The 285,195-nt window shown below is 48.0% G+C and overlaps 4 pseudogenes; 2 read left to right on the top strand and 2 right to left on the bottom strand.

The window, feature by feature from the left end:
- Positions 1-41,631: 41,631 nt before the first annotated feature.
- LOC147119232 (uncharacterized) lies at positions 41,632-166,953 on the bottom strand (annotated as a pseudogene).
- LOC147119231 (uncharacterized) lies at positions 82,596-191,128 on the top strand (annotated as a pseudogene).
- A 77,150-nt stretch (positions 191,129-268,278) lies between these two features.
- On the bottom strand, positions 268,279-269,301 carry LOC147119230 (uncharacterized; annotated as a pseudogene).
- Positions 269,302-274,988: 5,687 nt separating this feature from the next.
- LOC147119229 (uncharacterized) lies at positions 274,989-276,869 on the top strand (annotated as a pseudogene).
- The last annotated feature ends 8,326 nt before the right edge of the window (positions 276,870-285,195 follow it).

The raw sequence follows: 285,195 nt of genomic DNA, 5'->3' as shown, positions 1-285,195 counted from the left end.
GTCACACCGCAGGTAAAGCTTGCACAGGCAGAAAGGGAATGGGTGACAAACAGGCAGAGTAGTAGGCGCAGGCAGGTAGTGCAGGAGTCCCCTGTGGACATCCCCCTCTAAAACAGATACACCACTTTGAATACTGTTGAGGCAGATGGCTTATCAGGGGAAAGCAGCAGCAGCCAACTTCCTGGCACCAGGGGTGAAACATAGAAACACAGAAACATAAAAGTATAGAAGATAGGAGCAGGAGTAGGCCATTCGGCCTCAAGCCTGCTCCGCCACTCAATGCGATCATGGCTGATCATCCAAATTCAATACCCGGTCCCTGCTTTCTCCCCATACCCCTTGATCCCTTTAGCCTTAAGAAATATATCCAACCCCTTCCTGACTATATTTAATGTATTGGCCTCTACTGCCTTCTGTGGTAGAGAATTCCACAGGTTCACCACTCTCTGGGTGAAGAAATTCATAGAAACATAGAGACAGAGAAGATAGGAGCAGGAGTAGACCACTCGGCCCCTCAAGCCTGCTCCACCATTCAATGCGATCATGGCTGATCATCCAAATTCAGTACCCAGTCCCTGCTTTCTCCCCATACCCCTTGATCCCTTTAGCTGTAAGAAATATATCCAACTCCTTCTTGAATATATTTAATGAACTGGCCTCCAACGCCTTCTGTGGTAGAGAGTTCCACAGGTTCACCACTCTCTGGGTGAAGAAATTCCTCCTCATTTCTGTCTTAAATGGCCTACCTTTTATCCTTAGACTGTGTCCCCTGGTTCTGGACTCCCCAACCATCAGGAACATCCTTCCTGCATCTAGTCTGTCCAGTCCTGTCAGAATTTTATAAGTTTCAATGAGATCCCCTCTCATTCTTCTAAACTCCAGCGAGTACAAGTCCAATCGATCAAATCTCTCCTCATACGTCATTACTGCCATCCCAGGTATCAGCCTGGTGAATCTTCGCTGAACTCCTTCCATGGCAAGAACATCCTTCCTCAGATAAGGCGACCAAAACTGCAAACAATACTCAAGATGTGGTCTCACCAAGGCCCTGTACAACTGCAGCAAGACATCCTTGTTCCTGTACTCAAACCCTCTCACTACGAAGGCCAAAATACCATTTGCCTTCTTTAACTACCTGCTGCACCTGCATGCTTACCTTCAGCGACTGGTGCACAAGGACACCCAGGTCTCGTTGCACTTCCCCTTCTCCCAATCTATTGCCATTCAGATAATAATCTGCCTTCCTGTTTTTGACACCAAAGTGGATAACCTCGCATTTATCCACGTTATATTGCATCTGCCATGCTTTTGCCCAATCATCCAACCTGTCGAAATCATCCTGGAGTTTCTCGGTATCTTCCTCACAGCACACACGCCCACCCAGCTTTGTGTCATTTCCAAATTTGGAGATATTACATCTAGTTCCCTTGTCTAGATCATTAATATATATTGGGCCAGAAATTCATGACCAAATGCGTGAGTACGGTCGGGGTACTCACGCATCTGGCCGTTGGAAATGCCGGCGTTCAGCATGCACAGCACATGCGGGGAACGCCGGCATTTCCAGACCTCGGAACGAAGGGGTTCATAGGCACAGCGCGTGCGACTGCACAGGCAGCGCTTGCGCAGTGAACTTCGTAGATTTCATTCATGGATTCAGTGAGGGTAAGTCCTTACAAGTTACACTTGAAAAAAGCATGTGTAAAGTTGTTCCAAGGCTGCGGAGGAAGATATATTTTATCGTGGAGCTTCTGAAAGGCAATATTTTTGTTTGGGAAAGGGAGGGAAGTTATTTTAAGAAATTTTAAGTAAGTTTTAAAGTTTAAATTTTTTTTTTTAAACGGGTTTTCAGAACGGTAGGTACAAGGAGCAATTGTGGCTGTGTGAATTGAATGTGAAAATGAGTGTTCTAAAATGAGTAATGTAACATTTCCAGCACTTTTAAGAAAGAAACTTTTCATCAGTAATAAGTAATTATGTATGTATGTCCGCATACATTCCTTTACGTATATGTATGTATGTTTTATATTCCTTTACTTGTGTGTATGAATGTATGTTTTTAATTATGATTTTCCAATAAGTTACTTTCTCTGAAAGTCATAATTAAATAATACATTCATACACATAAGTAAAGGAATATATACATAACACGCAAAGGAATATATACAGACATACATACTTTCAGAAGCTCCACGATAAGAAATATCTTCCTCCGCAGCCTCTGGAGCAACTGTACCCATGCTTTTTTCATGTGTAAGTTGTAATGACTTGACCTCACTGAAAGCATGAATGAAAGCGGCAAATTTTACTGCGCACGCGCTGCCTGTGCAGTCGCACGCGTTCTGCCTCTGAACCCCTTCGTTCAGAGGACAAGAAATGCCGGTTTTCCCCACATGCACTGTGCATGCTGAAAACCGGCATTTCCTCCGGCCAGACGCGTAAGTACCCCGATCGTACTCGCGCATTTGGAAGGGAATTATTGGGCCAACAATTTACATGTCAATAAAATGAAAAATTTAACAATTGCACGATTTGCCCCCTCGCATCTGCGACTGAGGGGCCAAGGAGGTGCATTGCGCAAGAGGTCATCGTCGTACGTATCCTCACACTGTTCCCTTTCGGGAACTGTATGAAGTGGTGGAAGGATTTATGGCCGTGATTAACGCTCATTCCGTGACCGTAACCATCTTTGAACCAGCCATTAGGGTGGTTAGTCCTATGGCGTGAGGGTTTTACGGGCTCCCACAACCCATCTGAGGTGGGGGGGGCCACCCACACCCACGGACGCAAGTATCCCGCTGGATGTCCACCCAGAATTTATAGTTGGAGCTCCGACTCCACTTGCCAGGACTGTCTGGAGTGGGGTTCGAAACCCTACTCCTTCTGGCCCAGCGGCGGGGATGCTTACTGCTACGCAAAAGGCCCACTCCGCACAAAAGGTGACACCCATATGTTTCCTGCGCCTTTTCCCTCCCCGTGACTGGAGCCCTATGCTGCCACTTGAAAGACCAAGCTATCATCTGCCCTTTTTGCGGCGCCTTTGACTTCTCATTACCAATGATGAGCAGGCGCTGCGCCTCCACCTCGTTGAGGAGATTGCTGAGGTCATCATCAGTTCAATTGTGAGTTCTTTTAATGCCGTGAATTGTGCTCATTCCAGCCATTTCACGTTGCTAATCGGATTGGGCCTTTGGCATAGCGGTAGGATCCCCGCCGCTGGGCCAGATCAGGGTAGGGTTTCGAACCCCGCTCCAGACAATCCCGGCAAGTGGAGTCGGAGCTCCGGCTCCAAATTCTGGGTTGACATCCAGTGGGATATTTGCGTCCGTGGGTGTGGGTGGCCCCCCCTCCTTGTATAGCTTGTGGGAGCCCGTAAAACCCTCCCGCCATAGGACTAACCACCCTAATGGCTGGTTCAAAGATGGTTACGGTCACGGAATGAGCATTAATCATGGCCATAAATCCTTCCACCACTTCATACAGTTCCCCAAAGGGAACAGTGTGAAGACACGTATGACGACGACATTGCTAAATAAATAAATGGAATTAAAAAAAAGCTTTCAGGGCTTTTAAAAGTCTTTAAATTGCTTTAATTCTGTTTAAAACTACTTCAGATTCTTCAAAATAATGTAAACGTTTTTAAAAGTTTATAAAAGTTACCAAAAGCTTCAAAACAACTTCCAAAAACCTATTTAAACTGCTGCTTTGCATGTAAAAATGCTTAGCAGCTTGGCAGAAACATTGGGGGCGTGTCCTGTTAAACTGAGACCTCAAGGGGCGTGTCTCAGTTGCACAGCGCGCTCCAGGCTTCGCGCTGGCTGCACTCCTGGGCGGCGTGACGTCAAACGCTGCTCGGGATTCTTCAGATTCAAAATGGAATTCCAGGCGTCCCTGGAGGTGATCGGCAGGCGCGTCGGGTAAGTGCAAATCGGGACCTTGCACGCGCGGCAAGCCCCGTTCACGAATTTCTGGCCCATTGTGAATAGCTGGGGCCCAAGGTCCGATCCCTGCGGTATCCCACTAGTCACTGCCTGCCACTCAGAAAAGACCGATTTATTCCAACTCTTTGCTTTCTGTCTGCCAACCAGTTCTCTATCCAAGTCAATACCTTGCCCCCAATCCCATGTGTCTTAACTTTACATGCTAATCTCTTATGCGGGACCTTATCGAAAGCCTTCTGAAAGTCCAAATACACCACATCCACTGGTTCTCCCTTATCTATTTGACCAGTTACATCCTCAAAAAATTCCAGTAGATTATTTAAGTACGATTTACCTTTTGTAAATCCATGTTGACTTTGTCCGATTCTGTCACTGTTTTCCACGTGCTCTGCTATTACATCTTTTATAATGGACTCTAGCATTTTCCCCACCATCGATGTCAGGCTTACCGTTTTCCCTCTACCACCTTTTTTGAATAGTGGGGTAACATTAGCTACCCTCCAATCCATGGGTACTGTTCCAGATTCCATCGAATGCTGGAAGATGATCAGCAAAGCATCTACTATTTCTAGGGCCACTTCCTTAAGTACCCTAGGATGTGGATTATCAGGCCCTGGGGATTTATCAGCCTTCAATCCCACCAATTGCCCTAACACCATTTCCCTACAAATACTGATTTCTTTCAGTTCCTCCCTTTCATCAGAACCTATGTTCACCGACATCTCTGGGAGGTTATTTGTGTCCTCCTATTTGAAGACAGAACCAAAATATGTATTTAATTGGTCAGCCATTTCTTTGTTCCCCATTATAAATTCCACTGATTCTGACTGCAAGGGACCTACGCTTGACTTCACCAATCTTTTTCTCTTCACATATCTATAAAAGGTTTTACAGTCAGTTTTTATGTTCCCTGCAAACTTACTCTCATACTCTATTTTCCCCCTCTTAATTAATCCCTTTGTCCTCCTTTGTTGAATCCTAAACTGCTCCCAATCCTCGGGTTTACTGCTTTTTCTGGCCAATTTATATGTCCTCTCCTTGGATCTTATGCTATCCCTAATTTCCCTTGTTAGCCACGGTTGAGTCACTTTTTTTGTTTTATTTTTATGCCAAACTGGGATGAACAAATGTTGTAGTTCATCCTGTCATTCTGTGGTTCTGCTGCACAGGACGGGAGGAAAAAGAGGGGTAGAGCTATTGTAATAGGGGATTCTATTGTAAGGGGAATAGATAGGTGTATCTGCGGCCGCAAACGAGACTCCAGGATGGTGTATTGCCTCCCTGGTGCAAGGGTCAAGGATGTCTCAGAGCGGCTGCAGAACATTTTGGAAGGTGAGGGTGAATAGCCAGTTGTCGTGGTGCATATAGGTACTGGGATGAGGTCCTAAAAGCTGAATATAGGGAGTTAGGAGGTAAATTAAAAAATAGGACCTCAAAGGTAGTAATCTCAGGATTGCTACCAGTGCCACGTGCTAGTCAGAGTAGAAATAGAAGGATATTTCAGATGAATATGTGGCTAGAGGAATGGTGCAAGGGGGAGGGATTCAAATTCCTGGGACATTGGAACCGGTACTGGGGGAGGTGGGACCAGTACAAACCGGATGGTTTGCACCTGGGCAGGGCCAGGACCGATGTCCTAGGGGGAGTGTTTGCTAGTGTTCTGGGGGAGGGTTTAAACTAAAATGGCAGGGGGTTGGGAACCTGAGCAGGGAGACAGTGGAAAGGGAAACAAGGATAAAAGCAAAAGATAGGAAGGAGAAAAACAAAAGTGGCAGGCAGAGAAATCAACAGTTTAAATCATACATGGCCACAGTAAATAATAATTCTAAAAGGTCTAAGACCATTAAAAAAACAAGCCTGAAGGCTTTGTGTCTTAATGCGAGGAGCATTCGTAATAAGGTGGCTGAATTAGCTGCGCAAATAGAGGTAAACGAATATGATTTGATTGGGATTACGGAAACATGGCTCCAGGGTGGACAAGGCTGTGAACTCAACATCCAGGGGTATTCAATATTCAGGAAAGATAGGCAAAAAGGAAAGGGAGGTGGGGTAGCATTGCTGGTTAAAGAGGGGATTAACACAATTGTAAGGAAGGATATTAGCTCTGATGATCTGAAATCTGTATGGGTAGAACTGAAAAATACCAAGGGGCAGAAAACGTTAGTGGGAGTGGTATATAGACGTCCAAACAGTAATGCGGAGGTTGCAGATGGCATTAAAAGGGAAATTAGAGAAGCGTGCAATAAGGGCACAGCAGTTATCATGGGTGACTTTAATCTACATATAGATTGGGCTAACCAAATTAGTAACAATACTGTGGAGGAGGAATTCCTGGAGTGTTCACAGGATGGTTTCCTGGACCAATATGTCGAGCAACCAACTAGAGATCAGGCCATCTTAGACTGGGTATTATGTAATGAGAAAGGATTAATTAGCAATCTTGTTGTACAAAGCCCCTTGTGGCGGAGTGATCATAATATGATAGAATTCTTCATTAAGATGGAGAGTGAAGTAGTTGACTCAGAGACTCGGGTACTGAATTTAAATAAAGGAAACTACGATGGTATGAGGCGCGAGTTGGGTAGGATTGATTGGGGAATGTCACTCAAAGGGTTGACGGTGGATAGGCAATGGCAAACATTCAAAGATTGCATGGATGAACTACAGAATTTGTTCATCCCAGTTTGGCATAAAAATAAAACAAAAAAGGTGACTCAACCGTGGCTAACAAGGGAAATTAGGGATAGCATAAGATCCAAAGAGAGGACATATAAATTGGCCAGAAAAAGCAGCAAACCTGAGGATTGGGAGCAGTTTAGGATTCAACAAAGGAGGACAAAGGGATTAATTATGAAGGGGAAAACAGAGTATGAGAGTAAGCTTGCAGGGAACATAAAAACTGACTTTAAAAGCTTTTATAGATATGTGAAGAGAAAAAGATTGGTGAAGTCAAGCGTAGGTCCCTTGCAGCCAGAATCAGGGGAATTTATAATGGGGAACAAAGAAATGGCTGACCAATTAAATACATATTTTGGTTCTGTCTTCACAAAGGAGGACACAAATAAGCTCCCAGAGATGTCGGGGAACATAGGGTCTAATGAGAGGGAGGAACTGAAAGAGATCAGTATTTGTAGGGAAATGGTGTTAGGGAAATTGACGGGATTGAAGGCCAATAAATCCCCAGGGCCTGATAATCTACATTCTAGGGTACTTAAGGAAGTGACCCTAGAAATAGTAGATGCATTGCTGATCATCTTCCAACATTCGATGGATCCTGGAACAGCACCCATGGATTGGAGGGTAGCTAATGTTACCCCACTATTCAAAAAAGGTGGTAGAGAGAAAACCGGGAACTACAGACCGGTATGCCTGACATCGGTAGTGGGGAAAATGGTAGAGTCCATTATAAAAGATGTAATAGCAGAGCACTTGGGAAGCAGTGACAGGATCGGACAAAGTCAACATGGATTTACAAAAGGTAAATCGTGCTTGAGTAATCTACTGGAATTTTTTGAGGATGTAACTGGTAAAATAGATAAGGGAGAACCAGTGGATGTGGTGTATTTGGACTTTCAAAAGGCCTTCGATAAGGTCCCGCATAAGAGATTAGCATGTATAGTTAAGGCACATGGGATTGGGCGCAAGGTATTGACTTGGATAGAGAACTGGTTGGCAGACAGAAAGCAAAGAGTTGGAATAAACGGGTCTTTTTCTGAGTGGCAGGCAGTGACTAGTGGGGTACCGCAGGGATCGGTCCTTGGACCCCAGCTATTCACAATACATATTAATGATCTAGACGAGGGAACTAGATGTAATATCTCCAAGTTTGCTGACGACACAAAGCTGGGTGGGCGTGTGTGCTGTGAGGAGGATGCCGAGAAACTCCAGTATGATTTGGACAGGTTGGGTGATTGGGCAAAAGCATGGCAGATGCAATATAATGTGGATAAATGCGAGGTTATCCACTTTGGTGTCAAAAACAGGAAGGCAGATTATTATCTGAATGGCAATAGATTGGGAGAAGGGGAAGTGCTACGAGACCTGGGTGTCCTTGTGCACCAGTCACTGAAGGTGAGCATGCAGGTGTAGCAGGCAGTTAGGAAGGCAAATGGTATGTTGGCCTTCGTAGCGAGAGAGTTTGAGTACAGGAACAAGGATGTCTTCCTGCAGTTGTACAGGGCCTTGGTGAGACCACATCTTGAATATTGTGTGCAGTTTTGGTCGCCTTATCTGAGGAAGGATGTTCTTGCCGTGGAGGGAGTGCAGCGAAGATTCACCAGGCTGATACCTGGAATTGCAGGAATGACGTATGAGGAGAGATTGGGTTGATTGGGCTTATGCTCGCTGGAGTTTAAAAGAATGAGAGGGGATCTCATTGAAACTTATAACATTCTGACAGGACTGGGCAGACTAGATGCAGGAAGGATGTTCCCGATGGCGGGGAGTCCAGAACCAGGGGTCACAGTCTAAGGATAAGGGGTAAGCCATTTATGACAGAAATGAGGAGGAATTTCTTCACCCAGAGAGTGGTGAACCTGTGGAATTCTCTACCACAGAAGGCAGTAGAGGCCAATTCATTAAATATATTCAAGAAGGAGTTGGATATATTTCTTAAGGCTAAAGGGATCAAGGGATATGGGGAGAAAGCAGGGACAGGGTACTGAACTTGGATGATCAGCCATGATCTCATTGAATGGCGGAGCAGGCTCGAGGGGCCAAATGGCGTACACCTGCTCCTACCTTCGATGTTTCTATGTAAACTGCCAGCGATGTCATTTTAACTCTTTCCCCACTGCAGCTTTAAGGAACAATAGAGGAGTTATTACGCTACTGGGTGTCTACTATAGGCCACTAAACAGTGGGAAGGAGAGAGAGAAGCAGGTTTGCAGGGAAATTACAGGAAGATACAGGATCTATGGCATAGTGATAATGGAGGACTTCAGTTATCCTAACATAGATTGGGATAGTAACAGTATAAAGGACACAGAGGGGGAGAAAGTCCTGAAATGTGCACAAGAAATCTTTCTTAAACACTGTTTCCAGCCCAACGAGGAAAGAAGCAGTGCTGGATCTAGTTCTGGGGAATGAAATGGGGCAAGGGGAGCATGTTTCAGTGGGGGAGCATTTGGGCACTGATCATAATGTCATCAGGTTTAGAATAGTTACAGAAAAAAACAAGGAACAATCAAGCATAAAAATACTTACCTGTAGGAGGGCTAACTTAAATGAGTTAAAAAGGGATCTGGCCCAGGTGGATTGGAATCAAAAATTGGTAGGTAAACCAATAATTGAACAATGGGAGGCCTTCAACCAGGACATACCAGACCGCGGGTATCGGCGGGAGGCGCGAGCGGGAAGCTTAAAAAGGCTTCAGAGACCCAGGTAAGTTTTACCAGTCTCCAGTCTCGGACCTCAGAGGGAAGGAGAGGGGTAAAAAGTAATCCAAGTGTGACGTCACCAGAAAGCGGGTAAGTGATTGGCTGGTGAGTATTTCTCTCTTTTTTAAGCTTAAACTCTGTGGTTTATAGTTTCTAAGGTGCGATATTCATCATCTAGAATTGGGGCAGAGGGTATTTAAGAATAATATTAATAAATTTAATTAATTACATAGAATGGGAGATCAGGTGACGTGTTGCTGCTGCAATATGTGGGAGCTGGTGGACACCATTGATGCTCACAGTGATCACATTTGCAGTAAGTGTTGGCTGCTCGAGGAATTCCAGCTCCGTGTTGAAGATCTGGAGTCCGAGCTCCAAACACTGAGACACATCAGGGAGGGGGAGAGTTACCTGGACGCTGTGTATCAGGAGGTAGTCACACCAATTAGATTAATTCATTCAGATGTAGTCCGTGGCCAGGGTCAGGATGGTGTGACTAGAAGTGAGGCAGGTACGGGGATCCAGGAGGTAGTGTTGGAGGAGCCACAGCCCTTGCTCTTGTCCAACAGGTTTGAGGCTCTTACTCCCTGTGAGGATGGGAACGGGGACTGCGGGGAGGATGAGCAACCCGGCCACAGCACCATGGAATGGGGGGCCATTCAAGTGGGGGGAGATAAAAGAAATGTTGTAGTGGTAGGGGATAGTATCATTAGGGGGATAGATAGAGTTCTTTGCAGCTGAGAGCAAGAGTCCCGAAGGCTGTGTTGCCTGCCCGGTACCAGGGTTAAGGACATCTCCTCTGGGCTGGAGAGAAACTTGGAGTGGGAGGGGGAGGATCCAGTTGTCGTGGTCCATGTTGGTACCAACGACATAGATGGGACAAGGAAGGAGGTTCTGCTGAGGGAGTTTGAGCAGCTAGGGGCCAAATTAAAAAGCAGAACCACAAGGGTAATAATCTCTGGATTACTACCTGAGCCACGTGCAAATTTGGCTAGGGTAAATAAAATTAGAGAATTAAATGCGTGGCTCAAAGCCTGGTGTGGGAGAAATGGGTTTTGCTTCCTGGGACACTGGCATCAGTACTGGGAGAGGAGAGAGCTATTCCGTTGGGACGGACTTCACTTGGCCAGTGCTGGGACTAGAGTCCTGGCGAATCAAATCACTAGGGCTGTAGAGAGGGCTTTAAACTTGTGGTGTATGTGCCTTTAAGAGCCCCAGGTGTGCGTAATGCCGGTAATTGCCACTTGGGCTATATAAGCCTGTGTATTGTGTATATCCTTTAGAACCCCCCCCAGACTTGCTTAGTAAATACCTATGAACCAACTCCTGTCTTCAGTGTCTTTATCTACACACGGACACTACAGTGGCGACGAAGTGGAAACGGACTTACCTGCAATTCGGCAGCACCTCAAGGACATCGATTCCTCCAGCGTCCAGAAGACTCAAGGAAGTTATAGAAACTGTGGTTTCACCAGCTGGCCAAGCTGGTGGCAGGTACTGCGCTAATCCTTCCTGGGCGTCAGGCTGGGGCTCCAGCGTCGGGCTCTACAGCTGAGACAGGCAGCGAAATCGGAGGCAAGCAATAACGGACTGGGAGGGTGCACTCGGGAGACGGCCGGCGCGGCAAGCAGGTCAGCGTTTAGACCTCCGTCGGGAACGAGTCTCCAACAGTGAATAAACGGAAACCACAGTAAAACAGTGTTGTTATCGGTAGCAGCGGCGGGAAAGCGCAGGCAGCGCCATATCGTTGCTACAGAGAGAAAAAAAAAAGCGCGGGAAGCGCCATATGTTTTTTTTGAAATGCCTAAGTCTGGCAATATTGATGCTTTTGATAACGAAACAGAGCCTAACTTTGGCAATATTGATGTTTTTGATAACAAGATAGAGAATTGGACCACATATGTAGAAAGAGTGGAGGTGTTTTGCACCGCAAATGGAATAGAAGATGAAAAAAAAGCTTCAGTGCTTCTGGATCTAATGGGCGCAGAAACATACAAGCTGTTACGCAACTTAATCACTCCAGCCGAACCGATGGACAAGAATTTTGAGGAGATTGTTGATACCCTACACTGCCAATTCGAGGCAGGACTGGCAGATTCTCTGCAAGACAAATTCATCTGCGATCCCCTAAGTGTAGAAACACAAAAAAAGGTATCTTCTGGAAAAGATTTAACACTGGACAAGGCTTTCAGTGCAATAGGAGCGGCAAAGATACAGCAAAGGCCACAGGACTTCGGCACCCATGAAATGACACGGGGTTTCAAGAGATGTTATCGCTGCGGCAGATCCAACCATGACCAGAGGGATTGCTGGTTCAAAGAAAAAGCATGCAGGCGATGCGGAAAGATGGGACACATTCCACGTGTATGCCAATCTGAAAATAAAAAATCCACTAACGGGAAAAGAATCAATAAGGAAAAGCACAGAAAGGTACAAATGATGACGGACAATAGCTCCAAAGACCAGAAGAGCGATAGCGACTCCGGGAACAAGAGACTAAGCTCTCTCAAATTACATAATGTAATTGCCAATGAAGATTACCAGACCATTTGGGTTACCCTCATAATAGCAGGGTCCCCAGTTAAAATGGAGCTAGATACAGGATCAGCTCTAACCGTAATAAATCGACGAGATTACGAGAGGCTATTTTCGCATATACCTCTAAAAGACACATCCATTATCTTAAAAACATATACGGGGCAGAAAGTATACCCCAAAGGAAAAATAAAGGTGCCTGTGGTATACAACGGCAAAGAAATACAAAAGTTGTATTTATACATTCTACAAGATGGTGGTCCACCGTTGTTGGGACGTGAATGGATAAGGAAGATACGTTTAGACTGGCACTCCATTCAGGCACTGACGGTGACCAGTAAGGAAAAAAACAAGGATGACATCATACCTGAACGATTAAAAGACATCTTGGCCAACGCCAAAGAAGTGTTTCAAGAGAAACTAGGAACCTTGAAAGGCATCACTGCCTCAATAAAAGTGGAAGATGCAGCAATTCCAAAATTTTTTAAGGCAAGACCAGTGCCATACGCAATACGTCCGGCAGTCGAGGCAGAGCTGGAGAATTTGGAAAAGGCAGGCGTATTATCCAAAATAGATTGGAGCGAATGGGCAACACCCATCGTTCCAGTCATGAAAAAAGCATTGAAAAATAACTCTGAGGAACAGAGAAAAATTCGCATCTGTGGGGACTTTAAGGTGACTGTAAACCCGGTCCTTCACACGGTACAGTATCCTCTTCCGAGGATAGAAGATATTTTCGCCTCACCATCCGGAGGAAAACGTTTCACAAAAATTGACTTGGCACAGGCATATCTACAGATGGAGGTTGAGGAGACCTCTAAAAAGTATCTCACAATAAACACACACAAAGGCCTGTACCAGTACAATCGACTGGTTTTTGGAGTAGCATCAGCTCCAGCTATCTGGCAAAGAGCTATGGAGCAAGTCCTGCAAGGGATTCCGGGGACTCAGTGTTACCTAGACGACATCCTTATAACAGGAGAAAACGACAACGAACACCTTGCCAATTTGGAGCAGGTGCTCACTAGGCTGAAAGAACGGGGCCTACGAGCAAATCGCCCCAAGTGCGAATTTTTCCAAAATCAGATATCATACTGTGGCCACATAATTAATAAGGAAGGGTTGCATAAGTCACCTGAGAAAATTGAAGCAGTTATAAAAGCCCCAGCACCTGAAAATGTTTCACAATTGAGGTCATTCCTGGGATTAATAAATTACTATCATAAATTTTTACCGAACTTATCAACTATTCTACACCCTCTTAATGATCTTCTACACACAGGAGTGATTTGGAAATGGAACGAAGACTGTAAACGTGCCTTCCATAAATGTAAAGACTTAATCACATCCGAGAAAGTTTTGGCTCATTACAACCCATCACTACCAATCAGACTGGCGTGCGATGCATCCCCTTACGGCATAGGAGCGGTATTGTCCCATAGATTCCCCGATGGCTCGGAACGGCCGATAGCTTTTGCGTCACGCTCATTGAACTCAGCTGAGCGTAACTATTCCCAGATAGACAGGGAAGCACTCAGCCTGGTATGGGGAGTGAAGAAATTCAACCATTACCTACACGGACAAAAATTTACCTTGCTGACTGACCATCAACCCCTCATCTCCATATTCAACCCTAATAAAGGTGTCCCCATTATGACGGCACAAAGACTACAGAGGTGGTCCCTTTTTCTAGGGGCACACCAATACAACATTGAATACAAAGGGTCAAAACAGCATGGGAATGCTGACGGTTTATCGCGCCTGCCGTTGCCAACAATAGAAGAGGCACCTACAGTAGACCCAGTAGAGATATTCCACTCTACCATAGTGGAATGTCTACCGGTGACAAATTCTGCCATTGAAAGGGAGGCCAGAAATGACCCTACTCTCTCACGGGTCTACGATTTAACAATGAAGGGATGGCCAGCACATGGCGAACCACTGTTGCCAGCATTCTCGCAAAGAAGAGAACAGCTGTCAGTGTGCCGAGGAACCTTGATGTGTGGATCCAGAGTGGTGATTCCACCCAAACTCCAGGATAAAGTGCTAAAGGAGCTTCACGAGGGGCATCTGGGTGGAGTGAAAATGAAGAACCTAGCTAGGGCGTTTGTATGTTGGCCAGGTATCGATGGAGACATCGAAGACATGACCAAGAGCTGCCTAGGATGCCAGAAGGTCCAAAATGTTCCACCACAGGCCCCTCTACATCCATGGGAGTGGCCCTCATCTCCCTGGCAAAGGGTGCACATCGACTTTGCTGGTCCATTTATGGACTCAATGTTCTTAATCGCAGTTGATGCACACTCCAAGTGGCCGGAGGTAATAAAGATGTCCTCCACCACCATGGAAAAAACCATCACAGTATTAAGGACCATATTTGCCAGGAATGGGCTGCCAGAACAGATATGTTCTGATAATGGACCGCAATTTGTGTCCGAAGAATTCAGAAAGTTCTTAAAGAACAATGGGGTAAAGCACTACACGTCCGCCCCATAACATCCCGCCACCAATGGATTGGCTGAAAGGTTTGTCCAGACCTTTAAGAAGGCCATAAAGGCCATGGGTAATGAAGACATAAAACTTCAGCACAAGGTGGATAACTTCTTATTTGCATATAGGAATGCAACACATATGGTTACAAACCAAACTCCCGCCATGATGTTCTACAATAGAAACCTAAGATGCCGGCTGGATTTGGTCAAGCCCAACATCCGAAGGGACGTGGAGAACCGGCAGTTTCAGGGCATGAATGAAAGGCCAACTAGGGCCTTCCAGATAGGCCAACCGGTTTTGGCCCGGGACTACCGTACCGAGAAATGGCAGCCTGGAACTATCTGCACACGACTAGGACCACTGATGTATACCGTGGACATCGGAGAAAACATAATAAGGCGCCATGCTGACCAAATCATCAAGTCATCCGAAAAGGGACAACCTACACCACCACGCTATACATCTAACGATGAAGTAGAGATACCCATATCTACCTCTGATCCGGTGATACTGGAACCCGATGAACCCGACACTGGCCTTCAAGCCGAATCAGCCTTGCCAGAAGAACCTACTACACCACCAGAAACTACTACACCCCCGAGGCGTTATCCGGACCGAGTCAGGAAGCCTCCTGAGAGACTAACTTATAATTAATTAATACAGCAATGTATATTATTTTGCATATAACATGTAATTAATAATTACTTAAAATATGATGTACTAGTTAGCTAGAAGGGGAGGAATTGTGGTGTATGTGCCTTTAAGAGCCCCAGGTGTGCGTAATGCTGGTAATTGCCACTTGGGCTATATAAGCCTGTGTATTGTGTATATCCTTTAGAACCCCCCCCCGAGACTTGCTTAGTAAATACCTATGAACCAACTCCTGTCTTCAGTGTCTTTATCTACACACGGACACTACAAAACTAATTAGTGGGGGGGAGGTTTTAAGAGAGCGAAAAATAAAAATGACAGCGGAGAAGGCAATAGAGCAAGGTAGCAGTGGGGGAATTAAAAACCAGAGCATGTCAGGAAGGGACAGAATGTATAATGATTAAGGTAAAGTAGTAAAAGGGGTAAAAGCAGGAATAAATTGTCAGAAAACACATTTGAAAGTTCTTTATCTGAATGCACGCAGCATTCGTAACAAAATTGACGAGTTGACGGTACAAATAACTACACATGGGTATGATCTGGTGGCCATTACGGAAACATGGCTGCAAGATAATCATGACTGGGAACTAAACATACAAGGGTATTTGACAATTAGGAAGGACAGACAGGAAGGAAAGTGAGGTGGGGTTGCTATGTTAATCAAGGATGGAATCACTGCAATAGTCAAAAATGATATTGGGTCAAAGGATCAGCATAGTGAAATAGTTTGGGTGGAGATAAGGAATAAGAAGGGGAAAAAGTCACTAGTGGGCGTAGTCTATAGGCCTCCTAACAGTTGCAACTCTGTTGGTCAGAGTATAAATCAGGAAATAGTTGGGGCTTGTAATAAGGGAACAGCTATAATCATGGGGGATTTTAACTTTCATATTGACTGGACTAATCAAATTGGGCATGACAGCCTTGAGGAAGAGTTCATAGAGTGTATTAGGGACGGGTTCCTTGAGCAGTATGTAACTGAACCAACCAGGGGGCAGGCAATCTTAGATCTGGTCCTGTGTAATGAGACAGGATTAATAAAAAATGTCCTAGTAAAGGATCCCCTTGGAATGAGTGACCATAACATGGTTGAATTCCATATTCAGTTTGAGGATGAGAGAGTTGGATCTCAAACCAGCATACTGAACTTAAATAAAGGAGACTATGAAGGTATGAGAGTAGAATTGACTAAAGTGGACTGGGAAAACAGATTAAAGTGTAAGACGGTACAAGAGCAGTGGTCTACATTCAAGGAGATATTTCACATCTTTCAAGATAAATATATTCCACTGAGGAAAAGGGGGAGTAAAAGAAAAGACAGCCATTCGTGGCTTAGTAAAGTAATAAAGGATAGTATCCGACTGAAAACAAGGCATATAAAGTAGCCAAATCTAGTGGGAGGATGGAAGATTGGGAAGCATTTAAAAGCCAGCAAACAATAACTAAAAGATTAATTAAGAAAGGGAAGATAGATTATGAAAGTAAACTAGCAAAAAATATAAAAACAGATAGAAAGAGTTTCTACAGCTATATAAAAAGAGAAAGGGTGGCTAAAGTGAACATTGGTCCCTTAGAGGATGGGACCGGGAAACTAATGGTGGGGAACATGGAGTTGGCAAAGACGCTGAACAAATATTTTGTATCAGTCTTTACAGTAGAGGACACTAAAAATATCCCAACACTGGACAAACAGGGTGCAATGGGGGGGGGGAGGAGCTAAAGATGATTAAAATCACTAAGGAGATGGTACTCAGTAAAATAATGGGACTTAAGGCGGATAAATCCCCCGGACCTGATGGCCTACATCCTAGGGTCTTGAGAGAAGTGGCGGTAGGGATTGTGGTTGCATTGGTGATTATTTTCCAGAAATCCCTGGACTCAGGAAAGGTCCCGGCAGATTGGAAAACTGCTAATGTAACACCCTTATTTAAGAAGGGAAGTAGACAAAAAGCTGGAAACTATAGACCAGTTAGCCTAACATCTGTGGTTGGCAAAATGTTGGAGTCCATTATTAAGGAAACAGTAACAGAGCATTTGGATAAACATAATTTAATAGGACAGAGTCAGCATGGTTTTATGAAGGGGAAGTCATGTTTGACAAATTTGCTCGAATTCTTTGAGGATGTAACATACAGGGTGGATAAAGGGGAACCAGTGGATGTAGTGTATTTGGACTTCCAAAAGGCATTTGACAAGGTTCCACACAAAAGATTACTGATCAAGATAAGAAATCACGGGATTGGGGGTAATATACTGGCATGGGTGGAAGATTGGCTATCTAACAGAAAACAAAGAGTTGGGATAAATGGTTCATTCTCGGGCTGGCAATCAGTAACTAGTGGTGTTCCGCAGGGGTCAGTGCTGGGACCCCAACTCTTTACAATCTATAATAATGATTTGGAGGAAGGGACCGAATGCAACATATCCAAGTTTGCCGACGATACAAAGATGGGAGGGAAAGCAGTGAGTGAGGAGGACATAAAAAACGTGCAAAAGGACATAGACAGGTTAAGTGAGTGGGCAGAGATTTGGCAGATGCAATATAATGTTGGAAAGTGTGAGGTTATGCACTTTGGCAGAAAAAATCAAAGAGCAAGTTATTATCTAAATGGAGAGAAACTGCAAAGTGCTACAGTACAAAGGGATCTGGGTGTCCTGGTGCCTGAAACACAAAAAGTTAGTATGCAGGTGCAGCAGGTGATCAGCAAGGCCAATGGAATCTTGGCTTTTATTGCAAGGGGGATGGAGTATAAAAACAGGGAAGTCTTGCTGCAGTTATACAGGGTATTGGTGAGGCCACACCTGGAATACTGCATGCAGTTTTGGTTTCCATATTTAAGAAAAGATATACTTGCTCTCGAGGCGGTTCAGAGAAGGTTCACTCGGTTGATTCCGGAGATGAGGGGGTTGACGTATGAGGAAAGGTTGAGTAGGTTGGACCTCTACTCATTGGAGTTCAAAAGAATGGGAGGCGATCTTATCGAAACATATAAGATTGTGAGGGGGCTTGATCGGGTGAATGCGGTGAGGATGTTTCCACTGATGGGTGAGACTAGAACTAGGGGGCATAATCTAAGAATAAGGGGCTGCGCTTTCAAAACTGAGATGAGGAGAATCTTCTTCACTCAGAGGGTAGTAAATCTATGGAATTTGCTACCCCAGAGAGCTGTGGAAGCTGCAACATTAAATAAATTTAAAATGGAGATAGACAGTTTCCTAGCAGATAAGGGAATTAGGGGTTACGGGGAGAGGGCAGGGAAGTGGACGTGAGTCTAGATTCGGATCAGCCATGATCCTATTGAATGGCGGAGCAGGCCCGAGGGGCCGTATGGCCTACTCCTGCTCTTACTTCTTGTGTTCTTATGTTCTTATTCTCGGCACATCTGTGCTTCTGTCTCAAATCTGGTCTCCCAAACACTGCTATAATTTCCATGCAATAAACATGGAAATACACATATTTTGCCAACTTAAATCAATGGCTCTGATAAATGGTCTGTTACATCGCATACCATCTCTATGGTTGTAAAGCACCAGATCCTCTGGCCCAGGATGAGCTGTCCCTTGGTAGATCTGCTGGTGATGTAATACAAACGGTCATTGTTTGTGTATTCCATGTTTGTTGCATCACACCAATTTATTTTAGTCAATTTTCTCACAGCTGATTGTCTCATCGGTGAACTTATTCCAGCAATCTTAATAATTCGTGTTCCTTTTACCAAGGTGTTCACCAAGAAAGACGACTTCACCAAAGCCACGGTAAATGAGGAGGTTGCTGGGATACTGGATGATATAAAGGTAGATATAGAGGAGGTATGAGAAAGGCTGGCAGTACTTAAAGTGGATAGGTCACCCGGTCCGGATGGGAGTCATCCTAGGTTGCTGAGGTAAGTAAGGGTAGAAATTGCAGAGTTGCTGGCCACAATTTTCCAATCCTCCTTAGATACCGGGGTGATGGCAGAGGAGTGGAGGATTGAAAATGTTACACACTTGTTCAAAAAAGGGGAGAAGGATAAATCTGGCAATTACAGGCCAGTCAGTTTAACATCGGTGGTGGGGAAGCTTTTAGAAGCAATAATCCGGGAGAAAGTTAACAGCCACTTGGACATGCATGGTGTTAGAATAAAATTTTGCTGGACAAGATTGCTGGACAAGATTTTGCTGGAAAAGACACAAACAACAAATTCACTGACTGGGACTAATTGAATCACTGCACAGTGAGACATGCCACGCTTACGCATGGCTGGAACAAAGTTCATCTCGTGTCCTGACTGGGACTAATTGAATCACTGAGGACTAACAAGGTTCACTGGTATCCTATCATCGAACTAATCACTTGTATCCTATTATCGAACTAATCACATTCCGCCGGGGAACAAGACGGAACGAAGACCTGAAGAGGCAGAATTGGCAACACAAGTGTGTAAACTCCTGACTGGAGGAAAATAACGATATGCGTTAATAAACGAATTGATTGGATGAATGTAAATGATCTAAAACCAACTTCTTGGAATTGTATATAAGCTCGGCACGTACTACAATTGGGGAGAAGGTGCTCTCGCAGACCGCGTGGTTGCAGACGCTTCTCCCAGAGCTCTGTCATTTAATAAAGTTGTCTCTCTTACTCAAAGTCTAGTTTCCGAGGAATCACTTTTCCTACAACAAATTGGCGCTGCGAGCAGGGTGCCACGGAGCTGAACAGTCGTTCGAATCAGTGACCAGGATGAGTAGTCAGATTTTTGACCGCCCATAAATCAGAGACACTCGACAAGGCGACTGAACGGCAAAGCGGCACCAAAACGAATCTGGGACACAGACTGAGTGGGTAAGAGACACTACTTGATTTGTATTTGTGTATTTGTATTTGTGTAATAGTAACTAAGAAAAACCTCGGACCAGGAGGACACTTGTCTCAGACACCTAGCCTCAGGTCGGTTGTTAAGACGGCAAATGCCCCACGCGAAGGCCAGGACCATGAAGTAGGTGCCGAGACTCCAAGGTGTTCTAAAGTCGTGATACTAGTCGAGTACGGTTAACATTTTTCTGCATTATATCATGTTGCTACGTGAACTAGGAGATTATTAGTGTCGGTGTTGTAGGACCCTGATCAGGTAAACAGACACCGGGGAGGGGTAGAAACCCCGTCCAACAAGCAAGCGTTACACGTCCGGGCAGTTTTGAGAGAAAGACAAACCCGGACCTCTGAGAACGCTGGCATAGAGTGCGACAAGAAGCTCGGGTATTCTCGGAAGGAAAGAATAGGGGGGCTCTCTAAGGAACAGATCTCCAGACACGAAGGAACGATCGGTGAAGCAGCGGCGATGTCAGGTGAGGAAGTTAAGAGGGGACCTTCGGGCTCCCTCACATATTCTTATATGACAAACCGACAGTCGTTAATTAAGAAGATGCAGAAAGACGGGTGGGATGTGTCACAGACTTTAGAACTCCAGAGAAACTGGTTGACTAAACAGACAAAGGATAAAACCAAGGAGGCAGGAGTGTTATTAGTACACCAACTAGCAGGACTCATTGAACAAGTAAACGTAATAAAGAAAGTTGCACAAGACAAAGTACAGATGGTTACGGAACTAGAGACAAGGGCAAAATGTCAAGCAAAGATTATAAAGGAATTAGAGTGTAAGGTATACGAGGGGGGGCGAATGGGGACTTGTCCAGACACCACCTCCCTTCCCCCATATTACAGTGCAGAACCAACAGCCCCTGCAGGCGAGGGGGACGTTGAAATAGTCGAGATGGCTCCTGTGAGTCGGGGCGGGACATTGGCTAATCCCACCACCAGTACCGAATAAAGGCGGAGGCCAGGAAGGCAGTCGTGGACATAGTGAAGGGGCTAGTAGAAAGGGGTATCCTGAGGGAAACCACGAGCACTACTATTTCATCCCACATGGCCAGTAGAGAAACCTGATGGGAGCTATCGGTTGACTATAGACTATACGGCCCTCAACAGGGTCACTCCTAAATTACACCCCATCTTTGCCAGCCCCTCAACAATTTTGAATGGGCTATCCCCTGAACAGAAGATATTCACCGTTTTAGACATAGCTAACAGATTCTGGGCACTCCCATTAGATCCGGAATCACAAGAGAAATTTGCATTCACAGTAGGGGATAAACAATATACGTGGACCCGATTGCCACAGGGATTCCATAATAGCCCAGCTATTTTTCACCACGTCATGAGTGATATCCTAAAACAGATAGAAGTACCTAAAGGAAGAACTATTTTGCAGTACGTCGACGACATACTAATAGCCTCGGAAATGAAGGCAGGCCATCTGGCAACCCTATATTTAGTACTAAGGGCCCTAGAGACGGCTGGCCTCAAGGTAAGCCCTAAAAAAGCACAGATAGGAAAAACTCAGGTCCTATACCTGGGACATCTAATCTCCCAAGGACTTAAAGAAATGCCACAGGACAGGAAACACGCTGTCCAGGGCATGCCGAGACCCGTAACAGTACGCGGAGTCAGGAAGGTACTGGGGCTCTTTAATTACAGTAGAAATTTTATCCCGGGGTTCGCTAAATTAGCAGAACCTATACAAAGATTAGTGAAAGGGGGTAAACCCGCGTTGGAACCGATAGATTGGGGACCGGAACAAGAGGAAGCTTATACTCAACTAAAGTCTGAGCTAGTATCAGCCCCAGGGCTAGGACTGCCAGATATGAGTAAGGACTTCCACATACATTGCAACAATGAAGAAGGGTTTTACACAGCAGTAGTTACACAGGATCATGGGGATAAAAGAAGGCCCGTCGCCTACTATTCCACAGCGGAGGGACCGGTAGTCACAGGGCTCTCCCGGTGCATAGCTGCATTGGATTGTGCGGCTTGGGCAGTAAAGGTTAGTGAGCCGATAGTAATGACAGGAAACATTATATTGCACACTAAACACACTCTGGTAGAGATGCTGAATACCGGGAAATTAAGATCCATCTCGAACATGAGACGTGCCAAGTGGGAGGCCGTCCTCCCTCCGAGTAAAGCAGTAACCATTGTTAGAGGCACGGGAGAACCCGGCAGAAGGAATACTGGGAACTGGGGAGCCCCACAACTGTGGGGACGTAGATATGAACCTGGAAGAAGATAGGATAAAAGACACCCCTTTAGCGACAGCGGAAGAGACGTTGTACGTAGATGGTTCACGCAAGTATATAGATGGGCTGCCCCGAACGGGGTGGGCAGTGGTTAATGGCGAATTAAAAACCGTAGAGTCAGGACGGATTGATGGAGGCCTATCGGCCCAAGTGGCAGAGCTAGTGGCTCTCACCAGGGCACTAGAGTGGTCAGAGAATAAAATCGTGAACATTTACACAGATAGTAGGTATGCCTTTGGGGTGGTCCACGATTATATGACTGCATGGGGTAGGAGGGGATTCATTACTACGGGAGGCAATCCCATAAAACACCAGCTGAGGATAGAAGCCCTCCTAGAAGCTAGCGACAAACCCCAACAGGTAGCAGTAATTAAGATTAAGGCACATCAGAGGGAACCGGACCGGACTAGCCCGGACTGGTTAAATCACCAGGGGAACCAGGTTGCGGACCAAGCAGCACAAAGGGCGCTAGAGCAAGAAAGGATCGAAGAAGTACCAATAGCCGCTGTGAGCAGCTCCGAGGACGAGATAAGTATTGACGAACTCCATGAGGACACCCCCGACGTCGAAAAAGGTACGTGGGAAGAACAAGGCGCAAAGCGGGGAAGCGATAATGTCTGGCGAAAGGATAACAGGGTAATGGCCCCCAAGTGCATTCAAAATATGCTATTAGAACTCCACCATGGGCTTGTACATTCAGGGAGAGAAGCGATGATGGGAAGCCTGAGCAAAGAATGGTGGTGGAAGGGGATGGGAAGAGATATCGCGAGATACTGCCATCGATGTATCACCTGTGCGCAGTATAACCCCGGGCGACCCATAAAGGTCAAAATGGGACATCAACCAAGGCCACGAGGGCCCTGGGAGCATATGCAAATAGACTTCACAGGTCCCCTTCCACCGTCACACGGCAAAACATACTGCCTCGTGGTCATAGACCAATTCACCCGCTGGGTAGAGGCTTTCCCCACGCGAAATTGCACCGCTTTGACGGTTGCCAGAGTCTTAGCTGAAGAAGTAATCCCCAGGTGGGGAATACCAGTTCAAATGGACTCTGATCAAGGTACCCACTTTACCGGGAGTGTCATAAAAACAGTATGCCAATTAATGGGAATTAAACAAAAATTCCACATCCCATACCACCCTCAAAGTTCGGGCATGGTGGAACGAATGAACTGAACCCTTAAAAATGCATTGGCAAAGGCAATGCAGACGTCGGGGAAAACCTGGACTGAAGTATTGCCCATTATCCTAATGAAGCTGCGAGCCACTGAAAACCGAACGACAGGCTTGACCCCTTATGAATTGACGACAGGAAGGGCGATGCAATTGCCAGAAGGCATCATAACAGGTGGGGCCGATGTAGGCCCTTTAAAAGATAGACTAAAATGATACGTCCTGGAACTTAGCACTCAATTAAAGGAGATGCGAAAGAATGTCCGCGATAATCAGGAGGACAAGGATCGGGCACAAGAGCTCACAATGACGGCTTATGTTCCCTCAGCGGGTAGTAAAGTCATGGTGAAAACTCTGCCCAGCAAACCAGGGTTCGCCCCAAAATGGAGTGGGCCATATGAAATCATAATCAGTGGGGATACCTGTGCCTGTCTAGACATAAGGGGTAAAGGAGTATGGAAGCATTGGACACAATTGAAAGTATATAAAGACAACTGACTGGCTACTTTCTGAATCTGTTTTACAGGTGATCTGCATACCCTTTGTCATAAAATTCCTGTAAAGATATATTAATCATGTTTAGAGTATTATGGGTAATGGCGTTATTTCATATTGTCACGGGAAGCGCGGTACCCCATTTACGTAAAGAGAGAGGATTGCATGTAAATACCTTTCTGTATATGTCATATGTCTATGCGAAAAAAAATGGGCCAAAGCTCCTGCTGGGTGTGCGCCCATGTGCCCACCCATACGGGGGGATGAATCCCATTAAGGCCTATCCCCTTTAAGGTAGAGGAGATGGTAGGGTGGTTATTATACTCTAATACCACCTGGAATAAGGAGGATACCATACAAACCCAAAATAGCTTGAATCCAGATCAGCTGGAACATGAGTGGAAACAGGCAGGGTATAACCCCATGAACTTTAAAGGATGGTTTCATCCCCAGTACGATAATCGAAGGTATCCAGAAGAGCTATTAGTCAGCACAGGGGGAAAACTAAACAATGCAGAGGGGGAAGTCTGCTTGGTAAACTATGACAAGACAGGGTTAGTGGTTGGATGGAGTAAGTGCAAGTATAATTACACTTTAGCCAAAACCAGTACTAAACCACCAGGTGCCCTAGAATGGCCCTACGTGGGAACGTTTAATTTATCCGAAGTGCTAAACCGGACTAGCAATCTACCCTGGAGGGGAATACCTGGGATCATGTACCAACTTTGGAACAAATTTGAGGCCTATAATAATACCTATTTCATTTGCGGATATAAGGCGTATCCATGGCTTCCACGAACCTGGACTGGGTCATGCTATATAGGATACGTAGTACCATACATCCATTATTTATCCTCCCTAACCCACCACTACGGGTACCAGTCGTTATGGCAACCAGCCAAGCGTGTTAAGAGAGCTATTACGGAAACCGAAAGATTCTGGGCTATAGCATTCCCCTGGTACGGAACAGGAAAAATAGCAAGGGAATCCATAAACATGGCAGCAGTGCTCGAACAAATAGCCAACGATACAGCTGAGTCCCTGAGAGAAATGAGTGCCGAAATGGTGGCGATCCGGACCACTGCCTTACAGAATAGGATAGCCCTAGATTATCTGTTGGCGGTGCAAGGAGGCACCTGTGCCCTGATCGGGACAGACTGCTGTACATATGTCCCAGATAGCTCCGAGAATATCATGAGCCTAGCAAATCATATCCAAGAAGAAATAAAGAAGCTCCATCAACCCACAAGCACAGGGGGACTTGATTGGTTGCTAGGGAAAACCGGGTGGGGAGCGTGGATGATGCAAGGGATAATAATAATAGTTGTAATTTGTATGTTGATGTGTTGTGCGCTGAGCCTTATAAAGTTGTGTTGCCAAACTGCTATGAAAACCGTGATGCCGATCGCCTCTATCGAGGAGGAACACACCAACCTGCTACCAAGGGACGAAGAACACCAATACGACACTGTCGAAGGAACAACCGAACCCCCAGACATAAGCCAGTGGCTGTAAGCACCGACGAAAGGGGGACTGAGGATGGTCATCTGGGAGCAAATGAATCGTGCTCCAGGACCAAGAGGAGGGATTGTTAGAATAAAATTTTGCTGGACAAGATTTTGCTGGAAAAGACACAAACAACAAATTCGCTGACTGGGACTAATTGAATCACTGCACAGTGAGACATGCCACGCTTACGCATGGCTGGAACAAAGTTCATCTCGTGTCCTGACTGGGACTAATTGAATCACTGAGGACTAACAAGGTTCACTGGTATCCTATCATCGAACTAATCACATTCCGCCGGGGAACAAGACGGAACGAAGACCTGAAGAGGCAGAATTGGCAACACAAGTGTGTAAACTCCTGACTGGAGGAAAATAACGATATGCGTTAATAAATGAATTGATTGGATGAATGTAAATGATCTAAAACCAACTTCTTGGAATTGTATATAAGCTCGGTACGTACTACAATCGGGGAGAAGGTGCTCTCGCAGACCACGTGGTTGCAGACTCTTCTCCCAGAGCTCTGTCATTTAATAAAGTTGTCTCTCTTACTCAAAGTCTAGTTTCCGAGGAGAAAGTTAACAGACACTTGGACAAGCATGGACTAAAAGGTGAGCCAGCACGGATTTGTTAAGGGCAAGTCGTGTTTGACTAACTCGATTGAGTTCTTTGATGCGGTAACAGAGAGGGTGGATGAGGGCGGAGCAATTGATGTTGTGTATATGGACTTTCAAAAGGCATTTAATAAAGTACCACATAATGGACTTGTTCGCATAATTGAGGCCCATGGGATAAAAGGGGCAGTGACAGCATGGAAAACAGAGAGTTGTGTTGAATGGTTATTTTTCGGACTGGAGGGAGGTATACAGTGGTGATAGAACATAAGAACATAAGAAATAAGAGCAGCAGTGGGCCATTCGGCCCCTCGTGTCTGCTCCGCCATTCAATAAGATCATGGCTGATCATCGACCTCAACTCCACTTTCCCGCCCGATCTCCATATCCCTCGATTCCCCTAGACTCCAAAAATCTATCTATCTCAGCCTTGAATATACTCAAAGACTCAGCATTCACAGCCCCCTGGGGCAGAGAATTCCAAAGATTCACAACCCTCTGAGTGAAGAAATTCCTCCACATCTCAGTCTTAAATGGCCGACCCCTTATCCTGAGCCTAAGCCCCCTAGTTCTAGACACTCCAGCCAGGGAAACAACCTCTCGGCATCTACCCTGTCAATCCCCCTCAGAATCTTGTATGTTTCATTGAGATCACCTCTCATTCTTCTAAACTCCAGAGAGTACAGGCCCATTCTACACAATCTCTCATCACAGGACAGCCCTCTCATCCCAGGAATCAATCTAACATGGAAACATAGAAGATAGGAGCAGGAGTAGGCCATTCGGCCCTTCGAGCCTGCTCCGCCATTCAATGAGATCATGGCTGATCATCCAAATTCAGTACCCTGTCCCTGCCTTCTCCCCATATCCCTTGATCCCTTTAGCCTCAAGAAATATATCCAACTCTTTCCTGAATATATTTAATGAACTGGCCTCCACCGCCCTCTGTGGCAGAGAATTCCACAGGTTCACCACTCTCTGGGTGAAGAAATTCCTCCTCATCTCAGTCCTAAATGGCTCACCCCTTATCCTTAGACTATGACCCCTGGTTCTGGACTCCCCGGCCATCAGAAACATCCTTTCTGCATCTAGTCTGTCCAGACCTGACTGAATTTTATAGGTTTCGATGAGATCCCCTCTCAATCTTCTAAACTCCAGTGCGTATAAGCCCACTCGACACAATCTCTCCTCATACGTCATTCCTGCCATCCCAGGTATCAGCCTGGTGAATCTTCGCTGCACTCCCTCCATGGCAAGAACATCCTTCCTCAGGTAAAGTGACCAAAACTTTCCACAGTACTCCAGGTGTGGTCTCACCAAGGCCTGTACAATTGGAGCAAGACTTCCTTACTCTTATACTCCAACCCCCTTGCAATAAAGGCCAACATGCCATTTGCCTTCCTCATTGCTTGCTGTACCTGCATGCTAGCTTCCTGTGTTTCTTGCACGAGGACACCCAAATCTCTCTGAACACCAACATTTGAAAGTTTCTCACCATTTAAAACATATTCAGTTTTTCTATTCTTCCTACCAAAGTGAATAACCTCACATTTCCCCACATTATACTCCATCTGCCACCTTACTGCCCACTCAGTTAGTCTATCTATATCCCTTTGCAGACTCTGTGTTCTCCTCACAGCTTACTGTCCCACCTAGCTTTGTATCATCAGCAAACTTGGATACATTACACCCGGTCCCTTCATCTAGGTCATTAATATAGATTGTAAATAGCTGAGGCCCCAACACTGATCCTTGCGGCACCCCACTAGTTACAGCCTGCCAACCTGAAAAAGATCCATTTATCCCTACTCTGTTTTCTGTCCATTAACCAATCCTCTATCCATGTTACTATATTAACCCCAGGGTTCAGTACTAGGACCACTGCTTTTTGATAGACATTAATGACTTGGACTTGGGCGTACAGGGCACAATTTTGAAATTTGCAGATGACACTAAACTTGGAACTGTAGTAAACAGTGAGGAAAATAGTAATAAATTTCAAGAGGGCATCGACAGGCTGGTGGAATGGGCGGACACACGGTAGTAGGGAAAAACCGGGGAACTACAGGCCAGTGAGCCTAACATCAGTGGTAGGAAAATTATTGGAAAAAGTCCTGAGGGACAAAATTTGCCTCCACTTGGAGAGGCAAGGATTAATCAGGGATAGTCAACATGGCTTTGTCAAGGGAAGATGATGTCTGACTAATTTGACTGAATTTTTTGAGGGGGTGACTAGGTGTGTGGATGAGGGTAACGCAGTGGATGTGGTATACATGGATTTCAGTAAGGCCTTCGATAAAGTCCCGCACAGGAGGCTGGTCAAGAAGGTAAGAGCCCATGGAATCCAGGGTGCCTTGGCACATTGGATACAAAACTGGCTTAGTGGCAGAAGGCAGAGGGTGATGATCGAAGGTTGTTTTTGTGACCAGACACCCCAGCCCAGCACACACACTATGAGTCCAAGCGAAAGCCACCAGACAGTAAACACAAACAAGGCTGACGTCGTAATACTCATAGACTCAAATGGGAAATTTCTATGGGAGAAAAAGCTATTCCCTAGAAGTAAAGTAGAAAAGATCTGGTGCCCAACAACAAACAGAGCCATGGGATGGCTGACCAAAGCCAGATTAGGCTCCCCCCAACACATAATAATACACATGGGCACAAATGACCTAAAGACCCAACAGAAAGAAGTAGCAACATCGCTCAGAGCAATGATTAGGAAAGCAAGCAGTACATTTCCAAACACTAGAATCACTGTTTCCACAATATTGCCGAGAACAGACTTCAACAACAACACAATTCACGAGATAAATGCCAGCATAGCAAGAGACTGCGAATCAAAACACAACGTACACCTGGCCCAACACCCCACCCTCGATGAGGAATGTCTTTACGACCACGTCCACATCCAAAGGCAAAGAATATCGATCTTTGCTAAAGCCCTGAAGGACGTCGCTTTTAACCGGGTCCATACCCAGACTCCAAGAGGACCCCCCCCCGACCACCAGAGATCAGCGGGGTACATATCAGGAACACTACAAGGACCACCAACACACCAACCGAGACCAGAGAGGATCCCCATGCAAAACAACAATATCAGACCTGCACCACTCCTGTCCCACAGGGGAATAGGACCGCTCCCAGCCAGACAGAGGGAGAGATGCACAGGACGTACGCAATACCTCAGACAGAAACAATCCATTAAGAGACAATAAGCAGATGTGCAGCAGCATCTACTTCCGCCTTATGGATCAAGGACTAATTAATAGAAAGAACTGTAACCAAATTGTATTAACTTTTGTAGACAACTGATGTGATCTTTTTTTTTCCCACACTTAGACACGACAAACACGTACCACTCTTTAACCTATCATAGTAAAAGATCAAACTTAACATGAAAACCTTATATATTTCGACCTGGAATATCCAAGGTCTACGCTCTTCACTGCGAGAAGTGAAAAGTAGGACCCCAGAGTTCATAGATGAAACTAAAGACCTAGATATTATCATTTTACAGGAAACTTGGTATAAAGGAAAAGGACACACTGGCTGTCCCCAAGGGTACACTGAGCTGGTGGTCCCCTCCAATAAATTACCAAGTGTAACCCAAGGCAGAGACTCCGGAGGCATACTGATCTGGTTTAAAACAGAACTTAAGAATTACATCAAATTTATAAAAAAGGGCGAAAACCATATGTGGCTCAAACTTGAGAGGGAGATTATCTCAAACACCCAAGATGTTTACATTTGCGCACTTTATATCCCTCCAATCGATTCCCCGTACTTTAAAGAGGACACCTTCTCCAACATGGAGGGGGAAATTATCCAATACCAGGCCCAGGGGAACGTGTTGATCTGTGGGGACCTCAATTCAAGAACGGGCGAAGAACCAGACTTCACCAATAATCAGGGAAACATTTACGTTTTCGGGAATAACCACTTTGACCTCCCTTCCCTTCCATACAGGCATAACTGCGACAAGCAGTCAAATACCAACGGAAAACAGCTACTACAGCTCTGTCGAAACCTGGGTCTGTACATTGTCAATGGTAGGTTCATAGGAGACCTCCTAGGAAGATCGACCTATTGCTCACCTCTTGGCTGCAGCACAGTAGACTATATGATTACAGACTTAGACCCATCCTCTTTCAGAGCATTCACAGTCAAACCACAAACAACACTGTCAGATCACAGTCAAATTACTATGTTCCTCAAAAAGACAGAAACAAACAACATAGAAACACAACCCAGTAAACTGTACAACACCAAAAAATCGTACAGATGGGCCAAAAACGACACGGAAAAATACCAGAAAACAATTAGCAATGCATCAACTCAAGCTCTCTTAGACACCTTTCTGGATAACATATACACTCACAATAAAGAAGGCATAAACCGGGCAGTTAGTAAACTAAACAATATTTTTGATAATTTGGCAACAAATGCAAACTTGAAAGCTCGCAAGAACAAACCCAAAACAAAAAACTATGAAAAATGGTTTGACCAAGATTGCCATAACATGAGGAAAAAACTTAGAAAAATATCAAACCAAAAACACAGACATCCAGAAAACGAGGAACTACGCCTTACTTATTGTCAGACACTAACACAATACAGAAACACACTCAGAACCAAAAAAGAGCAATATATTAAGAATACACTCAGCTCCATGGAGGAATCCATTGATTCCAATTGTTTCTGGGAAAACTTGAAAACACTACACAAAAAACAACACGACGATTTGGCCATTCAAAATGGGGACACATGGGTAAACCACTTTGAAAAATTATACCAGAAAAACACACTAAGACCAGAGCAACACCAAATATGCAAAAAACTGGAAAAGCTAGAAATGGCCATAAAAGATAACCAAAACCCGCTGGACGCCATAATAACAGAAAAAGAACTTCTTGAAAAACTCAAGGACCTGCGACCAGGAAAAGCCTGCGGGACAGACGGCATACTAAACGAGATGATTAAACACACAGACAACAAAATGAAACTGGCTATCCTAAAACTCTTCAACTTAGTTCTGAGTGTCGGTTATTTCCCTGATATCTGGAACAAAGGACTCATAACGCCCATATACAAAAGTGGGGACAAAATCGACCCAAACAACTATCGAGGCATCTGTGTAAACAGTAACCTGGGGAAGGTATTCTGTAGCATCATAAACAAAAGACTTATAAACTTCCTTGAAGAGCACAATGTCTTGAGTAAAAGCCAAATTGGATTCCTGCCAAACTATAGAACATCCGATCATATCTTCAACCTACAGACCCTAATTGACAAACACGTTCACCATAACAAAAGCAAAATCTACGCATGCTTTGTAGATTTCCAGAAGGCTTTCGACTCCATCTGGCATGACGGTTTATTCCTGAAACTTATCGAAAGTGGGGTAGGAGGGAAAACATATGATGTAATTAAATCAATGTATACAAACAACAAATGTGCAGTTAAAATTGGAGACAAACAAACAAAATACTTCCCACAGGGGCGGGGGGTGACGCAGGGCTCGCCAATCTCACCGACACTCTTTAATATTTACATAAATGGATTGGCAAAACTACTTGAACAATCTACAGCACCCGGCCTCACCCTATATGAATCCAAGGTTAAATTCCTCCTCTATGCAGACGACCTGGTTCTGCTGTCACCAACTAAAGAGGGTCTACAGCAGAACCTGGACCTGCCGGAGTCGTACTGCCAGACTTGGGCCCTGGCAATAAATCCCCAAAAAACCAAAGTCCTTGTGTTCCAGCAAAGATCCAAACATCAGGGACCCAAAATAAATTTCACAGTAGGAACAACCAAAATTGAACAAACCACTAACTACACATACTTGGGCTTAAAAATCAGTTCTACGGGAAACTTCAAACTGGCTGTGAATGAACTGAAAGAGAAAGCAAGAAGGGCTTTCTATGCCATCAAAAAATCAATCCAAATAGAAATCCCAATTAGCATTTGGCTCAAAATTTTCAAATCAGTAATTGAACCAATTGCACTCTATGGCAGTGAGGTATGGGGACCGCTAACTCAACAAGAATTTGCAAAATGGGACAAACACCCAATTGAGATCCTACATGCAGAATTCTGTAAAAGTATCCTCCGGACTCAAAGGAAAACAGTAAACAATGCATGCAGGGCGGAACTAGGCCAATATCCATTAATAATCACTATCCAAAAAAGAGCCACCAAATTTTGGAATCACCTCCAAATGAGCAATCCCCAATGCTATCACTACGACGCCCTGAAATGCCAAGAGCTGACCATAAAGAAGAATACCCTCAGTCAACTAGTCCTGGGACTGAGTGAAGTAACTACTAACAATACTAACAATAACCAGCCCCAGGACAGTGACAGGGTAACACAAAGAATTCGACCCAACACAATCGTCGCTAAGCAAAAGGAAAAATATCTGACATATTGGGCAGAAACAACAAAAACCCAAAGCAAACTCAATTGCTACTTGGCCCTAAACAGACAATACAACATAGCTGATTACCTGACCATGGCAAAGGATAACAAACTGAGAAGAACCTTGACAAGGTACAGACTTAGCGAACATAGCCTAGCGATCGAAAAAGGCAGACACAGGCAGACCAGGCTACCAAGAGAAGACAGGATATGCTCTCACTGCAGTCAGGGAGTAGTGGAGACAGAGATGCACTTCCTCACAGCCTGCGGAAAATATCAGGGCATCAGGGAGAATTTCTACCAAAAATTCTCACAAATATGCCCTGATTTCAGAAATCTGAATGACAACCAAAAACTCCCATTCCTACTGGGAGAGGAGGGAAGCTGTATAACACTGGCGGCACACTATGTTACAGCTTGCCATGAACAGAGGGACAACCAGTAAACTAAGAAAAGAATATATATAAACAATGCGAATGTATATTTATACACTCAGGGATATACCTGTTTATACACTGTATGAATAGAACTGCGTTTATGTGCTAAACCATAAATGTATTTTGATGCTTTGGCAACATAAGATGTAACTTATCATGCCAATAAAGCGATTTGAATTGTGAATTGTGAATTGTGACTGGAAGCCTGTGGCCAGTGGGGTACCACAGGGATCGGTGCTGGGTCCCTTGCTGTTTGTGGTCTACATTAATGACTTGGATATGAATGTAAAGGGTATGATCAGTAAGTTCGCGGATGATACAAAAATTGGTAGGGTGGTAAATAGCGAGGAGGGTAGCCTCAGTCTGCAGGACGATATAGATGGGTTGGTCAGATGGGCGGAACAGTGGCAAATGGAATTTAACCCGGAAAAGTGCGAGGTGATGCACTTTGGGGGGACTAACAAGGCAAGGGAATACACAATGAATGGAAAGACCCTAGGCAAGACGGAGGGTCAGAGGGATCTGGGTGTGCAAGTACACAGATCCCTGAAGGCGGCGGAACAGGTGGATAAGGTGGTAAAAAAGGCATATGGGATACTTGCTTTCATTAGCCGAGGCATTGAATATAAGAGCAAGGAGGTTATGATGGAGCTGTATAAAACACTGGTTAGGCCACAGCTGGAATACTGTGTGCAGTTCTGGTCGCCACACTACAGGAAGGATGTGATCGCGTTAGAGAGGGTGCAGAGGAGGTTCACCAGGATGTTACCAGGGCTGGAGCGCTTCAGCTATGAAGAGAGACTGGGCAGATTGGGTTTGTTTTCCTTGGAGCAGAGGAGGCTGAGGGGGGACATGATTGAGGTGTACAAAATTATGAGGGGCATAGATAGGATGGATGCTGAGGAGCTTTTTCCCTTAGTAGAGGGGTCAATAACTAGGGGGCATAGATTCAAGGTAAAGGGCAGGAGGTTTAGAGGGGATTTGAGAAAGAACTTTTTCACCCAGAGGGTGGTTGGAGCCTGGAACTCACTGCCTGAAAGGGTTGTGGAGGCAGGAACCCTCACAACATTTAAGATGCATTTGGATGAGCACTTGAAATGCCATAGCATACAAGGCTACGGGCCAAATGCTGGAATATGGGATTAGATTAGACAGGGCTTGATGGCCGGCGCGGACACGATGGGCCGAAGGGCCTCTATCCGTGCTGTATTACTCTATGACTCTATGACATGAAATTCAACACAGTAAAGTGTGAGGTGATACATTTTGGTAGGAAGAATGAGGAGAGACCGTACACACTAAATGGTACAATTTTATAGGGGGTGCAAGAACAGAGAGACCTGGGGGTGTTTGTGCACAAATCTTTGAAGGTGGTAGGACAGGTTAACAAAGCTGATAATAAAGCAATTGGGATCCTGGGCTTTATAAATAGAGGCATAGAGGACAAAAGCCAGGAAGTTACGCTGAACCAGTATAAAACACTAGTTCGGCCTCAGCTGGAGTATTGTGTCCAATTCTGGGCCCCACACTTTATGAAGGATGTGACGGCTTTGGAGAGGGTGCGGAGAGATTTACTAGACTGGTTCCAGGGATGAGGGATTACAGTTACGTGGGGAGACTGGAGATCTGGGGTTGTTCTCCTTGGAGCAGAGAAGGTTAAGAGGAGATTTGATAGAGGTGTTCAAAATCATGAACGGTTTTAATAGAGTAAATAAGCAGAAACTGTTTTGAGTGGCAGAAGGGTCGGTAACCAGAGAACACAGGTTAAAGTTCTGATGAAGGTTCATCGACCTGAAACGTTAACTCTGTTTCTCTCTCCACAGATGCTGCCTGACCTGCTGAGTATTTCCAGCATTTTCTGTTTTTATTTCAGATTTCCAGCATCCGCAGTATTTTGCTTTTGTAACACAGATTAAACACAGAGGCGACTTGAGGAAACATTTTTTTTATACACAGCGAGTAGTTAGGCCACAGCTCTAGAATACTGTGTGCAGTTCTGGTCACCACATTACAGGAACGATGCGGTTGCGCTCGAGAGGGTAGAGGAGATTTACCAGGATGTTGCCAGGACTGGAGAATTTTAGCTGTGAGGAAAGATTGGATCGGCTGGGGCTGTTTTCTTTGGAACAGTGGAGGCTGAGGAGAGACCTTATTGAGGTGTATAAAAATATGAGGGGCCTAGAATAAGGACATAAGACGTAGGGGCAGGAGTAGGTCATTTGGCCCCTCGAGAGAGTGGACAGGAAGATCCTATTCCCTTAGCAGAGGGGCACAGATTTAAAGTAATTGGTAGGAGGTTTACAGGGGATTTGAGGGGAAATGTCTTCACCCAGAGTGTTGTGGGGGTCTGGAACTCACCGCCTGTAAGGGTGGTAGAGGCAGAGACCCTCACCACATTTAAAAAGTGCTTGGATGTGCACTTGAAGTGCCGTAACCTGCAGGGCTACGGACCAAGAGCTGGAAAGTGGGATTAGGCTGGAGAGCTCTTTGTCGGCCGGTGCAGACACGATGGGCTGAAATGACAACCTTCCGTGCTGTAAATTTCTATGATTCTGCTGATGTTAATAACCCGATAACTGGGCTGGAGTTTAATATTCTGGATATATAGCTGATTGTATTCTCGGGCTGCAGTGTCCCTTTAGGAACCGCTCTCTGTGATCTTTCCCCTTAATTCAGGGACTCTCATCAAAAATTATTTCACAATAAAATTATGAACTTTTAACACAATCCTAAATTGATCTTTGGTACAAAATCTACAATTCAGTGTCTGAAATGTTCCACTGATTAACATCTCCAATTAGAAAGTGCTGATTAATTCTCACTGACAATTCTTACTGACTTGCACATTACACACAGTGGCACCTCCATTATCCACCAGAAAGAAGGGGAATGGGAATTGGTGGAGAATCGAGAGTCCCCAAATGTTGCCCCTCCCGTCTGGTACATCAATCCCCTCAGCACGGGAATGGAGACAAGTCCAGTTATAGTGACGGGATGAGTTAAAGGTATTTACTCAGACGGGTGGGAAGTGGTGTTCCACGGGGATCGGTGCTGGGACCACTGTTGTTCACCAGTTACATGAATGATTTGGACTTGGGAATCAGAAGTACAATTTCAAAATTTGCAGATGACACTAAATTGGGGGATGTAGTTAATACTGAGGAAGACTGCGATAACATCCTTGTAGAATTATTCAGTTGTGTTCAGTAAATAGCAGCATCTTTTAATTTGCTTTGACTGATCACATCACTATATAGTTACGTGAAAAACAGAAATCATTAACAGCTCCCAATTTCAGAATTGTCAGATTCAAACTCAACTTCTTCCAAGTACAATTTAACATTTCAAAAATTGTAATGGATGTAGGCGAGATATTAGAACTGTTGTCTGACACAATCCAAACACAGTGACACACAGACAGATGGCCAGGTGTAGCTTCACAGCGAATCCTTTCAAGCCTCACTAAAAAGTGGCAGACTGGCAATCCATTGTTCACTAATGGAGTTGTGATCTTTGTAAATTAAGAAAGGAAATGCATAGAAATGTGTCAAAGAGTTGATTAACAGAGTGGGGCATCATCTCTCTTTGATTTCTATTTCTGACACCAGGCAACAGAAAAAGGTAATTACAACACGACATAAGCAGACTCTTCAGGTGTGAGACATCAGACTTCAGAACAACACGTCTGCCAGCTCTGGCCACAAACCTCAGTGCAGTCAACCTTTCAGCAGCTGCAGCCCTGATTAAATAACTAGTAGTTTAACATGTCTAGTAGAGCTTTTGTATCAAAATAGAAGAAATGTATTTGTGACACACACACAATTAATAATTAAATCACAATGTGATTGTGAGGATCGATTATCGCCTCTTTAACCTTCCGTGCCCGCCGATCAAGGAAGGTATCAAGTGAACCGGTGGACACCGCCTGCTCCCTCTCCAGGGCCACCTGGGCAGGGACAAGACCACGGGAGAGAGGCAGGCAGCCAGAGTGACCCCCCATGGGCCCCGCCCATCCTGGGCCTACAAATTACTGTTTTCGCCAGGCCCAAGAGCAGGTCCAGGAGAAGATCCTCCGACTTACCCACCCCCCTCCGCACCGGGCGGCCAAAGATTAGGAGCGTGGGGCTAAAGTGTAACCAAGAGTTGAGGAGCAGCCCCTTCAGGTAACTATACAGGGGCTGCAACCTCTCACACTGAATATATACACGGCCCGTGGACTCCTCTAGGCCGCAAACATCACATCTGGCCTTGGAGTCCGGAAAGGAGCTTAAAACTGTTTAACAACAGCTCCCTGCAACAGTCTCCACCCCAGATCCCCAATGGTGCAGGGAAGGACCCCCGCATAGAGAGCCCTCCATTGGGGAACCTCGCCTCCGCCGGACAGCAAGATGACCCGCCAGTCTGATTGAGATTGGGCAATAAACTAAATGAATCAATAAATGATACAGAAACCCGAGTCCCGGGGTCCTCAGCCCTGGTGTGAAGTACGCTGGCCATCAATTTTCCGTTACTAACTCACACCTCAGGCCCCACCCAGTCTGGTTTAATTACTAAATGTTTTCTAACTCGGGTTCAGGCCTGTCATTGTGAGGTAAACAAGGCCTCAGTTATTGGTGTGTCCCACCCGAGCGGCTGTTAATGGCTTTAATAAACTGGCAGCAAGGTTTTTTTTAAAGGTGGAAAGTGGTGAAAAACGCCACTAGCGATGCCTCAAAACTCACGGACTGAGAAATCCACTTCAGCAGCGCCCCTGCCACAGGACTCAATATCCACCCCCTCCACCACTGGTGCACTGTGTCTGCAGTATGTACGGTCTACAAGATAACCACGGTCAGGCCCTGTGAAGTCAAGGGCCAGGCAGCAGAATGGATGGAAAGATCGCAACAAACTTCCCTTAACTCCAACCCTCTGATTTCTGTTTTGTAGCCAGCTTTCCATCCATTCTGCTGCCTGGCCCTTCACTCCACACGGCCTGACCTTGGTCATCTTCTAGATCTTACAAACTGTTATGGATAGCAAGCTGGTTACAAAACAGAAAACAGAGAGTAGGGGTTAAGAGTGGCAAAAGGTGGGAAGTGGTGTTCCACAGGGATCAGTGCTGGGACCACTGTTATTCACCATTTACATAAATGGTTTGGACTCGGGAATTGGAAGTCCAATTTCAAACTTTGTCTATGACACCAAATTGGGAGGTAGAGTTAATACTGAGGAAGACTGTGACAAAATCATGTGTTAAAGTCCCTCTCTAACAGCACTGTGGGAGGACCTTCATCACACAGACTGCAACGGTTCAAGAAGGTGGCTCACCACCACCTTCTCAAGGGCAACTAGGGATGGGCAATAAATGCTGGCCTTACCAGCGACGCCCACGTCCGATGAACGAATACAAAAAAAACGCAAGAAGACATTAATAAGCTTCCAGAATGGGAGGGTAATTAGAAAATGAATTTTAAGATAAGTGGTGCATTTTGGTAGTAAGAATAAGAAGGCCACATACTACTTGGAAAATAAGAGTCTAAATGGGGTAGAGGAGCAAAGGGATCTCGGGGTCCAGATACACAAATCACTAAAAGTAGCGACGCAGGTTAATGAGGCCATAACAGGAGCAAACAAAGGACTGGGGATCATTTCTAGAGGGATAGAATTGAAAAGCAGAAAAGTTATGTTAAACTTGTATCGAACCTTGGTTAGACCACACTTGGAGTACAGTGCACAGTTCTGGTCACCATATTATAAAAAGGATATAGAGGCACTGGAGAAGGTGGAAAAAGGCTTTGCAAGGATGATCCTAGAACTGAGAGGATATACTTATCAGGAAAGGCTGAACAGGCTGGGGCTCTTTTCTCCAGAATAAAGAGAAGGCCGATGGGTGACCTGATCGAGGTCTTTAAGATGATGAAAAGATTATATCGGGTGGACCTGGAGAAAATGTTTCCACTTGTGGGGGAGTCCAAAACTACAGGTCATAAATATAACACAGTCTCTAATAAATCCAATGGGGAATTCAGGAGAAACTTCTTTACCCAAAGAGAGGTAAGAATGTGGAACGTGCTACCACAAGGAGTAGCTGAGGTGAATAGCACAGATACATTCATGGGGAAGGTAGATAAGCACATGAGGGAGAAAGGAATAGAAGGATATGCTAATAGGGTTAGATGAAGAGTGGTGGGAGGAGGCTCGTGTGGAGCAGAAACACCGGCATTGACCAGTTGGGCCGAATGGCCTGTTCCTGTGCTGTAGACTCTGTAATTCTATGTAACTCTGTGTAACTATGTCTTCTGACTCCTGACATAGCTGGAAAAGCTTTTACTATTATTACCACAATTGTACACCATCTTCCAAAAGATCTCTGAGCTTCTCTAATGGCTGCTTTTGACTCCCTCAATTGTGGGTGATATTTGTCCCTATTCTCCTATAAACTGAACTCACCTTGATCTGAACTGGGTTCAATGTAAGACAGTTCAGGGAGTCAGGAATCATTCACCCCGAGACCTACGCTGGCTGGTAAAACCCCAGACGGTTCCTCAGTAAGGATTCCTCTGGTTCCTTGCCATATATTTGTCAGGATACTGAAGCCCAGCTTTCTTCCAGTCCATGCCTGGAGGCCCCACTCCCTGAGCCTACAACCTTCAGCAGGGTCAGTGGTGGAGTTCCACAGCGGGAGTGATCCCAGAGTAACTGTCGGGATCGCACCCCCGTGGATGTTCCGGGTCGTGTATTTTTAGTTATCCTGGTGTCTAACACACACACATCAATAAAACAGGGAATTCCTGGAAACACGCTGCAGGTCCTTCTTTATCTGGAGATCAAATGTCTGTTGTATAATTGTACCAGCAGTTAACAGGCTCCTGTGAACTCTTCCATCTGCTATTTTAATGCAGACTTTAACCAATTTATTTTAAACGAGTTTATTTTAAATGGGTTAACGCCTGCCTTAAAATGGTAGACTCAGGACTGTCCCACAGATGCGTTAAATCTACATAGAATAATTACCACAGTCATTTTTAGACTGGAAACTTAAACCTGCTGTTTCACTTTCAGTTAGGAACAGATCGCAATTTTACTTCAATCTCTGATTTGAAAGTACGTTTCCAGCATTCACCGTTGTTCTTCCTGACTCTAAACACAGTTGTAAAGGAGCCTTCTGTTCCATGCCTAGAAGCTCTGAACCATGGAAGAGAGCGGCTGGGACACATCTCTTACAGGCCTCAAGACTAACACACGGCAAACCCATCATAATGAAGTGTTTCGAGAGACTGGTCCTGGCTCACATCAAAGCCAGTGTTCCCGCCTCTCTCGACCAACACCAGTTTGCCTATCGCGCAAACAGATCAACGGAGGATGCAATCACAACTGCTCTTCATTCTGCACTGAAACACTTAGACGGTAAAGAGACCTACATCAGAATGCTGTTCATAGACGACAGCTCAGCATTCAACACCATCGTCCCCAACAAGCTGGCCACCAAACTCCACACTCTTGGCCTGAACACTTCCCTTTGCAACTGGACCCTGGACTTCCTAACTAACAGACCCCAGTCTGTCAAATTAAGTAACCACACCTCCCCCCCCCGACCCTGAACACGGGGGCTCCACAAGGATGTGTGCTGAGCCCCCTCCTCTACTCCCTCTTCACCCACGACTGTGTGGCTGTTCATGGTTCCAACGCCATCATCAAGTTTGCGGATGATACCACAGTGGTAGGCCAGATCACCAACAACGATAAGTCAGCCTACAGGGAGAAGGTCCAGAACCTCGTGAAGTGGTGCGCCGACAACAACCTGGCCCTTAACATCAAGAAAACCAAGGAAATCATTGCGGACTTCAGGAAGTCTAAAGGCGGAAGACACCCCCCCATCCACATCCAAGGGGCTGTGGTGGAAAGGGTGGGCAGCTTTAAGTTCTTCGGAGTCCACATCACGGAAGACCTCTCCTGGTCCCTCAATACCTCCTCTTTGGTGAAGAAGGCCCAGCAGCGCCTATATTTCCTAAGGAGGCTGAAGGGATGCAACCTGTCACCCCGGATCCTCTCTAACTTTTACCGCTGCACAATAGAGAGCATCCTGACGAACTGTATCACAGTGTGGTATGGCAGCTGTACCTCCTATGACCGGAAAGCCCTGCAGCGGGTAGTCAAAACTGCCCAACGCATTACCGGCACCCGGCTACCGACCATAGAGCACATATACCAGAAACGCTGTCTACGGAGGTCACTGACCATCAACAAAGACCCTACCCACCCCAGCCACAGCTTTTTCACCCCCCTGCCATCTGGGAGACGCTACAGATGCATTCGCACCCGTACGACCAGATTTAGGAACAGCTCCTTTCCCAGGGCTGTCATCCTACTGAACTCTGCTAATAAATTCTAAAGCCTGCACATCTGTCAATGCACTTTATTATGTTTATGTTTATGTTACAAGCCAAATGTATGTTAAATGTCTTAATCAAAATGTACACTCTCGGGAGCCGCAAGCTTACATTTCGTTGTACTGCACTTGTGCACTAACAATGACAATAAAGTTGATTATTATTATTATTATTGCTGTCAGTGAAGAGAGACAAGAAAGACCAAAGTGCTGTTTGCCCCTCTCAGTGTGGCCCTGAGGGACTGTGTCCAGCTGAAATTCTGTTCCATCCATACCATCCTTCCCCCAGATTGTCCTTTCTGAGCTCCAGCCAGGTGATGCTAAACATTAGGTGGGAAAGAAAAAAATCTACAACAATGTGTTTAAAACAAAGCTGATTTATTTGACATCTATCCAGAATATTAATAACCCCTATAACTGGGCTGGAGTTTAACATCAGCAGAAACAAACTGTCATAATGAACATGGTTCAGTCCTGGATATGATTAACAGCAGCAATAACAGCAGAATCCAACCCCTGCAGTCACTTGTAAACTCGCTGGTGTCTCAGAAGGTTGGATGACTGAGTGAATCCCTTCCCACACACAGAGCAGGTGAACGGTCTCTCAGCAGTGTGAATTCGCTGGTGTGTCAGCAGGTGAGATGAACGAGTGAATCCCTTCCCACACATGGAGCAGGAGAACAGCCTCTCCCCAGAGTGAACTTGCTGATGTTTCAACAGGTCGGATGACTGAATGAATCCCTTCCCACACACGGAGCAGGTGAACGGCCTCTCCCCAGTGTGAACATGCTGGTGTCTCAGAAGGTCGGATGACTGAGTGAATCCCTTCCCGCACACAGAGCAGGTGAACGGCCTCTCCCCAGTGTGAACCCGCTGGTGTCTCAGCAGATCCTTATTTCTATTAAATCTCTTCTCACAGTCAGAACATTTAAAAGGTCTATCCCCAGTGTGAACTCGCTGGTGTGTCAGCAAGTGGGATGTACGACTGAATCCCTTCCCACACACGGAGCAGGTGAAGAGCCTCTCCCCAGAGTGAACTTGCTGGTGTTTCAACAGGTTGGATGACTGAATGAATCCCTTCCCACACACGGAGCAGGTGAATGGCCTCTCCCCAGAGTGAACTCGCTGGTGTCTCAGTAGATCCTTTTTTCTTTTAAATCTCTTCTAACAGCCAGAACATTTAAAAGGTCTCTTATCAGTGTGGACAAGCTGGTGTGTCAGCAGGTGGGATGAGCGAGTGAATCGCTTCCCATAGACGGAGCAGGTGAACGGCCTCTCCCCAGTGTGAGTGCGCTGGTGCACAGTGAGGTCAGATGATCGCCTGAACCCAGTCCCGCAGTGAGAGCACTTGAATGGTCTCTCGTCAGTGTGAACACTTTGATGGCACATCAGTTTCCCGGAACTTTTACAGCACTTCCCACAGTCCGGGCATTTAAAAGGTCTCTCATCAGTGTGAACTTGCCAGTGTTGCAGCAGATTGGATGAATTAGTGAATCCCTTCCCACACAGGGAGCAGGTAAACGGCCTCTCCCCAGTGTGAACTCGCTGGTGTGTCAGCAGGTGGGATGACCATGTGAATCCTTTCCCGCAAACGGAGCAGGTGAACGGCCTCTCCCTGGTGTGTATGCGCTTGTGTCTCAACAGGCCAGAGGATTGGCTGAATCCTTGTCCACATACAGAACATGTGTACGGTTTCTCCCCGCTGTGAACGGTGCTTTTTGCTTCCATGATCAAAGGGTAATGATATTCAGATCCTGATGAATCGAGTGACTCTGTCAGATCTTGAAGTGATGTTTGGTTTGAGTTCCCCGTCTGCAAATCCTATTCTTCTAATACCCTGTAGAATGAGTTTAAAACAGGAAAAATGGAACGTGAGAGAGAACCCACAAAAACACAAAGGCAGGTTGTGAAATTGAGCTCAATTAATCTGGTCATTTGTGGGGCCGGCAGTAGAAAAATGTCAGCATGAAAGGTGCCAAATAAAAGCGGAGACACTCAATGTTTTCAAGGGGAGACTGGAGAGGCACTTGGGAGAAATAAACTTACAGGGCTACGGGGATAGAGCGGGGGAATGGGACTGATTGGATTGCTCTACAGAGAGCCGGCACGGACTCGATGGGCCGAAAGGCCTCCTGTGCCGTTATGACTCCAAGAGATTGTCACAAAAACCCAACTGGTTCACTAAATGTCCTTCAGTAGCCTCTATGGGAGGAGAGAGAGGTGGGCGGGGTGAAGGCGAGGGACTTTATTCATCTGCAACCTGACCAGAACTTTGACAGAACCTCCCAAACGCGCGACCTCTACCACCTTGAAGGACAAGGTGTATGGGAACAGCATCACCTCCAAGTTCCCCTCCAAGTCACACACCAACCTTGGACATATATCGTCATTCCTTCATCGTCGCTGGGTGAAAATCCTGGAATTCCTTACCTGGCAGCAATGTGGGAGCATCTTCACCACACGGACTGCAGTGGTTCATGAAGGGCGTCCAGCTTCACCTTCTCACCGGGCAACTGGGGATTGACAACGTCTTACGACGCCCACACCCCACGAATGAATTCAAAAAATCTGTAGATGTAAAATAGATTAAAAGCCTTACCAGAAATACTTGTTCCTAAAACAATACTCTTTTACATTGTAGGGACAGTGTCTGTTTAACAACCTAATCTCCCCCAGAATCCACCTCCCTTGACAGTCTCACATTGGAAATTGTTGGGTCCTCCTGGGCTCAGAAATACTGGGGGTTAAACCCAGCAGCTTCTCCTCCATCTCAAACTGAAGCAACAAAAAGACCTACACAGGAGGCCAGGGGCCGACTACCGCATCCAGCGCCCGCCCTGATACAAGCCGGCTCTGGATTAACGGCTCTGCTGTGTCGATCCAGTTGTGGTTTCTCCTGTCCGGTCACTCCCGCGCATGCTCAGCTCACACTGCCATGTGATTGACGGGAGCTCCGGACCAATAGAAAGAGGGGGCGGGGTGGGGCGGGAGGACAGAATGGGCGGCGGGTCCTCCAACCAATCAGAATGTAGGAAGGGCGGGGTTTGACTTTTAACACTGAACAATAGAAGGTGAGCTGAGCATGCGCAGGCGGCGGTGACCAGGAGAGACAATCATTGACTCATTGATTTTATTCTCACTCTGCACACAACGGGTGTAGAACTAAACCCAACCAGAGTAGAGGGAGGGGGAAAACTGGGAGTGGAGGAAAGAAATGTTGGAGATGGTGCGATGGGTTTGGATTTCAGCACAGGGAGGAGGGAGAGTGTGTGGGACAGGGATTTTACAGCTTTGGGGGAACAAGAGAGGAAAGAATGTTTGATAGAAACTAGAATTGTCTGTTCTGAATTTCTATCCTGCACTTACAGTGATGAACATAAGAACATAAGAACATAAGAAATAGGAGCAGGAGTAGGCCAATCGGCCCCTCGAGCCTGCTCCACCGTTCAATAAGATCATGGCTGATCTGATCCTAACCTCAAATCTTCTATCACTCTCCATCCCACCTGAGCCCATGTGATCTCCCGGGAGAGGCGAAAAACCACATAAAAAACCCAATGGCCAATTTGGGAGAAAAAATCTGGGAAATTCCTCTCCGACCCATCTAGGCGATCGAAATTCTTCCAGGAGATCACTCTGTCCCTTTATTTTCTGCAGTACTTACCTTCTGTAAAGGCGATCTCCACCCCAGCCAGGAACAGGAATAAAACCATCTCCTGAAATCTAACACAGAATTAGAACACAGTAGGAGCAGAACCAGGCTACACGGCCCCTGGGCCCGCTCCACTACCCACAGGGCCATGACCATTCCGAACCTGGACTCATGTCCAATTTCCTGCCCGCTCCCCGTAACCCTTAATTCCCTTTACTTCTAGGAAACTATCTATTTCTGTTTTAAATTTATTTAATGATGTAGCTTCCACAGCTTTCTGGGGCAGCAAATTCCACAAACCTACCACCCTCTGAGTGAAGAAGTTTCTCCTCATCTCAGTTTTGAAAGAACAGCCCCTTATTTTAAGATTATGCCCCCTAGTTCTAGTTTCACCCATCATTGGGAACATCCTCACCGCATCCACCCGATCAAGCCCCTTCACAATCTCATATGTTTCAATAAGATCGCCTCTCATTCTTCTGAACTCGAATGAGTAGAGTCCCAATCTACTCAACCTCTTCTCATATGACCACCCCCTCATCCCCGGGATTAACCGAGTGAACCTTCTTTGTACTGATTCGAGAGCAAGTATGTCTTTTCTTAAGTATGGACATCAAAACTATATGTAGTATTCCAGGTGCGGCCTCACCAATACCTTGTACAACTGAAGCAATACCTCCCTGTTTTAATATTCTATCCCCCTAGCAATAAAAGCCAACATTCCATTGGCCTTCTTGATCACTTGCTGCACCTGCATACTAACTTTTTGGGTTTTGTGCACCAGGACCCCCAGATCCCTTTGTACTACAGTACTTTCCAGTTTCTTGCCATTAAGATAATAAATTGCTCTATGATTTTTCCTGCCAAAGTGCATAACCTCACACTTTCCAGTATTGTATTCCATCTGCCAAATCTCTGCCCACTTACTTAGCCTGTCTATGTCACTTTGCAGGTTTTTTATGTCCTCCTCACTCACTACTTTCCCTGCCATCTTTGTATCATCTGCAAACTTTGATATGTTACACTCGGTCCCCTCCTCCAAATCGTTAATATAGATTGTAAAGAGTTGGGGACCCAGCACTGACCCCTGCGGAACACCACTAGTTACTGATTGCCAGTCTGAGAATGAACCATTTATCCCAACTCTCTGTTTTCTGTTAGAGAGCCAATCCTCCACCCACGCCAGAATATTACCCCCAATCCCGTGATTTTTTATCTTGAGCAATAATCTTTTGTGTGGCACCTTGTCAAATGCCTTTTGAAAGTCTAAATACACTACGTCCACTGGTTCTCCTTTATCCACCCTGTATGTTACTTCCTCAAAGAACTCAAGGAAATTTGTCAAACATGACTTCCCCTTCATGAAACCATGCTGAGTTTGTCCTATTAAATTATGTTTATCCAAATGTCCCATTACTGTCTCCTTAATAATGGACTCTAACATTTTACCAACCACAGATGTTAGGCTAACAGGTCTATAGTTTCCAGCCTTCTGCCCAATAACCTTTTTAAATAAGGGTGTTACATTAGCACTTTCCCAATCTGCCAGGACATTTGCTGAGTCCAGGGAGTTTTGGAAAATTATTACCAATGCATCCACAATCCCTACTGCCACTTCCCTCAAGACCCTAGGATGTAAGCCATCAGGTCCAGGGGATTTATCCAGCTTAAGTCCCATTATTTTACCAAGTACTCCTTCCTTAGTGATTTTAATTGTATTTAGCTCCTCTCCCCCTAGAGCCCCCTGTTTGTCCAGTGTTGGGATATTCTTAGTGTCCTCTACTGTAAAGACTGATACAAAATATTTGCTCAGCGTTATTGCCATCTCCATGTTTCCCACCATTAATTTCCCGGTCTCATCCTCTAAGGGACCAACATTTACTTTAGCCACACTTTTTCTTTTTATATAACTATCGAAACTTTTGCTATCTGTTTCTATATTTTTTGCTAATTTACTTTCATAATCTATCTTCCCTTTCTTAATCAATCTTTTAGTTATTTTTTGCTGTCTTTTAAAGACTTCCCAATCTTCTATCTTCCCACTAGATTTGGCTACCTTATATGCCCTTGTTTTTAGTCGGATACTATGCTTAATTACTTTACTTAGCCACGGATGGCTATCTTTTCTTTTACACCCTTATTTCCTCTGTGGAATATTTTATTTTTGGAAGTTGTAAAATAACTCCTTAAATGTACACCACTGATCATGTACCGTCTTACCCTTTAATCTATTTTCCCGGTCCACTCGAATCAATTCCGTTCTCATACCTTCATAGTCTCCTTTATTCAAGCTCAGCACGCTTGTTTGAAATCCAACCTTCTCACCCTCTACTTGAATATGGAATTCAACCATATTATGGTCACTCATTCCAAGGGGATCCTTTACCAGGACATTTTTAATTAATCCTGTCTCATTACACAGGACCAAATCTAAGGTTGCTTGCCCCCTGGTCGGTTCAGTTACATACTGCTCAAGAAACCCATCCCTAATGCACTCAATGAACTCATCCTCAAGGCTGCTTTGCCCAGTTTGATTTGTCCAGTTAATATGATAGTTAAAATCCCCCATAATTATAGCTGTTCCCTTATTACAAGCCTCAATTATTTCCTGATTAATACTCGGTCCAACAGAGTTGCAACTGTTCAGAGGCCTATAGACTACGCCCACTAGTGTTTTTTTCCCCTTATTATTCCTTACCTCCACCCAAACTGTTTCACTATCCTGCTCCTTTGACCCAATATCATTTCTCTGTATTATAGTGATTCCTTCCTTTAGTAACATAGCTTCCCCTCCCTTCCTGCCTGTCCTTCCTGATTGTTAAATAACCTGGTATGTTTAATTCCCAGTCATGGTCACCCTGCAGCCATGTTTCTGTAATGGCCACAAGATCATACCCATATGTAGTTATTTGCGCCGTTAACTCATTCATTTTGTTACGAATGCTATGTGCATTCAGATAAAGAACTTTCAAATATGTTTTGTGACACTTAGTTCCTGTTTCTTCCCCTTTTACTACTTTACCTTTTACTCCATACCTTCTGTCCCTTCCTGACACGTTCTGGTTTTTAATTTCCCCACTGCTACCTATGTCTATCACCTTCTCTGTTGTCATTTCTGTTATTTGCTCTCTAGAAACCTCCCCCCCACTAATTAGTTTAAAGCCCTCTCTACAGCCCTAGTTATATGATTCACCAGGACTCTAGTCCCAGCACTGGCCAAGTGGAGTCTGTCCCAACGGAACAGCTCCCTCCTGCCCCAGTACTGGTGCCAGTGTCCCAAGAAGCAAAACCAATTTCTCCCACACCAGTCTTTGAGCCACGCATTTAACTCTTTAATTTTATTTATCCTAGCCAAATTTGCTCGTGGCTCAGGTAATAACCCAGAGATTATTACCCTTGAGGTTCTGTTTTTTAATTTGACCCCTAGCTGCTCATACTCCTTTAACAGATCCTTCTTCCTTGTCCTATCTACGTCGTTTGTACCAACATGGACCACGACAACAGGATCCTCCCCCTCCCACTCCAAGTTTCTTTCCAGCCCAGAAGAGATGTCCTTAACCCTGGCACCGGGCAGGCAACACAGCCTTCGGGGCTCCCGCTCTTGACTGCAGAGAACCCTATCTATCCCCCTAATGATACTATCCCCTACCACTACAACATTTCTTTTTACTCCCTCCACTTGAATGGCCCCCTGCACCACGGTGCTGTGGCCAGGTTGCTCCTCCTCCCTGCAGTCCCCGCTCCCGCCCTCACAGGGAGTAAGAACCTCAATCCTGCTTGACAAGAGCAAGGGCTGCGGCTCCTTCAACACTACATCCTGGATCCCTGTACCTTCCTCACTCGTAGTCACACCGTCCTGTCCCTGTCCACGGACTACATCTGCAGTAATTAATTTCATAGGTGTGACCACCTCCTGAAACATAGAGTCCAGGAACTTCTCTCCCTCCCTGATGTGTGGCAGTGTCTGAAGCTCAGTCTCAAGCTCTTTAACATGGAGCTTGAGTTCCTCTAGCAGCAAACACTTATCACAAATGTAATCACCGTGAGCCTCAATGGGGTCCACCAGCTCCCACATTTCGCAACAGTGACACATCACCTGTTCACCCATATCTGTGTAATTAATTAAATTTCTTATTATTAGTTATGAAGACCCTCTGCCCCGATATAGATAATAATATTACACCGCTATTTAATAGGACTTACCAACTTAAAGGTATAGAAGAGAAGGAAGAGAACCTACCAACCAGTTGATCACCAACCTCCCTCGTGGAAGCTGTCTCGGGGACCTATCCGGTTGAATTGTCTCACTGCTCCACGTCCGCAGTGTTGGATTAGCCTGAGAGAGGGAAGCAAAACAGAGCAACAAGCACCCCCTCACCTCCCATTTGCCTGAACTCTGCCACTTACCAAACTCTACTTCCACTCAATGCGACTTGCACTCAGCCTGCCACACTAAGCCCGCCCCCTTTTATACCCGGATTCTACTTCCGGTTTCAACTCCCCAACAGCTTAATTTACTCTAAAAAATTAAACTTACTTCAAATCATTCACTTTTTTACTCACTAATATTCAGTAAATGCACTTAAAAGACTTTTTCTGCCACTTACCAAAGTCTGCTTAAACTCAATGTGATTGCTTTCGTAAACTCCTTTTACAGGGTATTAGAAGGGGAGGATTTGCTGACGGAAAACTCAAACCAATCATCACGTCAAGATCTGACAGAATCACTCGATTCATCAGGACCCGAATATCATCGGCCTTTGAATGTGGAAGGAGAAATGTTTGTCTGTTCTGTCTGTGGGAAAAGATTTCAAACATCAGTGTGACTGGAAAAGCACCGAGACACACACACCCGAGTGAGAGTGTTCCAGTGCACTGACTGTGGAAAGAGCTTTAACCAGTTACACAGCCTGAAAAAACATCACACCATTCACAGCGGGGAGAAACCGTACACGTGTTGTGTGTGTGGACGAGGCTTCAACTGATCGTCCAACCTGGAGAGACACAAGGACACCCGCACCATGGAGAAACCATGGAGATGTTGGGACTGTGGGAAGGGATTCAATTACCCTTCTGAGCTGGAAACTTATCGACGCAGTCACACTGGAGAGATGCCGTTCACCTGCCCGATGTGTGGGAAGGGATTCACTCAGTCATCCAGCCTTCATGCACACCAGTGAGTTCACACTGAAGAGAGACCGTTCAACTGCATTGAATGTGGGAAGGGATTTAATGCTTCCTCAAACCTCCTGACACACAGCGAGTTCACACTGAGGAGCAATCTTTTAAATGTTCTGACTGTGAGAAGAGCTTTAAAAGCACAAAGGATCTGTTGACGCACCTGCGAGTTCACACTGGGGAGAGACAGTTCACCTGCTCCATGTGTGGGAAGGGATTCACTCAGTCATCCCACCTTTGAATACATCAACTTGGTCACTCTGATAACAGACCTTTTAAGTGTTCTAACTGTGAGAAGAGCTTCAAAAGTAAAAGGGATTACTGGCACACCGATGCACTCACACTGGGGAGAGGCCATTCACCTGCTCCTTGTGTGGGAAGGGATTCACTTGTTCATCTCACCTTCTGACACACCAGCAAGTTCACACTGATAAGAGACCTTTTAAATCTTCTAACTGTGGGAAGAGCTTTAAAAGTAAAAAGGATTTACTGACACACCAACGCACTTACACCGGGGAGAGGCCATTCACCTGCTCTGTGTGTGGGAAAGGATTCACCCGTTCATCCCACCTGCTGAGACACCGGGGAGTTCACACTGGGGAGAGACTTTTCATCTGCTCTGTGTGGGGTAAGGGATTCACTCAGTCATCCCACCTCACTGATCACCAACTTGTTCACACTGATAACAGACCTTTCAAATGGTCTGACTGTGAGAAGAGATTTAAAAGCAGAAAGGATCTGCTCACACACCAGCGAGTTCACACTGGGGAGAGGCCATTCACCTGCTCTGAGTGTGGGAAGAGATTCACTCAGTCAAACAACCTGCTGAGACACCAGCGAGTTCACAAATGACTGCAGGGGTTGGACTCTGCTGTTATTGTTGTTGCTGATGTTAATAACCCCTATAACTGGGCTGGAGTTTAATATGCTGGATATATGTCAAAAGAAATCTGCTTTGATTTAAACACATTGTTGTAGATTATTGTCTTTCCCACCTGAGTGTTTAGTATCACCTGGCTGGAGCTCAGAAAGGACAATCTGAGGGAGGATCGTACATCGGGAACAGAACGTCAGCCTGGACACAGTCCTTCAGGGCCACACTGAGAGGGGCAAACGGCACTTTGGTCTTTCTCGTCTCTCTTCACTGACAGCAAAGTTGTCATGTGGGTTAATCTCGAGACCTGTAAGAAATGTGTCTCAGCCGCTCTCTTCCATGGTTCAGAGCTCCTAGGCACGGAACAGAAGGCTCCTTTACAACTGTGTTTAGAGTCAGGAAGAACAACGGTGAATGCTGGAAACGTGCTGTCAAATCAGAGATTGGTGTCAAACTGAGATCTGTTCCTGACTGAACGTGAAACAGATTTAAGTTTCCAGTCTAAAAATGACTGGTAATCATTGGACATGTTTGTGTGACAGTCCTGAGTCTACCATTTTAAGGCAGGTATTAACTCATTTGAAATAAACCCATTTAAAATAAATTGGTTAAAGTCTGCATTAAAATAACAGACGGAGTTCACAGGAGCCTGTTAACTGCTGGTACAATTAGACAACAGACATTTGATCTCCAGATAAAGAAGGACCTGCAGCGTGTTTCCAGGAATTCCCTGTTTTATTGATGTGTGTGTGTTAGACACCAGGATAACTAAAAATACACGACCCGGAACATCCACGGGGTGCGATCCCGACAGTTACTCTGGGATCACTCCCGCTGTGGAACTCCACCACTGACCCTGCTGAAGGTTGTAGGCTCAGGGAGTGGGGCCTCCAGGAGTGGACGGTAAGGAAGCTGGGTTTTGTTATCCTGACAAATATATGGCGAGGAACCAGAGGAATCCTTACTAAGGAACTGTCTGGGGTTTTAGCGGCCAGCGTAGGTCTCGGGGTGAATGATCCCTGACTCCCCGAACTGTCTTACATTGAACCCAGTTTGTAACAAGGTGAATTCAGTTTACAGGAGAATAGGGGCAAATATCACCCAGAATTTGAGGGAGTCAAAAGCAGCCATCAGAGAAGCCAAGAGATCTTTGGGAATGAAGATGCTGCACAATTGTTGTAATAATAGCAAAAGCTATTCCAGCTATGTCAGGAGTCAGAAGACACAGTTACATAGAGTTACATAGAATTACAGAGTCTACAGCACAGGAACAGGCCATTCGGCCCAACTGGTCACTGCCGGTGTTTCTGCTCCACACGAGTCTCCTCACACCACTCTTCATCTAACCCTATTAGCATATCCTTCTATTCCTTTCTCCCTCATGTGCTTATCTACCTTCCCCATGAATGTATCTGTGCTATTCACCTCAACTACTCCTTGTGGTAGCACGTTCCACATTCTGACCTCTCCTTGGGTAAAGAAGTTTCTCCTGAATTCCCCATTGGATTTATTAGAGACTGTTATATTTATTGTTAGATCCGTGTGTTAATGGAGACACGGAATGTAGGAGTTGATTTAACAAGTGTTTACTGAACAAAGTCTGGAGGTGAACTAACTACACAAGACGCTATACAGGCTTATATACCCGAGTGGTCACTACTGGTACTACAGTACACAGGGGCTTCAAAAACATAGTTCCTCCTAAAGGTACATACACTAAAATTCCTCCCTTTTTAGATAAATAGTACATAACATTTTAAGTAATCATTAAATAACATTTTTACAAGAATAATAATCTACAAATTTGCTGAAGTTAATCAATTACAAATTCAGTCTCTCTGGAGGCTTCCTGACTCGGTCCGGATAACGCCTCGGTGGTGCAGTAGGTTCTTTTGGCAAGGTCGATTCGGCTTCAATGCCAGTGTCGGGTTCATCTGGTTCCAGTATCACCGGATCGGAGGTAGATACTATGGGTATCTCTGCTTCATCACTAGGCGTATAGAGTTGTGGTGTAGGTTGTCCTTTTCGGATGACTCTATGATCTGGTCAGCATGGCACCTTATTATGCTTTCTCAATGTCCACGGTATACATCAGCGGTCCTAGTCATGTGCAAATAGTTCCAGGCTGCCATTTCTCAGTACGGTAGTCCTGGGCCAAAACTGGTTGACCTATCTGGAAGGTTCTAGTTGGCCTTTCATTCATGCTTTGAAATTGTCGGTTCTCTACGTCCCTTCTGATGTTTGGCTTGACCAAATCCAGCCGGCATCTTAGTCTTCTATTGAAAAACATCATGACGAGGGTTTGGTTTGTAACCACATGTGTTGAATTCCTGTATGCAAACAAGAAGTTATCTACCTTATGTTGTAGATTTATGTCTTCATTACCCATGGCCTTTATGGCCTTCTTGAAGGTCTGGACAAACCTTTCAGCTAATCCATTTGTGGCGGGATGGTATGGGGAGGACGTGTAGTGCTTAACCCCATTGTTTTTTAAGAACTTCCTGAATTCTTCGGATACAAATTGCGGTCCATTATCAGAACAGATCTGTTCAGGCAGCCCATTCCTGGCAAATATGGTCCTTAATACTGTGATGGTTTTTTCCGTGGTGGTGGAGGACATCTTTATTAACTCCGGCCACATGGAGTGTGCATCCACCGCGATTAAGAACATTGAGTCCATAAATGGACCAGCAAAGTCGATATGTACCCTTTGCCATGGAGATGAGGGCCACTCCCATGGATGTAGAGGGGCTTGTGGTGGGGCGTTTTGGACCTTCTGGCATCCTAGGCAGCTCTTGGTCATTTCTTCGATGTCTCCATCGATACCTGGCCACCACACAAACGCTCTGGCTAAGTTCTTCATTTTCACTCCACCCAGATGCCCCTTGTGAAGCTCCTTTAGCACTTTATCCTTGAGTTTGGGTGGAATCACCACTCTGGATCCACACATCAAGGTTCCTCGGCACACTGACAGCTGTTCTCTTCTTTGCGAGAATGTTGGCAACAGTGGTTCGCCATGTGCTGGCCATCCCTTCACCGTTAAATCGTAGACTCGTGAGAGAGTCAGGTCATTTCTCGTTTCCTTTTCAATGGTAGAATTTGTCACCAGTAGACATTCCACTATGGTCGAGTGGAACATCTCCACTGGGTCCACTGTAGGCGCCTCTTCTACCGTTGGCAACGGTAGGCGCGATAACCCGTCAGCATTCCCATGCTGTTTTGTTCCTTTGTATCCTACGTTATATTGGTGTGCCCCTAGGAAAAGGGACCACCTCTGTAGCCTTTGCGCTGTCATAATGGGAACGCCCTTTTTAGGGTTGAATATGGAGATGAGGGGTTGATGGTCAGTCAACAAGGTAAATTTTTGTCCGTGTAGGTAATGGTTGAATTTCTTCACCCCCCACACCAGGCTGAGTGCCTCCCTGTCGATCTGGGCATAGTTATGCTCAGCTGAGTTCAATGAGCGTGATGCAAAAGCTATCGGCCGCTCCGAGCCATCAGGGAATCTATGCGATAATACCGCTCCCACGCCGTAAGGGGATGCATCGCACGCCAGTCTGATTGGCAGTGATGGGTTGTAATGAGCCAACACTTCCCTGGACGTGATCAAGCCTGTGCATTTATGGAAGGCACGTTTACAGTCTTCGCTCCATTTCCAAACTACTCCCATTTGTAGCAGTGTGTTAAGAGGGTGCAGAACCATTGACAAGTTCGCTAAAAATTTATGATAGTAATTTATTAATCCCAGGAACAACCTTAATTGTGAAACATTTTCAGGCGCGGGGGCTTTTACGACCGCTTCAATTTTTTCAGGTGACTTATGCAACCCTTCTTTGTTAATGACATGGCCACAATATGATATTTGTTTCTGGAAAAATTCGCACTTGGGGCGATTTGCTTGTAGGCCCCGTTCTCTCAGCCTCGTGAGCACCTGCTCCAAATTGGCAAGGTGCTCGTTGTCGTTTTCTCCTGTTACAAGGATGTCGTCTCGGTAGCATTGAGTCCCCGGAATCCCTTGCAGGACTTGCTCCATAGTTCTTTGCCAGATAGCCGGAGCTGATGCCACTCCGAAAACCAGTCGATTGTACTGGTACAGGCCTTTGTGCCTTTGTGTGTGTTTATCGTGAGATACTTTTTAGAGGCCTCCTCAACCTCCATCTGTAGATATGCCTGTGCTAAGTCAGTTTTGGTGAAACGTTTCCCTCCGGATAGTGAGGCGAAAATATCTCCTATCCCCGGAAGAGGATACTGTACCGTGTGAAGAACCGGGTTTACAGTCACCTTGAAGTCCCCACAGATGCGAATTTTTCTCTGTTCTTCAGATTTATCATTATTCAACGTTTTCTTCATGACCGGGACAATGGGTGTTGCCCACTCGCTCCAATCTATCTTGGATAACACGCCTGCTTTTTCCAAATTCTCCAGCTCTGCCTCGATGGCTGGACGAATTGCATATGGCACCGGCCTTGCCTTAAAAAACTTGGGAATTGCCGCATCTTCCACTTTTATTGAGGCGGTGGCGCCTTTCAGGCTTCCTAGTTCCTGTTGAAACACTACTTTGGCGTTAGCCAAGATTTCTTTTAATCGTCCAGGTATGACATCATCATCATTTTTTTTCTTACTGGTCACCGTCAGTGCCTGAATGGAGTGCCAGTCTAAACGTATCTTTCTGATCCATTCACGTTCCAACAACGGTGGACCACCATCTTGCAGAACGTAAATACAACTTCTGTATTTCCTTGCCGTTGTATACAACAGGCACCCTTATTTTCCCTCTGGGGTATACTTTCTGCCCCGTATATGTCTTCAAGATAATGGATGTGTCTTTCAAAGGTATATGCGGAAATAGCCGCTCGTAACCCCGTCGACTCATGACGGTCAGAGCTGATCCTGTATCTAGCTCCATTTTGACTGGGGACCCCGCTATCGTGAGGGTAACCCAAATGGTCTGGTAATCTTCTTTGGCAATTACATTATGTAATTTGAGACAGCTTAGTCTCTTGTTTCCGGAGTCGCTATCGCTCTTCTGGTCTTCGGAGCTACTGTCCGTCATCATTTGTACCTTTCTGTACTTTTCCTTATTGACCTTTTTACTGTCAGCGGATTTTTTTCCAGATCTGCATACATGTGCAATGTGTCCCATCTTTCCGCATTGTCTGCATGATTTGTCCTTGAACCAGCTGTCCTTCTGGTCATGGGTGGATCTGCCGCAGCGATAACACCTCTCGAAACTCCGTGTCATTTCATGGGTGCCGAAGTCCTGTGGCTTTTGCTGTATCTCTGCAGCTCCTCTTGCTGCTGCTTCGTATGATACAGCCATACTGAAAGCCTTGTCCAGTGTCAAATCTTTCTCAGAAAGTAGTCTTTTCTGTGTTCCTTCGCTTAGGAGACCGCAGACGAATTTGTCTCGTAGAGAATCTGCCAGTCCTGCCCCGAATTGGCAGTGCTTTGACAGTTTTCATAATTCGGTGAGGTAATCAGTGTTACTTTCATTCTTGTGCTGATTCCTCCTGAAGAATTTGAATCATTCCGCTATCAGCAGCGGTGTTGGGTTTAAGTGCTCCTGTAAGGTATCAACAATCTCCTTAAAATTCTTGTCCATCGGTTTGGCTGGAGTGATCAAGTTTCGTAACAGCCCGTATGTCCTTGCGCCCATCAGATTTAGAAGTACCGATGCCTTTTTATCATCCGCTACTTCATTCGCCTTACAATATACCTCCACTCGTTCCACATATGTGGTCCAATCTTCTATATCACTATCGAAAGCAGTAATATTGCCAGTCTTCGGCATTTTGAAAATCAAAAATGGCGCCTCCCGCGCTTTTCCTTCTTCCCCGCCGAGTCAAGATGGCGCCTCCCGCGCTTTCCACCCGCTGCCGCTGCTGCCAACGCTGCTCTCCACGGTTCCTGTTGCGACCTGCAGCTTTTCGCGGTATTTCTATTTTTCTTCTTTTTTTTAATATATATATTTTAAACAGTTTCTCCGTTACTTGGAGAACCGTTCCCATCGTGGAGCGGACCCTCTGGGACTTTCCCCTCCCTCTGCTCGGTCCGAACGCCGACCTGCTTTGCAGCACCGGCCGCCTCCTGAGTGTTCCACCCTCTGTCTCTCTTTGCTTCTGCTTTCCGACTCGCTGCCCGGCCCCGCTGCAGAGCCACCCGATCGAGCCCCAGCCCGCCGCAGCCCAGGAAGGATCAGTGCACTACCTGCCACCAGCCCGTTTAGCTGGTGAAACCACAGTTTTTTTTTTAGTTTTTTTTTTACTTGCTTCTGGCTTCGACCTTCGTCTGAGGAATCGATCTCCTTGAGGTGCTGCCGAATTTCAGGTAAGTTCGTTTCTAACTCGTCGCCACTGTTAGATCCGTGTGTTAATGGAGACATGGAATGCAGGAGTTGATTTAACAAGTGTTTACTGAACAAAGTCTGGAGGTGAACTAACTACACAAGACGCTATACAGGCTTATATACCCGAGTGGTCACTACTGGTACTACAGTACACAGGGGCTTCAAAAACATAGTTCCTCTTAAAGGTACATACACTACATTTATGACCTGTAGTTTTGGACTCCCCCACAAGTGGAAACATTTTCTCCAGGTCCACCCGATATAACCTTTTCATAATCTTAAAGGCCTTTATCGGGCCTCTTTATTCTAGAGAAAAGAGCCCCAGCCTCTTCAGACTTTCCTGATAAATATATCCTCTCAGTTCTAGGATCATCCTTGCAAATCTTTTTGCATCTTCTCCAGTGCCTCGACATCCTTTTTATATAATATGGAGTCCAGAACTGCTCACAGTTCTCCAAGTGTAGCCTAACCAAGGTTCAGTACAAGTTTAAAATAACTTCTCTGCTTTTCAATTCTATCCCTCTAGAAATGACCCCAGTCCATTGTTTGCTCCTGTTATGGCCTCCTTAACCTGCATCACTACTTTTAGTGATTTGTGAATCTGTGCCCCCGAGATCCCTTTGCTCCTCTGTCGCATTTGGACTCTTATTTTCAAAATAGCATGTGGCCTCCTTATTCTTCCTACCAAAACACACCACCACCTCACACGGATCTATATTGAAATTCATTTGCCAATTACACTCCCATTCTGCAAGTTTGTTAATGTCTTCTTGAATTTTGTCGCAGTCTTCTTCAGTATTAACTTTACCTCACAATTTGTTGTCATCGACAAAGTTTGAAATTGTACTTCTGATTCCCGAGTCCAAATAGTTTATGCAAATGGTGAACAACAGTGATCCCAGCACCGATCCCTGTGGAACACCACTTCCCACCTTTTGCCAGTCTTGAGTAGCTACTCCTAACCCCTACTCTCTGTTTCCTGTTTTGTGACACACTTGCTATCCATAAACAGTTTGTAAGATCGACAAGATGACCAAGGTCAGGCCGTGTGGAGTGAAGGGCCAGGCAGCAGAATGGATGGAAAGATGGCTACAAAACAGAAATCAGAGGGTTGGAGTTAAGGGAAGTTTGTAGCGACCTTTGTGTGTGTGTCACAAATAGATTTTGTTCTATTTTGAATAGAAATACAAAAGCTCTACTAGACATGTTAAACAATAGTTATTTAATCAGGGCTGCAGCTACTGAAAGGTTGACTGTACTGAGGTTTGTGGCCAGAGCTGGCAGACGTGTTGTTCTGAAGTCTGATGTCTCACACCTGAAGAGTCTGTTTATGTCGTGTTGTAATGACCTTTTTCTGTTCCTGGCGTCAGAAATAGAAATCAAAGGGAGATGATGCCCCACTCTGTTAATCAACTCTTTAACACATTCCCATGCATTTCCTTTCTTAATTTACAAAGATCACAACTCCATTAGTGAACAATGGATTGCCAGTCTGCCACTTTTTAGTGAGGCTTGAAAGGATTCGCTGTGAAGCTACACCTGCCCATCTGTCTGTGTGTCACTGTGTTTGGATTGTGTTAGACAACAGTCCTAATATCTCGCCTACATCCGTTACAATTTTTGAAATGTTAGATTGCACTTGGAAGAAGTTGAGTTTCAATCTGACAATTCTGAAATTGGGAGCTGTTAATGATTTCTGTTTTTAATCTAACTATATAGTGATGTGATCAGTCAAAGCAAATTAAAAGATGCTGCTATTTACTGAACACAACTGAATAATTCTACAAGGATGTTATCGCAGTCTTCCTCAGTATTAACTACACCCCCCAATTTAGTGCCATCTGCAAATTTTAAAATTGTACTTCTGATTCCCAAGTCCAAATCATTCATGTAAACGGTGAACAACAATGGTCCCAGCACCGATCCCCACGGAACACCACTTCCCACCTTCCGCCTGTCTGAGTAAACAACTTTAACTCATCCCGTTACTATAACTGGACTTGTCTCCATTCCTGTGTCGAGGGGATTGCTGTATCAGACGGGAGGGGCAACATTTGGGGACTCTCGATTCTCCACCAATTCCCATTCCCCTTCTTTCTGGTGGATAATGGAGGTGTCACTGTGTGTAATGTGCAAGTCAGTAAGAATTGTCAGTGAGAATTAATCAGCACTTTCTAATTGGAGATGTTAATCAGTGAAACCTTTCAGACACTGAATTGTAGATTTTGTACCAAAGATCAATTTAGGATTGAAGTAAAAGTTCATAATTTTATTTTAAAATAATTCAGGGACTCTCATCAGAAATTAAGGGGAAAGATCAGACAGCAGTTCTTAAACGAACACTGCAGCCCGACAACTCAATCAGCTTTATATCCAGAATATTAAACTCCAGCCCAGTTATAGGGGTTATTAACATCAGCAGAAACAAACCCCAACTGTCAGAATGAACAAGGTTCAGTCCTGGATGTGATTAACAGCAGCAATAACAGCAAAATCGAACCTCTGCAGTCACTTGTGAACTCGCTGGTGTCTCAGCAGGTTGGATGACTGATTGAATCCCTTCCCACACATGGAGCAGGTGAACGGCCTCTCCCCAGTGTGAACTCGCTGGTGTGCCAGCAGGTTGGATGACTGAGTGAATCCCTTCCCACACACGGAGCTGGTGAATGGCATCTCCCCAGTGTGAACTCGCTGGTGTGTCAGCAGGTTGGATGACTGATTGAATCCCTTCCCACACACGGAGCAGGTGAATGGCCTCTCCCCAGTGTGAATGCACTGGTGTTTCAGCAGGTTGGATGACTGAGTGAATCCCTTCCCACACACAGGGCAGGTGAATGGCATCTCCCCAGTGTGAATGCGCTGGTGTCTCAGAAGGTCAGAGGAATTAGTGAATCCTTTCTCACACACGGAGCAGGTGAACGGCCTCTCTGCAGTGTGAATGTGCTGGTGTATCAGCAGAGTTGATGAATTAGTGAATCCCTTCTCACACACAGAGCAGGTGTACGGTCTCTCCCCAGTGTGAATTCGCTGGTGTGCAATGAGGTGAGATGAGTGCCTGAACCTCTTCCCACAGTGAGAGCAACTGAACGGTCTCTCCTCTGTGTGAACTCGCTGGTGTGTCAGATGATGGGATGACTGACTGAATCCCTTCCCACACTCGGAGCAGGTGAATGGCCTCTCCCCGGTGTGACTGCGTCGATGAGTTTCCAGCCGGGATGGGGAGCTGAATCACTTCCCACAGTCCCCACATTTCCACGGTTTCGCCGTGGTGCGGGTGTTCTTGTGTCTCTCCAGGTTGGACGATCAGTTGAAGACTTGTCCACACACACAACACGTGTACGGTTTCTCCCTACTGTGAATGGTGCGATGTTTTTTCAGGCTGTGTAACTGGTTAAAGCTCTTTCCACAGTCAGTGCACTGGAACACTCTCACTCGGGTGTGTGTGTCTCGGTGCTTTTCCAGTTACACTGATCTTTGAAATCTTTTCCCACAGAAAAAACAGGCAAACATTTCTCCTTCCACATTCAAAGACCGATGATATTCCCTGTAAAAGCAGTTTAAAAAAGGCATCACTGTAAGTTCAGGATTAAAATACAGAACAGATAATTCTAGTTTCTATGGAACATTCTTTCCTCTCTTATTACATAGAATTACATAGATTGTACAACACAGAAACAGGCCATTCGGCCCAACTGGTCCATGCGTTGTTTATTCTCCACACGAGCCTCCTCCCATCTCTCTTCATCTCACCCTATCAGCATCTCCTTCTATTCCTTACTCCCATGTGTTTATCCAGCTTCCCCTTAAATACATCCATGCTCTTCGCCTCAACTACTCCCTGTGGCAGCAAGTTCCACATTCTCAGCACTCTCTGGGTGAAGGAGTTTAATCTAAATAGGACTTTCCTGGGCAGCCAATCAGCACTGCTGCCGCTTTTGTGCATTTCCCGACGAGGCGAAACAGTTGATATTTTCTGATCAAAAAGAGCTGAGCTCGGCAGCATTAGTCCTGTTTTGCCTCCTTTGGAGACCAGGTGTACGAGCAGAGTGAGCGCAGCCTTCACAGCAACCGCAATAAAATTGTTACAGTTGTGAAGGAACTTTGTGTCAGTGCACTGGACCACAAACAATGTATGTGTGTCAATTATTGTCTTCTTACGCTACTGTAAATGTTTTAAAAGCTCTATATAAATGTAAATTGTTGTTGGTGTATAGAGTACTCTGTTGAAATTTAGTGAAATGATTGATAACCAAGGAAGATCATTTCTTTGTTTGGTTCTGTTAGTTTTCATAGAATCATGGAAGCGGACAGCACGAAGGAGGCCATTCGGCCCGTCGGGCCTGTGCTGGCTCTTAGAATGAGCACTCGTGCTTAGTCCCACATCCCTGCTTGTTGTCCGTAACCCTGTAAGATCCTCATCCTCAAGTACCCGCCCAACTCCCTTTTAAAATCATTGATGGAATCAGCTCATGACCTTTTCAGGAAGAGCGTTCCAGATCCCGACAACTCTCTGAGTTTTATTCAATTGTTACCACAGTTGCCTTCTGTGAAGGTTTAATAATAAATGCATTTTGCTGTAAAAGCAATTAAAACATTCCTAGTATATAAATAGACAGATGCATCAAAATATTAAAATTGTGGGGGGTGGGCAGTGCTCGCCAGGGCCCAATAAACAATGGAATTCTTGTTTCTCAACCCAATGCTCAGAAGATGAAGTCCCAGAGCTGCCTGTGGCTCGGTTCCACCTGCCCTATTCTGACAAGCGAAGGTGTCGGTCAGTGCACTGTGATTGCCCAGTGGGCAGAAAATAGCAAATCTAGAAATATGACCAAAATAACACATTTTAACCCCAAAGCTGTAAATCCCCGTCCCACACACTCTCCCTCCTCCCTGTGCTGAAATCCAAACCCCTCGCACCATCTCCAACATTTCTTTCCTCCACTCCCAGTTTTCCCCCTCCCTCCTACTCTGGTTGGGTTCAATTCTACACCCGCTGTGTGCAGAGTGAGAATAAAATCAATGAGTCAATGATTGTCTCTCCTGGTCACTGGGACCCTGAAGCCCCGCCCACTCTCTGTTCCTGTACCAAGATGGCAGCACATGCGCGTATGGGGACGATAGCCTAGTGGTAATGTCACTGGACTAGTAATCCAGAGGCCTGGACTAATGATCCGGAGATGTGAGTTGAAATCCCACCACAGCAGCTGGGGAATTTAAATTCAGTTAATTCAATAAATCTGGAACAAAAAGCTAATATCAGTAATGGTGACCATGAAACTATCAGATTGTCGTAAAAGCCCATCTGGTTCACTAATGTCCTTTCGGGAAGGAAATCTGCCGTCCTTACCTGGTCTGGCCTATTGGTGACTCCAGACCTACAGGAATGTGGTTGACTCTTAACCGCCCTCTGAAATGGCCCAGTGAGTCACTCAGTTGTAACAAACCGTGACAACCTTCACCACACGGACTGCTGCGGTTTAAGAAGGCGGCTCACCACTGCCTTCTCCACGGCAACTAGTGATGGGCAATAAATGCCGGCCTTGCCAGCGACGCCACATCCCAGAAACAAATTTTTTAAATCCCTCCCTGCCCAAGATGGCGGCCAGTGACCCCGCCCTGCCCAAGATGGCGGCCAGTGACCCCGCCCTGCCCAAGATGGCGGCCAGTGACCCCGCTGACCCGGGCGTCCGGGCCTGTCCCCGCGGGTAAACCCGGGGCCTGTGGGCTCTAATTCGGGGCCTGAGGCCTACACCGGGTGTTTGTGAAGCTTCCCAGCCCAGCCGCGGCTCCAATTCCTCCCTCTGTCCCCGGGAGAAAGCCTCACAGCCGCCGCCCCGCAACTGGAAGAAGCCCGGCCTCGGGGGCTGTTATTCGGGCCTAAGGCCGCAGCCCCTTCATTATAAAGCCGGCCTTGTGGTTTATTCTCCCACCGCGCCCTCTCGCCCTCTCCTACCGTGTCCGCTCTCTCCCGACCGCCATCTTCCTCCAGGCGGCCCAGGAACCCAGCTCTACTGCGCCTGCGCACCGGTCCCCCGTCACTCAGATAGGGCGTATTCCCAACCGCGCGGCATTCTGGGTACCCACAGCCACCATCGAGGATGTGAAGCAATTCCTGATAATTGATTCCTTTTTACGCATCAGCGGCCTATCCTCTAAATAATATGACGGGTCTTGGGTGAATGGAATGGTTGAGGAACAGAAGAGGTGCATTTGGACCAGGAAGTAAGGCAAGGAAAACATTTAAAAAATTATTTCATGGGATGTGGGCGTCACTGGCAAGACCAGCATTTATTGCCCATCCCTAGTTGCCCTTGAGAAGGAGCCTTCTTGAACCACTGCAGTCTGTGTGGTGAAGGCACTCACACAGTGCTGTTCGGAAGGGAGTTCCCGGATTTTGACCCAGCGACGATGAAGGAACAGCGATATACTTCCAAGTCATGATGGTGTGTGACTTGGAGGGGATGGTGTTCCCATGCTCCTGCTGCCCTTATCCTTCTAGGTGAAAGATGTTGCAGGTTTGGGAGGTGCGGCTGAAGAAGCCTTGTCGAGTTATATATAAAAAAAATAACCTGGTCGTTGACCTCTGCACCCCCGTTGACATCACAATCACTATTGAGACTGGGCACTTTAGGGATCAGTGATAGACGTGAGGACTGTAGTCAGGGTGATACAGTCAGAGGTTGGGGTTAGGGATTACGTTAATGATTCGGGTTAGGATCTTACATTTAGGCTACCAAGGCTAGGAGAGGCTCTCTGGAAGATATGGGGAGCTGGGACTTGTCCATGAGGGTAAACAAATTTATGAGAAATTAAAAATTCTAGCGTAAGACAGGAGAAATGGCCCAAAAATGGAACAATCAATAGCAGGAAATCCATTAGTCTCCTCTTATCATGGAAAAACCAAGGAATTGGCACACTGTTTAAAACAAAGTTGATTTATTTGGTATATATCCAGAATCAACATCACTGAAACAGATTATCTGGTCATTATCACACTGCTGTTTGTGGGAGCTTGCTGTGCCCAAATTGGCTATCGCATTTCCTGCATTACATAGAAACATAGAAACACAGAAGATAGGAGCATGAGTAGGCCATTCGGCCCCTCGAGCCTGCTCCGCCATTCAATGAGATCATCGCTGATCATCCAAATTCAGTACCCTGTCCCTGCCTTCTCCCCATATCCCTTGGTCCCTTTAGCCTTAAGAAATATATCCAACTCCTTCTTGAATATATTTAATAAATTGGCCTCAACTGCCTTCTGTGGTAGAGAATTCCACAGGTTCCCCACTCTCTGGGTGAAGAAATTCCTCATCTCTGTCCTAAATAGCTTACCCCTTATCCTTAGACTGACCCCTGGTTACAACAGTGATTACAGTTAAAAAAAAGTATTTCATTGGCTGTAAAGTGCTTTGGGACGTCCGGTGGTCGTGAAAGGCGCGATATAAATGTAAGTCTTTCTTTTAATATTAAATTCCACCCCAGTTAGAAGGGTTATTAACACCAGCAGAGTGAACATAGTTCAGTCCTGGATGTGATTAACAGCAGAAAAACAGCAGAATCCAACCCCTGCTGTCACACATGAACTCGCTGGTGTGCCAGCAGGTTGGATGACTGGGAGAATTCCTTTGCACACACAGAGCAGATGAATGGCCTCCCCCTCGTGTGAACACACTGGTGTGCCATAAGGTTGGATGAGCGCCTGAACCTCTTCCCGCAGTGAGAGCAACTAAAAGGTCTCTCGTCAGTGTGAACTCGCTGGTGTTTACTCAGCTCACCAGCACTTTTAAAGCTGTTCCCACAGACAGAGCATTGAAAAGGCCGCTCCCCAGTGTGAACACGCTGGTGTTCAGTGAGATTCGATGAGTGCTTGAATCTCTTTTCGCAGTGAGAGCAACTGAATAGTCTCACTTCAGTGTGAACTCGCTGGTGTCTAATCAGTCCCTCAGAGCTTTTAAAGTTGTTCTCACAGACAGAGCATTTAAAAGGTTTCTCATCAGTGTGAACTCTCTGGTGCCTTATCAGGTGACATGGCCAAGTGAATTCCTTCCCACACATGGAACAGGTGAACGGCCTCTCCCCAGTGTGACTGCATTGATGAGTTTTCAGCTGGGACGGGGAACTGAATCCCTTCCCACAGTCCCCACATTTCCACTGTTTCTCCATGGTGCGGGTATCCTTGTATCTCTCCAGGTTGGATGATCAGTTGAAGCCTCGTCCACACACAAAACACGTGTATGGTTTCTCCCCGCTGTGAATGGTGCGATGTTTTTTCAGGCTGTGTAACTGGTTAAAGCTCTTTCCACAGTCAGTGCACTGGAACACTCTCACTCGGGTGTGTGTGTCTCGGTGCTTTTCCAGTCATACTGATGTTTGAAATCTTTTCCCACAGACAGAACAGACAAACGTTTCTCCTTCCACATTCAAAGGCTGATGATATTCAGGTCCTGATGAATGGAGTGACTCTGTCAGATCTTGCTGTGATGTTTGGTTTGAGTTTCCTGACTGCAATTCCTGCCCATTTAATACCCTGTAAAAGGAGTTTACAAATGTCATCACTGTAAGTGCAGGATAGAAATTCAGAACAGACAATTCTAGTTTCTATGGAACATTCTTTCCTCTCTTGTTCCCCCAAAGCTGTAAATCCCCGTCCCATACACTCTCCCTCCTCCCTGTGCTGAAATCCAAACCCATCGCACCATCTCCAACATTTCTTTCCTCCACTCCCAGTTTTCCCCCTCCCTCTACTCTGGTTGGGTTCAGTTCTACACCCGCTGTGTGCAGAGTGAGAATAAAATCATTGAGTCAATGATTGTCTCTCCTGGTCACTGGGACCCTGAAGCCCCGCCCACTCTCTGTTCCCGCCCAAATTAACCGCGCATGCGCCATGACCCGGCCCTGTCCAAGATGGCGGCCAGTGACCCCGCTGACCCGGGCGGCTGGGCCTGTCACCGCGGGACAAACACGGGGCCTGTGGGCTCTTATTCGGGGCCTGAGGCCTACACCCGGTGTTTATGAAGCTTCCCAGCCCACCCGTGGGTCCAACTCCTCCCCGAGCCCACAATCACCTACCGCCGCCCGCTGCCATATCTTCTGTTTCAGAACTGCGCCATCACTGGCACTGCGCATGCTCAGAGCACAGCCTGGTCCTGCGCCTGCACACTGGGCTCCTGTTGTCATTGACAGGGCACTTTCTGCCGCGCGGAGGATTCTGGGGAACCATCCTGCCAATGAAAGCCCCAATTAGTGAGCGAACCTTTTTTAAAACATTCCATCGAGATTGGGTCCGGAGAGGCAATAAACAAAATCAATTAATAAATTATACAGAAACCCACATGCCCGGGCCCTCCGCCATCGTGCGAAGTACGCTGGCCGCCACTTTTCAGTTACCAACTCCTACCTCAGGCCCCGCCCAGTCTGGTTTAATTGCTAAATATTTACTAACTGTGTTTTCTAACTTCAGTGCAGACCTGTTATTTAGAGGGGAACTTTCAAGGCACCATTTTTTGTGCCCTACATAAGAAGCTGTTAATGGCTTTAATAAGCCATTGTGACTGCCCTTGACATCAAGGCAGCATTTAATCGAGTGTGGCATCAAGGAGCCCGAGCAAAACTGAAGTCAATGGGAATCAAGGGGAAAACTCTCCATTGGTTGGAATCATACCTAGCACAAAGGAAGTTGGCTGTGGTTGTTGGAGGTCATTCATCTCAATCACATGACATCACTGCAGGAGTTCCTCAGGGCAGTGTCCTAGGCCCAACCATCTTCAGCTGTTTCATCAATGACCTTCCCTCCATCATAAGGTCAGAAGTGGGGATGTTCGCTGATGATTGCATACTGTTCAGCACCATTCGAGACTCGTCAGATACTGACGCAGTCCGTGTCCATATGCAGCAAGACCTGGACAACATTCAGACTTGGGCTGACAAGTGGCAAGTAACATTCGCACCACACAAGTGCCAGGCAATGACCATCTCCAACAAGCGAGACTCTAACCATCTCCCCTTGACATTCAATGGCATTACCATCGCTGAATCCCCCACTATCAACATCCTGGGGGTTACCATTGATCAGAAACTGAACTGGACCAGCCATATAAATACTGTGGCTACAAGAGCGGGCCAGAGGCTGGGAATTCTGCGGCGAGTGTCTCACCTCCTGACTCCCCAAAGCCTTTCCACCATCTGCAAGGCACAAGTCAGGAGTGTGATGGAATACTCTCCACTTGCCTGGATGAGTGCAGCTCCAACAACACTCAAGAAGCTCGACACCATTCAGGACAAAGCAGCCCGCTTGATTGGCACTCCATCCACCACCTTCAACATTCACTCCCTCCACCACCGGCGCACTGTGGCTGCAGTGTGTACCATCTACAAGATGCGCTGCAGCAACTCGCCAAAGCTCCTTCAACAGCACCTTCCAAAACCGCGACCTCTACCACTTAGAAGGACAAGGGCAGCAGACGCATGGGAACATCACCACCTACAAGTTCCCCTCCAAGCCACACACCATCCTGACTTGGACCTGTATCGCCGTTCCTTCACTGTCGCTGGGCCAAAATCCTGGAACTCCCTTCCTAACAGCATTGTGGGTGTACCTACACCATATGGACTGCAGCGATTCAAGAAGGCGGCTCACCACCATCTTCTCAAGGGCAATTAGGGATGGGCACTAAATGCAGGCCTAGCCAGCCAGCGACGCCCACATCCCATCAATGAATAAAAAAAGTAAAAATAAGCTGGCAGCAATTTTTTTCAAGGTGGAAAGTGTAGTGTATGTACCCGTCTACCTTTAAGAGAACTATTGTATGTAACCGTTCACCTTTAAGAGAACTATTTTAGGTGTGGCACTACTTTGTTTGGCTTCTGTATACTGTAATACCGACGGTGACCACACCAGTATATAAGTGTTGTGTCAGGATTTATTGGGCAGATTCGCCCTGACCTTCGAATAGTAAAGTCCTGTTTTAAGTTACTCTGGTAGTCTGTGTATTAATTAACTAAACAACCCACAGACTTTACAGTGGCGATGAGTCCGATCGTACCCTGCGGCAACAATACTTCCGAAGCAGTTAACGAGCGTCGAGAAGAAGCAACCGCCCTCGTCATTCTGCTGGGAGAAAACTCGAGTCTGCAGAGCTGGAAAGGAGGAAGAATTCAGAGACAAAGACTTCCATCAGCAACAGGCACTGACTGTCCCTTCTGCCATAGTGAGGAGTGAGCCGATCAGCACGAGAAGCAAGCCGGCCACGGTGACTGTGAGTAAGGGAAAAGTAAAAAGAATAACCGGAGGATAAGGGCGGTGCACTCGACCACGGTCGAGGGGGAAAGGAGCTGGACAGAAGTCGGGCCCAGAGGCGCTGAGACTGGGGCAGCGTGGAGCAAGGAAGCCGCGGTACAGACAGGCTGGGGACGCAACGGCGTCGTGAGACAGCTAGACCGCGACCGGCGAAAAAGGCCGGGCAGCGACCGAAGCCACGAAGCGCTGCGACCGGGAACGTAGGCGCGGGAAGAGATAAACTCAGCCGCAGCCGGGGAGGGAAGCACCGGACTGCGAGAGGGCTGGGAGGCGCGATTGGGAGCCGAGCGAGCGGGAGAGGCAGAGCCGACCAAGGGAGACTGAGCGAGAGCCAGTCCAGCGGCTGAAACTGTTCTCCGTCAACGGGGTGTACCCAGCGCCGGTAGAGCCGAGCGAGCGGGAGAGAGACAGAGCCCGAGCGAGGGGAACTGAGCGAGAGCCAGCCCAGCGGCTGAAACTGTTCACCGTCAACGGGGTGTACCCAGCGCCGGTTGCCCTGCCGAGAAAAGGGAAAGCACTGAAGCCGACGCGCAGGCTGTGAACCTGAAAGCCAGCGGCCGTCGCCCGTGGGGAAAGTGTACCCCTCCCGCCAGGGAAGAAACGCGGGAAGCCGCCATTAGGCGGGGAAGAAGACAGAAGCGGGAAACCGCCATTGAAGTGGGCGGGGAGAGAAGATAAGCGCGGGAAACCGCCACTTTCGCGGGAACCGCCATCTTGAAAAAAAATATATATATTAAAGAAATAATTCGTGGTGTTTATCAGGAAGAGAGGAAGATGCCTAAGCGTGGTAACATCAACGATTTTAATTCCGAGGTAGAAGACTGGGCCACGTATGTGGAACGCATTAAGATCTATTGTGAGGCCAATAAAATAGAAGAAGATGACAAAGCTATAACCTTGCTAAACTCGATGGGCGCGAAGACATACGGGCTCTTGAAGCATCTACTATCACCAGCTAAACCGGCGGATCAGACTTTCGATGATATTGTGGCTGTTCTGAAGGATCACTTGAACCCCACACCGTTGATGTTGGCGGAACGATTCAAATTCTATGCGAGAACGCAACGGAAAGACGAAAGCAACGCAGAATACTTGGTCGAACTGCATAGACTAGCGAAACACTGCCAGTTTGGAGGGAATCTGACAGAGGCATTGCGAGACAAGTTCGTGTGTGGATTGGCAAAGGAAGGAACGCAAAAGCGACTACTCGAAGAGAACGACCTTACACTTGACAGGGCTGTCCTTATTGCAGCATCGCACGAAGCCGCAGCGAAGGGAACTGCGGAAATGCAGCTAAAGACAGCGGCACTCAGTGTGGATCAAATTACCTCGACAACAACAAAATGTTATCGTTGTGGGAAGACAACACACGACCAGAACCAATGCTGGTTTAAGAACCAGGAATGTAGGAAATGTGGCAAACTGGGCCACATAGCTAAGGTATGCCGGTCAGGGAAGAAGACCAGCAACCAAAGGACCAACAACCAAAGGAAGCCATCACAGGAAAAGTACAACAAGGTACACAAGGTGGCTGAGAAGAGTCCAGACGAACAGAATTCGGACTCAGACCCAAACGGCCAGGAGCTGGGTAGTCTGAGAATTCACAATGTGAGTAAGGAAGCTGACCTACAAACTATCTGGGTCATGCTAAAAATAGCTGGAGTCCAAGTGAAAATGGAGTTGGACACTGGATCAGCTCTATCAGTCATAAATCGAAGGGATTACCACCAGCTATTCTCACATATACCCTTAAGAGATACCAAGTTCTTATTGCAGACATACACGGGGCATAAAGTATACCCCATGGGAAAGATAAGTGTCAAGGTGAGAGATAGGGGTAAAGAACACCCAAGAATGAACTTATACGTACTACCTGAGGGAGGACCACCACTTCTAGGACGGGAGTGGATCAAGAAAATAGACATGGAATGGCACTATCTAAAAGCCATAACAAGTGAGGACTCGGTGCAGACAATCAGCTCAGATTCTGAATCGGATGACGATAAGACCAACCCAAATGTGAAAGACAAGGCTAAAATGGACTTGCCGGCTAAGGTTGGAAAAACGAAGGCATGCATAAAGGCTTATGCTCCAGAGAAGAACAAAGTTTCAGAACAGAGCTCCACCGAACAACGACAACATAGTTTGACAGAGAATTCTGAGTCTGTTCAGTTTAAGGACATATCCATGACGGAAGAACACCGAGCTCGGACTCAACTTTATTTCAAATTACGACAACAATTAGAACAATTGAGTTACCGTCTCGTACAAGAGATGAAAACAATGAAAAAGTTCTATGACACCGAATGGGAGAATCTGGAAAGACAACAGAATCAGCTAGCTCAAGCAGAGAGCGACCATAGAGCCATCGTGACCAATCACCGATCACATCTCCCTTATGATGTTCAGGAGTTAGAATATTTGCAGAAAGAAGCAAATGAAGAGGAATCTTCAGGAAGCCAGGATTTTATTCCAGTTCTTCTCTACGACTCCTTACAAGCAGAGTTTGAGAAGTTGAAGGAAAAGTATGAACAGGCCCAGGCTACAATCCTGGAAGGGGTTAACTCGGCAACCTCCGAAAAGCTAGTTTCAGTGGAAGCTTATGAGCAACTAAAGGTTGAACATGAGCAAGAAGTCCAAAGGCTGCAGGAAATTCTTGATGAGCTCAAGGCCAAGACAGACTCATCGGTAGAAGTTCCATCCATAGATGAGAAATTAGAGGTGAAAGACATGGCAGAACATGAAAGTCAAGATGTCCAAGAACTCATAAAAATATTGAAGGAAACCCAAGACAAATATGAGGCGGCAATGGCCGAGGTTCAACAACTTGAAGAACAGATTCAACTGGGAATCCTTTCAGTGGAAGAAAAGGAAACTGTAAGAAACACAGAGACTGTAAGAATGGCCCCTGAACATGAGCTAGACAGCATCAAGGCGCAACTTCTCCGAGCGCTGAAAGCCAAAGTACAAGAGGAAAAAAAGGTGAAAGCATTGGAGGAAAAGGTGGATGAAATGGAGAAGACTCTGATCCACAGGGTCCCCGTGGAAGAGTTAACGGTCAGCCAACTCCTTCATATGCTGAGAGACAAGACTCTGCAATGGGAACCATTTGAACATGAGCTTCAATCTTCAAAGGGAAGGGGTTCGGAGCTCTCAAAAGTTTGGGGAATAGTTGAGGTTGCAACACAGATTTTACGGGGCTGCCGAAAGTACGCTGAATCACGTCAATGTGAACTACAGAATGTTGAAACAGCTGCTCCAGTAGAAGGATTGAATAGCCCGATCAATCAATCCCCGATGGAAGGGGAAGTATTGGAATCACAAATGAGGTCATTAGTGAAGGATTGGCAGGAAACCCAGGAAGAGCGGGATGAATATGAACGCATGAAGAAGTCTCTTCAGGAAAGATGTCTAGGGAGGGAACAACAGTCGGCTAACGTCCAGTTGGGTAAGGAAGAAGTAGCAGGCCCTCTCACTAGACTAGCTCAGGACGACACCGAATATTACCATGACCTGTTGAGTGACACGGAATATTACGATGACTTGGTCTGCCCAGCATGTGATGAAAACTCCCAAAGTGCAGAAATCAGGATGAAGCACTTAAAGTCTAAGGAACATAGGGAGATGGTGGCACTACAGCTGGCAGTGGATAAGGGAGCCCCGAGAGTCTCCAAGAAGCAGAAAAGAAAAAGACGAAGCAGAAGGTGATAACCATCTAAATCATTATCACTTCTATCAGATCATGCACGTGGGCCCTACGAAGGGGGCCAAATCAGTTGGAAAGTAGGAAAAATTACCAAGGCAGTCCAGCTGTTTGTAAAAGTCAGCACTGCTGGTTCAGCAGGACGGAAGTTCAAGCTGTTAAGGCAAGGGAAAGACTATTGGATGAGTCACGCTAGAAATGTGAACCAGCTACACCACAGAGATGTTGTTCGGACCGAGTCAAGACCAGAGACTGAATCTGTGAACTGTTCCCGCAGAGACTGAATCTGTGAACTGTTTCCCGCAGAGACTATATCTGTGAATTGTTTTACATGAAGTTGATTATATGTTATGTTTAATGGGGAATAAGTATGTTGTAAGCTAAAAAGGGAGGATTGTAGTGTATGTACCCGTCTACCTTTAAGAGAACTATTGTATGTAACCGTTCACCTTTAAGAGAACTATTTTAGGTGTGGCACTACTTTGTTTGGCTTCTGTATACTGTAATACCGACGGTGACCACACCAGTATATAAGTGATGTGTCAGGATTTATTGGGCAGATTCGCCCTGACCTTCGAATAGTAAAGTCCTGTTTTAAGTTACTCTGGTAGTCTGTGTATTAATTAACTAAACAACCCACAGACTTTACAGAAAGAGGTGAAGAACACCACCAGCGATCCACCAAAACACACGGGACAGAGAAATCCACTTCATCAGCGCATCTGCCACAATATCTATCCCCTCCACCACTGGTGCACTGTGTCTGCAGTATATACGGTCTACAAGATGACCAAGGTCAGGCTGTGTGGGGTCAACGGTCAGGTAACAGAATGGATGGAAAGACAGCTACAAAATAGAATTCAGAGGGTAGGATTTAAGGGTGTGGGTTGATGCTCGGGCCTATGGGGCCTTCCCCCAGGGATGGTTTAATGCTCGGGACGACAGGATCCTTACCCAGGAAGTGGATTAATGCTCGGGACTACAGGATCCTTTCCCAGGAAGTGGATTAATGCTCAGGCTGAGGGAGCTCTTCCCCGGGGGCGGTGGATTAATGCTCGGCCCTAGGGAGCTCTTCCCCGGGGGTGGTGGATTAATGCTCGGGCCTCCGAGACACTTATCCAGGGGTGGATTAATGTTCAGGACTACAGGATCCTTAACCAGGAAGTGGATTAATGCTCGAGCCTAGGGAGCCTTTACCCAGGGGGTGGATTAATGCTCGGGCCTAGGGAGCCTTTACCCAGTGGGTGGATTAATGCTCGGGCCTCCGAGACACTTATCCAGTGGTGGGTTGATGCTCGGGCCTAGGGAGCCTTCACCCAGTGGGTGGATTAATGCTCGAGCCTCCGAGACACTTATCCAGGAGTGGGTTAATGCTCGGGCCTAGGGAGCCCTTTCCCCGGGGGCGGTTGATTAATGCTCGAGCCTACGAGGCCCCCGCCACTCTCTCATTCCCGAGCGACCACCTCCATCCCTTTCCTGCCGACTGTCTGAGGCTGAACCAGACTGTTCACAACTTTGACATCCCATTTGACCCTGAGCTGAGCTTCCGACCACATATTCTCTCTGTTACCAACACCTCCTCCTTCCACCTCCGTAACATTGCCTAACTCTGCCTCTGCCTCCGCTCATCTGCTGCTAAAACCCTCATCCATGCCTTTGTTGCCTCCAGACTCAACTATACCAATGCTCTCCTAGTCAGCCTCCCATATTTCACCCTCCGTAAGCTTCAGCTCCTCCAGAACTCTGCTGCCCATCTCCTGATTCACACCAAGTCTCGTTCACTCATCACCCCTGTGCTCACCGACCTACATTGGCTCCCTATCCGGCAACACCTCAAATTTAAAACATTCATCCTTGTTTTCAATTCCCTCCATGGCCTTGCTCCTCCCCATCTCTGAAACCTCCTCCAGCAAGTCACATTGAGTTAAGCAGACTTTGGTAAGTGGCAGAAAAAGTCTTTTAAGTGCATTTACTGAATTTTAGTGAGTAAAAAAGTGAATGATTTGAAGTAAGTTAAATTTTTTAGAGTAAATTAAGCTGTTGGGGAGTTGAAACCGGAAGTAGAATCTGGGTATAAAAAGGGGTGGGCTTAGTGCGGTAGCGCTGAGTGCGGTCGCATTGAGTGTAAGTAGAATTTGGTAAGTGGCAGAGTTCGGGCAAGTGGGAGGTGAGGGGGTGCTTGTTGCTCTGTTTTGCTTCCCTCTCTCAGGCTAATCCAACACTGCGGACGTGGAGCAGTGAGACAATTCAACCGGATAGGTCCCCCAGACAGCTTCCACGAGGGAGGTTGGTGATCAACTGGTTGGTAGGTTCTCTTCCTTCTCTTCCATACCTTTAAGTTGGTAAGTCCTATTAAATAGTGGTGTAATATTATCATCTATATCGGGGCAGAGGATCTTCATAACTAATAATAAGAAATTTAATTAATTACACAGATATGGGTGAACAGGTGATGTGTCACTGTTGCAAAATGTGGGAGCTGGTGGACCCCATTGAGGCTCACGGAGAAATGGGTTTTGCTTCTTGGGACACTGGCACCAGTACTGGGACAGGAGGGAGCTGTTCTGTTGGGACAGACTCCACTTGGCCAGTGCTGGGACTAGAGTCCTGGCGAATCATATAACTAGGGCTGTAGCGAGGGCTTTAAACTAATTAGTGGAGGGGAGGTTTCTGGAGAGCAAATAACAGAAATGACAATGGAGAAGGTCATAGACTTAGGTAGCAGTGGGGGAATTAAAAAACAGAACGTGTCAGGAAGGGACAGAAGGTATGGAGTAAAAGGTAAAGTAGTAAAAGGGGAAAAAACAGGAACTAAGTGTCACAAAACATATTTGAAAGTTCTGTATCTGAAGGCACGTAGCATTCGTAACAAAATGAATGAGTTAACGGCACAAATAATTACATATGGGTATGATCTTGTGGCCATTACAGAAACATGGCTGCAGGGTGACCATGACTGGAAATTAAACATACCAGGTTATTTAACAATCAGGAAGGACAGGCAGGAAGGGAGGGGAAGCTATGTTACTAAAGGAAGGAATCACTATAATACAGAGAAATGATATTGGGTCAAAGGAGCAGGAAAGTGAAACAGTTTGGGTGGAGATAAGGAATAATAAGGGGAAAAAAACACTAGTAGGCGTAGTCTATAGGCCTCCGAACAGTTGCAACTCTGTTGGATGGAGTATTAATCAGGAAATAGTTGAGGCTTGTAATAAGGGAACAGCTATAATTATGGGGGATTTTAACTATCATATTAACTGGACAAATCAAATTGGGCAGAGCAGCCTTGAGGATGAGTTTATTGAGTGTATTAGGGATGGGCTTCTTGAGCAGTATGTAACTGAACCGACCAGGAGGCAAGCAACCTTAGATTTGGTCCTGTGTAATGAGACAGGATTAATTAAAAATGTCCTAGTAAAGGATCCCCTTGGAATGAGTGACTATAACATGGCTGAATTCCATATTCAGGTAGAGGGTGAGAAGGTTGGATCTCAAACAAGCGTGCTGAGCTTGAATAAAGGAGACTATGAAGGTATGAGAGAGGAATTGATTAGAGTAAACTGGGAAAATAGATTAAAGGGTAAGACGGTACATGATCAGTGGTGTACATTTAAGCAGTTATTTTACAACTTCCAAAATAAATATATTCCACTGAGGATAGTACCCGACTAAAAACAAGGGCATATAAGGTAGCCAAATCTACTGGGAGGATAGAAGATTGGGAAGTCTTTAAAAGACAGCAAAAAATAACTAAAAGATTGATTAAGAAAGGGAAGATAGATTATGAAAGTAAATTAGCAAAAAATATAGAAACAGATAGCAAAAGTTTCTATAGTTATATAAAAAGAAAAAGGGTGGCTAAAGTAAATGTTGGTCCCTTAGAGGATGAGACCGGGAAATTAATGGTGGGAAACATGGAGATGGCAAAAACGCTGAACAAATATTTTGTATCAGTCTTTATGGTAGAGGACACTAAGAATATCCCAACACTGGACAAACAGGGGGCTCTAGGGGGAGAGGAGCCAAATACGATTAAAATCACTAAGGAAGTGGTACTTGGTAAAATAATGGGACTCAAGCCGGATAAATCCCCTGGACCTGATGGCTTACATCCTAGGGTCTTGAGGGAAGTGGCGGTAGGGATTGTGGATGCATTGGTAATCATTTTCCAAAACTCCCTGGACTCAGCAAAGGTCCCGGCAGATTGGAAAACTGCTAATGTAACACCCTTATTTAAAAAGGGTCGTAGGCAGAAGGCTGGAAACTATAGACCTGTTAGCCTAACATCTGTGGTTGGTAAAATGTTAGAGTCCATTATTAAGGAGACAGTAATGGGACATTTGGATAAACATAATTTAATAGGACAAACTCAGCATGGTTTCATGAAGGGGAAGTCATGTTTGACAAATTTGCTTGAGTTCTTTGAGGAAGTAACATACAGGGTGGATAAAGGAGAACCAGTGGATGTAGTGTATTTAGACTTCCAAAAGGCATTTGACAAGGTGCCACACAAAAGATTATTGCTCAAGATAAAAAATCACGGGATTGGGGGTAATATTCTGGTGTGGGTGGAGGATTGGCTCTCTAACAGAAAGCAGAGAGTTGGGATATAATGGTTCATTCTCAGACTGGCAATCAGTAACTAGTGGTGTTCCGCAGGGGTCAGTGCTGGGTCCCCAACTCTTTACAATCTATATTAACGATTTGGAGGAGGGGACCGAGTGTAACATATCAAAGTTTGCAGATGATACAAAGATGGGAGGGAAAGTAGTGAATGAGGAGGACATAAAAAACCTGCAAAGTGACATAGACAGGCTAAGTAAGTGGGCAGAGATTTGGCAGATGGAATACAATACTGGAAAGTGTGAGGTTATGCACTTTGGCAGGAAATATCATAGAGCAAGTTATTATCATAATGGCAAGAAACTGGAAAGTACTGTAGTACAAAGGGATCTGGGGGTCCTGGTGCACAAAACTCAAAAAGTTAGTATGCAGGTGCAGCAAGTGATCAAGAAGGCCAATGGAATGTTGGCTTTTATTGCTAGGGGGATAGAATATAAAAACAGGGAGGTATAGCTGCAGTTATACAAGGTATTGGTGAGACCACACCTGGAATACTGCATACAGTTTTGGTGTCCATACTTAAGAAAAGACATACTTGCTCTCGAGTCAGTACAAAGAAGGTTCACTCGGTTAATCCCGGGGATGAGGGGGTGGTCATATGAGGAGAGGTTGAGTAGATTGGGACTCTCCTCATTCGAGTTCAGAAGAATGAGAGGCGATCTTATTGAAACATATAAGATTGTGAAGGGGCTTGTTCGGGTGGATGCGGTGAGGGTGTTCCCAATGATGGGTGAAACTAGAACTAGGGGGCATAATCTTAGAATAAGGGGCTGCTCTTTCAAAACTGAGATGAGGAGAAACTTCTTCACTCAGAGGGTGGTAGTTTTGTGGAATTTGCTGCCCCAGAAAGCTGTGGAAGCTACATCATTAAATAAATTTAAAACAGAAATAGATAGTTTCCTAGAAGTAAAGGGAATTAAGGGTTACGGGGAGCGGGCAGGAAATTGGACATGAGTCTAGGTTCAGAATGGTCATGGCCCTGTGGGCAGTGGAGCGGGCCCAGGGGCCGTGTAGCCTGGTTCTGCTCCTACTTCTTGTGTTCTAATTCTGTGTTAGATTTCAGGAGATGGTTCTATTCCTGTTCCTGGCTGGGGTGGAGATCGCCTTTACAGAAAGTAAGTACTGTAGAAAATATAGGGACAGAGTGATCTCCTGGACGAGTTTCGATCGCCTAGATGGGTCGGAGAGGAATTTCCCAGATTTTTTCTCCCAAATTGGCCATTGGGTTTTTTATCTGGTTTTTCGCCTCTCCCGGGAGATCACATGGGTTCGGGTGGGATGGAGAGTGATAGAAGATTTGAGGTTAGGATCAGATCAGCCATGATCTTATTGAATGGTGGAGCAGGCTCGAGGGGCCGATTGGCCTACTCCTGCTCCTATTTCTTATGTTCAACCCTCCAAAATATCTGTGCTCCTCTAAATCTGGGCTCTTGAACATCCCCGATTTTTATTGCTCCACTATTGGCGGCCGTGCCTTCATCTGCCGAGGCCCGCAGGTCTGGGATTCAGAAAACCTACCTGCCTCTCTCCTTCTTTAAGGTGATCCTTAAAAACTATGTCTTTGACCAAGATTTTTGCCTGTCCTAATATCTCCTTACGTGGTTTGGTGTCATATTTTGTCTGATAACGTTCTTGTGAAGAGCCTGGGAACATTTTAAGGCAGTAAAGGCGCTATATAAATGCAAGTGGTTGTTGTTGACACAGGAGCAGGTAGAGAAGGATCATCCACTCGACACTTCTGACTGAAGAAAGTTACAAATGATTCAGCCTTGTCCTTTGCACTTATATGATGGTCTCCACCATCATTGAGGATGGGGATGTTCATGGAGCCTCCTCCTCCTATTAGTTGCTTACTTGTCCACTACCATTCGTGACTAGATGTGGCAGGGCTGCAGAGCTTTGATCTGATGCTTTGATTGTGGGATTGCTTGGCTCTGTCTATAGCATGCTGCTTCCTCTCTTTAGCATGCATGTAGTCCTGTGTTTTAGCTTCACCAAGTTGGCTTCTCATTTCAGGTACACCTGGTGCTGTTCCCAGCATGCACTTCTGCACTCCTCTTTGAATCAGGGTTAGTCCTCTGGTTTGATGATGATAGAGGAGTGAGGGGTATGCTGGGCCATGAGGTTATAAGAACATAAGAACGTAAGTATTAGGAGCAGGAGTGGGCCATATGGCCCCTCGAGCCTGCTCCACCATTCAATAAGATCATGGCTGATCATCGACCTCAACTCCACTTTCTCGTCTGAACCCCATATCCCTTGATTCCCCTAGAGTCCAAAAATCTATCTCTCTCAGCCTTGAATATACTCAACGACTCAGCCTCCACAGCCCTCTGGGATAGAGAATTCCAAAGATTCACAACCCTCTGAGTGAAGAAATTCCTCCGCATCTCAGTCTTAAATGGCCAACCCCTAATCCTGAGACTATGACCCCTGGTTCTAGACTCTCCAGCCAGTGGAAACAAGCTGTCAGCATCTACCCTGTCAATCTCCCTCAGAATATTATATATTTCAATGTGATCACCTCTCATTCTTCTGAACTCCAGAGAGTATCGGCCCATTCTACACAATCTCTCCTCATATAACAACCCTCTCATCCCAGAGATCAATCTAGTGAACCATCGTTACACCAGCTCTAAGGCATGTATGTCCTTTCTCAGATAAGGAGACCAGAACTGTACCCAGTACTCCAGGAGTGGTCTCACCAGAGCCCTGTACAATTGTAGTAAAACTTCCTTACTCTTATACTCCAACCCCCTAGCAATAAAGGCCAACATGCCATTTGCCTTCCTAATTGTTTACTGTACCTGCAAGCTAACTTTTATAGACTCATAGAATGGTTACAGCACAGAAGGAGGCCATTCAGCCCATCGAGCCCATGCCGGCTCTCTGCAAGAACACCTCGGCTTGTTCCACACCCCCGCCCTTTCCCCGTAACCCTGCAATTTTTTTTCTTTCAGGTACTTATCCAATTCCCTTTTGAAAGCCGTGATTGAATCTGCCTCCACCACCCTTTCATGCAGTGCATTCCAGATCCTAACCACTCATAGAGTAATAACAGCACAGAAGGAGGCCATTTGGCCCATCGAGTCCGTGCCGGCTCTCTGTAGAACAATCCAGTCAGTCCCATTCCCCGCTTTATCTCCGTAGCCCTGCAAGTTTATTTCCCTCAGGTGCCTATCCAGTCTCCCCTTGAAAACATTGAGTGTCTCCGCTTCCACCACTTCCGTCGCTGCGTAAAAAAGTTTTCCCTCATGTCGCTTTGTTTCTTTTGCCAATCACCTTAAATCTGTGTCCTCTGGTTCTCGACCCTTCTGCCAACGGGAAAAGTTTCTCTCTATCTACTCTGTCCAGACCCCTCGTGACTTTCTGTGTTTCCTGTACGAGGACAACAAAATCTCTCTGAACACCAACATTTAATATTTTCTCACCATTTAAAAAATATTCTGTTTCTCTATTTTTCCTACCAAAGTGAATAACCTCACATTTCCTCACATTATATTCCATCTGCCACCTTATTGCCCACTCACCTGTTTATACCCCTTTGTGTCCTCCTCGCAGCTTACTTTCCCTGTTGCAGTTTGTGGTGGAATACATTCTGCAATTGCTGATTGCCCACAGAGCCTCGTGGCTGCCCAGTTTTGAACTGTTAGGTCTATGTCACTTAGCACAGTGGTAGTGCCGCACAGTACAATGGAGGGTGTCCTCAGTGTGAAGACTTGGTCTCCACAAGGACCAACTTGGTATCATCTGCAACATGCCTCCAATTTTTGAGTCCATATAATGGTGAACAACATGGGTCCCAGCACGGATCTTCTCACTTTCTGCCAGTCCGAGACACTTCCCTTAGCTCTTACTCTCTGATTTCTGTTTTGTAGCCATCTTTTCACCAAAACATGCTACTTGGCCCTTGACTCCACACGGCCTGACCTTTGGTCATCTTGTAGATCGTACACACTGCAGACAAAGTGCACCAGTGATGGAGGGGATCGATATTGAATCCTGTGGCAAGTGTGCTGCTGAAGTGGACTTCTCTGTCCCGCGTGTTTTGATGGATTGCTAGAGGTGTTTTTCACCTATTTCCACCTTGAAAAAAAAATTGCTGCCAGCTTATTAAAGCCATTAACAGCTTCTCAGGTAAGACTTACAAAAGAATGGGCCTCGTAAGTTTCCCTCTGAATAACAGGACTGCACTGAAGTTAGAAAACACAGTTAGTAAACATTTAGCAATTAAACCGGACTGGACGAGGCCTGAGGTATGAGTTGGTAACTGAAAATCGGCGGCCAGCGTACTTCACACGATGGCGGAGGGCCCGGGCATGTGGATTTCTGTATAATTTATTAATTAATTTTGTTGATTGCCCCACCGGCCCCAATATCGAAGGGCTGATAAAAAAAATGTGCTGTTGACCAATTGCGGCTTCCAATGGCGATGTGTTTACGCAAAATCACCCGCGCGGCTGAAAGTGCCCTATCAATGACCACAGGAACCCAGTGCGCAGACGCGGAACTGGACGGTGCTCTGAGCATGCGCAGTGCATGTGGTGGCGCTGGACTGAAGCGGAAGAGACGGTTCCGGGAGGCGGTAGGATTATGATATGATTTTAAATGATTTTAAAAGGGAGTTGGACGGGTACTGGAGGATGAGGATCTTACAGGGTTGCAGACAACAAGCAGGGATGTGGGACTAAGCACAAGTGCTCATTCTAAGAGCCAGCACAGGCCCGACCGGCCGAATGGCCTCCTTGGTGGTGTCCGCTTCCATGATTCTATGAAAACTAACAGAACCAAACAAAAAAATGATCTTCCTTGGTTATCGATCATTTCACTAACTTTAAACAGAGTACGCTATACACCAACAACAACTTGTATTTATATAGCGCCTTTAAAACATCCCAAGGCGCTTCTCAGTCGCGCAGTCAGACAATAATTGACACACATACTTTGTTTGTGGTCCAGTGCACTGACACAAAGTTCCTTCACAACTGTAACAATTTTATTGCGGTTCCTATGAAGGCTGTGCTCACTCTGCTCGTACACCTGGTCCCCAAAGGAGGCAAAACAGGACTAACGCTGCCGAGCTCAGCTCTTTTTGATTAGAAAATATCAACTATTTAGCCGCGCCAGGAAATGCACAAAAGAGGCAGCAGTGCTCATTGGCTGCCCAGGAAAGTCCTATTTAGATTAAACTCCTTCACCCAGAGAGTGCTGAGAATGTGGAACTTGCTGCCACAGGGAGTAGTTGAGGCGAAGAGCATGGATGCATTTAAGAGGAAGCTGGATAAACACATGGGAGAAAAGAATAGAAGGAGACGCTGATAGGGTGAGATGAAGAGAGATGGGAGGAGGCTCGTGTGGAGCATAAACACCGCATGGACCAGTTGGGCCGAATGGCCTGTTTCTGTGCTGTACAATCTATGTAATTCTATGTAATAAGAGAGGAAAGAATGTTCCATAGAAACTAGAATTATCTGTTCTGCATTTTAATCCTGAACTTACAGTGATGACTTTTGTAAACTACTTTTACAGGGAATATCATCAGCCTTTGAATATGGAAGGGGAAATGTTTGTCTGTCCTGTGTGTGGGAAAAGATTTGAAACATCAGTGTGACTGGAAAAGCACCGAGACACACAGACCCGAGTGAGAGTGTTCCAGTGCACTGACTGTAGAAAGAGCTTTAACCAGTTACACAGCCTGAAAAAACATCGCACCGTTCACAGTGGGGAGAAACCGTACACGTGTTCTGTGTGTGGACGAGGCTTCAACTGATCATCCAACCTGGAGAGACACAAGGACACCCGCACCATGGAGAAACGGTGGAAATGTGGGGACTGTGGGAAGGGATTCAATTACCCGTCCCAACTGGAAACTCATCGACACAGTCACACTGGGGAGAGGCCGTTCACCTGCTCCATGTGTGAGAAGGGATTCACTCACTCATCCAGCCTGCTGAGACACCAGCGAATTCACACTGGGGAGAGGCCGTTCACCTGCCCAGTGTGTGAGAAGGGACTCACTAATTCCTCCGACCTTCTGAAACACCGGCGCATTCACACTGGGGAGAGGCCATTCACCTGCTCCGTGTGTGGGAAAGGATTAATTCGGTCATTCCACCTGCTGACACACCAGCGAGTTCACACTGGGGAGATGCCATTCACCTGCTCCGTGTGTGGGAAGGGATTCACTCACTCATCCAATCTGCTGACACACCAGCGAGTTCACACTGGGGTGAGGCCGTTCATCTGCTCCGTGTGTGGGGAGGAATTCACTCAGTCATCCAATCTGCTGACACTCCAGTGAGTTGACACTGAGGAGAGGCCATTCACCTGCTCCGTGTGTGGGAAGGGATTCACTTGCTCGTCCAGTCTCCAGACACACCAGTATGTTCACACTGAGGAGAGGCCGTACACTTGCTCCATATGTGGGAAGGATTCATTCAGTCATCCCACCTGCTGACACACCAGCATGTTCACACTGAGGAGAGGCCGTTCACCTGCTCCGTGTGTGGGAAGGGATTCACTCTGTCATCCAACCTGCTGAGACACCAGTGAGTTCACATGTGATTGCAGGGGTTGGATTCTGCTGTTATTGCTGCTGTTAATCACATCCAGGGCTGAACCATGTTGATTCTGACCATTGGGGTTTTTTTTCTGCTGATGTTAATAACCCTTATAACTGGGCTGGAGTTTAATATTCTAGATATATAGCTGATTGACTTGTCGGGGCTGCAGTGTTCGTTTAAGAACCGCTGTCTGATCTTTCCCCTTAATTTCTGATGAGAGTCCCTGAATTATTTTACAATAAAATTATGGGCCTAGAAATTGGATAAAGCCCCGCTTGAGGTGTTAGAACTGGCGCTGTGCAAAGTTTATAGCCAGATGAAACTTATCGCCGCCTGGCGCGATATTGGGTCGCATCGCCCCCAAAGGGGATTGAGGCGCGAATTCAGATGTTGCACGGGCCTCCTAAGGCGCAAAACTTCCGGCGCTGCCCAATATCGGCGTGGACGGGCGCAGCGCAGGTGATCTCTGTAGTGTATGTGCCTTTAAGAGCCCCCTGTGTACTGTAATGCCGGTAATGGCCACTCGGGCTATATAAGCCTGTATATTGTGTTGTATCAGTTAGTTCACCTGCAGACTTTGTTCAGTAAACACCTGTGAAACCAACTCCCGTCTGGTACAGCAATCCCCTCGGCACGGGAATGGAGACAAGTCCAGTTATAGTGACGGGATGAGTTAAAGGTATTTACTCAGATGGGCGGAGGTGGGAAGTGGTGTTCCACGGGGATCAGTGCTGGGACCACTGTTGTTCACCATTTACATGAATGATTTGGACTTGGGAATCAGAAGTACAATTTCAAAATTTGCTGATGACACTAAATTGGGGGGTGTAGTTAATACTGAGGAAGACTGCGATAGCATCCTTGTAGAATTATTCAGTTGTGTTCAGTAAATAGCAGCATCTTTTAATTTGCTTTGATTGATCACATCACCATATAGTTATGTGAAAAACAGAAATCATTAACAGCTCCCAATTTCAGAATTGTCAGACTGAAACTCAGCTTATTCCAAGTACAATCTAACATTTCAAAAATTGTAATGAATGTAGGCGAGATATTAGGACTGTTGTCTAACACAATCCAAACACAGTGACACACAGACAGATGGGCAGGTGTAGCTTCACAGCGAATCCTTTCAAGCCTCACTAAAAAGGTGGCAGACTGGCAATCCATTGTTCACTAATGGAGTTGTGATCTTTGTAAATTAAGAAAGGAAATGCATGGAAATGTGTCAGAGTTGATTAAAAGAGTGGGGCATCATCTCCCTTTGATTTCTATTTCTGACACCAGGCAACAGAAAAAGGTCATTACAACACGACATTAACAGACTCTTCAGGTGTGAGACATCAGACTTCAGAACAACACGTCTGCCAGCTCTGGCCACAAACCTCAGTACAGTCAACCTTTCAGCAGCTGCAGCCCTGATTAAATAACTAGTCGTTTAACATGTCTAGTAGAGCTTTTTGTATCAAAATAGAAGAAATGTATTTGTGACACACACACAATTAATAATTACATCACAATGTGATTGTGAGGATCGATTATCGCCTCTTGATACCTTCCGTGCCCACCGGTTGGGGAAGGTATCAAGTGAACCGGTGGACACTGCCTGCTCCCTCTCCAGGGCCACTCGGGCAGGGACAAGACCACGGGAGAGAGGCAGGCAGCCAGAGTGACCCCCCCATGGGCCCCAGCCATCCTGGGCCTACAAATTGCTGTTTTCACCAGGCCCAAGAGCAGGTCCAGGAGAAGATCCTCCGACTTACCCACCCGCCTCCGCACCAGGCGGGCAAAGATTAGGGGCATGGGGCTAAAGTGTAACCAAGAGTTGAGGAGCAGCCCCTTCAGGTAACTATACAGGGGCTGCAACCTCTCACACTGAATGTATACACGGCCCATGGACTCCTCTAGGCCGCAAAAAACACATCTGGCCTTGGAGTCCGGAAAGGAGCTTAAAAACTGTTGCACACGACAGCTCCTTACAACAGTCTCCACCCCAGATCCCCAATGGTGCAGGGAAGGACCCCCGCGTAGAGAGCCCTCCACTGGGGAACCTCGCCTCCGCCGGACAGCAAGATGACCCGCCCGTCTGATTGAGATTGGGCAATAAACTAAATGAATCAATAAATGATACAGAAACCTGTAGTGTATGTACCCGTCTACCTTTAAGAGAACTATTGTATGTAACCGTCCACCTTTAAGAGAACTACTTTAGGTGTTGTACTACTTTGTTGGCTTCTGTATACTGTAATACCGACGGTGACCACACCGGTATATAAGTGCTGTGTCAGGATTTATTGGGCAGATTCGCCCTGACCTTCGAATAGTAAAGTCCTGTTTTAAGTTACTCTGGTAGTCTGTGTATTAATTAACTAAACAACCCACAGACTTTACAGTGGCGACGAGTCCGATCGTACCCTGCGGCAACAATACTTCCGAAGCAGTTAACGAGCGTCGAGAAGAGGCAACCGCCCTCGTCATTCTGCTGGGAGAAAACTCGAGTCTGCAGAGCTGGAAAGGAGGAAGAATTCAGAGACAAAGACTTCCATCAGCAACAGGCACTGACTGTCCCTTCTGCCACGGTGAGGAGTGAGCCGATCAGCACGAGAAGCAAGCCGGCCACGGTGACTGTGAGTAAGGGAAAAGTAAAAAGAATAACCGGAGGATAAGGGCGGTGCACTCGACCACGGTCGAGGGGGAAAGGAGCCGGACAGAAGTCGGGCCCAGAGGCGCTGAGACTGGGGCAGCGTGGAGCAAGGAAGCCGCGGTACAGACAGGCTGGGGACGCAACGGCGTCGTGAGACAGCTAGACCGCGACCGGCGAAAAAGGCCGGGCAGCGACCGAAGCCACGAAGCGCTGCGACCGGGAGCGTAGGTGCGAGAAGATATAATAACTCAGCCGCAGCCGGGGAGGGAAGCACCGGACTGCGAGAGGGCTGGGAGGTGCGATTGGGAGCCGAGCGAGCGGGAGAGGCAGAGCCGACCAAGGGAGACTGAGCGAGAGCCAGTCCAGTGGCTGAAACTGTTCGCCGTCAACGGGGTGTACCCAGCACCGGTAGAGCCGAGCGAGCGGGAGAGAGACAGAGCCCGAGCAAGGCGAACTGAGTGAGAGCCAGCCCAGCGGCTGAAACTGTTCGCCGTCAACGGGGTGTACCCAGCGCCGGTTGCCCTGCCGAGAAAAGGGAAAGCACTGAAGCCGACGCGCAGGCTGTGAACCTGAAAGCCAGCGGCCGTCGCCCGTGGGGAAAGTGTACCCCTCCCACCAGGGGAAGAAACGCTGGAAGCCGCCATTATGCGGAGAAGAAGACAGAAGCGGGGAACCGCCATTGAAGTGGGCGGGGAGAGAAGATAAGCGCGGGAAACCGCCATTTTCGCGGGAACCGCCATCTTGAAGAAAAAAAAAAGAAAATTTAAAGAAATAATCCGTGGTGTTATCAGGAAGAGAGGAAGATGCCTAAGCGTGGTAACATCAACGATTTTAATTCCGAGGTAGAAGACTGGGCCACGTATGTGGAACGCATTGAGACCTATGGTGAGGCCAATAAAATAGAAGAAGATGACAAAGCTATAACCTTGCTAAACTCGATGGGCGCGAAGACATACGGGCTCTTGAAGCATCTACTAGCACCAGCTAAACCGGCGGATCAGACTTTCGATGATATTGTTGCTGTCCTGAAGGATCATTTTAACCCCGCACCACTGATGTTAGTGGAACGATCCAAATTTTACGCGAGAACGCAACGGAAAGAGGAAAGCAACGCGGAGTACCTGATTGAACTGCGTAGGCTAGCGAAACACTGTCAGTTTAGGGAAAATCTGGCAGAGGCACTCGGAGACAAATTCGTGTGTGGAATGTCGAAGGAAGAAACACAAAAACGACTGCTCGAAGAGAACGATCTTACACTTGATCAGGCTGTCCTTATTGCTGCATCGAACGAAGCCGCAGCGAAAGGAATGGCGGAAATGCAGCTCAAGGCAGCGGCACTCAGTGTGCAGCAAATTACTTCGGGTACAACGAAATGCTATCGTTGTGGGAAGACAACACACGACCAGAACCAATGCTGGTTTAAAAACCAGGAATGTAGGAAATGTGGCAAGCTCGGTCACATAGCTAAGGTATGCCGGTCAGGAAAGAAGACCAACAATAATGAGTCACCACAAAAGAGGTACAGGAAGGTACATGAGGTGACTAGGAAGAGTCTGGAAGAACAGAATTCAGACTCACACTCCAACTGCAAGGAACTGGATAGTCTGAGAATTCACAATGTGAGTAATGAAGCTGACCGACAAGCTATCTGGATCACACTACAGATTGCAAAAGTCCAAGTGAAAATGGAAGTGGACACCGGATCGGCGTTGACGGTCATGAATAAGCATGATTATAAAAAGTTATTCAAGCATATTCCCCTACGGGATACGGAACTAGTATTGCAGACATACACGGGGCACAAAGTATACCCCATCGGAAAGATAGAAGTCAAGGTGAGATACAAGGACAAAGATCACCAAAGGATGGACCTGTATGTGTTGCCTGAGGGAGGTCCACCACTTCTGGGACGGGAGTGGATCAGGAAAATAAAGATAGACTGGCATTCACTAAACACCATGACGGTAGATTCTGGAAAGGAAGATGTCAAACCTGAACGGTTGTCCAGAATATTGGACGAAGCTAAAGAGGTATTCCAGCAAGGACTGGGAACACTGCGAGGAATTAAAGCAAAGGTTAAGATTGCAGAACATGCAAGCCCAAAATTTTTCAAAGCCAGATCGGTACCTTACGCGATACGACCTGCTGTGGAGGCAGAACTGGAAGAACTTGAACGATCAGGGGTACTGTCAAAAGTGGACTGGAGTGAGTGGGCCATGCCCATTGTTCCCGTCATGAAGTCTTCACCAAGTAACAAGCCAGGGGGACCGGGGAAGGTCCGCATCTGCGGAGACTTCAAGATCACAGTGAATCCGGTGCTTCACACGGTACAATACCCGCTTCCACGGATTGAAGATATCTTTGCTTCGTTGGCTGGAGGGAAACACTTCACCAAGATAGACCTGGCACAGGCATACTTACAAATGGAAGTCGAGGAAGAGTCGCGTCAGTACCTCACCATCAACACACACAGAGGCTTGTATCGTTATAATAGACTGGTTTTTGGGGTAGCTTCGGCTCCAGCAATTTGGCAGAGGGCCATGGAGCAGGTATTACAAGGAATTCCAAGCACGCAGTGTTACTTAGACGATATCCTGATTACGGGAGAAGACGAGGAAGAACACCTCACAAATTTGAAACTGGTGCTCACTAGGTTGAAGGAATATGGCCTTCGAGTTAATCGCAAGAAATGTGAGTTCTTCCAAAAACGGATCTCGTACTGCGGTCATGTCATTGACCGAGAGGGGCTGCACAAGTCACCTGACAAGACAGAAGCTGTCGTGAAGGCCCCCGCTCCGGAAAACGTATCACAGTTAAGATCATTCTTGGGGTTGATTAATTATTATCACAAGTTTCTGCCGAATCTATCCACGGTGCTGCATCCGCTGAATGCTCTGTTGCGGAAAGAAGTACCATGGAAGTGGAGTGAGGAATGTAAAAAGGCCTTTCGCAGAAGCAAGGCGTTGATTACCTCTGAAGAAGTGTTGGCTCATTTCAACCCAACGTTACCTTTTCGTCTAGCTTGTGATGCTTCCCCCTATGGAATTGGAGCAGTACTTTCACACAAGTTACCAAATGGCTCGGAAAGGCCAGTGGCATTCGCATCCCGATCATTGACCTCCGCGGAGCGAAATTATGCTCAAATAGATAGGGAGGCCCTCAGCCTTGTGTGGGGCATAAAGAAATTCAATCATTACCTGCAGGGCAAGAAGTTCACATTACTGACAGACCACCAGCCGTTGGTGTCCATATTCAACCCTAACAAGGCCGTTTCCACCATGACAGCGCAAAGGTTACAGAGGTGGTCCGTGTTACTTGGGGCACACCAATATGACATCGAATACAAAAGGTCCAAACAGCATGGAAATGCTGATGGGTTATCGCGCTTGCCATTGCCGATAGTAGAAGAAGCGACTACAGTGGACCCGGTAGAGATGTTCCACTCATCCATAGTGGAATGTCTACCAGTAACAAATTCGATGATCGAAAACGAAACAAGAAATGACCTGACTCTCTCACGAGTCTATGATTTAACGGTGGAGGGATGGCCAGCACAGGGCGAACCAACGCTGCCAGCATTTTCGCAGAGAAAAGAACAGCTGTCAGTGTGTCGAGGAACCCTGATGTGTGGATCTAGAGTGGTGATTCCACCCAAACTTCAACAGAAGGTGTTAAAGGAGCTGCACGAGGGACATCTGGGTGGAGTGAAAATGAAGAACCTAGCAAGAGCATTCGTGTGGTGGCCAGGCATTGATGGGGACATCGAAGAAATCACTAAGAGCTGTCTAGGATGCCAGAAGGTCCAAAACGCGCCACCACAGGCTCCTTTGCATCCATGGGAGTGGCCCTCATCTCCTTGGCAAAGGGTACACATCGACTTTGCTGGTCCATTTATGGACTCAATGTTTCTAATAGCGGTGGATGCACACTCCAAGTGGCCGGAGGTAATAAAGATGTCCACCACCACCATGGAAAAAACCATCACAGTGTTAAGGACCATGTTTGCTAAGAATGGGCTGCCGGAACAGATCTGTTCTGATAATGGACCGCAATTTGTGTCCGAAGAATTCAAGAAATTCTTAAAGAGCAATGGGGTTAAGCACTACACATCAGCCCCATACCATCCCGCCTCCAATGGATTGGCTGAAAGGTTTGTCCAGACCTTCAAGAAGGCCATAAAGGCCATGGGTAATGAAGCCATTAACTTACAACATAAGGTGGATAGCTTCTTGTTGGCGTACAGGAATGCAACACATGCGGTCACAAATCAAACTCCCGCCATGATGTTTTTTAATAGACGACTAAGATGCCGGCTGGATTTGCTTAAGCCAAACGTCAGAAGGGACGTAGAGAACCGGCAATTCCAGGGCATGAATGAAAGGCCAACTAGATCTTTTCCGATAGGTCAACAAGTTTTGGCCCGGGACTACCGTACCGAGAAATGGCAGCCTGGAACTATTGGAAAAAGGCTAGGGCCGTTGATGTATACGGTGGACATTGGGGACAGTATAATAAGGCGCCATGTTGACCAGATCATAGGGTCAGCCACAAATGGCCAACCTACTCCACCACCTTACACGGTTAATGTTGAGACAGAGATACCCAGAACACCTACCTCCGATCTGGTAATACTGGAATCAGATGAACCTGACACTGTCCTTCAAGCCGAATCGACCTTGCCAGAAGCACCTACTACCCCGCCGGGAGTTACGACACCACCGAGGCGTTATCCGGACAGAATCCGGAAACCTCCAGAGAGGCTGAATCTGTGAACTGCCTTGCATAAAGTTGTATATATGTTATAATGTATGTTTAATGGGGAATCAGTATGTTGTAAGCTAAAAAGGGAGGATTGTAGTGTATGTACCCGTCTACCTTTAAGAGAACTATTGTATGTAACCATCCACCTTTAAGAGAACTACTTTAGGTGTTGCACTACTTTGTTGGCTTCTGTATACTGTAATACTGACGGTGACCACACCGGTATATAAGTGCTGTGTCAGGATTTATTGGGCAGATTCGCCCTGACCTTCGAATAGTAAAGTCCTGTTTTAAGTTACTCTGGTAGTCTGTGTATTAATTAACTAAACAACCCACAGACTTTACAAAACCCGAGTCCCCGGGTCCTCAGCCCTGGTGTGAAGTACGCTGGCCACCAATTTTCCGTTACTAACTCGCACCTCAGGCCCCGCCCAGTCTGGTTTAATTACTAAATGTTTTCCAACTCGGGTTCAGGCCTGTCATTCTGAGGGAAACAAGGCCTCATTTATTGATGTGTCCCACCCGAGCGGCTGTTAATGGCTTTAATAAACTGGCAGCAAGGTTGTTTTTTAAAGGTGGAAAGTGGTGAAAAACGCCACTAGCGATGCCTCAAACCTCACGGACAGAGAAATCCACTTCATCAGCGCCCCTGCCACAGGACTCAATATCCACCCCCTCCACCACTGGTGCACTGTGTCTGCAGTATGTACGGTCTACAAGATGACCACGGTCAGGCCGTGTGGAGTCAAAGGTCAGGTAAAAGAATGGATGGAAAGATCGCAACAAACTTCCCTTAACTCCGACCCTCTGATTTCTGTTTTGTAGCCATCTTTCCATCCATTCTGCTGCCTGGCCCTTCACTCCACACGGCCTGACCTGGGTCATCTTCTCGATCTTACAAACTGTTATGGATAGCAAGCTGGTTGCAAAACAGAAAACAGAGAGTAGGGGTTGGGAGTAGCTACTCAGACTGGCAAAAGGTGGGAAGTGGTGTTCCACAGGGATCGATGCAGGGACCACTGTTCACCATTTACTCAAACGATTTGGACTTGGGAATCGAATTAAAAAATTTGTCGATGACACCAAATTGGGAGGTAGAGTTAATTAATAGGATTACACAGGATATACGGCACAGAAAGAGGTCATTCGGCACAACCAGTCCATGCTGGTGTTTCTGCTCCACACGAGCCTCCTCCTGTCTTTCCTCATCTAAATATATCACCATAACCCTCTATTCCCTTCTCCCTCATATGCTTGTCCAGCCTCCCCTTAAATGCATCGATACTATTTGCTTCAACCACTCCCTGTGGTAGCGAGTTCCACATTCTCACCACTCTCTGGGTAAAGAAGTTTCTTCTGAATTCCCTGTTGGATTTCTTGGTGACTATCTTATATTGATGGCCTCTAGTTATGCTCTTCCCCACAAGTGGAAACATTCTCTCTGTATCCACTCTATGAAAACCTTTCATAATTTTAAAGACCTCTATTAGGTCACCCCTCAGCCTTCTTTTTTCAGGAGAAAAGAGACCCAGCCTGTTCATCCTTTCCTGATCTGTATACCCTCGCATTTCTGGTATCATCCTTGTAAATCTTCTCTGCACCCTCTCCAGTGCCTCTATATCCTTTTTATAATATGGTGACAGAGCGGCAGCAGCGGGAACTCGAGCGGCGGCAGTATAAAAAGGTAAGCCCGAGCACGGGTTGGCCTCAGAGCGGCAGCGGCGGGAATCCAAGTGGCAGCGACCTATAAAAGGTAAGCCCGAGGCGCGGGTAGGTTTACTAATCTCCAATCTCAGGGAGGGAGAGAAGTAAAAAGTAATCGAGGTGTGACGTCACCACAAAACAGGTAAGTGATTGGTTGGGAGTATTTCTCTCTTTTTTAAAACTTTAACTCTGTGGTTTATAGTTTTTAAGGTCTCTGTGGTGTAGTGGGGACAGTTTGTAAACTAGGGCCCTTAAATATATCATTTAACTGTGGTGAAATTGGTGGGATTCATTGGTTTAATTTAATTGCAATTAATTAAAGGGTAAGTCATGGCAGGACAGCCCGGTGCCGTGGTATGCTCCTCCTGCACTATGTGGGAACTCAGGGACACTTCCTGTGTCCCTGCCAACCATGTGTGCAGGAAGTGTGTCCAGCTGCAGCTACTGGCAGACCGCATTACGGTGCTGGAGCAGCGATTGGATACATACTGGACCATTCACGATGCTGAGGACGTCGTGAATAGCACGTTTGATCAGTTGGTCACACCGCAGGTGAAGTTGGCAGAGTCAGAGAGGGAACAGGTGACCAACAGGCAGAGTAGTAGGTGCAGGCAGGTAGTGCAGGGGTCCCCTGTGGCCATCCCCCGCTCAAACAGATATACCGCTTTGGATACTGATGGGGGGGGTGGCTTACCAGGGGAAGGCAGCAGCAGCCAACTGCTTGGCACCGTGGGTGGTTCTGCTGCACAGAATGGGAGGAAAAAAGACTGGGAGAGCTACAGTGATAGGGGGTTCTATTGTAAGGGGAATAGACAGACTTTTCTGCGGCCGCAAATGAGACTCCAGGATGGTGTGTTGCCTCCCTGGTGCAAGGGTCAAGGATCTCTCGGAGCGGCTGCAGAACATTTTGGAAGGGGAGGGTCAACAGCCAGTTGTCATGGTGCATATAGATACCAACGATATAGGTAAAAACTGGGATGAGGTCCTAAAAGCTGAATATAGGGAGTTAGGAGGTAAATTAAAAAATAGGACCTCAAAGGTAGTAATCTCAGGATTGCTACCAGTGCCATGTGCTAGTCAGAGTAGAAATAGAAAGATATTTCAGATGAATATGTGGCTAGAGGAATGGTGCAAGGGGGAGGGATTCAAATTTCTGGGACATTGGAACCGGTTCTGGGGGAGTTGGGACCACTACAAAACGGATGGTTTGCACCTGGGCCAGGCCAGGACCGGTGTCCTAGGAGGAGTGTTTGCTAAAGCTCTGGAGGAGGGTTTAAACTAAAATGGCAGGGGGTTGGGAACCTGTGCAGGGAGACAGAGGAAAGGGAATCAAGGATAAAAGCAAAAGACAGGAAGGAAAAAAACAAAAGTGGCAGGCAGAGAAATCAAGGGTTTAAATCATACATGGCCACAGTAAATAATAATTCTAAGAGAGTTAAAAGAACAAGCCTGAAGGCTTTGTGTCTTAATGCAAGGAGCATTCGTAATAAGGTGGATGAATTAGCTGCGCAAATAGAGGTAAACTAACATGATATGATTGGGATTATGGAAACATGGCTCCAGGGTGGCCAAGGCTGGGAACTCAATATCCCGTGGTATTCAATATTCAGGAAAGATAGGCAAAAAGGAAAAGGAGGTGGGGTAGCATTGCTGGTTAAAGAGGGGATTAACACAATTGAAAGGAAGGGTATTAGCGCTGATGATGTAGAATCTGTATGGGTAGAACTGAAAAATACCAAGTGGGAGTGGTATATAGACCTCCAAACAGTAATGCGGAGGTCGGGGATGGCATTAAATGGGAAATTAGAGAAGCGTGCAATAAGGGCACAGAAGTTATCATGGGTGACTTTAATCTACATATAGATTGGGCTAACCAAATTAGTAACAATACTTTGGAGGAGGAATTCCTGGAGTGCATACGGGATGGTTTCCTGGACCAATATGTCGAGGAACCAGCTAGAGATCAGGCCATCTTAGACTGGGTATTATGTAATGAGAAAGGATTAATTAGCAATCTTGTTGTGCGAGGCCCCTTGGGTCAGAGCGATCATAATATGATAGAATTCTTCATTAAGATGGAGAGTAAAATAGTTGACTCAGAGACTCGGGTCCTGAATTTAAATAAAGGGGACTACGATGGTATGAGGTGCGAGTTGGGTAGGATTGATTGGGGAATGACACTCAAAGGGTTGACGATAGATGGGCAATGGCAAACATTCAAAGATCGCATGGATGAACTACAGAATTTGTTCATCCAAATTTGGCATAAAAATAAAACAAAAAAGGTGACTCAACCGTGGCTAACAAGGGAAATTAGGGATAGCATAAGATCCAAGGAGAGGACATATAAATTGGCCAGAAAAAGCAGTAAACCTCAGCATTGGGAGCAGTTTAGGATTCAACCAAGGAGGACAAAGGGATTCATTAAGAAAGGGAAAATACAATATGAGAGTAACCTTGCAGGGAACATAAAAACTGACTGTAAAATCTTTTATAGATATGTGAAGAGAAAAAGATTGGTGAAGTCAAGCATAGGTCCCTTGCAGTCAGAATCAGGGGAATTTATAATGGGGAACAAAGAAATGGCAGACCAATTAAATACATACTTTGGTTCTGTCTTCACAAAGGAGGACACAAATAACCTCCCAAAGATGTCGGGAACATAGGCTCTAATGACAGGGAGGAACTGATAGAAATCAATATTTGCAGGGAAATGTTGTTAGGGAAATTGACAGGATTGAGGGCTGACAAATCCCCAGGGCCTGATAATCTACATCCTAGGGTACTTAAGGAAGTGGCCCTAGAAATAGTAGATGCATTGCGGGTCATCTTCCAAAATTCGATAGACTCTGGAACAGTACCCATGGATTAGCGGGTAGCTAATGTTACCCCACTGTTCAAAAAGGGTGGTCGAGAGAAAACGGGACCAGTAAGCCTGACATCGGTAGTGGGGAAAATGTTAGAGCCCATTATAAAGGATGTAATAGCAGTGACCGGATCGGACAAAGTCAACATGGATTTACAAAAGGTAAATCGTGCTTGACTAATCTACTGGAATTTTTTGATGATGTAACTGCTAAAATAGATAAGGGAGAACCAGTGGATGTGGTGTATTTGGATTTTCAAAAGGCTTTCGATAAGGTTCCGCATAAGAGATTAGCGTGTAAAATTAAGGCACTTGGGATTGGGGGCAAGGTATTAACTTGGATGGAGAACTGGTTGGCAGACAGAATGCAAAGAGTTGGAATAAACGGCTTTTTCCGAGTGGCAGGCATTGACTAGTGGGGTACCGCAAGGATTGGTCCTTGGACCCCAGCTATTCACAATATATATTAATGATCTGGATGAGGGAACTAGATGTAATATCTCCAAGTTTGCAGATGACACAAAGCTGGGTGGGCGTGTGTGTTGTGAGGAGGATACCGATAAACTCCAGTATGATCTGGACAGGTTGGGTGATTGGGCAGAAGCATGGCAGATGCAATATAGCATGGATAAATGCGAGGTTATCCACTTTGGTGTCAAAAACAAGAAGGCAGATTATTATCTGAATGGCAATAGATTGGGAGAAGGGGAAGTGCAATGAGACCTAGGCGTCCTTGCGCACCAGTCGCTGAAAGTAAGCATGCAGGTGCAGCAGGCGGTTAAGAAGGCAAATGGTATGTTGGCCTTCGTAGCGAGAGGGTTTGAGTACAGGAACAAGGATGTCTTGCTGCAGTTGTACAGAGCCTTGGTGAGACCACATCTGGAGCATTGTGTGCAGTTTTGGTCGCCTTATCTGAGGAAGGATGTTCTTGCCATGGAAGGAGTGCAGCGAAGATTCACCAGGCTGATACGTATGAGGAGCGATTGGGTCGATTGGGCTTTTACTTGCTGGAGTTTAGAAGATTGAGAGGGGATCTCATCGAAACGTATAAAATTCTAACAGGACTAGACAGACTAGATGTAGGAAGGATGTTCCCGATGGTCGGAGATAAAGGGTAAGCCATTTAGGACAGAGATGAGGAGGAATTTCTTCACCCAGACAGTGGTGAACCTGTGGAATTCTCTACCACAGAAGGCAGTGGAGGCCAATTCATTAAATATATTCAAGAAGGAGTTGGATATATTTCTTAAGAATAAAGGGATCAAGGGATATGGGGAGAAGGCAGGGACAGGGTACTGAATGTGGACGATCAGCCATGATCTCATTGAATGGCAGAGCAGGCTCGAGGGGCCGAATGGCCTACTCCTGCTCCTATCTTCTATGTTTCTATGTTTCTATGACCAGAACTGTATGCAGTACTCCAAGTGTGGCCTAGCCAAGGTTCGATACAGGTTTAGTATAACTTCTCTACTTTTCAAATCTATTCCTCTAGAAATAACCCCTAGTGCTTAGTTTGCTTTTTATGGCCTTGCTAACCTGTGTCGCAACTTTTAGTGATTTGTGAATTTGTACTCCCTTTTGAGAATTTGAGATCCCTTTGTTCCTCTACCCCACCTAGACTCGCACCCTCCAAGTGATAAGTGACCTCCTTATTCTTCGTACCAAAATGTAATACCTCAATTTATCTGTGTTGAACTTAATTTGTCAATTATATGCCCATTCTGCAAGTTTATTAATGTCCTCCTGTAATTTGTTGCAGTCCTCCTCAGTATTGACTATCCCCCCCAATTTGGTGTCATCCGCAAATTTAGAAATTGTGTTTTTGATTCCAAAGTGACCAGCAATGGTCCCAGCACTGATCCTTGTGGAGCACCGCTACCCACCTTCTGCCACTGTGAATAGCTACCCTTTACCCCGACTCTCTGCTTTCTGTCCTGAAGCCAGCCAGCAATCCATTCTGCTACTTGTCCCCTGACTCCGCATTCTCTGACCTTGTTCATCATTAATACTGAGGAAGAGAGTGACAAAATACAAGAGGACATTATCAAACTTGCAGAATGGGAGGGTAATTAGCAAATACATTTTAAGATAGGTGGTGCATTTTGGTAGGAATAATAGGAAGGCCACATACTGCTTGGAAAATAAGAGTTTAAATGGAGTAGAGGAGCAAAGGGATCTCGGGGTCCAGATACACAAATCACTAAAAGTAGCGACGCAGGTTAATGAGGCCTTAAAAGGAGCAAACAATGGACTGGGGTTCATTTCTAGAGGGATAAAAAGCAGAGAAGTTATTTTAAACCTGTACTGAACATTGGTTAGACCACACTCGGAGTTCTGTGAACAGTTCTGGTCTCCATATTATAAAAAGGATATAGAGGCACTGGAGAAGGTGGAAAAAGGCTTTGCAAGGATGATCCTAGAACTGAGATGATATACTTATCAGGAAAGGCTGAACAGGCTGGGGCTCTTTTCTCTAGAATAAAGAGAAGGCCGATGGGTGACCTGATCGAGGTCTTTAAGATTATGAAAAGGTTATATCGGGTGGACCTGGAGAAAATGTTTCCACTTGTGGGGGAGTCTAAAACTACAGGTCATAAATATAACACAGTCTCCAATAAATCCAATGGGGAATTCAGGAGAAACTTCTTTACCCAAAGAGAGGTCAGAATGTGGAACGTGCTACCACAAGGAGTAGTTGAGGTGAATAGCACAGATACATTCATGGGGAAGGTAGATAAGCACATGAGGGAGAAAGGAATAGAAGGATATGCTAATAGGGTTAGATGAAGAGTGGTGGGAGGAGACTCGTGTGGAGCAGAAACACCGGCATTGACCAGTTGGGCCAAATGGCCTGTTCCTGTGCTGTAGACTCTGTAATTCTATGTAACTCTGTGTAACTATGTCTGGTTACTGGGCATCGAAGCAGTTCTTACCGGAGGCTGCTGTCTCGGTTGGGTCGCTGCAGCGGTTGGTGCCGGGGGCGGCGGTCCCGTGTCCCATGGTTTCGATTGCCATGTCTCGGCTCCGTTACGGGGGTATGCCTCGAGGTTTCGGTGGGCCTCCTCTAACGAGAGCGCAAGGGCAATGGCCGTCTTCAGGTCGGGTTCCTTGCTTTCTAGCAGTCTCTGCCGGGTGTGGTCTGACTGGAGGCCCCTGACGAAGGCATCACAGGCGAGTCCCTGCGCGTGCTCCACAGCCGTTACCGCTTTACAATCGCAGTCTCTGCAGAGTGCCAGTAGCGCCCGTGCAAATGCCCCTACCGATTCTCCCGGTTGCTGCCTGCGGGATCCCAAGAGGTGTCGGGCGTAAATTGTGTTCACTGGGCGCGTATATTGCCCTTTTAGTAGCTCGAGGGCCGCCACGTACGTATTAGAGTCCCGGATTAGCATATATACTTGATGGCTCACCTGGGCGGTCAAAATTTTCAGTTTGTGATCCTCCTCTGTAACCTGTGAGATTGCGAGGAAGGATTCAAAGCAGCTCAGCCAGTGTTCAAACTTGGCTGATGCACCCACATCTTGAGGGTCGAGGTCCAGGCGTGGTGGTCTGAGGGCTCTCAGCAATGTCTGCTGTATCCGTTGCTGTTGTTGCTCCTCAGGTGTCGCCATTTAACTTTTAGCTAATAAAATTGATACGCTTATCAATTACTTCATAAAAGGTGATGAGTCGAAGAAGAGATGATGAGTCGAAAGAAGAGATGAATAAGGCTTTTATTAGCTAAGAAGAGACCATGCTTCTTCGTGAGTGACTGAACAAGTCTGAACGAAACCCACACAGTGGTGGGTGGAGTCAGCTGAGGCATGCCTCCATACACAGCGCCACCCAGAGGTGGCAATATACAATACAGTGGTTTACCACACTTCTGACTCCTGACATAGCTGGAAAAGATTTTACTATTATTACCACAATTGTACATCATCTTCCAAAAGATCTCTGAGCTTCTCTAATGGCTGCTTTTGACTCCCTCAATTGTGGGTGATATTTGTCCCTATTCTCCTATAAACTGAACTCACCTTGATCTGAACTGGGTTCAATGTAAGACAGTTCGGGGAGTCAGGAATCATTCACCCCTAGACCTACGCTGGCCGGTAAAATCCCAGACGATTCCTCAGTAAGGGTTCCTCTGGCTCCTCACCATATATTTGTCAGGATACTGAAGCTCAGCTTCCTTACCGTCCACTCCTGGAGGCCCCACTCCCTGAGCCTACAACCTTCAGCAGGGTCAGTGGTGGAGTTCCACAGCGGGAGTGATCCCAGAGTAACTGTCGGGATCGCACCCCCGTGGATGTTCCAGGTCGTGTATTTTTAGTTATCCTGGTGTCTAACACACACATCAATAAAACAGGGAATTCCTGGAAACACGCTGCAGGTCCTTCTTTATCTGGAGATCAAATGTCTGTTGTATAATTGTACCAGCAGTTAACAGGCTCCTCTGAACTCCTCCATCTGCTATTTTAATGCAGACTTCAACCAACCTATTTTCAAAGGTTTTATTTTAAATGGGTTAATGCCTGCCTTAAAATAGTAGATTCAGGACTGTCACACAAACCTGTTAAATCTCCATAGAATAATTACCACAGTCATTTTTAGACTGGAAACTTAAACCTGCCATTTCACTTTCAGTCAGGAACAGATCGCAGTCTGACACCAATTTTTGATCTGACAGCACGTTTCCAGCATTCACCGTTCTTCTTCCTGACTCTAAACACAGTTGTAAAGGAACCTTCTGTTCCGTGCCTAGGAGCTCTGAACCATGGCAGAGAGCGGCTGGGACACATTTCTCACACGCCTCGAGATTAACCCACACAGCGACTTTGCTGTCAGTGAAGAGAGACAAGAAAGACCAAAGTGCCATTTGCCCCTCTCAGTGTGTCCCTGAAGGACTGTGTCCAGGCTGAAGTTCTGTTTGCGCCGTACGATCCTCCCCCAGATTGTCCTTTCTCATAGAGTCATACAGCACAGAAAGAGGCCCTTCAACCCATCGTGTTTGCGCCGGCCATCAAGCCCTATCTATTCTAATCCCATTTTCCAGCACTTGGTCCATAGCCTTGTATGCTATGGTGTTTCAAGTGCTCATCTAAATGCTTCTTGAATGTTGTGAGGGTTCCTGCCTCTACCATCCTTTCAGGCAGTGAGTTCCAGATTCCAACCACCCTCTGGGTGATAAAGTTTTTCCTCAAATCACCTCTAAACCTCCTGCCCCTTACCTTGAAACTATGCCCCCTGGTTATTGACCCCTCTACAAAGGGGAAAAGTTCCTTTCTATCTATCCTGTCTATGCCCCTCATAATTTTGTACACCTCAATCAGGTCCCCCCTCAGCCTACTCTGCTCTAAGGAAAACAACCCCAGCCTGCCCAGTCTCTCTTCATAGCTGAATCACTCCAGCCCAGGTAACATCCTGGTGAATCTCCTCTGCACCCTCTCCAATGCAATCACACCCTTCCTATAGTGAGGCGACCAGAACTGCACACAGTATTCCAGCTGTGGCCTAACCAGCGTTTTGTACAGCTCCATCATAACCTCCCTGCTCTTATATTCTATGCCTCGGCTAATGAAGGCAAGTATCCCATATGCCTTCTTAATCACCTTATCTACCTGTCCTGCTGCCTTCAGGGATCTATGTACATGCACACCAAGGTCCCTCTGATCCTCTGTCCTTCCTAGGATCCTACCATTCATTGTGTATTCCCTTGCCTTGTTAGTCCTCCCAAAATGCATCACCTCACACTTTTCAGCGTTAAATTTGATTTGTCACTGTTCTGCCCATCTGACCAACCCATTTATATCGTCCTGTAGCCTGAGGCTTCCCTCCTCGCTATTTACCACTCCACCAATTTTCGTGTCATCTGCGAACTTACTGATCATACCTCCTACATTCATATCTAAGTCATTAATGTACACTACAAACAGCAAGGGACCCAGAACCGATCCCTGCGGTACACCACTGGACACAGGCTTCCAGTCACAAAAACAACATTCGACCATCACCCTCTGCCTCCTGCCACTGAGCCAATTTTGGATCCAATGTGCTAAATTGCCCTGGATCCCATGGGCTCTTGCCTTCTTGACCAGTCTCCCATGCGGGACTTTGTCAAAAGCCTTACTGAAGTCCATATAGACTACATCAACTGCACTACCCTAATCCACACACCTAGTCACCCCCACGAAAAATTCAATCAAATTGGTTAGACATGATCTCCCCCTGACAAAGCCATGCTGACTATCCTTGATTAATCCTTGCCTCTCCAAGTGGAGACTAATTCTGTCCCTCAGAATTGTTTCCAATAATTTCCCTACCACTGATGTTCGGCTCACTGGCCTGTAATTCCCTGGTTTATCCCTACTACCCTTCTTGAATAATGGTACTATGTTAGCTGTCCTCCAGTCCTCTGGCACCTCCCCTGTGGCCAGAGAGGTTCTGAAAATTTGTGTCAGAGCCCCTGCAATCTCCTCCCTTGCCTCACACAGCAGCCTGGGATATATCTCATCTGGGCCTGGGGATTTATCTACTTTTAAGCCTGCTAAAACTGCTAGTATCTCCTCCCTCTCAATGCTATTTTGTTCAAGAAAATCACAATCCCCCTGCCTGATTTCTATGCCTACATCGTCCTTCTCCATAGTGAACACAGATGCAAAATATTCATTTAAAACCTCACCCACATCTTCCGGCTCTACACACAGATTGCCACTTTGGTCCCTAATGGGCCCTACTCTTTCCCTGGTTATCCTCTTGCCCTTAATATATTTATAAAACACCTTGGGACTTTCCTTTATTTTGCCCGCCAGTGTTTTTTCATGCCCCCTCTTCGCTCTCCTAATTTCTTTTTTAAGTACCCCCCTGCACTTTCTATACTCCTCTAGGGCTTCCACTGCTTTTAGTCTTTTTGCATCTGCCAAAAGCCTCCCTTTTTTTCCTAATCCATTCTTGTATATCCCTTGACATCCAGAGTTCCCTGGACTTGTTGGTCCCACCCTTGACCTTTACGGGAACATGTTGGTGCTGTACTCTCTCTATTTCCTTTCTGAATGACTCCCACTGCTCTGATGTGGATTTTCCGACAAGTAGCTGATCCCAGTCCACTTTGGCCAGATCCTGCCTTATCATATTAAAATCGGCCTTCCCCCCAATTTAGAACCTTTATTTCCGGTCCATCTTTGTCCTTTTCCATGACTACCTTAAATCTCACCGAATTACGGTCACTGTCACCAAAATGCTCTCCTACTGACACTTCTGAGTAGTAGTGAGCTCCAGCCAGGTGATGCTAAACACTCAGGTGAGAAGACAAAAATCTACAAAATGCATTGAAAACAAAGCTGATTTATTTGACACATATCCAGAATATTAAACTCCAGCCCAGTTATTGGGGCCATTAACCTCAGCAGAAACAAACCCCAACTGTCAGAATGAACATGGTTCAGTCCTGGATGTGATTAACAGCAGCAACAACAGCAGAATCCAACCCCTGCAGTCACTTGTGAACTCGCTGGTGTCTCAGCATGTCGGATGACTGAGTGAATCCCTTCTCACACATGGAGCAGGTGAATGGCCAATCCCCAGTGTGAGAGCGTTCGTGTTGTATCAGTTTCCTTTTGCTTTTAAAGCTCTTCTCACAGTCAGAACATTTAAAAGGTCTCTCATCAGTGTGAACAAGTTGATGATCAGTGAGGTGGGATGACTGAGTGAATCTCTTCCCACACACTGAGCAGGTGAACGGCCTCTGTCCAGTGTGGGTGCGCCGGTGTACAGTGAGTTCAGATGATCGCCTAAACCCAGTCCTGCAGTGAGAGCATCTGAACGGTCTCTCGTCAGTGTGAACACGTTGATGGCATGTCAGTTCCCCAGAACTTTAATAGCACTTCCCGCAGTACGAGCATTTAAAAGGTCTCTCATCAGAGTGAACTCGCTGGTGTGTCAGCAGGTTGGATGAATTACTGAATCCCGTCCCACACACGGAGCAGGTGAACGGTCTCTCCCCAGTGTGACTGCCTCGATGAATTTCCAGCCTGGACAGGTAATTGAATCCCTTCCCACAGTCCCCACATTTCCACGGTTTCTCCGTGGTGCGGGTGTCCTTGTGTCTCTCCAGGTTGGACGATCAGTTGAAGCCTCGTCCACATACTGAACACGTGTACGGTTTCTCCCCGCTGTGAATGGTGCGATGTTTTATCAGGCTGTGTAACTGGTTAAAGCTCTTTCCACAGTCAGTGCACTGGAACACTCTCACTCGGGTGTGTGTGTCTCGGTGCTTTTCCAGTCACACTGATGTTTGAAATCTTTTCCCACAGACAGAACAGACAAACATTCCTCCTTCCACATTCAGAGGCCGATGATATTTGGGTCCTGATGAATGGAGTGACTCTGTCAGATCTTGATGTGATGTTTGGTTTGAGTTTGCGGTGTGTAAATGCTGCCCTTCTCACAGCCTATAAAAGGAGTTTACAAAAGCCATCACTGAGTGTCCAGGATAGAAATTGACAAGATTCTCTCCTCCTGGTTCCTGGCCAAGGGGGCCGCACATGCGCCCTGCTGCCCCCTGAGCCTATCAAGATGGCGGCCGTTAACCCGGGCCCGTCACCGGGAGAAAGCCCCGCAGCTGCCGCCCTGCTCGGGGCAAACGCCCAGCCTGGAGGCTCTTGTTCGGGGCCTGAGGCCCACCCCAGGTGTTTATAAAGCCTCCCCGCCGGTTCTATTGCTCCCCTGTGCTCCGCCACCTCCTCCCCGCTCCGGAATCTTCTCTCCACCTTCCGCCGCCATTACCTGACTGTCGGCACTGCGCACGGGTGGGACCCGCCCCGCACGGTGCCCACCCCGCGCCTGCGCACACCATCTCCTGCAGCATTGATAGGGCCTATTCTAGCCCGCGGAGTGTTCTGGGTAATAACCGTCGACATTTTGCTCAACAACAATGTGCAGGAGAAGTGAATGGAATAGCTGAGGACAGAGATACCTTTGGAGTAGGGAGTAGGAGGAGGATGAGCGGTGTGGCACAGAGCTGGAGAATCTATTTAATGGAGGGACTTGCTAAACAGGGTGGTAAACGGACTTGCTAAACGGACCGGGGTCAAGTAAGGCTGTGTCATCGCACCAACGCTCTTCTAGATCTTTCTGGCTGAAATGCTCCATCTCACCCTCAGTAAGCTCCTCGCTGGAGTGGAGCTAATCTACAGAACAAACGGGGAACCTCCGTCGCCTCCAGTCCAGATCCAAGGTCGTCCCATCCTCTGTCATCGAATTACAGTATGCAGACGACGCTTGCATTTGCGCACACTCGGAGGCCGAAATCCAAACCACTGTCAACACCTTCACCAAAGCATACGAGAGCATGGGCCTTACACTAAACATCCATAAGACAAAGGTCCTCTACCAACCTGCCCCCACCACACAGTGCTGCCCCCCGATTATCAAAATCTACGACAAGGCTTTGGACAACATGGGCCACTTTCCATACCTCGGGAGTCTACTGTCAACAAAGGCACCACCAGTGCAGCCTTCGGTTGCCTGAGGAAGAGAGTGTTTGAAGACCAGGACCTCAAACACAGCACCAAGCTCATGGTCTACAGAGCAGTAGTGATACCCGCCCTCCTGTATGCTTCAGGAGACATGGACCATGTACAGCAGGCATCTCAAAGCACTGGAGAGGTACCACCAACGGGGCCTCCACAAGATTCTGCAAATCCATTCGCAGGATAGGCGCACCAACATCAATGTTCTTACTCAGACCAACATACCCAGCATCGAAGCTTTGATCATGCTCGATCAGCTCCGATGGATGGGCCACATCATCCACATGCCCGATACAAGACTCCCAAAACAAGCGCTCTCCTCAGAGCTCTGACATGGCAAGAGAGCCCCAGGTGGACAGAGGAAATGCTTCAAGGACACCCTCAAAGCCTCCTTGAAAAAGTGCAACAATCCCACCGACACCTGGGAATCCCTGGCCCAAGACCGCACAAAGTGGAGGAGAAGCATCTGGGAAGGCGCCAAACACCTCGAGTCTCTTCGCCGGGAGCAAGCGGAAGCCAAGCGCAGACAGCGCAAGGAGCGCACGTCAACCCAAGCACCCGCACCCACCCACCCCTTCAACCACTGTCTGCCCCACCTGTGACAGAGACTGTAGGTCCCACAGTGGACTCATCAGTCACCTGAGACCTCATTTTTAGTGTGGAGGCAAGTCATCCTCAGTTCCGAGGGACTGCCTAAGGAGCAGGTAAGGGGAATTTGGTGACAATGGGAATTAGATGCTGAGGGGGAAGGAGGTGCTGAGTAATTTAAACCATGGAGCAACAGTAAATAATAAATAATCACACCGGAGGACACCGAAAAAGTGACATCATCGGGAGCGGCGGATCTGCGAGGGAGCAGCGGCTGTGGGTGAAAATAAAGGTCGGTGATTTTCAGGCCCAGTCCAGCAGTGGGAGCGGCGGCAGAATTCGAGAGTGACGTCATGTAATGATATCAGCAAATAGTGATGTTATTTGCCTGTTCGATTATGATGTCTTAATAGCATGATTGCAGGTATTGATTACTTATGCCTGACCAGCAGAGGTCATGTGACCGAGAGAAGCAAGGCAGAGAGTTTTACTTTCACTTTGATTCTAGCTGCATCACAGTATAGAGTGTTCTGTAAAAAGGCTGTTAAAAAGAGTTGAATAGACTTTAGATTAAAACAACTTTCTCTTTCAAGAAATGAGTCTTTATTGAACCCAAAAAGAAATCAACACATGATGTCAGAAGTGGCTGAAAGAAAAAAAAAAATCTGAAGTTAGCAACTTGATGGGACAGTGCAAGCAGTTGTGGCAAGTAAGCGAAATCAGCTCTCCACAGATTAGCAAGCCAGAAGAGAACATTGTTGCTTACCATTAGAGAATAGCTAACGAAGTGAAAAAATGGAAGGTTTACACCCACCGGCGACGCTTCAATTGTCAGGTAATGTGGCTGAAAATTGGAGAAGGTTCAAACAACGTTTAGAGTTGTATTTATCAGCAATCGGAGCTGAAGAGAAAAGTGATAATGTAAAAGCGTCACTGTTCTTACATGTCGTGGGTGATGAAGCGCTGGAGCTTTATAATAACTTCACATTTGCTGTTGATGGAGACAAAATGAAGCTAGATAAAATAATGGAACAGTTTGAGGCCTACTGCATACCTAAACGCAACGTTACGTTTGAGAGGCACAAATTTTTCACATGTGTACAGAAAATCGGCGAGACTATTGATCAGTATGTGACTGAACTGAGAAACCGGAGCAAATCGTGTGAATTTGGGGGACTCTCAGACTCGCTGATAAAAGACAGACTGGTGTGTGGTATTCGAGATAATGGTCTAAGGGAAAGGCTGCTAAGAGAGCAAGATCTAGACCTGGGAAAAGCCATAGCACTGTGTAGGGTTACAGAGACTGTGAAGTTGCAGGCAAAGGAGCTGTTCAGTGACAGTAGCTGCAACGTGGATGCAGTGAGAAAGAACGGATACAAACCGTTTAACAAAGAGAGCGCCAAAGTGAAAAAAGAGACGTGGCCAGCAAACGAAAATGAAAGAGACAATCGGAAGTCATGTAATCGATGCGGTACACAGCATCCACCAAGAAAGTGTCCAGCATATGGTAAAACATGCAATAGATGCAACAAAAACAACCATTATGCCCGTTGCTGTAAGAACCAAGTGCAACAAAGCAAGGTCCATACAGTAGATGAAAGCGAGATAGAGGAATTCTATGTAGATGTGGTGTCTGAAAACAAAAAAGAAGAAAGAGACTGGATGTTGACACTAAAAGTGAATGACATACACATTCCATTTAAATTGGATACTGGAGCACAAGTTAATGTGATATCAGAGACCGATTTTAAGAGAATTAGACCCAGACCAAAGTTACATAGAATACAAGTGAAAGTGACCGGATACTCAGGTACTGATATACCAGTGAAAGGAAAATGCATTGTCAAAGTAACACACAAGGACAGAGAGCACACGCTAGCATTAATCGTGGTGCCAAAGGATGTGCAGGCCATACTAGGTTTAAAAGCCTGTGAGAGACTGAACCTGGTAAAGAGAGTCCTCGTTGTGGAAAGCGAAGGAGAGACAGTCTATGATGAACTCATGAAAGAGTACAAAGACCTATTTAAGGGTCTAGGCTGCATTCCAGGAGAACACACGATCAGAGTAGATAAAAGTATGACACCGGTCATACATCCATGTAGAAAAGTTCCGTTTGCTCTTCAAAAGCAACTGAAGGCAGAGTTGGACAGGATGGAAAGCGTGAACGTGATTCAGAAGATAGATGAGCCAACTGAGTGGGTGAGTTCCCTCGTCGTAGTGGACAAAAAGAATGGAAAGCTCAGAATTTGCCTGGATCCAAGAGATCTAAACAGAGCAATAAAGAGAGAGCACTTCAAGCTTCCTACACGTGAGGAAATAATGGCACAGTTTGCAAATGCAAAATATTTCAGCAAGTTAGATGCATCCTCCGGATTTTGGCAGATGAAGCTGGACGAAGCAAGTTCAAGACTGTGCACGTTCAACACTCCATTTGGCAGATACAGATTCCTAAGGTTACCATTTGGCATTGCCTCAGCTCCTGAAGTGTATCACAAGACTATCCATATGATCTATGAGCACCTGGAGGGAGTTGATACATCAATGGATGACATCATAGTATGGGGAACCACGAGAACTGAGCATGACGAGAGACTGAAAAAAGTGCTGGAAGCAACAAGGAAAACAAACCTGAAGCTGAATAGAGAGAAATGCCAGCTCGGGGTGACAGAACTGACATTCGTGGGAGATATCCTTAGCAGTGAGGGCATCAGACCAGATCCCAGAAAGGTGTCCGCCATTGAGAATATGCCAAGGCCACATTGCAAAAAGGACGTGCAGAGGTTTAATGGAATGATCAACTACATGGGAAAATTCATATCCAACCTCTCAGGAAAAAATAGCGCCACTGAGAAGACTAACTGAAAAGAACATAGAATGGGAATGGAATCATGAGCATGAGAAGTCATGGAGCGATCTAAAGAAACTGCTCACAGAGGAACCTGTTCTGAGGTTTTATGACCCAGCGAGACCCATCAAGATATCATCAGATGCATCACAGAGTGGGCTCGGTGCCGTTCTTCTGCAACAATATGACTACTGGCAACCTATTGCATATGCATCGCGCTCAATGACAGATGCGGAGACGCGATATGCTCAAATAGAAAAGGAGCTGCTCAGCATCACATACGCCTGTGAAAGATTTCACCAGTTTGTGGCAGGACAAGCAATCAGTGTAGAGACTGACCATAAGCCCTTGATTGCATTGTTCCAAAAGCCACTGTATAGCTGTCCGCTTAGAATACAAAGAATGATGATCAGGCTGCAACGCTATACACTGAATGTTGCGTACACATCGGGTAAGCTGATGTATACAGCAGACACGTTGTCCAGAGCTGTTGATCCAAGTGAGCCCGCAAACACCACAATGGATGAAAAAGTGAACGCCTACGTGGACATGATCACAAGTGCACTGCCCATAGCAGATGCAAAAATGGAGCTCATAAAGACTGAAACAGACAAAGATGAAACAATGAGACGACTGAGAAAAAGCATCTTGGATGGATGGCCCAACATGAAGCAAGACTGCTCACCTGACATGGCAGAGTACTGGAACTGCAGGGCGGAACTATCAGTGGTCGAAGACATCATCTACAAAGGAAGTAAAATAGTTATCCCAAAGAGTCTGAGAAAAGAGATGCTAAAAAAGATCCATGGAGGACATCTGGGAATCGAAAAGTGTAAGACAAGAGCACGAGAGGTGATGTACTGGCCACGAATGAACCAAGATGTGACAAATGAGGTGTCAAACTGCACAATATGCCTGAAATATCGAGCAAGCAATCCAGTAGAACCACTAAAGCCACACCCAGCACCAGACAGACCTTACCAGAAGGTAGGCGCTGACCTATTCGTATGTCAAGGGAAGGACTATCTTGTCGTCACAGACTATTACTCCCTGTATCCAGAGGTTTGTAGACTGTACACCACCACTGCAGAAGCTGTGATAAGAAGTATGAAAGCCATATTCTCCAGACATGGCATGGCAAGCGAGGTCTTCACAGACAATGGACCCCAGTTTAACAATGCAAATTTCCGACACTTTGCCAAAGAGTGGGACTTTGTCCACACAACGTCAAGTCCTCACTATCCACAGTCCAATGGACTAGTGGAAAAATCGGTCCAGACAGTGAAAAGACTGATGTACAAGGCAAAAGACAGTGGAACTGACTTCTACCAAAGCATGCTTGTATACCGCACAACGCCGCTCGAGTGTGGTATGTCACCAGCCCAACTCCTGATGGGACGTCGGCTAAGGTCAAACCTACCCATCCCGGAGAACCTCCTGAAAACAAAAGAGGGGGAGAAAGTGAGGAAGTTCAAAGAGCAACAGAAAGAAAAGCAAAAGTACTACTATGACAGAGGAACACAAAACCTACCTGAACTCCACACTGGTGACCAAGTAAGGTTGAAAGACAAAACAAACACATGGACTCAGAAGGGAACTGTCCTGAGTGAAGTTCAACCAAGATCATACACCATTCAGACAGATGAGGGTGCTGTTCTGAGAAGAAATCGTCGAGATCTTCTCATGGGACCAGCCACAGCAGGTCAAGAGACTGATACTGGTGAACAACCTGCTCACACAGCTGAGAACCAATCATCTGAGGCAACAACTCAGATTCAAGGACAATCAATCAGAAAATCCTCAAGACACGTGAAGCCTCCTGAGAGACTCATTGAGCAAATTTAAGGACTATTGTTAAAGAAGGAAGTAATGTTATCTTATTCTTTCTTCTAGTTCTAGTGTATTGACATATTTCATGTGAACACATAAAGCAAGGGTAAAAAACCTTGATCATGATAATGATAATGTAAGTTCATTAAGTGTTACAGTTAAAATGCAAATTAATACAAAGAAAACATGTTGTTAGTTAAAAGTAAAATACTTTTGTTTTAAGAAAGGGAGATGTAATGATATCAGCAAATAGTGATGTTATTTGCCTGTTCGATTATGATGTCTTAATAGCATGATTGCAGGTATTGATTACTTATGCCTGACCAGCAGAGGTCATGTGACCGAGAGAAGCAAGGCAGAGAGTTTTACTTTCACTTTGATTCTAGCTGCATCACAGTATAGAGTGTTCTGTAAAAAGGCTGTTAAAAAGAGTTGAATAGACTTTAGATTAAAACAACTTTCTCTTTCAAGAAATGAGTCTTTATTGAACCCAAAAAGAAATCAACACAACGTCGCAGTACAGAAAGTGACGCCTACGCAGGGGAAGCAGCTGATTGGGTGAGTACGGCCAGGTGAGTATTTATACTACTCTATAGTTTGACAGTTTGGGTTAATAGTTTATAAGGTTTAAAAGGTCTTAATTTTGTGGTTTATAGTTGCTAAGGTCGCTGTTGAGTAGCGGGGAGTGCAAGGAAACAAGGGCCCTTGAGTATATCATTTAATTGTAGTGTAATTAGTGGTATTGATTTGATTTAATTTAATTTGAATTAATTAAAGGGTAAGGCATGCCAGCACAGCGCGGCCCCGTGGCATGCTCCTCCTGCACTATGTGGAAATCAGGGACACTTCCTGTGTCCCTGACGACCATGTGTGTGGGAAGTGTATTCAGCTGCAGCTACTGGCAGACCACATTGTGACATTGGAGCTGCGAATGGATACATACTGGAGCATTCGCAATGCTGAGGACATCATGAATATCACATTTAATCAGTTGGTCACACCGCAGGTAAAGGTTGCACAGGCAGGAAGGGAATGGGTGACCGCCAGGCAGAGTAGTAGGCGCAGGCAGGTAGTGCATGGGTCCCCTGTAGACATCCCCCTCTCAAACAGATATACCGCTTTGGATATTGTTGAGGGAGATGGCTTACCGGGGGAAGGCAGCAGCAGCCAACTTCCTGGCACTGTGGGTGGTTCTGCTGCACAGGACGGGAGGAAAAAGAGTGGAAGAGCTATAGTAATAGGGGATTCTATTGTAAGGGGACTAGATAGGCGTTTCTGCAGCCACAAACAAGACTCCAGGATGGTGTGTTGCCTCCCTGGTGCAAAGGTCAAGAATGTCTCGGAGCGGCTGCAGAGCATTCTGGAGGGGGAGGGTGAACAGCCAGTTGTCATGGTGCATATAGGTACCAGCAATATAGGTAAAAACCAGCATGAGGTCCTAAAAGCTGAATATAGGGAGTTAGGAGGTAAATTAAAAAATAGGACCTCAAAGGTAGTAATCTCAGGATTGCTACCAGTGCCACGTGCTAGTCAGAGTAGAAATATAAGGATATTTCAGATGAATATGTGGCTAGAGGAATGGTGCAAGGGGGAGGGATTCAAATTCCTGGAACATTCTGGGGGAAGTGGGACCAGTACAAACTGGACAGTTTGCACCTGGGTAGGACCGAGACCTATGTCCTTGGGGGAGTGTTTGCTAGTGCTGTTGGGGAGGCTTTAAATTAAAATGGCAGGGGGTTGGGAACCTGTGCAGGGAGACAAAGGAAAGGGAAACAAGGATAGAAGCAAAAGATAGGAAGTAGAAAAGCAAAAGTGGCAGTTAGAGAAATCAAGGGTTTAAATCAAACATGGCCACAGTAAATAATAATTCTAAAAGGTCTAAGAGTGTTAAAAAAACAAGCCTGAAGGCTTTGTGTCTTAATGCGAGGAGCATTCATAATAAGGTGGATGAATTAGCTGCGCAAATAGATGTAAACGGATATGATATGATTGGGATTACAGAAACATGGCTTCAGGGTGACCAAGGCTGGGAACTCAACATCCAGGGTATTCAATATTCAGGAAAGACAGGCAAAAAGGAAAAGGAGGTGGGGTAGCATTGCTGGTTAAAGAGGAGATTAACACAATAGTAAGGAAGGATATTAGCTCTGATGATGTGGACTCTGTATGGGTAGAGCTGAGAAATACCAAGGGGCAGAAAACGTTAGTGGGAGTTGTAAACAGACCCCCAAACAGTAATGCCGAGGTTGGGGATGGCATTAAACGGGAAATTAGAGACGCGTGCAATAAGGGCTCAGCTGTTATCATGGGTGATTTTAATCTACATATAGATTGGGCTAACCAAATTAGTAACAATACTGTGGAGGAGGAATTCCTAGAGTGTATACGGGATGGTTTCCTGGACCAATATGTCGAGGAACCAACTAGAGATCAGGCCATCTTAGACTGGGTATTATGTAATGAGAAAGGATTAATTAGCAATCTTGTTGCGTGAGGCCCCTTGGGGAGGAGCGATCATAATATGATCGAATTCTTCATTAAGATGGAGAGTGAAGTATTTAACTCAGAGACTAGAGTCCTGAATTTAAATAAAGGAAACTACGATGGTATGAGGTGCGAGTGGGTAGGATGGATTGGGGAATGTTACTTAAAGGGTTGATGGTGGATAGGCAATGGCAAACATTTAAAGATCGCATGGATGAACTACAGAATTTGTTCATCCCTGTTTGGCATAAAAATAAAACAAAAAAGGTGACTCAACTGTGGCTAACAAAGGAAATTATGGATAGCATTAGATCCAAGGAGAGGACATTTAATTGGCCAGAAAAAGCAGCACACCTGAGGATCGGGAGCAGTTCAAGATTCAGCAAAGGAGGACAAAGGGATTAATTAAGAGGGGGAAAATAGAGTATGAGAGTAAGCTTGCAGGGAACATAAAAACTGACTGTAAAAGCTTTTATAGATATGTGAAGAGAAACAGATTGGTGAAGTCAAGCATAGGTCCCTTGCAGTCAGAATCAAGGGATTTTATAATGGGGAACAAAGAGATGGCAAGCCAATTAAATACATACTTTGGTTCGGTCTTCACAAAGGAGGACACAAATAACCTCCCAGAAATGGGCGGCACGGTGGCATAGTGGTTAGCACTGTTGCCTCACAGCGCCAGGGACCCGGGTTCGAATCCGGCCTCGGGTGACTGTCTGTGTGGAGTTTGCACATTCTCCCCGTGTTTGCGTGGGTTTACTCCGGGTGCTCTGGTTTCCTCCCACAGTCCAAAGATGTGCGGGTTAGGTTGATTGGCTATGATAAATTGACCCTTAGTGTTAGGGGGATTAAATACGTGGGGTTACGGGGATAGGGTGGGATATGTGTTGGTGTAGGGGTTACGGGGATCGGGTGGGATATGTGTCGGTGCAGGCTCGATGGGCCGAAATGGCCTCTATCTGCACTGTGGGGTTTCTGTGATTCTGTGTGATTGAAATGACGGGGAACATAGGGTCTAATGAGAGGGAGAAACTGAATGAAAACAGTATTCATAGGGAAATGGTGTTCGGGAAATTGACGGGATTGAAGACCCATAAATCCCCAGGGCCTGATAATCTACATCCTAGGATAATTAAGGAAGTGGCCCTAGAAATAGTAGATGCATTGCTGGTCATCTTCCAAAATTCGATAGACTCTGGAACAGTTCCCATGGATTGGAGGGTAGGTAATGTTACCCCACTATTCAAAAAAGGTGGCAGAGAGAAAATGGGGAATTATAGACCGGTAAGCCTGACATCGATAGTCGGGAAAATTTTAGAGTTCATTATGAAAGATGTAATAGCAGAGCACTTGGAAAACAGTGACAGGATCGGACAAAGTCAACATGGATTTACTAAAGGTAAATCGTGCTTGACTAATCTACTAGAATTTTTTGAGGTTGTAACTGGTAGAATAGACAAGGTAGAACATGTGGATGTGGTGTATTTGGACTTTCAGAAGGCTTTCGATAAGGTTCCGCATAAGAGATTAGCGTGTAAAGTTAAAGCACAAGGGATTGGAGGCAAGGTACTGACTTGGATAGAGAACTGGTTGGCAGACAGGAAACGAAGAGTTGGAATAAACGGGCCTTTTCTGAGTGGCAGGCAGTGACTGGTGGGGTACTGCAGGGATCGGTCCTAGGACCCCAGCTATTCACAATATATATTAATGATGATCTAGACGAGGGAACTAGATGTAATATCTCCAAGTTTGCAGATGATACAAAGCTGGGTGGGCATGTGTGCTGTGAGGAGGATGCCGAGAAACTCCAGTTTGATTTGGACAGGTTGGGTGATTGGGCAGATGCATGGCTGATGCAGTATAATGTGGATAAATGCGAGGTTATCCACTTTGGTGGCAAAAACAGGAAGGCAGATTATTACCTGAATGGCAATAGATTGGGAGAAGGGGAAGTGCAACGAGACCTGGGTGTCCTTGTGCACCAGTCGCTGAAGGTAAGCATGCAGGTGCAGCAGGCGGTTAAGAAGGCAAATGGTATGTTGGCCTTCGTAGCAAGAGGATTCGAGTACAGGAACAAGGATGTGTTGCTGCAGTTGTACAAGGTCTTGATGATACCACACCTTGAGTATTGTGTGCAGTTTTGATCGCCTTACCTGAGGAAGGATGTTCTTGCCATGGAAGGAGTGCAGCGAAGATTCACCAGACTGATACCTGGGATGGCAGGAATGGAGTGGGTCGATTGAGCTTACACTCGCTGGAGTTTAGAAGAATGAGAGGGGATCTCATTGAAACTTATAAAATTCTAACAGGATTAGACAGACTAGATGCAAGAAGATGTTCCCGATGGCGGGGGAGTCCAGAACCAGGGGTCACAGTCTAAAGATAAGGGGTAAGCCATTTAGGACAGAGATGAGGAGGAATTTCTTCACCCAGAGAGTGGTGAACCTGTGGAATTCTCTACCACAGAAGGCAGTGGAGGCCAATTCATTAAATATATTCAAGAAGGAGTTAGATATATTTCTTAAGGCTAAAGGGATCAAGGGATATGGGGCGAAGGCAGGGACAGGGTACTGAGTTTGGATGATCAGCCATGATCTCATTGAATGGCGGAGTAGGCTCGAGGGGCCGAATGGCCTACTCCTGCTCCTATCTTCTATGTTTCTATGTTTCTATCATAATCAACACACAGCTGAGCAAATTAACATAAGTATATCGGTAAGTGCATTGATATTCCTTCGTGTATTTAGTCTCCTTAGTGGTTAAGCTTGACTTAGTAAGGATTTTTTAGTGCAAGTAAGTGTACTCTTTTTCATGCACACTTAAACAAATAAACTGTAATGAATAAAACTTTATAATGAAACTTAACAAATTAAATTAAAATGTGGTTGTCGGGGGTGATGATGCACTCCAGTCCCCGCGGTGTCCACCGGTCGCGGAAGGCCGCGAGTGTGCCAGCGGACACCGCGTGCTCCATCTCCAGGGCCACCCGGGTGCAAACGTGGCCGCGGTGCAAGTAAGTGTAAGTCAAAGGAAAACGATGTAAGTGATTAAATTCTAACTACTTTTAAAGATGCTCATAACTGATAAACAGCGAAGTAATTGATCTCAGTTCAAGAAATAAATTACAGATAACAAAAAATAAATAAATAAATTCATTAATAAAGACCAGGCAGTGTGTGGGGATTGTAGTATGTGGGAGTTTGTGAACAACGAGACTGTCCCAGACGGCCACATCTGCAGCAAATGCCTCTGCCTCATGACATTCCAGCTCAGAGTCAGTGAGCTGGAGTCCGAGCTAGAGACACTCCGACATATAAGGGAGGAGCAGGAATTACTGGATAATTTACTTGAGTACAGTCACACACCAGAAGAAAGCACAGGTGCAGGAAGGGGAGAGTTTGACTGTCAGTCAGCCAGGTAAGGGGAATGTAGGAGAAGTAGTGAAGGAAGTCCAGCAGACACGGCTCCTGTCCAACAGGTGCAAAGTGCTCAATACCAGTGAGGATAAGGAGAAAGACTGGGAAGGACAGCTAGAATGCTGCCCAAGGCACCATGGAACAGGAGGCTGTCCAAGGGGTGGAGGAGCAGAGTGGAAACATTGTAGTATAGGTGATTCTATAATTAGAAGAATAAGTAGTAGTCTTTACAGTCAGGATCGAGAGTCCTGAAGGGTGTGTTGCCTTTCTGGTGTCAGGGTAAGGGACATCTCAAAATGGCTGGAAAAGAATCTGGACACCAAATCCAGGGACCACTTACATTGTGACACCAAATCCAGGGACCACTTACACTGAGACGGTAAATGGAAATCAGAGAGCCTCAGTATGGAGAATGGTCATGGTGGTGAAACCTGCTCTAGTGAGGGCGAAAGGTGGGTAATGGATGAAGATATGATGGTGGAATCAGATGGTGACAGGTTATTTTCAGAAGCCCTTTTCAGGCAGGCTGATGATTGGATGTAACCAGCCCAACACCTGGATCTGCCTGTTCTTGTCCCCAAATCCCAAAGTCTAATGTCCCTGATATATTTTTCTGTGAGAAATGTAGAGATGTGAAAGAAGGGAAAAAAATCAGGCTCCAGCCAGAAAGAATGTTCCCTGAATGAACAATTCATGAGGCTGTTTCGTGACTCGTCTGTGTAAGGTTAAAATACATGAAATGAAAAAAGATGCGTCCAGTGACACCTGTGTTGTAAAAATGTAAGAAGTCACAAAACACCAGGTTATAGACAAACGGCTTTATTTGAAATCACAAGCTTTCGGAGCACTGCTCCTTTGTCAGGTGAAGTGGAGAGATGCATATAGACACAGCATATATAGTCAGAGAATACTGCCAAATGATTACAGGTAATCTTTCTAACTGCCCTTTATCACACCTCGGCAGAGAGATAATCACAGCAATCAAAGGTGTGAATGGTGTCCAAACAGGTCAGTCAGGAAAACATTACATCAAAGACCAATGAGGTGGGGTCACAAGGGGTCAAATGTTGCAGATGCTGGGGTCTGTATGAAAAACAAAAAACAGCCCCAACCATTAACCCAAATCCTAACGAATAACCACTAACCCCAATCCTAACCACTAGCCCCAACCACTAACCCCAACCCTAACCAATAACCACTAGCCGCAACCACTAACCCCAATCCTAACCACTAGCCCCAACCACTAACCCCAATCCTAACCAATAACCACTAGCTGCAACCACTAACCCCAATCCTAATCAATAACCACTAGCCGCAACCACTAACCCCAATCCTAACCACTAGCCCCAACCACTAACCCCAACCCTAACCAATAACCACTAGCCGCAACCACTAACCCCAATCCTAACCATTAGCCCCAACCACTAACCCCAATCCTAATCAATAACCACGAGCCCCAAACACTAACTCCTAAGCCTACACCCTAACCCCAGCCCCTAACAAAGGATCATTGACAGGGATCAATGGAGGAGTTAAAGATCTGATAATGGAAGTATTTGAAACTATTATCTCGATTAAAGAATCAGTGCAAGGTATGTTAATAACAAGAGATTAAATCAATGAGACTATCAAGCTCAAAAATTAATATTACAAAGATCATAACCTTTCAAAGGTTATCACATGCAGTACGTGTGGAACAGTTTATCAAATCCACAAAGGGTTAAATGATACAGATAATAACAGATTTCAAATCTTAAGCAAGATAGTTCTATAAAGCTATGGTTCAAAGGAATTGCAGCTGAGTGTACTCGTTTGTGCAAACAAATAAACTGTAACTTAACTTAAAACATTAATGGAAACTTAATACATTTCATTACCTGTGGTAATGATGCACTCCAGTCCCTGTGGTGTTCAGATGAGTGTAAGTGAGACACTACAGTTCTGTCTATGACACCCACAAGTCATGTACTCAAACGGAGCAAGCTTGGGGTTTAATGTGGTTGAAGGCGAACTAGGTGAGAACTGAAATAATCTAGAGTAACAAAAGGCCCAAAAATTAAACAGTCGGTAACAGAACATCAATTAGTCTTCTCTTATCATGGAGACATAAAATTTTTGACACACTGTGTGTTTGAAACAAAGCAGATTTATTCACTATTTATACAGAATATTAATCTCCAGCGCAGGTACAGGGGTTCTTAAGATCAGAAGAAACAAGCCATAACTGCTAGAATGAACATGGTTCAGTCCTCAATGCAATCACAGTAAATCATGTTCTGGTCACTTACATGGTTTTTCCGGGGTGGGGGGGGGCTTTTACCCAGCATTCCCCGCGGTAGAGAATGTGCCGCACCCAGACTGCAGGAGCCCAGTGTGCAGGCGCAGTAGGGGGAGGGTATATTGAGCATGCGCAGTGCGGTACTGGAGACAGACAGAGAGGAACAGAAGCCAGGAGCACGCTTCTGCACCGGGTAAGAATCGGCTGCGCAGGGGAGCAATGAATCGGTAGGTGGGTGGGGAGGCTTCATAAACAACTGGGAAAGTCCGCAAGCCCTGGATAATAATGTGAAGATCCAGTGTTTACAGCTGCGGGGATTTCTTCCACAAGCAGGCTCCGGTTAACTGCCGCCATCTTTGTAAAGGAGTGCGGAAAGTTCCGCACGACGCCATTTTGATTCAGTGTGTAACCGAATGCATGCGCGGCCATCTTAGTACAGGAACTTCCCCCAGAGTGGGCGGGGCTTCAGTGTCTGCTTCCAACTGGGTCTCACTCTCCACACAGGGCATTTCTCACCATCTCTCCTGAAGGCGCTGGTAAGTGCCAAGCTTAGAGTTTACATGTCATAGAATTGTAAGAGAAGAGCCCCAGAAGGTTGTGGGTTCAAGTCCCACTCCAGAGACTTGAGCGCAGAAATCTATACTGACGCTCCAGTGCAGTGCTGAGGGAGCGCTGCACTGTCAGAGGTACCGTTTTTCAGACGAGATTATAAACCAAGTCTGTTCTCTCAGGTGGACGTAAAAGATCCCAGGACGCTATTTTGAAGAGGAACAGGGGAGCTATCCCCGGTGTCCTGGCCAATATTTATCCCTCAATAAACATCACTAAAAAAAGATTATCTGGTCATTATCACATTGCTGTTTGTGGGAGCTTGCTGTGTGCATACTGGCTGCCGCCTGTCCTACATGGCAACAGTAACTACACTTCAACAAGTACTTCATTGGCTGTGAAGTGCTTTGGACATCCAGTGGTAGTGAAAGGCGCTATAGAAATTCAAATCTTTCATTCTATCAGAGCTGCGCCTCCCGTGCGGTCCCAGGGCTGGACTCCCCCCACCCCCCTCCCCCCCTGTACAGTCCCAGGGCTGGATTCTTGGGACTGTAGACGGAGGAAGAAAAAAATTGAGGCCAAGAATGTGAGTTGGGAAATACAATTAGAGAAACATGATTCAATTTCTAAACTAAACTATATCTAAACTAAACTATTTCAAACTAGAACATAAAAACTGACTGTAAAAGCTTTTATAGATATGTGAAAAGAAAAAGATTGGTGAAGTCAAACGTAGGTCCCTTGCAGTCAGAATCAGGGGAATTTATAATGGGGAACAAAGAAATGGCAGACCAATTAAATACATATTTTGGTTCTGTATTCATAAAGGAGGAACAAATAACCTCCCAGAGATGTTGGGGAACATAGGGTCTGATGAAAGGGAGGAACTGAAAGAAATCAGTATTTGTAGGGAAATGGTGTTAGGGAAATTGACGGGATTGAAGGCCGATAAATCCCCAGGGCCTGATAATCTACAGGAAGTGGCCCTAGAAATAGTAGATGCATTGCTGGTCATCTTCCAAAATTTGATATACTCTGGAACAGTACCCATGGATTGGAGGGTAGCTAATGTTACCCCACTATTCAAAAAAGGTGGTAGAGAGAAAATGGGGAATTATAAACTGGTAAGCCTGACATCGGTAGTGGGGAAAATGCTAGAGTCCATTATAAAAGATGTAATAGCAGAGCACTTGGAAAACAGTGACAGGATCGGACAAAGTCAACATGGATTTACAAAAGGTAAATCGTGCTTGACTAATCTACTGGAATTTTCTGAGGATGTAACTGGTAGAATAGATAAGGGAGAACCAGTGGATATGGTGTATTTGGACTTTCAGAAGGCTTTCGATAAGGTCCCGCATAAGAGATTAGCGTGTAAAGTTAAGGCTGATACCTGGGATAGCAGTAATGACGTATGAGGAGAGATTGGGTCAATTGGATATATTTCTTAAGGCTAAAAGGATCAAGGGTTATGAGGAGAAAGTGGGGACAGGGTACTGAATTTGGATGATCAGCCATGATCGCATTGAATGGCGGAGCAGGCTCGAGGGGCCGAATGGCCTACTCCTGCTCCTATCTTCTATGTTTCTATACTCGCTGGAGTTTAGAAGAATGAGATGGGATCTCATTGAAACTTATAAAATTCTAACAGGACTAGACAGACTAGATACAGGAAGGATGTTCCCGATGGCGGGGGAGTCCAGAACCAGGGGTCACAGTCTAAGGATAAGGGGTAAGCCATTTAGGACGGAGATGAGGAGGAATTTCTTCACCCAGAGAGTGGTGAACCTGTGGAATTCTCTACCACAGAAGGCAGTTGAGGCCAATACATTAAATATATTCAAGAAGGAGTTAGATATATGTCTTCAGGCTAAAGGGATCATGGGGTATGGGGAGAAAGCAGGGACCGGCTACTGAATTTGGATGATCAGCCATGATCTCATTGAATGGCGGAGCAGGCTCGAGGGGTCGAATGGCCCCTCCTGCTCCTATCTTCTATATTTTTAAATCGAATCAGCCATTGTGATTAATATATTCCTTTTGTTTTGTGTGGGAAACAGTTGATGTCTGGGCTGTGCCGGAGTGTTTGTGCCCAGTTACACAGCGTGTCCCTGACTCTCCACGCCAGGTGTGTTTCTTTCAGCTCACTGTATCATTTACACATCCAACTGACTGGATTAACCTCCCCCTACTAAACCCCACCACACAAATAGCAGCATTTGGCATTTACTTCTGCTAAACCTTAATACAACACTGGCTAGACCTCAGCTGGAGTATTGTGTTCAATTCTGGGCACCACACTTTAGGAAGAATGTCAAAGCCTTGGAGAGGGTGCAGAAGAGATTTACTGGAATGGTCCCAGGGATGACGGACTTCAGTTAAGTGGAGAGACTGGAGAAGCTGGGGTTGTTCTCCTTAGAGCAGAGAAGGTTAAGAGGAGATTTGATAGAGGTGTTCAGAATCATGAACAGTTTTGATAGAGTAAATAAGGAGAAAGTGTTTCCAGTGGCAGACGAGTTGGTAACCAGAGGAAGCAGAATTAAGATGATTGGCAAAAGAACCAGAGGCGACAAGTGGAATCATTTTTTAATGTCGTGAGTTGTTGTGATCTGGAATGCACTGCCTGAAAGTATGGTGGAGGCAGAGTCAATAGTAACTTTCAAAAGGGAATTGGATAAATACTTGAAGGGAAAACTATACAGAGCTGTGGGTAAAGAGCAGGGAGTGAGACTCATTGAACAGCTCCACCAAAGAGCCGACACAGGCACCATGGGCCGAATGGCCTCCTCCTATGATAGCAAAATACTGCGGATGCTGGAAATCCAAAATAACAACACAAAATGCTGGAAAAACTCAGCAGGCCAGGCAACATCCGTGGAGAGAGAAATAGAGTCAACGTTTCAGGTTGAAACCCTTTGTTAAGACTGAAAAAGCAGTCTCTTAATGTCTCTTCACTTCTCTTTTGTTCTCTCCCAGTCCACAAACTGGCCTTTTAATTTGTTTCATTTCCTGTGCTTTTTCAGTCTTGACAAAGGGTTTGACCCTAAACGTTGACTCTATTTCTCTCTCCACGGATGTTGCCTGGCCTGCTGAGTTTTTCCAGCATTTTCTGTTGTTATTTTGGCCTCCTCCTATGCTGTACCATTCTTTGATTATGGCGGATGCCCTTACCCAGAGTGCCCCGCACGGGTGAATACGGCCTATCTCCATCAGCAGGGGCGCAGCGCGCAGGCTCGGGAAGGGCTGGTCCCCGGAGACTGCCTTCCTGCGCGGAGCATGCGCGGTGTGGCTCCAGGACACTGAGCGGGGGCGGGCGCGGCCTCAGCAACACCGACTGCGCGTCTCAGGCCCCGAATCAGAGCGGCCGGGCCCGGCAGACGCGCGGCCAGGGCCCCGGCACCAGGAAACACAGGGTGCAGCGCCTCCCCGAGACAGGAGAAACCACAACTGGATCGACACAGCAGAGCCGCCAATCCAGAGCCGGCTTGTATCAGGGCGGGCGCTGGATGCGGAAGTCGCTCCCTGGCCACCTGTGTAGGTCTTTTTGTTGCTTCAGTTTGAGCTGGAGCGGAGATGGAGGAGAAGCTGCTGGGTTTAACCCCCAGTACATCTGAGCCCAGGAGGACCCAACAATTTCCAATGTGAGACTGTCAAGGGAGGTGGATTCTGGGGGAGATTAGGTTGTTAAACAGACACTGTCCCCACAATGTAAAAGACTATTGTTTTAGGAACAACTATTTCTGTAGAGGCTTTTAGTCCATTTTACTTACAGATTTGTTTCATTATTGGGATGTGAACGTCACTGGTAAGGTCAGCATTTATTGCCCATCCCTAGTTGCCCCTTGAGAAGGTGGTGGTGAGCCTTCATCATGAGCCGCTGCAGTCCGTGTGGTGAAGGTGCTCCCACAGTGCTGTCAGGATGGTGTGTGACTTGGAGGAGAACTGGGAGGTGATGGTGCTCCCCTACACCTGCTGCCCTCGTCCTTCTAGGTGCTGGAGTTTGCGGGTTTTGGAGGTTATGTCAAAGTTCTGGTCGAGTTGCAGATGTATAAAGTTCCTTTCCTTCGCCCCCCCCCTCCCCCTCCCACTCCCACCTCTCTCTCTCCTCCCATAGAGGCCAGAGTCATGTGTAGGCCCAGACCAGGTGGCAGGTTCCCTTCCCTGAGGGGCATTAGTGAACCAGTTGGGTTTTTACGACAATCCAGCAGCTTTCATGGTCACTTTTTTCTGCTGCCGGCCCCACAAATGACCAGATTCATTGAGCTCAATTTCACAACCTGCCTTTGTTTTCTTGTGGGTTCTCTCTCACGTTCCCTTTTTCCTGTTGTAATGAAATCTGTTTGTCTTGCCTGTACTCGTTTTGCACTCATGTATATTACCCTCCCCCACACAGTGTATAGTTTCACTTCCTCTTCCCTGACTAACCTGGAAGGTTCCAGGTCTTGGCTCTTGGCTCCACCCCTGACTTCTCTTACTTAAAGATCCCAGGGTCTGTATGACTCATTCCTGTGAGCCAGTCAGTGTGTTGAGATGTTAGCTCTGATCTTAGTGATTAAAAGCCAACTTGTTAAAGTCTATGGCCTAGAAATTCAGTTTGGGCCCGCCAGCTCGCTTGCGCCCAGAAGTTACCGCTGCGCGCGGAGCCACTTGCGTCCGGCGGAAATTCAATTTCAGCGCCCCAAGTCGAAGCCGGCCGCTATTCAAGGGTGTGACCGCCCCCGCTTGGGGCGCTGAAACTGAATTTCGGCGCGCTAGGTGCCGCAGCGCCACCCGCTGCGGAGCGGCAGGCTGCGGTACTGCAGGCCTTCCTCCCTCTCTTAAGGGGGAGGTGCCTGCAACAGCGAGATCGCCGCTCGCTAGTGCCGGCAAATGAGCCCGGCACCACGGAGAAGTGCCGGGCTCCCAGAAAACAGCCGGCAATGCCGCGGGGGTGGGGGTGGAGGAGGCCGGGGAAGGAGGTGCGGGCAGGCGGCCGCTGAAAAAGCGGCCGACCGCACCTCCGCCTTAACTCGCCCCACTAAGGCTGCAGGACGGCCCCGTTTTCTGATCGCTGTTTGCGGCCGCTGCGGAAGAGGCGGCCACAACTCAATATGGCGGTCGGGCCGGTAGCGGGGTGGTAGCGGGGCGGTAGCGGGGCACTGCGCACACCGATGACATCATCGGTGGCAGCACAGCGCTACTGGCTAATGCCGCCATTACCGCAGCACTTAATATTGGCGCAATCTCAGTAAGTGGCGCAAAAGCCCTCTTTGGGCGAAAACTGGGCGCAAAGCCTACTGAATTTCTAGCCCATAAACTTCTAGTTTTGTGGTTATTGAAGGCACATCAATTTTAATCACTAAAGAATACTAGGATGGATCGACTCCTAAAACCAGAGCATCTGGACTTGGATCCACATTCTGCTGAAGCATCAAATCAATTTGGACACTGGCTCAAATGCTTCGAACTCTTCGCGAGGGCCTCATCCGCTAGCGAGGTAGATAAACTGAGTCTACTGCCTACCCGCGTTAATCATCGGATTTATTCGTTTATCCGGGACGCCACCTCTTACACGGAGGCCATCACTATCCTGAAGGCCCAATACCAGAGGCCAGTAAACGAAGTGTACGCCAGACATCTGCTGGCTACACGCAGGCAGCGACCTGAGGAATCAATGGACGATTTCTTACAGGGCCTAAAGGACTTGGTCCGGGACTGTAACTGCAAGGCCGTGACGGCCAACGTGTACTCTGACGAATTGGTCCGCGATTCCTTCATCACGGGCCTCAAATCGAATTATATCCGGCAGAGACTGCTGGAGAAGGAGGTCCTGGACTTAAAAAAGGCAGTGGCCACTGCGCGATCGCTGGACGTGGCCCAGAAAAACTCTGACTCTTATTCTTCCGGCCATGCGGCCCTCACCGCCTCGTGCACGCCGAGCGGGCCGCCATCTTGGAATCAGCCATCTTCCCCATCCAGGTCTCAGACCAGCTCTACACCACCGGAGTCCCCACACAGAAGTTCAACCAGGAGTCCTACTACAGCGGCAATGTCTCGAGGCCCGAAATGCTACTTCTGCGGCCAGGCCAAGTGTTGTGTATGTAACCTGTTCCACCTTAAGAGAGCTTAAGCCTGTTCCACCTTAAGAGATGTACTACTTTCTCAGGCTGCTGTAGATGTAATACCGGGGGTGAACACACCGGTATATAAGCACTGTGCAGTAATCTTGTATTCAGTATAGTCCCTACCTCCAACCAGTAAAGACCTGTTTTTATTGTTACTCATTAGTCTGTTTTAATTAACTAAATAATTCACAGACTTAACACTGATCCCATCCTCGTCGCCAGTGTTAAGTCTGTGAATTATTTAGTTAATTAAAACAGACTAATGAGTAACAATAAAAACAGGTCTTTACTGGTTGGAGGTAGGGACTATACTGAATACAAGATTACTGCACAGTGCTTATATACCGGTGTGTTCACCCCCGGTATTACATCTACAGCAGCCTGAGAAAGTAGTACATCTCTTAAGGTGGAACAGGCTTAAGCTCTATTAAGGTGGAACAGGTTACATACACAACACCAAGCACCCCAGACAACGATGCCCAGCGAAGGACGCTACATGCTTCAAATGTAAGAAAAAGGGGCATTTTAGCAAAGTCTGCAGGGGGAATCTGATTCCCAACTCCGTCACCACCTCGTGTGTGCCTTGGGATCCGCCATCTTTTCCCGACTCAATGGCTGCCCAGGGCCCAACAGTGGCTTCGATCATGGTAGATCAATCCAGGCCACACCCGTTGACAAAATCTATGATGGACATACAGGTAAACGGGAATTTAACGAAATGTTTAATTGACTGTGGGAGTACCGAGAGTTTTATCCACCCTAGCCTGGTACGGCGGCACTCATTAACGGTAACCCCTACACGGAGCAGAATTGCTATGGCTGCTAAGCCCCACACTTCGGACATTTTGGGCTACTGTGTGGTAACAATGACTGTAAAAGGCACGGACTACAAGGATTTTAAACTCCTCGTGATGCCAGAACTCTGTGTTAATGTAATCTTGGGCCTGGACTTCCAGTGCCACCACGAAAGTGTCACGCTAGCATATGGCGGGTCCCAGCCGCCACTCACAGTCTGTGGCCTATCAACCTTAAAAATCAGCCCGCCCTCTTTATTCGCTAATCTCGCTCTGAACTGTAGGCCCATAGTGACCAAAAGTAGACGGTACAGTCTGGAAGACAGACACTTTATCAAGGCGGAAGTGGACAGACTCCTGCGGGAAGGCATTATTGAATGCAGTACCAGTCCGTGGCGTGCCCAAGTAGTCATTGTTAAAAATAGCGAAAAGAAACGGATGGTAATTGACTACAGCCAGACTGTTAATATTTATACCCAGCTGGACGCCTACCCTTTACCCCGCATATCAGAAATGGTCAACCAGATTGCGCAATACCGAGTCTTCTCGACTATCGACCTCAAATCCGCGTATCACCAGCTCCCCATTAGAACAGAGGACCACCCATACACCGCCTTTGAGGCGAACGGACGCCTCTACCATTTTCTCAGAGTGCCCTTCGGGGTAACAAATGGGGTCTCGGTCTTCCAACGTGAGATGGACCGCATGGTTGACGAGAATAAACTACAAGCTACCTACCCCTATCTGGACAATGTCACTATCTGCGGGCACAACCAGCAAGACCACGATCTAAATCTTGCGAGATTTAAAAAAACTGCCCTAAAGCTGAATCTAACCTACAACGAAGACAAATGTGTCTTCAACACAACTCATCTCTGTATCCTCGGCTGTGTGGTGGAAGATGGGGTAATTGGACCGGACCCTGATCGATTATGCTCCCTAAAGGAACTGCCCCTGCCACACAATCCCAAAGCTTTAAAAAGGTGCCTGGGATTTTTTTCGTATTATGCCCAATGGGTGCCCAATTACTCTGATAAGGCCCGACCCCTCATTAAATCGACGTCCTTCCCACTAGCAGCTGAAGCTCGGGAGGCTTTCACCAGTATCAAACAGGACATTGAAAGGGCTGCACTGTGTGCAGTGGACGAAAGCATTCCCTTTCAAGTCGAAAGCGATGCGTCAGACTTTGCCTTAGCTGCAACCCTCAATCAGGCTGGGAGACCTGTGGCCTTCTTCTCCCGAACCCTTCAGGGACCTGAAATCAGGCACTCTTCTGTCGAGAAGGAGGCAAAGGCTATAGTGGAGGCAGTGCGGCACTGGAGACACTACCTAGCCGGCAATCGTTTCACCCTGCTCACCGACCAGCGGTCGGTGGCTTTCATGTTTAATAACAAACAAAGGGGGAAAATCAAGAATGACAAAATACTCAGGTGGAGGATCGAACTATCCACGTTCGACTATGATATTATGTACAGGCCGGGAGCCCTTAATGAACCCCCAGACGCCCTATCGCGGGGAATGTGTGCCAGCATTCATACGGACAAATTACAGGGTCTCCACAATGACCTCTGTCACCCAGGGGTCACCCGACTATACCATTTTATAAAGTCCCGCAATCTGCCCCACTCCATCGAGGAGGTCAGGGCAGTGACCAGAGCCTGCCGCATCTGTGCGGAATGCAAGCCTCGTTTCTACAGGCCTGACCGTGCACACCTTATCAAAGCCACACGGCCATTCGAGCGCCTAAGTCTGGACTTCAAGGGACCCCTTCCCTCTGCCAACCGTAACGTATACTTCCTCAATATCATCGATGAATATTCCCGCTTCCCCTTCGCCATTCCCTCCCCAGACATGACCAGTGCCACGGTCATCAAGTGTCTCGGTAATCTATTCTGCATGTTTGGCATGCCGAACTACATACACAGCGATAGGGGGACGTCATTTATGAGTGACGAACTGCGCCAGTTCTTGCTCTCAAAGGGGATAGCCACTAGCAGAACCACTAGCTACAACCCCCGGGGTAATGGGCAAGTGGAAAGGGAGAATGCTACTGTTTGGAAGGCTGTCACGTTAGCCTTAAAGTCAAAAGGCCTTCCGACCTCCCGCTGGCAGGAAGTCCTCCCAGACGTGCTCCACTCCATAAGGTCTCTGTTATGTACAGCCACTAACGCTACCCCTCACGAAAAGATGTTCATTTTCCCCCGGAAATCCACCTCGGGCATATCTCTACCCGCGTGGCTGACGTCTCCGGGGACAGTACTATTGCGGAAGCATGTGAGAGGCCACAAAACGGACCCCCTTGTGGAAAAGGTACAGCTCCTCCATGCAAACCCTCAGTACACCTATATCGAATACTCTGACGGGCGAGAGGACACTGTTTCCATAAAAGACCTCACTCCCTCGGGGAGCGGAGAGAACGATGAGAGACTACCCGAGGAAGACCTACACCAAAAAGAGACGGGACGCCCAGAGGTATCAATACCCAACTTTAACCTGGAGGACACTGCAGATAACCTGGAAGACACTGCGGAGGCCCGGACAGCGGAGGAACCAGAATCCACTCCCCTAGAGGCACCCCAACCGGCTTTGCGCCGATCACTGAGAACCGCAAAACCTCCTGACAGACTCACTTATACCAACTTTTAAGAAACATCACCCCGATGGACTAAATCTAAAGAAGGGGTGAATGTAATGAAATGTGTTTGGCTTGCCTGTATTCGTTTTGCACTCATGTATATTACCCTCCCCCACACGGTGTATAGTTTCACTTCCTCTTCCCTGACTAACCTGGAAGGTTCCAGGTCTTGGCTCTTGGCTCCGCCCCTGACTTCTCTTACTTAAAGATCCTCGGATCTGTATGACTCATTCCTGTGAGCCAGTCAGTGTGTTGAGATGTTAGCTCTGATCTTACTGATTAAAAGCCAACTTGTTAAAGTCTATAACTTCTAGTTTTGTGGTTATTGAAGGCACATCACCTGTTTTAAACTCATTTTACAGGGTATTAGAAGAATAGGATTAGCAGACGGGAAACTCAAATGAAACATCACGTCAAGATCTGATGAAGCCATTCGAATAATCGGATCTGAATATCATCGGCCTTTGAACGTGGAAGCAAAAAGCACCGTTCACAGCGGGGAGAAACCGTACACGTGTTCTGTGTGTGGACGAGGCTTCAGCCAATCCTGTGGCCTGTCGAGACACAAGTGCAATCACACCGGGGAGAGGCTGTTCACCTGCTCCGTGTGTGGCAAGAGATGCACTTACTTCTCTGCCCTGCTGATACATCAGTGGGTTCACACTAACGAGAGAGAGTTTAAATGCATCGAGTGAGAGAAGAGCTTTAAACGCCCTGAGACACTGAGAGAGCACCAGCACATTCACAGCGCTTGCACATTATTCAGCTGCTCTCACTGTGGGAAGAGGTTCAGGGAATCATCGCTCGAGTTCACACCAGTGAGAGGCCGTTCACCTGCTCCGTGTGTGGGAAGGGATTCACTCATTCATCCACCCTGCTGACACACCAGCGAGTTCACACTGGGGAGAGGAAGTTCACCTGCTCCGTGTGTGGGAAGAGATTCACTCATTTATCCACCCTGCTGACACACCAGCGAGTTCAAATTGGGGAGAGGCCGTTCACCTGCTCCGTCTGTGGGAAGGGATTCACTCAGTCATCCCACCTGCTGACACACCAACTTGTTCACACTGATAAGAGACCTTTTAAATGTTCTGACTGTGAGAAGAGATTTAAAAGCAGAAATGATCTGCTGAGACACCAGCGCAGTAATTCTGGGGCGAGACCCTTCACCTGCTCCGAGTGTGGGAAAGGATTTATTAATTCATCCAATCTGCTGAAGCACGGTCGAGTTCACTGACGAGAGACCTTTTAAATGCTCGGACTCTGGGAAGTGCTATAAAAGTTCTGGGGAACTGACATGCCATCAAACTGTTCACACTGACGAGAGACCGTTCCGGTGCTCTCACTGCGGGACTGAGTTCAGGCGATCATTTGACCTCACTGTACACCAGCGCACTCACACTGGGGAGAGGCCATTCACCTGCCCTGTGTGTGGGAAGGGATTCATTCGGTCATCCACCCTGCTGACACATCAGCGAGTTCGGACCGATGAGAGACCTTTTACATGTTCTGACTGTGAGAAGAGATTTAAAAGCAAAAAGGATCTGCTGAGACACCAGCGAGTTCACACTGGAGAGAGGCCATTCACCTGCCCTGTGTGTGGGAAGGGATTCATTCGGTCATCCACCCTGCTGACACATCAGCGAGTTCAGACCGATGAGAGACCTTTTACATGTTCTGACTGTGAGAAGAGATTTAAAAGCAAAAAGGATCTGCTGAGACACCAGCGAGTTCACACTGGAGAGTGGCCGTTCACCTGCTCTGTGTGTGGGAAGGGATTCAATCGGTCATCCAACCTGCTGACACACCAGCGAGTTCACAAGTGATGACAGGGGTTGGATTCTGCTGTTATTGTTGCTGCTGTTAATCACATCCAGGACTGAACCATGTTCATTCTGACAGTTGGGGTTTGTTTCTGCTGAGGTGAATAACTCCTGTAACTGGGCTGGAGTTTAATATTCTGGATAGATGTCAAATAAATCAGCTTTGTTTTAAACACATTGTTGCAGATTTTTGTCTTTCCCACCTGAGTGTTTAGCATCACCTGACTGGAGCTCAGAAAGGACAATCTGGGGGAGGATCGTACGGCGGGAACAGTACTTCAGCCTGGACACAGTCCTTCAGGGCCACACCGAGAGGGGCAAATGGCACTTTGGTCTTTCTCGTCTCTCTTCACTGACAGTAAAGTCTCCATGCGGGTTAATCTCGAGGCGTGTGAGAAATGTGTCCCAGCCACTCTCTCCCATGGTTCAGAACTCCTAGGCATGGAACAGAAGGCTCCTTTACAACTGTGTTTAGAGTCAGGAAGAACGACGGTGAACGCTGGAAACGTGCTGTCAAATCAGAGATTGGTGTCAAACTGCGATCTGCTCCTGACTGAAAATGAAATGGCAGGTTTAAGATTCCAATCTAAAAATGACTGTGGTAATTATTCTATGAAGATTTAACGTGTTTTTTCTAACAGTCCTGAATCTACCATTTTAAGGCAGGCGTTAACTCATTTAAAATAAACCCGTTTAAAAAAAATTGGTTAAAGTCCACATTAAAATAGCAGACGGAGGAGTTCACAGGAGCCTGTTAACTGCTGGTACAATTATACAACAGACATTTGATCTCCAGATAAAGAAGGACCTGCAGCGTGTTTCCAGGAATTCCCTGTTTTATTGATGAGTGTGTGTGTTAGACACCAGGATAACTAAAAATACATGACCCGGAACATCCACTGGGGTGTGATCCCGATGGTTACTCTGGGATCACTCCCGCTGTGGAACTCCACCACTGACCCTGCTGAAGGTTGTAGGCTCAGGGAGTGGGGCCTCCAGGTGTGGACAGTAAGAAAGCTGGGCTTCAGTATCCTGACAAATGCATGGCAAGAACCAGAGGAATCCTTACTGAGAAGCCGTCTGGGGTTTTACCGGCCAGCGTAGGTCTAGGGGTGAAAAACTCCTGACTCCCCGAACTGTCTTACATTGAACCCAGTTCAGATCAAGGTGAGTTCAGTTTTTGGAGAATAGAGACAAATATCACCCACAATTGAGGGAGTCAAAAGCAGCCATTAGAGAAGCTCAGATCGTTTGGAAGATGGTGTACAATTGTGGTAATAATAGTAAAAGCTTTTCCAGCTATATCAGGAGTCAGAAGACATAGTTACACAGAGTTACATAGAATTACAGAGTCTACAGCACAGGAACAGGCCATTCGGCCCAACTGGTCAATGCCGGTGTTTCTGCTCCACACGAGTCTCCTCCCACCACTCTTCATCTAACCCTATTAGCATATCCTTCTATTCCTTTCTCCCTCATGTGCTTATCTACCTTCCCCATGAATGTATCTGTGCTATTCACCTCAACTACTCCTTGTGGTAGCACGTTCCACATTCTTACCTCTCTTTGGGTAAAGAAGTTTCCCCTGAATTCCCCATTGGATTTATTAGAGACTGTGTTATATTTATGACCTGTAGTTTTAGACTCCCCCACAAGTGGAAACATTTTCTCCAGGTCCACCCGATATAACCTTTTCATAATCTTAAAGACCTCGATCAGGTCACCCATCGGCCTTCTCTTTATTCTAGAGAAAAGAGCCCCAGCCTGTTCAGCCTTTCCTGATAAGTATATCATCTCAGTTCTAGGATCATCCTTGCAAAGCCTTTCTCCACCTTCTCCAGTGCCTCTATATCCTTTTTATAATATGGTGACCAGAACTGTTCACTGTACTCCAAGTGTGGTCTAACCAATGTCCTATACAAGTTTAACATAACTTTTCTGCTTTTTAATTCTATCCCTCTAGAAATGATCCCCAGTCCATTGTTTGCTCCTGTTATGGCCTCATTAACCTGCGTCGCTACTTTTAGTGATTTGTGTATCTGGACCCTGAGATCCCTTTGCTCCTCTACCCCATTTAGACTCTTATTTTCCAAGCAGTATGTGGCCTTCCTATTATTCCTACCAAAATGCACCACCTATCTTAAAATGTATTTGCTAATTACCCTCCCATTCTGCAAGCTTGATAATGTCCTCTTGTATTTTGTCACAATCTTCCTCAGTATTAATGATGAACAAGGTCAGAGAATGCAGTCAGGGGGCAAGTAGCAGAATGGATTGCTGGCTGGCTTCAAGACAGAAAGCAGAGAGTAGGAGTAAAGGGTAGCTATTCACAGTGGCAGAAGGTGGGTGGTGGTGTTCCACAAGGATCAGTGCTGGGACCACTGCTGTTCACAATTTACATTAACGATTAAGACTTTGGAATCAAAAACACAATTTCTAAATTTGCGGATGACACCAAATTGGGGGGTTAGTCAATAGTGAGAAGGCCTACAGCAAATTACAGAGGACATTAATGAACTTGCAGAATGAGTAGATAATTGACAAATTAAGTTCAACACAGATAAATGTGAGGTATTACATTTTGGAAGGAAGAATAGGGAGGTCACTTATCACTTGGAGGGTGCGAGTCTAGGTGGGGTAGAGGCACAAAGGGATCTCGGAGTACAAATACACAAATCACTAAACGTTGCGACACAGGTTAGCAAGGCCATAAAAAAAGCAAACCAAGCACTAGGGTTTATTTCTAGAGGGATAGAATTGAAAAGTAGGGAAGTTATGCAAAACCTGTATCGAACCTTGGCTAGGCCACACGTGGAGTACTGCGTACATTTCTGGTCGCCATATTATAAATAGGATATAGAGGCACTGGAGAGGGTGCAGGGAAGATTTACAAGGTTGATGCCAGAAATGCGAGGGTGTGCATATCAGGAAAGGATGAACAGGCTGGGTCTCTTTTCTCTTGAAAAAAGGCTGAGGGGTGACCTAATAGAGGTCTTTAAAATTATGAAAGGTTTTCATAGAGTGGATACAGAAAGAATGTTTCCACTTGTGGGGAAGAGGCCATCAATATAAGATAGTCACCAAGAAATCCAATAGGGAATTCAGCAGAAACTTCTTTACCCAGAGAGTGGTGAGAATGTGGAACTCGCTACCACAGGGAGTGGTTGAAGCGAACAGTATCGATGCAGTTAAGGGGAGGCTGGACAAGCATATGTGGGAGAAGGGAATAGAGGGTTATGCTGATAGATTTAGATGAGGAAAGACGGGAGGAGGCTCGAGTGGAGCATAAACGCCGGCATGGACTGGTTGGGCCGAATGACCTCTTTCTGTGCCATATATCCTGTGTAATCCTATTAATTAGCCCTACTTCCCAATTTGGTGTCATTGACAAATTTTTAAATTCGATTCCCAAGTCCAAATCATTTATGTAAATGGTGAACAGTGATCCCTGCACCGATCCCTGTGGAACACCACTTCCCACCTTTTGCCAGTCTGAGTAGCTACTCCCAACCCCTACTCTCTGTTTTCTGTAACCAGCTTACTATCCATAAACAGTTTGTAAGATCGACAAGATGACCAAGGTAAGGCCGTGTGGAGTGAAGGGCCAGGCAGCAGAATGGATGGAAAGATGGCTACAAAACAGAAATCAGAGGGTTGGAGTTAAGGGAAGTGTGTTGTGATCTTTCCATCCATTCTGCTGCCTGACCTTTGACTCCACACAGCCTGACCGTGGTCATCTTGTAGACCGTACATACTGCAGGCACAGTGCACCAGTGGTGGAAGGGGTGGATATTGAGTCCTGTGGCAGGGGCGCTGATGAAGTGGATTTCTCAGTCCGTGAGTTTTGATTCAAGATTCACGATTCAAGATTCAAGATCATTTTATTGCCATATGTAACTAGTACAATGGAATGCTTACTCCCCACTCACTCCCACATATACAGGCATCGCTAGTGGCGTTTTTCACCTCTTTCCACCTTTTAAAAAACCTTGCTGTCAGTTTATTAAAGCCATTAACAGCCGCTCGGGTGGGACACACCAATAAATGAGGCCTTGTAAGTTTCCCTCAGGTTTACTGCTTTTTCTGGCCAATTTATATGTCCTCTCCTTGGATCTTATGCTATCCCTAATTTCCCTTGTTAGCCACGGTTGAGTCACCTTTTTTGATTTATTTTTATGCCAAACAGGGATGAACAAATTCTGTAGTTCATCCATGCGATCTTGGAATGTTTGCCATTGCCTGTCCACTGTTAACCCTTTGAGTGACATTCCCCAATCAATCCTACCCAACTCGCGCCTCATACCATTGTAGTTTCCTTTATTTAAATTCAGGACCCTAGTCTCTGAGTCAACTACTTCATTCTCCACCTTAATGAAGAATCCTATCATATTATGATCACTCCGACCCAAGGGGCCTCGTACAACAAGATTGCTAATTAATCCTTTCTCGTTACATAATACCCAGTCTAAGATGGCCTGATCTCTAGTTGGTTCCTCAACATATTGGTCCAGGAAACCATCCCGTATGCACTCCAGGAATTCCTCCTCCACAGTATTGTTACTAATTTGGTTATATTTGTCTCTTCAAAGAAACAACTCAACTGATTTCCCTTTCCTTGATTACATGCAACTCAGTATTTCAGTTAGCAATGGTTTATCAAATACAGAAAATAAAATGTTGATAATTTAACCCACTCCCTGAGCTCGGGGTGTGAGCAGCCCGCGTCCCCCCGGGGTTCATGAACCCGCTCCCTGAGCTCTCTCACCTGATGTGTCAGCGACTGCGGCCAAGATCCGCGCATGCTCAGCTCACACTGCCCGGGTGATTGACGGGAGCTCCAGACCAATAGGAAGAGCGGGGTGGGCCTGGAGGACCGAGCTGGCGGCGGGTCCGCCAACCAATCGGAGTGTGTGAGGGGCGGAGCTTCGCCTTTGAACCGGAACAACAGATGGTGAACTGAGCATGCGCGGGTGAGGCTGATTGTTGGGCGGTGAAGCAGAAGCCGAGAGGCTGCAGCAGGTGAAGGTGGGTTAATGAACCCTGGGGGGACGCGGGCTTCACACACCCCGCATGCGGCCCCAGGCCCGATTATAAGAGCAGTGAACTGTGGTAAACCACTTTTATCGTTACACTATAGTTATCACTGTTGTATTGTTATCACCGTTATCACTGTTGTATCACGATACGAGGTCGCCTCTTGTCGCGCTGTTATACCTGGGCTGACCACCTCCGACTCCGCCCATGGCTCCACCTACCTGCCCAGGTATAAAGGTAGTCGACTGGCTGGTATTCCTCCTTGTTGGACCCGATCACCCACGAGGGTGGGCTCTGTTATTTAGTCAATAAAAACCTTTAGTTACGTTCCTAACTCGTCGCTTTTTATTGGACGAATTGATAGGTATATCAATTTTATTGACTAAATTTTAAAGATGTCTACTACTGGCCAGCCAGAAGCCCTCCCAGAAGCACAGCCACACCAGCCGGCTTGGCTGCAAGCCCTCAAACCACCGTACCTGGATCTAAACCCACAGGCAGCAAACGCAGCCCTCAACTTCAAACACTGGCTGGACTGCTTCGAATCCTACCTGGAAGAATCCGGCGCCCCGCAGAGATCCAAACTAAGACTTCTGAACGCCCAAGCGAGCCCGAGAGTATACGCACTCATACAGGACACGACTACGTACGAGGCCGCTATCAACCTACTGAAACAGCAGTACCGCAGCCCGGTAAATTACATGTACACCAGGCACCTCCTAAGATCCCGCCCGCAACAGCCAGGAGAGTCTGTAGCTGAATTTTTACGGGCGCTAAGAGCACTCGGCAGGAACTGTGACTTTAAAGCGGTGACGGCTGTTGAAAATACGGAAGATAATATCCGCGATGCCTTTGTGAAAGGCCTACGGTCCGACTACTCACGGCAAAGACTGCTTGAAGCTAAAGACCTCGACCTGGACAAAGCTGAAGCCCTCGCTCTCTCCCTGGAGGTGGCCCATCAGGACCAGGAGGCGTTTTCCAGGTACTGCTCGCGACCCTGGGACTCGGGCCCGACCCCTACCGCAATACCCTTCGCAGCGCCGCCCCCGGGACCTACCTCAGCGTCGGCGTCCCGGACCCGACCGGGCCCGCCACCCCCGGTACCGGCTCCGACATCGGGCACCCATGATCGGGCCGCCGGCTGCTTCTTTTGCGGCCAGGAGAAGCACCCGAGGTCGCGCTGCCCAGCCAGGAACTCTACCTGCACAACCTGCAGGAAGAAAGGCCATTTCTCTAAGGCCTGCAGGAGCGGATCTTCAGAGGCCAGCAGTGCCTCATGCGAACTGTGGGGGCGGCCATCTTCTTTCACGGCAACTGAGGCCAGTATCCCCACACGTGAGTCATGGGGGCGGCCATCTTTGATCAAGGCAACCGACCCCAATAGTGCCTCATGTGAGTTATGGGGGCAGCCATCTTCTCCGCCATTTTGTCCTACCTCGTGGGAGACGCCATTTTACCCACCACGCCCGACTGCCACCGGGCCCCCGGACCCGACGACCGCCTCGCCCGCAGACGACAACGACTCACTTACCTACACGCTAGCCTCCGTCACTCTGGATCAAGCCCGCCCACACCACCTGTCCAAGTCGATGATGGACATCAAAGTAAACGGCCACGCCACGACCTGCCTGTTCGACAGCGGAAGCACGGAGAGCTTCATCCACCCAGACACGGTGAGCCACTACTCCCTCCCTGTCCTGCCAACGCGCAACCGAATCTCGATGGCATCGAGGTCCCACGCCACGGACATTAGCGGCTACTGTGCTGTGACCTTGTCGGTTAAGGGTACAGAGTATAAAAACTTTAAACTCCTCGTCCTCCCCCAGCTCTGCGCTGCCGTCCTACTAGGGCTGGACTTCCAATCCCACCTCCAAAGTGTAACCCTAGCATACGGTGGACCCCTCCCCCCACTCACAGTCGACAACCAGCGAAGGTTAAACCGCCCACCGCGTAACACCTGCAGCCTATCCACCCTCAAGGTGCCGCCACCTTCCCTGTTCGCTAACCTCACCCCCGACTGCAAACCCGTCGCTACCAAGAGCAGGCGGTACAGCGCTGGGGACAGAGCTTTCATTAGCTCTGAGGTGCGGCGTCTCCTGAAGGAGGGCATCATCGAGGGGAGCAACAGCCCCTGGCGTGCCCAGGTCGTGGTCGTTAAGACCGGCGATAAAAATCGCCTGGTCATCGACTACAGCCAGACCATAAACAGATACACCCAGCTGGACGCATACCCCCTTCCCCGCATATCTGACATGGTCAATCAGATTGCACAATACCGCGTATTCTCGACCATCGACCTTAAGTCGGCCTACCACCAACTCCCTATCCACCCCGAGGACCGCCAGTACACCGCCTTCGAGGCGAATGGGCGCCTATACCACTTCCTTAGGGTCCCCTTCGGTGTCACCAACGGGGTCTCGGTCTTCCAAAGGGAGATGGACCGGATGGTTGACCAGAACGGACTGCAGGCCACATTCCCCTACCTAGATAACGTCACCATCTGCGGCCGCGACCGGCAGGACCACGACGTGAATCTGGAGAAATTCCTCCGTACAGCCCAACGGCTGAACCTCACCTACAATAAGGAGAAATGTGTGTTTAACACCTCGCGCCTTGCCATCCTTGGCTGTGTAGTAGAGAACGGACTCATCGGCCCCGACCCCGAAAGAATGCGCCCCCTCATGGAGCTACCCCTCCCCCACTGCCCTAAGGCACTTAAGAGAACCCTGGGGCTCTTCGCCTACTATGCCCAATGGGTGCCCAATTATGCGGACAAAGCCAGACCCCTCATGAAGTCCACATCCTTCCCCCTTACGGAGGAAGCGTGCGCAGCCTTCTCCCTCATTAAGGGAGACATTGCCAAGGCCACTATGCACGCAGTGGATGAGTCCATCCCCTTCCAAGTCGAGAGCGATGCATCCGACTTCGCCCTAGCCGCCACCCTTAACCAGGAGGGGAGACCGGTGGCCTTCTTCTCAAGGACCCTACAGGGCCCTGAGATCCGACACTCGTCGGTCGAGAAGGAGGCCCAGGCGATTGTGGAGGCGGTACGACGCTGGAGGCACTACCTGGCAGGCAAACGATTTACCCTCCTTACCGACCAACGTTCGGTCGCTTTTATGTTTAATAACAAGCTGAGGGGCAAAATCAAGAATGACAAGATCTTGAGGTGGAGAATCGAGCTCTCCACCTACGATTATGATATCTTGTACCGGCCAGGTAAGCTGAACGAACCCCCCGATGCTCTGTCACGAATTACATGTGCCAGCGCGCAAAGTGATAGACTTCAGACCCTCCACAACGACCTCTGCCACCCCGGGGTCACCAGACTTTACCACTTCATTAAGGCCCGCAACCTGCCCTACTCCATCGAGGAGGTCAGGACCATAACCAGGAACTGCCAGACCTGCGCCGAGTGCAAACCGCACTTCTTTAGGCCGGACAGAGCAAGCCTGATCAAGGCCACCCGCCCCTTCGAGCGCCTGAGCATCGACTTTAAGGGGCCCCTCCCGTCCTCTGACCGTAATGTGTACTTCCTCAACATTGTTGATGAGTACTCCCGTTTCCCCTTTGCCTTCCCCTGCCCAGACATGACCAGTACCACGGTCATTAAATGTCTGAACGACCTCTTCGCCTTGTTCGGGTTCCCAAACTATATACATAGTGACCGGGGCTCCTCTTTCATGAGCGAGGAACTCCGTCAGTTCCTACTAGCGAGAGGTATTGCAGCAAGTAGGACCACCAGCTACAACCCCCAAGGGAACGGCCAGGTGGAAAGAGAGAACGCGACGGTATGGAAGGCCGTCCTCTTAGCCTTAAAGTCTAAGGGCCTCCCAACCTCCCGCTGGCAGGAAGTCCTCCCGACAGCGCTGCACTCCATCCGGTCACTACTTTGCACTGCCGTTAACGCCACCTCCCATGAACGAATGTTTGTTTTCCCCAGGAAGTTGACTACGGGAACCACTCTACCAACCTGGCTGACCTCTCCGGGGCCCGTCTTGCTGCGAAAGCACGTGAGGGCCCATAAAACAGACCCCCTGGTCGAGAGGGTGAACCTCCTGCACGCCAACCCCCAGTACGCCTACGTGGCTTACCCAGACGGGCGGGAGGACACAGTCTCCTTACGAGACCTCGCACCCTCGGGCACTCCGGAGACACCACCTTTACCCCCCCCCACCACCCCCCCAATTCCAGCCCAGGTAGACGGCATGCCGGAACCCCACGAGCCTTCGCCGACCACGCAGACACCAGCACTAACACCGGATAATGCAGCACCGCCGCTGCGACGATCGGAGAGGCTTACGAGGCCTCCGGACAGACTGACATACCAGAACTGGTAGTACACTTCACCCCGCCGGACTCAAATCTAAACAAGGGGTGAATGTGGTAAACCACTTTTATCGTTACACTATAGTTATCACTGTTGTATTGTTATCACCGTTATCACTGTTGTATCACGATACGAGGTCGCCTCTTGTCGCGCTGTTATACCTGGGCTGACCACCTCCGACTCCGCCCATGGCTCCACCTATCTGCCCAGGTATAAAGGTAGTCGGCTGGCTGGTATTCCTCCTTGTTGGACCCGATCACCCACGAGGGTGGGCTCTGTTATTTAGTCAATAAAAACCTTTAGTTACATTCCTAACTCGTCGCTTTTTATTGGACGAATTGATAGGTATCCGCCCCCACCCGTGGGTTCCCGTTTCGCTCTGGCCCGAATCACAACAAAGCGCCAAACTCCGGGACAGACAGGAAGTGAGTCAGGGAGCGTCTGTAAATGGAGGAGAACTGGAGACTGGTCAGGGAGCGTCTGTAAATGGAGGAGAAATGGAGACTGGTCAGGGAGCGTCTGTAAATGGAGGAGAAATGGGGACTGGTCAGGGAGCGCCTGTAAATGGAGGAGAAATGGAGACTGGTCAGGGAGCATCTGTAAATGGAGGAGAAATGGTGACTGGTCAGGGAGTGTCTGTAAATGAAGGCGAAAATAGTGACTGATCAGGGAGCATCTGTAAATGGAGGAAATGGTGATTGGTCAGTGAAATAAAGAGTAGATTGCCTTTCAAAAGCTAGGCTTTATTAACCTTAAAAAACCAGCAAGTACATGTTGAGCACCCAGCCTCAGCCAAACTGTAGAAAACTGAATTTAAGATGGCCACCACAGGTCACATGGAATCAACTAACCAATAAGTTTACAGCATATATCTCAAGGCAGGAAAACAGGCAACCAATTACAATGCTTCTTATAAAACAAGAATAATCACCACATTCACCCCTCCTTTTAAAATATACTTCAACCTAGGTAGCCTTTACAGTTTACAATTAGTTATTTATGACTAGAGCAATACATGTATAATGCCTTCAACAATTTTAAAATTTTACTATTAAATTATTAATTATTTTAAAAGTCCATTTTTAATCGGTCGACCGGATATCTTGTTCGTGTCGACCTTCTTAGCCTTGGTGGAGTTCCTTGCCCTCCCACACCAGGAGACACAGAAATATCTTCTGCAGGGAGGCTATCAATATCCCGATTATCAACGGTTTCCGGATTGGAAGTCCCATTAGAAGGTAGACTGGGAGGGTCATGAACATCCATCGGGGGCAGACTAAGAGAATTGTAAGTGTCTGCAATAGGATTGGAAATGTTCGTAGTATCTGTGACGACATCAACATTATCTGAATTATGGCTATTGTTAATGTCCTCAGGAGAGGGCTGGCCACCACAAGGAGCTAAGTCTTTAACTGAAACCGTACTTTCTTTCCCATCTTGGAATCGAATGTGAGCATATTGGGAATTTGCCTCCAATAGCTCCACCTCCTCCACTAAAGGATCATACTTTGACAGTCTAACATGGCGTCGGAGCAGCACAGGTCCCTGCATAGTAAGCCATGAAGGTACCGAATATCCCGTAGTGGATCTCCGTGGATAGTTGAAGAGCCTTTCATGGGGGATCACATTAGTAGCCGTTGAAAGCAATGATCTAATGGAATGCAGGGCATCAGGCAGTATCATTTCCCACTGTGTATTCTTAAGGTTCCGGGATGTCAAAGCCGACATAACTGCCTTCCAGATCACCCCATTGTATCGTTCGCACTGTCCATTACCCTGGGGATTATACGGGGTAGTTCTGCTAGTAGAAATTCCCCGACTCTGGAGGTATTCCTTCAACTGGGAAGACATAAAAGAACTTCCCTGATCCGAATGGATATACGCAGGCATCCCAAAGATGACAAAAAGTTGAGTCAGACATTTAATAACTGTAGCAGCTGATACATCTGCACAAGGAAAAGCAAAAGGGAACCTTGAAAACTCATCCACAACTGTAAATATATATCGATTCTGAGTCGTTGAAGAAAGAGGCCCCTTAAAATCAACGCTCAGGCGTTCAAAGGGAGAAGTAGCCTTTATAAGATGAGCTCGTTGAGGCTTAAAGAAATTCGGTTTACACCGGGCGCAGACAGAGCATGACGAAGTCATCCGCTTGACGTCTTCAACTGAAAAGGGCAAATTCTTAGTGCGTACGAAGTGTATCATCCTCGTAACACCAGGATGGCACAAAGCATGATGAAGATTAATAAGCGTATCTCCGTGAAGCACAGAACAATAAGCCCTCGACAGCGCATCAGCGGCAACATTATCCTTCCCCGGACGATAGACTATATCAAAATGGTAGCATGCCAACTCGATCCTCCACCTCATTATTTTATCATTCTTAATCTTTCCGAAATGTTTGACATCAAACATGAAGGACACAGATTTTTGGTCAGTTACTAACGTAAAATGTCGCCCAGATAAATAATGTCTCCATTTACGCAGTGCTTCTACTATTGCGTATGCCTCTTTCTCTATTGATGAATGTCTCTGCTCACTATTGCTCAGAGTACATGAGAAAAAGGCCACAGGTCTTCCATTTTGGTTCAGGGTAGCCCCAATTGCAAAATCGGAAGCGTCCGTCTCAATCACAAAAGGAACCTGCTCATCAATAGAATGCACAACTGCTCCAAGGATATCCTTTTTAAGATTATCAAAACACGTCCTGGCCTCCCATGATAGAGGATATGTCGTAACCCGAATAAGGGGCCGGATCTTCTGCGAGAAGTTTGCAATCCAATTAGAATAATAAGAAAACAGTCCAACAACTCGTTGCAAGGCCTTAGAATTAGTAGGGCAAGGTAAATCAATCAGTGGTCGCAGCCATTCTGGATCTGGTTTAATCTTGTTTCCCGAGATAATATACCCCAGTAAATTTACCTCGGTGGTCGAAAAGATACACTTACCTTTATTGAAAGTTAAGCCAACTTTTTCCGCAACTTGAAGGAATCTTTCTAGATTAAAATTGTGCTCCACCCTTGATTTGCTGCACACCGTGATGTCATCTAAATATGAGAAGGTGTCAGAGAGAGAGTTATCACTTATAAAAGCATCCATTGCCCGTTGAAAACAGGCGACACCGTTAGTAACACCGAATGGTACTCGGCAAAACTGGTACAGCTTTCCGCCAGCTTCAAAGGCCATATATGGTTTGTCCCTCTTAGCGATAGGAATCTGATGATAAGCACTCTTTAGGTCAATAGTGCTAAAAACCTTATATTGAGATACTTTATTGATAAGCTCATCAATCTTAGGCAGGGGGTACGCATCTAATTGAGTATACCTATTAATAGTTTGAGAGTAGTCTATCACCATTTGCTTCTTATGTCTCTCATTAGTGGTGACAATTACCTGTGCCCACCAGGGCGAAAAACTAGGTTCAATGATTCCTTCCGATAAAAGACGTTGAACTTCAGAATTAATAAATTCTTTATCCTGACTGCTATACCTTCTTGACTTGGTAGCAATTGGCTTACAGTCTGGCATCAAATTGGAAAAAAGTGATAATGGAGAAATGAATAAAGAAGTTAATCCACAAATAGACAAAGGTGGCTTGGTTCCTCCGAAAGAAAGACTGAGGGACTCATGTAATTGAAGCACATCATGACCAATCAAAATGTCCACACAGAGATTAGGCAGAACGGATAGGCGTATATCAGTATACGTGTTACCTAGGAGAATTAATTTCACAAGGCAACAACCAGCTACTTGTGAGGTGAGAGTCGTCTGAGCCATACACACCTGATAGAAAGTAGGCGAAATTTTCAAACGCTTCTCCCTCACAAACTGAAGACTTATAAAGCTCTCAGTACTGCCCGTATCTATAAGGGCCTTCACTTCTAACCCATTAACTTGGGCCATAACTATAGCTTTGTTTAGGCCATGGGAAAAGGCGGCAGAAACTGATGCAATAAACGCCCTATCTAAAGGCTGAATGGTCGCAGAGGAGGCAACCGATTTGCAAACACGTGCGTAATGACCTCTCTTGCTGCATTTACTACACACAGCCTCCCAGGCAGGGCATTTCAGACGGGGGTGCCAGGCGTTCCCGCAAAAATAACACTTCTGAATCCTAGGGGCAACAGCTGCCGAAGTAGAAACTGTTTCGGAATCTGATAAACCACTCCTATTAAATCCACGTAACTCCCTTTCACCCAGAACTGCCGAAACCACGGTCGCAGGCCGATCAAAAAGAGCATAAGAATCCGAACTTCTCTGAGCCAAATCCAATGTAGAGGCTTGCTCAAAAGCACTCTTAAGATCCAAGATCTTATTTTCTAATAACCGCTGATGAATTGATCTAGACAGTAATCCATTAATAAATGCATCCCGTACCGACTCTTCCCTATGTTCTTCTGCAGACACGGCCTTATAATTACAGTTAGCACCAAGGCGCCGGAGTGCTTGTAAATAAGCATCCAAGGATTCTCCCGCCTGCTGCCTACGGGCAGATAAAAGGTGACATGCAAATACCTCATTTTCTGGGTTTAACAAAAATTTTTCCAACGTAGCAATAGCCAATTCATAAGTTTCACAGTCCAAAATATACTTATACACATCCGGAGCAATGTAGTTGATTAGTATATCCAACTTATTTAGAGATTGCTGATCCAACACACCCAAAACGTTTTTAAATGTACGATACCAATGTTTCCATTGATCATCCATTCCTGCAGAATTAGGGTCAGCATTAAATTGTTCCAGTCGAAGATATCGTTCCATTATAGCAAAAGGTTAATAAATTGAAATAAAGAGTAGATTGCCTTTCAAAAGCTAGGCTTTATTAACCTTAAAAAACCAGCAAGTACATGTTGAGCACCCAGTCTCAACCAAACTGTAGAAAACTGAATTTAAGATGGCCACCACAGGTCACATGGAATCAACTAACCAATAAGTTTACAGCATATATCTCAAGGCAGGAAAACAGGCAACCAATTACAATGCTTCTTATAAAACAAGAATAATCACCACAGTCAGGGAGCATCTGTAAATGGAGGAGAAATGGTGACTGGTCAGGGAGCGTCTGTAAATGGAGGAGAAATGGTGATTGGTCAGGGAGCATCTGTAAATGGAGGAGAAATCGTGACTGGTCAGGGAGCATCTGTAAATGGAGGAGAAATGGAGACTGGTCAGGGAGCGTCTGTAAATGGAGTAAAAATGGAGACTGGTCAGGGAGCATCTGTAAATGGAGGAGAAATGGAGAGTGGTCAGGGAGCGTCTGTAAATGGAGGAGAAATGGTGACTGGTCAGGGAGCATCTGGGAGAAATCATTCAGCATTTTTTGGGGGTTTTGTGTGAACAAATATATCAGTGATTTTATTGAGACTCTTTCTGTGTCCCAGCTCCTCTAAATACTGGCCGGAAAGGGGCCGGACTCTCAGGAGGCTCCACACCGCTGGCTGCTCGTGTGTCAGTGATCTCTCATCAGATTAATGTGCTTCTGCTGTCTGTGTGTTTAATAAAGTGCCCGAAGCCCTCACTGTAACACTCTCACATATCCCACGTAATGTCCGTGCTGTGTGCTTCCTGTCCAATATCCCCCTGATCCCTGGCTCTCCTGTTGCACCAACTCGGTATAATGGGACAAGAAGTGCCAGTTCAAGAGATGCCCAAATCAGGGACGGAATGAAAGGTTCAGACATGTGGAATGTTAATCTTACACAATGTGTGAGATGCTGAGCACCTGCCCAACATTTCACCACCACACCTTCTATCAAATAGTTTCTTCAATTTCTCTTCTGAAGCCATTATTTTATGACAGAGTCCGGGCCCCACAGGGTGCTGGCTTCCAGTCCCTCATGAGTTTAGAACGGAACCCATCAGAATCAACACCTTAAGGGGGAGGAAGAAAAGTCGATTGAAAGGAAAAATGTTGGAGTTGGTGCGATGGGTTTGGATTTCAGCACAGGGAGGAGGGAGAGTGTGTGGGATGGGGATTTACAGCTTTGGAGAAAAAGAGAGGAAAGAATGTTCCATAGAAATTAGAATTGTCTGTTCTGAGTTTCTATCCTCTACTTACAGTGACGTCTATTGTAAACTCCTTTTACAGGGTATTAGAAGGGGTGGGTTTACAGACAGGAAACTCAAACCAAACATCACCTCAACATCAGTGTGACTGGAAAAGCACCGAGCCCCACAAACCCGAGTCAGAGTGTTCCTGTGCACTAACTGTGGAAAGAGTTTTAACCAGTTACACAGCCTGAAAAATCATCACACCGTTCACAGCAAGGAGAAACCGTACACGTGTTCTCTGTGTGGGCAAGGCTTCAACCGATCGTCCAACCTGGAGAGACACAAGGACACCCACACCACGGAGAAACCGTGGAAATGTGGGGACTGTGGGAAGGGATTCAATTACCTGTTTGAGCTGGAAACTCATCAACGCAGTCACACCGGGGAGAGGCCGTTTACCTGCTCCGTGTGTGGGAAGGGATTCATTTCCCCATCCCAGCTGGAAACTCATCGCTACAGTCACACTGGGGAGAGGCCATTCACCTGCTCCATGTGTGGGAAGGGATTCACTCAGTCATCCAACCTGCTGACTCACCAGTGAGTTCACACCGGGGAGAGGCCGTTCACCTGCCCCATGTGTGGGAAGGGATTCACTAATTCAGCCCACCTTCTGAGACACCAACGAGTTCACACTGACGAGAGACCTTTTAAATGCTCTGACTGTGCAAACTGCTTTAAAAGCTCTGAGGAACTGATTCAACACCAGCGAGTTCACACTGACGATAAACCATTCAGTTGCTCTCACTGTGGGAAGAGGTTCAGGTATTCATCCGATCTCATTGTACACCAGCGCACTCACATTGGGGAGAGACCGTTCACCTGCTCCGTGTGTGGGAAGGGATTCACTTGTTCATCCAGCCTGCTGAAACACCAACGAGTTCACACTGGGGAGAGGCCGTTCAACTGCTCTGTGTGTGGGAAGGGATTCACTCAGTCATCCGGCCTGCTGATTCACCAATGAGCTCACACTGGGGAGAGGCCGTTCACCTGCTCCATGTGTGGGAAGGGATTCACTCAGTCATCAAACCTGCTGAGGCACCAGCGAGTTCACAAGTAACTGTAGTGTTTAGATTCTGATGTTATTGCTGCTGTTAATTACAGCCAGGATGGAACCATGTTCATTCTGACAGTTGTAGTTTGTTTCTGCTGATGATAACCCTATAACTGGCTGGAGTTTAATATTCTGGATATATAGCTGATTGACTTGTTGGGGCTGCAGTGGCGCTTTAAGAATCATTGTGATCGTTCCCCTTAATTCAGGACATTCATAAGAAATTATTTGACAATAAAATTATGAATTTTGCTTTAACCTTAAATTGACCCTTGGTACAAAATCAACAATTTATTGTCTGAAAAGTTCCACTGATTAACATCTCCAATTAGAAAGTGCTGATTAATCCTTGCTGACAATTCTCACTGATTTGCACATTACACACAGCGGCACCTCCATTATCCACCAGAAAGAAGGGGAATGGGAATTGGTGGAGAATCGAGAGTCTCCAAAGGTTGCCCCTCCCGTCTGGTACAGCAATCCCCTCGGCATGGGAATGGAGACAAGTCCAATCCAAGTAATGGGCTGAGTTTAATCTTTCTGGGCCAGTGGGATTGGTTTATATCAGACAGGAGGAGATTGGTGTCAGTGACTGTGGGATTGGTTTATATCAGACAGGAGGAGATTGGTGTCAGTGACTGTGGGATTGGTTTATATCAGACAGGAGGAGATTGGTGTCAGTGACTGTGGGGTTGGTTTATATCAGACAGGAGGAGATTGGTGTCAGTGACTGTGGGATTGGTTTATATCATCAGATAGGATAAACTAGTCAAAGTTGGAGAAGATACGGTATTCCTATATTTAACGACTGTGGTAGGAATTTTTTTTAATGCATTCATAGGATGTGGGCATCGCTGGCAAGGCCAGCATTTATTGGCCATCCCTAGTTGCCCTTGAGAAGGTGGTGGTGAGCCGCCTCCTTGAACCACTGCAGTCCGTGTGGTGAAGGTCCTCCCACAGTGCTGTTAGGGAGGGAGTTCCAGGATTTTGACCCAGCGACGATGAAGGATCGGCGATATATTTCCATGTCGGGATGGTGTGTGACTTGAAGAGGAGCTTGGAGGTGGTGGTGTTCCCCTGCGCCTGCTGCCCTCATCCCTCTAGGTGGTGGAGGTGGCGGGTTTGGGAGGTGCTGCCGAAGAAGCCTTGGCGAGTTGCTGCAGCACCTCTTGTCGATCAGAGGGTCTCAACCGGGGTCTGTGAGAAGGTTTCAAGGGGTGGGCCCAGAAACTCTCTCCCTCTTTCATTCTTTCTCTCACAAGCAGCCCTCACACCGGGCGCCGGCTCAGTTCCCATTGAGCAGCCGCGGGGGGAAGCGATGTGGGGCGCGGTGGGGCCAAGGCTGCGGAAGCCACCCCTCGCTCGCTGACAATTGGGTTGATCCAGATTCCCATCATCTCCATCCAGCCTGTTGCCCCCATCTACCCCCTTCCCCCCCTACAAATCCAGGCTGGGGTTTATTGGAGGGTGGGGCCATTCCCAATTCCAGGAGCCCAGCCCATTGAACATCTTCTCCCACTGGAACAGGAGCAGTGCGCAGGCGCAGTTTGCGGGACCCACAGCTCCAGCCGCTGCTCGCCCTCACACCAGGCGGCGCCACTGAGCAGGACAGCCCGCAGCCCCGGGGATTGGTCCCGTCAACCGTCAATCAAAGGCCAGCAGCCAATCCACTTGGCCCAAGTCCCGCCTCCAACCGCCGTCCATTGTTGGGGCGATATTCAAAGTGCCGCGAGTGGGAGCTCAAACTGTCACTCAAAGGCCAGCCCCGCCCACTGCACCCTGCTCACTCTCCGATTGGTGGCTGCCGGGGTGGGCGGGGCGATAAAGGGCCAATCAGTGCACTCCACTCCTCCACCTGGGAGCTGGGCTGTGCTCAGGTGAGCAGATCATGTGGGCTGGAAGGAAGGCGGCCACAAGGCAGCTTGTGAGGTCACTGGGCCTCTTGTATTGGAGAATCAAGGGGGAGGGAGTTTAAAACATACTATTACCGCACTTAATCGTCAAATAACTATTTATTTCAGAAAATAAAGTACAGTGATTTCAAAAGGAAAGACTTGCATTTATAGAGAGGCTTCTGTAATCTCAGGATGTCCCAAAGCGCTTTACAGACAATGAATACTTGTGTTGTGTTACAGGGGGTCCGGGGAATTGTTATAACACAGGAGGGGCCACAGAGAACCCCTGATCTACACTGTCCCATCAAACACTCCCAGGGCAGGTACAGCACGGGTTAGATACAGAGTAAAGCTCCCTCTACACTGTCCCATCAAACACTCCCAGGGCAGGTACAGCACGGGTTAGATACAGAGTAAAGCTCCCTCTACACTGTCCCATCAAACACTCCCAGGGCAGGTACAGCACGGGTTAGATACAGAGTAAAGCTCCCTCTACACTGTCCCATCAAACACTCCCAGGCAGGTACAGCACGGGTTAGATACAGAGTAAAGCTCCCTCTGCACTGTCCCATCAAACACTCCCAGGACAGGTACAGCCCGGGTTAGATACAGAGTAAAGCTCCCTCTACACTGTCCCATCAAACACTCCCAGGGCAGGTACAGCACGGGTTAGACACAGAGTAAAGCTCCCTCTACACTGTCCCATCAAACACTCCCAGGGCAGGTACAGCACGGGTTAGACACAGAGTAAAGCTCCCTCTACACTGTCCCATCAAACACTCCCAGGGCAGGTACAACACGGGTTAGACACAGAGTAAAGCCCCCTCTACACTGTCCCATCAAACACTCCCAGGCAGGTACAGCACGGGTTAGACACAGAGTAAAGCTCCCTCTGCACTGTCCCATCAAACACTCCCTGGGCAGGTACAGCACAGGTTAGATACAGAGTAAAGCTCCCTCTACACTGTCCCATCAAACACTCCCTGGGCAGGTACAGCACGGGTTAGATACAGAGTAAAGCTCCCTCTACACTGTCCCATCAAACACTCCCAGGGCAGGTACAGCACGGGTTAGACACAGAGTAAAGCTCCCTCTACACTGTCCCATCAAACACTCCCAGGACAGCTACAGGGACGTGTTACCGATACCTCCCCTGGATACCAAGGCTGGGGGAGGCACCCTGGATGATATGGAGAGCTGGGACTTGTCCATGAGAGTAACTGACCGTTTGAGAACTGAAATAATCTACAGTAATGATCGGGTGTTAGTTGTGGCTCAATGGGAGCTCTCTCTCATCTCTGAGTCAGGAGGTTGTGGGATCAAGTTCACTTCCAGAGACTTGAGAACACAATCTAGGCCGACACTCCAATGCAGTACTGAGGGAGCGCTGCACTGAAAGAGGTGCCGAATTTCAGATGAGACATTCAAGCGAGGCCCCATCTGCCCTCTCATGTGGACATAAAAGATCCCATGATGTTATTTCGAAGAGCAGGGCAGTTCTCCCTGGAGTCCTGGCCAACATTTCTCCCTGAACCAACATCACTAAAACAGATTATCTGGTCATTATCACATTGCTGTCTGTGGGATCTTGCTGTGCACTAATTGACTGCTGCATTTCCTACGTTACAACAGTGACTGCTCTTCAAAAGTACTTCATTGGCTGTAAAGCGCTTTGGGATGTCCTGAAGTTGTGAAAGGTGCTGTATGAATACAAGTCTTTCTTTAACAAAGGAGAAAAGGCCCCAAAATGGAACAGTCGGTAACAGGACATCAATTAGCCTCCTCTTATCTTAGAGACGCCAAGGACTCGATACAAAGTGTGTTTGAAACAAAGCAGATTTATTTGACTTATTTCCAGAATATTAAACTCCAGCCCAATTAGAGGGGTTATTAACATCAGCAGAACAAACCCCAACTGTCAGAATGAACGTGGTTCAGTCCTGGATGTGATTAACAGAAGAATCCAACCACTGCAATCACTTGTAAACTCGCTGGTGTCTCAGCAGGTGGGATCAATGAGTGAATCCCTTCCCACACACGGAGCAGGTGAACGGCCTCTCCCCAGTGTGAACTCGCTGGTATCTCAGCAGGTGGGAGCTGTACAGAGCCCTGGTTAGAACCCATCTGGAGTATTGCGTTAAGATCTGGGCACCGCACCTCAGGAAAGATATATTGGCCTTGGAGAGGGGTCGCGGCGCAGATTCACCAGAATGATATCGGTGCTAAAAGGGTTAAATTTCTTCAAAAATCTCAAGCAGGTTTGCACAATGCGACCCAGCCCACGTAACATCAGGAGGCGGGTCATTGTCTCCGAGGCAGCAGGGGAGTCACAACCACAAACAGAGGCGGACAAATGGAATCTGCCGTTTGCTGCATCAATGTGTCTGGCTCTGTTCCATGGAGGAGCCGCCAGATTTCCAGTTTCACCCACCTCCCCCCCCGCCCGCCGATCTGCAAGCTCCCTGACAGCCCTGGTTTAGCAGTTGGACAGATGAGGCCCGGCCATCAAAATGGCTGGGTCCTCTCGCCATGGACATTTGACAGGCAGCACCATCGCACCGCTCGCCCGATGTCCACCCAGAATGAAAATCAGCCCCAAGAAATCTAAGCTCAGCAATCTCAGCAAAGTCAAACACATCCAAGATCCCCGATCAGCTGCAAGAGAAGGATCGACACTCCATTCTTGCCCATGTGCCAGTTGCAATTGAGCCTTTCTTTGACAATGAGCCTGACTGAATGATCTGATCTGTGGTGTTTAATGGACTTGGGAAACCAATCATATTTGGAAATATGAAACTGAACCCTGTATTTATTGAAAATATCAAATCTACCTTAATCAGCTGACTGGTGCATCTCAATGGCAAGAGCATTGCGATAATAAAGGATTGCAAATCAGAGCTGAATCTGATATTTCCAATTTCCAGGTGAATATTCTCTCCCGGGTGTGAACTCGCTGGTGTTTCAGCAGGCTGGAGTTCTGAGTGAATCCTTTCCCACACACTGAGCAGGTGAACTGGTTCTCTCCGGTGTGAACTCGCTGGTGTGTCAGTAGGTGGGATGAATTTGTGAATCCCTTCCCACACACGGAACAGGTGAATGGCCTCTCCCCAGTGTGAACTCTCTGGTGTGTCAGAAGGGTGGTTGAATTCATGAAACCTTTTCCACACTCAGAGCAGGTGAATGGCCCCTCCCCAGAATGAATTCGCTGGTGTGTCAGCAGATCCCTTTTGCTTTTAAACCTCTTCTCACAGTCAGAACATTTAAAAGGTCTCATGGTTGTGTGAACAAGTTGGTGTCTCAGTAGCTGGGATTACTGAGTGAATCTCTTCCCACACACGGAGCAGGTGAACGGCCTCTCCCCAGTGTGAACTCACTGGTGTGTCAGCAGGTCACTTGACTGAGTGAATCCATTCCCACACACAGAGCAGGTGAACGGCCTCTCCCTGGTGTGACTGCGTCGATGAATTTCCAGCTCAGACGGGTAATCAAATCCTTTCCTACAGTCCCCACATTTCCATGGTTTCTCCCCGGTGTGACTGCGCTTGTGTTTCGTCAGGCCAGAGGATCGACTGAATTCTCATCCACACACAGAACACGTGTACAGTTTCTCCCCGCTGTGAATGGTGCTTTTTGCTTCCATGTTATGTTTGATGATATTCAGGTCCCGATGAATAGAGTGACTCTGTCAGATCTTGATGTGATGTTTGAGTTAAATTTCCCATCTACAAATCCTGCCCTTCGAATACCCTGTAAAATGAATATAAAACAGGAAAAAGGGAGCGTCAGAGAGAACCCACAAAAACACAAAGACAGGTTGTGAAATTGAGCTCAATGAATCTGGGAATTTGTGGGGCCGGTGCCAGAAAAAAAGTAACGATGAAAGCTGCTGGGTTGTCATTAAAATCCCAACTGATTCACTAATGTCCCTCAGGGATATTGGGATCGGGCGGGAAAGTCAAGTTGAGGTCGAAGATCAGCCATGATCTCATTGAATGGCAGAGCAGGCTCGAGGGGCCGTATGGCCGACTCCTGCTCCTAATTCTTGTGTTCTTATGGAAGGGAACCTGCCACCCTACCTGTCCCGTGAATTTTACTGCCTAGAAGGAAAAGGGCAACAAGTGCATGGGCACACCATCATCTACAAGTCACACGCCATCCTGACTTGGACATAGATCATCATTCCTTCATTGTCACTGGGTCACAATCCTGGAACTCCCTCCCTAACAGCACTGTGGGAGCACCTTCACCACACGGACTGCAGTGGTTCAAGAAGGCGGCTCACCACCACCTTCTCAAGGGCAACTAGGGATGGGTAATAAATGCTGGCCTTACCAGCGATGCCCACATCGCAAGAATGAGTTTAAAAATCTGCATATGTAAAATAGATTAAAAGCCTTTACAGAAATACTTGTTCCTGAAGCAATATTCTCCAGGGCAGGTGTTGGGCGGTGTTGTGTATGTACCTTTAAGAGAAGAACTGATTCTATACTGCAGTACCGGCAGTGACCACCCCTGTATATAAAGCCATAGCAGGCTTCTGTACTTCAGTCTTAAGTTTCCCTCTATTCAGTAAATACCTGTTATTATTGTTCTCCTGCAGTCCGTGTATTATTGATACTCGGACACTACACTGGCGACGAACAGGTTCGAACTCACCTGCAGCACTGCATCACCTCACGGGGATCTTTCCCTGAGAAGAAGCTTCTTGGAGGTCGAAGTCAGAGCAACGGGCGTCGAGCGCGGGCAACCGCCCAAGGATCCATCAGAGTTCGGAGAGTTGCAGGAGAGGCTGTGGAGAGCTGGGCTTGGCTCCCCAGTCAAGGTGTTCCAGCAAATCGTGCTGGTAGCAGGTAGTGCGCTGACCCTTCCGGACTGCGGCGGGCTCGAGCTCGATCGAACGGCTCTGCAAAGGGGCCGTGCAGCGTCGTTGGGAGGAAAAGAAAGAGAGAGAGGGTGGAGCGCACAGGGCGTGGTCGGTGCTCAAGAACCGGGCAGCGTAGTGAAAATAAAACAAGGGGAAGGAAAAGTGAGACGCGCCGAAGCCGTGGGTCGCTGCCATTACCCTGCAGAATGCTAGGAGCAGCGTGGCAGCAAGGGGAAGAAGGAAAAGCGCGGGAGGCGCAATTTTATTCCATTGGGAAAGAAGGAAAAGCGCGGGAGGTGCCATTTTAATCCATTGGTGAAGAAGAAAAAAGCGTGGGAGGCACCATTTTAAATCACCCAAGATGCCGAAAAGTGGCAGTATCACTGCTTTCGACAACGAGGTAGAAGACTGGACCATGTATGTGGAAAGAATTGAAGTGTACTGCAAGGCAAATGAGGTGGCCAATGGAAAGAAGGCATCGGTATTATTAAATTTGATGGGCGCGAGAACGTGCGGCCTATTGCGGAATTTAATTACCCCAGCTAAACCAATGGAGAAAAGTTTTGAAGAGATTGTTAATATCTTACAGGAACACCTAAACCCTACACCGCTGCTGCTGATAGCAGAAAGATTCAAGTTCCATAAAAGAAACCAGCACAAAGATGAGAGCAATGCTGACTATCTTACAGAACTACGCAAGTTATCGAAGCACTGCCAGTTCAGAGCAGGACTGGCAGACACCTTACGGGATAAGTTTGTCTGCGGGCTCCAGAGTGAAGGAACCCAGAAACGACTACTTTCGGAAAAGGACCTGATGCTAGAACAGGCTTTCAGCGTGGCAGTATCCTACGAAGCAGCAGCACGGGGAGCTGCGGAAATACAACAGAAACCACAGGAATACAGCGCTAACGAAATGGCGTATGGAGCAGAAAAGTGCTATCGCTGCGGCAGAACAACCCATGATCAGAAGGACTGCTGGTTTAAGGACAAAGTATGCAGGCAATGTGGGAAAATGGGACACATAGCAAGAGTCTGCAGGTCAGGAAAGAAAACCAACACTACAAGAACTACTAAGGAAAAGTACAAGAAAGTAAAGAAATTGACAGACAGTAGTTTGGAAGATCGGGAGAGTGATAAGGACTCCGGGAGCAGGAGACTAAGTTGTCTAAAGTTACACAACGTGATCGCAAAGGAGGAGCACCGAACCATTTGGGTCACCCTCATGATAGCAGGGTCCCCAGTAAAGATGGAATTGGACACAGGATCAGCCCTAACTGTCGTGAATCAACGAGACTATGAGCGGCTATTCTCACACATACCCTTGAAGGACACGTCCATTGTATTGAAGACATACACGGGGCAAAAAGTCTACCCCAGAGGAAAAATAAGGGTGCCAGTTGAATACAACGGCAAGGAAACACAGAAACTGTATCTATATATACTACAAGATGGAGGACCACCATTATTGGGTCGTGAATGGGTCCGAAAAATACAATTGGATTGGCATTCCATTCAGGTACTAACTGTGACTGACAAAAAGGATGATGACGTCACATCTGGACGACTGTCAAAAATTCTAACTGACGCGAAAGATCTGTTCCAACAAGGACTTGGGACTCTAAAAGGAGTAACGGCAACAATAAAAATCAAAGGTAACGCAAACTCAAAATTTTTTAAGGCCAGACCGGTACCTTACGCGATCCGCCCAGCCGTTGAAGCAGAGCTGGAGAGCCTGGAGCGTTCGGGTGTGCTGTCCAAGGTGGACTGGAGCGAGTGGGCCACACCCATCGTTCCTGTAATGAAGAAATCATTGAGCAGCGCGCCTGGGGAGCCGAAGAAGGTTCGCATCTGTGGGGACTTCAAGGTAACTGTGAACCCAGTCCTGCACACAGTACAATATCCACTTCCACGGATAGAAGATATTTTCGCCTCACTATCTGGAGGGAAACGCTTTACAAAGATTGACCTGGCCCAAGCGTATTTACAAATGGAGGTGGAAGAAGCATCTAGGAAATACCTCACGATAAACACTCACAAAGGCCTTTACCAGTACAATCGACTGGTATTCGGGGTAGCATCAGCCCCGGCTATTTGGCAGAGGGCGATGGAACAAGTCCTGCAAGGGATCCCGGGGACCCAGTGTTATTTGGACGACATCCTGGTTACGCGCGAAAATGACAGTGAACACCTTGCCAACCTGGAGCAGGTGCTCACGAGATTACAGGAATATGGGCTACGAGCCAACCGCCCCAAATGCGAGTTCTTCAGGAGACAAATCTCGTATTGTGGCCACATGATTGATGAGGAAGGGTTGCATAAGTCGCCGGACAAGATTGAGGCTGTAGTCAAGGCTCCAGCACCGGAAAATGTGTCGCAACTGAGGTCGTTCCTCGGGTTGGTGAACTACTACCATAAGTTCTTGCCGAATTTATCTACAATTCTGCACCCACTGAACGCCCTGCTGCAAACTGGAGTAACATGGAAATGGAGTGATGAGTGTAAGCGTGCCTTTCAGAAATGTAAATGCCTAATCACGTCAAAAGAAGTATTGGCCCACTACAATCCAACACTACCGATTCGGTTAGCATGTGATGTGTCTCCCTACGGCATCGGAGCGGTGCTGTCACACAAATTCCTTGATGGTTCAGAGAGGCCAATAGCCTTTGCGTCGCGCTCGTTAACCTCAGCCGAGCGTAACTACGCCCAGATTGACAGGGAGGCCCTCAGCCTGGTGTGGGGGGTGAAGAAGTTCAATCACTATCTGCACGGGCAGAAATTCACCCTACTGACTGATCATCAGCCCCTGGTCTCCATTTTTAACCCAAAGAAGGGCGTTCCAGTGATGACGGCGCAACAGCTGCAAAGATAGTCACTTTTTCTAGGGGCACATCAGTGCGACATAGAGTATAAGGGTACAAAACAGCATGGAAACGCTGATGGGCTGTCGCGCCTACCGTTGCCTATGGTAGAGGAAGCACCTGCAGTGGACCCTGTTGAGATATTCCATGCGACCATAGTCGAATGTCTACCTGTTACAAACTCAAGTATAGAGAAGGAAACCCGAAATGACCCGACACTCTCTCGGGTCTATGATTTGATGGTGAAGGGATGGCCAGCACATGGCGACTCACTGTTGCCAGCATTCTCGCCAAGGAGAGAACAGCTGTCAGTGTGCCGGGGGACCTTGATGTGTGGATCCCGAGTGGTAATTCCACCCAAGTTGAGAGATAGAGTGCTCAATGAGCTTCATGAGGGTCATCTGGGAGGGGTAAAAATGAAGAGCCTAGCCAGGGCGTTTGTGTGGTGGCCGGGAATCGATAAAGAAATCGAGGATATGACCAAGAGATGCACAGGATGCCAGAAGGTCCAAAACGCTCCACCACAGGCCCCGCTACATCCATGGGAGCGGCCCTCATCTCCATGGCAACGGGTGCACATTGATTTTGCTGGTCCATTTATGGACTCAATGTTCCTAATCGCTGTGGACGCCCATTCGAAATGGCCAGAGGTCATCAAAATATCCTCCACTACCACGGAGAAAACTATTGAAGTCCTACGGACCATCTTCGCCAGGAATGGCTTGCCAGAACAGATTTGCTCCGACAATGGGCCACAGTTTGTGTCCGAGGATTTCCGGAGGTTTCTGAGGAATAATGGGGTGAAACATTACACATCTGCCCCATATCATCCAGCCACAAATGGATTGGCTGAGAGGTTTGTTCAGACCTTTAAAAAGGCAATAAAGGCGATGTATAACGACGACATACCACTACAACACAAGGTGGATAATTTCTTGTTTCCTTACCGGAATGCGACACATGCAGTCACCAACCAAGCTCCAGCCATAATGTTCTTCAACCGAAGGCTAAGATGTCGCCTGGATTTGCTCAAACCAAACATAAGACGAGATGTTGAGGATAAGCAATTCCAGCACATAAATGAGACGCCAACCAGGAGCTTCAAGTTAGGGCAACCAGTCTTGGCCCGCGACTACCGAACAGAAAAATGGCAGCCAGGAACGATATGCACACAGCAGGGACTACTAATGTACACAGTGGACATTGGAGAGAGCATCATGAGACGCCATGCTGACCAGATTCTAGAGTCACTGGAAAAAGCCAAACCCATACCATGAGCAGGTGCACCTGGTAATCAACCCAAAGTACAGATTACGTCTACCTCAGAAGCAGTGGTATTGGAAGCTGACGAACCAACCAATGACAATGAGCCAGAATCAACTCCGCCGCAAGAACAGGATACTCGAGAAAGGCGCTATCCAGTCAGGATCAGGAAGCCTCCTCAAAGACTGAACTTAGAAATGATTATTTCAGTTGATGTATATAGTACAGAGAAAATTGTAATTGTAATTAGTTATTATTTAGTTGTTAAATGAATGTTATGTACTGTTTATCTAAAAGGGGAGGAATTGTTGTGTATGTACCTTTAAGAGAAGAACTGATTCTATACTGCAGTACCGGCAGTGACCACCCCTGTATGTAAAGCCACAGCAGGCTTCTGTACTTCAGTCTTAAGTTACCCTCTGTTCCAGCATTTCTGGCTGTGCAGCTGCCCCAGTCAGCAGGAGGAGAAGGAGCAGCCAAACCAGGAGAGTGGAAAGTGGTGGTCTCCTGACCAGGAAGAGGAGGATATCGATAGACCACCACCACCTCCACCTCCACCATCATCACAGCAACTGAGGTGCCTGGAGAGAGAGGACAGAGGAGGAGAAGGAGAAGGGAGGCCAGCAACAACACCAACCAGGGGAGAGGCCTTTCCATTACTGCCTCCCCAAATTGGCCTCCACTTCAGGAGAGGGAGAGAGGGGAGAGAAACAACCAACAACCAACAACTGTTTGGAAGGAGGGAAGAACAACATCATCTTTCAGGTGGGTGTTATTTGGGGCACTCTCCCAAAGACTTTGTATTTTAGGTGGGGGGAGAAAAGAAGAAACAAGGCCGGATCATCAAGGGGTGTCTGTGTGTGTGTGTGGCTCTTGTAAAACACTAGGCCACACACACCACTAATAAGCACCCCTTCAATTGCCTGACCTGGGACAGCTGGAGCTGCCTAGGTGAAGTCCAATTACATCATTAAGACCTGGTGTGGGACTGAGCCTGGGGCATCTCCAGCTTTCCCAGGTGAAGACATCTTCTCCCCCTGCCAGAAGACCACCTTCAAAGACTTTAAATTCCCATCAGAGAGTTCACCCCTGCCAACATCCACCCACCCACCATCCTGAGTGGCAACCCTGCCCTTGCGGCCTCCCTCCTTTCCACCCCACCTCTCTCTCTCTCTTTGTCTCTCTCTGCCTATTTCTCTGAGGCACCTCAATTTCATCTCTTTTTATTAATTGCCTATTGAGCAGAGGGGAGAAGGCCCCTCTCACAATTTCAATCAATAAGGGGAGAGGTGTGTCTTCATTTTAAACAGCTCCCTCTGCTCAATAGAGGACCAAAAAATACCTGAGGCCATTAACACCTTCAGGCCTGTGACTTGGGGTGAGTGTAGCCCTTATAAAAACACCCCATAATGGCGACTGCATCTTTGCCGGTGGCGGGGCCAGCCAGGACTTATGCGGGAGTGGCAGCCACAGCCACAGCTGCTCCTGCTGCTTCTGCTGCCCCGTCACCTTTTAAACTTATGACAAAATAGCTTGGGGTGAAGAGCTACACTCACCCCACTATGACCATTGAGGCCTGCGTTAAAGCCATGGCTGGGGTTGTCGGCCCCTCAGTCATCGTCGCGGCCTCAAAAATGTACAGGAAGGCTGTGTTCTTCCTGGGGTCGGAGCGGGCGGTGTCCCTGGCCGTCGCCAAGGGGCTCACCATGGGTGGGACCTTTCTGCCGGTGGATCCTCTCGAGGCCACCGCGCAGAGGATCGTCATCTCGAACGTCCCACCCTATGTTACTGGTGAGCTCCTCCTCCCCCATTTATGCCAACTTGGGGAGGTGAGGTCGGGGATTACGCCCATCCCACTCGGCTTCCGGGAGGCCAGCCTTCGCCACGTCTTCTCCTTCCGGCGCCAGCTGTTTATCCAGCTGGCGCGGGAGGAGGACACCGACGGGGCGTTCATCATCCACCACGAGGGGACCGCCTATCGCGTCTTCTGGATGTCGGACGGTGTGCGGTACCATGCCTGCAAGGAGGTGGGGCACATCCGGAAAAACTGCCCCGCCTCCAAGGCCGCCGGATCATCTTGTGCGGCCGAGGCTGGCGCCGCCGCTGCTCCTCCCCCCGGATCTGCCCGCGCGTCGGGAACATCTGATGCGCGGTCGATGTCGGGGGCCGATGCCACCAAGGCCTCCAACGGGGGGGAGGGAGTGCGTCCGGCCGGAAAGAAGGCGCGGTGGAAAAATAAACACCTTAGGGCGGGTCCCCCCATGGATGGCCAGACCTTGCCCCTTGCGCCCCTTACACCCGCGCTCCTCGCGGAGTTCATCGGGGCAGACGTGAGTGGGAGGGGCCTCATGCCCGAGCCTGTGGCCGCAACCGCCGCAGCGGTAACGCCAATACCTGCGGCCGGGCTTGGGCCTGAGGAACCCGACAAACCTGCTCCGCCGGAGGGAGCAGAGGAGGAGGCCTCAGCAGACATGGAGGTCTCCCTCGCTCCCTCCGTGCTAAAAAGAAGGCGCGACCCCCTGGAAGAGGAGGAGGACCGGGAGGAGGAAGGTCCCTCTGAGCAGGGGGAGTCGTCGCCCGCCGCAGGTACTGCGCCCCCCCCCCCCCGCTGTCGTCATCACCAGCGATCGGCAGGGGTCGCCTGTCCCTCGGGAGGCTGAGGCAGATGTGTCTGTCCGGCACGTGACTCCCGGGGATGGGGACGAGACCCTGCCCATGGGGGAGGTCACGGAACAACCCACGGCTATTGACATTTCATCGGTGCCGTTACCCCTCGCCGGGTCGGGCGGCCTGGGGTCTGGGTCGGGCGAGCTCGAGGAAAATGAGCTCATCCAATGCGACCCGGACATCTCCCAGGGGCTGCTCGTCCCAGTGGAGGTTTTAATTGAAAGCACCCCATCCGCTGGGTCGGTGGCTGGTGGCGGGGAGGAGGATGGCCCTCTGGCTGCGTCTCTGGTGCCGGACGTACTGGAGGTGCTGGGAATTGTTCTCTCCCCGGTTTCTCCGGTCGTTCTGGCATCTGAGGCGGTGGGGGACTCCGAACCGCCGCCGTCTTCTGGCCCGGCGCCCCTAGAGGAGCCCAGGGAGGAATCCTCTGCCGCCGATCCTGGGGGTGGGATCCGGGCAGAGGCGGGGCCGGCTAGTGTGGCTGAGCCGTTCGCTGCGCACTGTGCGACGGACGGGTCGGCCGCTGGTGACGACCCCCTGGAGGAGGATGGGGACTCGGTGATGGGCACGGAGGACGATTTGGACTCCACCGTCCACGAGGCGCTGGATGACCTCGTGCCCCTCGCCGAGTCTCTCCTCATTCCCGTAAGGGAACTCTGGGACTTTATGGCCACGTGCCGGGGTCAGCAAAATAAGATCCGGCTGGCCCTCGACAGGCGGTCGGAGCTGACGCTGCTCATCGTGTCCGTCCGCGCCGCCATTAAAATCATGGGAGTGGACGAGGGCGTGGACCCACTCGAGCTGCGTCGGCTCAGAACGTTTCTCACTGGGCTGCTGAGGAAGTGGCGGCTGACCAGCGGCTGCGCTCCCTCCCCCCGTTAGGTGTAGGTAGATGTTGCACTATGCTTCTGACATGAAGATAACCATAGCCAGCCTCAACATCAACGGCAGCAGGGAGGCACGCCACAGATTCAGCAACATCTCGGTCCTTCGGGACAGGAAGTATGCAGTGTGTTTCCTGCAAGAAACCCACACCGTTCCGGGAGACGAAGCCACATGGCTCCTGGAGTGGCAAGGAGGGGTCAGCATGAGTCACCTCTCCAACAATTCTAGCGGGGTGGCTATCTTGCTGGCCCCGCATTTTCAGCCGGAGATCTTGGGGATCAAGGAGCACGTGCCAGGCTGCTTGCTCCAGGTCACTGTTCGCCTGGGGGGCGTGCCGCTCCATCTAGTGAACGTGTACGCCCCTCAGACCGGTGCGCAGCAAGTGCGCTTCTTCGAAGAAGTGTCCGCTCTTTTGGGCTCCGTCGACGCGGGCGAGTGCGTCATCCTCGGGGGGGGATTTTAACTGCACCCTCGAGGCGAGGGACCGTTCGGGTCCCCCGCGAAGCCCGGCGGCGATGGAGAAGTTGAGGGACCTGGTCGGGTCCTTCGACTTGGTGGACGTCTGGCGAAATCTCCACCTCGACTCCAGCGCCTGCACTAGCGTGAGGTCAGGGGGAGGAAGGTCCAGGATCGACCGCCTCTACATTTCCTGGGCGTACGTCTCCTGCATTCCGGCGGCTTCCATGCAGCCGGTGCCGTGCACGGACCACCACCTGGTGTGGGCGGAGCTCACTCCGCTGCGCGCGCAAGGGGGGGGGGTCCGCGTACTGGCATTTTAACAACCTGCTGCTGGAGGACGCGCGGTTCCGGGATTCGTTTCGTCGGTTCTGGGCCGACTGGAGAAGGAAGTGGGGGGGCTTCCCCTCCTTGAGGCTATGGTGGGACGTGGGCAAGGCTCACATCCGTCTCTTCTGTCAGGAGTACGCGAAGGGGTCGACCAAGAGGCGGGAGGCCCGGGTCGGGCAGTTGGAGAAGGAGGTGCTCGACCTGGAGTCCCGTCTCGGTCAGGTCGTCGAGGGCCCAGCCCTGCGGAAGGTGTACGAAGAGAAGAAGGGCGGGCTGAAGGACCTGCAGCTCATCGGGTCCCGAGGCGCATACGTGAGGTCACGGATCCAGCTCCTGCGGGACCTGGACCGCGGCTCCCCCTTCTTCTACTCGCTGGAAAAAAGACGGGGGGTCCCTAAGCAGCTCTTGGGGCTGCTGGCCGATGACGGATCACTAGTCTCAGATCCGGAGGGAATCAGCGCGGAGACCCGCGCCTATTACGGGGCTCTGTTCTCTCCGGATCTGTCCAGCGAGGATGTGCACAGAGTTTTGTGGGAGGACCTGCCGAAGGTCAGCCCGGAGGGCGTCGAAAAATTGGACGCTCCGCTAAGCCTGGCGGAGCTGACCGGCGCCCTCCGCCAGCTCTCTAGGGGAAAGTCCCCGGGGCTGGACGGGCTGACTGTGGAGTTCCACAGGGCATTCTGGGACGTCTTGGGGGGCGACTACACGCGGGTCCTGGGGGAAAGTTTGGCGACCGGGGAGATGCCCCTCTCTTGGCGCAGGGCGGTCATTGTCCTGCTGCCTAAGAAGGGTGATCTCCGCCTCCTTAAGAACTGGCGCCCGGTCTCCCTCCTCAGCACGGACTATAAAATTTTTGCCAGGGCCATGTCTGCTCGCCTTGGCACCATGCTGGCCCACATGATCCACCCCGACCAGTCCAACACGGCCCCGGGCCGGACCATCCACGATAACATCCATCTGGTCCGGGACCTGGTCCACCACTCCCAGAGGGCTGGTCTGTCGGTCGCCTTCCTTTCCCTGGATCAGGAGAAGGCGTTCGACAGGGTGGATCACGAGTAACTCTTCGGGACTCTGCGCGCATTCGGGTTTGGGACGCATTTCGTCACCCGGACCCGACTTCTGTACGCCGCTGCGGAGTGTCTGATTAAAGTTAACGGGTCCTTGACGGCGCCCCTTCGCTTCGGGAGGGGGGTGCGTCAGGGATGCCGCATGTCCAGTCAGTTATACGCCATTTGCGTGGAGCATTTCCTGCGCCTCTTGCGGAAGAGGTTGACGGGACTGGCTCTGCAAGGGCTGGGCGTAGAGGTGGTCCTCTCGGCTTACGCCGATGACGTGCTCCTCACGGTCACAGATCCCGCTGACTTGCGGAGGATGCGGGAATGCCAGCAGATTTACTCAGACGCATCCTCTGCCAAGATCAACTGGGAGAAATGTTCCGGACTCCTGGTGGGTCAGTGGCAGGTGGACCCCCTGCCGGAGGAGTTCAGGCCTTTTGCCTGGAGCACCACGCACCTCCTCTATTTGGGAGTTTACCTTAGCCCTGCCGAGGACGCCTGGCCGGCGAACTGGCAAGAGCTGGAGGCCAAAGTCACCGCTCGCCTAGGATGCTGGACAGGACTGCTCCGAGTGTTGTCCTACAGGGGTCGAGCGCTGGTCATAACCCAGCTGGTGGCCGCCATGTTGTGGTACCGGTTGGTCACTTTGATCCCTCCCCCTGCGTTTGTCGCCAAGATGCAGAAGAAGCTCATCGACTTCTTCTGGGACAAAAGGAAGCACTGGGTCTCTGCCGCGGTTCTGTGTCTCCCGCTTAGGGAGGGCGGACAGGTGCTGGTGTGCCTTCGCACCCGGGCTGCGACTTTCCGTCTTCAGATGCTGCAGAGATACCTGTACGTCGAGAATCCTCCGAGATGGTGTGCGCTGGCGACGTTTTTCTTCCGTCAGCTGCACGGCCTCAATTACGACATGCAGCTCCTGTTCGCGAAAGTGGGCGGCAGGCGTGCCGGCCTGTGGGAGCTGCCTGTCTTCTACCAGGAACTGCTATGGGTTTGGAACTACGTCGCTTCCAGGCGGAGCTCTCCCCCGTCAGGAGTGGCGGCTCTCCTTCGGGAGTCGCTGCTCAGGAATCCGCACCTCCACGAACGCGGGTTCGGGCGGCTGGCGGAGGGCAGGGCTGTGCCTGGCAAGGTGACCAGAGTCGGGGACCTGCTCGATGGCGGAGGAGCGGGCTGGATGGCGCCGGAGGAGCTGGCGCGGCGCCTGTCCTGGGCCAACGTCCGGCTTGCGGTCGAAGCCATCGAATCGGTGAAAGCAGCACTGGGCCCCGACTCCACTAGGTGTATCGAGGCGGCGCAAGCACATGGGGCGATCCCGTCCGAGCTTACCCCCGTTCGGATGGATTTCCTCATCGGCGCCCGGCCCCGAAACTCCCCTCAGGAACCGGCGCCTCACAACTTGAGCCATCTGGAGGAAATACCCTCCGTGCCTTTTCATTCCGCGCAGAGGGGTTTCCTGTACGGGCTGCTCCTGCACACTCTCCACTTTGCCATCTTTGTCTACCGTCCGGACATGCCTTGGCCTGGCGTCTTGCCGACTGGCGGTGGCGGAGGTCCCCAATGGAGGGCTCTCTACACGGGTGTCCTTCCTTGTTCCATCGGGGACTTGGCCTGGAGGGTGTTGCACGGAGCGGTCCCGTGCAATAAGGTTTTAAGTAGGTTCACGGACTCCCAGGCCGCCTGCATTTTTTGCGGCCTGGGGGAGTCCGTTTTTCACGTTTATATGGAGTGTGAGAGGTTGCAGCCCCTCTTTCACTACTTGAAGGGGCTGCTCCTCAATTTTTGGTTGCACTTCTGTCCCACGCTCTTGATCTACGGTCACCCGGTGCGGAGGGGAGTGGACAGGTTGGAGGACCTCCTTGTGGGCCTGCTCCTGGGCCTGGCTAAACGAGCCATCAATTGGTCCAGGCAGCGGGCGGTCGAGGGGGTCGTACAGCCGGATTGCCTGCCTCTCTTCCGCGGCCATGTTCGCGCCCGGGTGGCCCTGGAGATGGAGCACGTGGTGTCCGCCGGCGCGCTTGAGTATTTCCGCGACCGGTGGGCGCCGCGGGGACTGGAGTGCATTATCAACCAGGAAAACCAAATTTTAATTTGATTTGTTAAGTTTTAGTTGAACTTTTGTTTATTTACAGTCCAATTGGTTTTTTTTTTGGGGTCCAAACAAGAAGAGTACCCTCTGTTCAGTAAATACCTGTTATTATTGTTCTCCTGCAGTCCGTGTATTATTGATACTCGGACACTACAGGCGGCAACTTTTTTTGGCCAACTGCCAGCACCTGCCCTCTTCCCCTTTCTTCTTCGGGGTGCCGACAGACGTTAATAAGGCCATTAAAAAAAAAGCACTGGGCTACATTCCTAAAGGAGCCTTCTGTTCCATGCCTAGGAGCTCTGAACCATGGCAGAGAGCGGCTGGGACACGTTTCTCACACGCCTCGAGATTAACCCACACGGAGCCTTTGCTGTCAGTGAAGAGAGTCGAGAAAGACCAAAGTGCCGTTTGCCCCTCTCAGTGTGGCCCTGAAGGACTGTGTCCAGGCTGAAGTTCTGTTCCCACCGTACGATCCTCCCCCAGATTGTCCTTTCTGAGCTCCAGCCAGGTGATGCTAAACACTCAGGTGGGAAAGAAGAAAATCTACAACAATGTGTTTAAAACAAAGCTGGTTTATTTGGCATTGATCCAGAATATTAAACTCCAGCCCAGTTACAGGAGTTACTAACATCAGCAGAACCAAACCCCAACTGTCAGAATGAACATGGTTCAGTCCTGGATGTTATTAACAGCAGCAATAACAGCAGAATCCAACCCCTGCAGTCACTTGTGAACTCGCTGGTGTGTCAGCAGGGTGGATGAACGAATGATTCCCTCCCCACACACGGAGCAGCTGAACGGACTCTCCCCAGTGCGAACTCGCTGGTGTATCAACAGGATGCATGACTGAGTGAATCCCTTCCCACACACGGAGCAGGTGAATGGTCTCTCCCGGTGTGAGTGCGCTGCTGTCCAGTGAGTTCAGATGACTGCCTGAACCCAGTCCCGCAGTGAGAGCACCTGAAGGGCCTCTCCCCAGTGTGAACACGTTGATGGCATGTCAGTTCCCCGGAACTTTTATAGCACTTCCCACACTCAGGGCAGGTGAACGGCCTCACCGCAGTGTGAACTCTCTGGTCCAGTCTCAGCAGATACATTTTGCTTTTAAATCTCTTCTCACAGTCAGAACATTTAAAAGGTCTCTTATCAGTGTAAACAAGTTGGTGTGCAAGCAACTGGGATGAACGAGTGAAACACATCCCACACTCAGAGCAGGTGAACGACCTCTCCCCACTGTGAACTCGCTGGTGTGTCTGAAGGTCGGATGACTGAGTGAATCCTGTCCCACACTCGAAGCAGGTGAATGGCCTCTCCACAGTGTGAACGCGCTAGTGTTTCAGCAGGGTGGATGACTGAGTGAATCTCTTTCCACACACAGAGCAGGTGAATGGCCTCTCTCCAGTGTGAACTCACTGGTGTACAGTGAGTTCAGATGACCACCTGAACCCAGTCCCGCAGTGAGAGCAGCTGAACGGTCTCTCCCCAGTGTGAACACGTTGATGGCATATCAGTTCCCCAGAACTTTTATAGCACTTCCCGCAGTCCGGCCTTTTAAAAGGTCTCTCAGCAGTGTGAACTCACTGGTGATTAAGCAGGTTGGATGACTGATTGAATCCCTTCCCACACACAGAGCAAGTGAACAGATTCTTCCCAGTGTGAACTCGCTGGTGTCTCAGCAGGTTGGATGACTGAGTGAATCCCTTCCCACACATGTAACAGGTGAACAATCTCTCCCCAGTGTGAACTCGCTGTTGTCTGAGTAGGTGAGATGAATTAGTGAAATCTTTCCCACACTCAGGGCAGGTGAACGGCCTCTTCCCAGTGTGACAGCGCTTGTGTGTTGATAGGCCAGAGGATCGGTTGAAGCCTCATCCACACACAGAACATGTGTACGGTTTCTCCCCGCTGTGAACGGTGCTTTTTGCTTCCATATTCAAAGGCTGATGATATTCATGTCCTGATGAATCGAGTGAATCTGTCAGATCTTGATGTGATGTTTGGTTTGAGTTTCCTGTCTGCAAATCCTCCCTTTCTAATGCCCTGTAAAATTAATTTAAAACAGGAAAAAGGAAGTGAGAGAGAACCCACAAGAAGAGGCAGGTTGTGAAATTGAGCTCAATGAATCTGGTAATTTGTGGGTCTGGCGCTAAAAAAAAGTGACCATGAAAGCTGCTGGATTGTCATAAAATTCCACTAGTTCACTGGAACTCACCACCCGATCTGGGCCTCTATGTGAGGAGAGAGGGGCGTCAGGGGGAGGGGGTGAAGGAGAGGGATTTTATACATCTGCAACGCGACTCGCACTTTGACAGAACCTCCCAAACAACAGACCTCCACCACCTAGAAGGGCAAAGGCAGAAGGTGCATGGGAACACCATCACCTCCAAGTTCCCCAAGTCACAAACCATCCTGCCTTGGACATGATGGCCTTGCCAGCAACACCCACACCCCAAGAATGAATAAAAAATCTGTAGATGTGAAATAGATTAAAAGCCTCCACAGAAATACTTGTTCCTAAAACAATACTCTTTTTTGTAGGGACAGTGTCTGTTTAATAACCTAATCTCCCCTAGAATCCACCTCCCTTGACAGTCTCACATTGGAAATTGTTGGGTCCTCCTGGGCTCAGAAGTACTGGGGGTTAAACCCAGCAGCTTCTCCCCATCTCCACTCCAGCTCAAGCTGAAGCAACAAAAAGACCTACACAGGCGGCCAGGGAGCGACTTCCGCATCCAGCGCCCACCCTGATACAAGCCGGCTCTGGATTGGTGGCTCTGCTCTGTCGATTCAGTTGTGGTTTCTCCTGTCCGGGTTTCCTGGTGCCGCGCTCATCAGTCACCTGACAACCAATTGTTAGTGGAAACGCATCATCCTCGGTCCCAGGGACCACCTCAGGAGGAGAGAAGATGGCAGCGCATGCGCCATGCTGCAGGTGGAACCGGTCTGTCTTTCCTCCACCAAGATGGCAGCGGGTAACCCGGGCCTTTCACGGAGAAAAGCCTCACCACTGCCAACCGGCGGAACAAAGACCAGGCCACTGGATCTCAATCAGGCCTGAGACCGTTCTCCAACATTATAAACCCTGCGGCGCGGCCTACCTGGAGTTTATTAATCTCCCGACCCCGCTCCCGCTGACCTGCAGCTCCGCCTGGCGACCGCTCGAGGCTTTCTTTGTAAAGTCGGTGAGGGACACGTGACCTGGGCCTGCGGCCTGATTGACGGAAGCTTCCGACCAATAGGGAGCGAGCGGGGCTGGAGGAGCGAGCCGGCGGTGGGTCCTCCAACCAATCGGGGAGCCCGAGGGGTGGGACTAGCGCTGGCTGATTGTCTGATCTGCAGGGCAGCGAGTTTCTCCAGTCCCTTGTTCAGGGCCTGGGGCCAGGGGAGGCTGTGGGCCTTTATTCCCCTTATTGGACACAAGGCTCTTTGTCTCACAACACACTGGCTCAGGTTTTGATAGAGACTTTTTAAATTCATTAATAAAAGCAGATAAACCCCGTGCTTCTGTAGAACAAACTTTTTAATATTTGGGAGTAAAAGTACAAGTTTTTTGCCCTCTGGGGAATTTATTACTAGTTTCAGGAAACAGCAACCACTTGTATTTATAAACATAGAAACATAGAAGATAGGAGCAGGCGCAGGCCATTTGGCCCCTCGAGCCTGCTCCGCCATTCAATGAGATCATGGCTAATCATCCAAATTCAGTACCCTGTTCCTGTGTTCTCTCCATATCCCTTGATCCCTTTAGCCTTAAGAAATATATCCAACTCCTTCTTGAATATATTTAATGAATTAGCTTCTACTGCCTTCTTTGGCAGAGAATTCCACAGGTTCACCACTCACTGGGTGAAGAAATTCCTCCTCATCTCTGTCCTAAATGGCTTACCCCTTAACCTTAGATTGTGACCCCTGATTCTGGACTCCCCGACCATCGGGAACATCCTTCCAGCATCTAGTTTGTCTAGTGCTGTTAGAATTTTATAAGTTTTGATGAGATCCCCCCTCATTCTTCTAAACTCCAGCGAGTACAAGCCCAATCGAACCAATCTCTCCTCATACGTCATTCCTGCCATCCCAGGTATCAGCCTGGTGAATCTTCGCTGCACTCCTTCCATGGCAAGAACATCCTTCCTCAGATAAGGCGACCAAAACTGCACACAATACTCAAGATGTGGCCTCACCAAGGCCCTGTACAACTGCAGCAAGACATCCTGTACTCAAACCCTCTCGCTACGAAGGCCAACATACCATTTGCCTTCTTAACCACCTGCTGCACCTGCATGCTTACTTTCAGCGACTGGTGCACAAGGACGCTCAGGTCTCGTTGCACTTCCCCTTCTCCCAATCTATTGCCATTTAGATAATAACCTGCTTTCCTGTTTTTGACACCAAAGTGGATAACCTCGCATTTATCCACGTTATATTGCATCTGCCATGCTTCTGCCCAATCACCCAACCTGTCCAAATCATCCTGTAGTTTCTCGGCATCCTCCTCACAACACACACGCCCACCCAGCTTTGTGTCGTCTGCAAATTTGGAGATATTACATCTAGTTCCCTCGTCCAGATCATTAATATATATTGTGAATAGCTGGGGTCCTAGGACAGATCCCTGCGGTACCCCACTAGTCACTGCCTGCCACTCGGAAAAAGAGCCGTTTATTCCAACTCTTTGCTTTCTGTCTGCCAACCAGTTCTCTATCCAAGTCAATACCTTGCCCCCAATCCCATGTGCCTTAATTTTACACGCTAATCTCTTATGCGGGACCTTATCGAAAGCCTTTTGAAAATCCAAATACACCACATCCACTGGTTCTCCCTTATCTATTTTACCAGTTACATGATCAAAAAATTCCAGTAGATTAGTCAAGCACAATTTACCTTTTGAAAAGCCATGTTGACTTTGTCCGATCCGGTCACTTTTTTCCAAGTGCTCTGCTATTACATCCTTTATAATGGACTCTAGCATTTTCCCCACTACCGATGTCAGGCTCACCGGTCTACAATTCCCCGTTTTCTCTCTACCACCTTTTTTGAATCGTGGGTGTAGTTTCCGTGTGTAGATAAAGACACTGAAGACAGGAGTTGGTTCATAGGTATTTACTAAGCAAGTCTGGGGGGGGTTCTAAAGGATATACAAAATACACAGGCTTATATAGCCCAAGTGGCAATTACCGGCATTACGCACACCTGGGGCTCTTAAAGGCACATACACCACAATTGCACTTAAAGGCACATACACCACAATTCCTCCCCTTCTAGCTAACTAGTACATCATATTTTAAGTAATTATTAATTACATGTTATATGCAAAATAATATACATTGCTGTATTAATTAATGATAAGTTAAGTCTCTCAGGAGGCTTCCTGACTCGGTCCGGATAACGCCTCGGGGGTGCAGTAGTTTCTGGTGGTGTAGTAGATTCTTCTGGCAAGTCTGATTCGGCTTGAAGGCCAGTGTCGGGTTCATCGGGTTCCAGTATCACCGGATCGGAGGTAGATATGGGTATCTCTACTTCATCGTTAGATGTATAGCGTGGTGGTGTAGGTTGTCCCTTTTCGGATGACTTGATGATTTGGTCAGCATGGCGCCTTATTATGCTTTCTCCGATGTCCACGGTATACATCAGTGGTCCTAGTCATGTGCAGATAGTTCCAGGCTGCCATTTCTCGGTACGGTAGTCCCGGGCCAAAACCGGTTGGCCTATCTGGAAGGCCCTAGTTGGCCTTTCATTCATGCCCTGAAACTGCCGGTTCTCCGCGTCCCTTCGGATGTTGGGCTTGACCAAATCCAGCCGGCATCTTAGGTTTCTATTGTAGAACATCATGGCGGGAGTTTGGTTTGTAACCATATGTGTTGCATTCCTATATGCAAATAAGAAGTTATCCACCTTGTGCTGAAGTTTTATGTCTTCATTTCCCATGGCCTTTATGGCCTTCTTAAAGGTCTGGACAAACCTTTCAGCCAATCCATTGGTGGCGGGATGGTATGGGGCGGACGTGTAGTGCTTTACCCCATTGTTTTTTAAGAACTTTCTGAATTCTTCGGACACAAATTGCGGTCCATTATCAGAACATATCTGTTCCGGCAGCCCATTCCTGGCAAATATGGTCCTTAATACTGTGATGGTTTTTTCCGTGGTGGTGGAGGACATCTTTATTACCTCCGGCCACTTGGAGTGTGCATCAACTGCGATTAAGAACATTGAATCCATAAATGGACCAGCAAAGTCGATGTGCACCCTTTGCCAGGGAGATGAGGGCCACTCCCATGGATGTAGAGGGGCCTGTGGCGGAGCATTTTGGACCTTCTGGCATCCTAGGCAGCTCTTGGTCATGTCTTCAATGTCTCCATCGATACCTGGCCACCATACAAACGCCCTAGCTAGGTTCTTCATTTTCACTCCACCCAGATGCCCCTCGTGAAGCTCCTTTAGCACTTTATCCTGGAGTTTGGGTGGAATCACCACTCTGGATCCACACATCAAGGTTCCTCGGCACACTGACAGCTGTTCTCTTCTTTGTGAGAATGCTGGCAACAGTGGTTCACCATGTGCTGGCCATCCCTTCATTGTTAAATCGTAGACCCGTGAGAGAGTAGGGTCATTTCTGGTCTCCCTTTCAATGGCAGAATTTGTCACCGGTAGACATTCCACTATGGTAGAGTGGAATATCTCTACTGGGTCTACTGTAGGTGCCTCTTCTATCGTTGGCAATGGCAGGCGCGATAAACCGTCAGCATTCCCATGCTGTTTTGACCCTTTGTATTCAATGTTGTATTGGTGTGCCCCTAGAAAAAGGGACCACCTCTGTAGTCTTTGTGCCGTCATAATGGGGACACCTTTCTTAGGGTTGAATATGGAGATGAGGGGTTGATGGTCAGTCAGCAAGGTAAATTTTTGTCCGTGTAGGTAATGGTTGAATTTCTTCACTCCCCATACCAGGCTGAGTGCTTCCCTGTCTATCTGGGAATAGTTACGCTCAGCTGAGTTCAATGAGCGTGACGCAAAAACTATCGGCCGTTCCGAGCCATCAGGGAATCTATGGGACAATACCGCTCCTATGCCGGAAGGGGATGCATCGCACGCCAGTCTGATTGGTAGTGATGGGTTGTAATGAGCCAAAACTTTCTCGGATGTGATTAAGTCTTTACATTTATGGAAGGCACGTTTACAGTCTTCGTTCCATTTCCAAATCACTCCTGTGTGTAGAAGATCATTAAGAGGGTGTAGAATAGTTGATAAGTTCGGTAAAAATTTATGATAGTAATTTATTAATCCCAGGAATGACCTCAATTGTGAAACATTTTCAGGTGCTGGGGCTTTTATAACTGCTTCAATTTTTTCAGGTGACTTATGCAACCCTTCCTTATTAATTATGTGGCCACAATATGATATCTGATTTTGGAAAAATTCGCACTTGGGGCGATTTGCTCGTAGGCCCCGTTCTTTCAGCCTAGTGAGCACCTGCTCCAAATTGGCAAGGTGCTCGTTGTCATTTTCTCCTGTTATAAGGATGTCGTCTAGGTAACACTGAGTCCCCGGAATCCCTTGCAGGACTTGCTCCATAGCTCTTTGCCAGATAGCTGGAGCTGATGCTACTCCAAAAACCAGTCGATTGTACTGGTACAGGCCTTTGTGTGTGTTTATTGTGAGATACTTTTTAGAGGTTTCCTCAACCTCCATCTGTAGATATGCCTGTGCCAAGTCAATTTTTGTGAAACGTTTTCCTCCGGATAGTGAGGCGAAAATATCTTCTATCCTCGGAAGAGGATACTGTACCGTGTGAAGGACCGGGTTTACAGTCACCTTAAAGTCCCCACAGATGTGAATTTTTCTCTGTTCCTCAGTTATTTTTCAATGCTTTTTTCATGACTGGAACGATGGGTGTTGCCCATTCGCTCCAATCTATTTTGGATAATACGCCTGCCTTTTCCAAATTCTCCAGCTCTGCCTCGACTGCCGGACGTATTGCGTATGGCACCGGCCTTGCCTTAAAAAATGTTGGAATTGCTGCATCTTCCACTTTTATTGAGGCGGTGATGCCTTTCAAGGTTCCTAGTTTCTCTTGAAACACTTCTTTGGCGTTGGCCAAGATGTCTTTTAATCGTTCAGGTATGATGTCATCATTGTTTTTTTCCTTACTGGTCACCGTCAGTGCCTGAATGGAGTGCCAGTCTAAACGTATCTTCCTTATCCATTCACGTCCCAACAACGGTGGACCACCATCTTGTAGAATGTATAAATACAACTTTTGTATTTCTTTGCCGTTGTATACCACAGGCACCTTTATTTTTCCTTTGGGGTATACTTTCTGCCCCGTATATGTTTTTAAGATAATGGATGTGTCTTTTAGAGGTATATGCGAAAATAGCCTCTCGTAATCTCGTCGATTTATTACGGTTAGAGCTGATCCTGTATCTAGCTCCATTTTAACTGGGGACCCTGCTATTATGAGGGTAACCCAAATGGTCTGGTAATCTTCATTGGCAATTACATTATGTAATTTGAGAGAGCTTAGTCTCTTGTTTCCGGAGTTGCTATCGCTCTTCTGGTCTTTGGAGCTACTGTCCGTCATCATTTGTACCTTTCTGTGCTTTTCCTTATTGATTCTTTTCCCGTTAGTGGATTTTTTATTTTCAGATCGGCATACACGTGGAATGTGTCCCATCTTTCCGCATCGCCTGCATGCTTTTTCTTTGAACCAACAATCCCTCTGGTCATGGTTGGATCTGCCGCAGCGATAACATCTCTCGAAACCCCGTGTCATTTCATGGGTGCCGAAGTCCTGTGGCCTTTGCTGTATCTTTGCCGCTCCTATTGCACTGAAAGCCTTGTCCAGTGTTAAATCTTTTCCAGAAGATACCTTTTTTTGTGTTTCTACACTTAGGGGATCGCAGATGAATTTGTCTTGCAGAGAATCTGCCAGTCCTGCCTCGAATTGGCAGTGTAGGGTATCAACAATCTCCTCAAAATTCTTGTCCATCGGTTCGGCTGGAGTGATTAAGTTGCGTAACAGCTTGTATGTTTCTGCGCCCATTAGATCCAGAAGCACTGAAGCTTTTTTTTCATCTTCTATTCCATTTGCAGTGCAAAACACCTCCACTCTTTCGACATATGTGGTCCAATCCTCTATCTTGTTATCAAAAACATCAATATTGCCAAAGTTAGGCTCTGTTTCGTTATCAAAAGCATCAATATTGCCAGACTTAGGCATTTCAAAAAAGATATGGTGCTTCCCGCGCTTTTTTTTTTTCTCTGTAGCAACGATATGGCGCTTCCTGCGCTTTCCCGCCGCTGCTACCGATAACAACGCTGTTTTACTGTGGTTTCCGTTTATTCACTGTTGGAGACTCGTTCCCGACGGAGGTCTAAACGCTGACCTGCTTGCCGCGCCGGCCGTCTCCCGAGTGCACCCTCCCAGTCCGTTATTGCTTGCCTCCGATTTCGCTGCCTGTCTCAGCTGTAGAGCCCGCCGCTGGAGCCCCAGCCTGACGCCCAGGAAGGATTAGCGCAGTACCTGCCACCAGCTTGGCCAGCTGGTGAAACCACAGTTTCTCTTACTTCCTTGAGTCTTCTGGACGCTGGAGGAATCGATGTCCTTGAGGTGCTGCCGAATTGCAGGTAAGTCCGTTTCCACTTCGTCGCCACTGTAGTGTCCGTGTGTAGATAAAGACACTGAAGACAGGAGTTGATTCATAGGTATTTACTAAGCAAGTCTGGGGGGGGTTCTAAAGGATATACACAATACACAGGCTTATATAGCCCAAGTGGCAATTACCGGCATTACGCACACCTGGGGCTCTTAAAGGCACACACACCACAATTGCACTTAAAGGCACATACACCACAGTGGGGTAACATTAGCTACCCTCCAATCCATGGGTACTGTTCCATATTCCATCGAATGTTGGAAGATGACCAGCAATGCATCTACTATTTCTAGGGCCACTTCCTTAAGTACCCTAGGATATAGATTATCAGGCCCTGGGGATTTATCGGCCCTCAATCCCATCAATTTCCCCAACACCATTTCCCTACAAACACTGATTTCTAGCAGTTCCCCCCTTTCATCAGACCCGATGTTCCCCTAAAGCACCTTTAATGTAGTAAAACGTCCCAAGGGTCTTCACAGGAGTGTTAGAAAAGTTCAAAGAGGTCGGTTTGAAGGAGGGTCTTAAAGGAGAGAGAGGTAGAGAGATGGGGAGGTTTAGGGAGGGAATTCCAGAGCTTAGGGCCCAGGCAGCTGAAGGCACGGCCGCCAATGAAGGAGCGATTAAAATCGGGGATGCTCAAGAGGCCAGAATTCGAGGAGCGCAAACTTCTCGGGGGGGTTGTGGGACTGAAGGAGATTAGAGAGATAGGGAGGGGCGAGGCCATGGTGGGATTTGAAAAGAAGGCTGAGAATTTTAAGGATGAGACACTTGAGGAAAAGCAGGGTGTGGGGGAGGGTCAAGCCCTTATGGGACAGGGTCGTTAATTCTGTTCTGCGACAGTTACTGGGACAGACTGTATCTCCCCTCTCCTCCACACACGGATTTGTGGTAGTTAAAGGGACAGTGATTCTCCTTGTTCTGTGAGATTGTAATTAAAGGGTCACTACTCTGAGATGGCTGCGAACTTTTAGTGCCGCCAGCCTTTCTAAAACATCTTCCTGTCTTTGAGGATCTGTGTGAACTCGCTGGTGACTCAGCAGGTTGGATGAACTCTGAAACCTCTTTACACAGTCAGAACATTTAAAGGGTCTCTCATCGGTTCTGGGGCAGGAGGGATCTGGTTAACAGTGATCACAATATCATTAGGTTTAAAGTAGTTCTGGAAAGGAAAATAGTGAATGACCAATGGCAGGCCTTCAAGGCTGAGATAGTTCGGGTACAAACCAAACATATTCCCAGAAGGAGGAAAAATGGGGCATCCAAAGCTAGATCTCCCTGGATGAGAAAGGATATAAAGGTTAAAATAAAACAGAAAAAGGTTCACGACAAATGTCAGGTACAGAATACCATCAAAAACCAGGCAGAATACAGAGAGTGCGGGGGAAATTGAAACAGGATATAAGAAGGGCAAAGAGACAATATGAGAAAAGATTAGGGGGTAACATAAAAGGGAACCCAAAAATCTTCTATAAACAAATGAAAAGTAAAAGGATAGTTAAAGGAATGGTGGGGCCGATTAGGGACCAAATAGGAGCTCATCATACGGAGGCAGAGGGCGTGGCTGAGGTACTGAATGAGTACTTAGCATCTGTCACAAAAGAGGAGGACTCTATTCCATTCTCCCAGTTTCTCCGTCTCCGCCGTATCTGCTCCGGCGATGCCACCTTCCACACCACTGCTTCAGACATGTCCTCCTTTTTCCACAAAACTAAAGCCTGCACATCTGCCGATGCACTTTATTATGGTCATATTTATGCTAATATATATGTACAAATGTATGTTGAAATGTTTAAGTGTCCTAATCCAAATTGTACACTCTCGGGAGCCGCAAGCCTACATTTCGTTGTACTGCACTTGTGCACTAACAATGACAATAAAAGTTGATTTGACCATGGTTGACACGGCCCTCGACCGTGTCCATTCTATATCCCGCACTTCTGCCCTCACCCCTGCCCCTCCCTCCCGGAACCACGATAGGGTTCCCCTTGTCCTCACCTTTCACCCCACCAGCCTCCATATTCAACGGATCATCCTCCGGCATTTCCGCTACCTCCAAAATGATCCCACCACCAAATGTATCTTCCCCTCCCCTCCCCTTTCAGCATTCCGTAGGGACCGCTCCCTCCGAGACACCCTAGTCCACTCCTCTATCACCCCAAACAGCCCTTCCCCTTCGCCTGGCACCTTCCCGTGCAAGCGGAGGAGATGTAACACCTGCCCCTATACCTCACCACTTCCCACTGTCCAGGGCCCCAAACACCCCTTCCAGGTGAAACAGCGATTTACTTGTACTTCTCGCAATCTAGTATACTGTATTCGCTGCTCATGATGCGGTCTCCTCTACATTGGGGAGACCAAACGCAGATTGGGTGACCGCTTTGCGGAACACCTCTGTTCAGTCCGTAAGGGTGACCCCGAGCTTCCGGTCACCTGTCATTTTAATTCACCGCCCCATTCCCACTCAGACCTCACCGTCCTTGGCCTCTTGCATTGTTCCATGGAAGCTCAACGTAAACTCGAGGAACAGCACCTCATCTTCCGATTAGGCACTCTGCAGCCTTCCGGACTCAATATCGAGTTCAACAATTTCAGATCATAACCTCGGCCCCCATTAATTTTTTACCTGTAATTTTTCCACTCCTTTCCCCCCCCCCTTTCCTTTTGTTTCTCTCTCCCACCTGGCAGCTATCTTTTGCCCTGCCAGTACACTTCACACCTAATCTCAGCCTATTACCATCTCGTCTGGCTTCGAATGCCTTTTATTGTCTCTTCTACTTCTTTTGTCTCTTTCACTTCTTTTGTCCGATCGCAGCCCTGCCTTCGATCTATTTTCTTTTCTTCCCAGTTTTGAAGAAGGGTTCGACCAGAAACGTCAACTCAAATTTCTCTCCACGGATGTTACCTGACCTGCTGAGTTTTTCCAGCATTTTCTGTTGTTATTTAGGATAAAGTTAATGTCGCAGTAGAGGAGGGGGGAGTAGAGAAATTGGATAGGATACAAATAGATAGAAAGGAGGTGCTCAATAGGTTGTCATCACTCAAAGTTAACAAGTCACCCGGTCCAGATGTGATGCATCCTAGGTTGCTGAGAGAAGCTAGGGTGGAGATAGCAGAAGCTCTGACCACAATCTTTCAATCTCCCTCAGATGTATGGGAGTGGTGCCAGAAGACTGGGGGATTACAAATGTTACACCCTGTTTAAAAAAGGGGAGAGGGTTAAACCTGGTAACTACAGGCCCATCAGTCTAATGTCAGTGGTGGGTGAACGACTAGAGACCATTGTCAAGGACAAAATTAATTCCCACTTGGAGAAGCATGGGTTAATAAGGGACAGCCAATATGGATTTGTTAAAGGTAAATCGTGTCTGACTAACCTGATTGAGTTCTTTGATGAAGTAACAGAGGGTTGATGAAGGTAGTGCAGCAGATGTTGTATATATGGACTTTCAAAAGGCATTTGATAAAATACCATGTAAGAGACTTTCTCGGAAAAGAGAAGCACAGGGAATTAAAGGGCTGATGGTAATTTGGGTATATAATTGGCTAAGTGATAGGAGACAGTGAGCAGTGCTGAGGGATGTTTTTCTGACTGGAGGGAAGTATGCAGTGGGTTCCCCCAGGGGTCGGGATTAGGACCATTGTTTTTCTTGTTATATATAACTGACCTGGACTTGGGTATAGGTGTACGGATGATACAAAATTTGGCAACGTAGTAAATAGTGAGCATAGTAGTAGCAGACTTCAGAAGGACAGAGACAGACTGTGAAATGAGCAGACACAAGGCAGATGAAATTAAATGAGGATAAGTGTGAAGTGATGCACTTTGGGAGAAACAACAGGGAGAGGCCGTATAATCTAAATGGGACTATTTTGAGGGGGTGCAAGAGCAGAGGGACCTGGGGGTCCATATTCACAAATCTTTGAAAGTGCCACGGCAAGCCGGTGAGGCGGTTCAGAAAGCGTATGGGATACTTGGCTTTGTAAATAGGGCCACTGAATACAAAAACAAGGAAGTTACACTAAACCTTTACAAATCACTAGTTAGGAACATAGGGCAGGAGGGGGCCATTCAGCCCCTCGAGCCTGTTCCGCCATTCAATGAGATCATGGCTGATCTGTGACCTAACTCCATACACCCACCATTGGCCCATATCCCTTAATACCTTTGGGTAACAAAAACCTATCAATCTCAGATTTAAAATTAACAATTGACCTCGCATCAGTTGCCGTTTGTGGAAAAGAGTTCCAAAATTCTACCACCCTTTGTGTGTAGAAGTGTTTCCCAATTTCACTCCTGAAAGGTCTGGCTCTAATTTTTAGACTATGTCCCCAGTCCTAGAATCCCCAACCAGCGGGAATAGTTTCTCTCTATCTACCCTATCTGTTCCCCTTAATATCCTGAAAACTTCGATCAGATCACACCTTAACCTTCTAAATTCCAGGGAATACAACCCTAATTTGTGTAATCTCTCCTCGTAACTTAACCCTTGAAGTCCGGGTATCATTCTGGTAAACCTACGCTGCACTCCCTCCAAGGCCAATATATCCTTCCTAAGGTGTGGTGCCCAGAACTGCTCACAGTACTCCAGGTGTGGTCTAACCAGGGTTTTGTACAGCTGCAGGGTTTTGGCCTCAGCTGGAGTCTTGTGTACAGTTCTGGGCACCACACTTTAGGAAGGATGTCAAGGCCTTGGAGAGGGTGCAGAGGAGGTTGGCCAGGATGGTACCAGGGATGAGGGACTTCAGTTATGTGGAGAGCTTGGAGAAGCTGGGATTGTTCCCCTTAGAGCAGAGAAGGTTAAGAGGAGACCTAATAGAGGTGTTCAAAGTGATGAGGGGTTTTGATCGAACAAGTAGGGAGAAACTGTTCACTCTGGCAAGTGGGTCGGTAACCAAAGGTCACAGATTTAAAATAGTTGCTAAAAGAACTAGAGGGGAATGAGGAGAATTGTTTTCACACAGAGGGTTGTTAAGATCTGGAACGCACCATCTGAAAGGATGCTGGAATCAGGTTCCACAGGAACTTTCAAACGGTAATTGGACATGTCCTTGAAGAGGACTAGTTTGCAGAGTTCTGGGGATAAAGCTGGGGTTTGGGACTAAATTGGACAGCTCTTTCAAAGAGCCAGCACAGACACGATGGGCCAAATCACCTCCTTCTGTGCTGTTAGGTTCTATGATCAGTGTGAGCATGCTGATGTCTCTTAAGGCTCGTAGAGCTTTTAAAGCTCTTCCCACAGTCAGAACATTTAAAAGGGTCTCTCGTCAGTGTGAACTCGCTGGTGTCCCTTCAGATCCCTGGAGCTTTTAAAGCTCTTCCCACAGTTAGGACACTGAAACGGTCTCTCGTCAGTGTGAACTCGCTGGTGTCCCTTCAGATACCTGGAGCTTTTAAAGCTCTTCTCACAGTTAGGACACTGAAACGGTTTCTCGTCAGTGTGAACTCGCTGGTGTTCCTTCAGATCCCCAGAGCTTTTAAAGCTCTTCCCACAGTCAGAACACTGAAACGGTCTCTCGTCAGTGTGAACTCGCTGGTGTTCCTTCAGATCCCCGGAGCTTTTAAAGCCCTTCCCACAGTCAGAACATTTAAAGGGTCTCTCATCAGTGTGAACACGCTGGTGTTTCTTCAGCTCCCGGGAGCATTTATAGCTCCTCCCACAGTCAGAACATTTAAAGTGTCTCTCGTCAGTGTGAACACGCTGGTGTGTCAGGAGGGTGGATGACACAGTGAATCCCTTCCCACACATGGAGCAGGTGAACTGGCTCTCTCCAGTGTGGAGGAGCCGGTGTCGCTTGAGCTCCCCGGAGCTTTTAAAACTCTTCCCACAGTCAGAACATTTAAAGGGTCTCTCGTCAGTGTGAACAAGCTGGTGTGTCTGCAGGGTGGATGACACAGTGAATCCCTTCCCACACACGGAGCAGGTGAATGGCCTCTCCCCAGTGTGAACTCGCTGGTGTCTCAGCAGGTCGGAGGGCTGAGTGTATCCCTTCCCACACATGGAGCAGGTGAACGGGCTCTCCCCAGTATGAACTCACTGGTGTGACAGGAGGTTGGATGACTGAGTGAATCCCTTCCCACATTTGGAGCAGGTGAATGGCCTCTCTCCAGTGTGTGGGTGTTGGTGTCTCTTCAGATTCCCAGAGCTTTTAAAACTCTTCCCACAGTCAGAACATTTAAACGGCCTCTCATCAGTGTGAACAAGCTGGTGTTGCTTGAGCTCCCGGGGGATTTTAAAGCTCGTCCCACAGTTAGGACACTGAAATGGTCTCTCATCAGTGTGAACAAGCTGGTGTCCCTTCAGATCCTGGGGGCTTTTAAAGCTCTTCCCATAGTCAGAACATTGAAATGGTCTCTCATCAGTGTGAACAAGCTGGTGTCCCTTCAGCTCCCTGGAGCTTTAAAAGCTCTTCCCACAGTCAGAACACTGAAATGGTCTCTCGTCAGTGTGAACTCTCTGGTGTGTTTGCAGGTGGGATGAATAAACAAATCCCTTTCCACACACAGAGCAGGTAAATGGACTGTCCCTGGTACGACTGCGCCGTTGAACTTCCAATGCAGATGGGGAACTGAATCCCTTCCCGCCGCCCCCAACTTTACCCAGTTTCTCCCCGGTGTGATGGTGTACGTGTCTCGCCAGGTCAGGCGATCAGCTGAATCCGCGTTCACACACCGAACACGTGTGCGGTTTGTCATCGCTGCAATCGCTGCTTTCCCCTTCCATGTGCAAAGGCCGATGATATTCAGGTTCTGATGAATCCAGCGACTCTGTCAGATGTTGATGTGATGTTTGGTCTGAGCTTCCCGCCTGTAACTGCTTCACTTCTATAACCCTGTAAAATGAGTTCAGAAAAGGATCAGAGGCAAACTTGATTAATTTTCCCCTTTCCAAACCTAGGGGCAGTGAAGCTGATTTTCAGGCTCCAGCTGCTGCACAGGTTGGTTGAAAGGATCAGCAGTAATGGTGGCTGTAATACCCACAAGACCCAGTGCTCCAGAAAGTGCTCTGTTGACACTGAGCCCCGCACATGCGCTCATGGCCCCAGCGCTCTCCCTCCTGCTCCACAATCGCCCATCCTGATCAGTCCGCAATGCGCATGCTCAGCACACAAAACCCCGCGGTTGGAACATCGGGCGCGCATGCAGAGCCGCAACATCTGGTACGCGTGCGCGGCTCAGGTGGGGGCGAGCCGGTGTTTTGCCTCAGCCGCCAGGGAGGTGCGCATGTGCAGGATGACCCAACATTCTTCCTGTCAGCAATCACTCCCTCGTTTCTTTAATAAAAACAGAAAATGCTGGAAATACTCAGCAGGTCAGGCAGCATCTGTGGAGTCAGAAACAGAGTTAACGTTTCATGTCGATGACCTTTTGTCAGAACTGCTTGTTCTTTAGTGTCAGACAGTGGTTCAGTGGGTAGCACTCTCGCCTCTGATTCAGAAAATTGTGGGTTCAAGTCCCACTCCAGAGACTTGAAAACAAAAATCTAGGCTGACACTCCAGGGGAGTGCGGCACTGTCGGAGGTGCTGTCTTTTGGAGGAGACGTTAAACCAAGGCCCCGTCTGCTCTCTCAGGTGGACATCAACGATCCTATGGCACTATTTTGAATAAGAGCAGGGGAGATATCCCCGGTGTCCTAGCCAATGTTTTTATCCCTCAATCAACATAACAAAAAACATAGATTATCTGGTCATTATCAGATTGGTGTTTGTGGGCGCTTGCTGTGCGCTAATTGGCTGCTGCGTTTCCCACATTACAACAGTGACTACACTTCAAAAGTACTTAATTGTCTATAAAGCGCTTTGGGACATCCGGTGCTGGTGAAAGGCGCTATATAAATGCAAGTCTTTCTTTCTTCACTGGTCTCACCAGCGACCTCTTCTGGCTGATGGTTGATTGACAGCCGAGAGTGCGCGCATGGCGGCGTGCAACCCGGGCCTGTCACCGAGAAAAAGCCTCACCGCTGCCGTCTGACGGAACACAGCCTAGGCCGCGGAATCTCATCCGGGCCTGAGGCCGTTCGCCAACTTTATAAACACTGCGGCGTGGCCTACCCGCATTTTATTAATCTCCCGACCCCGCTCTCGCCGACCTGCAGCTTCGCCCGGCGACCGCTCGAGGCTTTCTCTGTAAAGTCGGTGAGGGACACGTGACCCGGGCCCGCGGCCTGATTGATGGGAGCTTCCGACCAATAGGGAGCGAGCTGGGTGCGGCTGGAGGAGCGAGCCGGCAGCGTGTCCTCCAACCAATCGGCGAGCCCGAGGGGCGGGACTAGCACCGGCTGATTGTCTGATCCGCAGGGCAGCGAGTTTCTCCAGTCCCTTGTTCAGGGCCCGGGGCCAGGGGAGGCTGTGGGCCTTTATTCCCCTTATTGGACACAAGGCTCTTTGTCTCACAACACACTGGCTCAGGTTTTAATACAGACTTTTTAAGTTCATCAATGAAAGCAGATAAACCTCGTGCTTCTGTGGAGCAAACTTTCTAATATTTTATAGAATCATAGAATGGTTACAGCACAGAAGGAGGCCATTCGGCCTGTTGAGCCCGTGCCGGCTCTCTGCAAGACTATTTCAGCTAGTCCCACTCCCCGCCCTTTCCCCGTAACCCTGCAAATTTCTTTACTTCAGGTACTCATCCAATTCCCTTTTGAAAGCTGTGATTGAATCTGCCTCCACCACCCTTTCAGGCAGTGCATTCCAGATCCTAACCACTCGCTGCGTAAACAAGTTTTCCCTCACGTCACTAATCTCGTCTCATACTCTCTCTTTGCCCCTCTTATTCCCTTTTAAATCTCTGCTGTATTTTCTATATTCAACTTGGTTCTCTACTGTATTCTGTCATAAGTTTCATTTTCTGTCTCATTTTAACCTCTCTGTATCTTTTGTCATCGAGGAAGCTCTAGCTTTGGATGCCCCTCCTTTCCCCCTTGTGGGAATGTGTCTACTCTGTACTCGAACTACGTCCTTGTTGAAGGCCCCCCATTGTTCAATTACTGTTTTACCTACCAATTTTTGATTCCAATCCACCTGGGCCAAATCCCTTTTTAACTCGTTTAAGTTAGCCCTCCTACAGGTAAGTATTTTTATGCTTGATTGTTCCTTGTTCTTTTCTGTAACTATTCTAAACCTGATGACATTATGATCATTGTTCCCCAAATGCTCCCCCACTGAAACATGCTCCACTTGCCCCATTTCATTCCCTAGAACTAGATCCAGCACGAGCTTCTTTCCTCGTTGGGCTGGAAACAGTGTTTAAGAAAGTTCTCTTGTACACATTTCAGGACTTTCTCCCCCTCTGTGCCCTTTACACTGTTACTATCCCAGTCTATATTAGGATAACTGAAGTCCTCCATTATTACTGCACCATTGTTCCTATATCTTTCTGTAATTTGCCTGCAAACCTGCTTCTCTATCTCCATCCCACTGTTTAGTGGCCTATAGTAGACACCCAGTAGCGTAATAACTCCTCTATTGTTCCTTAAATCTGCAGTGGGGAAAGAGTTAAACTGATTACAGATAAGCATGGATCCCGTAAAATGGATTATCACAACTACCCTGATGACAGCATTTATAAGTCCAAATAACGGGCTGGAAGAAATGGACTGCAAGTTAAGATCCCCTAATGGTGACTTCACGGGAGGCTTCATCATATCACACAGTTACGAGTGTGAAAAACAAGGGAAAGGATGTTACAGGTGTAACGGTACCTGGGTGAAATTGGATCAACAACCATGCGGACCCTGTAGGATGACAAATGCCAGCAATATGGTAAGATGTAATAGACACTGGCAGATGTTGGGTCAAGTAAGGGGAGGATATGTCCTGAGCTGCGCAGACAATGTTATAAGATGGACTATTGTACACGGTGTTACAACACCTCACCCGACAACAACAAGGATCACACCACAAGGAGTAACCCTAGAACCAACAACACCCCCAATCACAACGACACCTGAAGAACGAAGGTGTCCGAAATTGAAGCCTGGACCTGAAAGTGGACTGGTGCTATTTACTGAGGGAGAACAATTGTATGGTAACGTGAGACATGAAATTGTACCGGTACTAAGGAACTTAACCATGTTACAATGGCCAGGATATTGTGAAAGGTTTACTAAAACTAGAGAATTGTAAGCATATATGATAAAGAATGTAATTATCCAAGCTGCTGATGCGACAGGGGCTACTAATTTTAGGGGACATGCTGCATTCTACCAAAGGATTAAGAGGAGCATTTATATAGCGCCTTTCACGGGGACATCATTCATTAATGCCCATGATATACAAGGAGTCCAAAATAGTGTGGAATGACTACAAAGGGTAATACAACAGATTTTAGAGAAGGAAACTGGTTTGGTTCAACAAGGATCAGAGTTGGGAGGACATATGATAAGGAAATTACTTGAGGGAATCAAGGTTATAGAGGACCATGCCAGCATTATCAACAAACTAAACCATAGCGATGAGGAACAGGCAAAAGACGGGCTAGGGAGAGGCTTGTGTCATGCCTTTGGCCAATGGATCACTGGACAATTAAAACATAATCTGGCACAGATACAGCGAGGCGAGGTACCAGACTGGATTAACAGCACACAGCTCTATGGCCTGAGCCATAATCCAGGCCCTCTGAGTGCTTGTACCCTCAAAGGGATGACCAGAGTATATCCAGTGATACAAAAATGTACAGCAGAAGTGACAGCAATGATAGGCATGGTACTCCTGATACCAGTGGTGGGACTAGACACGACTCCATACCCACAGTACCAGGTAACAAACATAGGCATAGCGAGGGGTGAGACATACCTCCAATACTATCCAATTGAGACCTATGCCATCAGGAAGAATGGTACTATGAGAAGAGTCTCCCTAAACGGATGCCACGGGAAAGGCACGCTTACGATATGCCCACATCCGGTAGGAGAAGGCCCTAAGGATGAGTGCGGCTATAATAAGACAGAGGGATGTGTGTTGGAATTATCACATGTTGATCACCATCACACCCGCTCGGGATATAGAGGCGAAGGGGAGTATTGTACAGCCACCACAGAGACTGAGTACCAATATAGTAACCTTGTATGTGCAATCACAATGCCCAACTTTTGCTTTACACCAAAGATCCCTGTGACAATTGGACACACCAGGTTGGTGTATGTACATTCAAGGGAGGAGATAAAACTAAATGTGCCAGATAGTCTAAAGGACGAGTTGGTTAATCATGAAGATCCGGTCGGGGCCCCAATACCATGCCTGCAAGAGGATCTGCAAGAAATGAAAGAGGATTTAAGTAAGATGGTGAAACAATACATCATGTTGCAAAGGAATCTTGGGGAATTAGAAAGGGACATAGAGGTAGAGCTACAGAACGTCCCGTGGTATGAGAAGCTGTGGGATTGGGGAATGAATGTCAACATACACCCATGGATCTGCATCACTTCTCATATATTAGTGATAGTACAGTTAGTCATGGCTATAGGATGGGGAATAGCAGCATGCACCACCTGTAAAAAGAAACAGACCAAACAAAGAGCTAAAGTGAGTCGGAAAGAGTTGGAAAACACAAGTTTGCTCTAGACATGATGTTAATGCAGGGCCTCCCGAACCAGCGCCTGATCACCGCATGGGGCAGGAGGCACAGCGATGCTTATACATGTGGTTTAACTTGGGCAAGGGCCAAGTACCAAAAGGGGGGATTGCAGTGGGGAAAGAGTTAAACTGACATCGCTGGTAGTTTCACTGAATAGTGTAAAGACAGGGACTATCATGAAAGACCACATCCATAAAGATGCGGTCAAAGATAGCTGACCTTTGGAGAGATATAAAACAATTAAATGGAGACAGGATGTCCAGCATTTCAACTGCCCGTAAGAACTTTATTACCTAGGTTACATTCCAAGGTATCTTTTAATTAGCATTCAGCAGTTTGAGTGATTGATTGAGGAGGCAGCTTATACATGTTTATATTAAGATTCGTAACCAATCCGTGAAGGTGCATGCAGGCCAAGATCCAATCAGGTGGCAGGAATGAATTTAACATGAGATGGCCATGTGTATTGTAATGTATAAAAATGTAGTGTTTGCTGTACCAATTTGGAAAGGTCTGGCTAAGACAGAGCAGACTGTTTCCCCACCGGTGCAATAAAGACAACTTGACGATCGATCTAAAACCTTGTGTCGAGTGTTGGTTTAAAATACTCCACAACAAATCTAACCAAATAGATCCTGTTTTTGACCTCTCACATAGAATGGTTACAGCACAGAAGGCCATTTGGCCCGTCGAGCCCATGCCAGCTCTCTGCAAGAGCACTTCAGTTAATCCCACTTCCCCGCCCTTTCCCCGTAGCCCTGGAAAAAAAATTCCTTCAGGTACTTATCTAATTCCCTTTTGAAAGCCACGATTTAATCTGCCTCCACATCCCTTTCAGGCAGTGCATTCCAGATCCTAACTGCTCGCTGCGTAAAAAGTTTTTCCTCATGTTGCCTTTGGTTCTTCTGCCAATCACCTTAAATCTGTGTCCTCTGGTTCTCGACACTTCCGCCAATGGGAACAGTTTCTCTCTCTCTACTCTGTCCAGAACCCTCATGATTTTGAAAACCTCCATCAAATCTCCTCTCAACCTTCTCTACTCTAAGGAGAACAACCCCAGCTTCTCCAGTCTATCCACGTAACTGAAGTCCCTCATCCCTGGAACCATTATTGTAAATAATTTCTGCACCATCTCTAAGGCTTTCAGATGCTTCCTAAATTGCGGTGCCCAGAATTGGACACAATACTCCAGTTGAGGCAGAACCAGTGTTTTATAAAGTTTCATCATAACTTCCTTGCATTTGTAATCTATGCCTCTATTTAAGAAGCCCAGGATCCCGTATGCTTTTTAAACTGCTTTCTCATCCTGCCCTGCCACATTTAATGATTTTTGCACATATGCCCCCAGGTCTCTCTGTTCATGCACCCCCTTTAGAAATGTACCCTTTAATTTATATTGCCTCTCCTCATTATTTCTACCAAAATGTACCACTTCGCACCTTTCTGCATTAAATTTCATCTGCTACGTGTCTGCCTATTCCACCAGCCTGTCTATGTCCTCTTGAAGTCTATCACTATCCTCCTCACTGTTCACTATACTTCCAAGTTTTGTTTCATCTGCCAATTTTGAAATTGTGCCCTGTACACCCAAGTCCAAGTCCTTAATATATATCAAGAAAAGCAGTGGTCCTAGTCCCTCTCCAGTGCTATAATAGTTTATTTGATCAATACTGCACCCCTCCGTTTTTCCTTTCCTATCTTTCCTGAATACCTTGTAGCCAGGAATATCAAGTTCCCAATCCGCCCCTTGTTTGAGCCAGCTCTCTGCTATTGCCACTATATCATAGTCCCATGTGGGTATTGTGCCTGCAGTTCACCAATGTTATTTACCACATACCGTGCATTTACACACATGCACTCCAACTCCATCTTAGACTGCCTCAAATCTGGCCCCTGTCTGATCCCTCCTATGTCTAAATATTAAAAGTTAATTATATTAATTTTGTTTATTGCTCCTCCGGCCCCAATTTCAATGGGATGACAAAAAATCTGTTCCCTAATTGGGGCTTTAAATGGTGGTGAATTAACCCAGAATCCCCCGCTCGATGGAAAGTGCCCTATCAATGACGACAGGCGCTCAGTGCACCGGCGCGGTAACTGGTGTGCTCTGAGCATGCGCATTGCCAGTGTTGGCGATGGATTGAGCGGAACAGGCGGGTCAGCGGTCGGGAGGCAGGAGGAGATTGTCGTGGTAGGGGACGGATTGGGCCCGCGGGTCAGTTTAAAAGCTTCATAAACACCCGGTGTAGGCCTGAGGCCCCCAATAAGAGCCACAGGCCCCGTGTTTCCCCGGCTACAGGCCCGGTCAGCGGGTGTAGAACTGAACCCAACCAGAGTAGAGGGAGGGGGAAACTGGGAGTGGAGGAAAGAAATGTTGGAGATGGTGCAATGGGTTTGGATTTCAGCACAGGGAGGAGGGAGTGTGTGTGGGACAGGGATTTACAGCTTTGGGGGAGCAAGAGAGGAAAAATGTTCCATAGAAACTAGAATCGTCTGTTCTGAATTTCTATCCTGTACTTACAGTAATGACTTTTGTAAACGCCTTTTACAGGGTGTTAGAAGGAGAGGATTTACAGACAGGAAACTCAAACCAAACATCACGTGAAAAGCTGACAGAGTCACTCAATTCATCAGGACCTGAATATCATCGCGCTTTGAATGTGGAAGGAGAAATGTTTGCTGTCAGTGGGAAAAGATTTCAAACATCAGTGTGACTGGTAAAGCACCGAGACACACACACCCGAGTGAGAGTGTTCCAGTGCACTGACTGTGGAAAGAGCTTTAACCAGTTACACAGCCTGAAAATATATCACACCATTCACAGTGGGGAGAAACCATACACATGTTCTGTGTGTGGACGAGGCTTCAACTGATCACCCAACCTGGAGAGACACAAGGACACCCGCTCCATGGAGAAACTATGGAAATGTGAGGACTGTGGGAAGGGATTCAATTAACTGTCCCAGCTGGAGACTGGGGAGAGGCTGTTCACCTGCTCTCTCTCGGAAGGGATTTAATCAATTGTCTAGCATGCTGACACGCCAGCGAGCTTGCAGTAGGGAGAGGCCGTTCTCCTGCTCCATGTGTGGGAAGGGATTCACTTGTTCATCCCACCTCACTGCACACCAACTTGATCACACTGATGAGAGACCTTTTAAATGCTCTGACTGTGAGAACAGCTTTAAAACCTCTGAGGAACTGATTGAACACCAGCGAGTTCACACTGACGAGAGACCGTTCTGTTGCTCTCACTGCGGGAAGATGTTCCAGCAGTCATTCCGTCTGGCTGAACACCAGCTCCTTCACACTCATGAGAGTCCATTCAGTTGCTCTCACTGTGGGGAGAGGTTCAGCCAGTCATTGCAACTCGCTGAACACCAGCGAGTTCACACCAAGGAGAGACCATTCAACTGCTTCGTGTGTGGAAAGGGATTCTCTCGTTTAGCCCACCTTATGTCACATGAGGACATTCACACTAGGGAATTGCCGTTCTACTGCTGTGGGAAAGGATTCACTCATTTTGTCCGCCTTTTGACACACAGGCGAGTTCACACAGGGGCGAGGCCGTTCTCCTGTTCAGTCTGTGGGAAGAGATTTACTCGTTCAAGCCACCTTCTGGAGCACAAGCGCGTTCACACCGGGGAGAGGCCATTCACCTGTTCTGTCTGTGGGAAGAGTTTCCCTTGTTTATCCCACCTCTTGGTACACCAGCGTGTTCACACTGGGGAGAGGCCATTTACCTGCTCCGTGTGTGGGAAGAGATTCGCTCAGTCATCCACCCTGATGGCACACCAGCAAGTTCACTCTGATAAGAGACCTTATAAATGTTCTGACTGTGAGAAGAGCTTTAAAAGAAGTAATGCTCTGCTGACACACCAACGCACTCACACTGGGGAGAGGCCGTTCACCTGCTTCATGTGTGGGAAGAGATTCATTGAATCATCCCACCTACTGAGACACCAGCGCACTCACACTGAGAAGAGGCTGTTCACCTGCTCCTAGTGTGGGAAGGGATTCACTCAGTCATCCGACCTGCTGGCACACCGGAAAATTCACACTGGGGAGAGGCCATTCACCTGCTCCGAGTGTGGGAAGGGATTCACTCAGTCATCCCACCTACTGAGACACCAGCGCACTCACACTGAGGAGAGGCCGTTCACTTGCTCTGAGTGTGGGAATGGATTCCGTCTGTCATCCAGCCACCAGAGACACCAACTCAGTCACACTGGTGAGAGGCTGTTCACCTGCTCCGAGTGTGGGAAGGGATTCACTCAGTCATCCAACCTGCTGGTACACCAGCGAATTCACACTGGGGAGAGGCCGTTCACCTGCTCCGAGTGTGGGAAGGGATTCACTCATCCCACCTACTGAGACACCAGCGCACTCACACTGAGGAGAGGCCGTTCACTTGCTCCGAGTGTGGGAAGGGATTCCATCTGTCATCCAGCCACCAGAGACACCAACTCAGTCACACTGGTGAGAGGCTGTTCACCTGCTCCGTGTGTGGGAAGGGATTCAGTCTGCTATCCAGCCGCCAGAGACACCAACTCACTCACACTGGTAAGAGGCCGTTCACCTGCTCCGTGTGTGGGAAGGGATTCACTTGTTCATCCAGCCTCACTAGACACCAGCGAGTTCACACTGGTGAGAGACCGTTCACCTGCTCCGTGTGTGGGAAGAGATTCGCTCAGTCATCAACCCTGCTGAAACACCAGCAAGTTCACTCTGATAAGAGACCGTTTAAATGTTTGACTGTGAGAAGACCTTTAAAAGCAGCAATGATCTGCTGAGACACCAACGCACTCACACTGGGGAGAATCCGTTCACCTGCTCCGTGTGTCAGAAGGGATTCCCTGATTCATCCCACCTACTGAGCCACCAGCGCATTCGCACTGGGGAGAATCCGTTCACCTGCTCCGTGTGTCAGAAGGGTTTACCTGATTCATCCCACCTGCTGAGCCACCAGCGCACTCACACGGTGGAGAGGATGTTCACCTGCTCCGTGTGTTGGAAGAGATTCAGTGAATCATCCCACCTAAAGATACACCAGCGAATTCACACTGGGGAGAGGCCATTCCCCTGCTCCGTGTGTGGGAAGGGATTCATTCAGGCATCCAACCTGCGGACACACCAGCGAGTTCACACATTACTGCTGAAATTGGATTCTGCTGTTATTGCTGCTGTTAATCACATCCAGGACTGAACCATGTTCATTCTGACAGTTGGGGTTTGTTTCTGCTGATGTTAATAACCCTATAACTGGGCTGGAGATTAATATTCTGGATCAATGCCAAATAAATTGGCATTGTTTCAAACACACAGTGTGTCAAGTATTTGTTTCCTCCAAGATAAGAGACTAATTGATGTCCTGTTACTGACTGTTCCATTTTTGGGCCTGTTCTCCTTTCTAACTCTAGATTATTTCAGTTCTCATACCTTCGGTTACTCTCATGGACAATTCCCAGCTCCCCTTACCTTCCAGAGTGCCTCTCCTAGCATTGGTATCCAGGGAAGGTATCAGTAACATGCCCGGGATCACTAAACACAAAACCCAGTCTGTTAATCACTTTCAGCTACTGGACTTAGTGTGTGCCCCACAGAATTTCTCTCACCTTCGATGTGTGAATAGAGCATCACGCCTCAGAACCTGGTTTTAAATTTAAATGCACTCAGCAAATGTATTGAACAAGAGATGAACAAGTAAACAGATCACGGCCCAATCCTCCAGCTCTGTATTGTAGGTCGATGAGACTCTGTTAAGGTGCCATGTGCTGCTGGACCGCTCTGCATTTTGCCTGTAATGGAAAATATCTGAAGATTTGTCCCAGTGTAACCTTTGCTGTAATGAAATGAGTGTGTCTTTTAATGAGCCTCACGTCCTTGCTCAAGTTGGCTGCAATTGTCAAATCTCAGTGAGGCAGTAATCGTGACCATCTTTAAGAAAGGTGACAAGTCCGATTGCGGTAATTACAGAAGAGTTTCCCTGCTGTCTTCCACAGGAAATGTCATCGCAAGAATCCTCCTCAATCGCCTTCTCCCAGTGGCCGAAGAGCTCCTCCCAGAGTCGCAATGCGGATTCTGCCCACTAAGGGGCGCAATGGACATGATCTTCACCGCACGTCAACTACAAGAGAAATGCAGGGAACAGCACCAACCGCTGTACATGGCCTTCTTTGACCTCACAAAGGCCTTCGGCACTGTCAACCATGAGGGATTATAGAATGTCCTCCTCCAATTCGGCTGCCCTCAAAAGTTTGTCACCATCCTCCACCTGCTTCACGACAACATGCAAGCTGTGATCCTGACCAACGGATCCACCACAAACCCAATTCACATACGGACCGGGGTCAAGCAAGGCTGTGTCATTGCACCAACGTTCTTCTCGGTCTTCCTTGCTGCAATGCTCCAGCTCACCCTCAGTAAGCTCGCCGCTGGTGTGGAGCTAATCTACAGAACAAACGGGAAACTGTTCAATCTCCGTCACCTCCAGTCCAGATCCAAGGTCGTACCATCCTCTCTCGTCGAATTACAGTATGCAGACGACACTTGTGTCTGCGCACACTCACTGGTCGCACTCCAAACCATCACCAACACCTTCAACAAAGCGAACGACAGCATAGGCCTTACACTAAACATCCGTAAGACAAAGGTCCTCTACCAACCTGCCCCCACCACACAATACTGCCTCCCGATTATCAAAATCCACAATGAGGCCTTGGACAACGTGGACCACTTTCCATACCTCGGGAGCCTACTGTCAACAAGGGCAGATGTCGATGACGAAGTCCAACACCGCCTTCAATGTGCCAGTGCAGCCTTCGGTCACCTGAGGAAGAGAGTGTTTGAAGACCAGGACCTCAAACCTAGCACCAAGCTCATGGTCTACAGAGCAGTAGTAATACCCGCCCTCCTGTATGCCTCAGAGACATGGACCATGTACAGCAGGCACCTCCAAGCACTGGAGAGGTACCACCAATGCTGCCTCCGCAAATTCCTGCAAATCCATTGGCAGGATAGGCATGCCAATGTCAGTGTTCTCGCTCAGGCCAGCATCGAAGCTTTGACCACGCTTGATCAGCTCCGATGGAGGGGCCACATCGTCCGCATGTCCGACACAAGATTCCCAAAACAAGCGCTCTACTTGGAGCTCCGACACGGCAAGAGAGCCCCAGGTGATAAGAGAAAATGCTTCAAGGACACCTCCAAAGCCTCCTTGAAAAAGTGCAATATCCCCACTGACACCTGGGAATGCCTGGCCCGAGACCGCTCAAAGTGGAGGAGAAGCATCCGGGAAGGCGCCAAACACCTCGAGTCTCTTCGCCGGGAGCAAGCGGAAGCCAAGCGTAGGCAGCACAAGGAGCGCACGTCAACCCAAGCACCGCACCCACCCGCCCCTTCAACCACCGTCTGCCCCACCTGTGACAGAGACTGTAGGTCCCTCACAGGACTCATCAGTCACCTGAGAACTCACTGTTAGTGTGGAAGCAAGTCATCCTCGGTTCCGAGGGACTGCCTAAGAAGAAGATGATTTTGCCTGTAATGGAAATTAACTGAAGATTTGTCCCAGTGTAACCTTTGCTGGCATGAAATGAGTGTGTCTTTTAATGAGCCTCACGTCCTTGCTCATGTCGGCTGCAATTGTGTAGAAAGGGGATGTGTAAAGAGATGGTCTGTGTATGGAGATGTGAAAGAAGGAAACGGTGTGTGTGTGTGATAGTGACACAGCCTTGTGGTCACAGTCAGAACAATGACAGATATCCTTGTGGTTATGGTTTGGGCAGGGCCAGGTCAATAATGTAGTAAACAAGTTAAATATAAATATTGCCAGTGTAGTTGCAGCTCGTTAGAACAGACCTGGGGAGAAGAGAGCTCTGAATCCACTGTATTATCCCTGTTCTCGGGATCGGGTAACTATACATTGTCTGTATCTTTGTAGTGCTGTTAATAAAGTCAGTAAAAGATAATCTGTTGTTGTGAGCTTGATTATCTGGTGTCTGAAGCCAAAAGACTAAATTTTTAGTGTCAACAAGATGAACAAGTAAACACATCATGACCCAATACACCAGCTATATATTCACAGGATAAAGTCTGTTATCACACTCCTCGAGTGGACAGAATAAAGAAAGATCCCAACTCAAAGAACCTCTAGATTCATTTGTAAATATCTTTTACATTCTGACAGGTTCCAACTGTCAGTTTCCATTACAGTGAAGTCAATAGAAGACGAGAGAATGGTGAGAGTAGGAGTGGAAAAGGAGTTCGAGTGAGGAGATTGGAGAGTAGGGGTGAAAGAGGAGTTGGAGTCAGGTGTTGGAGAGTAGGGGTGAAAGAGGAGTTGGGGTGAGGAGGGTTGGAGAGTAGGGGTGAAAGAGGAGTTGGGGTGAGGGGGGGTTGGAGAGTAGGGCTGAAAGAGGAGTTGGGGTGAGGTGTTGGAGAGTAGGGGTGAAAGAGGAGTTGGGGTGGGGAGGGTTGGAGAGTAGGGGTGAAAGAGGAGTTGGGGTGAGGTGTTGGAGAGTAGGGATGAAAGAGGAGTTGGGGTGAGGGGTTTGGAGAGTAGGGGTGAAAGAGGAGTTGGGGTGAGGGGGTTGGAGAGTAGGGGTGAAAGAGGAGTTGGGGTGAGGGGGGTTGGAGAGAAGGGGTGAAAGAGGAGTTGGGGTGAGGGGGGTTGGAGAGTAGGGATGAAAGAGGAGTTGGGGTGAGAGGTGTTGGAGAGTAGGGGTGAAAGTGGAGTTGGGGTGAGGGGTGTTGGAGAGTAGGGGTGAAAGTGGAGTTGGGGTGAGGGGGGTTGGAGAGTAGGGGTGAAAGAGGAGTTGGGGTGAGAGGTGTTGGAGAGTAGGGGTGAAAGAGGAGTTGGGGTGAGGGGGGTTGGAGAGTAGGGGTGAAAGAGGAGTTGGGGTGAGGGGGGTTGGAGAGTAGGGATGAAAGAGGAGTTGGGGTGAGGGGGGTTGGAGAGTAGGGGTGAAAGTGGAGTTGGGGTGAGGGGGGTTGGAGAGTAGGGGTGAAAGAGGAGTTGGGGTGAGGGGGGTTGGAGAGTAGGGGTGAAAGAGGAGTTGGGGTGAGGGGGGTTGGAGAGTAGGGGTGAAAGAGGAGTTGGGGTGAGGGGGTTGGAGAGCAGGGGCGAAAGAGGAGTTGGGGTGAGGGGGGTTGGAGAGTAGGGGTGAAACAGGAGTTGGGATGAGGGGTGTTGGAGAGTAGGGATGAAAGAGGAGTTGGGGTGAGGGGGGTTTGGAGAGTATGAGTGAAAGAGGAGTTGGGGTGAGGGGGTTGGAGCGTAGGGGTGAAAGCGGAGTTGCTGTGAGGGGGGTTTGGAGAGTAGGGGTGAAAGAGGAGTTGGGGTGAAGATGGTTGAAGAGTGGGGGTGAAAGAGGAGTTGGGGTGAGGGGCTTGGAGAGCAGGGGTGAAAGGAGTTGAGGTGAGAGGTTGGAGAGTAGGGGTGAAAGAGGAGCTGGGGGGAGGGGTGTTGGAGAGTAGGGGTGAAAGAGGAGTTGGGGTGAGGGGGGTTGGAGAGCAGGGGTGAAAGAGGAGTTGGGGTGAGGGAGGTTTGAGAGTAGGGGTGAGGGGCTTGGAGAGTAGGTGTGAAAGAGGAGTTGGGGTGAGGGGGGTTGGAGAGTACAGGTGAAAGAGAACTTGGCCTTAAGCTCTGGAATTCCCGCTATAAAACTCTACGGCCTAGAAATTCAGTTTGGGCCCGCCAGCTCGCTTGCGCCCAGAAGTTACTGCTGCGCGCGGAGCCACTTGCGCCCGCCGGAAATTCAGTTTCAGCGCCCAAGTCGAAGCCGGCCGCTATTCAAGGGTGTGGCCGCCCCCGCTTGGGGCGCTGAAACTGAATTTCGGCGCGCTAGGTGCCGCAGCGCCACCCGCTGCGGAGCGGCAGGCTGCGGTACTGCAGGCCTTCATCCCTCTCTTAAGGGGGAGGTGCCTGCAACAGCGAGAACGCCGCTCGCTAGTGCCGGCAAATGAGCCCGGCACCACGGAGAAGTGCCGGGTTCCCGGAAAACAGCTGTCAATGCCGCGGGGGGGCAGTGGAGGAGGCCGGGGAAGGAGGTGCGGGCAGGCGGCCACCGAAAAAGCGGCCGGCCGCACCTCCGCCTTAACTCGCCCCACTAAGGCTGCAGGGCGGCCCCGTTTTCAGATCGCTGTTTGCGGCCGCTGCAGAAGAGGCGGCCGCAACTAAATATGGCGGTCGGGCTGGTAGTGGGGCACTGCGCACACCGATGATGTCATCGGTGGCAGCGCAGCGCAACTGGCTAACGCCACCAGTACCGCAGCGCTGAATATCGGCGCAATCTCAGCAAGTGGCGCAAAAGCCCTCTTTGGGCGAAAACTGGGCGTAAAGCCTACTGAATTTCTAGCCCTACGCCTCTCCCCCGTTCCTCTTTTAAGATGCTCCTTAAAACCTACCTCTTTGATAAAGCTTTTGGTGATCTTTACTGCGATCCCCTTCTGTGGCTCGGTGTTAAATATAATTTTTTGATATTGCTCTTGTTGAGCACCTTGGGACGTTTGACTACGTTAAATTTGCTAAATAAATGTAAGTTGTTGTTGTGGATCCCAAATCTAGGGAGCACCTACAGTGTGACATCATATCCAGGGTCCACTTACACTGAGACACTCAATCCAGGGATCACTTACATTGTGACACCAAATCCAGCGACCATTTATATTGACACACCAAATCCAGGGATCACTTACATTGTGACACAAGCATCCAGGAACCGCTTACAGTTTGATACTAAATCAAGGGACCATTTACATTTTGACACCAAATACAGAAACCACTTATATGATGACACCAAATTGAGGAACCATTTACACTGACACAATAAATCCTGGGACCATTTACACCATGGCACCAAACACAAGGCCAATTTATGATGGGACAAAAAACCCAGGGAGTACTTGCACTGCGACACTAAATCCAGGGGCCAGGTGTACAGTCCCAGGGTTGGAATCCCCATGTAAAGTCACAAGGTTAGATTCTCCATGTACAGTCCCAGGGTTAGAAACCCCATGTACAGTCCCAGGGTTAGAATCCCCATGTACAGTCCCAGGGTTAGAATTCCCATGTACAGTCCCAGGGGTAGAATCACCATGTACAGTCGCAGGGTTAGAATCCCCATGTACAGTCCCAGGGTTAGAATCCACATGTACAGTCCCAGGGTTAGAATCCACATGTACAGTCCCAGGGTTGGAATTCACATGTACAGTCCCAGGGTTGGAATCCCCATGTACAGTCCCAGGGTTAGAATCCCCATGTGCAGTCCCAGGGTTAGAATCCCCATGTACATTCCCAGGGTTAGAATCCCCATGTACAGTCCCAGGGTTGGAATCCCCATGTACAGTCCCAGTGTAAGAATCCCCATGTACAGTCCCAGTGTTAGAATCCCCATTTACAGTCCCAGGGTTAGAAACCCCATGTACAGTCCCAGGTTTAGAATCCACATGTACAGCCCCAGGGTTAGAGACCCCATGTGCATGCCCAGGGTTAGAATTCCCATGTACATTCCCAGGGTTAGAATCCCCATGTACAGTCGCAGTGGTAGAATCCCCATGTGCAGTCCAAGGGTTAGAATCCCCATGTACAGTCCCAGGGTTAGAATCCCCATGTACAGTCCCAAATTGGAATCCCCATGTACAGTCTCAGGGTTAGAATCCCCATGTACAGTCTCAGGGTTAGAATTACCATGTACAGTCCCAGGGTTAGAATCCCCATGTACAGTCCCAGGGTTGTAATCCCCGTGTACAGTCCCAGGGTTGGAATCCCCATGTACAGTCTCAGGGTTAGAATTCTCATGTACAGCCCCAGGGTTGGAATCCCCATGTACAGTCTCAGGGTTAGAATCCCCATGAACAGTCTCAGGGATAGAATCACCATGTACAGTCCCAGGGTAAGAAACCCCAAGTACAGTCCCAGGGTTGTAATCCCCGTGTACAGTCCCAGGGTTGGAAACCCCATGTACAGTCTCAGGGTTAGAATCACCATGTACAGTCTCAGGGTTAGAATCCCCATGTACAGTCTCAGGGTTAGAATCCCCATGTACAGTCCCAGGGTTGGAATCCCCATGTACAGTCGCAGTGTTAGAATCCTCAGGTACAGTCCCAGGGTTAGAATCCCCATGTACAGTCCCAGGGTTGGAATCCCCATGTACAGTCTCAGGGTTAGAATATCCATGTACATTCCCAGGGTTGGAATCCCCATGTACAGTCCCAGGGTTAGAATCCCCAAGTACAGTCCCAGGGTTATAATCACCATGTACAGTCACCGGGTTAGAATCTCCATGTACAGTTCCAGGTTTAGAATCCCCATGTACAGTCTCAGGGTTGGAATCCCCATGTAAAGTTTCAGGGTTGGAATCCACATGTACAGTCCCAGGGTTGGAATCCCCATGTACAGTCCCAGGGTTGGAATCCCCATGTACAGTCACAGGGTTAGAATCCCCATGTACAGTCCCAGGGTTAGAATCCCCAAGTACAGTCCCAGGGTTAGAATTCCCATGTACAGTCACAGTGTAAGAATCCCCATGTACAGATCCAGGGTATGGAATCCCCATGTACAGTCCCAGGGTTGGAATCCACATGTACAGTCCCAGGGTTGGAATACCCATGTACAGTCCCAGGGTTGGAATCCCCATGTACATTCACAGGGTTAGAGTCCCCATGTACAGTCCCAGTGTTAGAATCCCCATGTACAGTCCCAGGGTTAGAATCCCCATGTACAGTCACAGGGTTAGAATCCCCATGTGCAGTCCCAGGGTTAGAAACCCCATGTACAGTCCCAGGGTTGGAATCCTCATGTACAGTCCCAGGGTTAGAATCCCCGTATACAGTCCCAGGTTTAGAATCCCCATGTACAGTCCCAGGGTTTGAATCCCCATGTACAGACCCAGGTTTAGAATCCCCATGTACAGTCCCAGGGTTAGAATCCCCATGTACAGTCCCAGGGTTAGAATTCCCGTGTACAGTCCCAGGGTTAGAATCCCCACGTACAGTCCCAGGGTTAGAATCCCAATGTACAGTCCCAGGGTTAGAATCTCCATGTACAGTTCCAAGGGTTAGAAAACCCATGTACAGTCCCAGGTTTAGAATCCCCATGTACAGTCCCAGGGTTAGAATCCCCATGTACAGTCCCAGGGTTAGAATCCCCATGTACAGTCCCAGGGTTAGAATCCCCATGTACAGTCCCAGAGTCAGAATCCCCATGTACATTCCCAGGGTTAGAATCCCCATGTACAGTCCCAGGGTTAGTATCCCCATGTACAGTCCCAGGGTTAGAATCTCCATGTATATACCCAAGGTTAGAATCACCATGAACAGTCCCAGGGATAGAATCCTCATGTACTGTCCCAGGGTTAGAATCACCATGTACAGTCACAGCGTTAGAATCCCCATGTACAGTCCCAGGGTTAGAATCCCCATGTAAAGTCCCAGGGTTAAAATCCCGATGTATATTCCCAGGGTTAGAATCCCCATGTACATACCCAGGGTTAGAATCCCCATGTAAAGTCCCAGGGTTAGAATCCCCATGTACAGTCCCAGGGTTAGAATCCCCATGTACAGTCCGAGGGTTAGAATCCCCATGTACAGTCCCAGAGTTGGAATTCCCATGTATAGTCCCAGGGTTAGAAACACCATGTACAGTCCCAGGGTTAGAAACCCCATGTACAGTCCCAGGGTTAGAATCCCCATATACAGTCCCAGGGTTGGAATCCCCATGTACAGACCCAGGGTTAGATTCCCCACATACAGTCCCAGGGTAAGAATCCCCATGTACAGACCCAGGTTTTGAATCCCCATGTACAGTCCCAGGGTTAGAATCCCCATGTACAGTCCCAGGGTAAGAATCCCCATGTACAGTCCCAGGGTTAGAATCCCCATGTGCAGTCTCAGGTTTAGAATCCCCACATACAGTCCCAGGGTTAGAATCCCCATGTACAGTCCCAGAGTTAGACTCACCATGTACATTCCCAGAGTTTGAATCCCCATGTACAGTCCCAGGGTTAGAATCCCCATGTACAGTCCCAGGGTTAGAATCCCCATGTACAGTCCCAGGTTTAGAATCCCCATGTACATTCCCAGGGTTAGAATCCCCATGTACAGTCCCAGGGTAAGAATCCCCATGTACAGTCCCAGGTTTAGAATCCCCATATACAGTCCCAGGGTTAGAATCACCATGTACAGTCCCAGTGTTAGAATCACCATGTACGGTCCCAGGGTTAGGATCCCCATGTACAGTCAAAGGGTTAGAATCCCCCTGTATAGTCCCAGGGTTAGAATCCCCATGTAAGTCCCAGGGTTAGAATCCCCATGTACAGTCCCAGGGTTGGAATCCCCATGTATAGTCCCAGGGTTAGAATCCCCATGTACAGTCCCAGTGTTGGAATCCCCATGTACAGTCCCAGGGTTAGAATCCCCATATACAGTCCCAGGGTTAGAATCCCCATGTACAGTCCCAGGTTTAGAATCCCCACATACAGTCCCAGGGTAAGAATCCCCATGTGCAGACCCAGTGTTTGAATCCCCATGTACAGTCCCAGGGTTAGAATCCCCATGTACAGTCCCAGGGTAAGAATCCCCATGTACAGTCCCAGGGTTAGAATCCCCATGTGCAGTCTCAGGTTCAGAATCCCCACATACAGTCCCAGGGTTAGAATCCCCATGTACAGCCCCAGAGTTAGACTCACCATGTACATTCCCAGAGTTTGAATCCCCATGTACAGTCCCAGGGTTAGAATCCCCATGTACAGTCCCAGGGTTAGAATCCCCATGTACAGTCCTAAGGTTAGAATCCCCATGTACATTCCCAGTGTTAGAATCCCCATGTACAGTCCCAGGTTTAGAATCCCCATGTACAGTCCCAGGGTTTGAATCCCCATGTACAGGCCCAGGTTTAGAATCCCCATGCACAGTCCCAGGGTTAGAATCCCCATGTACAGTCCCAGGGTTAGAATTCCCGTGTACAGTCCCAGGGTTAGAATCCCCACGTACAGTCCCAGGGTTAGAATCTCCATGTACAGTTCCAAGGGTTAGAAAACCCATGTACAGTCCCAGGTTTAGAATCCTCATGTACAGTCCCAGGGTTAGAATCCCCATGTACAGTCCCAGGGTTAGAATCCCCATGTACAGTCCCAGGGCTAGAATCCCCATGTACAGTCCCAGAGTTAGAATCCCCATGTACATTCCCAGGGTTAGAATCCCCATGTACAGTCCCTGGGTTATTATCCCCATGTACCGTCCAAGGGTTAGAATCCCCATGTACAGACCCAAGGTTAGAATCCCCATGAACAGTCCCAGGGTTAGAATCCTCATGTACAGTCCCAGGGTTAGAATCACCATGTACAGTCACAGGGTTAGAATCCCCATGTACAGTTCCAGGGTTAGAATCCCCATGTAAAGTCCCAGGGTTAAAATCCCCATGTATATTCCCAGGGTTAGAATCCCCATGTAAATACCCAGGGTTAGAATCCCCATGTAAAGTCCCAGGGTTAGAATCCCCATGTACAGTCCCAGGTTTAGAATCCCCATGTACAGTCCCAGGGTTAGAATCCCCATGTACAGTCCCAGAGTTGGACTCACCATGTACATTCCCAGAGTTTGAATCCCCATGTACAGTCCCATGGTTAGAATCCCCATGTACAGTCCCAGGGTTAGAATCCCCATGTACAGTCCTAAGGTTAGAATCCCCATGTACACTCCCAGGGTTAGATTCCCCATGTACAGTCCCAGGTATAGAATCCCCATGTACATTCCCAGGGTGAGAATCCCCATGTACAGTCCCAGGGTAAGAATCCCCATGTACAGTCCCAGGTTTAGAATCCCCATACACAGTCCCAGGGTTAGAATCACCATGTACAGTCCCAGTGTTAGAATCACCATGTACGGTCCCAGGGTTAGGATCCCCATGTACAGTCACAGGGTTAGAAGCCCCCTGTATAGTCCCAGGGTTAGAATCCCCATGTAAGTCCCAGGGTTAGAATCCCCATGTACAGTCCCAGGGTTGGAATCCCCATGTACAGTCCCAGGGTTAGAATCCCCATGTACAGTCCCAGTGTTGGAATCCCCATGTACAGTCCCAGGGTTAGAATCCCCATATACAGTCCCAGGGTTAGAATCCCCATGTACAGTCCCAGGTTTAGAATCCCCATATACAGTCCCAGGGTTGGAATCCCCATGTACAGACCCAGGGTTAGAATCCCCACATACAGTCCCAGGGTAAGAATCCCCATGTACAGACCCAGGGTTTGAATCCCCATGTACAGTCCCAGGGTAAGAATCCCCATGTACAGTCCCAGGTTTAGAATCCATATATTCAGTCCAAGGGTTAGAATCACCATGTACAGTCCCAGTGTTAGAATCACCATGTACGGTCCCAGGGTTAGGATCCCCATGTCCAGTCCCAGGGTTGGAATCCCCATGTATAGTCCCAGGGTTAGAATCCCCATGTACAGTCCCAGTTTTAGAATCCCCATGTACAGTCCCAGGGTTAGAATCCCCATATACAGTCCCAGTGTTAGGATCCCCATGTACAGTCCCAGGTTTAGAATCCCCATGTACAGTCCCAGGGTTAGAATCCCCATGTACAGTCCCAGGGTTAGAATCCCCATGTACAGTCTCAGGGTTAGAATCCCCAAGTACAGTCCCAGGGTTAGAATCACCATGTACAGTCACAGGGTTAGAATCTCCATGTACAGTTCCAGGTTTAGAATCCCCATGTACAGTCTCAGGGTTGGAATCCCCATGTAAAGTTTCAGGGTAGGAATCCACATGTACAGTCCCAGGGTTGGAATCCCCATGTACAGTCCCAGGGTTGGAATCCCCATGTACAGTCACAGGGTTAGAATCCCCATGTACAGACCCAGGGTTAGAATCCCCAAGTACAGTCCCAGGGTTAGAATTCCCATGTACAGTCACAGTGTAAGAATCCCCATGTACAGATCCAGGGTATGGAATCCCCATGTACAGTCCCAGGGTTGGAATCCACATGTACAGTCCCAGGGTTGGAATACCCATGTACAGTCCCAGGGTTGGAATCCCCATGTACATTCACAGGGTTAGAGTCCCCATGTACAGTCCCAGTGTTAGAATCCCCATGTACAGTCCCAGGGTTAGAATCCCCATGTACAGTCACAGGGTTAGAATCCCCATGTGCAGTCCCAGGGTTAGAAACCCCATGTACAGTCCCAGGGTTGGAATCCTCATGTACAGTCCCAGGGTTAGAATCCCCGTATACAGTCCCAGGTTTAGAATCCCCATGTACAGTCCCAGGGTTTGAATCCCCATGTACAGACCCAGGTTTAGAATCCCCATGTACAGTCCCAGGGTTAGAATCCCCATGTACAGTCCCAGGGTTAGAATTCCCGTGTACAGTCCCAGGGTTAGAATCCCCACGTACAGTCCCAGGGTTAGAATCCCCATGTACAGTCCCAGGGTTAGAATCTCCATGTACAGTTCCAAGGGTTAGAAAACACATGTACAGTCCCAGGTTTAGAATCCCCATGTACAGTCCCAGGGTTGGAATCCCCATGTACAGTCCCAGGGTTAGAATCCCCATGTACAGTCCCAGGGTTAGAATCCCCATGTACAGTCCCAGAGTCAGAATCCCCATGTACATTCCCAGGGTTAGAATCCCCATGTGCAGTCCCAGGGTTAGTATCCCCATGTACAGTCCCAGGGTTAGAATCCCCATGTATATACCCAAGGTTAGAATCACCATGAACAGTCCCAGGGATAGAATCCTCATGTACAGTCCCAGGGTTAGAATCACCATGTACAGTCACAGCGTTAGAATCCCCATGTACAGTCCCAGGGTTAGAATCCCCATGTAAAGTCCCAGGGTTAAAATCCCTATGTATATTCCCAGGGTTAGAATCCCCATGTACATACCCAGGGTTAGAATCCCCATGTAAAGTCCCAGGGTTAGAATCCCCATGTACAGTCCCAGGGTTAGAATCCCCATGTACAGTCCGAGGGTTAGAATCCCCATGTACAGTCCCAGAGTTGGAATTCCCATGTATAGTCCCAGGGTTAGAAACACCATGTACAGTCCCAGGGTTAGAAACCCCATGTACAGTCCCAGGGTTAGAATCCCCATATACACTCCCAGGGTTGGAATCCCCATGTACAGACCCAGGGTTAGAATCCCCACATACAGTCCCAGGGTAAGAATCCCCATGTACAGACCCAGGTTTTGAATCCCCATGTACAGTCCCAGGTTTAGAATCCCCATGTACATTCCCAGGGTAAGAATCCCCATGTACAGTCCCAGGGTTAGAATCCCCATGTGCAGTCTCAGGTTTAGAATCCCCACATACAGTCCCAGGGTTAGAATCCCCATGTACAGTCCCAGAGTTAGACTCACCATGTACATTCCCAGAGTTTGAATCCCCATGTACAGTCCCAGGGTTAGAATCCCCATGTACAGTCCCAGGGTTAGAATCCCCATGTACAATCCTAAGGTTAAAATCCCCATGTACATTCCCAGGGTTAGAATCCCCATGTCCAGTCCCAGGTTTAGAATCCCCATGTACATTCCCAGGGTTAGAATCCCCATGTACAGTCCCAGGGTAAGAATCCCCATGTACAGTCCCAGGTTTAGAATCCCCATTTACAGTCCCAGGGTTAGAATCACCATGTACAGTCCCAGTGTTAGAATCACCATGTACGGTCCCAGGGTTAGGATCCCCATGTACAGTCAAAGGGTTAGAATCCCCCTGTATAGTCCCAGGGTTAGAATCCCCATGTAAGTCCCAGGGTTAGAATCCCCATGTACAGTCCCAGGGTTGGAATCCCCATGTATTGTCCCAGGGTTAGAATCACCATGTACAGTCCCAGTGTTGGAATCCCCATGTACAGTCCCAGGGTTAGAATCCCGATATACAGTCCCAGGGTTAGAATCCCCATGTACAGTCCCAGGTTTAGAATCCCCACATACAGTCCCAGGGTAAGAATCCCCATGTGCAGACCCAGGGTTTGAATCCCCATGTACAGTCCCAGGGTTAGAATCCCCATGTACAGTCCCAGGGTAAAAATCCCCATGTACAGTCCCAGGGTTAGAATCCCCATGTGCAGTCTCAGGTTCAGAATCCCCACATACAGTCCCAGGGTTAGAATCCCCATGTACAGCCCCAGAGTTAGACTCACCATGTACATTCCCAGAGTTTGAATCCCCATGTACAGTCCCAGGGTTGGAATCCCCATGTACAGTCCCAGGGTTAGAATCCCCATTTACAGTCCTAAGGTTAGAATCCCCATGTACATTCCCAGTGTTAGAATCCCCATGTACAGTCCCAGGTTTAGAATCCCCATGTACAGTCCCAGGGTTTGAATCCCCATGTACAGACCCAGGTTTAGAATCCCCATGCACAGTCCCAGGGTTAGAATCCCCATGTACAGTCCCAGGGTTAGAATTCCCGTGCACAGTCCCAGGGTTAGAATCCCCACGTACAGTTCCAGGGTTAGAATCTCCATGTACAGTTCCAAGGGTTAGAAAACCCATGTACAGTCCCAGGTTTAGAATCCCCATGTACAGTCCCAGGGTTAGAATCCCCATGTACAGTCCCAGGGTTAGAATCCCCATGTACCGTCCCAGGGTTAGAATCCCCATGTACAGTCCCAGAGTTAGAATCCCCATGTACATTCCCAGGGTTAGAATCCCCATGTACAGTCCCTGGGTTATTATCCCCATGTACCGTCCAAGGGTTAGAATCCCCATGTACATACCCAAGGTTAGAATCCCCATGAACAGTCCCAGGGTTAGAATCCTCATGTACAGTCCCAGGGTTAGAATCACCATGTACAGTCACAGGGTTAGAATCCCCATGTACAGTTCCAGGGTTAGAATCCCCATGTAAAGTCCCAGGGTTAAAATCCCCATGTATATTCCCAGGGTTAGAATCCCCATGTAAATACCCAGGGTTAGAATCCCCATGTAAAGTCCCAGGGTTAGAATCCCCATGTACAGTCCCAGGTTTAGAATCCCCATGTACAGTCCCAGGGTTAAAATCCCCATGTACAGTCCCAGAGTTAGACTCACCATGTACATTCCCAGAGTTTGAATCCCCATGTACAGTCCCATGGTTAGAATCCCCATGTACAGTCCCAGGGTTAGAATCCCCATGTACAGTCCTAAGGTTAGAATCCCCATGGACACTCCCAGGGTTAGATTCCCCATGTACAGTCCCAGGTATAGAATCCCCATGTACATTCCCAGGGTGAGAATCCCCATGTACAGTCCCAGGGTAAGAATCCCCATGTACTGTCCCAGGTTTAGAATCCCCATACACAGTCCCAGGGTTAGAATCACCATGTACAGTCCCAGTGTTAGAATCACCATGTACGGTCCCAGGGTTAGGATCCACATGTACAGTCACAGGGTTAGAAGCCCCCTGTATAGTCCCAGGGTTGGAATCCCCATGTAAGTCCCAGGGTTAGAATCCCCATGTACAGTCCCAGGGTTGGAATCCCCATGTATAGTCCCAGGGTTAGAATCCCCATGTACAGTCCCAGTGTTGGAATCCCCAAGTACAGTCCCAGGGTTAGAATCCCCATATACAGTCCCAGGGTTAGAATCCCCATGTACAGTCCCAGATTTAGAATCCCCATATACAGTCCCAGGGTTGGAATCCCCATGTACAGACCCAGGGTTAGAATCCCCACATACAGTCCCAGGGTAAGAATCCCCATGTACAGACCCAGGGTTTGAATCCCCATGTACAGTCCCAGGGTAAGAATCCCCATGTACAATCCCAGGTTTAGAATCCATATATACAGTCCAAGGGTTAGAATCACCATGTACAGTCCCAGTGTTAGAATCACCATGTACGGTCCCAGGGTTAGGATCCCCATGTACAGTCCCAGGGTTGGAATCCCCATGTATAGTCCCAGGGTTAGAATCCCCATGTACAGTCCCAGTTTTAGAATCCCCATGTACAGTCCCAGGGTTAGAATCCCCATATACAGTCCCAGGGTTAGGATCCCCATGTACAGTCCCAGGTTTAGAATCCCAATGTACAGTCCCAGGGTTAGAATCCCCATGTACAGTCCCAGGGTTAGAATCCCCATGTACAGTCTCAGGGTTAGAATCCCCATGTACAGTCCCAGGGTTAGAATCCCCATGTACAGTCCCAAGGGTAGAATCCCCATGTACAGTCCCAGGGTTAGAATCCTCACGTACAGTCCCAGGTTTAGAATCCCCATTTACAGTCCCAGGGTCGGAATCCCCACGTCCAGTGCCAGGGTTAGAATCACCATGTACAGTCCCAGGGTTAGAATCCCCATGTACATTCACAGGGTTAGAATCCCAATGTACAGTCCCAGGGTCAGAATCCCCATGTACAGTCCCAGATTGAGAATCCCCAAGTACAGTCCCAGGGTTAGAATCCCCACGTACATTCCCAGGGTTAGAATCCCCACGTACAGTCCCAGGGTTAGAATCCCCACGTACAGTCCCAGTGTCAGAATCCCCATGTACAATCCCAGGGATAGAATCCCCATGTACAGTCCCAGGGATAGAATCCCCATGTACAGTCCCAGGGTTAGAATCCCCATGTACAGTCACAGGGTTAGAATCCCCATGTACAGTCCCAGGGTTAGAATCCGCATGTAAAATCCCAGGGTTAGAATCCCCATGTACAGTCCCAGGTTTAGAATCCCCGTGTACAGTCCCAGGGTTGGAATCCCCATGTACAGTCCCAGGGTTAAAATTCCCGCGTACATTCACAGGGTTAGAATCCCCATGTGTAGTCCCAGGGTTAGAATCCCCATGTACAGTCCCAGGGTTAGAATCCTCATGTACTGTCCCCAGGTTTAGAATCCCCATGTACAGCCGCAGGGTTAGAATCCCCATGTGCAGTCCCAGGTTCAGCATCCCCATGTGCAGTCCCAGGGTTAGAATCCCCATGTACAGTCCCAGAGTTAGAATCCCCATGTACAGTCCCAGAGTTAGAATTCCCATTTACACACCCAGGCTTACAATCCCCATGTAGAGTCCCAGGGATAGAATCCTCATGTAAAGTTACAGGGTTAGAATCCCCATGTACAGTCCCAGGGTTGGAATCCCCATGTACAGTCCCAGGGTTAGAATCCCCGTGTACAGTCCCAAGGTTAGAATCCCCATGTACATTCTCAGGGTTAGAATACCCATGTACAGTCCCAGGGTTAGAATCCCGATATACAGTCCCAGGGTTAGGATTCCCATGTACAGTCCCAGGGTTAGAATCCCCATGTACCGTCCCAGGTTTAGAATCCCCATGTACAGTCCCAGGGTTAGAATCCCCATAAACTGTCCCAGCGTTAGAATCCCCATGTACAGTCCCAGTGTTAGAATCCCCATGTACAGACCCAGGGTTAGAATCCCCATGGACAGTCCCAGGGTTAGAATCCCAATGCACAGTCCCAGGGTTAGAATCCCCATGTACAGTCCCAGGGTTAGAATTCCCATGAACAGTCCCAGGGTTAGAATCCCCATGTACAGTCTCAGGGTTAGAATCCCCATGTACAGTCCCAGGGTTAGAATCCCCATGAACAGTCCCAAGGTTAGAATTCCCATGTACAGTCCCAGGGTTAGAATCCTCACGTACAGTCCCAGGTTTAGAATCCCCATGTACAGTCGCAGGGTTGGAATCCCCAAGTACAGTCCCAGGGTTAGAATCGCCACGTGCAGTCCCAGGGTTAGAACCCCATGTACATTCCCATGGTTAGAATCCCAATGTACAGTCACAGGGTTAGAATCCCCATGTACAGTGCCAGGGTTAGAATCCGCATGTAAAATCCCAGGGTTAGAATCCCCATGTACAGTCCCAGGGTTAGAATCCCCGTGTACAGTCCCAGGGTTAGAATCCCCATATACAGTGCCAGGGTTAAAATTCCCGCGTACATCCCAGGGTTAGAATCCCCATGTGAAGCCCCAGGGTTAGAATCCCCATGTAGAGTCCCAGGGTTAGAATCCTCATGTACTGTCCCCAGGTTTAGAATCCCCATGTACAGCCGCAGGGTTAGAATCCCCATGTGCAGTCCCAGGTTCAGCATCCCCATGTACAGTCCCAGGGTTAGAATCCCCATGTGCAGTCCCAGAGTTAGAATCCCCATGTACAGTCCCAGAGTTAGAATTCCCATTTACATACCCAGGCTTACAATCCCCATGTAGAGTCCCAGGGATAGAATCCTCATGTAAAGTTACAGGGTTAGAATCCCCATGTACAGTCCCAGGGTTGGAATCCCCATGTACAGTCCCAGGGTTAGAATCCCCATGTACAGTCCCAAGGTTAGAATCCCCATGTACATTCCCAGGGTTAGAATACCCATGTGCAGTCCCACGGTTAGAATACCGATATACAGTCCCAGGGTTAGGATTCCCATGTACAGTCCCAGGGTTAGAATCCCCATGTACCGTCCCAGGTTTAGAATCCCCATGTACAGTCCCAGGGTTAGAATCCCCATAAACTGTCCCAGCGTTAGAATCCCCATGTACAGACCCAGTGTTAGAATCCCCATGTACAGACCCAGGGTTAGAATCCCCATGGACAGTCCCAGGGTTGGAATCCCAATGTACAGTCCCAGGGTTAGAATCCCCATGTACAGTCTCAGGGTTAGAATTCCCATGTACAGTCCCAGGGTTAGAATCCCCATGTACAGTCTCAGGGTTAGAATCCCCATGTACAGTCGCAGGGTTAGAATCCCCATGAACAGTCCCAAGGTTAGAATCCCCATGTACAGTCCCAGGGTTAGAATCCTCACGTACAGTCCCAGGTTTAGAATCCCCATGTACAGTCGCAGGGTTGGAATCCCCAAGTACAGTCCCAGGGTTAGAATCGCCACGTGCAGTCCCAGGGTTAGAACCCCATGTACATTCCCAGGGTTAGAATCCCAATGTACAGTCCCAGGGTCAGAATCCCCATGTACAGTCCCAGGTTGAGAATCCCCAAGTACAGTCCCAGGGTTAGAATCCCCACGTACATTCCCAGGGTTAGAATCCCCACATACAGTCCCAGGGTTAGCATCCCCACGTACAGTCCCAGTGCCAGAATTCCCATGTACAATCCCAGGGATAGAATCCCCATGTACAGTTCCAGGGATAGAATCCCCATGTACAGTCCCAGGGTTAGAATCCCCATGTACAGTCACAGGGTTAGAATCCCCATGTACAGTCAAAGGGTTAGAATCCCCTTGTAAAATCCCAGGGTTAGAATCCCCATGTACAGTCCCAGGGTTAGAATCCCCGTGTACAGTCCCAGGGTTAGAATCCCCATGTACAGTCCCAGGGTTAAAATTCCCGCGTACATTCCCAGGGTTAGAATCCCCATGTGTAGTCCCAGGGTTAGAATCCCCTTGTACAGTCCCAGGGTTAGAATCCTCATGTACTGTCCCCAGGTTTAGAATCCCCATGTACAGTCCCAGAGTTAGAATCCCCATGTACAGTCCCAGGGTTAGAATCCCCATGTGCAGTCCCAGGTTCAGCATCCCCATGTACAGTCCCAGGGTTAGAATCCCCATGTACAGTCCCAGAGTTAGAATCCCCATGTACAGTCCCAGAGTTAGAATCCCCATGTACAGTCAAAGGGTTAGAATCCCCATGTAAAATCCCAGGGTTAGAATCCCCATGTACAGTCCCAGGGTTAGAATCCCCGTGTACAGTCCCAGGGTTAGAATCCCCATGTACAGTCCCAGGGTTAAAATTCCCGCGTACATTCCCAGGGTTAGAATCCCCATGTTTAGTCCCAGGGTTAGAATCCCCTTGTACAGTCCCAGGATTAGAATCCTCATGTACTGTCCCCAGGTTTAGAATCCCCATGTACAGTCCCAGGGTTAGAATCCCCATGTACAGTCCCAGGGTTAGAATCCCCATGTGCAGTCCCAGGTTCAGCATCCCCATGTACAGTCCCAGGGTTAGAATCCCCATGTACAGTCCCAGAGTTAGAATCCCCATGTACAGTCCCAGAGTTAGAATTCCCAATTACATACCCAGGCTTACAATCCCCATGTAGAGTCCCAGGGATAGAATCCTCATGTAAAGTCACAGGGTTAGAATCCCCATGTACAGTCCCAGGGTTGGAATCCCCATGTACATTCCCAGGGTTAGAATGCCCATGTACAGTCCCAGGGTTAGAATCCCGATGTACAGTCCCAGGGTTAGAATTCCCATGTACAGTCCCAGGGTTAGAGTCCCCATGTACAGTCCCAGGTTTAGAATCCCCATGTACAGTCCCAGGGTTAGAATCCCCATAAACTGTCCAAGGGTTAGAATAACCATGTACAGTCCCAGGGTGAGGATCCCCATATAGAGTCCCAGGGTTAGAATCCCCATGTGCAGTCCCAGCGTTAGAATCCCCATGTACAGTCCCAGGGTTAGAATCCCCATGTACAGACCCAGAGTTAGAATCCCCATGTACAGTCCCAGGGTTAGAATCCCAATGTACAGACCCAGGGTTAGAATCCCCATGTACAGTCCCAGGGTGAGAATCCCAATGGACAGTGCCAAGGTTAGAATCCCCATGTACAGTCCCAGGGTTAGAATTCCCGTGTACAGTCCCAGGGTTAGAATCCCCACGTACAGTCCCAGGGTTAGTATCCCCATGTAAAGTCCCAGGGTTAGAATCCCCATGTACAGTCCCAGGGTAAGAATCCCCATATACAGTCCCAGGGTTAGAATCCCCATGTACAGTCCCAGGGTTAGAATCCCCATGTACAGTCCCAGGGTTAGAATCCCCATGTACAGTCCCAGGGTTTGAATCCCCATGTACATTCCCAGAGTTAGAATCCCCATGTACAGTCCCAGGGTTAGAATCCCCATGTACATTCCCAGAGTTAGAATCTCCATGTACATTCCCAGGGTTAGAATCCCCATGTACAGTCCCAGGGTTAGAATCGCCATGTACTGTCCCAGGGTTAGAATCCCCAGTACAGCCCCAGGGTTAGAATCCCCATGAAAACCCAAGGTTAGAATCCCCATGAACTGTCCCAGGGTTAGAATTCTCATGTACAGTCCCAGGGTTAGAATCCCCATGTACAGTCCGAGGGTTAGAATCCCCATGTACAGTCCCAGGTGTAGAATCCCCATGTACAGTCCCAGGGTTGGAATCCCCATGTACAGTCCAGGGTTAGAATCCCCATGTACAGTCCCAGGGTTAGAATCCCCGTGTACAGTCCCAGGTCTGGAATCCCCATATACAGTCCCTGGGTTAGAATCCCCATGTACAGTCCCAGGTTTAGAATCCCCATATGCAGTCCCACTGTTAAATCCCCATGTACAGTCCCAGGGTTAGAATCCCCATGTACAGTCCCAGGGTTAGAATCCCCATGTACAGTCCCAGGGTTAGAATCCCCATGTGCAGTCCCAGGGTTAGAGTTCCCATGTACAGTCCCAGGGTTAGAACACCATGTACAGTCCCAGGGTAAGAATCCCCATGTACAGTCCCAGAGTTAGAATCCCCATGTACATTCCCAGGGTTAGAAACCCATGTACAGTCCGAGGGTTAGAATCCCCATGTACAGTCCCAGGGTTAGAAACCCCATGTACAGTCCCAGGGTTAGAATCCCCATGTACAGTCGCAGGGTTAGAATCCCCATGTACAGTCCCAGGGTTAGAATCCCCATGTACAGTCCCAGGGTTAAAATTCCCGCGTACATTCCCAGGGTTAGAATCCCCATGTTTAGTCCCAGGGTTAGAATCCCCTTGTACAGTCCCAGGATTAGAATCCTCATGTACTGTCCCCAGGTTTAGAATCCCCATGTACAGTCCCAGGGTTAGAATCCCCATGTACAGTCCCAGGGTTAGAATCCCCATGTGCAGTCCCAGGTTCAGCATCCCCATGTACAGTCCCAGGGTTAGAATCCCCATGTACAGTCCCAGAGTTAGAATCCCCATGTACAGTCCCAGAGTTAGAATTCCCAATTACATACCCAGGCTTACAATCCCCATGTAGAGTCCCAGGGATAGAATCCTCATGTAAAGTCACAGGGTTAGAATCCCCATGTACAGTCCCAGGGTTGGAATCCCCATGTACATTCCCAGGGTTAGAATGCCCATGTACAGTCCCAGGGTTAGAATCCCGATGTACAGTCCCAGGGTTAGAATTCCCATGTACAGTCCCAGGGTTAGAGTCCCCATGTACAGTCCCAGGTTTAGAATCCCCATGTACAGTCCCAGGGTTAGAATCCCCATAAACTGTCCAAGGGTTAGAATAACCATGTACAGTCCCAGGGTGAGGATCCCCATATAGAGTCCCAGGGTTAGAATCCCCATGTGCAGTCCCAGCGTTAGAATCCCCATGTACAGTCCCAGGGTTAGAATCCCCATGTACAGACCCAGAGTTAGAATCCCCATGTACAGTCCCAGGGTTAGAATCCCAATGTACAGACCCAGGGTTAGAATCCCCATGTACAGTCCCAGGGTGAGAATCCCAATGGACAGTGCCAAGGTTAGAATCCCCATGTACAGTCCCAGGGTTAGAATTCCCGTGTACAGTCCCAGGGTTAGAATCCCCACGTACAGTCCCAGGGTTAGTATCCCCATGTAAAGTCCCAGGGTTAGAATCCCCATGTACAGTCCCAGGGTAAGAATCCCCATGTACAGTCCCAGGGTTAGAATCCCCATGTACAGTCCCAGGGTTAGAATCCCCATGTACAGTCCCAGGGTTAGAATCCCCATGTACAGTCCCAGGGTTTGAATCCCCATGTACATTCCCAGAGTTAGAATCCCCATGTACAGTCCCAGGGTTAGAATCACCATGTACATTCCCAGAGTTAGAATCTCCATGTACATTCCCAGGGTTAGAATCCCCATGTACAGTCCCAGGGTTAGAATCGCCATGTACTGTCCCAGGGTTAGAATCCCCAGTACAGCCCCAGGGTTAGAATCCCCATGAAAACCCAAGGTTAGAATCCCCATGAACTGTCCCAGGGTTAGAATCCTCATGTACAGTCCCAGGGTTAGAATCCCCATGTACAGTCCGAGGGTTAGAATCCCCATGTACAGTCCCAGGTGTAGAATCCCCATGTACAGTCCCAGGGTTGGAATCCCCATGTACAGTCCAGGGTTAGAAACCCCATGTACAGTCCCAGGGTTAGAATCCCCGTGTACAGTCCCAGGTCTGGAATCCCCATATACAGTCCCTGGGTTAGAATCCCCATGTACAGTCCCAGGTTTAGAATCCCCATATGCAGTCCCACTGTTAAATCCCCATGTACAGTCCCAGGGTTAGAATCCCCATGTACAGTCCCAGGGTTAGAATCCCCATGTACAGTCCCAGGGTTAGAATCCCCATGTGCAGTCCCAGGGTTAGAGTTCCCATGTACAGTCCCAGGGTTAGAACACCATGTACAGTCCCAGGGTAAGAATCCCCATGTACAGTCCCAGAGTTAGAATCCCCATGTACATTCCCAGGGTTAGAAACCCATGTACAGTCCGAGGGTTAGAATCCCCATGTACAGTCCCAGGGTTAGAAACCCCATGTACAGTCCCAGGGTTAGAATCCCCAAGTACAGTCGCAGGGTTAGAATCCCCATGTACAGTCCCAGGGTTAGAATCCCCATGTACATACCCAGGGTTAGAATCCCCATGTACAGTCCCAGGGTTAGAAACCTCATGTACAATCCCATGGTTAGAATCCCCATATACAGTCCCAGGGTTAGAATCCCCATGTACAGTCCCAGGGTTAGAATCCCCATCTACAGTCCCAATGTTAGAATCCCCATGTACATTCCCAGGATTAGAATCCCCATGTACAGTCCCAGGTTTAGAATCCCCATGTACAGTCCCAGGGTTAGAATCCCCATGTACAGTCCCAGGGTAAGAATCCCCATGTACAGGTTTAGAACCCCCATATACAGTCCCAGGCTTTGAATCACCATGTACAGTCCCAGTGTTAGAATCATCATGCACGGTCCCAGGGTTAGAATCCCCATGTACAGTCACAGGGTTAGAATCGCCCTGTATAGTCCCAGGGTTAGAATCCCCATGTAAGTCCCAGGGTTAGAATCCCCATGTACAGTCCCAGTGTTAGAATCCCCATGTACAGTCCCAGGGTTAGAATCCCCATATACAGTCCCAGGGTTAGAATCCCCATGTACAGTCCCAGGTTTAGAATCCCCATGTACAGTCCCAGGGTTAGAATCCCCATGTACAGTCCCAAGGTTAGAATCCCCATGTACAGTCTCAGGGTGAGAATCCCCATGTACAGTCCCAGGGTTAGAATCGCCACGTACAGTCCCAGGGTTAGAATCCCCATGTACAGTCCCAGGTTTAGAATCCCAATGTACAGTCCCAGGGTCAGAATCCCCATGTACAGTCCCAGGTTGAGAATCCCCAAGTACAGTCCCAGGGTTAGAATCCCCACGTACATTCCCAGGGTTAGAATCCCCACGTACAGTCCCAGGGTTAGAATCCCCACGTACAGTCCCAGTGTCAGAATCCCCATGTACAATCCCAGGGATAGAATCCCCATGTACAGTCCCAGGGATAGAATCCCCATGTACAGTCCCAGTGTTAGAATCCCCGTGTACAGTCACAGGGTTAGAATCCCCATGTACAGTCCCAGGGTTAGAATCCCCATGTAAAATCCGAGGGTTAGAATCCCCATGTACAGTCCCAGGCTTAGAATCCCCGTGTACAGTCCCAGGGTTACAATCCCCATGTACAGTCCCAGGGGTGGAATCCCCATGTATAGTCCCAGGGTTAGAATCCCCATGTACAGTCCCAGCATTGGAATCCCCATGTACAGTCCCAGGGTTAGAATCCCCATATACAGTCCCAGGGTTAGAATCCTCATGTACAGTCCCAGGTTTAGAATCCCCATATACAGTCCCAGGGTAAGAATCCCCATGTACAGACCCAGGGTTTGAATCCCCATGTACAGTCCCAGGGTTAGAATCCCCATGTACAGTCCCAGGGTAAGAATCCCCATGTACAGTCCTAAGGTTAGAATCCCCGTGTACAGTCCCAGGTCTGGAATCCCCATATACAGTCCCTGGGTTAGAATCCCCATGTACAGTCCCAGGTTTAGAATCCCCATATGCAGTCCCACTGTTAAATCCCCATGTACAGTCCCAGGGTTAGAATCCCCATGTACAGTCCCAGGGTTAGAATCCCCATGTACAGTCCCAGGGTTAGAATCCCCATGTGCAGTCCCAGGGTTAGAGTTCCCATGTACAGTCCCAGGGTTAGAACACCATGTACAGTCCCAGGGTAAGAATCCCCATGTACAGTCCCAGAGTTAGAATCCCCATGTACATTCCCAGGGTTAGAAACCCATGTACAGTCCGAGGGTTAGAATCCCCATGTACAGTCCCAGGGTTAGAAACCCCATGTACAGTCCCAGGGTTAGAATCCCCAAGTACAGTCGCAGGGTTAGAATCCCCATGTACAGTCCCAGGGTTAGAATCCCCATGTACATACCCAGGGTTAGAATCCCCATGTACAGTCCCAGGGTTAGAAACCTCATGTACAATCCCATGGTTAGAATCCCCATATACAGTCCCAGGGTTAGAATCCCCATGTACAGTCCCAGGGTTAGAATCCCCATCTACAGTCCCAATGTTAGAATCCCCATGTACATTCCCAGGATTAGAATCCCCATGTACAGTCCCAGGTTTAGAATCCCCATGTACAGTCCCAGGGTTAGAATCCCCATGTACAGTCCCAGGGTAAGAATCCCCATGTACAGGTTTAGAACCCCCATATACAGTCCCAGGCTTTGAATCACCATGTACAGTCCCAGTGTTAGAATCATCATGCACGGTCCCAGGGTTAGAATCCCCATGTACAGTCACAGGGTTAGAATCGCCCTGTATAGTCCCAGGGTTAGAATCCCCATGTAAGTCCCAGGGTTAGAATCCCCATGTACAGTCCCAGTGTTAGAATCCCCATGTACAGTCCCAGGGTTAGAATCCCCATATACAGTCCCAGGGTTAGAATCCCCATGTACAGTCCCAGGTTTAGAATCCCCATGTACAGTCCCAGGGTTAGAATCCCCATGTACAGTCCCAAGGTTAGAATCCCCATGTACAGTCTCAGGGTGAGAATCCCCATGTACAGTCCCAGGGTTAGAATCGCCACGTACAGTCCCAGGGTTAGAATCCCCATGTACAGTCCCAGGTTTAGAATCCCAATGTACAGTCCCAGGGTCAGAATCCCCATGTACAGTCCCAGGTTGAGAATCCCCAAGTACAGTCCCAGGGTTAGAATCCCCACGTACATTCCCAGGGTTAGAATCCCCACGTACAGTCCCAGGGTTAGAATCCCCACGTACAGTCCCAGTGTCAGAATCCCCATGTACAATCCCAGGGATAGAATCCCCATGTACAGTCCCAGGGATAGAATCCCCATGTACAGTCCCAGTGATAGAATCCCCGTGTACAGTCACAGGGTTAGAATCCCCATGTACAGTCCCAGGGTTAGAATCCCCATGTAAAATCCGAGGGTTAGAATCCCCATGTACAGTCCCAGGCTTAGAATCCCCGTGTACAGTCCCAGGGTTACAATCCCCATGTACAGTCCCAGGGGTGGAATCCCCATGTATAGTCCCAGGGTTAGAATCCCCATGTACAGTCCCAGCATTGGAATCCCCATGTACAGTCCCAGGGTTAGAATCCCCATATACAGTCCCAGGGTTAGAATCCTCATGTACAGTCCCAGGTTTAGAATCCACATATACAGTCCCAGGGTAAGAATCCCCATGTACAGACCCAGGGTTTGAATCCCCATGTACAGTCCCAGGGTTAGAATCCCCATGTACAGTCCCAGGGTAAGAATCCCCATGTACAGTCCTAAGGTTAGAATCCCCATGTACATTCCCAGGGTTAGAATCCCCATGTACAGTGCCAGGTTTAGAATCCCCATGTACATTCCCAGGGTTAGAATCCCCATGTACAGTCCCAGGGTAAGAATCCCCATGTACAGTCCCAGGTTTAGAATCCATATATACAGTCCCAGGGTTAGAATCACCATGTACAGTCCCAGTGTTAGAATCACCATGTACGGTCCCAGGGTTAGGATCCCCATGTACAGTCCCAGGGTTGGAATCCTCATGTATAGTCCCAGGGTTAGAATCCCCATGAACAGTCCCAGTTTTATATCCCCATGTACAGTCCCAGGGTTAGAATCCCCATATACAGTCCCAGGGTTAGAATCCCCATGTACAGTCCCAGGTTTAGAATCCCCATGTACAGTCCCAGGGTTAGAATCCCCATGTACAGTCCCAGGGTTAGAATCCCCATGTACAGTCTCAGGGTTAGAATCCCCATGTACAGTCCCAGGGTTAGAATCCCCATGTGCAGTCCCAAGGTTAGAATCCCCATGTATAGTCCCAGGGTTAGAATCCTCACGTACAGTCCCAGGTTTAGAATCCCCATGTACAGTCCCAGGGTCGGAATCCCCACGTACAGTCCCAGGGTTAGAATCGCCACGTACAGTCCCAGGGTTAGAATCCCCATGTACATTCCCAGGGTTAGAATCCCAATGTACAGTCCCAGGGTCAGAATCCCCATGTATAATCCCAGGTTGAGAATCCCCAAGTACAGTCCCAGGGTTAGAATCCGCACGTACATTCCCAGGGTTAGAATCCCCACGTACAGTCCCAGGGTTAGAATCCCCACGTACAGTCCCAGTGTCAGAATTCCCATGTACAATCCCAGGGATAGAATCCCCATGTACAGTCCCAGGGACAGAATCCCCATGTACAGTCCCAGGGTTAGAATCCCCATGTACAGTCACAGGTTTAGAATCCCCATGTACAGTCCCAGGGTTAGAATCACCATGTAAAATCCCAGGGTTAGAATCCCCATGTACAGTCCCAGTGTTAGAATCCCCATGTACAGTCCCAGGTTTAGAATCCCCATGTACAGTCCCAGGGTTAAAATTCAAGCATACATTCCCAGGGTTAGAATCCCCATGTGTAGTCCCAGGGTTAGAATCCCCATGTACAGTCCCAGGTTTAGAGTCCTCATGTACTGTCCCCAGGTTTAGAATCCCCATGTACAGTCCCAGGGTTAGAATCCCCATGTACAGTCCCAGGGTTAGAATCCCCATGTGCAGTCCCAGGTTCAGCATCCCCATGTACAGTCCCAGGGTTCGAATCCCCATGCACAGCCCCAGAGTTAGAATCCCCATGTACAGTCCCAGAGTTAGAATTCCCATTTACATACCCAGGCTTACAATCCCCATGTAGAGTCCCAGGGATAGAATCCCCATGTACAGTCCCAGGGTCGGAATCCCCATGTACAGTCCCAGGGTTAGAATCCCCATGTACAGTCCCAAGGTTAGAATCCCCATGTACATTCCCAGGGTTAGAATACCCATGTACAGTCCCAGGGTTAGAATTCCGATATAAAGTACCAGGGTTAGAATTCCCATGTACAGTCCCAGGGTTAGAATCCCCATGTACATTCCCAGGTTTAGAAACCCCATGTACAGTCCCAGGGTTAGAATACCCATAAACTGTCCAAGGGTTAGAATAACCATGTACAGTCCCAGGGTGAGGATACCCATATAGAGTCCCAGGGTTAGAATCCCCATGTACAGTCCCAGCGTTAGAATCCCCATGTACAGTCCCAGGGTTAGAATCCCCATGTACAGCCCCAGGGTTAGAATCCCCATGTACAGTCCCAGGGTTAGAATCCCAATCTCCAGTCCCAGGGTTAGAATCCCCATGTACAGTCCCAGGGTTAGAATCCCAATGGACAGTGCCAAGGTTAGAATCCCCATGTACAGTCCCAGGGTTAGAATTCCCGTGTACAGTCCCAGGGTTAGAGTCCCCACGTACAGTCCCAGGGTTAGTATCCCCATGTAAAGTCCCAGGGTTAGAATCCCCATGTACAGTCCCAGGGTAAGAATCCCCATGTACAGTCCCAGGGTTAGAATCCCCATGTACAGTCCGAGGGTTAGAATCCCCATGTACAGTCCCAGGGTTAGAATTCCCATGTACAGTCCCAGGGTTAGAATCCCCATGTACATTCCCAGAGTTAGAATCCCCATGTACATTCCCAGGGTTAGAATCCCCATGTACAGTCCCAGGGTTAGAATCCCCATGTACAGTCCCAGGGTTAGAAACACCATGTACAGTCCCAGGTTTAGAATCCCCATATACAGTCCCAGTGTTGGAATCCCCTTGTACAGACCCAGGGTTAGAATCCCCACATACAGTCCCAGGGTAAGAATCCCCATGTACAGACCCAGGATTTGAATCCCCATGTACAGTCCCAGGGTTAGAATCCCCATGTACAGTCCCAGGGTAAGAATCCCCATGTACAGTCCCAGGGTTAGAATCCCCATGTACAGTCTCAGGTTTAGAATCCCCACATACAGTCCCAGGGTTAGAATCCCCATGTACAGTCCCAGAGTTAGACTCACCATGTACATTCCCAGAGTTTGAATCCCCATGTACAGTCCCAGAGTTTGAATCCCCATGTACAGTCCCAGGGTTAGAATCCCCATGTACAGTCCTAAGGTTAGAATCCCCATGTACATTCCCAGGGTTAGAATCCCCATTTACAGTGCCAGGTTTAGAATCCCCATGTACATTCCCAGGGTTAGAATCCCCATGTACAGTCCCAGGGTAAGAATCCCCATGTACAGTCCCAGGTTTAGAATCCATATATACAGTCCCAGGGTTAGAATAACCATGTACAGTCCCAGTGTTAGAATCACCATGTACGGTCCCAGGGTTAGGATCCCCATGTACAGTCCCAGGGTTGGAATCCTCATGTATAGTCCCAGGGTTAGAATCCCCATGAACAGTCCCAGTTTTAGAATCCCCATGTACAGTCCCAGGGTTAGAATCCCCATATACAGTCCCAGGGTTAGAATCCCCATGTACAGTCCCAGGTTTAGAATCCCCATGTACAGTCCCAGGGTTAGAATCCCCATGTACAGTCCCAGGGTTAGAATCCCCATGTACAGTCTCAGGGTTAGAATCCCCATGTACAGTCCCAGGGTTAGAATCCCCATGTACAGTCCCAAGGTTAGAATCCCCATGTACATTCCCAGGGTTAGAATACCCATGTACAGTCCCAGGGTTAGAATTCCGATATAAAGTACCAGGGTTAGAATTCCCATGTACAGTCCCAGGGTTAGAATCCCCATGTACATTCCCAGGTTTAGAAACCCCATGTACAGTCCCAGGGTTAGAATACCCATAAACTGTCCAAGGGTTAGAATAACCATGTACAGTCCCAGGGTGAGGATACCCATATAGAGTCCCAGGGTTAGAATCCCCATGTACAGTCCCAGCGTTAGAATCCCCATGTACAGTCCCAGGGTTAGAATCCCCATGTACAGCCCCAGGGTTAGAATCCCCATGTACAGTCCCAGGGTTAGAATCCCAATCTCCAGTCCCAGGGTTAGAATCCCCATGTACAGTCCCAGGGTTAGAATCCCAATGGACAGTGCCAAGGTTAGAATCCCCATGTACAGTCCCAGGGTTAGAATTCCCGTGTACAGTCCCAGGGTTAGAGTCCCCACGTACAGTCCCAGGGTTAGTATCCCCATGTAAAGTCCCAGGGTTAGAATCCCCATGTACAGTCCCAGGGTAAGAATCCCCATGTACAGTCCCAGGGTTAGAATCCCCTTGTACAGTCCGAGGGTTAGAATCCCCAGGTACAGTCCCAGGGTTAGAATTCCCATGTACAGTCCCAGGGTTAGAATCCCCATGTACATTCCCAGAGTTAGAATCCCCATGTACATTCCCAGGGTTAGAATCCCCATGTACAGTCCCAGGGTTAGAATCCCCATGTACAGTCCCAGGGTTAGAAACACCATGTACAGTCCCAGGTTTAGAATCCCCATATACAGTCCCAGTGTTGGAATCCCCTTGTACAGACCCAGGGTTAGAATCCCCACATACAGTCCCAGGGTAAGAATCCCCATGTACAGACCCAGGATTTGAATCCCCATGTACAGTCCCAGGGTTAGAATCCCCATGTACAGTCCCAGGGTAAGAATCCCCATGTACAGTCCCAGGGTTAGAATCCCCATGTACAGTCTCAGGTTTAGAATCCCCACATACAGTCCCAGGGTTAGAATCCCCATGTACAGTCCCAGAGTTAGACTCACCATGTACATTCCCAGAGTTTGAATCCCCATGTACAGTCCCAGGGTTAGAATCCCCATGTACAGTCCCAGGGTTAGAATCCCCATGTACAGTCCTAAGGTTAGAATCCCCATGTACATTCCCAGGGTTAGAATCCCCATTTACAGTGCCAGGTTTAGAATCCCCATGTACATTCCCAGGGTTAGAATCCCCATGTACAGTCCCAGGGTAAGAATCCCCATGTACAGTCCCAGGTTTAGAATCCATATATACAGTCCCAGGGTTAGAATAACCATGTACAGTCCCAGTGTTAGAATCACCATGTACGGTCCCAGGGTTAGGATCCCCATGTACAGTCCCAGAATTAGAATCCCCATGTACAGTCCCAGGGTTAGAATCCCCATGTACAGACCCAGGGTTAGAATCCCCATGTACAGTCCCAGGGTTAGAATCCCCATATACAGTCCCAGGGTTAGAATCCCCATGTACAGTCCCAGGTTTAGAATCCCCATGTACAGTCCCAGGGTTAGAATCCCCATGTACAGTCCCAGGGTTAGAATCCCCATGTACAGTCTCAGGGTTAGAATCCCCATGTCCAGTCCCAGGGTTAGAATCCCCATGTGCAGTCCCAAGGTTAGAATCCCCATGTATAGTCCCAGGGTTAGAATCCTCACGTACAGTCCCAGGTTTAGAATCCCCATGTACAGTCCCAGGGTCGGAATCCCCACGTACAGTCCCAGGGTTAGAATCGCCACGTACAGTCCCAGGGTTAGAATCCCCATGTACATTCCCAGGGTTAGAATCCCAATGTACAGTCCCAGGGTCAGAATCCCGATGTATAATCCCAGGTTGAGAATCCCCAAGTACAGTCTCAGGGTTAGAATCCACACGTACATTTCCAGGGTTAGAATCCCCACGTACAGTCCCAGGGTTAGAATCCCCACGTACAGTCCCAGTGTCAGAATTCCCATGTACAATCCCAGGGATAGAATCCCCATGTACAGTCCCAGGGACAGAATCCCCATGTACAGTCCCAGGGTTAGAATCCCCATGTACAGTCCCAGGGTTAGAATCCCCACATACATTCCCAGGGTTAGAATCCCCACGTACAGTCCCAGGGTTAGAATCCCCACGTACAGTCCCAGTGTCAGAATTCCCATGTACAATCCCAGGGATAGAATCCCCATGTACAGTCCCAGGGATAGAATCCCCATGTACAGTCCCAGGGTTAGAATCCCCATGTACAGTCACAGGGTTAGAATCCCCATGTACAGTCCCAGGGTTAGAATCCCCATTTAAAATCCCAGGGTTAGAATCCCCATGTACAGTCCCAGGGTTAGAATCCCCATGTACAGTCCCAGGGTTAGAATCGCCATGTACAGTCCCAGGGTTAAAATTCAAGCGTACATTCCCAGGGTTAGAATCCCCATGTGTAGTCCCAGGGTTAGAATCCCTATGTACAGTCCCAGGGTTAGAATCCTCATGTACTGTCCCCAGATTTAGAATCCCCATGTACAGTCCCAGGGTTAGAATCCCCATGTACATTCCCAGGGTTAGAATCCCCATGTGCAGTCCCAGGTTCATCATCCCCATGTACAGTCCCAGGGTTCGAATCCCCATGCAAAGTCCCAGAGTTAGAATCCACATGTACAGTCCCAGAGTTAGAATTCCCATTTACATACCCAGGCTTACAATCCCCATGTAGAGTCCCAGGGATAGAATCCTCATGTAAAGTCACAGGGTTAGAATCCCCATGTACAGTCCCAGCGTTGGAATCCCCATGTCCAGTCCCAGGGTTAGAATCCCCATGTACAGTCCCAAGGTTAGAATCCCCATGTACATTCCCAGGGTTAGAATACCCATGTACAGTCCCAGGGTTAGAATCCCGATGTACAGTCCCAGGGTTAGAATTCCCATGTACAGTCCCAGGGTTAGAATCCCCATGTACAGTCCCAGGTTTAGAATCCCCATGTACAGTCCCAGGGTTAGAATCCCCATAAACTGTCCAAGGGTTAGAATAACCATGTACAGTCCCAGGGTGAGGATCCCCATAAAAAAGTCCCAGGGTTAGAATCCCCATGTACAGTCCCAGAATTAGAATCCCCATGTACAGTCCCAGGGTTAGAATCCCCATGTACTGACCCAGGGTTAGAATCCCCATGTACAGTCCCAGGGTTAGAATCCCAATGTACAGTCCCAGTGTTAGAATCCCCATGTACAGTCCCAGGGTTAGAGTCCCCACGTACAGTCCCAGGGTTAGTATCCCCATGTATAGTCCCAGGGTTAGAATCCCCATGTACAGTCCCAGGGTTAGAATCCTGAAGTACTGTCCCCGGGTTAGAATCCCCATGTACAGTCCCAGGGTTAGAATCCTCATGTACAGTCCCAGGGTTCGAATCCCCATTTACAGTCCCAGGGTTAGAATCCCCATGTACAGTCCCAGGGTTCGAATCCCCATGTACAGTCCCAGGGTTAGAATCCTCATGTACAGTTCCAGGGTTGGAATCTCCGTGTACAATCCCAGAGTTGGAATCCCCATGTACAGTCCCAGGGTTAGAATCCCCATGTACAGTCCCAGGGTTGGAATCCCCATGTACAGTCACAGGGTTAGAATCCTCATATACAGTCCCAGGGTTAGAATCCCCGTGTACAGTCCCAGGGTTAGAATCCCCATATACAGTCCCAGGGTCAGAATCGCCATGTACAGTCCCAGTGTTGGAATCCCCATGTACAGTCCCAGGGTTGGAATCTGATGCACTATCAACAACACCAAAGACTACGAGTTGAACTTATACGAAGTAGGCTTTTATTGACTAAGAACTGGAGCATGCCTCTGCTAGCGGATCCATCCTAAGAGCTCCCGGGGGAAGGGTGGTGAGTCACCTTTATACCCGGGCTTAGGGGTTGAGCCAGGGGCAGAGACATGCCCGGACCTGTACAGAGTTAACAGTGGTTTACCACATTCACCCCTCGTTTAAAAAAGAGTCCGGCGGGGTGAAGTGTTTCAAAAGTTCGTATACGAAAGTCTCTCCGGGGGTCTTATCTGCCGTAATGATCTTTGTGTTGCTGGTTGCGGCGGTTCTTTGCCCGCAGCTGCTTCTCGCGTGGGACGGAGCACTGGCGTGTCGTCCTCTCGGGGTAGGGATGGCACCGGCATGTCGTCAGTTCGTGGTATACACCCCGGTGGTGCGTTGTGGGTAGTGGTGGTGGGTGGAGGTAGTGGATGGTGATCGATGGTGTTTCAGGTGGTACCTGAGGGTGCGAGGTCTCGAATTGAGACTGTGTCCTCCCGCCCGTCAGGATACGCCATGTAGGCGTACTGTGGGTTGGCGTGGTGGAGGTGAACCTTTTCGACCAGGCAGGTCCGTCTTATGGCTCCTCACGTGTTTCCTGAGCAGGACGGGTCCTGGAGACGTCAGCCATGGCGGTAGTGATGTCCCCGAGGTGGATTTCCTGGGGAAGACGAACATCTTCTCGTGAGGGGTGGCGTTTGTGGCAGTACAGAGCAGTGATCGTATGGAGTGGAGCGCATCGGGGAGGACATCTTGACAGCGGGAGATTGGGAGGCCCTTGGATTTTAGGGCGAGCATGGCGGTCTTCCACACCGTTGCGTTCTCCCTCTCTACCTGTCCGTTACCCCGGGGGTTGTAGCTGGTAGTCCTGCTCGTGGCTATGCCCTTCTCGAGCAGGTACTGGCGCAGCTCGTCGCTCATGAACGACGAGCCCCTGCCGCTGTGGATGTAGTTGGGGAAGCCAAATATGGCGAACAGGTCGTTGAGGCACCTGATGACTGTGGCGCTGGTCATGTCCGGGCAGGGGATGGCGAAGGGGAAACGGGAGTACTCGTCAATAATATTGAGGAAGTACGTGTTGCGGTCAGAGGAGGGAAGGGGCCCCTTGAAATCGACGCTGAGACGTTCGAAGGGGCGGGTGGCTTTAATCAGGTGTGCCCTGCCTGGCCTATAAAAATGCGGTTTGCATTCGGCGCAGACCTGGCAGTTCCTGGTCATGGTCCTGACCTCCTCGATGGAGTAAGGCAGGTTGCGAGCTTTAATAAAATGGAAGAACCTGGTGACCCCCGGGTGGCAGAGATCATTGTGGAGGGTCCGTAGCCTATCGACTTGTGCGTTGGCACATGTCCCACGGGATAGGGCGTCTGGGGGCTCATTAAGTGTCCCGGGCCGGTATAAGATATCGTAGTTGTAGGTGGATAACTTGATCCTCCACCGCAATATCTTATCATTTTTGATTTTCCCCCTTTGTCTGTTGTTAAACATAAATGCTACTGACCGTTGGTCAGTGAGCAGGGTGAAACGTTTACCGGCCAGGTAATGCCTCCAGTGCCGTACAGCCTCCACTATCACCTGGGCCTCCTTCTCGACTGAGGAGTGTCGAATTTCGGTGCCCTGGAGGGTCCGTGAAAAGAAGGCCACGGGTCTCCCCGCCTGGTTAAGGGTTGCGGCTAGGGCGAAGTCGGATGCATCGCTCTCCACTTGGAAAGGGATGGACTCATCCACTGCATGCGTTGTGGCCTTCGCAATGTCCTCTTTTATGAGGGTGAAGGCCGCACGGGCCTCTGCCGTCAGGGGGAAGGAGGTTGACTTGATGAGGGGCCGGGCTTTGTCCGCATAGTTGGGCACCCACTGGGCGTGATAAGAGAAGGACCCTAGGCATCTCTTCAGGGCTTTTAGGCAGTGGGGGAGGGGTAGTTCCAGGAGGGGGCACATTCGGTCGGGGTCGGGGCCGATGACTCCGTTTTCCACCACGCAGCCAAGAATAGCGAGGCGCGTGGTGCGGAACATACATTTTTCTCTGTTGTATGTCAGATTCAGCCGTTGGGCCGTACGGAGGAATTTTTCTAGGTTGGCGTCGTGGTCATGCCGGTCATGGCCGCAGATGGTGACGTTGTCTAGATAGGGGAAGGTGGCCTGCAGCGCGTTCTGGTCAACCATCCGGTCCATCTCCCTTTGGAAGACCGAGACCCCGTTGGTGACGCCGAAGGGGACTCGGAGGAAGTGGTAGAGGCAACCGTCGGCCTCGAAGGCCGTGTACTGGTGGTCCTCAGGCCTGATGGGGAGCTGGTGGTATGCCGACTTCAGATCAATCGTCGAGAATACCCGGTATTGTGCTATCTGGTTGACCATGTCAGATATGCGGGGAAGTGGGTATGCGTCTAATTGCGTGTATCGATTGATCGTCTGGCTGTAATCAATAACCAGGCGCTGTTTTTCGCCGGTCTTCACTACCACCACTTGGGCTCGCCATGGGCTGGTGCTGCCCTCGATAATCCCTTCCCTCAGGAGTCTTTCTACTTCTGATTTAATAAAGCTCCTATCCCCGGCACTGTACCGCCTGCTTTTAGTAGCAATTGGCTTGCAGTCTTTGGCGAGGTTAGCGAACAACGCGGGGGGTTTGACCTTCAGGGTGGACAGGTTGCATACTTTGCGCAACGCAGTGTTTAAATTCTGCCGGCTGCAGACTGTAAGTGGGGGCAGGGGCCCGCCATATGCCATCGTGACGCTCTCCAGATGGCACTGGAAGTCTAATCCTAGCAGTACGGGAGCGCAGAGCTGTGGCAGGACGAGGAATTTAAAATCTCTGTACTCCACGCCGTTCACTGTCAGAGTCGCTACACAGTAGCTGCCGACGTCCGCCGTATGGGACTTTGAGGCCATAAAGACCTGGTGGCATGTGGGCATAACCGATAGGGAGTAGCGTCGCACCGTGTCGGGGTGGATGAAGCTCTCCGTGCTTCCGCAGTCGAAAAGGCAATTTGTGGCATGGCCATTTACCTTTACGTTCATCATGGACCTGGCTAGTTGATGGGGCCTAGATTGGTCCAGGGTGATGGAGGCCATCGTCGAGGTCGGTGGGTCGCTGTAGTATTCGCCCACGCCGGGGGCCTGGTCTCGAAATGGTGTCCAAGATGGCGGCTCCCCCGCGGCTGGTGGTGCCCAAAATGGCGGCCCGCACGGCTCACACGTGGTTGGTGGGGTCCAAAATGGCAGCCTGCACTGTTGTGTATGTAACCTGTTCCACCTTAAGAGAGCTTAAGCCTGTTCCACCTTAAGAGATGTACTACTTTCTCAGGCTGCTGTAGACGTAATACCGGGGGTGAACACACCGGTATATAAGCACTGTGCAGTAATCTTGTATTCAGTATAGTCCCTACCTCCAACCAGTAAAGACCTGTTTTTATTGTTACTCATTAGTCGGTGTCTTAATTAACTAAATAATTCACAGACTTAACACTGGCGACGAGTCAGGTTCTTACCCTGCGGCAGTTATTCTACGGCGGTTGAAGAGAGGTTTCAAACCACACCACCCCACTGGAAGCGACAGGCATTAGGACCCTGAAGCCTCCATCAGCTTGTGAACCGGAGTAGAAGACAGGGCTGGGGAAGACAGAGGTACAGGGCGATAGCAATCGGCAGATAAGGGCCGGGCCGCTTTGAAGTGAGGGGCGCAGCCGGGCCATCGATCGCAACCACCGATAAGGGCCGCACTCGGGCTGAAAGGGCAGCGGCTGCAGAAATTGAAGGCACAAGAGCCGCGGTGCACAGCGCGGGCCATCGATCGCAATCGGGAGATAAGGGCTTTGGAGTGTGAGGCGCAGCCGGGCCATCGATCGCAAGCACTGATAAGGGCCGGGCCGCTTTCAAGTGCGAGGCGCAGCCGGGCCATCGATCGCATCCGCTGATAAGGGCCGCACTCGGGCGATCGCGGCGAAGATAAGGGCCGCACTCGGGGGCTGAAGGGAGACGGCGTCGGGGGACGGGTGAAGACCGCCAAGCGCGGGAAAACCGCCATTTTGTGGGCGGAGGACGACGGCAAGAGCGGGAAGCTGCCATCTTTGATAACAAGTAAAGAAAATAAAATCTGAGAAATTGCAAATCTACAATGCCTAAACACGGGAATATTAGCACCTTTGATAGTGACCTCGAAGATTGGGCCATATATGTTGAAAGAGTAAAAAATTATTGTAAGGCCATTAAAATTCGTGACCAAGATAAAGCTCTAACATTATTAAATTTAATGGGTGCGAAGACATACGGGCAATTGAAACACCTGTTATCACCAGATGAACCGGCGGATAAGACGTTCGATGAGATTGTTACTGTCCTGAAAGATCATCTAAACCCCACGCCGCTGATGCTAGCGGAACGATTTAAATTTTACGACAGAAGGCAGCTACAGCATGAAAGCAATGCTGAATATTTGCTGGAATTGCGTAAATTAGCGAAATATTGCCAGTTTGGAACGGGACTGACAGATGCACTACGAGACAAATTTGTGTGTGGTTTATTTAAACAGGGTACACAAAAGCGACTGCTCGAGGAGAATGAGCTGACGCTTGAGAAGGCGGTCACTATGGCAGCAGCACACGAAGCCACAGCGAGAGGCACGGCAGTAATGCAGCTACGGTCACCGGAGCTCAGTGCACACAAATTGGGTGTGAGTTCTGGCAAATGTTATCGTTGTGGAAAGACAACGCATGATCAGAACCAGTGTTGGTTTAAAAACCAAGAATGTAGAACTTGTGGTAGGCTTGGACACATAGCTAGAGTATGCAGGTCAGGGAAGAAGACCAGCAACAAGAAGTCACCGCAAGGAAAATACGCAAAAGTACACAAGGTGGCCGAACAGGAGTCCGATTCAGACGCTAGCAGTAATGAACTGGCTGGCTTAAGCAGTATTGAACTGGCTAGCTTAAGGGTACTCAACGTTGGTAAGGGTGCAGACCTCCAGACAATTTGGGTTGCTCTTCAGATAGAAGGAGTCCAAGTAAAAATGGAATTGGACACTGGATCGGCATTGTCGGTCATGAATAAGAAAGATTACAGGAGGTTATTCCAACATATTCCCCTACAGGATACGGAGATTATATTGACAACCTACACGGGGCAGAGAGTGTACCCCATCGGGACAATAAAGGTTGCAGTGGCCAACAAGGGCGAAGGAAGTCAAATAATGGACTTATATGTGCTACCGGAGGGAGGTCCACCACTACTAGGCCGGGAGTGGTTTAGAAACATAAATATGGACTGGCATTCGCTAAAAGCCATAAAGAGTGAGAACTCGGTGCAGATAATCAGCCCAGACTCTAGAACTGATGATGGTAAGACCAACCCATGTGCAAAAGACAAAGTTTCAGCACAGAATTCCACTGAGCAACAACAACATAGTTTAACAGAGAATTCTGAGTCTGTCAAGTCTACTGATATGCACATTTTTGAGGGACACTGGGCTCGAACTCAACTCCATTTCAAACTACAACAGCAATTAGAACAAATGATTCGCCGTTTTGAGCAAGAGATGAATGAAATAAAAAAAGTTCTTTGTTACAGAGTGAGAGAATCTGGAAAGTCAACAGAAGCAACTGATGGAGAAAATGGAGCAGGAGCACACCAACCATCTGCGCGAGGAGGCCGAATGAATCAAAGCTGATTCAGGTTCTGAAGGTGCGTGCCATAATCTGGTGTCAGAAGAGTTAACGGTCAGCCAACTCCTTCATATGCTGAGGGACAAGACTCTGAAATGGGAAAAACTTGAACACGAGCTGCGATCTTCAAAGGAAAAGGGTTCGGAGCTCTCAAAAGTCATTGAGATGGCTGATGTGACGACACAGACTGAAACGACTGCAACAGAGCAGCCATTGGATGCCAAAAGTACGCTGACTCACGTCAATGTAGAACAACAGACCGCTGAAACAGCTGCTCCGGTAGAGGGGTTGCATAGTCCGATCAATCAATCTCCAAAGGAAGTTGAAGTATTAAAATCACAAATGAGGTCACTAGTAAACGACTTGCTGAAAGCCCAGAAAAAGCTGGATGCAGAGGTACACATGAAGAAGTCTCTTCAGGAAAGATGTCTGGATTTGGAACAAGAGCTGGCTAACGTCCAGCTGGGTATGGAGGAAATAGACGACCCTCTCACTGGTCTAGCTCAGGACGACACCGAATATTACCATGACCTGGTGGATGACACCGAATATTACGATGTCCTGTCCTGCCCAGCTTGTAACTTCGACTCCCAAAGTGCAGAAATCATGGAGGAGCACCAAAAGTCTACGGAACATCGGGAGAAGCTGGCTCTACGACGGAAACAGGAGGAAGAGAAGGAGGAACTGCGCATGCAGCTGGCAGCTGTGGCAGCTGACAATGGAGCCCAGAGAGTCTCCAAGAAGCAGAAAAGGAAAAGTAAAAACAGAAGATGACCCATCTGAACCATTATCACCTCTACCAGATCACACACGTGGTCCCTCCGAACGGAGCCAAATCAGTTCGGAAGTTCAAGCTGTTAAATCCATGGAAGGACTATTGAATGAGTCACTCCAGCAATGTGAACCGACTACACCACAGAGACTGAATCTGTGAACTATTTTCCGCAGAGATTGAATCTGTGAACTGTTTTCTGCAGAGACTGAGTCTGTGATCTGTTTTGACATGAAGTTATCTATGTATCTATGTTATTCTGTTATGTAAACCTGAAGTTATATATGTATATATGTTATTACGTTATGTTAAATGGGGGGGATGACTATAAAGCTAAGAAGGGAGGAGTGTTGTGTATGTAACCTGTTCCACCTTAAGAGAGCTTAAGCCTGTTCCACCTTAAGAGATGTACTACTTTCTCAGGCTGCTGTAGACGTAATACCGGGGGTGAACACACCGGTATATAAGCACTGTGCAGTAATCTTGTATTCAGTATAGTCCCTACCTCCGACCAGTAAAGACCTGTTTTTATTGTTACTCATTAGTCGGTGTCTTAATTAACTAAATAATTCACAGACTTAACATGCACGGTTCACACGCGGCGCTGCTGGAATTGGGGGTCAATTTCGCCCTGCACACTCTCGCGTAGTGGCCTTTCTTGCCGCATTTGGAGCAGGTCGCGTCCTTTGCTGGGCATTGCTGTCTGGGGTGCTTGGCCTGGCTGCAGAAGTAGCATTTCTGGCCTCTGGTCATTGCAGCTGTAGTTGGGCTGCTGGCGGCTTGTGGCCTTACCGGGTCCCAAGATGGCTGCTCCCGTGACAACCACGTGGCCATCCGGTCAGGGGGGTAGGTGTCCATGTTCTGGAGGGCCATGTCTAACGAGTTAGCGAGGGCCACCGTCTTCTGCAGGTCGAGCCCCCTCTGTTCCAGCAGCCTCTGCCGAGTATAGTTGGACCTGATGCCGGCTAGGTAGGCGTTTCGGATCAGGTCTTCCGTGCATTCCTTGGCCGTCACCGCTTTGCAATTACAGGCACGGCCGAGGACTCTCAGTGCCAGTAAATGTTCGGCGCCCGATTCCGCGGGGTGCTGTTTTCAGGTAGCCAGGAGGTGTCTGGCGTAGACCTCGTTAACAGGCCTCACATATTGTTCCTTTAGCGTTGCGATGGCGGCCGCATAAGTTGTGGCATCTCGGATGATCGAGTAGACTCGGTGGCTCACCCGTGAGTTCAAGACAAGCCGTTTCGCGTCATCTGTAGTGACGGTAGTGCTGGAGGCCTCCAGGAAGGCTTCGAAACAGCTCAGCCAGTGTTCAAAGTTATTGGCTGCATCTGCTGCTTGAGGATCCAGGTCTAAATGTTCCGGCATCAAGATTTGCTCCATGTCGAAAATTTAGTCAATATAATTGATGCACTATCAACAACACCAAAGACTACGAGTTGAACTTATACGAAGTACGCTTTTATTGACTAAGAACTGGAGCATGCCTCTGCTAGTGGATCCATCCTAAGAGCTCCCGGGGGAAGGGTGGTGAGTCACCTTTATACCCGGGCATAGGGGTGGAGCCAGGGGTGGAGACATGCCCGGACCTGTACAGAGTTAACAGTGGTTTACCACAGAATCCCAATGTACAGTCTCAGGGTAAGAAGCCCGATGTACAGTCCAAGGATTAGAATCCCCATGTACAGTCCCAGGGTTGGAATCCCCATGTACAGTCCCAGGGTTAGAATCCCCATGTACAGTCCCAGGGTTAGAATCCCCAATTACAGTCCAAGAGTTAGAATCCCCATGTACAGTCCCAGGGTTAGAATCCCCATGTACAGTTCCAGGGTTAGAATCCCCATGTACAGCCACAGGGTTAGAATCCACATGTACAGTCCCAGGGTTAGAAGCCCCGTGTACAGTCCCAGGGTTAGAATCCCCATGTACAGTCCCAGGGTTAGAATCCCCATGTACAGTCCCAGGGTTAGAATCCCCATGTACAGTCCCAGGGTTAGAATCCCCATGTACAGTCCCAGGGTTAGAATCCCCATGTACAGCCCCAGGTTTAGAATCCCCATGTACAGTCCCAGGGTTAGAATCCCCATGTACAGCCCCAGGGTTAGAATCCCCATGTACAGTCCCAGGGTGAGAAGCCCCATGTACATTCCCAGGGTTAGAATCCCCATGTACAGTCCCAGGGTTAGAATCCCCATGTACAGTCCCAGGGTTAGAATCCCCATGTACAGTCCCAGGTTCAGAATCCCCATGTACAGTCACAGGGTTAGAATCCCCATGTACAGTCCCAGGGTTAGAATCCCCATGTACAGTCAGAGGGTTAGAATCCCCATGTACATTCCAAAGGTTGGAAACCCCATGTACAGTCCCAGGGTTAGAATCTCCATGTACAGTCCCAGGGTTAGAATCCCCATGTACAGTCTCAGGGTTGGAATCCCCATGTACAGTTCCAGGGTTAGAATCCCCATGTACAGTCCCAGGGTTGGAATCCCCATGTACAGTCCCAGGATTAGAATCCCCATGTACAGTCCCAGGGTTAGAATCCCCATGTACAGTCCCAGGGTTAGAATCCCCATGTACAGTCCCAGGGTTAGAATCCCCATGTACAGTCCCAGGGTTAGAATCCCCATGTACAGTCCCAGGGTTAGAATCCCCATGTACAGTCCCAGGGTTAGAATCCCCATGTACAGTCTCAGGGTTGGAATCCCCATGTACAGTGCCAGGGTTAGAATCCCCATGTACAGTCCCAGGGTTGGAATCCCCATGTACAGTCCCAGGGTTAGAATCCCCATGTACAGTCCCAGGGTTGGAATCCCCATGTACAGTCCCAGGGTTAGAATCCCAATGTACAGTCCCAGGGTTAGAATCCCCATGTACAGTCCCAGGGTTAGAATCCCCATATACAGTCCCAGGGTTAGAATCCCCATGTACAGTCCCAGGGTTAGAATCCCCATGTGCAGTCCCAGGGTTAGAATCCCCATGTACAGTCCCAGGGTTGGAATCCATGCATTTGCCAATGAGCTTGGTCCCCAGCTCTTGCTCATCAGAAAGCCCAGATCACGGGCAGGCCCACTGTGCCCACTCTGAACCCGGTTTGCTGCTCCCTCGGCAGTGGAATTTCTGTCTCAGTGTTACAAGTTTCATTGGTTACACGCTGGAGAGAGCAATAATTCAAACTGACCCAGAGCTGTGTGATTGGTTCAGTCTGTATATCACTGACGGGCCCTTTTAAATTTGAGTGGTCAGTTATTCAATTTCCCGGTAACTCTAATCCCGGGTATAAAGGAGGGGAGAGCTGTGTTTAAATCAGAGTCTCCTTGGAGATTCTCTGAGAGAAGGAACTGGTCAGCTTGAAATTCCAATCAGAAAAATCTGTTAGAAATTTCCAATTTGTAGTTTTTGACCAATATCGACTCCCACAGGGATGGGGAATTCTAGAATAAGGCAGGAACCACTGAGGATTTGAAATTTATTTAAATTGAATTCGAGGGACTCTTACATTTTGGATCTTTCTTTATTTTGTCCACTCGAGCAGTTGTATAACATAATTCCTCCTGTGAATATAGAGCTGGATTATTGGGTCGTGATCTGCATCCTTGTTTGTATTTTGTTAAATCCATTTCCTGAGTGGATTTAAATTTAAAACCAGTTCTGCAGGCGTGATGCTCTATTCACATGTCAAAGGTGAGAGAGATGCTGTGGGGACACACTGGCCTAGAAATTCGGTATAGCCACGTTTGGGGCGCTAGCCCTGGCGATGCACAAAGTTTAGCGCCAGGCGCAATTTAGCGCCACCTAGCGCGATATTGGGTTGCAGCGCCCCGTTGAAGGTGATTGCGGCGCTAAATCAGGCGCTGCACGCTACTCTTAAGGCGCTAACCCGGTGGCGCAATCCTATTTCGCAGCGGCGGGGGACAGCAAAGGTGCAGTCAATAATCACTTTCCCTGATACACACTGGCGCCGCCCAGCTCTTAACGGGGCAGGTCAATTGGCATCACCAGACACACTCACTGCCTTGTAGACCTTCAAAGCGGTGGGAGACTACCTTTGGCGCACCAGCCTAGCAAGACATGGAAAGGGTGAGGCAGAGGGCGGAACGCCTCACTGATGGGGCATTGGATGCTTTGGTTGGCGCAGTGGAATCAAGGCCAAGGAAGATGGTCGGATTGTCATTTATGTTTTGGACAGTCTCCCGGGTGTGAGAGCCAGTTATGTGTCAGTTTATTCATTTTGCTTTCTGTTGCCATAGCTTTCTCATGTTTGAAGGAACCACATTTTGTGTAATGAAACACTTTCTTCATTTACAATGGCCATGTCTGCTAGTTACATGCATCTTGCCCTTCACAGGCTTGGGGGTATCAGACCGGCTCCATTCCTCTTCTTGGAATGGCAGCAAGCATTCTGTGAGAGGGGCTTAGAAGCTACTTCTGATCAGCCTCTGACGCACAGCCTGAGAAGAGCCGCTCGCGTAGAAGTTCAGGCCAGCAGGCATCTTCTCAGCCACCGACAGAGATGTCCTGCACCTTATCTGAGGCTGCAGATCTGGCTGAAGCAGCTGGCACAGCTCAGTCACCACCTCCTTTCTAAATCGCAGTCTTCTGACACACTGCTCCTCCGGCATGTTCATGTAGGAAAACTGCTGTCAGAAAACCCTGCCAGCGTTAGGTCTGCTGTGGTGACGTCTGTTGGCCCTCCTCCATCTGGCCATGCCTGCCCCCCTCCCTCAGCGTCTCAGTGCCCTTTCCAGATGATTCAGCAGCAGGACGTTCCCCTCCAATGCAGCCCCCATAATAAGTGCCCACAGGAAGGTTCCCCGTTGTCAAGGCTCACCAACAGCAAGGTGATGGTCAGAAGGCTGACGATCGTCTGCCTGTGCTAGCTCAGTGGTCAAATGGCTCTCGGTGTGCAGCTCAGCAACTCTTTGTAGCTCTCGAGGAAGTTGTGCTCCAAAAATGGCTGCCGCTTTTAAACCACACCAGTCCCCTTTAAATAACGCTCCTCCAGCCCGAAAGTGACTTGGTAAGGCCCAGGTAAGCTGTCACTATTAGCGCCAGGCGCTACGGAGGGGGGCGCCACTGAATTTCCGGTCCGGGGCGCCCAAAAGGTGTTGCACACTCAAATGACATCATAATCAGCCTGCGCCCATGAGCGGGCACTAAGATTTAGCGCCAGTGCTAAATGCATGCTCAATATTGGGCGAGGCGCTAGGCGCCTTGCACCCGCCCGGAAATTGGCTAGCGCCCTACTTCTCGGCCTCTTTAGGTGTTAATCGGTGGCGCTAATAATCGAATTTCTCCCCTACTTAGTCCAGTGGCTGAAAGTGATTAACAGAATTGGGTTTTGTGTTCAGTGATCCCAGACATCTTAGCGATACCTTCCCTGGATACCAAGGCTAGGAGAGGCACTCTGGAAGGTTTGGGAAGCTGGGAATTGTCCATGAGAGTAACCGAAAGGTATGAGAACTAAAATAATCTAGAGTTAGAAAAGAGAAAAGGCCCAAAAATGGAGCAGTCAGTAACAGCACATCAAATAGTCTCCTCTTATCTTGGAGACATCAAATACTCGACACACTGTGTATTTGAAGCAAAGCTGATTTATTCGACAGATATCCAGAATGTTAATAATCCTGTAACTGGACTGGAGTTTAACATCAGCAGAAACAAATCCCAATCATCAGAATTAACATGGTTCAGTCCTGGATGTGATTAACAGCAGCAAGAACAGCAGAATCCAACCCCTGCAGTCATTTGTGAACTCGCTGGTGTCTCAGCAGGTTGGATGAACAAGTGAATCCCTTCCCACACACGAAGCAGGTGAATGGCCTCTCTCCAGTGTGAACTCGCCGGTGTTTCAGCAAGCTGGCCGACTGAGTGAATCCCTTTCCACACACAGGGCAGGTGAATGGCTTCTCCCCAGTGTGAATAACTTGGTGCATCAGCAAGTTGGATGACTGAGTAAATCCTTTCCCACACACTGAGCATATGAATGGCCTCTCCCCAGTGTGAGTGCATTGATGGGTCACCAGTTGCTTTGTGCTTTTAAAGCTTTTCCCACAGTCAGAACATTCAAAAGGTCCATCATCGGTGTGAACTTGCTGGTGTGTCAACAGAGTGGATGAGTGACTGAAACTCTTCTCACACACGGAGCAGGTGAATTTCCTCTCCCCAGTGTGAACTCGCTGGTGTGTCAGTAGGTTGAATGATTGAGTGAATCCCTTCCCACATGTGGAGCAGGTGAACGGTCTCTCCCCAGTGTGACTGCGCCGATCAGATTCCAGCTGGTATGGGGAACTGAATCCCTTCCCACAGTCCCCACATTTCCATGGTTTCTCCATGGTGCGGGTGTCCTTGTGTCTCTCCAAATCAGATGAACAGTTAAAGCCTCATCCACACACAGAACACATGTACAGTTTTTCCCCGCTGTGAATGGTGTGATGTTTTTTCAGGCTGTGTAACTGGTTAAAGCTCTTTCCACAGTCAGTGCAGTGGAACACTCACACTCGGGTGTGTGTGTCTCGGTGCTTTTCCAGTCACACTGATGTTTGAAATTTTTTCCCACAGCCAGAACAGACAAACATTTCTTCTTCCACATTCAAAGGCCGATGATATTCAGGTCCTGATGAATCGAGTGACTCTGTCAGATCTTGATGTGATGTTTGGTTTGAGTTTCCCTTCTGTAAATCCTCCCCTTCTAATACCCTGTAAAAGGAGTTTACAAAAGTCATCACTGTAAGTACAGGATAGAAATTCAGAGACAATTCTAGTTTCTATGGAACATTTTTTCCTCTCTTGTTCCCCCAAAGCTGTAAATCCCTGTCCCACACTCTCCCTCCTCCCTGTGCTGAAATCCAAACCCATCGCACCATCTCCAACATTGCTTCCCTCCACTCCCAGTTTTCCCCCTCCCTCTACTCTGGTTGGGTTCAGTTCTACACCCGCTGTGTGCAGAGTGAGAATAAAATCAATGAGTCAATGATTGTCTCTCCTGGTCACTGGGGCCCTGAAGCCCCGCCCACTCTCTGTTCCTGTACCAAGATGGCTGCACATGCGCCCTGCTGCAAGTGGAACTGGTCTGTCTTTCCTTCACCAAGATGGTGCCGCTTAACCCAGGCCTAGCACTGAGAAAAAGCCTCACAGCTGCCGTCCGGTGGAACACAGACTGGGCTGCGGGAACTCATTCAAGCCTGAGGCCGTTCTCTACCTTTATAAACACCGCTGCGTGGCCTACCCGCAGTTTATTAATCTCCCGACCCCGCTCCCGCCGTCCTGCAGCTCTGCCCGGCAACCGCACAGAGCCCGTCCCACGCCTGCGCACTGGGATCCTGACATCCTCCATAGAAAACCTGAAAGGAATCTGGATTGTCCCCGTCACTCATTCTTAAAGGGACAGCACCCTGTGCCTGGGCAGCTGCCGTTAAAGGCACAGTCACAGCTTCACCCTTCTCTATTATAAATAAAAACAGGAAGTACTCAGCAGGTCAGGCAGCATCTGTGGAGAGAGAATCAGCATTAATAGATAGATCTTCCCTAACCAACTTCATAGATTTATTTTGAAAGAGGTGACATCCCAAATTAAATGGGGCATATCCCAAATTAAATGGTGTCATGTACCTGGACACCCAAAAGGCCTTTGATAAAGTATTGCATGAGAGACTTCTTTACAACCTAAGGTCAGTAGGTTTCAAGGTGAACATAAGAACATAAGACATAAGAGGAGTAGGCCATACAGCCCCCTCAAGCCTGCTCCGCCATTCAATAAGATCAAACTTGGATACATTACACTCAGTCCCTTCATCTAGGTCATTAATATAGATTGTAAATAGCTGAGGCCCCAACACTGATCCTTGCGGCACCCCACTAGTTACAGCCTGCCAACCTGAAAAAGGTCCGTCTATCCCTACTCTCTGTTTTCTGCCTATTAACCAATCCTCTATCCATGCTACTATATTACCCCCAACCCCATGATCCCTAATCTTGTGTAATAACCTTTTATGTGGCACCTTATCAAATGCCTTTTGGAAATCCACATATACTACATCCACTGGTTCCCCTTTATCTACTCTGCTAGTTACATCTTCAAAAAACTCTAATAAATTTGTCAAACACGATTTCTCATAAAACCATGTTGACTCTGCCTAATCATGTTCTGATTTTCTAATTGCCCTGATACCACTTCCTTAACAATGGATTCCAGCGTATTCCCGACGACTGATGTCAGGCTAACTGGCCTGTAGTTCCCTGTTTTTTCTCTCCCTCCTTTCTTGAATAGTGGTGTTACATTTGCGACCTTCCAATCCGCTGGGACCATTCTAGAATCTAGGGAATTTTGGAAGATCAAAACCAATGCATCCACTATCTCTTCAGCCACCTCTTTTAGAACCCTAGGATGTAGGTCATCAGGTCCAGGGGATTTGTCGGCTTTTAGTCCCATTAGTTTCTCTAGTACTTGTTCTCTACTTATATTAATTATGTTAAGTTCCTCATCCTCATTAGACCCTTGGTTCCCCACCATTTTTGGTAAGCTTTTTGTATCTTCTACTGTGAAGACAGATACAAAATATTTGTTTAATGTTTCTGCCATTTCCTTGCATATTGATTAATTACTGTCGAGGTGAAGCTAGTTTGCAAAGGGAGGAAACTGAATGGATTACCCCAGGGGTCCATGTTGGGAATCCCTCCTGGTCTCGGTCTACAAAGGTGACCTGGAATCATAATCATAATATAAAACAGTAACATTTGGAGATGACACCAAGCTAGGAAAGAAAGTGAATTCAGATGAGGCAACTAGGATTTTACAAAGGGAGCTTTCAAAGAATGACCATTGGCAACTGAAACTCAATATAGAAAAAGGCAAGATACTGCTTATTAGGGAAAAATAGAAATGGGTGGGATAGAACTTGTCAAGTGGGAAGTTGAGACAAACCTTAGGGTGTTAGATGAGTCACCACTCATCATTCCTAAAAGGTGTGGCTCATCAATAAACAAAGGAAATAGCATGCTGGATCATATGGTCCAATCATTTCAGTTCAAATACCTAGAGCTAATGCCGAAGCTGTCCTGGTCACATTGCACTTGGTATGCTGCATATAGTCCTGGTCACCGTGATATTATGGGAGCCATCCAGGTCTTACTGGCAATCCAGAAGAAAGTAACAAACATTGATCCATGGTGTTAGAGGGAAGAGTTATGATGTACAACTTGATAAGCAAGTCCTCTTCTTCAACCTCAAGAAGACAGGTCTTAGAAGCAACGTTAATAGAGGAATATAAATACTTACCTGGATGGAGAAAGTAAATCTGGAACAATACTTTCAGATACATCTGGGCAGCAGGACATGAGGGCACAGGGTTCATGGGTGTGAAGAGCAAATTTAGGATAGACGGCAGGAAATCTTTCTTTACTCAGAGGGTGGTCAACAGCTGAAATGGGTTGGCAGCAGGGTGGTTTATGCCAGGACACTGGAGTAATTAAGAAACAGATGCTGTAATGGAAAGATGGTAAGGTTGGTATTCTAGAAGGAGATTAAATGGGCTGAAGGGCCATCTTCATCCAAACTTATCCTGTGATCTTGCACAAACAAAATTCAGAATATTCCACCAGGAATTGTAAAATATAAACTACTGTTTGCTTTAGATGCCAATAAGTCAGGCATCTTCTTAAAGCTGCTAATAGCCAATGTGTACCATCTGTCTAAATATAAGAACACTAGCTGGAGTGCCTGGCAGTGCCGAGGGAACTCAAGAACCCTGAGCCATGTTTATGAAACTGTTTATAAAACTGTTGGGATTGAAGAACTCTTCCTAAGCACCCAGGAGTGATATTACATTATTCACAAAGTTTCAGTGTATGAGTTGAATAGGAAAATGAAAGATACTATCTCAGGCATGTAGAGGTCAGTTTAGAAATCAACAGTGAACATTTATTCCAATAATGTAAAACAATAGAATATTTTACAATATGCTGGAGTTACAACCAAAGACTGAGTGAATACTCCTTCTGGTAAAGGTTTGCAAACCCAATAGGTTTGGTATTGTACAGAGTGATTTTATAATAAATAAATGTATTCAACAGTACACTGTTATATGTGTTATCTTGTAGTAGGTATGCAGCCTCTCAGATCTTGAAGAGTGCTGTTGAGTGCTTCAAGTGCCCTCTTGTGGGCCTTTGTACACTCATCCCACACAATGAGTTTAGACTTTTGAAGCAGCTCAGCAGTAGCAGTTCCTTTGATAATGGGACACACTGGGTGTTGTTGTCTTGTCAGATCCAGAGGGAGAACAAAGGTTGAGTGGGCAGTGCGACCTCCTTGGAGAAGAATTGCAGCGATTCCTGATGAGGCAACAGCCAGTGCAATGAATCCCTTAGAGCGAAGGATGGGCAGAAAGGGATTTCATATCCTTTTGGGGGAGTAATACAGAGCAGCTTCTGTCAGCGTTGCATTCCAATGAATGTCATCCTGAATGAGTCCTCTCCTGTGGCAAGCTTTTATAAAGGAGGCACAGAGATGGCCATTGAGAGTTTTGAGGTCATTAAATGATGTTGGGCCAGCAACCTCATGGAGCAGTAGACGAAGGTGAAAGCACTCTGCGTTATTGCAGAGCCCATTGATAGACAACATTGTCTGTTTTTCCTGAGGGTGTTAAAATAAACAGATTCCTTGAAGCACCAACTCTGGAACATGCCACGTATAACTGGCCATGTGAAAAACAGGGCGTGAGTAAGTTGATGCCAGCAACCTTCAAAGTCTGCCCCTGTGCCTTGTTGATTGACATTGCAAAAGAAATTGTCACAGGAAACTGTTGCCTTCTGAATTGAAATGGCAAGTCAGTTGGTATCATTGGAATTCGAGGAATGAGAACATCCTCCCCTCTGGCGCAGCCTGAGATGATGGTAGCCTCAATGAGATTTGGCATGAGCTTTTTGACTGCCAGTCTGGTTCCATTGCACAACTTTGGTGGATATGTTTCTTAGGAGCATGATGGGGGTGCCTTCCTTCAGTGCCAGTTTGTGAGGAGGCATTCCTGAAGGCTGCAATGAGTTGAGGAACTCAGTGGGGTAGTGTACCCCATCAGCACTGTCACAAACAGTATCAACACTTTTATAAATTCGCTCTTGGCCAGGGAGTTTTTGAAGAAGTAGTGTAAAGTCTGTGTGTTCTAGTTGTAATTAATAACACACAGGCTACAAGCTTAAAGTTCAACAGGTCTTTACAGGTTGGAGGTCAGGACGATCTGCAATACATCTTACTACACAGTGCTTATATACCGGTGGTCACCACCGGTACTACGTATACAGCAGCCAAAGAAAGTAGTACATCTCTTAAGGTGGAACAGGCTTAAGTTCTCTTAAGGTGGAACAGGTTACATACACCACAATCCTCCCTTTTTAGCTTAATAGTCATATCCCCATTTAACATAACATCATAACATATATACATATATAACTTCAGGTATAAACAGTTCAAAGGTTCAGTCTCTCAGGAGGCCTTCTGATTCGGTCTGGATAACGCCTTTCAGTGGTCTCTGATTCTTGTTGCTGAGGTGACTCTGCTTGTTGGTTCCCTATGTATTGGACGTCATCATCAGGTACAGTCCCTGCCGAGGTAGATGCTTCAGGTTCATTAACGTCTTCCACAGTTGTCTCTGTCGCAACCATGGGTTCGACTCTTGCTCTTGATTCTACCAATTGATCCGCATGACGCCTTATCACATTGTTACCAATATCTACTGTGTACATCAGAGGTCCTTGTCTGGTCCGAATTGTTCCGGGCTGCCATTTTTCGTTTCCATAGCCCCTTGCCAACACTGGTTGTCCTACGTTGAAACTTCGCGTGGACTTGTTATTAATATGCCGGAACTGTTTGTTTTCCACTTCCCTCCGCACATTTGGTTTTAACAAGTCCAACCTGGACCGCAACCTCCTGTTATAAAACATCATGGCAGGGCTTTGGTTAGTCGCTGCATGAGCGGCGTTTCGATACGCCATTAGGAAATTGTCCACCTTGTGCTGTAGCGGAATCTGATCATCGTTCATGGCCTTTATTGCCTTTTTGAATGTTTGGACAAATCTCTCGGCCAACCCGTTTGTCGCCGGGTGATATGGGGCAGAGGTATAATGTTTCACCCCATTCTTCTTTAAGAATTTTTGGAATTCTTCCGACACGAACTGTGGTCCGTTGTCCAAACAGATCTGTTCTGGCAATCCGTTCCTTGCGAATATTGTTCTTAACACCGCAATTGTCTTTTCTGAAGTAGTGGTATTCATCTTGATCACTTCTGGCCATTTGGAATGTGCGTCCACCGCAATTAGGAACATGGAGTCCATGAATGGACCAGCAAAGTCAATATGTACGCGTTGCCATGGGGCTGAAAGCCATTCCCATGGGTGTAGTGGTGCGATCGGAGGTGCATGTTTGCACTTTTTGGCACCCAGCGCAGCTTTTCGTCAACTCCTCTATCTGTTGGTCAATACCCGGCCACCATACATAAGCCCTAGCGAGACTTTTCATCTTAACTCCCCCCAGATGACCTTCATGCAGTTCTTTTAGAACTCTTTCCCTTAACTTGGGAGGAATAATCACTCTTGTCCCGTACATCAAGGTACCATGGCAGACGGACAGCTGGTCTCGCCTTGCCGAGAATGTCGGTAACAGAGGATCACCACGTGTTGGCCATCCTTTCACTGTCACCTCGTAGACTCTGGACAGTGTCGGGTCGTTCCTGGTTTCCCTTTCAATACTTGCATTGGTGACTGGTAAACACTCGATGATGGTCGAATGAAATAACTCAACAGGGTCAACTTTTGTCGTTTCTTCTTCTTCAGGTAGTGGCAGGCGCGACAGCCCATCAGCATTGCCATGCTGCTTCATACCTTTGAATTCTATTTGATATTGATGTGCCCCTAGGAAAAGGGACCATCTCTGGAGACGCTGTGCTGTCATCACTGAAACACCCTTCTTAGGGTTAAAAATGGATACCAACGGCTGATGGTCTGTCAGAAGTGTGAATTTTTGGCCCTGCAGGTAATGATTAAACTTCTTCACTCCCCATACAAGGCTGAGAGCCTCTCTATCGATCTGTGCATAGTTGCGCTCAGCGGAGGTCAATGATCTGGATGCAAACGCGACTGGCCTTTCCATGCCATTTGGCAACTTGTGTGAGAGTACTGCCCCAATACCATATGGAGAAGCATCACAAGCCAACCGAATAGGCAGTGTCGGGTTGAAGTGAGCCAACACTTCCTCTGAGGTGATCAATTCTTTGCTTTTGCGAAATGCCTTCTTACAGTTTTCGCTCCATTCCCATGGTACCCCCTTCTGTAAAAGAGCGTTTAGCGGGTGCAGTACCGTGGATAGATTTGGTAGAAATTTATGGTAATAGTTAATCAATCCTAGAAACGACCTCAATTGAGAGACATTATCCGGAGCGGGAGCCTTTACAACTGCCTCTATCTTGTCGGGAGGCTTATGAAGCCCCTCCCGGTCAATGACATGACCACAGTACGAGATCCGCTTCTGGAAGAACTCGCATTTCTGCCGATTAACTCTAAGTCCATACTCTTTCAGTCTGTTGAGCACCAGTTCCATGTTTGCGAGGTGTTCTTCATCACCATCACCTGTAATCAGAATATCGTCCAGGTAACATTGTGTGCCTGGAATTCCCTGTAATACCTGCTCCATGGCCCTCTGCCAAATTGCTGGAGCCGATGCCACTCCAAAAACCAGTCTATTGTACCGGTACAAACCTCGATGCGTGTTGATCGTGAGGTATTGGCGTGACTCTTCTTCAACCTCCATCTGCAAGTACACCTGCGCCAGGTCTATCTTGGTGAAGTGTTTCCCTCCAGACAACGAAGCAAAAATATCCTCAATCCGCGGAAGCGGATACTGCACCGTGTGAAGCACCGGATTAACGGTGATTTTGAAATCTCCACAGATGCGAACCTTCCCTGGTTCTCCTGGCTTGTTGCTCGAAGGACGTTTCATAACGGGAACAATGGGCGTAGCCCACTCGCTCCAATCTACCTTAGACAGTACACCTGAATGTTCTAGCGCTTCCAGTTCCGCTTCTACAGTAGGTCGTATTGCATAGGGTACCGGTCTGGCTTTAAAAAATTTTGGTTGTGCATGTTCATCAATCTTGATGTTTGCCGTAATTCCTCTCAGTGTTCCCAGTCCCTGCTGGAACACCTCTTTAGCATCATCCAATATTCTGGACAATCGTTTAGGTTTGACATCTGTTTCCCCGGAATCTACCGTTAGTGCCTTCAAGGAGTGCCAGTCCATATTCATTTTCCTAATCCACTCCCATCCCAGTAGTGGTGGACCTCCTTCAGGTAGCACATATAAGTCCATTACTTGGCTTTCTTCGCCCTTGTGGACCACTTTTACCTCTATCTTTCCGACGGGGTACACTCTTTGCCCCGTGTATGTTTTCAATATAATCTCCGTATCCCGTAGGGGAATATGTTGGAATAACCTTTTGTAATCTTTCTTATTCATGACCGTCAATGCCGATCCAGTGTCCAATTCCATCTTTACTTGGACTCCTGCTATCTGAAGGGTGACCCAAATTGTCTGGAGATCTGCATCCTTACCAACGTTGTGTACTCTTAAGCTACCCAGTTCATTACTGCTAGCGTCTGAATCTGACTTCTGTTCGGTCGAACTGTTCTTTGTCACCTTGTGTACCTTTATGTATTTTCCTTGCGGTGACTTTTTGTTGCTGGTCTTCTTTCCTGACCGGCATACTTTAACTATGTGGCCAAGCCTGCCACATGTTCTGCATTCTTGGTTTTTAAACCAACACTGGTTCTGATCGTGCGTTGTCTTTCCGCAACAATAACATTTTACAGTACTCAAACCCAATTTATTTGTACTGAGTTCCGGTGACCGTAGCTGCATTACTGCCGTGCCTCTCGCTGCGGCTTCGTGTGCTGCTGCCATAGTGACCGCTTTCTCAAGCGTCAGCTCATTCTCCTCGAGCAATCACTTTTGTGTATCTTCTTTTAATAAACCACACACAAATTTATCTCGTAGCGCCTCTGTCAATCTCATTCCGAATTGACAGTACTTTGCTAGCTTACGCAATTCCATTAAATATTCAGCATTGCTTTCATCCTTCAGCTGCCTTCTGCTGTAAAATTTAAATCGTTCCGCTAGCATCAGCGGCGTGGGGTTTAGGTGATTTTTCAGGACAGTAACAATCTCCTCAAACGTCTTATCCGCCGGTTCATCTGGTGATACAAGGTGTTTCAATTGCCCGTATGTCTTCGCACCCATTAAGTTTAATAATGTTAGTGCTTTCTCTGCATCTGGGATTTTATTTGCTTTACAATAATTTTGTATACGTTCTACATACATAGCCCAATCTTCGATGTCGCTATCAAAGGTATTAATGTTCCCATGTTTAGGCATCGTTGCAATTTAATTTATTTTTATTTTTATCCAAGATGGCGGCTTCCGCGCTCTTTTCTTCGTCCTCCGCCTACAAAATGGCGGTTTTCCCACGCTTGGCGGTCTTCACCCTTCCCCCGACGCTGTCTCCGCTTCACCGCGGCTCTTGCGCCTTCAGTTGCCCCCAGACGCTGCGCCTTTTTAGCCCGAATGCGGCCCGGCCCTTATCACCAGCCGCGATCGATGTCCCCGCGCTGCGCCTTTCGGCCCGAATGCGGCCCGGCCCTTATCTCCGGTCGCGATCGATCTCACCGCCCTTATTCCTCCGTCTTCCCTCCCCGTCTGTACAGCCAACGTGGCCGATTTTCTGGTCGCGTCGCTGCCCGGCTTACCCACTACCGAGGTAGAAAGAAGATAGCTGACAGCTGCTGATGGAGGCTTCGAGTTCAGGGTGTCTTCTGCACTCTGGCTTCTCGATGTCTGCCGCGCGACGTGTCTTCCAGCAGGGTGATGAGGGTGGAAACCTCTCTTCGACGTCCGTTCAGTGGACGAAGCCGCTGTGGATATAACTGCCGCAGGGTAAGAATCTGACTCGTCGCCACTGTAAAGTCTGTGTGTTCTAGTTGTAATTAATAACACACAGGCTACAAGCTTAAAGTTCAACAGGTCTTTACTGGTTGGAGGTCAGGACGATCTGCAATACATCTTACTACACAGTGCTTATATACCGGTGGTCACCACCGGTATTACGTATACAGCAGCCAGAGAAAGTAGTACATCTCTTAAGGTGGAACAGGCTTAAGTTCTCTTAAGGTGGAACAGGTTACATACACCACAAGTAGCATGTTGATGTTGTTGACAGTATCATTCCTGGGTGCAAGTATTGACCGTTCACACAGCCACTTGTGATCTTTGAAGTGATTGAGGAGGTCTGGATACACCTTTGAGATCAACTCATCAACTGTTCTGACTTGACTGCCAAAGCCTGGAGGAATTGTGATTTGACCACTGCTGTCAATTGGCAACTTTCCTTCTCCCAACTGTAGCAAAAGTTGCGCAAAGGATTCTGTCATCTCGTCACCATGCAAAAGAACACGCATGTTTGTGGTCAAATGGACTGTTTGCACATTTGGCCACAGATGGGATGCCTTGAGACATGCATTGAGTTCATCTGCTGGAGTTCCTCTGGGGACAACTGGCAGGATTTGGTGGAAATCACCTGCCAGCAACAGGGTGATGCCACCCATCAGCCTATTGTTGCCTCTCAGATCCTGAAGAGTTCTGTCGAGTGCTTCAAGTGCCCTCTTGTGGGCCATTCTGCACTCATCCCACACAATGAGTCTACACTTTTGAAGCAACTCAGCAGCACCAGTTCCTTTGCTAATGTTACACACTGGGTGTTCTTGTGTTGTCAGATCCAGAGGGAGAGCAAAGGTTGAGTGGGCAGTGCAACCTCCTTGGAGAAGAGTTGCAGCGATTCCTGATGAGGCAACAGCCAGTGCAATGCATCCCTTAGAGCGAACCATGGCCAGTAAAATATTGATCAGGAATGTCTTCCCTGTTCCACCAGGTGCATTAAGGAAGATAATGCCACCTGCATTGTTTTCCACCATATCCACAACCAACCTGTATGTCTCTTTCTGGTCTGGAACCAATTTAGGTTCAGTGGCGGTGACAAAGGTGGTCAGTTCCTCAACATTGTAGGTGGTTTCCCTGAGGACCTCTCTGCTGAGACCTGGAGAATCATTCCTATTTGGAGATGGAAGGTTCAACTGAGTCACAGACTTGCCAGCCAATGCCAAAGTCTTGTCCTCCAAAAGGATCAATACCTGATTGTACATTGCATCAGTGAAGTTCAGCTCCATGGTGGGGTTGGCTGTCCTGAGTTGGTGTAAGATGTCTTCTGTGAGGCTGTCTTTGTGATCTTCCCACAACTGCATCAGGTTGGAAGGGCTGCAGAGGGCAATTATAATGGCAAAGAGATTTTGTAGCCTACTGGGGGAGTAAGACAGAGCAGCTTCTGTCATCGTTGCATGCCAATGAATGTCATCCTCAATGAGTCCTCTCCTGCGGCAAGCTTCTTGAAAGGAGTCACAGAGATGGCCAGTGACAGTCTTGAGGTCATTAAATGATGTTGGCCCAGCAACGTCATGGAGGAATAAACGAAGGTGAAAGCACTCTGTGTTGTTTGGATGGGCCGTGTAGACTCTGCCAAGTGCATCTGATGAGTACACCCCTGGATGACCAGGAACTTCTTTCTGACCTGCTCCAGGGTGCCGAGCCCGCCATGTCTTGTTTGGCTGCCAGGTGTAGTACTTGGGCACCTGATGATACAAAAGTGTCTTTGCAAAGTCATTCGTTTGGCACAACTGAAAGAATGCTGTAAGTTTTGTCTTTGGAGGTTCCTCGGCACGTTGGCTGGCATTCCCTGGTTGGAATAAAACCCTCTGTCCATTTTGCAAGTGAACATCCAATTTAGTGACAGTGGGGTAACGCTTGTGGATGTCAAATCCAAAAGTTCACCAGGCTGCCTCATTGCTGCAGATGTAACAGCCCATCAGGTGTGTGGTGATCTCATCATTTTGATTCTGCTGTCCAGCCAGTTGAAGATCAAAGACAGCTTGGTCACTGCCCTTATGGATGTACTTGCACACATATTTCATAGACTTAACTGAGTGGCAGTACTCCACATTGATGTGACATTTGAAGAGCCTGGATAGGAGTGGACAGTAAGGAACATTCCAACGGTTGTCAACTTCCAATGTCTGTCTGCTGTGTTGTCTGATTTGACGGACCAGGTTGACCTGAGTCGCTAGATTTTTGAGTTCGCATTCTTATCTCAGTGCTGAAACCTCCAGTCTCTTTGCCCCTTCTCCTGTACAAAGGATAGCCATCATCCCCATGCTGAGTTTCTTCGTGGAGTGGCTTTGGGTACCCTTTTGTACATGCATTGTTTTTCATGCAGGGAGAAGAAGGGTTGGGTCGCCCACAAGGACCATGAATCATATTTTTTACAACATCAAAGAGGATTGGATCATTGGATCAAGGTTCACTCGGTTAATCCCGAGGATGAGGGGGTGGTCATATGAGGAGAGGTTGAGTAGATTGGGACTCTACTCATTGGAGTTCAGAAGAATGAGAGGCGATCTTATTGAAACATATAAGATTGTGAAGGGGCTTGATCAGGTGGATGCAGTGAGGATGTTCCCAATGATGGGTGAAACTAGAACTAGGGGGCATAATCTTAACATAAGGGGCTGCTCTTTCAAAACTGAGATGAGGAGAAACTTCTTCACTCAGAGGGTGGTAGGTTTGTGGAATTTGCTGCCCCAGAAAGCTGTGGAAGCTACATCATTAAATAAATTTAAAACAGAAATAGATAGTTTCCTAGAAGTAAAGGGAATTAAGGGTTACGGGGAGCGGGCAGGAAATTGGACATGAGTCTAGGTTCGGAATGGTCATGGCCCTGTGGGTAGTGGAGCGGGCCCAGGGGCCGTGTGGCCTTGTTCTGCTCCTACTGTGTTCTAATTCTGTGTTAGATTTCAGGAGATGGTTTTATTCCTGTTCCTGGCTGGAGTGGAGATCACCTTTACAGAAGGTAAGTACTGTAGAAAATATAGGGACAGAGTGAGCTCCTGGAAGATTTTCGATCGCCTAGATGGGTCGGAGAGGAATTTCCCAGATTTTTTCTCCCAAATTGGCCATTGGGTTTTTTATCTGGTTTTTCGCCTCTCCCAGGAGATCACATGGGTTCGGGTGGGATGGAGAGTGATAGAAGATTTGAGGTTAGGATCAGATCAGCCATGATCTTATTGAATGGTGGAGCAGGCTCGAGGGGCCGATTGGCCTACTCCTGCTCCTATTTCTTATGTTCTTATGTTCTTATTGTCCTTATCGGGTAGCTCTGCAGAGATGAAGGAATCAACTTGATTGAGGTGAATCTTTGCCTGAAGCCACAGTAAAAGATGAACATGAGGAAGTCCTCTCTTCTGCCACTCAATGCTGTACATGTAGCAATGTTTGCCCACAGTCAGGAGTTTTATCAGTTTTTTAACTTTGAGGTTGAAGACCCGTGCTATGAGGTCATGCCTTTCAGTACCAGCTTTGGGTGGGAACTCCTGCCATTGGGGATTGCAAGTCATGGTGATGAAGAGGTCTGGTCTGCCATAGTTTCTGACATAGGTCATGGCATCTTGCGTGTGCTCATGCATGTACCTAGGACCTCCAACGAAGGTGGATGGTAGGATGACCAGTTGACCAATGTCCTCAGTGTTGCCATCATTGGCCACAGCATCTCGTAAGTGTATATAGTCTGTGACTCTCAAATGATTTTGGTTATGCCGGAACCAATTAAGCCGCTCTCCTTCCATTTTTGCATACATGTCAGTGAGGAACTGCTGTAGAAGTCCTCCACACTGAAGCAGGTGGTTTGAAGCAGTCTGTCGTTCCATCAGCCTGTATGAATAGAATTCCATGGCAGAAACCATCTTTTGCCTTTGGGCTGTAGGTGGCACACCAGTTTTGGGGTCAACATGTGGGATCTAGTTGTAGACATTGTACCCATCTTCCCCATGGCAGAACAAAAGCGGGTATTGCATAGGGTCATATGACCTGTGAAGCTCAGAAATTCTTTTGAGTGGACCACCTCTCATATGCAACACAATGTCCCGTTGTTCAAATTCTTGGCCCACAATGACAATGGCTACTTCATTGGTGGTAGGAGCATTGAAGCGTCGCTCATGTTCACCTGCAGGAGTCTTGTCAGCCTTGATGACAACTTTGAGGTCTTCATTTGTTGTTTTTTCGATGGCTGTTTTGAAACTCTTTATATATGGGTTTTGCTGATGAAGCATCTCCTGTAACCCAAGCAAAGTTTGAAGCTTGATTTGGTGTTGTTGTGTGGGGAGAACAGTAGCTTCCCTGCGGCGATTGGCTTGCTCGTCGTCATCACCCAAGAAGTAGATTTGGAGAAACTGAGGTCTTTCGTTTCGGAGAGGAAGTAGGGAGCCAGCTGTATGGTACACCTGTCCATGAACTTTAAAAGTTGGGCAAAATCCTGATTCACGCACTCTGTTTGCACCGAAAGAGGTCATTGCAAAGCAGTTGTTGTACTTTCTGATGTGAGTGAGGAAATGTGTTGAAGCTGGTTTTCGGCCGAACAGAAGTGAGTGTAGGGGTTCAGGTGGAGTTGTTAGTGTTGGAAGTTTAACCTTTCCTCCATTGCAGCAAATCCCATCAATTTCCCCTTCCCACTTCAGAGCGCCACAGTGAGGGCAAATAATGGTCATCTTGCCAATGATGACTGTGGGGTCGGCTTCATAATTAATGGTGGGTCTATAGGAGAAGGCTGCTCCGAACCAATGACTCCAAATGTCAGCTCTGGCAATGGCCCTGCGTCTATTGGTGGCCTGGTGACGTGCCTGAGTCTGGTCAGGGGTCTCTGAGGCTCTGTCGTGGGTATGTCTCGCCTGGTCAACAGCTTGACGTGCTTGAGTCTGGTCAGGGGTCTCTGAGGCTCTGGCTTGGGTATGTCACGCCTGGTCAACAGCTTGACGTGCCTGAGTCTGGTCAGGAGTCTCTGAGGCTCTGTCGTGGGTATGTCTCGCCTGGTCAACAGCTTGACGTGCTTGAGTCTGGTCAGGGGTCTCTGAGGCTCTGTCGTGGGTATGTCTCGCCTGGTCAACAGCTTGACGTGACTGAGTCTAGTCAGGAGTCTCTGCGGCTCTGGCTTGGGCATGTCTCCCTTGGTCAGCAGCTTGACGTGCCTGAGTCTGGTCAGGAGTCTGTGAGGCTCTCCGAGCCTTTTTTTGGTATGCATCAGAAGAGCAGCGTCCAAGTCTGGTACGTTTTCTTGAGGGCATGCTGTTATGAAAAAAGAAAAAATAATTTTATATATATATAAATGAGTCTGTCTGTCTGTCTGTCTGTGTGGGAAGGAGAGAGAGAGAGGGGGAAGGAGAGATAGGGGGAAGGATAGAGAGAGAGGGTGAAGGAGAGAGAGAGAGGGGGAAGGAGAGATGGGGGGAAGGATAGAGAGAGAGGGTGAAGGAGAGAGAGAGAGGGGGAAGAAGAGAGAGAGAGGGGGAAGGAGAGAGAGGGGGAAGGAGAGAGAGAGAGAGAGAGAGAGAAGGAGTGAGAGAGAGAGAAGGAGAGAGAGGGGGACGGAGAGAGAGAGAGAGAAGGAAGGAGAGAAAGAGAGAGAGATGGAAAGAGAGAGAGAGAGAGAGGGAAGGAGAGAGAGAGAGAGGGAAGGAGAGAAAGAGAGGGAAGGTGAGAGAGAGAGAGGGAAGGAGAGAGAGACAGAGAGAGAGAGAGGGAAGGAGAGAGTGAGGGAAGGAGATAGAGATAGACGTGCCTGAGTCTGGTCAGGAGTCTCTGAGGCTCTGGCTTGGGTATGTCTCGCCTGGTCAGCAGCTTCCAAGTCTGCTATGTTTCTTGAGGGTATGCTGTTATGAAAAAAGAAAAAATAATTTTTATATATATAAAAATGAGTCTGCCTCTCTGTGTGGGAAGGAGAGAGAGAGAGAGATGGAAAGAGAGAGCGAGAGGGGGAAGGAGAGAGAGAGGGGGAAGGAGAGAGAGAGAGAGGGAAGGAGATTGTTCAGGAGTCTCAGTTGATCTAGCAGCAGCATTTCTGTCCTGGTTAGCTTGAAGGCGAGCCTGTCTCAGCTCCTCAGTTGCAGCAGCTCTCCGAGCCTTTTTTCGGTATGCATCAGAAGTGCTGCGTGCAAGTCTGCCACGTTTTCTTGACGGCATGCTGTTATGAAAAAAGAGAAAACATTTTTATATATATAAATGAGTCTGTCTGTCTGTCTGTGTGGGAAGGAGAGAGAGAGAGAAAGGGAAAGAGAGAGAGGGAGGGAACTGAAGAACCCTCTGACATGTTTATAAAACTGTTTATAAAACTGTTGGGATTGAAGAACTCTTGCTAAGCACCCAGGAGGTGGTTCCTTAACTTTGTTTTTTGTTAATGGGGATCGCCAGTAGCCATATACTCCAGGTTTTACAGATTTCCTTCTCTGTGAATTTGGAGGTAGCAAGCAGAATTATAATTTTGCAATGTTATTGTAGTGTATGTAACTATTCTACCTTTAAGAGAACTACTGTATGTAACCGTCCACCTTTAAGAGAACTATTTTATGTGTGGCACTACTTGCCTTGGCTGCTGTATACTGTAATACCAACAGTGACCACACCGGTATATAAGTGCGGTGTCAGGATTTATTGGGCAGATTCGCCCTGACCTTCGAATAGTAAAGCCCTGTTAAAGTTACTCTTGTAGTCTGTGTATTACTTCGCTATACAACCCACAGACTTTACAGTGGCGACGAGTTCGATCTTACCCTGCGTGCAGCAATACGTCCGAAGCAGTTAACGAAGCGTCGAGAAGAGGCAACCGCCCTCGTCGTTCTGCTGAGAGAAAACTCGAGTCTGCACAGCAAGAAAGAAGGAAGACTTCAGACATGAAGCCTTCCATCAGCAACAGGCACAGATTGCCCCTTCTGCCACGGTGGTGCTTGAGCCGAGCAGCACGAGAAGCAAGTCGGCCATGGTGACTGTGAGTAAAGGGAAAATAAATAAAATCAACGAAGGAGAAGGGCGGTGAACTCGACCACGGTCGGGGGGGAAAGGAGCCGGACAGAAGTCGGGCCCAGAGGCGCTGAGACGGGGGCAGCGTGGAGCACGGAAGCCGCGGTACAAGCGGGCTGGGAGACGCAACGGCATCGAGAGACAGCTAGACCGCGACCGGCGAAAAAGGCCGGCAGCGACCGGGGCCACGAAAAGCGGCGACCGGGATCGTAGGGCGCGGGAAGAGATAAAATAAATAAACCGCGGAGAAATCAGCCGCAGCCGGGGAGGGAAGCACCGGACTGCGAGAGGGCTGGGAGGCGTGATTGGGAGCCCGAGCGAGCGGGAGAGACAGAGCCCGAGCAAGGAAGGCCGAGCGAGAACCAGCCCAGCGGCTGAAACTGTTCGCCGCCAACGGGTTGTACCCGGCGCCGGTTGCCCTGCCGAGAGAAGGGAACGCGCTGAAGCCGACGCACAGGCTGCGAACCGCGAAAGCCAGCGGCCGTCGCCCGAGGGAAAGCTTACCCCTCCCGCCAGGGGAAGAAACGCGGGAAGCCGCCAGTAGGCGGGGGAGAAGACAGAAGCGGGAACCGCCATTTTGAAAGTGGGCGGGGAAAGAAGATAAGCGCGGGAAACCGCCATCTTGGAAAAAGAAAAAAGAAAAAGTTAAAGAATATTGTTGTTGTTTCTCAGGAAGAGGTGAAGATGCCTAAGCGTAGTAACATCAACGGGTTCGATGCCGAGGTGGAAGATTGGCCCATGTATGTAGAACGCATCGAGATATATTGTACGGCCAATAAGTTAGCAAATTATGAAAAAGCTCTAACCTTACTAAACTTAATGGGTGCGAGAACATACGGGTTATTGAAGCATCTTCTATCACCAGCTAAACCGGCAGATCAGTCTTTCGCTAATATTGTTGCTGTCCTGAAGGATCATTTTAACCCCGCACCGCTGATGTTAGCGGAACGATCTAAATTTTACGTGAGAACGCAACGAAAAGAGGAAAGCAACGCGGAGTACCTGGTTGAACTGCGGAGGCTAGCAAGATACTGCCAGTTTGGGGTAAATCTGCCAGAGGCACTGAGAGACAAGTTCGTGTGCGGGATGTCGAAGGAAGGAACACAAAAACGACTGCTCGAAGAGAACGATCTTACACTTGATAAGGCTGTCCTTATTGCGGCATCGCACGAAGCCGCAGCGAGAGGCACGGCGGAAATGCAGCGGAAGACAGCGGTACTCAGAGTGGATCAAATGACTTCGAGTACAACGAAATGTTATCGTTGTGGGAAGACAACACACGACCAGAACCAATGCTGGGTTAAAAACCAGGAATGTAGGAAATGTGGCAAGCTTGGCCACATAGCTAAGGTATGCCGGGCAGGAAAGAAGACCAGCAATAATAAGTCACCGCAGAAGAAGTACAGAAAGGTACATGAGGTGACTGGGACGAGTCCAGATAAACAGAATTCAGACGCAGACTCCAACAGCAAGGAACTGGGTAGTCTGAGGATTCACAATGTGAGTAAAGAAGCTGACCGACAAACTATCTGGATCACACTACAGATTGCAAAAGTCCAAGTGAAGATGGAAGTGGACACCGGATCGGCGCTGACGGTCATGAATAAGCATGATTACAAAAAGTTATTCAAACATATTCCCCTACGGGAGACGGAGATGGTATTGCAGACATACACGGGGCACAAAGTATACCCCATCGGAAAGATAAAAGTCAAGGTGAGATACAAGGACAAAGATCACCAAGGGATGGACATGTATGTGCTGCCCAAGGGAGGTCCACCACTTCTGGGACGGGAGTGGATCAGGAAAATAAAGATAGACTGGCATTCACTAAACACAATGACGGTAGATTCCGGAAAGGAAGATGTCAAACCTGAACGGTTGTCCAGAATATTGGACGAAGCTAAAGAGATATTCCAGCAAGGACTGGGAACACTGAGAGGAATTAAAGCAAAAATCAAGATTGCAGAACATGCAAGCCCAAAATTTTTCAAAGCCAGATCGGTACCTTACGCGATACGACCTGCTGTGGAGGCAGAACTGGAAGAGCTTGAATGTTCAGGGGTACTGTCTAAGGTGGACTGGAGTGAGTGGGCCATGCCCATTGTTCCCGTCATGAAGTCTTCATCAAGTAACAAGCCAGGGGGACTGGGAAAGGTCCGCATCTGCGGAGACTTCAAGATCACAGTTAATCCGGTGCTTCACACGGTACAATACCCGCTTCCGCGGATTGAGGATATCTTTGCTTCATTGTCTGGCGGGCAACACTTCACCAAGATAGACCTGGCACAAGCATACTTACAAATGGAAGTCGAGGAAGAGTCGCGCCAGTATCTCACAATCAACACGCACAGAGGCTTGTATCGTTATAATAGACTGGTTTTTGGAGTAGCTTCGGCTCCAGCAATTTGGCAGAGGGCAATGGAGCAGGTCTTACAAGGTATTCCAAGCACGCAGTGTTACTTGGACGATATCCTGATTACGGGAGAAGACGAAGAGGAACACCTCACAAATTTGAAACGGGTGCTCACCAGGTTGAAGGAATATGGCCTTCGAATTAATCGCCAGAAATGTGAGTTCTTCCAGAAACGGATCTCGTACTGCGGTCATGTCATTGACCAAGAGGGGCTACACAAGTCGCCTGACCAAATAGAAGCTGTCGTGAAGGCCCCCGCTCCGGGAAACGTATCACAGTTGAGATCGTTTCTGGGGTTGATTAATTATTATCACAAGTTCCTGCCAAATCTATCCACGGTGCTGCATCCGCTGAATACTCTGTTGCGGAAAGAATTGCCATGGAAGTGGAGCGAGGACTGTAAAAAGGCCTTTCGCAGAAGCAAGGCATTGATTACCTCTGAGGAAGTGTTGGCTCATTTCAACCCAACGTTACCTCTTCGGCTAGCTTGTGATGCTTCCCCTTATGGAATTGGAGCAGTACTTTCACACAGGTTCCCAAATGGCTCGGAAAGGCCAGTCGCATTTGCGTCCCGATCATTGACCTCCGCTGAGCGAAATTACGCCCAGATAGATAGGGAGGCCCTCAGCCTTGTGTGGGGAGTAAAGAAATTCAATCATTACCTGCAGGGCAAGAAGTTCACATTACTGACAGACCAACAGCCGTTGGTGTCCATATTCAACCCTAACAAGGCCGTTTCCACTATGACAGCGCAAAGGTTACAGAGGTGGTCTGTGTTACTTGGGGCACACCAATATGACATCGAATACAAAAGCTCCAAACAGCATGGAAATGCTGATGGGTTATCGCGCCTACCGTTGCCGGTAGTTGAAGAGGCAGCTGCAGTGGAACCGGTAGAGATGTTCCACTCGTCCATAGTAGAATGTCTACCAGTGACAAATTCGATGATCGAGAATAAAACAAGGAATGACCCGACTCTCTCACGAGTCTACGATTTAACAGTGGAGGGATGGCCAGCACATGGCGAACCAACGCAAAGAAAAGAACAGCTGTCAGTGTGCCGAGGAACCTTGATGTGTGGATCGAGAGTGGTGATTCCACCCAAACTTCAGCATAAGGTGCTAAAGGAGCTTCACGAGGGGCATCTGGGTGGAGTGAAAATGAAGAACCTAGCAAGAGCGTTTGTGTGGTGGCCAGGTATTGATGGAGACATCGAAGAAATAACCAAGAGCTGTCTAGGATGCCAGAAGGTCCAAAACGCGCCACCACAAGCTCCTCTGCATCCATGGGAGTGGCCCTCATCTCCTTGGCAAAGGGTACACATCGACTTTGCTGGTCCATTTATGGACTCAATGTTTCTAATAGCGGTGGATGCACACTCCAAGTGGCCGGAGGTAATAAAGATGTCCTCCACCACCACGGAAAAAACCATCACAGTATTAAGGACCATGTTTGCCAGGAATGGGCTGCCGGAACAGGTCTGTTCTGATAATGGACCGCAATTTGTGTCCGAAGAATTCAGGAAATTCTTAAAAAGCAATAGGGTTAAGCACTACACGTCAGCCCCATACCATCCCGCCACCAATGGATTAGCTGAAAGGTTTGTCCAGACCTTCAAGAAGGCCATAAAGGCCATGGGTAATGAAAACATCAACTTACAACATAAAGTAGATAACTTCTTGTTGGCGTACAGGAATGCAACACATGCGGTCACAAATCAAACTCCCGCCATGATGTTTTTCAATAGAAGACTGAGATGCCGGCTGGATTTGATTAAGCCAAACGTCAGAAGGGACGTAGAGAACCGGCAATTCCAGGGCATGAATGAAAGGCCAACTAGATCTTTTCAGATAGGTCAACAAGTTTTGGCCCGGGACTACCGTACCGAGAAATGGCAGCCTGGAACTATTGTAAAAAGGCTAGGGCCGCTGCTGTATACCGTGGACATTGGTGACAGCATAATAAGGCGCCATGTTGACCAGATCATAGGGTCATCCACAAAGAGCCAACCTACTCCACAACCTTACACTGCTAATGTTGAAGCAGAGATACCCAGAACACCTACCTCCGATCTGGTGATACTGGAATCAGATGAACCTGACACTGTCCGACTCGACCTTACCAGAAGAACCTACTACCCCGCCGAAAACTACTACACCACTGAGGCGTTATCCGGATAGAGTCAGGAAACCTCCAGAGAGACTGAATCTGTGAACTGTTTTGCATAAAGTTGTATATATGTTATGATGTTATGTTAATGGGGAATAAGTATGTTGTAAGCTAAAAAGGGAGGATTGTAGTGTATGTAACTATTCTACCTTTAAGAGAACTACTGTATGTAACCGTTCACCTTTAAGAGAACTATTTTATGTGTGGCACTACTTGCCTTGGCTGCTGTATACTGTAATACCAACGGTGACCACACCGGTATATAAGTGCGGTGTCAGGATTTATTGGGCAGATTCGCCCTGACCTTCGAATAGTAAAGTCCTGTTAAAGTTACTCTTGTAGTCTGTGTATTACTTCGCTATACAACCCACAGACTTTACAGTTATCATTGACATTAATGAGAGAGAGAGAGAGAGGGGGAAGGAGAGAGAGAGAGGGGGGGGAAGGAGAGAGAGAGGGGGGAAGGGGAGAGAGAGGGGGGAAGGAGAGAGAGAGGGGGGGAAGGGGAGAGAGAGAGAGGGGGAAGGAGAGAGAGGGAAGGAGAGAGAGAGAGAGAGGGAAGGAGAGAGAGAGAGAGGGAAGGAGAGAGAGAGAAGGAGAGAGAGAGGGGGAAGGAGAGAGAGAGCGGGAAGGAGAGAGAGGGAAGGAGAGAGAGAGGGAAGGAGAGAGAGAGAGGGAGGAAGGAGAGAGAGAGGGGGAAGGGGAGAGAGAGAGAGGGAAGGAGAGAGAGAGGGAAGGAGAGAGAGAGAGAGAGGGAAGGAGAGAGAGAGGGGGAAGGAGAGAGAGAGAAGGAGAGAGAGAGGGGGAAGGAGAGAGGGAAGGAGAGAGAGAGGGAAGGAGAGAGAGAGAGGAAGGAGAGAGAGAGGGAAGGAGAGAGAGAGAGAGGAAGGAGAGAGAGAGGGAAGGAGAGGGAGAGAGAGGGAAGGAGAGAGAGAGAGAGGGGGAAGGAGAGAGAGACAGATAGAGAGGGGGAAGCAGAGAGAGAGAGAGGGAAGGAAGGAGAGAGAGACAGGGAGCGAGAGAGGGAAGGAGAGAGAGACAGAAAGAGAGGGGAAGCAGAGAGAGACAGAGAGAGAGAGGGAAGGAGAGAGAGACAGGGAGAGAGAGGGAAGGAGAGAGAGAGCGGGAAAGAGAGAGAGAGGGAAGGAGAGAGAGAGAGGGAAGGAGAGAGAGAGAAGGAGAGAGAGAGAGGGACGGAGAGAGAGAGAGAGGGAAGGAGAGAGAGACAGAGAGGGAGAGAGGGAAGGAGAGAGAGCCAGAGAGAGAGAGGGAAGCAGAGAGAGAGAGGGAAGGAGAGAGAGAGAGGGAAGGAGAGAGAGAGAGGGAAGGAGAGAGAGAGAGGGGGAAGGAGAGAGAGAGAGAGAGGGAAGGAGAGAGAGACAGAGAGGGAGAGAGGGAAGGAGAGAGAGACAGAGAGAGAGAGGGAAGCAGAGAGAGACAGAGAGAGAGAGGGTAGGAGAGAGAGAGAGGGGGAAGGAGAGAGAGAGAGGGAAGGAGAGAGAGAGAGAGGGAAGGAGAGAGAGAGAGGGAAGGAGAGAGAGAGAGGGGGAAGGAGAGAGAGAGAGAGAGGGAAGGAGAGAGAGAGAAGGACAGAGAGAGAGAGAGGGAAGGAGAGAGAGAGGGAAGGAGAGAGAGAGGGAAGGAGAGAGAGAGAGGGAAGGAGAGAGAGAGAGGGAAGGAGAGAGAGAGAGAGAGAGAGGGAAGGAGAGAGAGAGAGGGAAGGAGAGAGAGACAGAGAGAGAGAGGGAAGCAGAGAGAGAGAGACAGGGAAGGAGAGAGAGACAGTGAGAGAGAGAGGGAAGGAGAGAGAGACAGAGAGAGAGAGAGGGAAGCAGAGAGAGACAGAGAGAGCGAGGGGAGGAGAGAGAGACAGAGAGAGAGGGAAGGAGAGAGAAAAAGGGAAGGAGAGAGAGAGAGAGGGAAGGAGAGAGAGAGAGAGAGAGAGGGAAGGAGAGAGAGAGAGAGGGAAGGAGAGAGAGAGAGAGGGAAGAAGAGAGAGAGAGAGAGGGAAGGAGAGAGAGAGAGAGAGGGAAGGAGAGAGGGGGAAGGAGATAGAGAAGAGAGGAAGACAAAAACACCCGTTTTACACTATCGCCCAAAGCCAAAATTACCCGCAAAAAATAATTTTGATACACACAGTCTCGTAGCAACCAGAATTTCAGACCCTATTAAGCGGATTATTTATAAATAAGAGATATATATGAAGACTGAAATGAGTGTCTTGTCAGAGTAAAGATATGTTTTGAAATACAATCTGACCATTTTCCTTCCTGATTTAAGATTATATTTAAATTTTATAAGAACATAAGAAATAAGAGCAGGAGTGAGCTGTACAGCCACTTAAGCCTGCTCCATCGTTCAATAAGATCGTGGCTGATCGATATCAACTCTACTTTCCTGCCTGATCCTCAGATCCCTTGATTCCCTTAACATCTCAATCACCAGTTTAATGAGGAAAAAATCTTCAATTGTAAATGATTTGTCAAGTTAATTCACATCTATGACAAATAGGTTCATCGAGAGTTTAACAGGAGAGCTGACCTTAAGTTTTATAAACTAACTTTTCTGCATGCATCCCAGTGGTTGGCTTATTTTACATAATTGTATCTTACAGCAGTGTATCTGCATGTTTTTGCACTGATGTATAGACATTTCTTTTTAAGTCAGGGCAAACTTTATTACAAATTGTTAGTAAATGACGAGGGGAAAGGATTGCATTTAATACTGAAAACTAAAAAAAAACAAGCCTGCTAAATTAATTGTAAAGATTATGAAAGATACTATATAAATGCAAGCTTATTCTTGTCTCTTCACTAACTTAATCACATCTAATTTTAAATATGAAACATTCAAGTATCACTCGGGACGCACGGTTGAAACCGCGGGGAAGGGGTAGGCAGTTTATCCAATTCCAATTCCAATTCAAATGCTTTATTGGCATGAAAGTTTACAGAGAACCATATTGCCAAAGCTTACATAGCAAAAAGGTACAGTTTTCCAACATTCTGTAGGTGTCAATCGATTTGACATTTGTTGGGTACATACAATATTACTTTTAAACAATATTAATTTTAAACAGTCTTTGTACTTCATTTGGTACGTTCAATATTAATTTTAAACAGTCTTAATTTTAAACAGTCCTCAGGTTGTGACATGTTGTTACATATTTGGCCCCAAGGTATGGTCTGTCTCCTTCTCCCAGGACTAATCTCAATTTTGACAGGTCATCCAATTCCTTGAAATCTGGGGTTGTTTGGCTTAGCTTGTTGAATAATATGTTTCTTGATGTGTTGAATTTTTCGCATTGCTCTCGGACCGAACCACGGGGAAGGGGTAGGCAGTTTATCTTGCTCTCGGACCGAACCACGGGGAAGGGGTAGGCAGTTTATCTTGCTCTCGGACCGAACCACGGGGAAGGGGTAGGCAGTTTATCTTCCTCTCGGACCGAACCACGGGGAAGGGGTAGGCAGTTTCTCTCGCGCTCACCTGCTCGCTTCCCTCTCCCCCGGGCTCTCGGGATGCGCGGTTGAAACCGCGGGGAAGGGGTAGGCAGTTTATCTTGCTCTCGGACCGAACTGCGGGGAAGGGGTAGGCAGTTTCTCTCGCGCTCACCTGCTCGCTTCCCTCTCCCCCGGGCTCTCGGGATGCGCGGTTGAAACCGCGGGGAAGGGGTAGGCAGTTTATCTTGCTCTCGGACCGAACCACGGGGAAGGGGTAGGCAGTTTCTCTCGCGCTCACCTGCTCACTTCCCTCTCCCCCGGGCTCTCGGGATGCGCGGTTGAAACCGCGGGGAAGGGGTAGGCAGTTTATCTTCCTCTCGGACCGAACTGCGGGGAAGGGGTAGGCAGTTTATCTTCCTCTCGGACCGAACTGCGGGGAAGGGGTAGGCAGTTTCTCTCGCGCTCACCTGCTCGCTTCCCTCTCCCCCGGGCTCTAGGGACGTGCGGTTGAAACCACGGGGAAGGGGTAGGCAGTTTATCTTGCTCTCGGGACGCCTGAAACACCCCCGTGATGCACCGCGCTTCCCCTGAATGATTGGTCAACCATCACGTCACTCAACGCTAGTGAGCGGTAGGATTGGTCAACCGCTATTTTGTACGTTTTTTGAACGTTTTTTAAAAGTAAATACGCCTATGACACTCCCCTGATTGGTCAACTGCTAATTAGCGGATTTTGTACGTTTTTTGAATGTTTTTTAAAAAGTAAATATGCCTAGGACACTCCCCTAATCATAAGCTTTCTTTTGATATAACATATGTGTAGGTGCACTCTATAACTTTTGAGTGATGCCCGGACAGACAGACAGACACCACGATCCTTTTATATATATAAATTATATTATAGCAAACGATTTTATGGCTTTCACAGGAGAAAAATGGATGAATTGCAGAATTCAGCCTCCAAAAATCTGGTAACATTCCCAGAATCCCATGTAGTAAAAATAGAATTTACCTTGTTCGGTCGCCAGTAGTCAGTGGTCCTGTGGGTGTTCACTCCTCCTTCTAGCAACATTACATTTGGTTATTAGTCTCCCACAGGGCCACGATATCTGTAGCCAAAATTCCCATGTTGTCACATCATTGCCAGTCACTCTCACAGCTTGCTGTTTGAAATCCTCATAACCTCGGGTTTAGTTTCCAGCCACTTTACAAGGCTGTTTATGTTGTGTCAGTGAACATGAAGGGCTGTATTTGGTTTATTTTTAGCTTTTGGTGTTAACATGATCATTGAACTCTTTAATGCACCTGTTCCCGTTAAAAAAAAGCAAGTGTGACTTTATGCACAAAATATGGTGCAGCATCACTGATTAAATTATCTGCACCGCTTTGTGGAGGAAGGTTTCCTTCCTGTCATTGTATGTCCCAAAAGAGCAGCGAGGTTATGCTAAAACTGTATACAACACTAGTTAGGACACAGCTAGAGTACTGTGTGCAGTTCTGGTCACATTACACGAAGATGTGATCGCACTAGAGAGGGTACAGAGGAGATTCACAAGGATGTTGCCAGGACTGGGGAATTTTAGCTATGAGGAAAGATTGGATAGGCTGGGGTTGTTTTCTTTGGAACAGAGGAGGCTGAAGGGAGACTTAATTGAAGTGTATAAAATTATGAGGGGCCTAGATAGCGTGGATAGGAAGGGCCTATTCCCCTTAGCAGAGAGGTCAAAACCAGGGAGTGGGAGGAATCGACCAACATCCACTATAAGCCCACTGACTCCCACAGCCGGGACTACACTTCCTCCCACCCCGCTTCCTGTAAGGGCTCTATTCCATTCTCCCAGTTTCTCCATCTCCGCCGCATCTGTTCTGATGATACCATACTAGTGCTTCCGGTATGTCTTCCTTTTTCCTCAACCGAGGATTCCCCTCTAATGTGGTTGACATGGCCCTCGACCGTGTCTGTTCCATTTCCTGCACTTCTGCTCTCACCCCTTCCCCTCCCTCCCGGAACCACGATAGGGTTCCCCTTGTCCTCACCTTTCACCCCACCAGCCTCCACATTCAACGGATCATCCTCCACCATTTCCGCCACCTCCAACGTGATCCCACCACCAAACACATCTTCCTCTCCACCCCCTTTCAGCATTCCGAAGGGACCGCTCCCTCCGCAACACCCTGGTCCACTCTGCAATCACCTCCAACACCCCTTCCCCTGGCACCTTCCCATGCAAGCACAGGAGATGCAACACCTGCCCTTTTACCTCCCCCCTTCCCACAGTCCGGGGCCTCAAACACCCCTTCCAGGTGAAACAGCGATTTACTTGTACTTCTTGCAATCTAGTATACTGTATTCGCTGCTCACGATGTGGTCTCCTCTACATTGGGGAGACCAAACGTAGATTGGGTGACCGCTTTGCAGAACACCTGCATTCAGGCCGCAAGCGTGACCCCGAGCTTCCGGTCACCTGTCACTTTAATTCTTCCTGTCACTCCCACTCTGACCTCTCTGACCTCGGCCTCTTACACTGTTCCAACGAAGCTCAACGGAAGCTCGAGGAACAGCACCTCATCTTTCGATTAGACACTTTACAGCCTGCTGGACTCAACATCGAGTTCAACAATTTCAGACTAGAGCCTCGGCCCCTGCATTTCTTTACATATATTTTTTTCTCCTTTTCTCATGGTAGCTGCTAAGGATGATGCCATCATCATTCACACCTCATCTAGAGTCATCTTTTGTTTCTTAACTTGTCCCATTACCTCTCCTTCTGCCTCGCACCATCCTCCCTTTTGTCAGTCAATCTCTCCGGCCTTCCATCCTATCACAGACCTTCCCTTTGTTCTTCCATCCTATCACAGACCTTCCCTTTGTTCTTCCATCCTATCACAGACCTTCCCTTTGTTCTTCCATCCTATCACAGACCTTCCCTTTCTTCTTTCCTCCCCTCCTCCCCGCCCCTGCTTAAAAATCTCTCTTCTCTGACCTTTTTCAGTTCTGACAAAGGGTCTCCGACTCAAAACGTTAACTCTGTTTCTCTCTCCTCGATGCTGCCTGACCTGCTGAGTGTTCCCAGCATTTTCTGTTGTTATTTCAGATTTCCAGCATCCGCAGTATTTTGCTATTGTATTAGTCCTAATATCTCACCCATATCCATTACAATTTTTGAAATGTTAGATTCTGAAATTGGGTGCTGTTAATGATTTCTGTTTTTCATGTAACTATATAGTGATGTGATCAGTCAAAGCAAATAAAAAGATGCTGCTATTTACTGAACACAACTGAATAATTCTACAAGGATGCTATCGCAGTCTTCCTCAGTATTAACTACACCCCCCAATTTAGTGTCATCAGCAAATTTTGAAATTGTACTCCTGATTCCCAAGTCCAAATCATTCATGTAAATGGTGAACAACAGTGGTCCCAGCACCGATCCCCGTGGAACACCACTTCCCACCTTCCGCCCGTCTGAGTAAACACCTTTAACTCATCCCATCACTATAACTGGACTTGTCTCCATTCCCGTGCCGAGGGGATTGCTGTACCAGACGGGAGGGGCAACATTTGGGTCTCTCGATTCTCCACCAATTCCCATTCCCCTTCTTTCTGGTGGATAATGGAGGTGCCACAGTGTGTAATGTGCAAGTCAGTAAGAATTGTCAGCGAGGATTAATCAGCGCTTTCTAATTGGAGATGTTAATCAGCGGAACCTTTCAGATGCTGAATTGTAGATTTTGTACCAAAGATCAATTTAGGATTGAAGTAAAAGTTCATAATTTTATTGTAAAATAATTCAGGGACACTCATCAGAAATTAAGGAGAAAGATCAGACAGCGGTTCTTAAATGAACACTGCAGCCCCGACATGTCAATCAGCTATATATCCAGAGTATTAAACTCCAGCCCAGTTATAGGGTTATTAATATCAGCAGAAACAAACCCCAACTGTCAGAATGAACATAAAAACATAGAAAAATAGGAGCAGGAGTCGGCCGTTCGGCCCTTCGAGCCTGCTCTGCCATTCAGTATGATCATGGCTGATCCTCTATCTCAATACCATATTCCTGCTCTCTCCCCATACCCCTTGATGCCTTTTGTGGCTCGAAATCTATCTATCTCCTTCTTAAATATATTCAGTGACTTGGCCTCCACAGCCTTCTGTGGTAGAGAATTCCACAGGTTCACCACCCTCTGAGTGAAGAAATTTCTCCCCATCTCAGTCCTCAATGCCCTACCCCGTATCCTGAGACTGTGACCCCTCGTTCTAGACCCCCAGCCAGGGGAAACATCCTCCCTGCCTCCAGTCTGTTTAGCCCCGTCAGACTTTTATGCATTTCAATGAGATCCCCTCTCATTCTTCTAAACTCTAGTGAATACAGGCCAAGTCGACCCAATCTCTCCTCATACGACAGTCCTGCCATCCCAGGAATCAGTCTGGTGAACCTTCGCTGCACTCCCTCTATGGCAAGTACATCCTTTCTTAGGTAAGGAGACCAAAACTGCACACAGTACTCCAGGTGTGGTCTCACCAAGGCCCTGTATAACTGTAGTAAGACATCCTTGCTCCTGTACGCAAATCCTCTTGCAATGAAGGCCAACATACCATTTGCCTTACTAACTGCTTGCTGCACTTGCATGTTTGCTTTCGGTGACTGGTGTACAAGTACACCCAGGTCCCTTTGTACATCAACATTTCCCAATCTATCACCATTTAAATAATACTCTGCCTTTGCTTTTTCTACCGAAGTGGGTAACTTCACATTTATCCATGTTATACTGCATCTGCCCACTCACTCAACTTGTCTAAATCGCCTTGAAGCCTCTTTGCATCCTCCTTACAACTCACAATCCCACCTAGTTTCGTGTCGTCAGCAAACTTGGAAATATTATATTTGGTTCTCTCATCCTAATCATTGATATATATTGTGAATAGCTGGGGCCCAAGCACTGATCCCTGCGGTATCCCACTAGTCACCGCCTGCCACCCCAAAAAAGACCCATTTATTCCTACTCTCTGTTTCCTGTCTGTTAACCAATTTTCAATCCATGCCAGTATATTACCCCCAATCCCATGAGCTTTAATTTTGCACACTGACCTCTTATGTGGGACTTTATCAAAAGCCTTCTGAAAATCCAAATACACCACATCCACTGGTTCTCCCTTATCTATTCTACCAGTTACATCCTCAAAAAACTCCAGTAGGTTTGTCAAACATGATTTCCCTTTCATAAATCCAGGTTGACTCTGTCTAATCCCACTGATATTTTCTAAGTGTCCTGTTATCACATCCTTTATAATCAAGTCTCGCATTTTCCCTACTACTGATGTTAGGCTAACCGGTCTGTAGTTCCCCGTTTTCTCTCTCCCTCCTTTTTTAAATAGCGGGGTTACATTTGCCACCCTCCAATCTGCAGGAACTGTTCCATAATCTATAAAATTTTGGAAGATGACAACCAATGCATCCACTATTTCCATGGCTACCTCTTTTAGTACTCTGGGATGCAGATTATCAGGCTCTGGGGATTTATCGGCTTTCAGTCCCATTAATTTCTCCAGCACTATTTTTTTACTAATACTAATTTCCTTTAATTCCTCCTTCTCACTAGACCTTTGGTTCCCTAGCAGTTCTGGGAAGTTATTTGTGTCCTCTTCCGTGAAAACAGAACCAAAGTACTGTATTTGTTTAATTGCTCAGCCATTTCCTTGTTCCCCATTATAAATTCTCCCATTTCTGACTGTAAGGGACCTATATTTGTCTTCACTAGTCTTTTTTTTTACATACTTGTAATATGGTTCAGTCCTGGATGTGATTAACAGCAGAATCCAGCCCCTGCAGTCACATGTGAACTCGCTGGTGTGTCAGCAGGTTGGATGAACGATTAAATCCCTTCTCACACACGGAGCAGGTGAACGGCGTCTCCCAAGTGTGAACTCGCTGGTGTGCCCAAAGGCCAGATAATCGAGTGAATCCCTTCTCATACACGGAGCAGATGAATGGCATCTCCCCAGTGTGAATTCGCTGGTGTGTTAGAAGCTCAGATAAACGAGTGAATCCCTTCCCACACAGAGAGCAGGAGAATGGCCTCTCCCCGGTGTGAACTTCCTGGTGTGTCAGCAGGTGGGATGACCAAGTGAATCCCTCCACACACACGGTGTAGATGAACAGCCTCTCCCCAGTGTGAACTTAATGGTGTAGAATGAGGTTGGATGACTGCTTGAATCTCTTCTCACAGTGAGTGCTGCCGAATGGTCTCTCGTCAGTGTGAACTCGCTGATGTGTCTGGGGAATGGATGAGTGAGTGAATCCCTTCCCACATGCGGAGCAGGTGAACGCCCTCTCCCCAGTGTGAACTCGCTGATGATTTTTCAGCTCAGACAGGTAATTGAATCTTTTCCCACAGTCCCCACATTTCCACGGTTTCTCCGTTGTGCGGGTGTCCTTGTGTCTCTCCAGGCTGGACAATCAGTTGAAGCCTCATCCACACACAGAACACGTGTACGGTTTCTCCCCGCTGTGAACGGTGCGATGTTTTTTCAGGCTGTGTAACTGGTTAAAGCTCTTTCCACAGTCAGTGCACTGGAACACTCTCACTCGGGTGTGTGTGTCTCAGTGCTTTTCCAGTCACACTGATGTTTGAAATCTTTTCCCACACACAGAAGAGACAAACATTTCTCCTTCCACATTCAAAGGCCGATGATATTTGGGTCCTGATGAATGGAGTGACTCTGTCAGATCTTGATGTGATGTTTGGTGTGAGTTTGCGGTGTGTAAATGCTGCCCTTCTCACAGCCTGTCAAAGGAGTTTGCAAAAGCCATCACTGTGAGTCCCGGATAGAAATTGACAAGATTCTCTCCTCCTGGTGCCTGGCCAAGGGGGCCGCGCATGCGCCCTGCTGCCCCCTGAGACTCTCAAGATGGCGGCCGTTAACCCGGGCCTGTCACCGGGAGAAAGCCCCGCAGCTGCCGCCCCGCTCGGGGCAAACGCCCGGCCCGGATGCTGTTATTCGGGGCCTGAGGCCCGCACCGGGTGTTTGTGAAACGGATAATGTTAAGTGTTTTAATAATGGGGCCTATGGCCGCACTCGGGGTGTGAGCGGCCCGCGTCCCCCACCCGGGGTTCATGAACCCGCTCCCTGAGCTCGGGGTGTGAGCGGCCCGCGTCCCCCCAGGGTTCATGAACCCGCTCCCTGAGCTCGGGGTGTGAGCAGCCCGCGTCCCCCCGGGGTTCATGAACCCGCTCCCTGAGCTCGGGGTGTGAGCGGCCCGCGTCCCCCCGGGGTTCATGAACCCGCTCCCTGAGTGTGGTGTATGTGCCTTTAAGAGCAATTGTGGTGTATGTGCCTTTAAGAGCCCCAGGTGTGCGTAATGCCGGTAATTGCCACTTGGGCTATATAAGCCTGTGTATTGTGTATATCCTTTAGAACCCCCCCCCCCAGACTTGCTTAGTAAATACCTATGAACCAACTCCTGTCTTCAGTGTCTTTATCTACACACGGACACTACAGTGGCGACGAAGTGGAAACGGACTTACCTGCAATTCGGCAGCACCTCAAGGACATCGATTCCTCCAGCGTCCAGAAGACTCAAGGAAGTAATAGAAACTGTGGTTTCACCAGCTGGCCAAGCTGGTGGCAGGTACTGCGCTAATCCTTCCTGGGCGTCAGACTGGGGCTCCAGCGGCGGGCTCTACAGCTGAGACAGGCAGCGAAATCGGAGGCAAGCAATAACGGACTGGGAGGGTGCACTCGGGAGACGGCCGGCGCGGCAAGCAGGTCAGCGTTTAGACCTCCGTCGGGAACGAGTCTCCAACAGTGAATAAACGGAAACCACAGTAAAACAGCGTTGTTATCGGTAGCAGCGGCGGGAAAGCGCAGGAAGCGCCATATCGTTGATACAGAAAAAAAAAGCGCGGGAAGCGCCATATCTTTTTTTTGAAATGCCTAAGTCTGGCAATATTGATGCTTTTGATAATGAAACAGAGCCTAACTTTGGCAATATTGATGTTTTTGATAACAAGATAGAGGATTGGACCACATATGTAGAAAGAGTGGAGGTGTTTTGCACCGCAAATGGAATAGAAGATGAAAAAAAAGCTTCAGTGCTTCTGGATCTAATGGGCGCAGAAACATACAAGCTGTTACGCAACTTAATCACTCCAGCCGAACCGATGGACAAGAATTTTGAGGAGATTGTTGATACCCTACACTGCCAATTCGAGGCAGGACTGGCAGATTCTCTGCAAGACAAATTCTTCTGCGATCCCCTAAGTGTAGAAACACAAAAAAAGGTATCTTCTGGAAAAGATTTAACACTGGACAAGGCTTTCAGTGCAATAGGAGCGGCAAAGATACAGCAAAGGCCACAGGACTTCGGCACCCATGAAATGACACGGGGTTTCGAGAGATGTTATCGCTGCGGCAGATCCAACCATGACCAGAGGGATTGCTGGTTCAAAGAAAAAGCATGCAGGCGATGCGGAAAGATGGGACACATTCCACGTGTATGCCGATCTGAAAATAAAAAATCCACTAACGGGAAAAGAATCAATAAGGAAAAGCACAGAAAGGTACAAATGATGATGGACAGTAGCTCCAAAGACCAGAAGAGCGATAGCGACTCTGGGAACAAGAGACTAAGCTCTCTCAAATTACATAATGTAATTGCCAATGAAGGTTAGCAGACCATTTGGGTTACCCTCATAATAGCAGGGTCCCCAGTTAAAATGGAGCTAGATACAGGATCAGCTCTAACCGTAATAAATCGACGAGATTACGAGAGGCTATTTTCGCATATACCTCTAAAAAGTATCTCACAATAAACACACACAAAGGCCTGTACCAGTACAATCGACTGGTTTTTGGAGTAGCATCAGCTCCAGCTATCTGGCAAAGAGCTATGGAGCAAGTCCTGTAAGGGATTCTGGGGACTCAGTGTTACCTAGACGACATCCTTATAACAGGGGAAAACGACAACGAGCACCTTGCCAATTTGGAGCAGGTACTCACTAGGCTGAAAGAACGGGGCCTACGAGCAAATCGCCCCAAGTGCGAATTTTTCCAAAATCAGATATCATATTGTGGCCACATAATTAATAAGGAAGGGTTGCATAAGTCACCTGAAAAAATTGAAGCAGTTATAAAAGCCCCAGCACCTGAAAATGTTTCACAATTGAGGTCATTCCTGGGATTAATAAATTACTATCATAAATTTTTACCGAACTTATCAACTATTCTACACCCTCTTAATGATCTTCTACACACAGGAGTGATTTGGAAATGGAACGAAGACTGTAAACATGCCTTCCATAAATGTAAAGACTTAATCACATCCGAGAAAGTTTTGGCTCATTACAACCCATCACTACCAATCAGACTGGCGTGCGATGCATCCCCTTACGGCATAGGAGCGGTATTGTCCCATAGATTCCCTGATGGCTCGGAACGGCCGATAGCTTTTGCGTCACGCTCATTGAACTCAGCTGAGCGTAACTATTCCCAGATAGACAGGGAAGCACTCAGCCTGGTATGGGGAGTGAAGAAATTCAACCATTACCTACACGGACAAAAATTTACCTTGCTGACTGACCATCAACCCCTCATCTCCATATTCAACCCTAAGAACGGTGTCCCCATTACGACGGCACAAAGACTACAGAGGTGGTCCCTTTTTCTAGGGGCACACCAATACAACATTGAATACAAAGGGTCAAAACAGCATGGGAATGCTGACGGTTTATCGCGCCTACCGTTGCCAACGATAGAAGAGGCACCTACAGTAGACCCAGTAGAGATATTCCACTCTACCATAGTGGAATGTCGACCGGTGACAAATTCTGCCATTGAAAGGGAGACCAGAAATGACCCTACTCTCTCACGGGTCTACGATTTAACAATGAAGGGATGGCCAGCACATGGCGAACCACTGTTGCCAGCATTCTCGCAAAGAAGAGAACAGCTGTCAGTGTGCCGAGGAACCTTGATGTGTGGATCCAGAGTGGTGATTCCACCCAAACTCCAGGATAAAGTGCTAAAGGAGCTTCACGAGGGGCATCTGGGTGGAGTGAAAATGAAGAACCTAGCTAGGGCGTTTGTATGGTGGCCAGGTATCGATGGAGACATCGAAGACATGACCAAGAGCTGCCTAGAATGCCAGAAGGTCCAAAATGCTCCGCCACAGGCCCCTCTACATCCATGGGAGTGGCCCTCATCTCCCTGGCAAAGGGTGCACATCGACTTTGCTGGTCCATTTATGGACTCAATGTTCTTAATCGCAGTTGATGCACACTCCAAGTGGCCGGAGGTAATAAAGATGTCCTCCACCACCACGGAAAAAACCATCACAGTATTAAGGACCATATTTGCCAGGAATGGGCTGCCGGAACAGATATGTTCTGATAATGGACCGCAATTTGTGTCCGAAGAATTCAGAAAGTTCTTAAAGAACAATGGGGTAAAGCACTACACGTCCGCCCCATACCATCCCGCCACCAATGGATTGGCTGAAAGGTTTGTCCAGACCTTTAAGAAGGCCATAAAAGCCATGGGTAATAAAGACATAAAACTTCAGCACAAGGTGGATAACTTCTTATTTGCATATAGGAATGCAACACATATGGTTACAAACCAAACTCCCGCCATGATGTTCTACAATAGAAACCTAAGATGCCGGCTGGATTTGGTCAAGCCCAACATCCGAAGGGACGTGGAGAACCGGCAGTTTCAGGGCATGAATGAAAGGCCAACTTGGACCTTCCAGATAGGCCAACCGGTTTTGGCCCGGGACTACCGTACCGAGAAATGGCAGCCTGGAACTATCTGCACACGACTAGGACCACTGATGTATACTGTGGACATCGGAGAAAGCATAATAAGGCGCCATGCTGACCAAATCATCAAGTCATCCAAAAAGGGACAACCTACACCACCACGCTATACATCTAACGATGAAGTAGAGATACCCATATCTACCTCCGATCCGGTGATACTGGAACCCGATGAACCCGACACTGGCCTTCAAGCCGAATCAGCCTTGCCAGAAGAACCTACTACACCACCAGAAACTACTACACCCCCGAGGCGTTATCCGGACCGAGTCAGGAAGCCTCCTGAGAGACTAACTTATAATTAATTAATACAGCAATGTATATTATTTTGCATATAACATGTAATTAATAATTACTTAAAATATGATGTACTAGTTAGCTAGAAGGGGAGGAATTGTGGTGTATGTGCCTTTAAGAGCAATTGTGGTGTATGTGCCTTTAAGAGCCCCAGGTGTGCGTAATGCCGGTAATTGCCACTTGGGCTATATAAGCCTGTGTATTGTGTATATCCTTTAGAACCCCCCCCCCAGACTTGCTTAGTAAATACCTATGAACCAACTCCTGTCTTCAGTGTCTTTATCTACACACGGACACTACACTGAGCTCTCTCACCTGATGTGCCAGCGGCTGCTGCCAAGGTCCGCGCATGGTCAGCTCACACTGCCCGGGTGATTGACGGGAGCTCCGGACCAATAGGAAGAGCGGGGCATGGCTGGAGGGCCGAACAGGCGGTGGGTCCTCCAACCAATCAGTGTGTGAGTGGCGGGGCTTGACCTTTCAACCTGAACAACAGATGGTGAGTTGAGTATGCGCGGCACTTGGCAGCAGCCACTGACACATCAGGTGAGAGAGCTCAGGGAGCGGGTTCATGAACCCCGGGATGACGTGGGCTGCTCACACCCCGAGCTCAGGGAGCGGGTTCATGAACCCCGGGGGGACACGGGCCGCTCACACCCCGAGCTCAGGGAGCGGGTTCATGAACCCCGTGGGGGACGCGGGCTGCTCACACCCCGAGTGCGGCCCCAGGCCCCATTATTAAAACACTCAACATTATCCGCCCGCCGCTTCCCGGTTTCTCCCGATTCACTCAGCAAAGAGGCCCCGCGCCAAACTCCGGGACAGACAGGAAGTCAGCGAGCGTCTGTAAATGGAGGAGAAATGGTGACTGGTCAGGGAGCGTCTGTAAATGGAGGAGAAATGGTGACTGGTCAAGGAGCGTCTGTAAATGGAGGAGAAATGGGGACTGGTCAGGGAGCGTCTGTAAATGAAGGTGAAATGACTCAGTATTTTGGGGGGTTGGTTTGTGTGAACAAATATATCAGTGACTTTAATGAGACTGTTTCTGTGACCCAGCTCCTGTAAATACTGGCTGTAAAGGGGCCGGACTCTCAGGAGGCTCCACACCGCTGGCTGCTTGTGTGTCAGTGATCTCCCATCAGATCAATGTGCTTCTGCTGTGTGTCTGTTTAATAAAGTGCCCGAAGCCCTCACTGTAACACTCTCACATATCCCAACTGCAGTGTAATGTCCGTGCTGTGTGCTTCCTGTCCAATATCCCCCTGATCCCTGGCTCTCCTGTTGCACCAACTCGGTCTAATGGGACAAGAAGTGCCAACTCAAGAGATGCCCAAATCAGGGATGGAATGAAAGGTTCAGACATGTGGAATGTTAATCATACACAATGCGTGAGATGCTGAGCACCCACCCAACATTTCACCACCACACCTTCTATCAAATAGTTTCATCAATCTCCCCTCCTCTGAAACCTTTGATTCGGGCCGGGGGTCCGGTCCCCAGAGGGACTGCACATTCGGTCTAATTCCCATAGAGTTGATACATAGATGGGGCACACAGGTCACACATTGGACAGCAACTGATGAGTGCAGAACTGAACCCAGCCAGAGTCAGCACCTTCAGGGGAAGAGAGGGAGGGGAACCAGTGAGTGCAGAACTGAACCCAGCCAGAGTCAGCACCTTCAGGGGAGGAGAGGGTGGGGAACCAGTGAGTGTAGAACTGAACCCAGCCAGAGTCAGCACCTTCAGGGGAAGAGAGGGAGGGGAACCAGTGAGTGTAGAACTGAACCCAGCCAGAGTCAGCACCTTCAGGGGAGGAGAGGGAGGGGAACCAGTGAGTGTAGAACTGAACCCAGCCAGAGTCAGCACCTTCAGGGGAGGAGAGGGAGGGGAACCAGTGAGTGTAGAACTGAACCCAGCTAGAGTCAGCACCTTCAGGGGAGGAGAGGGTGGTGAACCAGTGAGTGTAGAACTGAACCCAGCCAGAGTCAGCACCTTCAGGGGAGGAGAGGGTGGGGAACCAGTGAGTGTAGAACTGAACCCAGCCAGAGTCAGCACCTTCAGGGGAGGAGAGGGGAACCAGTGAGTGTAGAACTGAACCCAGCCAGAGTCAACAGCTTCAGGGCAGGGAGAAAATTTGACTGACAGGAAAAATGTTGGAGACGGCACAGGAAGGAGCGAGAGTCTGTGGGACGGGAATTTACAGCTTTGGGGAAGAAGAGAAGAAAGAATGTTCCACAGCAACTAGAGTTGTCTGTCCTGAATTTCGATCCTGTACTTACGGTGATTACTTTTGTAACTTCCCTTTACAGGATATTAGAAGGGGAGGATTTGCAGGCGAGAAACTTAAACCAAACGTCACGTCAAGACCTGACAGTCACTCAATTCATCAGGACCTAAATATAATTGGCCTTTGAATGTGGAAAGAGAAATGTTTGTCTCAATCTTTACACAACCTGAAAAACTTCGCACCATTCACAGCGGGGAGAAACCGTACACGTGTTCAGTGTGATCATCCAACCTGGAGAGACACAAGGACACCCGCACCACAGAGAAACCGTGGAAATGTGGGGATTGTGGGAAGGGATTCAATTCCCCATCTGAGCTGGAAATGCATCGTCGCACTCACACTGGGGAGAGGCCATTCACCTGCTCCGTGTGTGGGAAGGGATTCACTCAGTCATCTACCTGCGGACACACCAGCGAGTTCACACTGGGGAGAGGCCATTCACCTGCTCTGAGTGTGGGAAGGGATTCAGTCAGTCATCCCACCTTCTGAGGCACCATCGTATTCACACAGAGGAGAGGACTTTTAAATGTTCTGACTGTGATCTGAAGTATAAAAGCAAAACTGATCTGCAGAACCACCAACGCACTCACACTGGGGAGAAACCGTTCACCTGCTCCGTGTGTGGAAAGAGATTCACTCAGTCATCCACACTGCTGACACACCAGCGAGTTCACACTGGGGAGAGGCCATTCACCTGCTCTAAGTGTGGGAAGGGATTCACTTTGTCATCCAAGCTGTTTAATCACCAGTGAGTTCACACTGGGGAGAGGCCGTTCACCTGCTCCATTTGTGGGAAGGGATTCACTCAGTCATACAACCTGCTGAGACAACAGCAAGTTCACGATCGACTACAGAGGTTGGATTCTGCTGTTATTGCTGCTGTTAACCACATCCAGGACAGAACCATGTTCACTCTGACAGTTGGGGTTTGTTTCTGCTGATGTTAATAACCCCTATAAATGGAGATTAATATTTTGAATAAATATGTAATAAATCAGCTTTGTTTCAAACACAGTGTGTCAAATATTTGATTTCTCTATGATACGAGAAGACGCATAGAGTCATAAAGTTATACAGCACAGAATGAGGCCCTTTGGCCCATCATGTCCATGCTGGCCATCAAGCCCTGTCTATTCTAATCCCATTTTCCAGCACCTGGTCCATAGCCTTGTATGCTATGGCATTTCAAGTGCCCATCTAAATGCTTCTTGAATGTTGTGAGGGTTCCTGCCTCTACCACCCTTTCAGGCAGCGGGCGGTTGGTCCTCCAATCAATTGGAGTGTGTGAGGGGCGGGGCTTGACATTTAACCCTGAACAACGGAAGGTGAGCTGAGCATGCGCGGCCCTTGGCAGCAGCCGCTGACACATCAGGTGAGAGAGCTCAGGGAGCGGGTTCATGAACCCCGGGGGGACGCGGGCCGCTCACACCCCGAGCTCAGGGAGCGGGTTCATGAACCCCGGGGGGACGCGGGCCGCTCACACCCCGAGCTCAGGGAGCGGGTTCATGAAACCCGGGGGGACGCGGGCTGCTCACACCCCGAGCTCAGGGAGCGGGTTCATGAACCCCGGGGGGACGCGGGCCGCTCACACCCCGAGCTCAGGGAGTGGATTCATGAACCCCGGGGGGGACGCGGGCCGCTCACACCCCGAGCTCAGGGAGCGGGTTCATGAACCCCGGGGGGACGCGGGCTGCTCACACCCCGAGCTCAGGGAGCGGGTTCATGAACCCCGGGGGGACGCGGGCTGCTCACACCCCGAGCTCAGGGAGTGGATTCATGAACCCCGGGGGGACGCGGGCCGCTCACACCCCGAGCTCAGGGAGCGGGTTCATGAACCCCGGGGGGACGCGGGCCGCTCACACCCCGAGCTCAGGGAGAGGGTTCATGAACCCCGGGGGGACGCGGGCCGCTCACACCCCGAGCTCAGGGAGCGGGTTCATGAACCCCGGGGGGACGCGGGCTGCTCACACCCCGAGCTCAGGGAGCAGGTTCATGAACCCCGGGGGGACGCGGGCCGCTCACACCCCGAGCTCAGGGAGCGGGTTCATGAACCCCGGGGGGACGCGGGCCGCTCACACCCCGAGCTCAGGGAGCGGGTTCATGAACCCCGGGGGGACGCGGGCTGCTCACACCCCGAGCTCAGGGAGCAGGTTCATGAACCCCGGGGGGACGCGGGCCGCTCACACCCCGAGCTCAGGGAGCGGGTTCATGAACCCCGGGGGGACGCGGGCTGCTCACACCCCGAGCTCAGGGAGCGGGTTCATGAACCCCGGGGGGACGCGGGCCGCTCACACCCCGAGCTCAGGGAGCGGGTTCATCAACCCCGGGGGGACGCGGGCTGCTCACACCCCAAGCTCAGGGAGCGGGTTCATGAACCCCGGGGGGACGCGGGCTGCTCACACCCCGAGCTCAGGGAGCGGGTTCATGAACCCCGGGGGGACGCGGGCTGCTCACACCCCGAGCTCAGGGAGCGGGTTCATGAACCCCAGGGGGACGCGGGCCGCTCACACCCCGAGCTCAGGGAGCGGGTTCATGAACCCCGGGGGGACGCGGGCCGCTCACACCCCGAGCTCAGGGAGCGGGTTCATGAACCCCGGGGGGACGCGGGCTGCTCACACCCCGAGCTCAGGGAGCGGGTTCATGAACCCCGGGGGGACGCGGGCTGCTCACACCCCGAGCTCAGGGAGCGGGTTCATGAACCCCGGGGGGACGCGGGCCGCTCACACCCCGAGCTCAGGGAGCAGGTTCATGAACCCCGGGGGGACGCGGGCCGCTCACACCCCGAGCTCAGGGAGCAGGTTCATGAACCCCGGGGGGGACGCGGGCCGCTCACACCCCGAGCTCAGGGAGCGGGTTCATGAACCCCGGGGGGACGCGGGCCGCTCACACCCGGAGCTTAGGGAGCGGGCTCATGAACCACGGGGGGACGCGGGCTGCTCACACCCCGAGCTCAGGGAGCGGGTTCATGAACCCCAGGGGGACGCGGGCCGCTCACACCCCGAGCTCAGGGAGCGGGTTCATGAACCCCGGGGGGACGCGGGACGCTCACACCCCGAGCTCAGGGAGCGGGTTCATGAACCCCAGGGGGGACGCGGGCTGCTCACACCCCGAGCTCAGGGAGCGGGTTCATGAAACCCGGGGGGGCGCGGGCTGCTCACACCCCGAGCTCAGGGAGCGGGTTCATGAACCCCGGGGGGTCGCGGGCCGCTCACACCCCGAGCTCAGGGAGCGGGTTCATGAACCCCGGGGGGGCGCGGGCCGCTCACACCCCAAGCTCAGGGAGCGGGTTCATGAACCCCGGGGGGCCGCGGGCCGCTCACACCCCGAGCTCAGGGAGCGGGTACATGAACCCCGGGGGGACGCGGGCCGCTCACACCCCGAGCTCAGGGAGCGGGTTCATGAAGCACGGGGGGACGCGGGCCGCTCACACCCCGAGCTCAGGGAGCGGGTTCATGAACCCCGGGGGGACGCGGGCCACTCACACCCCGAGCTCACGGTGTGGATTCATGAACCCCGGGGGGACGTGAGCCGCTCACACCCCGAGCTCAGGGAGCGGGTTCATGAAGCACGGGGGGACGCAGGCCGCTCACACCCCGAGCTCAGGGAGCGGGTTCATGAAGCACGGGGGGACGCGGGCCGCTCACACCCCGAGCTCAGGGAGCGGGTTCATGAACCCCGGGGGGACGCGGGCTGCTCACACCCTGTGGTGATTATTCCTTGTTTAGTAAAAGTATTGTGATTGGTTGTTTGTTAACTGCCTTGGGATATATGTTGTAATCTCATTGGTAGTTGATGATCACATGGTGTGTTGTGGCCACCTTAAATTCAGTTCTTTTCCAGCTTTGGTTGGGACTGGATGTGGGAAGATGTGCTGCAGATTTTAAAGTTAATAAAGCCTAGCTTTGGAAGGCAAATCTATTCTTTATTTCAATTTATTAACTTTATGTTAGAATGGAGCGATATCTTCAACCAGAACGATTCAAGGCTGACCCCAATTCTGCTGGAGTGGATGATAAATGGAAACATTGGTATTGTACATATAAAAACTTTTTGGGCGTGTTGGAGCAAGAGTCTCTAAATAAGCTGAATATGCTGATCAACTACATTGCTCCGGATGTATATAAATATATTTTGGACTGTAAAACTTATGAAGTGGCTATTTCTACATTGGAAAAGATTTTCGTTAAACCAAAGAATGAGGTATTTGCACGTCACCTTCTATCTGCCCGTAGGCAGCAGGTGGGAGAATCTTTGGATACTTATTTACAAGCACTTCGGTGCCTTAGTGTTAACTGTAATTATAAGGCCGTGACGGCTGAAGAATATAAGGAAGAATCGGTACGGGATGCTTTTATTAATGGATTACTGTCTAGATCAATTCGTCAGCGGTTGTTAGAAAATAAGACTTTGGATCTTAAAAGTGCTTTTGAGCAAGCTTCTACATTGGATGTGGCTCAGAGAAGTTCGGATTCTTATGCTCTTTTTAATCGGCCTGCTGCTATGGTTTCGGCAGTTTCGGATGAAAAGGAATTATGTGGACTTAATGGGAGTGGTTTACTAGATTCTGAAACAGTTTCTACTTCGGCGGCTGCCTCTAGGATTCAGAAGTGTTATTTTTGTGGGAATATCCGGCACCCTCGTCTGAAGTGTCCTGCTCGGGAGGCTGTGTGTAGTAAATGCGGCAAGAGAGGTCATTATGCACGCGTGTGCAAATCATCAGGTTCAATTACCTCCTCCTCTCCTGGTGTGGGAGGGCCCTCCTCCACTACCTCCTCTGTGACTATTCAGCCTTTAGATAGGGCGTTTATTGCATCAATTTCTGCTGCATTTGCTCATGGCCTAAACAAAGCTATAGTTACGGCTCAAGTTAATGGGTTGGAAGTGAAGGCCCTTATAGATATGGGCAGTACTGAGAGTTTTATAAGTCTTCAGTTTGCGAAGGAGAAGCATTTGAAAATTTCGCCTGTTACGTATCAGGTGTGTATGGCTCAGACGACCCTTATTTCACAAATAGCTGGTTGTTGCTTTATGAAAATGATTCTTCTAGGTAATACATATACTGATATACACCTATCTGTTTTGCCTAATCTCTGTGCGGATATTTTGATTGGACATGATGTGCTTCAGTTACACGAGTCTCTTAGTCTTTCATTTGGAGGGACTAAGCCACCTTTATCTATTTGTGGATTAATCTCTTTATCTATTTCTCCATTATCACTTTTTTCCAATTTGATGTCGGATTGTAAGCCAATTGCTACCAAGTCAAGAAGATATAGTAGTCAGGATAGAGAATTTATTAATTCTGAAGTTCAACGTCTCTTATTGGAAGGAATCATTGAACCTAGTTGTTCGCCTTGGCGAGCACAGGTAGTTGTCATGACTAACGAGAGACACAAGAAACGAATGGTGATAGACTATTCCCAAACTATTAATAGGTATACTCAATTAGATGCGTACCCTTTGCCTAAGATTGATGAGCTTATCAACAAAGTATCTCAGTATAAGGTTTTTAGCACTATTGATTTAAAGAGTGCTTATCATCAGATTCCTATTGTTAAGAAGGATCAACCATATACGGCCTTTGAGGCTGGTGGAAAGCTGTATCAGTTTTGCCGAATACCACTTGGTGTTACTAATGGTGTTGCTTGTTTTCAATGGGCAATGGATGTTTTTATAAGTGATAACTCCCTCTCTGACACCTTTTCATACTTAGATGACATCACAGTGTGTGGCAAATCAAGGGTGGAGCATGATTCTAATTTAAAAAGATTCCTTCAAGCTGCGGAAAAAGTTGGTTTAACTTTTAACAAAGAGAAATGTATCTTTTCGACTACTGAGGTAAATCTATTGGGGTATATTATCTCGGGAAACAAGATTAAACCAGATCCAGAACGTCTGCGACCATTGATTGATTTACCTTGTCCTACTAATTCTAAGGCTTTGCAACGAGTTGTTGGACTGTTTTCTTATTATTCTAATTGGATTGCAAATTTTTCATGGAAGATCCGGCCTCTTATTCGGGTTACGACATATCCTCTATCATGGGAGGCCAGGACATGTTTTGAGAATTTTAAAAAGGATATTTTAGGAGCAGTTGTGCATTCTATTGATGAGCAGGTTCCCTTTGTGATCGAGACGGATGCTTCGGATTTTGCAATTGGGGCTACTCTGAACCAAAATGGAAGACCTGTGGCCTTTTTCTCACGTACTTTGAACAATAGTGAAAAAAGACATTCTTCAATAGAGAAAGAGGCATACGCAATAGTAGAAGCATTGCGTAAATGGAGACATTATTTATTGGGGCGACATTTCACGTTGGTAACTGATCAAAAATCTGTGTCCTTTATGTTTGATGTTAAACATTTTGGAAAGATCAAAAATGATAAAATAATGAGATGGAGGATTGAGTTGGCATGTTACCATTTTGACACAGTTTATCGTCCGGGGAAGGATAATGTTGCTGCTGATGCACTGTCGAGGGCTTATTGTTCTGTGATTCACGGAGATACGCTTATTAATCTTCACAATGCCTTATGTCATCCTGGGGTTACGAGGATGATACACTTTGTACGCAGTAAGAACTTGCCTTTTTCAGTTGAAGACGTCAAGCGGATGACTTCATCATGTTCTATCTGTGCTCGGTGTAAACCGAATTTCTTTAAGCCTCAACGAGCTCATCTTATAAAGGCTACTTCTCCTTTTGAACGTTTGAGTGTCGATTTTAAGGGGCCTCTTCCTTCAACTACTCAAAACCGATATATATTTACTGTTGTGGATGAGTTTTCAAGGTTCCCTTTTGCTTTTCCTTGTGCAGATGTATCAGCTGCTACAGTTATTAAATGTCTGACTCAACTTTTTGTCATCTTTGGGATGCCTGCGTATATCCATTCGGATCAGGGAAGTTCTTTTATGTCTTCCCAGTTGAAGGAATACCTTCAGAGTCAGGGAATTTCTACTAGTAGAACTACCCCGTATAATCCCCAGGGTAATGGACAGTGCGAACGATACAATGGGGTGATCTGGAAGGCAGTTATGTTGGCTTTGACATCCCGGAACCTTAAGAATACACAGTGGGAAATGGTACTGCCTGATGCCCTGCATTCCATTAGATCATTGCTTTCAACGGCTACTAATGTGACCCCCCATGAAAGGCTCTTTAACTATCCACGGAGATCTACTACGGGATATTCGGTACCTTCATGGCTTACTATGCAGGGACCTGTGCTGCTTCGACGCCATGTTAGATTGTCAAAATATGATCCTTTGGTGGAGGAGGTGGAGCTGTTGGAGGCAAATTCCCAATATGCTCATATTCGATTCCAAGATGGGAAAGAAAGTACTGTTTCAATTAAAGACTTGGCTCCTTGTGGGGGCCAGCCCTCTTCTGAGGATATTAACAATAGTCATGATTCAGATAATGTGGATGCTGTTACAGATACTACGAATATTTCTAATCCGATTGCAGATAATTATACTTCTATTAGTCAGCCCTTGATAGATGTTTATGACTGTCCCAGTTTACCTTCTGATGGGATTTCTAATCCGGAAACCGTTGAAAATCGGGATATGGATAGCCTTCCTGCTGAAGATACTTCTGTGCCTTCTGGTGTGGGAGGGCAAGGAATTTCACCAAGGTTAAGAAGGTCGACATGAACAAGATATCTGGTCGACCGATTGAAAATGGACTTTTAAATTGATAGTAATGTTTTAAAATTGTTGAAATATTATAGTATATTGTTTTAGTTGAGAGATACTTAATACTTATGTGCAATGTTACTATTTGTTGTTGTTCATTTAGTATTGTGTCATGTGAACAGTTTTATTCTTGTTGTGCATAGTTTTAGTTGTAAATAATTAATTATAAATTGTAAAGGTTATTTAGGTTGGAGTATATTTTAAAAGGAGGGGTGAATGTGGTGATTATTCCTTGTTTAGTAAAAGTATTGTGATTGGTTGTTTGTTAACTGCCTTGGGATATTTGTTGTAATCTCATTGGTAGTTGATGATCACATGATGTGTTGTGGCCACCTTAAATTCAGTTCTTTTCCAGCTTTGGTTGGGACTGGATGTGGGAAGATGTGCTGCAGATTTTAAAGTTAATAAAGCCTAGCTTTGGAAGGCAAATCTATTCTTTATTTCACACCCCGAGCTCAGGGTGCGGGTTCATGAACCCCGGGGGGACGCGGGCCGCTCACACCCCGAGTTCAGGGAGCGGGTTCATGAACCCTGGGGGGACGCGGGCTGCTCACACCCCAAGCTCAGGGAGCGGGTTCATGAACCCTGGGGGAGGCGGCGAGATTCTCAGCAGCTCAGCTCTGCTCGGTGCTGTGTGAACGGACTGCTCCACACCCCGGCTGCTCACGGGGAATGCCAGTGCGGAGGGCCCAGTGCAGAAGGCCCAGGGTGGAAGACCCAGAGGAGAGTGTCCTAGGCGGGAGGCCCAGCACGGAGGACCCCAGGCGGAGGGCCCCGGGCGGAGCGGCTGGTCGACAGAAGCGGAGTCGGGAGATGCTGTGGGTGAGCATGCTGCACGGTTTCTAAAGTTGAAGAACGGTCTCCGGCCCGAATGAGTTCCAACGGCCCCGTCTGTGCTCCATCTGGTGGCAGCTGTGAGGCTTTTTCTCGGTGACGGGGGCCGGTTTGTGCGCCACCATTTTGGTGGAGGGAAGACAGACTGTTTCCATCTATAGTATGGTGCTTGAACAGCCATAAGATGGGAAAAGAGAACGGAATAAAAGTGAAAAAGGAAAAAAGGAAAATAAAAGGAAGATAAAAGGCAAAACAAAGTAATATCGGCAAGGAATAATGAATGTCTTGATGGCTGGGTCCTGTGAGTGATAACAACAAGAAGAAGGGAATTTGAGTACTCGTTTTCTTCTTTTACGGGATTTGAGAAAGTGGTCGGCTTCTATTCTGTGGAAAGGTTGAAGACTGTGGACAAGGATCATGACATTATATGGTTAGATAACATCAAGTGAAGACGAGGAGTTATTAGAGTGCCACTAGGACTGGCGTAGAACTGATATTTACTTGTTTTGTTGAAGAAGTTTCGGGTTCTGGTTAAAAGTAGTTTACTTGAAGTTTTAATTGATTTCTCATATGGTTATGGGACTTTGTATATTGTGGTGTTATTTAGTGTTAAAGCCTTCCTCAATGTATGTACGAACGAATGCTCAAGTGAACGCACGCATGCGGACACAAATAATACGCACGCACGCATACACAATGGAACTTACGTTCGACCGAATGAAGGGCCAGCTCCCCAGGATGAAGGTCGGCAATCCTATTGGGTGAGCGTGAGGCC

This window comes from Somniosus microcephalus, chromosome 4 (genome assembly GCF_052327205.1).
Source record: "Somniosus microcephalus isolate GS21.2 chromosome 4, FLI_Smic_1.0, whole genome shotgun sequence".
Classification (NCBI taxonomy): Eukaryota; Metazoa; Chordata; class Chondrichthyes; order Squaliformes; family Somniosidae; genus Somniosus; species Somniosus microcephalus.
The sequence above is the reverse complement of the archived record's forward strand: the minus strand, read 5'-3'. Positions and strand labels throughout refer to the sequence as shown.